Source organism: Pelophylax lessonae (genome assembly GCF_965119305.1).
Source record: "Pelophylax lessonae genome assembly, chromosome: 2".
NCBI lineage: Eukaryota > Metazoa > Chordata > Amphibia > Anura > Ranidae > Pelophylax > Pelophylax lessonae.
Window position 1 is genome coordinate 70,517,093 of NC_138769.1, and position 288,358 is coordinate 70,805,450.

General features: G+C 41.8%; 1 protein-coding gene across 1 annotated transcript; it reads right to left on the reverse strand.

Moving 5' to 3' along the window:
• Positions 1 to 793: 793 nt before the first annotated feature.
• LOC309547958 (uncharacterized protein) lies at positions 794 to 162,728 on the reverse strand (the record flags this gene model as incomplete). The annotated part of the gene is made up of 4 exons (XM_082247952.1): positions 794 to 904; positions 2,544 to 2,668; positions 160,237 to 160,778; positions 162,700 to 162,728. The coding sequence occupies 4 exons, from the start codon at positions 162,726 to 162,728 to the stop codon at positions 794 to 796; spliced, it is 807 nt and encodes a 268-aa protein (XP_082104078.1).
• Between the last annotated feature and the right edge of the window lie 125,630 nt (positions 162,729 to 288,358).

The window sequence follows — 288,358 nt, forward strand, 5'->3', positions numbered from 1 at the left end:
GTTCGAGGCATTACTGTTGACTGACTCACTATCTCTGCTGGATGTCTATCAACTACCCTTTCAGGAAAGCAATATATTCTAAGATTAGTTTTGAACTTCCCTCTAGTTAGTTTGAGTCCCTGTGTTGCAATAGATTGTCAGCTTTTATTATTGGCAAGGTAATGTTGTAAACTCAGCAAAGAAGTGTTGTCAAAAACAAAAGCAAAGAATTACAATCTTCTTCAAAGTTTCAGTAGGTTGTCAGCTTCCATGCCAAGTAATATATGTTTCTGTTCAGCAAGGCCCACACTACCATCTCCACACACCATATAATTTGCACCTGCATCTTCCTAGGCTTTTGTATAGGGAAGTGCCCACGGACTTACCCCTGATTAAAAGCTCCTACAGGAAGCAGGGAAACTGTTTTGGGGAATAAAGAGATGCTGTTAAATAGGGGCAAGCCTGCCAAGATCACAAGAAAGTCCTACATTTCTGTAAAGTGGCATGACTTCTGGTGATAGAGATCACAGATTATTTTGAGCACTCTCCTCCAGAGAAAGGCCAGGTTTGCAGGCTTTCAATTGCATGGATCTCCTCACTCACTTCTAGTCATCAGCAACAGCCCACATGTGTTTCTCATGGTAGATTTTCCTGTTATATGTGGACAGATGCAATGTCTCCTGGGCTGTGTTAACAGTTAACTGGTTGGCTTGTTGTCACTTAATCCTACTATCGCTAAAAGCAGATACTAGCTTTGAAATGCACTCAAGCTTTTTTCAAAAACATAAATGATCAGAATGTTTTTATTCTACATTCAGCCTTTATTTTGCTCACTTTTCATCCTATGTTTTTCTTTGCCAGTGCAGTTTGTTGCCTTATTCATTCCTTCAGAAGTGAGTGTATTGGGTAAAATAAACAGATTTTCCTATGAAAGTATAAATTGTAGCTTTAAATTTTAAACAAAAGACAAGAGTCTCCTTTTTACTCTTTGTCATCAAAGTCTGGAAGCTATATATTACCATGACATGGATTCTGTATGGCAATGCGGTAAAAGGTGGATGTTTCTAGGCACCAGTCCAAGTGCTGTCTGAAAAAAACCCTTTGTAAACAATTCCATATGTCCCAATCCCACAGGTATCAGAGCTGCAGCCCAGCAAGCAATGTGAGTATGAGATAAGATACTGATGATGAGAATTGGAAATGTGTCAGGAGTGTACAAAGGCAGGACTTCGAGTGATATCTCAAAAGGTTTACATAAATTCAAAATGTAAAAACAGCATAAAAACACAAATACATATGAACTGCAAAATGATATTTAAAGTAATGAAAATAACACACTGATCAAATGAAAAAAATTGATAACAGGCTTATGTAACATAAAAGTAGAAATGCCAAATAGCCTGAATACCCTTTCCCATAAAGTTGCAGAACCTGCAAAAATATGAATAAAATGCAAACAATATTATTATTAATAATATTATTATTATTATAGAACTCTCATATTGCGTAACACTTTACAGTAAATATGAGTAATATTGGATTTCACTTAGCTGAAACTGGCAGATTTTTCAGCAAATTTTCATTTATAGGCAAAATGTAGTGAAGTCAATGAGGGAAGCAAAGTTACAATTGTTAAAGGATAGGTTCACTTTTAAAAAAAAATATATAAATGCACATTTTTTTGCATGTAAAAAATATGCATTTTTTGGAGCCTGTAAAGCTATGCACCAGCAATTAGCAGATTGCTGATGCCATGCAGGTCTTCTTTCTATCTGTGTGCCTGCACATCCCGTAAGGGCAAGCAGATACACTTATAGGAAGAATCAATAAACTACCATTGCGCTCAGCAGCACCGCGGTAGTTAATGGAGAACTATTAAGCATGTTCCCATTTACTGCAGCCACTGCCCAATCCCCACAATCCCTGTGAAAGCAGTATGAAGAGAAGTTCCCTGTACTAGTTGTCATTCATTCACACAGCTCTGTGTGTGAATGAACTACAAGCCCCAACATCCTTTTTTGACTGTCAGGGGTTGTAGTTCATTCACACATAGAGCTGTGTAAATGAATGACAGCCAGTACGGGCATCTTCTCATGGTACTGCTGTCACTGGGAGTACGTTGATCGGGCAGCGGCAGCTGTATTGGTAATATGTTCATGGTGAACCTATTCTTTATACTGTTGCCGGCCACCCGACACAGTTTTACTGTGGCAAGGTGGCTTCGCTGCATGAACAGACGTTACTGTACATTGGTCGTGTGCAAGGGTAGGGAGCGCACGTGCCTGCGGTCCCCGCGATGAGCTACTTTGTTAAATATCTGTACAGAAATTAAAGCATTCATTGGGCAGACAATACTATCTACAATACACTTTAACTGTGCTGAAATCAAAGTGTTTAGCCTAATTTGATTTTTGTGTAATTCCTTACTTAACCTTCTTAGCGGTGATCCTGAGCGTGACTCGGGGTTAATTTTTACTGCCAGGAGCGGTAACCCAGAGTCACGCTCGGGGTAACATTGCAGAGTGCCAGCGGAGTCCCCTTACCTGCCAGGGGAGTCCCCTTACCTTCTCCTGTTGATCCAGCGATGTCCTTCGCTCTGATCGCTGGCTGGCCGGTGTCTGACTTCCTGGTTCCATTTCCTGTGAGTAGCTGCGGCGCACGGGAGTGGAACTGGGTGGGAAATTTGAAACTATAAACATAAATAAAAGAAGTAATACATTGTAATCTGAGAGGATTACACTGTATTACCTCAGATTACCTCAGATCTGACACTTGATACATTACAGTGCCCCTTGCCTGACATGATACTGTCATTTATGCCCATAAAAAAATATAACATGGCATCAAAAAAGCGCCACTTTAGTAAAGCACTTTTGGACCAGTTGAGTGACAGCGACAGCGACATGGAGGTGCTCGCAGAACTGAGTGATAGTGAGTCGTGGGGTGATATGTCGTCTGACACTGATCTGGCAAGTGACAACAGCGATGATCCTGCACCTTACCTCACCGATGTGCGCACTTGGTGAGCTATTGACTGCGATACGGACCAGATAGCGCCTCCAAGATTCCCATTCACTGGATCACCTGGGATGATGATAGATGTTAAGTATGACAACCCTCTGGCATACCTGCAATTATTCCTCACTGAGGAGGTAATTGAAAAAATTGTCACAGAGACAAATTGCTACCAAGAGCAGCAATCCGCTATGCTGCATGCCAGGTTTTCCAGAAGCAGAAAGTGGGAACCAGTGACGAAAGAGGACACCTGGCAGTTTCTGGGACTCATCATTCTTCAGGGGTTGGAAGGGAAACTGTTCCAGAAATGGTACTGGACCCCCTACAAGATACTGGTCACTCCGTTTTTGGCACTGTGATGTCAGATTACCGGTTTTCCCTGATCATGAAGTATTTCCACTTCACAAACAATGAAGAGTTTGATGATGCCATGCATCCTGCGCCCAAACTAAAAAAAATCTGGGAGGTATGGCAAATTATTGTGACCAATTTCCAGCGGACCTACGTGCCAGAAAGGGATGTCAGCGTGGATGAAAGTTTGATGGCCTACAAGGGACGCCTAAGCTGGATACAGTACATTGCATCCAAAAGAGCGTGGTTTAGCATCAAATCCTACATTCTCTCCACTGGGTACATCTGGAATTTGGTTATTTACACCGGTAAAGGCACGAAGTTCAACCCCAAGTGCAGTGGCTATGGGATGGCCACATTATCTGTCCTTACACTGCTTGAGCCATTGCTGAACCAGGGATATTGTGTAACCACAGACAATTTCTATACGTCTCCGGAACTGTATGGGGTTTTGCTACAAAACAAGACTGACGCATATGGTACAGTTAGGCCTAACCGATGTGACATGCCATCTATGCTTGCCAAAAAAAAAACTAAAAACCGGAGAAATGGTTGCCTGGCAGAAGGGTAAGATGATGGCAATGCGATGTCGAGACAAGAAGGATGGGTGTCTCATGAGCACTGTGCACAATACCTCCACTGCCATGGTCCACACAAAAGGTGGGAAAGATGTGCTGAAGCCGCAAGTCGTGATAGACTATAATAAAACCATGGGAGTTGTCGACAGAGCCGATCAGGCAATGACATTTTATCCGGCTATGTGCAAACAGCAAAAAAATATTATAAGAAGATATTCAGACATCTTCTGGAACAATGCCTTTTAAATGCATATACCCTGCACAGAGCAAAGAGTGACAAGCCTCTTGTTCATTCTGAGTTCATCTGGAAGGGGACTGAGTGGATTTTTGTCAACCACCAGACGCAATTAGTAGTTGTGAACAGACCTGGATGTCGTGCTGTTGACGTTGTCAACCCAGAACGCCTGACTGGTCGTCACTTTGTGGATTATATCCCGCCAACCACAAAAAGGCAGCACCTACCAGGATGTGCATAGTTTGCTGCTCAAAGAGAGATGGCAATGGAAAGAAAGTCCGAAAGGAAACCAGGTTCCATTGTCCTGATTGTAACGTCAGACTTTGTGCAGTCCCATGTTTCAGAATTTATCACACTTAGGATGTTTATTGCATTTTCTTTGTTTGACAAATTTCATTATTTATTACATTATTGAATAAAATTATATTATTTATTAGATTATAATTCATGATTTCATGTTTAAATCTTTATCACATCTGGGATGTCTACTAGAGTCTTGTTTGGTCAGGTTTAAGTCAGTAATTACTAAGAATTGTAGGCCTACAATACATAACACCAAATTTCCATGCAAAAAATTGTACCGCTTTCAGTACAAAATTCCAGACATAATCATACCGCCAGGGAGGTTAAAAAGCATAGCTCCATACAGGATCAAAGGTACAAAGGAGTGAATTTCTTGATGGTTTCTATCTCCCTTCTTTTCAGGATCTCCACAATATTGATAATAAGTATTGGGGTGGACTGGTGCAGTATAGCACTGCATAGACAAAATAAGGAAAATAGGCTCTGCTCCTACAGTATATGTATCTCAAGGTTAGTCAGTTTTGTCCATGGAGTGTACCTTTAATTAAACACAGCAAGCAATAGTCCAAAATGTCTCTATGAACTCAATGTCAGACATTACAAAACCACTTTCAATCGAACTTTGTTTAACACTGGTGCCCATTATTGGTAGAGTGTTATGGGAAAGAGACATATCCAGACCGCGATCGATTTCACAAACATTCATCAGGGGACAGGGATTAAGAGTCTAACTGTTCTTTATGCAAGACAATTAAGAAATATAGTTTTAAAATTGATTTGTAAAATCAATTCTTTTTTCTGAATTTTAGGGAGGTAAATGAAGCAGTTTTACAAAACAGCTGCAGAGAAATGATTTGCTTTATCTATGGCTGATGTCAGAGCTGATCTTGCCTTGTAAAGTCTTATTTAATTAGAAATACCCTATTTAAATTGTAACAAATGCTGTTACATATACTGCCATGCTGTAATTTGATTTTGCTCACAGTTTATTAGTTGCTACAGTGGCTACATGCAGCATCTCATGACTGGAAGAAATGCTATGGTATGAATGTCACTGGTACACATCAAGGCTCTGTCAATGAGCAGGAAAAGTATAAATTCCTTGAAAGTACAATGGCCATGGAGATCACAGTCAAATCATACTTTTGAAAATTATTATTTTTTACACTGTGATGTTGTAAATGTCAGAAAGCATTCCCCAGATATAGACCTTAAAGACTTAGCCCACCTTCCTAATATTTATGTTACCTCCATATTTAAGGTGTAACATGAAACCTGGTCACATTCCCCTACCCTCCACTCTAAAACTACCCCAACTTACCTAAATTGTGGGATGCAATTCTCTGCAGCCTTCTGCTTGTGTTTGATTTCAGCACAGCTGTGTGTGGTTCTGTGGATCTGGGAGGACAAGTTTGGTGATGTCTCCACACTTGTAGTCCATCGTTTGCTTCCTCCAGACACATAAATGTAGGTCGGTACCTCTATATGGAAGAGGCGTTGTAATGCAATACACCCACAATGCACTGAATGCAGCTGCAATGCTCTTCAGGCTTCCATGCAAAAATGTAATACATTTATTTTTTTATTTTGGTATTATGGATGAATTTATTAAATTTGCAGAAATGGACTATGCCTTTAAAGTGCATACAAAACTCAGAAACAAGCATTTAAAATATTGCATGCTTACTGGCCCTTATAAATAGTAGCTACATTGGCCTTTTTTTGTTTTTCGCCATTGTCACCACCCTAGGACAGAAAGTGTTGTAGGGCTATAGAACACCTCCCCTCTCCTCATCTACACTACATTGGTAGTATATGATGTGTGTTTTAGAGGTGCAGGGCTGATAACACTCTTTAAATTTGGTGGTTGGTGCCGGGTCCCTCTCAGGAACATCATGAAAGCCATCAGACTCTTGCACATGAGCAAAAATGTTATGTGAACAAATATGTGTGCATGTCCTCCACAAACATTGAAGTTAAGTGGGCTATTTAAATCTAACATCTACATAGGCTCTCTGCTAAATGTTTTTTCAGTCTGTATTCCCATGATTCTTGATTCCAAAGTTGTGTCCAACCTTTATTGCTGACCCGACTTCCAGCTGAACTGCTCTTGGATTTCCCCTACCTGTTTATGATTACTGCTCACCTTAGTTTGACCAAGACTCTGCTTATCGACTTGGTATTTTACTTCCTGCTCATTGCCTGTTGCTTGTTCCTAACTTTATTTCTGCCTATGATTTAAAGCTTTGCTGTTCACCTGCTACTGACCTTGACTGACCCATAGCCTCGATGCATTACCAACCTTCAAGTTCCATCGCCTGTTCGGGCACTTGCGCCCTTCCATAGCTCTTGCCGGACTTAGACAGAAATTGTGAAAGAGGCCACCCCTCATCATCTTGGGCTCCTCTTAAAGGTACGTAACAGCCCCTAAAGTAATTCTGCTACCACAGAGTGGTGTAACGTTTGTGATTTCTAGCATTTTTGACACTGAGCTGGTGGTTCAGGAAGGGCTTACATGGTTACTTTGAACTGAAACTGGAAGACTAGGGAAGAACAGAAGCAACACACCAGAACTCTGGATTCAAAAATATATTTATTGCAATAAACATTTTGGAGTCGTTTCTGTATGTGTAACCAACATGTTTTGAACAGCTTACAAGTGTTACTAAACCCACAAGGGAGGCAGTCTGTAGTCTGTATACAGAAATTCTCAATTTGGTGTGTATTGCTAGTGAGTTTTTTTTTTGGGAGGGTGCATGTGATCAGCACAGGGATAATCAGAACTGTCCAGACAGAGGGTCAGGGGTCATGCAGCCTATTAGTACAGTCAGAGGAGAATGAAAAATTCTCCTACAAGCTTTAATTAGTGCTTGGCCAGACACTAATAGAAGCCATAAGACTGCTATATACTGCTGATAAGGATGGGCTTGATGTTCGAGTCAAACATAAGTTCGACTCGCACATCAGCTCTTCATGTGTTCGCTGAGCACACAAACAAATAGGGTGCTCGGCAAGAAGTTCTTATGACGTGACGTCAGTTCATTTATTCACTGCTCCAGCACCATAATGCACTGCGCTGAATAAATTACTGACGTTACGTCAGAAGGGGCTGTGCCACCGCTGGGTGTCCCTGGCCCTTTATAAATGAGCTGTCACAGGTGTGTGAAGTGGTGGGAGCATCTTTTTTTTGTTTTTTTCGGGTGTGCAGCAGGCGACGTGATGGACAATGGATTTATATCGGGGGACACTATTTTTTTATTTTTATTTTTTAATAAAGGACTTGTCAGAAACTGGCTTTTGTCTTTATTTATTTATTTTTTACACTTTTTTGGTGAATGGGTAGAGGTACGATGTACCCGATATCCATTCAAATGGGGGGGGAGCGGGATGTGGGGGCCCCCTTGTTAAAGGGGGCTTCCAGATTCCGATAAGCCTCCCCCCGTAGGCCCCCACTACCACAGCCCACGTTTGTTGGGAAGAGACCCCTGTCCCTATCAACATGGGGGCAAGGTGCTTTGGGGTGGGGGCCCTAAAGCACCCACCCCCCCATGTTGAGGGCATGAGGTCTGGTATGGTTCAGGAGGAGGGGTTCGCTCGCCAGCCAGGTTGTGTGCTTGGATAAGGGTCTGGTATGGATCATAGGGGGAACCCCACGCCGTTTTTGTTTTATTTTTTTATCTGTATTGCCGGAAGTTGACAATACATTACAGCAGTGAGCAAGTTTAAATTAAATTTTTTCCCTTAGAAATGTCAGTATTGTGGCAACGGGCTACATACATCGCACACATGTGCCACTTTACAGGAACATTAGGGGGCCCCCGGGCACAATATTTAAAGGAATTTTTCATTTTTATTGTTTCACTTTAAGCATTATTAAAATCACTGCTCCTGTAAAAATGATTGTTTTTTTAAAAATAAATTTGCATTGATTCATGTCCCCCAGGGCAGTACCCGGGTCACCATACACTTTTTTGGGCCAATAACTTGCATTTAAGTCTTTAAAATTAAGGACTTTTGATTTTTCATGTTCATGTCCCATAGACTTTAACCTCCCTGGCGGTATGATTCTGTCAGGAATTCTGTACCAAAAGCGGTACAATTCTTTTCATGGAAATTTGGCGTTATGTATTATAGGCCTACAATTCTTAGTAATTACTGACTTAAACCTGACCAAAACAAGACTCTAGTAGACATCCCAGATGTGATAAATTTGAAACACAAACGCATGAATTATAATCGAATCAATAATATAATTTTATTATAGAATATATAATATATATAATAAAATTATATTATTGATTAGATTATAATTCATGCGTTATATATTATATATATATATATATGTGTGTGTGTGTGTGTATGTATGTGTGTATATATATATATATATATACATATATATAAAACGCATGAATTATAATCAAATCAATAATATAATTTTATATATATATATATATATATATGTGTGTGTATATAGGTATATATAATATATATATATATATATATATATGCATATATATAATATAAAATGTGTTTGTGTTTTGTGCAACATTTTTTTTTTTTTTTAATTTCCCTCCCTAGTTCCGCTCCCATGCAGCATTGCTGCTGCAGGGAATGGAACTAGGAAGTCCTCCTACCGACAGACGAGCGGCGGGGATCTCGGCTGGCTCATCGCTGGATCGCCAGGATAAGGTAAGACACTCCGCTGCGCTGTCTGCCCATTCACCCCGAGCGTGACTCGGGGATACCGATAATAGCAAGAAATTCCTACCCCGAGTCACGCTCGGGGATACCGCTAGCCTAGTTAATGGAGTTCGCATGTTTGCTAGAACATTTCCCCTGTTCGAGATGTTCTGGTGCGAACCGAACAGGGGGGTGCTCGGCTCATCACTAACTGCTGATGAGAAAAGGTATTTAGCAGTTTATATTTACTCAAATAATTGCATTTTCATGTTCTGTGTACTGTGGGAGACCAGATATAGTGAATGCAGGATCCTGGGTTTAGTAACACTTTAGGATACAAATGGCTTAACAGGAGGTAGACTTAAATGGGTTACTGTACTAAAAAATTTGAAAATCAACATACAATAAATTGTATGAATATTCACTTCAATTATCCAATATTATAAAAATTAAGTTCCTGTTTACATTGAATACCCAATCATTTGCAGATAAAAAAGTAGCCATGAATGTGCTTTCACATGATTACATAGTTGAAGTAAATATTCACACAATTTATCATGTGAAGTGTCACAATTCCTTTGGTAAATAAGCCTCATTGTCTTAGTGATCTTTCAAAAATAATGTAAACAGTTAATTGGCACTCCATTAGGGATGTTATGAGCTCGTTGGATTTCTCCAGGTCAGCAGGTATATGTTTGCATGTTTTTGCACAAAATAGAAAGTGTTTTTAATGGTATATTTAACTACTTCAATACCGGGCACTTTTCCCCCTTCCCGCCCAGGCAATTTATAGCTTTTAGCGCTGTTGCATTTTAAATGACAATTGCGCGGTCATGCAACACTGTACCTAAACCAAATTTATGTCATTTTTTTCCAACAAATAGAGCTTTATTTTGGTGGTATTTGATCACAGCAAGGTTTATCTTTTTTGCTAAACAAATAAAAAAGCCCGAAAAGTTAAAAAAAAAAGTTTTTTTGTTTATGTTATAAAATTTTGTAAATAGATACGGTTTTTCCTGCACTGATGAGCACTGATGAGGCCACATTGACAGGCAGTGATGAGGAGGCACTGATGGGGTGGCACTAATATGCGGCACTGATGGGCACTGATATGTGGCACCAATAGGTAGCACTGATATGCAGCATTGGTGGGCACTGATAGGTGGCATTGATGGGCACTGATAGGCGGCACTGTTGGGCACTGATAGGTGGCACTGATGGGCACTGATAGGTGGCACTGGTGGGCACTGATAGGCGGCACTGATCGGCACTGATAGGCAGCACTGGTGGGCAATCATGGGCACTGGTGAGTGGCACTGATATATGGCAACAATGGGCACTGGTGGGCAGCACTGATGGGGAGGGTACTGGTGGGCAGCACTGATGGGGAGGGCACTGGAAAGCTCCCTGAGCGCTGATTGCCATCCCTGGTGGCCATCCCTGGGGTCATGGGTGGGCATTTCTGGGGTCATGGGTGGGCATCCCTGGTGGTTCTAGTGGCACCCCCCCCCCAAGGGTCTGCACTGGTAATCAATGCTCTGATTACCAGTCCAGACCCCTCCCCTGTCAGGAGAGCTGCAGATCAGCTCTCTTCTACTCATGCCTGTCAGGCACGAACTGAGGAAAGCCGATCAACGGCACTTCCTATTTACTATGTGACCAGCTGTGATTGGACACAGCTGGGCACATGATAAAGAGCCTATGTAGGTAGGCTCTTTACCAAGATCAGAGATGCGGTGTGTCAGAGTGACACACGGCAGCACCAATCGCCACTCTGCACGCCCCAGGGGACATGCAGAGCGCATTATCTTGCCGCCGTCATATGACGTCCGGTCAGGATAATGTAACCTCCTTCCCGCCATCATTTGCCTATAGGGCGGGCAGGAAGTGGTTAACACAACAAAGCAAATTAGAGAAGATTTTTGTTAGCACTTGCACCCACTTTAATAATTCCAGCTCCAATATTGGTCTTTCACAATGAATACATCTGTTTGCAGATAAAAGTTTTCTAAAGAACATTGGAGGTATTTTAACGCATCTCCCTAAAATACCCATTTAATTACAATTACAATTTTTTTTTATTTGTTTTGTTTCCAAATTTCTAAGATATTTATGTTAAAAAAAAAATAAAAATCTGAGCAACTCTCTCATATTGCTAATGCCAAATGAACGTTTGTTATCATTGATTGCTGATAAAAACTATAAATATTTTTGTTTCCAGGTAATAAAAATGTTGCAATCTCCAAAGCGGTGCATACCTTTTAAGATACAGGTGTAAACACCATCAGGCATAACTCCATTTTTGCTATTTTCTTGCATACCTCTTAGGTATCTTCCCTAATCTACACTTTGCAATTCTGCCCCCCGATAACTATAATTGCAGTAACTTTCATCTGTGTTTGCTATTCATCTTTTCTTGTTTAGATTAGTAGGTTTGATGGTATGTAGTGTGCACTCAGGGTGTGAAGTTGCTCATTTTGACTAGTTTTGGAAAAATAAAATCCCTCTGCAAATTTGAGTAGTGTAGTAGAGATAGGGCCAGGATTATATTCCTAGCAAGCGGGGGCTTTCTTTAAGATGAATATTTTAATTTAGTCCACACCAGCACAAATTAGAATGATAAAACGTGGAGAAACACTGCATCTGAATTAGGGCTACTGCATTGTACCTTAGCATGGTGGCAGAGTTATGGCTTGAGTTGACGGGCATTAGTTGACATGCCTTTAAAACACTTCTATAATAATTTATTAATCACTGACACCTGCATTTGAGCTGTAATTAACCTTCTTCATACCTACATATGACCTGCTTTAGTCCCTTTGAAGCAAACAAATGCTTATCAGTTGCCTAATTTTATTCTGACATACAATATCAGTCCCATCCAGTGAGGATTCCTCTCAAAGGATTATTCCCCTCCTAAAGGGACCCCCCCCCAACTATCCGCAGGGCTTCTCTTTTCTCTTTCCTTTATGCACTATAAAAGCATGGACACATTCCTCAATAACTATTATACTAAGAAAGAGATGTAGCACCCTCCTAGACCGGTGCTAGAGAGTGAGTATAGTTTTGGCTCTGTCTGCCTATCAGAGGAGCAGCAGGTAAATTCTATATTGCACTCTGCTTAACAGGGAGCAGGATCTGTGAATAACGTCTGCTCGGGGTGCCCAGTGTGTGATTCATCTGGTCTAAGGGAGTGTCCCAAGCTGATCCAATGGGGAGGCACATTGGATAGTGGAGGAAACCTGGCCAATGACACGCAGGCTTTTGATACAGCCCCTGGGATTGGCACAGACTGTGTGCATTGTGGGGCAGGGTATAAAAAAGCCAGGGGCACGTGAGGTAGAAGTCTTTGGCGGGAAGCAAAGTCCCATAAGGAGGGTGGTGGCTGCCTCCTCTTCTGCAGCAGTTGGTGATGGTCACAGGCAGTCGGCCTGGTGAACCTACAGAGTGGAGCTGAACCCAGAGGTCCAGGAGAGATGACTGAAGAGTTGGGGCACTGCGAGAATCTGGAAAGCAGTATAGTGAGTACAGAGGATCTTGCCGTGGGGTCTGCCCAGGAAGGGGACCACTCCGGATAGTGTAGTCAGTGGACGGGTGTCAGCCAGTATAGAGAAAGAGGGTACTGGCAGTACCTGAAGAGAAATACAAACAGGAACATTTACCTCAGCTTTATTCAAGTTGCAGGATGAAGTAGCGGCCTTGCCGCATCCTCAAGTTAGAAGTCCTCAGAATTTGTGAATAGTTCAAGGTTGGAGTATCCCACTCATCCCTTCTCCCATCCCAATATAAAATAAAAACAACAAAAACATCTACTCCTAGACTGATCACTGACTGAGCCAAGAACGTGAAGTGCTAACAATTCTGCCTGCAGTTGCTACGGGTAGCCCAGGGGAATCCAAAAAGTGTCAATCACCAGCAGTCCTCTAGGGGGCAGTGCTATAGAAATATACTAGTATATTTGATCTTTTCCTGATTTTTTATTTATTGAAAACACAAAAACATTATAACAACACAGGATTTTTTTCTTCTAGTTTTGAATATATTGTTGCTACTACACTATATAATGATTTTGAATGATGTGTCAAGTTTGATCCGAGTTCAGTTAGTAAATCTGATTCTTTCTCGCAGTGGATCTGGACCGAACTCTTCACACAAGATTTGAGTGTATTTACCGTGTACTGCAGCTAGGTTTTCTTTGTGGTACCAGCTGAGTACTTTATTTAGTTAGTTCACCTGTAACCTAATGATGACACATTAGAGTCGTATATACAGTAGGTAATTGTGGTGACTAGTTCCATTAGGTAATGACACGTCTGTCTCTTTGTACCCTGTTCCATCTGTTAACCACTTGTCGCATGAAGCTTTAATAAAAAGGATTATTGGAAGTACAGCCGTCTGGAATCAATTGCTTTAAAATACAGGAACTATGTTTGCACAAGAATTATGGGAATGTAAATTAAAAAAAGTTTTTGTTGCAATGGGGCATAACAAGACTGATACAACTTTTCATAAAGCAAATGAAAATTTATGTTATGTAAATACCTTAAAAAGTGCCACCCAAATCATTTAAATCAACCTCTAGCCTCTACTGCTATTTAATAATTGCTTGTCAAGTTCCAGCACAGGCCTCTTGTGTACCAAAGCAATTAAGAAAATGGTTTGAGGTTAATGCACTCTCAGGTGTCCTCTTCCTTAATAGCGGTAATCATACATAACCGCTCATCACACTATTCAGCTTCTCATCACAACTGTTACTATTGTAAAGAGTAATGCTGTGAATGGGGATTATTTAAATGTCACAGCTTAAAGTGAACCTTTCAAACATTTTGAACTTTTAAAAAGTCATACTTAAAGCAATTTTAAGATATTTTTTATTATAAAAAATATTAAAATTAAAATTAATACTTACCCGCTCTCTTAAATGATTTTGCCCACAGTAGCCCAAACCTCCTCATCTTGGGTCACCTGCCAGTGCTCTTTGCTTCTCCTCTACCTTGTGTGTCCCCACTGCACACTGATTTATATGGGGGCACACCTGTGGGCTTGATCCCGAGTCAGGCTGTGTGCATCTTTTGACACACACAGCATGGCTCAGCCTTCCCCCAGCTCTCTGCTCACAAAAGTTGATTGACAGCAGTAGGAGCCAATGGCTGCAGCTATTTCCTCTGCTTTAGAGAGGAGATAGCTGCTGCAGACAGGCACAGCACTGGATGAAATCATTGGGGTGAGGGGGTGATACAAACACTGGGATATGCATTAAGGTAAAACAATGCCCAGGCTTTAGAACCACCTTAAGACCACAAGGTAGTGTGTATTGGTATTTTTATTAGTTAGGGATAAACCCCACACCTAAACTAAATTTATATTACCCCTCTCGGTCATAGTTGAAAATCCCTCAGCAATCAATAACTGGCTTAGAGATAATTGATTAGTGTGGTTTAACCCTTGTCATAGCCTGTAGCTGGCCAAAGCTAGCCACATATTTAAGGGTTACTTTGTATTGATTTACTGTTTGCACTTTGGTGGCACATGCTTACACCATATTACTATTAATTAGCAAGCGCTATAGGTAGCCTCTATTTTGAGGCTATACACTATCACTTTACACTCCTTACTATAGCAACTGCATATTCTTAACACTTATTCATTATATATTTCTTTATTCAAATACCACTTGTAGCCCATATGGCGCGAGGGATATACTCCTAGTATATTTTACCCCACAATATCGGCCAATACCAATATTCAATGGCTAAAATATCGGTATCGGTATTGGCTTTAAAAAAACTATATCGGTCGATCACTATTAAAAACCTTTTAGGTGTATCAGACAGCTCGTCCACAGTTGTGTGCTGTTTTTCATCCACCAGCCACTATGTTTCCTGTAGTGTAGTGAAATGTTGGACAGCTCTTGCATCTCCCTGCAAGAGAAAGAAGACTCACTACATGATGGACAGGCAATCATTCAGCATAATAATTTACAGGGTGACTCCAATTCAGCTTTTCTATCTAAACCATAGGATCCCTTAACAAAATTCTATTATCCTTGCTTGCTAATTTGCTCTTTCAAACCTTTGAAATCTGCTAATAATGTTTTAATGTAATTTAACTTTGATGCAATTTACTAAAAAAAAATTCAGTGGTGTTATTTAAGGGGTCCTTATATAGGTTTGTAGTTTTTTGGTGCCTCAAGCCAGGTTTGGGACTTCATGGGCAGGAGTAAATAGATTTTGATGGTTTTTTAAAAAAACAATTTATTGAAAAGAAAGGTAAAACATAGAGGTATTACAAACATATAAGTGAATGGGTGAAGGCCCATTGGGTGAGAGTGACGAAAAAGATAGAAGGTGGGTTTACAGGTGAGTATTGGTGACATTGGTAAGGACATTCCTGCTCTGCTATTCCATGTATCTTGGACAGGAACTAAGTTCAGAGGGGGTGTCCAATCGGTTTTCCGACGCGTTTCGGCCGTGCACGGCCTTTTTCAAGGATGTATCACCGGTTATGTTTTGTGTCCACTTCATATGAGTATGCCTTCCCCGTGATTTCAGGATGCTGCAGGAACTTATGCTGTTGACTAGACCAAAGATTCAGTCTAGGGGTCCAATGTGGTCTCTAGTAGTATAGGACTTTTATAAGAATGAGCAATCCAGATGGATAGTTTGTTCAGGTTGCGAGATAAAAGGCAGGATCTAACAGCATGTGAACTTTGGCGTGTCTTCTCCCTTGGCTGGAGAGAGACTGGTAGGTATATAGGTAGCAGTCAGGAATTATCACAGGGGGTATGGTGATACTTCCTATCATTCAAAGCTGATAAGGTCTGAATTGGGGGACAAAAAGGAGCTCTTCTTCGATAATACAAAAGGAGCTTTTCTAATTCTGCCTTTTGTATATGGTGCTGTCAATCACCATCAAGTAGTAGAAGGGCACAACACAGGCACTTACAAGTGACATGTACCTACCTGCATTTTTTGCTATTCTTTTCTTCAAGCAACTCTTCCCTGCTTTTCCATTATATTGAAGTTCTCTACACTAACCTTGGTCAGGTATACAAAGATGTATGTTTGCGTAGTGTGCAAGCACCAATCTAATCCCTCTTTGGACTCGCCTAGGGGCTGAATGAAAAAAAAAAAAGAGCTAAAATGAGCCAAAACATGTTGTCAATAGCCACCATTAAGATATCTTTCATTGTATGGAAAAATTAAATAACAATTTTTGCTATTCAGCAACAATATGTTTGCCAAGAGATATCTCTAGCCGTGATTTAAGTTCCCCATTTTGCCGTCAAATTTTGTATGGAATATATCTAACTTTATATTCATTTAACAAAAAAGGTAATTAAAAATAATATATATTTTTTTATAATATGTAAATTATAATATTGTTTTAGTTAACTGTAAGACAGTTTGCAGTTTGTTAAATATTTTATCCCTTTATCTAAATTACCCTCCAAAGAGATGTGCTTTTAAATGGATCCAACCCAGTCTTTTAGCTTTAACACCAGCAAGGGTTAGATGCAAAAACACAATGAAATGTAACAATGTCAAACTCTAAAGACCAGATGTTCTGTTGTTCCCAACAATCCCAGACCACCTGTCTTCATATCATCTCCTTTATCAAAGTATGTCACTCACATTTCCCCCATGAAAAGAGTTGGCATTACAGTCACAGGAAGCTTTGGAGCCATTTCAAACATTCTACATGTAGTTCTTATAATTAATTTTCCAAAAGCCAATCATAGCAAGAAATATTGGAATGTTAGGTTTAGAATTAATTAACAACATGTTAACAAAGGTCATGGTGACCGGTATTCTTCTACTGAAAGGTTAATAAAAAAATGCAGAGATAAAGTAAATAAATGAATCAACACAGAAACAAGTTTATGTCATGGAAAAACAACTGTGTACAATTATAAGCTTGGCAGTCCTTCTGTATAACAAATTGTTATCCAGACATGTTCAAACACCAAAAATATTTCCATATATTTAGTGTATTTAGTCAACTTGGTTAAAAAAAACAGGAATGTCTACAGAGTTCATACTCTCATATAGATAGTAATTTCGTTTGAAAAAAAAATAACACTAAATGTACTGGGCAATTATAGCCAAATTGTGCCCAACAGGGAAAAAAATCTTAAAACCAGATCTTACATGAAAATACAAGGTCATATTAACTCATTTACCCCCTTTCCCCTGCACCCCCCACACCCCCATGCAAACGTATGAACTTTGACATCCTCAGCTTTTTCAGGATTCCAAAGTGAGGCTAAATTACATCAGTGGCACCTACATAAAGGGGCTGCAAGCCATTGGCTTTATATTTACTTATTTCTTTTCAATTTCACTTTTTACACTGACTAAATTCTTTAAATCAAAATTGTACCATAACATTCTACAATAATATTATTTGTAGATACTTCAGCACAACACTATGTTTTTTTTTTATTACATTTTGGATTTAGCTATTACAAACCCATGACAGATATGCATAAGGAAGCTGCAGTTTAAAACATCCACACTTATGATTTAAGCTTTGATTCTGGAACAAGATCTGCATTAAAACATTATTCAAACAAGGTATCTGAAGATTTACTTGGGGATGAATGAAGCTTAACTGTATTATTTTTGCTCTGAAGACCCCCCTCCCATACTGCTGGTAAACATGTTTTGCCTACATACCCCTCTTGTCCATTGTACAATTCTTAGAGTAAAATTTTAATTTGTCCTGTGAATACAGTTGACTGTGTATTTAAAGGGGGTATGCAAAATAAGTCAACCCAGCAGTCATCCTCCATTTAAGTAAGTAGATGATTGGAGACTGTTCATATTAAGAAAGTTCAGTTTTAATTGACAGTGAATTAAAAAGGGGCTAGAAACATGTTTAACCACTTCAGCCTCGGAAGGATTTGCCCCCTTCCTGATCAGGCCCTATTTTGAGATTTCCTCACTGCGTTACTTTAACAGACAATTGCGCAGTCGTGCAGATGGTGTACCCAAATAAAACTGATGTCCTTTTTTTCCAACAAATAGAGCTTTCTTTTGGTGGTATTTGATCACCTCTGCAATTTTTATTTTTTTGTGCTATAAACAAAAAAAGAGCGACAATTTAAAAAAAAAAAAAAAAAACGATATTTTTCACATTCTGCTATATGACATTCTAAAAAAAATAAAATGTAAAAATCAACATTTTTTAACATTTTAGGCCAATTTGTTTTCTGCTACATATTGTTGGTAAAAAACACAGCGGGAGCGCGGCGTGCCGCCTGAATCACATGCACTCCAGTCATGTAGTACTATGTGACTGGACGCAGTCGAGCCGCCCTGCCGCAGTAAAAAGCCGGCGGGCGGTCGGCAAGTGGTTAAAGCTGAATCTTACAATAGTCTGCATGCGTAAAGGGATGGTGTTGATACGAGATTACACTTGTGCTATGTGGCAATTATCAGTTGTACTGCATAAACTATTCTAAGCCTTGTATATGCAGGTGATTAAAGTCTAATTAACAGCAAAGAAGAGAAACAGGAAAATTTTGAGTTTTTTTAAATTTTGTTTAGTTAGTTAAAAATACTGTAGTTTTGAAGCATATACTCAGAAAATTCACTGTATACAACATGAAATGTTCACATTTTTATAGTTGCCATGGATGACCTTCTGACATATTTGTCTACAGTTAAAAACAAACGTTGTGAGAGAGCTTAGAAATCATCTATATTTCATACACTGATGATTCCCGACTGACAACCACAATGTGTACAGGTATGATAAGAGATTGCCTCAGAGACCCCAAGTTAGCCTATGCAAATTGTAGTATGAATCTATGTCATTGTCCTTTAATATTCATTCATCAATAGAAACCAAGCTCTGTGCTATCTCTTCGTAATTAATACCAATTTTCATTTACTGAGAAATTACTCACACAGTATAGCTAGTTTATGAGCTTCCATTAAACGCAGCATGACTACAATTGGTGACAGTGTGAAAAGGGTTAGGAGGTCAGTCATATTTGAATAAAGAACACAATTGGGTCTTCAAAAGTCTGGCAATTTCTTTTTTTTACATTACTGTTATTCAGGGGCAACTCAATTTTAAAATATGTTGGTTTTAATTTTGAGGCGCTACGTGGTTTAGTGATTCTTAATTATGGTGCATATAACATGAAAAAATATAAACCTTTCAAAGTTGTGCTGTAAATCTTCAAAATATTCAAATATATACTGTGAAATTGAATGCTATACAAATATGTTAACACATATTACTAAACTATTAAAAAATGGAGAAAGTATTAAATGATCCACAAAAATATATATAATCAAAAAAAATTATTGTCCATTACATACAAATTGGTGTCTTCCACTCCCCGTGCATTAAATTTGCTCTATATTCTCCTTTCACATGTGCTCCTTAGTGATGCTTCTCCACCTTAATATAAGGGGGCCACTTACCAGACAAATCTGGGCCACCAGGACCCTCCGGGCTTGATATATATAATTGGTCTCAACTAGAGTTGAGCGGACACCTGGATGTTCGGGTTCAACGGGTTCGGCCGAACTTCGCAAAAAAGTTTGAGTTCGGGACTCAAACTTAACCCAAACTTGACCCCTGAACCCGAACCCCATTGAAGTCAATGGCGAACCAAACTTTTGAGCACTAAAATTGCTCTAAAATTGCTCTAAAAAAGTAATGAAAAGGGCTAGAGGGCTACAAATGGCAGCAAAATGTTGTTAAGAGCATGACAAGTGCTCTGCAAACAAATGTGGATAGAGAAATAACTTAAAATAACAAAAAATACATAAAAATAAAAAATAATAATCTTGATCTAGGAGGACGAGGTCCATATGGAGTAGGAGGTTGAAGCGGCGGCGGATGTGGCGGTGTAGGTGGAAGCGGCGGTGGAGGAGGACGAGGTAGCCAACACTGTTTTTTTTTTTTATTTTTTTTTTAATGAAAGGAAAAGGGGCATCATTTTGTGCCCTCTTTTCCTCATGGGATGGCAACAGGATTATAACTTGGTGTAGGCTAGTTATTAGCAGTCACAGGGTGAGGTAAAATTGTTGCTGGGAAAAGTTTAGTTGAGCTTTATGACTTGGGGTTATTCAGCCACTGTTCCCGCTGAAATTTGTCCCTGTATCTGGGGAGATTGGGCCGGTTCCCCCTCTTCCCTCTCAAATTCCCTTGTATCTCGGGAGATTAGTTGAGTTTTCCCCTCTTCTCGCTCAAAAATCCCACCTAAACCCCTGGTTTAGGGCTATTTAAGAGGGACCCCCACAGCTAAGGGCTCAGCCACCTCACTGTAACAAAGCTGTGGTGTTCCCCTCCCTCCCTTGTTTTGTCGCAGCCAGTATTATTATTTGTAGGGTCACCTTTGTGTTATGCAAAGGGGGACAATGTGTATATATATATATATATATATATATATACGATTTGTTCTGTGTATTAATGTTGTTCTGGATAATTTTATTAAGTTGAATTTGTTTATTCTTACAACCTGAGTCGTAGTGACCAGGTTGTTTTCAGTGTTTTATAATATTGTTGAAAATATTTTTATCACGTTTGTTTAAATAAACAAATAATAAACGGCCGCGGCCTAAAATATTACAACCAGATGTTGTGTGGTGTCTCATTATTGTAAATGTATTATCTTTTATTTATAAATAATCTAGGGAGTCCTGTCTACTATCCCATTAGGGTACACCCCAAAAGAGTGAGAAAATTAAAAATACAACAATGGTTTGGTAAGGCCAGTATACATGTCTATTCTGCACAAGGTACGGACAAATCCTGTGGGATCCATGCCTGGTTCATTTTAATGAACGTGAGCTTGTCCACATTGGCTCTGGACAGGCGGCTGCGCTTGTCTGTGATAACGCCCCCTGCCGTGCTAAATACCCATTCAGATAATACACTGGCTGCAGGGCAGGCCAGCACCTCCAAGGCGTAAAGGGCAAGCTCAGGCCATGTGCCCAATTTGGAGACCCAGAAGTTGAAGGGGGAAAACCCGTCATTCAGTACGTCTAGGCATGTGCACACATACAGCTCCACCATGTTGGTGAAATGCTGCCTCCTACTAAGACGTTCCATATCAGCTGGTGGTGCTGGTTGTTGTGACATGTTGACAAAGCTTTTCCACATTTCGGCCATGCTAACCCTGCCTTCTGAGGTGCTGGCGGTGCCCCAGGCTGCATTGGCTACCCCTTCCTCCTCCTCTGCCTTTGCCTTGTGCTTCCACTGTGCCCCACTGTCAGGTGGGAAGGCCACCAGCAGCGCGTCTACCAGCGTGCGCTTGTACTCGCGCATCTTTACGATCACGCTGCAGTGAGGGAATTAAGGATGGTACATTGTCCTTGTAATGGGGATCCAGCAGTGTAGGCACCCAGTAATCAGCACTAGTTATACTGTGGGAAACTCGGCAGTCGTTGCGGAGACACTACAGCATTTAATCGCTCATGTGTGCCAGGCTGCCCAGAGCCAACGAAAAGCTGTCCTCTGTGGGCTCAAGGCAGGGTAAAAAAAGATTGTGCACTGCACCCACATAACAAAATCTATGTAGATCGCACAGTTCTGATTAAAGAATAAAGCATCCAGGTGTCCGCTCAACTCTAATTCTGTCCACTCCTATTCTCTCCCTCAAAGCAGCAGCCACAGCCTTTACCTACACTAGATAGAGGAGAGTGACGTGCGGCGGTACGTGACTCCAGCTTATATAGAGGCTGGGTCACATGCTGCACTAGCCAATCACAGCCATGCCATTAGTAGGCATGGCTGTGATGGCTTCTAAGGGCACACAAGTTAAACGCTTGTTGATTGGCTGCCCTGCCAATCTCTCCCTCAAAGCAGCAGCCGCAGCCTTTACCTACACTATATAGAGGAGAGTGACGTGCGGCGCTATGTGACTCCAGCTTATATAGAGGCTGGATCACATGCTGCACTGGCCAATCACAGCCATGCCATTAGTAGGCATGGCTGCGATGGCTTCTAAGGGCACATGAGTTAAACGCTTGTTGATTGGCTGCCCTGTCTGTCTAGGGTATAATAGACAGATGTTCATTGAGTTGGGTTTTGAGGAAACCAAGATGCCCACGCTGCCCACTGCTTGTCAAAGGATGCAGTAGATGATAAAGTCCTAGCTGCTAACAAACTTTCATATTGGAAATTGAGGTTCACCTGGATTAATACCTTACCGTGACTAGGGGCTGAGCTATCATTCCAATGTCTTGCCATAATCAGCTTTGCTGCAAGTAGGATATGGGTTATTATGTTGCGGTATTCTCTCGGATAGTCCTGAATCCCTATGTGGAGAACAGCGAGAGCGGGAGCAGGTTGTTTAAGTATTCCTGAGATCTCTGCCATAATTTGAAAAATCTTTTTCCAGTAACAGGAGATACCTACGCAAGACCAAAACACGTGGTGAATGTTTGCTGCTCGGCCGCAGCCACGCCAGCAAAGAGGTGAACAACCTGGTATGAATTTTGCCAGTATGACTGGGGTTTTATACCATCTGGCCACTATCTTTTGGAATAGGTCCCAGTGGTTTACGCAGTGTGTCGCAGATGCAACCGCTCGTAACGCTTGTTTCCATTGGCGTTGCGAGAATTGCATACCAAGTTCGTGTTCCCAACGTACCATTGGAGGAGTTTTTGTGAATGTGGACTTATCACCTAATAAATTGTAAAACAAAGAAATACCTTTTTTGATTTCTGCCGGGGAGAGGAAGAAATTCCGAACGCGGTCTTCCACTGTTATTGTTGGGGTAGGGCATTTAGTTAAGAACGTACGAATTTGTAGGTATGAGTAGAGTGTTGAGGGGGGTAATGTGTATTTGTCGGCTAGATCCGCCCAAGGTATTATCGTTTGGGTCGACATTAATTTGTCTATCCAGCAGATACCATGGTGTTTCCAAACATGAGTTTTCAGATATGGGATGAGAATTTCAGGAGTCTGTATGGGTATACGTAGAGCACCGGGTTTATGCATGCTAGATGATGATGTGGCTATCTTTCTCCAAGCTAATATTGTAGCCGTAGTCGTTGGGGGGAGTGAGTGGAGTTTTATCCATTTTTTAATGTGGAAAAAGAAAATTGAATAAACGTATTGCACAATCATATGTCCTACATTTTGTTTTGGGAATTCCGATAATCTGGAGCTTTTTTCAACACCCAAAGAAAAACATACTGTATCCATTTGCTAAGGTTCTGACCATTTTTGATTGGGGAGAGTGGTCTTGAAGATGGGAGTCCCAAGTTGAGACCAATTATATATATCAAGCTGTGAGAGTTCTGATGGCCCAGATTCATCTGATGAGTGGCCCCCTTATATTAAGGTGGAGGAACATCACTAAGGAGCACGTGTGAAAGGAGAATATAGAGCACATTTAATGCTTGGGGTGTGGAAGACACCAATTTGTATCTATTGGACAATCATTTTTTTTTTGTGGCGATACCTCACATGTGTAATTTGAACAGCGTTTACATTTGTGGGCGTGACTTACGTATGTGTTTTTTTTTTTTTTTTTTGGCTGCGCGAGCACACACATGGGGATCGGGTTGCTTTATTTTTTTTTTTATTTTTTTTTTTTTACTGTTACTTTAAAAAAAAAATCTGATCACTTCTGTTGTTGTCACACACAAGGAATGTAACCATCCTTTGTGACAGTAATAGGCAGCGACACATACTCTTTATGGAGGGATTTGGGGTCTAAAAGACCCCAAACCCCTCCACTGCACTTAAAAGTATTCAAAACTTCAAAATCTGCATTTCTGAATACTGTCCCTTTTTTAAAAAATCGACATCCCTTCCAGGTTACTTCATCGGAGACCCAATCTAAGCTGAATCCGGCAACGTTTGGGACTCTAACCAACTGGTGGACATGCTGGCTAGTCGCTCGGGTCTCCCAGTGGGATGGGAGATCCGGGCAGAGGGGCAGAAGGCGGCAGGAGGGGGGACGTCCCCTCCCGCCCCCTGTGATAAGGACTGAGCAGCTGTTGAGCCGCATCATTTGTTATCATTAGAAAGCCGACCATGGGCTCTAAAAAACAGGACTGGGGTGACGCCTCTAGCTGCAGGCATCGCCCTGGTACAACCACTTCTTTCGAAAAGTAAGTAAACATACACACAAACAGATTTGAATGGTGGAATTGGAGGCCTTGCTCTGTGATGACATCTTAGCTAAGGCATTGTCTAATATAGATAAACAACTGTTTATTGATATAGGCAAGATTCTAGTGCCTTGTAGAAAATCCTGGTTGGTTGACTTTCCTCAGCTGGATGAGGATCATTGGGACGATCTCTGGGAGGTTTCCTTTTCCAGATTGGTGTGGGCTAGGGACCATCTCATATAGTACAAATTTATGGATAGAACATACCTTACTCCTATCCAGCTGTCCAGGGCAGATTTTATACATATATTTTGTGAATGTACAGACATACAACAGTATTGCTCGGAGGTTAGGCATTGTATTCAGTTACAACAATATTTGTCCTTCCATCTATAGAAATTTGTCTTTTGGGACTAGTGGACTTCTTAGCTCCCAAAAAAAGTGATCCTTGCCCTACTTACATTGCTGCTATGATATGCAAGGAAGCCTATTATTTTGTGGAAAAAACCCACAGCCCCTTCTGATCATGCCTGGAAAGCACTCATTAACAGAGCTTTACTGTTTTAAAAAGACACATACAGTATGCTAGCAGAGGATTGCCCACTAAGTTCGATAAGGTGTGGGATGGATGGGTAAACAATGGGGTTTATTTACTAAAACTGGTGGACTCAGAATCTGGTGCAGCTCTGCATTAAAAGAACAATCAGTTTCCAGGCTTTTTTTTGTCAAGGCTTAATTTAACAAGCTGCATTTAGAAGCTGATTGGCTACCATGCACAGCTGCACCAGATTCTGAGTGCACCAGTTTTAGTAAATCAACCCCAATATGTCTACAGTGTCAGATTAGAATACTCTGTTCTGATGCTCTTCAAGTCTGCAGTGCACTAAGCATAACGGTACCTTGACATATGATCTGGGACAGTTCAATGAGACATTCTATATGGGGTGCTGTTGCTCTGTTTACGTTGGGGAGCAGATATGTCATACCATATACAGTATCTCACAAAAGTGAGTACACCCCTCACATTTTTGTAAATATTTTATTATATCTTTTCATGTGACAACACTAAAGAAATAACAGTTTGCTACAATGTAAAGTAGTGAGTGTACAGATTGTATAACAGTTTAAATTTGCTGTCCCCTCAAAATAACTCAACACACAGCCATTAATGTCTAAACCGCTGGCAGCAAAAGTGAGTACACCCCTAAGGGAAAATGTCCAAATTAGGCCCAATTAGCCATTTTCCCTCCCCGGTGTCATGTGACTCTTTAGTGTTACAAGGTCTCAGTTGTCAATAGGGAGCAGGTGTAAATTTGGTGTTATTGCTCTCACTCTCTCATACTGGTCACTGGAAGTTCAACATGGCACCTCATGGCAAAGAACTCTCTGAGGATCTGAAAAAAATAATTGTTGCTCTACATAAAGATAGCCTAGGCTATAAGAAGATTGCCAAGACACTGAAACTGAGCTGCAGCGCGGTGGTCAAGACCATAAAGCTGATTAACAGGACAGGTTACACGCAGAGCAGGCTTCGCCATGGTCGACCACAGTTGAGTGCACGTGCTCAGTGTCATATCCAGAGGTTGTCTTGGGGAAATAGACATATGAATGCTGCCAGCATTGCTGCAGAGGTTGAAGGGATGGGGGTCAGCCTGTCAGTGCTCAGACCAAACGCTGCACACTGCATCAAATTGGCCTGCATGGCTGTCTTCCTGGAAGGAAGCCTCTTCTAAAGATTGTGCACAAGAAAGCCCGCAAACAGTTTACTGAAGACAAGCAGGCTAAGGACATGGATTACTTGAACCTTGTCCTGTGGTCTGATGAGACCAAGATAAACGTATTTGGTTCAGATGGTGTCAAGCGTGTGTGGTGGCAACCAGGTGAGGAGTACAAAGACAAGTGTGTCTTGCCTACAGTCAAGCATATTGGTGGGAGTGTCATGGTCTGGAGCTGCATGAGTGCTGCCAGCACTGGGGAGCTACAGTTCATTGAGTGAACCATGAATGCCAACATGTACCAAGACATACTGAAGCAGAGCATGACCCCCTCACTTCGGAGACTGTGCCGCAGGGCAGTATTCCAACATGATAACTACACACCAACAAGATAACCAAACACACCTACAAGACAACCACTGCCTTGCTAAAGAAGCTGAGGGTAAAGGTGATAGACTGGCCAAGCATGTCTCCAGACCTAAACCCTATTGAGCATCTGTGGGGCATCCTCAAACATAAGGTGGAGGAGCACAAGGTTGCTAACATCCACCAACTCTGTGATGTCCTCATGGAGGAGTGTAAGAGGACTCCAGTGGCAACCTATGAAGCTCTGGTGAACTCCATGCCCAAGAGGGTAAACACAGTGCTTGAAAAAAATGGTGGCCACAGAAAATATTGACACTTTAGGCCCAATTTGGACATGTTCACTCAGGGGTGTACTCACTTTTGTTGCCAGGGGTTTAATCAATAATGGCTGTGTGTTGAGTTATTTTGAGGGGACAGCAAATGTACACTGTTATACAAGCTGTACACTCACTACTTTTCATTGTAGAAAAGTGTCATTTCATCAGTGTTGTCACATGAAAAGATATAATAAAATATGTACAAAAATGTGAGGGGTGTACTCACTTTTGTGAGATACTGTATGTAATTTCCATTATATGGGGGCCAGCAATAGGTGATTTTTTGACTTTTTTTTACACAATCAATGGTCTATAATGTTGGAAATGTTCTGTGTAAGCCATGGAGTACTGGCTACTTAGTGCTGATGTTGTGTTCTGTTTAATTTGTGTGCCCTGGATGTCAGGCTATCATTGGGCTCAATTCACAAAGTGGTATGTTTCCCCTTAAAAAATGTGGTAAAATACCGCTCAGAATTTTTCAAAATGTTTTTTGGCATTCAAAAAGAAAACCCTACTAAAATACCGCATGAGTTATTTTATGAAGTCTTGCGGTATTTTAGTAGTGAAAACATGCGGCAATTTAACACCTGGCACTAGCTGTCATATTTTTAAAATTAACAAATAGGCGTTGTTAAGGAGCAGATGGCCATCTGCATCCTTAGCAACCAGTAAAACACATGGTTGTTAATGAGCGAGCAGCCACTGCGTCCTTAATAACCAGTGAGCTGTGAGGACGCAAGTTAGGTTTCCGGCAATAAAAAAAAATCAGAAGAAATGGTGTGGGGCCCCCCTAATATATATCAGGTCTAGTATAAAGTTTGAAGGGAACCCCACATAAAAATAAAAAGAAAATGGCGTGGGGTGTCCCTCAAAATCCATTCCAGACCCATTTCTGAGCATGCAGCTGAGCAGGTCCGGAAAGGAAGGGGGACGAGCAAGCATCCCCCCGCTGAACCATACCAGGCCACATGTCCTAAACTTGGGGGATGATTTCGGACAGGGGTGAGCTCTTTGGGGCAGGGGGGACAAGAGCCTCTTCCCCACAAACCCAGGCAGTGGTTGTGTGTAGTGTAAAAAGAAAATGTTAGTTTTTGATATGTCCTTTGTTTAAAAAAACATTTAAAAAATGTCCCCTGGTGTGGATCCATTGTCAATCATGGTGCCTGCTGCCACTGCCGACCCATAAAAAAAAAGGTCTGCACGCGCCGAAGGCTCCTGCTGTCTGACAGCTCCCCCCCTTGTAACATCATCGACCAAGCATGCCCCTGGCTGATGACATCACAAGGGGACAAGGTCATCCAGTGACAGGCCGAGCTATCAGAACTCCCTTCTGTGAATAATTTTCTAACTCCTTTTCATGCGGTATTTACCAATAGTTTCTCAGTAAATACCACCAACAGGTCCAGTGAATTGACAGTTTTAGGATTGCATGCAATATTAAGGCAAAATGTGCCCTGACACCTAAATATCTCATGCAAGTTCATTTTGTAAATGGAGCCCATTGCATGTTTTTCACTCATTGTTAAAATCAATGAAAAAAAAAAACATACACACAAACAGAATGAAGTTTTTATTTTTGTTAGACACTCAATAAACAATAGGACATTCTGAGACTATATAATAATACAGTAGCTATAATAGCCATTATTACGTTTTGGAAGTAAGGACAAACATGGACAGATATATAAATCAAATGTTATGCTTTATTCCATTTTGATTTAAAAGAGTAGTGGTGGAAATTTTCATAGTGATACATATATATATATATATATATATATATATATATATATATATATATACATACATACATACATACATACATATACATACATACATACATACATACATATACATACATACATACATACATACATACATTCAATTTAAACAAAGAATGTAACTTCAAAAACCAAAGTGGACAAAAAAATATAGAAGACCTATGGATAGTGACAAAGCCATGCAAAAATGTTTGAGAGGTAGAGTTCTCTCTTTTACATCTATGTACTTGCAGAAAAAGGAAATGCGCTTTTTAGACCTTTATAAATGAATAAGAGAGTGTGCAGAAGAGCTAAGACCTGTTACATCTTTATCCTGATGCAATTTTTTATCAAATAATGGAGACAGCATTTTTTTGGTGATAGATGTCAAAACCTTTTCAAAGATCACAATTCTCCACTGATTAAAAATGTCTGATTTTTCACATTTTGTAGAAATGGATTAAGAGCCCTCTCAGTATAGGACGCTAAAAAGGTAGTAGATTTTAGATAAACTGTCAGTTGCACTGAAGGAAACCTCTCCAAGTTCTATTCATATTAAAATCTGATCATCTATTTCCCAAATTTACATAACTCCTCAAAGAAGCTTACAGTCTCTTAGCCAAGTAGTTTACCAAACCAGTATGATCTTATTGTAAGTTCATGCAAACGTTAAAGTCAAGGCATGACAATTGAGGTTGGAAGCTGTCTCTGGTGAAAATAGGATGCAAGACAATAATGCTGACCAGTTTGTCACTATGCTGCCCAGTTAACCAATTGTATCAAATGCTGAGACACAATGCCGTCACATCTCGTCACATCTCGCAGACCAATTGCAGGCAGTTCCGTCTTAAGAGCATTAAAGGGCCCCGGACAATGCAGTGCACTGGGGCCCCGCCTACACAATCACCCATGAGAATAAAATGCAAATTATCGATAAGGCGATATTTATTGGTACAGCAGTGCCAGGCTAATGACAGCTTCCAAGTTGGGTGGCTGGGTCCACACACACAGACGGGAGTCCATTTCAACTGTCCTGTGTGTGCGTGCTCCCCTGAAGGCGGACAGGCATTCCTGCAGTTGTGGGCTTCCCCTCCACAGTCCAAGTGGCCTTACAGCAGGGCAGAGCCGACAGGCGCTTGCCACCTGCTAAGTTCGGTGGCGGGATGCACACGGGAATTGGGACTAATGCTTGACTGAGGCTGAGTCGCTGGGCAGGTGGGGCCTCTCGGGCAAGTGGGGCCCCCGGGCAACTGCTCAGTGTGCCCATTCGGTAAGATGGCCCTGATTGCAGGCGGCCGCGATCATCGGCATTCATAGAAGCAAACTGTCTCTACTACACTGTAAGTGTTCATTTTACTAAAATAAATGGTTTTATCGGGGTAATGCACTATTGGCTCTCTCTTTTTCTGTAAGTACATCATCTAGTTTCTGTGAAACCTCCATATGCAGCAGGTTATACTTACAAGCTTAACCGCTGTGACCACCTAGATAAAGGAAAGCCTGTGGTTGTGGTGTATCTGGACTTTGCAAAGGCCTTTGACACCGTTCCCCACAAACGCTTACTGTACAAACTAAGGAAGGTAGGTATGGACCATAAGGTGAGTACCTGGATAGAGAACTGGCTCCAGGGGAGAGTCCAGAGGGTGATGATTAATGGGGAGTACTCGGATTGGGCGGGTGTGGAAAGTGGGGTCCCCCAGGGTTCTGTCCTGGGACCAATCCTGTTTAATTTATTCATAAATGATCTAGAGGAGGGGATATCTAGTACAATCTCAGTATTTGCAGATGATACTAAACTAAGCTTGCCAATATCTTCTATGCGGGATGTGGAAACCTTACAAGCGGACCTGAACAAAATAACGGGGTGGGCAACTACATGGCAGATGAGGTTTAATGTTGAAAAATGTAAAGTAATGCACTTGGGGGCCAGAAACCAGAAAGCAAGCTACTCACTAGGGGGGGAACCTCTGGTTGAGTCTAAGATGGAAAAAGACTTGGGGGTACTGGTAGACAACAGGCTTGGCAGTGGCATGCAATGCCAAGCCGCTGCAAGCAAAGCCAACAGAATACTGGGATGTATAAAAAAGGGGATTCACTCTAGAAATAAAGAGATTATTCTCCCGCTCTACAAGACTCTGGTTCGGCCACATCTGGAGTATGCTGTCCAGTTCTGGGCACCGGTCCTCAGGAAGGATGTGCTGGAATTGGAAAGAGTCCAGAGAAGGGCAACAAAAATAATTAGGGGAATGGAGGACATCAGCTATGAGGAAAGACTACAAGCACTGAATCTATTCTCTCTGGAGAAGAGACGATTGAGGGGGGATATGATATCAATGTACAAATACTGTACTGGCGACCCTAGCATAAGGAACAAACTATTCAGAGTAAGGGAATACAATAAGACACGTGGCCACTCACTAAAACTAGAGGAAAGGCGGTTTAACCTTAAAATGCGTAAGGGGTTCTTCACTGTAAGAGCGGTAAGGATGTGGAATTCTCTTTCACAAGCAGTCGTATCAGCAGGAAGCATTGATAGTTTCAAAAAACTGTTAGATGGGCACCTTAGAGACCACAACATACAGGGGTATACAATGTACGGTTAACAGCAAACACACACACACACACATCATAGGTTGAACTGGATGGACTGATGTCTTTTTTCAACCTCACTAACTATGTAACTATGTGACATCTTATGTATGGATACTGGCAGTCTCATAAAACCATCCATCCCAGCGGGTCCATTGTGGTCACTGTATGAGAATTGTTTTCAAGGCCATGTATATTTATTTCTGGTAAGAGGCTTATTCATACCTTTTCACGTGGTGGCACTTTGTGTGTGGGTGAGAATTCTGGCTTGTGAACCCTTTTCCAATATCTGATGTAGTCTACATGCTACTATATGCCGGAAAGCGGGTAAGGAGCCATCTTTATACACTGCTGTGGTCACTTTTTCTATTGCTTTGGGACATTGGAATCTTTGGACTTTTGTGAAAAGGACACTTATTATTTTTGGAAGATTTCAGTGAAGATGTATGTGTCACCGATTGGACGTATTCACTGTATATTCATTTAGTGCATGTTGTCACTATTCAGTTCATTAGGAATTGCACTCATCTTACATTCATTCACATTTTAGATGCTGATGTTTGTTGGATTGTGTTTATTTCCAATTTGTTGAGTGCACTAGTTTATATATTGTTTCATTATTTAGTTATTCCATCAGTTTGGAATCCTAGTTGCTGCCATTATTTTATGTTAGCGCACCCTATTATTTTTACTAAATGGGACTGTACTCGTCCTCTTCCCCAGCCCTCCTTCTTTGACTTCTAAGATGTAATAGAGGAGATGTCAGCAGCTGGATGCAAGGGGGATAGGAGAGAACATAGCCTGCTATGGGGGACAGTCTATAAGAGGCATACATATTCCTGAGCCCCTGCACTGATAAACAGTGAGTTGTGTTTGCCTACATTGCTGCCAGCATGGAGAGAACAAACAAAACAAATTATGATGCAAAGAGGGGTTAAGGGATACACAGTAATCAGTGAAAATGATGACAAGGAAATAAGTATAAATTCTAGACTAGTGAAATCACATATAAATATTAAAACTCCATATAGTGCATGAGGTGTAGTGTCACCCGTTAGGGGCAGCTCCCTTGAGAGTGAATCAATTCCCTGGAAGGCAATTGGAAGACAACAAGGTGCACCAAGCTAAGTGTGTAGCAGATAAAATCAAGAAGGACGTTTATTAAAAGTTGTCACCAATTGGCTTTTCACATGATGTAAGAAAAAACAAGGCATGAGTATAAAAGGGATTCCGTAGTCACTCCGGGGGAGAGGGGGGGGGGGGTCCAGGGGCATAGCAGGCAGTGCACAAGCAGGTTCTCAAGCCTGAATCCTGCACTCTGTAAATAGCGCAACCCCGAAGTCTGCATTCCTAATGTTGCAGACTCCTGAACCCTACACTCTGTATGTAGTGCAAACCTGAATACTGCACTCTGTACATAGCACAATTCTGAATTATGCACTCTGTAAATGGTGCACTGTAGCGCATGTGCAAATAGTGGTGAAACTCCCTGTATAATAATAATAAAACATTTAAAATATGTACATCAATGTTATATTTATTTTTATTGTTTAGGGGGTTTTATCACTTTTTTTTGTTCATTGCAGCTCTTCAATATTTCTTAACTTTTGCAGAGAGGGTGACACCATCACTGCTATGTTTAAATACGCTGGTTGATTTGCATCTCTGCTATTATTATTATTGTACGTAGGTGATTTTACCATTGATTGCACATTGCAGCTCTGCAATTTCTCAAAAGATTTTTTAGAGAGGGTGACCCCATTACTACTATATTGCAATACATTGGTTGCTTTACACTGGATATTCCTATATAGGTTTTACCACTTCACTTATAAGTCCATTTTTTACACTTTTATAGAGGAAGTATAGGATTGGGCTGCATTTTTCACAATTGCACAGGGGGCACACTAGCCACCATTGTGCAGATGCACACTGACAACTAATGTAGGGGGCACTCTGAGTATTGACCACCAATGTAAAAGGGCACACTAAGGAACTAATGTACGTAGTCCTGACCTTTATACTCTCTACACTATATAGTGCTAACCTCTTCACTCTGTATGCTATTTTACACAATAAATGCGGCCAACTGATTGCTATACTACTGGGGGTTACAATTAATGTGTATTTCTGGTTAATTACTGTTTTGTGCTCAGTTTTTTACTGTGTTGTGCTGAAGGATTATTATTGTGCAATGTAGAGGATTAATTGTTGTGCAATGTTGAGTATTAATTGTTGTGCAATGTTGGTGGGGGTTAATTAAGTATTAAACTATGCCCTGGTTAATTACTGTTCTGTGCTAGGGGTTAATTTATGTGTCCTACTGTGGGTTAATTATTGTGGGGTTCTGTGAGTTAATTATTTTGCTATGCTGGGGGTTATTGCTGAACTTGACACAAGCTGGGGGTTCTCATTCTGGCCCCAACTGGGCTTATTTTAATCCTGCAGTCTGTTCTGTTCACCCCAGGTCTTACTTGGTCTATAGGCATAGAAGAACACAGAGGGGGTGTAGGCCTAGCGCATTATCCTCAACACATGTATTAATTGAATAAAATAGAGGTGAATGTACTCACAAACCAGTACTTGTGTCATAGCATTATCATAAAATCATCCGCTTAAATCCATATTCAAAAATCCACAACACTTGTAGTCACATTGGCTAACACGTTTCAAGGTTTCCCTCTTCTTTAGAGCCTACAGAACATGTACATTTAATGTCACATACTTATATATGGTGTACAGACTGAAATGGTATTAACCCTATTCTTCAAATATATTAATAGTAAAAAGGTCAGGTGTGGGCATGTAGGCCCTTTACAAAGTAATCTGGAGTGGGTGACTGGGGACAAAGAGAAGGCAAACTTATGTGTATACAAAGGAGCATGGGGCAGCTCATGACCATAATGGGAATGGTATTGACACAGCCCCAAATGATTCACAGTGGTTTAAAAGTGATATGGTCCATAAATATTTGGACAGAATAAAAGGTGGATAAAGCACCTGAACCAGGAGGCATCCACCCACAGATCCTAAAAGAATTGAGCTCTGTCATTTCAAAGCCATGGTTTCTAATGTTTAGGAACTCATTAAGGACTGGAATAGTACCACTGGATTGGCGTAGGTCCAATGTGGTGCCTATATTTAAAAAGGGATCAAAGTCTTTACCAAGTAACTATAGACCTGTTAGTTGAACTTCTATAGTCGGAAAGATACTGGAGAGTTTAATAAAAGACCACATAGATGAGTTCTTGCTGTAAAAAATATTTTAAGCAACAGACAGCTTGGATTCATGAAAGACAGAAGTTGTCAAACAAACCTGATTTATTTTTATGAGGAAGTAAGTAAAACCCCCCAGAGGGGTGGATGTGGATGTAGTAAACCTGAATTTTGCAAAAGTGTTTGACACAGTTCCCCACACATAGCTAATGTGTAAGGTAACGTCTACAGGCTCAGAAAGATCAGTTTGTAAATGGATAGAAAACTGTTTAAAAGATAGAATTCAGAGAGTAGTGGTTAATGATTCTTACTCTGAATGGTCTAGGGTTATCAGTGGTGTACCCCAAGGTTCAGTGTTGGGACACTTACTTTTTAATATCTTTATAAATTAAAAAGGATCTGGAATTAAAAGTACAATTTCAGTCTTTGCAGATGACACCAAGCTATACAGTGGAATAACTTCCTTACAGGAGGTCTTCAATCTACAAGCTGACCTCAATAAACTGTTTTATTTGGCAACTATTTGACAAATGAGGTTTAATGTTAATAAATGTAAAGTTTTGCACTTGGAGGATAGTATGTATGCATGCATCTTACATACTAGTGGGAGTACAACTGGGGGAATCCATATTGAAGAAGGATCTGGGTGTTCTGGTAGATCACAAGCTTAAAAATAGCATGCAATGCCAAGCTGCGGTGTCCAAAGCAAGCAAAGTCCTTTCTTGTATTAAAAGAGGCATGGACTCCAGAGAGAGAGATATCTTTCTGCCCCTGTACAAATCATTAGTAAGACCTCATATGGAATAGTGGTTCAGTTTTGGGCACCAATTCTCAAAAAGGATATCGGGGAACTGGAGAAAGTGCAGTGAAGAGCAACCAAACTGATAAGAGGCATAGAGGAGCTCAGCTATGAGGAAAGATTAGAGGAACTGAATTTATTCTCTCTTGATAAGAGTAGGGATGATCGAAGTTTTGAAAAGTTCGGTTCGACCAGAACACCCGAACCTCCCAAAAGTTCAGCCCGGATTTCAGAACCCCATTGAAATCAATGGGACCCGAACTTCGGTAATCAAAAAACACAATTTTGAAGCCCAAAAACCCAATAAATGCCCCTAAAAAGTGCCTAGGGTTCTGGGTCATACCCCAGGGACTATTAATCACACAAAAAAAAGTTCTTAAAAATTGTCATTTTTGATAGAGAGCCAATTATTGAAAAAAAAAAAAATAAATTCTCTGGATTTAGTATCTGGGGGGGGGGGGGGGGGTCTAAAAAGTGTACCTGTGAAGTTTCAGCTCTGTAGCCTGTCCAGAACCATAAAAAAAAAGATCATTTGTATTTTGTCACTTATAGAACAGGTTAGTGGCTTCTCTCTTTTCACACTTTGCCGGTTTAGTAGCAAGCGTTTTTTTGGGCATTTTTGGGGGTCTTTTCAGGCAGGCAAAACATCTGAACTTGTTTATAGTGGTATATATACACACATACTTATATGTATATATACACCTAGACATATATAGGTGTGATAGTAGCAGAAATATATGCTTGCGCTAATGAAATTTACACGAATATATGTCTAAGTGTAATATACATATAAGTATGTGTGTATATATACCACTATACACAAGTTCAGATGTTTTGCCTGCCTCCAAAGAACCCAAAAAAATGCCCAAAAAAACGCTAGCGCCAAAAAAAAAACGCCCAGGTGTGTTGTTGCAGGCATTTTTTTGGGGTTTTTGGAGGCAGGCAAAACATCTGAACTTGTGTATAGTGGTATATATACACACATACTTATATGTATTTTACACTTAGACATATATAGGTGTGATAGGAGCGTAACTATATTGGTGTTAATTATTTCATTAGCGCAAGCATATATTTCTGCTACTATCACACCTATATATGTCTAGGTGTATATATACATATAAGTATGTGTGTATATATACCACTATACACAAGTTCAGATGTTTTGTCTGCCTCCAAAAACCCCCAAAAAATGCCTGCAACAACACACCTGGGCGTTTTTTTTTTTTTTGGCGCTAGCGTTTTTTTGGCATTTTTTGGGTTCTTTGGAGGCAGGCAAAACATCTGAACTTGTGTATAGTGGTATATATACGCACATACTTATATGTATTTTACACTTAGACATTTATAGGTGTGATAGGAGCGTAAATATATTGGTGTTAATTATTTCATTAGCGCAAGTAGTGTTTTCTGCTCCTTTCACACCTATATATGTGCAGGTGTATATATACATACATGGGTGTGTATATATACCCCCTATACACATGTTCAGATGTCATGCCTGACTCCAAACATGTGCTCAAAAAATCCCTATAGACGCCTGCAGCCAAAAAGCAAGCTGACAGGGGCGAAGCCATATTACTGCAGCGAAAGTGACTTCAGAGAAACTAGCTTTTCTCTATAGAGGTCACCCTGCCATAACAGTCACTGTCAGTTCACCCTACACTACACTACGGTCACCCTGGCACTTAACACTTTCTGTACAGAAACGGAATAATTAAAACGAACTAAAGTATAAAAGAGCACCCTAACTACACTACATATCCCTTTCCTCACACTAATAAATGCTAAATGACACTTTGTAGCAGAAGTCCACGAACTGCTTCCACTCTCTTCCATGTCCCTGTATAACAATGCTAGGAATTTGGCGGGGGCTATCTTATATACTGGGGGGCGTATTCACTAATGATTGGCCTATGGACCCCCTAGTCACTCCAATCACATTCCTAGCATTCTCCTGCCCCCTCAATTGGCTTTTGCGAATGGTTCTGGTCCAATCATGGGCTTTTAAAGCCCATTTCCTGTCCCATTGCATTTTGGTCGGTTCTGGTTGCCGAATTCCAAACTTTTTGGGCAAGAAGTTCTAAATTCGGCCGAACCTCGAACAGCCAATGTTCAGGTCGAACCGATGGTCGACCCGAACCGTTCGATCATCCCTAGATAAGAGGAGATTTAAGAAGGAATACGATCAACATTTGTAAATACATAAGGGGTCCATATAGTGAACTTGGTGTTGAGTTATTCACTTTAAGGTCATCACAGAGGACAAGGGGGCACTCTTTACGTCTAGAGGAAAAGAGATTTTGTTTCCAAATACGGAAATGTTTCTTCACAGGAAGAGCTGTAAAAATGTGGAATAGACAGAGATGTATAGTAACTAAGTAGAATTACTTCACTACTGTACTTAAGTACCGAAAGGCGGTATCTGTACTTTCCTAGAGTAGAATTTTTTTCTCCTACTTCCACTTTTACTTCACTACATTTTTTCAATGATTTCAATACTTCTACTCCAATATTTTTTTTTTGTGCTGCATAGTTACTCGTTACAATTATAAAAATTACCACTGCCAGAACAGTAGATGGCAGGTTTCATGAAGCTCAAAACATGTGTATTATCAGCGCATTCGAAAATAAAAGCTACTGTATGTATAAATAAAAGCTGCATTTAAAATAATAAAAAACAATATGATGTTCAAACTTTTGACTTCTTTCTTTAATAACTACATAACACAGTACTTGTACTTTTACTTTCAGTACTTGAGTAGCAATTTTTTTTCAAAACTACTGGTACTTTTACTTTCAGTACTTGAGTAGCAAAATTTTTAAAAAAACTACTTGCAATACTTAAGTACAAAAAATGTTGAATACTTTAGTACTTCTACTCAAGTCACTTTTTGATCGAGCACTTCCACTTCTACTCAAGTCACTTTTTGATCGAGCACTTGTACTTTTACTCAAGTATGGGTTTCGAATACTTTATACAACTCTGGGAATAGATTCCCTCCAGAGGTGGTTCTGGCAAGCTCAGTAGATTGATTAAAAAAAAAAGGCCTGGATTCTTTCCTAGGTGTACATAATATAACTGGGTACTAATTTATTTATTTATGGGTAAAGTTGATCCAGGGAATATCAGATTGCCTCTCGGGGGATCAGGAAGGAATTTTTTCCCCTGCTGTAGGAAATTGGATCATGCTTTGCTGGGGTTTTTCATCTTTCTCTTTATCAACTGTGGGTATAGGATTGTGTATATGATTCTATGGTTGTGCTTTCTTTTTTGTTTTTTTATTGGTTGAGCTAGATGGACTTGTGTATTTTTTCATCCTGACTAACTATGTAACTATGTAACCCCTTATGGGTCAATCTCATCATTTCATAGTTGCCAATGTGATCAAATGGTGGGTAGATAGGTTAAGTAAAATAAAATACCATAAAATATCTAGTATATAGTAGATGGTAGCATAAAACGAATTCATGACTGGTTACACACTGACCGGAATCAAATATCAGTAAACCTTACAATAAATGTCACAATAATAATGGGTAAAAATTAAAGAATAAAAAAATGAATAAAAAATTAAGAGATATACATAAACATAAACACACAAATATAAATGTGCATAGATAAAACATAGATAAAACAAGGATGAGAAATGAAATGCAAAAAATGGCATTGTGAGCTATGTTTGAGTGAGTACACCTCAAAGTGAAAATGTCCAAATTGGGCCCAAAATGTCAATATTTTGTGTAGCCACTAGGGTTGAGCGGACACCTAGATGTCCGTGTTCGACGGGTTCGGCCGAACTTTAAAAAAAAGTCCGGGTCCGTGTCCCGGACTTTTACCGAACTTTTCCCGGACACCGAACCCCATTGAAGTCAATGGGGACCCGAACTTTAAGGCACTAAAATGGCTCTAAAACACCAAAGGAAAGGGCTAGAGTGCTGCAAATGGCAGCAACACGTAATTAAGAGCATGGCAAGTGCTCTGCAAACAAATGTGGATAGGGAAATAACTTAAAACAACAAAAAAAAACAGAAAAATAAAACAATGTTCTTCTTCATCTCTGAAGGACGAGGCCCATATGGAGTAGGAGGGAGGTTGAGGTGGTGGTGGATGTGGCGGTGACATAGGCGTGCGCACAGGGTGTGCTGGGTGTGCCTGGGCACACCCTAATCACCTAGGGCACATAGCATTGCCAGTGAGGAGATGGGAAAGATCTCCCTGGGACCTGCTCTGCTCTATTTCTCCTTGCCTACAGGTACATGGCCCCGATACATTACTCTCCCTGCTGGCAAACACATGCATGTGTATTTCAACTTTGGGGTGCACACCTTAATGCAATAGGCTGCGCACACCTATGGGCGGTGTAGGTGGAAGCGGCGGTGGAGGAGGACCAGGGCCGGATTAACAGCATCATGGGCTTGGTGCTGAGGATTTTGAAGGGCCTTAAGGGCCGTGCCTTGCCATGCACCCAGAGGAGGAAGGGTGCAGCCATGCATGCCTAATTCAACATGGGATGCTGTCTCTGAAGCCCATAAACACATCCATGCATCGCCAACTGTCCCTCCTTGTCCGGCCTTCACGCTGTGTGGGGAGGTTCTGAGGGTGCTGCCTGGGGAAGCGAGCATAGAAGCCAGACTTCTGTGTTTACAAGTGACAGAAGAGCGGTAACAGTGAATATGGCCAACCCGGGGCCTATATAAAAGGTAGGGGCCTGGAGCTGCAGCTCCAATAGCCCCTACATTAATCTGGCCCTGAGGAGGAGGACGAGGTAGCCAACACTGCTTCTTTTCAAAAATTTTAAATGAGGGTACACCCCAAAAGAGTGAGAAAGAGCAAAAATGGAACAATGGGTGGGTAAGGTCGGTATCCATTGCTATTCTGCATAAGGTACGGAAAAGTCCCGTGGGATCCATGCCTGGTTCATTTTAATGAACGTGAGCTTGTCCACATTGTCTCTGGACAGGCGGCTGCGCTTGTCTGTTATAACGCCCCCAGCCGTGCTAAATACCCGTTCAGATAATACACTGGCTGCAGGGCACGCCAGCACCTCCAAGGCGTAAAGGGCAAGCTCAGGCCATGTGCCCAATTTGGAGACCCAGAAGTTGAAGGGGGCAGACCCGTCATTCACTACATGTAGGCGTGTGCACACATACTGCTCCACCATGTTGGTAAAATGCTGCCTCCTGCTAAGACGTTCCATCTGAGCTGCTGGTGCTGCTGTTTGTTGTGGCGTGCTGACAAAGCTTTTCCACATTTCGGCCATGCTAACCCTGCCTTCTGAGGTGCTGGCGGTGCCCTGGTTGCGTTGGCGACCTCCTCCTCCTCTGCCTTGTGCTTCCACTGTGGCCCCGCTGTCAGATGGGAATGCCAGCAGCATGGCGTCTACCAGCGTGCGCTTGTACTCGCGCATCTTGCGATCGCGCTCCAGTGAGTGAATTAAGGACGGTACGTTGTCCTTGTAACGGGGATCCAGCAGCGTGGCCACCCAGTAATCAGCACAAGTTAGAATGTGGGCAACTCGGCGGTCGTTGTGGAGACACTGCAGCATGTAATCGCTCATGTGTGCCAGGCTGCCCAGAGGCAACGAAAGGCTGTCCTCTGTGGGAGGTGTATCGTCCGTGTCCTCTGTATCCCCCCAGCCACGCACCAGTGATGGCCATGAGCTGGCCTGGGTGCCACCCTGCTGTGAACATTGTTCCATCTCCTCCACCAGCTCCTCCGCCTCCTCATCCTCCTCATCCTCCAGAACTGTGCCCCTGCTGGACAATTGCGTCCCTGGCGTTTGCGTGTGCAGGAACCCACCCTCGGAGCCCCTTGCGAATGACTGCCCTGAAAGCCTTGGAAATGTTACCTCTTCATCCTCCTCCTCCTCCTCATCCTGTGCCACATCCTCTTCCATCATCGCCCGAATTGTTTTTTCAAGGAGGCATAGAAGTGGGATAGTTAAGCTGAGAACGGCGTCATTGCCACTGGCCATGTTGGTGGAGTACTCAAAACAGCGCAACAAGGCACACAGGTCTCGCATGGAGGCCCAGTTAAATTAAATAGCGGAATAGAAAATATGATCCAAAAAAAGTGTATGTATATCACACGTACACAACCACACTGGGCCCCAATTACTATTGTTTGTACCCCTAAAAGGCTAGATGAGGAGTAGGGGGAGTATGGAACAGGCAGCACCCTCAAACCTTCAGAAGTATGAGATGAACCCCAACAACTTGGAAAGGTGGATCTCTCTCACACGTACCAACACAGACTATCCCCCAATTTAACTGATCCCCAAAGGTTTTTGATTAAATAGCGGAATAGAAAATATGATCCAAAAAAAGTGTATGTATATCACACGTACACAACCACACTAGGCCCCAATTACTATTGTTTGTACCCCTAAAAGGCTAGATGAGGAGTAGGGGGGGTATGGAACAGGCAGCACCCTCAAACCTTCAGAAGTATGAGATGAACCCCAACAACTTGGAAAGGTGGATCTCTCTCACACGTACCAACATAGACTATCCCCCAATTTAACTGATCCCCAAAGGTTTTTGATTAAATAGCGGAATAGAAAATATGATCCAAAAAAAGTGTATGTATATCACACGTACACAACCACACTAGGCCCCAATTACTATTGTTTGTACCCCTAAAAGGCTAGATGAGGAGTAGGGGGGGTATGGAACAGGCAGCACCCTCAAACCTTCAGAAGTATGAGATGAACCCCAACAACTTGGAAAGGTGGATCTCTCTCACACGTACCAACACAGACTATCCCCCAATTTAACTGATCCCCAAAGGTTTTTGATTAAATAGCGGAATAGAAAATATGATCCAAAAAAAGTGTATGTATATCACACGTACACAACCACACTAGGCCCCAATTACTATTGTTTGTACCCCTAAAAGGCTAGATGAGGAGTAGGGGGGGTATGGAACAGGCAGCACCCTCAAACCTTCAGAAGTATGAGATGAACCCCAACAACTTGGAAAGGTGGATCTCTCTCACACGTACCAACACAGACTATCCCCCAATTTAACTGATCCCCAAAGGTTTTTGATTAAATAGCGGAATAGAAAATATGATCCAAAAAAAGTGTATGTATATCACACGTACACAACCACACTAGGCCCCAATTACTATTGTTTGTACCCCTAAAAGGCTAGATGAGGAGTAGGGGGGGTATGGAACAGGCAGCACCCTCAAACCTTCAGAAGTATGAGATGAACCCCAACAACTTGGAAAGGTGGATCTCTCTCACACGTACCAACACAGACTATCCCCCAATTTAACTGATCCCCAAAGGTTTTTGATTAAATAGCGGAATAGAAAATATGATCCAAAAAAAGTGTATGTATATCACACGTACACAACCACACTAGGCCCCAATTACTATTGTTTGTACCCCTAAAAGGCTAGATGAGGAGTAGGGGGGGTATGGAACAGGCAGCACCCTCAAACCTTCAGAAGTATGAGATGAACCCCAACAACTTGGAAAGGTGGATCTCTCTCACACGTACCAACACAGACTATCCCCCAATTTAACTGATCCCCAAAGGTTTTTGATTAAATAGCGGAATAGAAAATATGATCCAAAAAAAGTGTATGTATATCACACGTACACAACCACACTAGGCCCCAATTACTATTGTTTGTACCCCTAAAAGGCTAGGAGTAGGGGGAGTATGGAACAGGCAGCACCCTCAAACCTTCAGAAGTATGAGATGAACCCCAACAACTTGGAAAGGTGGATCTCTCTCACACGTACCAACACAGACTATCCCCCAATTTAACTGATCCCCAAAGGTTTTTGATTAAATAGCGGAATAGAAAATATGATCCAAAAAAAGTGTATGTATATCACACGTACACAACCACACTGGGCCCCAATTACTATTGTTTGTACCCCTAAAAGGCTAGATGAGGAGTAGGGGGAGTATGGAACAGGCAGCACCCTCAAACCTTCAGAAGTATGAGATGAACCCCAACAACTTGGAAAGGTGGATCTCTCTCACACGTACCAACACAGACTATCCCCCAATTTAACTGATCCCCAAAGGTTTTTGATTAAATAGCGGAATAGAAAATATGATCCAAAAAAAGTGTATGTATATCACACGTACACAACCACACTAGGCCCCAATTACTATTGTTTGTACCCCTAAAAGGCTAGATGAGGAGTAGGGGGGGTATGGAACAGGCAGCACCCTCAAACCTTCAGAAGTATGAGATGAACCCCAACAACTTGGAAAGGTGGATCTCTCTCACACGTACCAACACAGACTATCCCCCAATTTAACTGATCCCCAAAGGTTTTTGATTAAATAGCGGAATAGAAAATATGATCCAAAAAAAGTGTATGTATATCACACGTACACAACCACACTAGGCCCCAATTACTATTGTTTGTACCCCTAAAAGGCTAGATGAGGAGTAGGGGGGGTATGGAACAGGCAGCACCCTCAAACCTTCAGAAGTATGAGATGAACCCCAACAACTTGGAAAGGTGGATCTCTCTCACACGTACCAACACAGACTATCCCCCAATTTAACTGATCCCCAAAGGTTTTTGATTAAATAGCGGAATAGAAAATATGATCCAAAAAAAGTGTATGTATATCACACGTACACAACCACACTAGGCCCCAATTACTATTGTTTGTACCCCTAAAAGGCTAGATGAGGAGTAGGGGGGGTATGGAACAGGCAGCACCCTCAAACCTTCAGAAGTATGAGATGAACCCCAACAACTTGGAAAGGTGGATCTCTCTCACACGTACCAACACAGACTATCCCCCAATTTAACTGATCCCCAAAGGTTTTTGATTAAATAGCGGAATAGAAAATATGATCCAAAAAAAGTGTATGTATATCACACGTACACAACCACACTAGGCCCCAATTACTATTGTTTGTACCCCTAAAAGGCTAGATGAGGAGTAGGGGGGGTATGGAACAGGCAGCACCCTCAAACCTTCAGAAGTATGAGATGAACCCCAACAACTTGGAAAGGTGGATCTCTCTCACACGTACCAACACAGACTATCCCCCAATTTAACTGATCCCCAAAGGTTTTTGATTAAATAGCGGAATAGAAAATATGATCCAAAAAAAGTGTATGTATATCACACGTACACAACCACACTAGGCCCCAATTACTATTGTTTGTACCCCTAAAAGGCTAGATGAGGAGTAGGGGGGGTATGGAACAGGCAGCACCCTCAAACCTTCAGAAGTATGAGATGAACCCCAACAACTTGGAAAGGTGGATCTCTCTCACACGTACCAACACAGACTATCCCCCAATTTAACTGATCCCCAAAGGTTTTTGATTAAATAGCGGAATAGAAAATATGATCCAAAAAAAGTGTATGTATATCACACGTACACAACCACACTAGGCCCCAATTACTATTGTTTGTACCCCTAAAAGGCTAGGAGTAGGGGGAGTATGGAACAGGCAGCACCCTCAAACCTTCAGAAGTATGAGATGAACCCCAACAACTTGGAAAGGTGGATCTCTCTCACACGTACCAACACAGACTATCCCCCAATTTAACTGATCCCCAAAGGTTTTTGATTAAATAGCGGAATAGAAAATATGATCCAAAAAAAGTGTATGTATATCACACGTACACAACCACACTGGGCCCCAATTACTATTGTTTGTACCCCTAAAAGGCTAGATGAGGAGTAGGGGGAGTATGGAACAGGCAGCACCCTCAAACCTTCAGAAGTATGAGATGAACCCCAACAACTTGGAAAGGTGGATCTCTCTCACACGTACCAACACAGACTATCCCCCAATTTAACTGATCCCCAAAGGTTTTTGATTAAATAGCGGAATAGAAAATATGATCCAAAAAAAGTGTATGTATATCACACGTACACAACCACACTAGGCCCCAATTACTATTGTTTGTACCCCTAAAAGGCTAGATGAGGAGTAGGGGGGGTATGGAACAGGCAGCACCCTCAAACCTTCAGAAGTATGAGATGAACCCCAACAACTTGGAAAGGTGGATCTCTCTCACACGTACCAACACAGACTATCCCCCAATTTAACTGATCCCCAAAGGTTTTTGATTAAATAGCGGAATAGAAAATATGATCCAAAAAAAGTGTATGTATATCACACGTACACAACCACACTAGGCCCCAATTACTATTGTTTGTACCCCTAAAAGGCTAGATGAGGAGTAGGGGGGGTATGGAACAGGCAGCACCCTCAAACCTTCAGAAGTATGAGATGAACCCCAACAACTTGGAAAGGTGGATCTCTCTCACACGTACCAACACAGACTATCCCCCAATTTAACTGATCCCCAAAGGTTTTTGATTAAATAGCGGAATAGAAAATATGATCCAAAAAAAGTGTATGTATATCACACGTACACAACCACACTAGGCCCCAATTACTATTGTTTGTACCCCTAAAAGGCTAGATGAGGAGTAGGGGGGGTATGGAACAGGCAGCACCCTCAAACCTTCAGAAGTATGAGATGAACCCCAACAACTTGGAAAGGTGGATCTCTCTCACACGTACCAACACAGACTATCCCCCAATTTAACTGATCCCCAAAGGTTTTTGATTAAATAGCGGAATAGAAAATATGATCCAAAAAAAGTGTATGTATATCACACGTACACAACCACACTAGGCCCCAATTACTATTGTTTGTACCCCTAAAAGGCTAGATGAGGAGTAGGGGGGGTATGGAACAGGCAGCACCCTCAAACCTTCAGAAGTATGAGATGAACCCCAACAACTTGGAAAGGTGGATCTCTCTCACACGTACCAACACAGACTATCCCCCAATTTAACTGATCCCCAAAGGTTTTTGATTAAATAGCGGAATAGAAAATATGATCCAAAAAAAGTGTATGTATATCACACGTACACAACCACACTAGGCCCCAATTACTATTGTTTGTACCCCTAAAAGGCTAGATGAGGAGTAGGGGGGGTATGGAACAGGCAGCACCCTCAAACCTTCAGAAGTATGAGATGAACCCCAACAACTTGGAAAGGTGGATCTCTCTCACACGTACCAACACAGACTATCCCCCAATTTAACTGATCCCCAAAGGTTTTTGATTAAATAGCGGAATAGAAAATATGATCCAAAAAAAGTGTATGTATATCACACGTACACAACCACACTAGGCCCCAATTACTATTGTTTGTACCCCTAAAAGGCTAGATGAGGAGTAGGGGGGGTATGGAACAGGCAGCACCCTCAAACCTTCAGAAGTATGAGATGAACCCCAACAACTTGGAAAGGTGGATCTCTCTCACACGTACCAACACAGACTATCCCCCAATTTAACTGATCCCCAAAGGTTTTTGATTAAATAGCGGAATAGAAAATATGATCCAAAAAAAGTGTATGTATATCACACGTACACAACCACACTAGGCCCCAATTACTATTGTTTGTACCCCTAAAAGGCTAGATGAGGAGTAGGGGGGGTATGGAACAGGCAGCACCCTCAAACCTTCAGAAGTATGAGATGAACCCCAACAACTTGGAAAGGTGGATCTCTCTCACACGTACCAACACAGACTATCCCCCAATTTAACTGATCCCCAAAGGTTTTTGATTAAATAGCGGAATAGAAAATATGATCCAAAAAAAGTGTATGTATATCACACGTACACAACCACACTAGGCCCCAATTACTATTGTTTGTACCCCTAAAAGGCTAGATGAGGAGTAGGGGGAGTATGGAACAGGCAGCACCCTCAAATCTTCAGAAGTATGAGATTGTGTTCACTGTACCCCACAAAGATTGAGTTCACTGCACCCCACAATGATTGTGTTCACTGCACCCCACAAAGATTGTGTTCACTGCACCTCACAAAGATTGTGTTCACTGTACCCCCCAAAGATTGTGTTCACTGCACCCCACAAAGATTCTGTTCACTGTACCCCACAAAGATTGTGTTCACTGCACCCTAAAAGGATGTTGTTCACTGCACCCCACAAAGATTGTGTTCACTGCACCCTAAAAGGATGTTGTTCACTGCACCCCAAAAAGATTGTGTTCACTGTACCCCCCCAAAGATTGTGTTCACTGCACCCCACAAAGATTGTGTTCACTGCACCCCAAAAAGATTGTGTTCACTGTACCCCCCAAAGATTGTGTTCACTGCACCCCAAAAAGATTGTGTTCACTGTACCCCCCAAAGATTGTGTTCACTGCACCCCACAAAGATTCTGTTCACTGTACCCCACAAAGATTGTGTTCACTGCACCCCAAAAAGATTGTGTTCACTGTACCCCCCCAAAGATTGTGTTCACTGCACCCCACAAAGATTCTGTTCACTGCACCCCACAAAGGATTTTGTTCACTGCACCCCAAAAAGATTGTGTTCACTGCACCCCAAAAATGATTTTGATCACTGCACCCCAAAAAGGATGTTGTTCACTGCACCCCAAAAATGATTTTGTTCACTCCACCCCAAAAAGATTGTGTTCACTGCACCCCACAAAGATTGTGTTCACTGCACCCCAAAAAGATTGTGTTCACTGTACCCCCCAAAGATTGTGTTCACTGCACCCCACAAAGATTCTGTTCACTGTACCCCACAAAGATTGTGTTCACTGCACCCCAAAAAGATTGTGTTCACTGCACCCCAAAAAGGATGTTGTTCACTGCACCCCAAAAAGGATGTTGTTCACTCCACCCCAAAAAGATTGTGTTCACTGCACCCCACAAAGATTGTGTTCACTGCACCCCAAAAAGATTGTGTTCACTGCACCCCAAAAATGATTTTGTTCACTGCACCCCAAAAAGGATTTTGTTCACTGCACCCCAAAAAGGATGTTGTTCACTCCACCCCAAAAAGATTGTGTTCACTGCACCCCAAAAAGATTGTGTTCACTGCACCCCACAAAGGATTTTGTTCACTGCACCCCAAAAAGATTGTGTTCACTGCACCCCAAAAAGGATGTTGTTCACTGCACCCCAAAAAGGATTTTGTTCACTGCACCCCAAAAAGATTGTGTTCACTGCACCCCACAAAGGATTTTGTTCACTGCACCCCACAAAGATTGTGTTCACTGCACACCAAAAAGGATTGTGTTCACTGCACCCCAAAAAGATTTTGTTCACTGCACCCCAAAAAGATTGTGTTCACTGCAGCCCAAAAAGATTGTGTTCACTGCAGCCCAAAAAGATTGTGTTCACTGCAGCCCAAAAAGATTGTGTTCACTGCAGCTCACACACAGAAAAATGGATGTGGATCACTGACACCTGCCTATCTCCAATCCCACACCACACAGCAATATCGATTGTAGTTTGTAGAACACAGTTTCCCTAAAATTCAGCAGACTCTGTCCCTAACAGGATTGAGAAGAGATCGTAGATCAGGATTGAGTGCAGATTCACCCCACCCCCCACACAGCAATATCGATTGTAGTTTGTAGAAGACACTGACCCTATAATTCAGCAGACTCTATCCCTAAAATGCCTACAACTCGCCCTGCCTAAACACTCCGACCTGTCCCTCAATTCTATCCGGACACAAATGGTTTTTTCCTGCCTATCTTTCCCTAATCAGCAGCCAGCACATTGATGTGTGCTCTGTCCCTTAGCTAAGCAGCAGAATGACGCTGCTGCGGCGGCTGCCTCGAACTTATAAAGACTTGGTCACATGCTTCAGACGGCCAATCACAGCTACTAAGACATTTGCAGGCATGGCTGGGATGGCTTAAGGCACACCAGTTAAACGATTGTTGATTGGCTGTTGAAAGCCCGCCATGAAAAGAGCGCCAAAGCATGCAAAACCCGGAAATAAAACGACCGAACACGGATTTTTACCCGAACATACAGTAAAGTGTCCGTGTCCGTGTTCGGGTAAAAAAAATCCAATTATTCGGTACGAACACGAATAATACAGTCCGTGTTCGCTCAACACTAGTAGCCACCAATTCTTTCCAGCACTGCCTTTACCCTCTTGGGCATGGATTTCCTCAGAGCTTCACAGGTTGCTACTGGAGTCCTCTTTCACACCTCTATGATGACATAACCGAGCTGGTGGATGTTAGCGACCTTGCGCTCCTCCACCTTCAGTTTGAGGATGCCCCACAGATGCTCAATAGGGTTTAGGTCTGGAGACATGCTTGGCCAGTCCATCACCTTTACCCTCAGCTTCTTTAGCAAGGCAGTGGTCATCTTGGAGGTGTGTTTGGGGTCATTATCATGTTGGAATACTGCCCTGTGATCCAGTCTCTGAAGGGAGGGGATCATGCTCTGCTTCAGTATGTCACAGTACATGTTGGCATTCATGGTTCCCTCAATGATCTGTAGCTCCCCAGTTCCGGCAGCACTCATGCAGCCCCAGACCATGACTCTCCCACCTCCATGCTTGACTGTAGGCAAGACACACTTGTCTTTGTGCTCATCCCCTGTCAGGGTGCCAGGAAACCAGACCACATGAAGATGAAAGTAAAATAAAGTGATTTATTTATGCAACAGGAATTGGGTAGTCATCCAAGCCGGGATCAAGTCCAGGAACAGGTAGTCATCCAAGCCGAGATAGAGTCCAGAAGCAGGTAGTCTGCCAAAGCCCGATCGTCGTCTGATGCGGAGTCGTCTGTGGATGCGGAATCCAGGGCCAGGAAGGTTGTCAGCCAAGTCATGCACAGAGAAGGGGATGCGTGGGTGACAGCGCTGCTAACCAAATTCGAATTCAATGAATAAATAAACAATCAACAAATGAAAATATCAAATATAAATCAAAAGGCAAATGATCAAAATGGAAATACTATAAAGTGCTTAGTGCAATCAGTGCAAAATATATAAAGTCCTCCAAAAATGTTCGTAAGTGTAAAGTGCAGTAAAGTGCTTCTGTGCTCCAATCAAAAAAGATGTGCTCTCCATGATTGTGCTCCCCCTCTGCTTCCCTACTCACCTGAACAATATATTATCAGAGCCTGTGTATCCAAGTAATGCTCCAATACAGGTGACCCAAAGGACTGTGCCCCCTTGCTGACCTCTGAAATGTCCTTAAAGCCAGAGCTTGTGTCCCATACAATGTCCCTGTTTTGGTGTGCAGAGGCTACTATGTTGAAATGCTGGCCATGATCATCCTCAGTGACACAAAAAGATAGAACTTGCCATTGTGAAATGCGTCATACCATCTTTATTAAAAAAAGAATTCACTTACAGTTAAAATCCTCTACAATCAGCTTGATGCAGCTCGGTGGTTACTGCAACTGCAGCAAGCTACAGTGAGCTACAGTGTAAATAGTGTAACACCCTATGTCTTTAATGCTTTTCACATTATAAGGGGCAAATGTATTGAGCACTAAGTTGGAGATACCTAATTGAGAGTGGGGGAGATGTGCAGTATAAAGGGGGGGCAGGGTGTGTGTGCAGTATACAGGTAGGGGTAGGGGGTCTGTACAGTATACAGGTAGGGGGGCAAGGGGTGTGCAGTATACAGGTAGGGGGCAGAGGTGTATAGTATACATGGGGGCAGGGGGTGTGCAGTATACAGGTAGGGGCGGGGTGTACAGTATACAGGTAAGGGGGCGGGGGTGTACAGTATACAGGTGGGGGGGACGGGGGGTGTACAGTATACAGGGTGGCGGAAGGTTGTGCAATATACAGGTAGGGGCGGGGGGTGTACAATATACACGTGGGGGGTTGCAGTATACAGGTAGGGAGGTGTGCATTATACAGTGGGGGTGGGTGTACAATATACAGGTAGGGGGCGGGGGGTCTACAGTATGCAGGTGGGGGCGGTATGCAGCTGGTAGGGAGATCAGTGTCCCCCTGGCAGTAGGTCCTCTCACACACACACACACACGAGGCAGTTAAGCTGTGTGGAGAGGTGACAGAGCCCTATCCTGGCTCCTCATATCACCGGACACCGACTCCATTCTCCTCCATTACTTACCAAACACTCCTCCAAACTGTCCAACCCCACCTCCTCCACGATGACATACAACTCCACCCTTCAGAGTTCCTCATTCATCCTGCCTCCTAATCTGGGCAGAACAGGACCAGGAGATCTGGGGGAACAGCAAATGAGGGAGAGGGGGTGATTGAGTGAAGGAGGGGGACAGCAGGATGTCAGGAGAGGCAGGGTGTGCCATTGCAATTCAGCTGGACTCTGCATCGATGTATTACAATGCACCAATTTTTTTCAACACCAAAAGAAAGAGAGAAAAGAGAGAAAGAGAGCGAACACATGGCCTGTCATAAATATTTATATCCTTCCCCAGCACCAGTTGTATAGACGCCCTGCTGGATTTGCTGAAGGAATTCTAAATATTCATATCTTAGTTTTGTTTGTAAAATCTCAGACTATGACCAGTGATATCAGTGACATCTACTGGTGACAATAAGAAATCACAAGCCCGCTTAAGATTAGGGAAAAACCTACACAATTCATGATGATTTGGGAAGCCATGTCATCTGCTGGAGTTGGTCCACTGTTTTTTTATCAAGTTCAAAGTCAGGGCAGCCCTCTACCAGGAAATACTAGAGCACTTCATGCTTCCCTCTGCTGACCAGCTTTATGGAGATGCTGATTTCATTTTCCTGCAGGACTTGCCACCTGCCCACACTGCCAAAAGTACCAATACCTGGTTTAATGATCATGGTATGACTGTGCTTGATTGGCCAGCAAACTAGCCTGACCTAAATCCCACAGAGAATCTGCAGGGTATTGTCAAGAGGAGGATGAGAGACACCAGACCCAACAATACATATGAGCTGAAAGCCCCTATCAAAGATACCTGGGCTTCCATAACACCGCAGTAGTGCCAGAAGCTGATCACCTCAATGCCACATCACATTGATACAGTAATTTATGCAAAAGGAGCCCCCGCCAAGTATTAAGTGCATACTATACTGTACATGGACATACTTTTGAGTAAGCCAACATTTCTCTATTACAAATCCTTTTTTTTATTGGTCTTATATAATATTCTAATTTTCTGAGATACTGAATTTTGGGTTTTCACTAGCTTTAAGCCATAATCATCAAAATGAAAAGAAAGAAATGCTTGAAATATATCACTCTGTGTATAACGCATCTATATAAAATATATGAATTTCACTTTTTGAATTACTGAAATTAATTAACTTTTTGATGATATTCTAATTTTATGAGATGTACCTGTATATATAACAAAACACATATGTGGTAGACACATGGCCACATGGCCATATAATCACGTAAGGTAAGACAGCAAAGCCATTCAGGGATCCTAGATGTACTAATATTGGATAGATATATTATAACAGGCAATATGCCTAACATATGAAGCTGTGGTTCTACATTTTGGATATAAACAGATTCACCATCTAGAAAAACAATTGTACAGCACAGCAAATGTGCAGCCCTAAATACCCCATTCATGCGAATACACCCTGCTCCGTGATGGGGAGTCATGCTGTGATGATATAATCACGCAATGTGCGCTCAGTGCCACGCACATGCGGAAGCACCAGGGTAACATAGGCTCGTCCATGGGAATCTCCCTACACAGAACGTCCCAAGGAGGAAGGACATAATGTAGATGGAAAAAACTGGGACCTCCACATCAGGGGGAGGTGCCAATGGGCATGTCGAGAACATGTCCCCACTGAGGGAACATCATCTGCAGGAGCATGCAAGCAAACTGGTAGTGCAATCAACATATTAACATTTACATAGAATAACATCATCCAATAATAATTATACAACTATAATTTAAATGCCATACCTTCAAGATAATCTAAAACATAAGTATCACAAGAAATTCAATGAAATATAGTAGAATAAAAAAATAATAAAAAAAGAAGGAGGAATGGAAGATAACAAGGACAAGGTTACATGGGTAAATTGGGAGTTTGTCATATCACATCATCTTCAAAAATGATTTAAAGCTAAGGGAGTCATTGGGGCCAGGTGGAAAGGTGGCGTTTAAGATGTATTTCCATCTCACCTCACGCTGCAGAATAGTCTGCATTTTATTAACTTGGGATGAGGCTATGCAGTGTTTTGGGTTTACAGTGTTTTTATATATTTTTGTGTGGGGGGGGGGGGTTAAAAACACCAGTTACCTAACAGACTGTGGAGTGTATTTATTTAATTGAAAATGCATACAAATATATTGTAGTGCAGAGTGTTTACTAGTCTGTGTGTTGAACAGAAAAAACACAGGTCACTTAAAAAAAAAAGAATTCCCCAAAATATTGTAGTAACTCTGCATGGTATTTTTGAACTTTTTACTAGACTGGTAGACTAAACTAGGCCACATTTTAAACAGGATCCACACCTGCCAGCTTTATTGAAAAAAAAAACAACAACATTAAAGTGTTTTTTTCCTGAAAAAAGACACCAAAGTATTGCAGTGACTATGTGCACACTATTTAAGCAATAATAATAGGCTGCATTTTGAACAGGAGAAACACTAGCCAGCTTTTAAATACAAAATCAACAATAAAATATATTTATATCACTGCATGCAGCCATAGGTGTGTGCAGCCTATTGCATTAGGGTGTGCACCCCAAAGCTCAAACATGTGTGTGTTTGCGTATATACAGTATATATATATATATATATATATATATATATATATATAAATATACAGTGCCTTGCGAAAGTATCCGGCCCCCATTTTTCGACCTTTTGCCACATTTCAGGCTTCAAACATAAAGATATAAAAATTAAATTTTTGTGAAGAATCAACAACAAGTGGGACACAATCATGAAGTGGAACGGAATTTATTGGATATTTCAAACTTTGTTAACAAATAAAAAACTGAAAAATTGGGAGTGCAAAATTATTCAGCCCCTTTACTTTCAGTGCAGCAAACTCTCTCCAGAAGTTCAGTGAGGATCTCTGAATGATCCAAAGTTGACCTAAATGACTAATGATGATAAATAGAATCCACCTGTGTGTAATCAAGTCTCCGTATAAATGCACCTGCACTGTGATAGTCTCAAGGGGCAGTTAAAGCGCAGAGAGCATCATGAAGAACAAGGAACACACCAGGCAGGTCCGAGATACTGTTGTGGAGATGTTTAAAGCCGGATTTGGATACAAAAAGATTTCCCAAGCTTTAAACATCCCAAGGAGCACTGTGCTAACGATAATATTGAAATGGAAGGAGTATCAGACCACTGCAAATCTACGAAGACCTGGCCATCCCTCTAAACTTTCAACTCATACAAGGAGAAGACTGATCAGAGATGCAGCCAAGAGGCCCATGATCACTCTGGATGAACTGCAGAGATCTACAGCTGAGGTGGGAGACTCTGTCCATAGGACAACAATCAATCATATACTGCACAAATCTGGACTTTATGGAAGAGTGGCAAGAAGAAAGCCATTTCTTAAAGATATCCATAAAAAGTGTCGTTTAAAGTTTGCCACAAGCCACCTGGGAGACACACCAAACATGTGGAAGAAGGTGCTCTGGTCAGATGAAACCAAAATCGAACTTTTTGGCAACAATGCAAAACGTTATGTTTGGCGTAAAAGCAACACAGCTCATCACCCTGAACACACCATCCCCACTGTCAAACATGGTGGTGGCAGCATCATGGTTTGGGCCTGCTTTTCTTCAGCAGGGACAGGGAAGAAGGTTAAAATTGATGGGAAGATGGATGGAGCCAAATACAGGACCATTCTGGAAGAAAACCTGATGGAGTCTGCAAAAGACCTGAGACTGGGACGGAGATTTGTCTTCCAACAAGACAATGATCCAAAACATAAAGCAAAATCTACAATGGAATGGTTCACAAATAAACATATCCAGGTGTTAGAATGGCCAAGTCAAAGTCCAGACCTGAATCCAATCGAGAATCTGTGGAAAGAACTGAAAACTGCTGTTCACAAACGCTCTCCATCCAACCTCACTGAGCTCGAGCTGTTTTGTAAGGAGGAATGGGCAAAAATTTCAGTCTCTCGATGTGCAAAACTGATAGAGACATACCCCAAGTGACTAACAGCTGTAATGGCAGCAAAAGGTGGTGCTACAAAGTATTAACTTAAGGGGGCTGAATAATTTTGCACGCCCAATTTTTCAGTTTTTTATTTGTTAAAAAAGTTTGAAATATACAATAAATTTCGTTCCACTTCATGATTGTGTCCCACCTGTTGTTGATTCTTCACAAAAAATTATAGTTTTATATCTTTATGTTTGAAGCCTGAAATGTGGCAAAAGGTTGAAAAGTTCAAGGGGGCCAAATACTTTCGCAAGGCACTGTATATATATATATATATATATATATATATATATATATATATATATACACACACACACACACACACACACACACACACACACACACACACACACACGCACACACACTGTTATAAATAAATGAGAACAAACATTTTATAATTTATAAAAACATGGATGGTGTCAGTAGGGCAGTGGGCCCTGGACAATAGGGGGAATCTGCACTGCACTGGGTGATTAGGGTGTGCCCAGGCACACCTGGCACACGCCCTGCGCACGCCTATGCATGCAGCCAGTACAATATTTTACTGTCCAATTTCACAGTATTTAAACAGTTTTACGTGCCAACATTTTATGAGGGAGGGACCAGCCAGGTTTGAATCAAGAAATCACAATTATAGTGCATGATTTTGCATACAAAGCAAGAAATTGTACATACTTGTTGTAAGCAGCTCTAGTAGGATGCGTTTTCAAAGGAAGAGACCAGGTAGTTTTTTTGTACAATAAAGTTAGAGTGTACTGTGCAAGCTAAGGCCAGTTGACCAGTCTGGATATCCAGTTGGCCATGGGGTCCACTTTTAATTGTGAAGAGTGAATCATGATTTATGCACATTTTTTCATTTGCAGATACAAAATCTGCTTGTGCCCAGCAGGCTGTGTCTAGCTGTTGGGATATTGTTAAAAGCAGTGGAAACTGCAGTTCAAAGTTTCTAAATGTAAATTAATGCCCCTAGGGAATAATACTCCCCAGAAAGAGTAAAGTATTAGGGGTACAGTGTTGGCAAGATGATTGAAAAATGAGTAAGGAAATCTCAAAACGAATCTTATAAAGTACTACTATCTCTAAATAACAGCTCTCCTACTTTACTGACACAAGGCGGCAGGGATCTGTCATATAGCAGCAGTAAGGCTACTGTTACTAAATAACAGATCCCTAGCTCCTGTTTGAAAAAAAAAAAAAACACTTTTAAAGGAGTATATTCTATTACACCAGAAGTTCATTTGCAGGTTTAAGGTATCCCCAAAGCATGTTATTTAAAGGATTTTTGTGTTTTTAATGTTGCCTTTTAAGCCACAATAAAATACCCTCTCCCCACAGTAGATGCCCCTCATGGAAGTGTCCAGCTACCCCTTTTTATAATAAAAGCTTAACAAACCAGTCTTGAAATGGGCAGGATAATTTTATGATTTGGCTGCCATGGACTTCAGTAGGGTTTGGAGCAATGTACAAGTTTAGCTCATTTCTAACCATCAGTGAACCCAGCAAGGTTTGCTTGGTTAGTTCACCCTATCCTGTTTTATCTCAATGCACAGCTATACACTTTACATGAGTTGCATTGCTATTCATTTGGAATGGCACCCCAAATTCACTATGGCAACTCACTGCAACACAAAGAAATACACCATGGTGCATTGCGTTAAAGATTTCATGACAAATCCACATTTTGAGACATATTATATTGGGTTTCTTATACAAAATGCATGTTAACACATGACATAACACTTGTTAATGCATTGCAAGAATGTAAATGGGCCCCTAACCAGTTCTCTCCCAGCCTATTGGCATATGATGTCCTCCCTGCCACAGGCCACGCAGCAACATGATCCACCAGACACAGCCAATGACTGATCACTGTACTAATTCATTGCTATAAGCAAACATAATGTGTAAAAAAAAATACTGATCATTTCCCCAGAGTAATAGTAGCAGTAGTAAAATTTTAAAAAGAATGAATATTTTTTTTTGTACTGTCACCAGTCAGTGTCCCTAATCACTGCCACACCTGCTATATGATGACGCTGTACTGCACTAGTGAGAGTATGTTAAAAAAAAAAATAATAATAATAATTTCCTAATTTTCCATAAAATATGACAAAAATTACCACTTCAAAAAATGTGCATTGGACTGTCTACATTCCAAAAAGGGGTCATTTAGGAGATATCTGTACTGTCCTGACATTTTTGGGACTCAAGAAATTAGACCATCAGTACCTTAGGATTGATCAATTTTCAGATATATACCATAGTTTCTGGACTGTATAACTTTCCTGCAGACTAAATAATAAACACTGATTTTGGTTATTTTCACCAAAGAAATTTAACAGAATACATTTTGGCCTAAATTAATGAAGAACTATTATTTATTTGTAAATTGTGTAACAAAACAAAACAAAAAAGTGTTTTTTGTACGGTCTTTTTTTCTTGTACGGTCTTTTTTTTTTTTTAAATAAAAAATAAAAAACCAAGTAATGATTAATTATCACCAAAATAAAGCTCTATTTATGTGAACAAGATGGTAAAATATTAATTTTAAATAACAATCACTGCACAATTGTAATTTAAAGTGTGACAGTACTAAAAGCTGAAAATTAGCCTGGCAGGAAGGGGATAAAAGTGCCCATTTTTTAAGTGGTAAAGAGCAATAGGACATAAAAAGATATACTGGATACAATCCTGACAGTATCTTTGCCTTCAGATATGATTACTATATTCCCCTATTTTTTAAAAAGTACTCTAAGCATTTATCAAACAGGGTAATATTGATTTCAGACAAAGCTTCAAGCATGCATATATTTATTCATAACTTTCTTGGATTGTCATACCTTTTATACACTGATTTGGATCAATACATGAATAAAAAATAGTTTGTTTTTTTTGGATATGAACCTTAATATAATAAATTCACCAAGAAACAGAAATAAAATGGAACAAAAAAATAATATGCAAGTGGGACCGTACAGCATTAAGTTAGTCATCCTGGCTATAACCTGCAACATTAAAACACACAGCTATTGACTTTCTAACAAGCTGACCCCCATATCCAGCCATAAAATAACTGCTATCCTGAGATAAGCCCTATAAAATCCAGATTTATCAGTGCTAACTAGAAAAATTTATTGCTACAGTGTCAGTCAACTTATTTTAAATCAATACAAATCTCGCACAAACCTTCTAAAATGTAATAAGGGGATAGCAATGCCTTTCTGTAACAGATTAGTGTTAATGCAAAAATAAAGTGCCCCAAGGATAATCATCCATTGTGGCTGAACAGAATGCTCTTATTCCTCAAGCATTTTCATTTATTTTACTTTGGACATCCTTATTGGCATTTGGGATGTATGAAATAATGGCCTATATTTTATCTTCAGGAATAACATATTGAAATGTAACGAATCCTCTGGGGACAGAGGTTTTTGCCTTTTATTTTTTATAGAGTGGTAGGCAATGTTTTAATAAGTCTGAGTGGTGCAACTTTAGCTTAAAATTGTGCAAATGTGCCTTTCAAAATCTCATTGCATCAATACAGAAACATTTAGCAACTAAATACGTTTTTTTTTAAATGTAAATTATTATTATTAATTTTATATATCCATTTGGTGTTTTATTTGTTTGTTTTTTTTGATTATAAACGTTTATTGAAGAAATATTCAGTTACAAAATCGGCTCCGTTCACATCTAGGCGTTTTGGGGCGTTTTTGGGGCGTTTTTCTGCTCTAGGATCAGCTCTCAAAACGCCCAACAAGACAAATCCTATTCATTTCAATGGCCCCTGTTCACATCTGAGCGTTTTGACGCTGTATACAAAACGCCCAACGCTCAAAAAAGTACATGAGCTTCTTTTTGGGCAGATTACAGGCGTTTTCCATTGATCTCTATTGAATCTAAAAACGCCTGCACAAAAATCGCGGTAAAAATCGCGGTAAAATCGCGGTAAAAATCGCCGCAAAAATCGCGGTAAAATCGCGGTAAAAAACGCGCGAAAAACGCTACGCTCAGGTGTGAATGTAGCCTAAATATTTGTGTCAGTAACATAAAAGTGCATCTTCAAAACTATTTTTCAAGTAATAGTCCATGAAAAAACATAGATGTGGAAAAGAAAACAAAAAGATGAAAAAAAAAATAAAAAAACAGAGAATAAAACTTAGTGAACATTAAATATCTGTCTTTGTATGAGACATAACATTACCAGATAATTCAGATATGATTGAGTTGAGCGAATGAGTTTATAGAAACCCTAACATGAGGATAATAATCCGGGCATCTCTCCAGTAAACGTAGGAAGTATGCCAACTTAGTTTCTGGATATATTACCAATATATATTTGTTTTTAAGGTACTAAAAGTGGTGGTAGATTTGGTTTGCCGATCTGAATAGTAAAATTCATAATTATTGTTTTTTTAAATCAGGGTTTAAGATTTTATCATTTGTGTTTTGTCTTGGTGAGTGTAATGTTTGCTGCTATTTTATGATTACTTTTTTTTAGCATGTTCAGTCATTTCAGAATCTGAGCACGTGCTCACAATCTTTGTGTATCATAATTTTGTGATACTGGACAATAACATACTTCTAGACCTTGTTCACTTTGTGGTAATTTCAGAAAAAATCTGGACATTTAGGTGAAATTGTGTGTAATATGAGTGCACTAACCTGTGTGTTGGGGAGGCAGCACTTAAACTATAAGAACTAGAGAATACAATAAATGGGAATAAATAAGCGCACTCTCCAGAAATTTGTGCAAGTGACAAAAAGAAAGATGCTATATAGAAAATAGCAAGGTAGGAAAAACTAAAATCCACCAAAAAAAAAGTCCATTGGTTTCTTCAAGCGGAGTTCCACCCTGGATTTGTTTTTTTTTTTTTAATACCCCCGGGACAGTCAGGGCTAGTGCATTCCACAATGGCTAGCCTCTGATCTGTCCCGGGTTGCACTTACCTGCAAGACGAAATACTTACCTTGCAAACGTCTTGTCCAGCGCTGCCATCTCAGATGTGGGCAGCTTGAAGCCAGCGCGTCCTCTTCGGCGTCTTCTTCCGCCTTCTGTGGTCCCACGATGCTCTGCGCTGGCCCCGACGTCACTTCCGGGTCGCGCGCGTCACCCCTCCACAGCTTCTGGGCATGCCCAGAAGCTGTTTAGAAGGGGATGAAGAATGGGGAAGAAGAAGATGGAGGTAAGTATAAAAATAGGGTGGAACTCCACTTTAAAATAAAGATTTCCCCTGAAAAGTGAGTATGTCCAAAATACTCATATCTTCACCCAAGGCAAGGTGGGACATGCACTGTGGATGGCTCCTTGCCAAAAAGATAATGATAATGGCAGTCAAGATGAATCAACGGCCTGTATCCTAACAGTGTATCATCCCCTCCTTTCCATATACACCTCGTGCTTGTGAAGAAAATAAAGTAAATGGCTCCTTACCAGAAATAACATATATATTAGCCTTGAAACGTGTGTATATATGTTGTCTGCGATGTAGTTCCCATAGTGACGCCAGAAGGGCAGTATGGAAGGTCAATCCTCTCCTTTGCTCCACCACCGACACCAATAGATGGAAATTGGGTCCTCACAGGGGGGGTCAAACATAGAGGAAGCAGACTAATTGTGCATTATATACCGGTAGTTATATAGTTATTCTGGTTGAAAAAAGACATAAGTCCATCTTTTTCTTTCTCTCATACAGCAGACTTCAGATCAGTAGATCTCTCAGGTTTGGCTTTCTCAGTCCCAGGCCAAGAGGCAGTTGATTCATCTTGACTGCCATGATCATTATCTTTTTGGTAAAGAGCCATCCACAGTGCATGCCCCACCTTGCCTTGGGTGAAGATATAAGTGTGTTGGACATACTCACTTTTCACGGGAAATCTTTACTTGAAGAAAACAATGGACTTGTGTCCGAAAGGACTTTCTTTCCTCTATTTGTGCAAACTTTGTGGAAAGTTTTTGCCATTTGTTTCTTCTTGATGTGGAAATTTACACTTTATTGGGTGTTGTTACACTATTTGTCACCAATACAGCCTTTGTGATATTAGTTTTTTTTTTTGGTGGATTTTAGTTTTTCCCACCTTGCTATTTTCTATATAGCATCTTTCGTTTTGTCACTTGCACAAATTTCTGGAGAGCGCGCTTATTTATTCCCATTTATTTAAGTGAAATTCACTATGATGAAATGTATTGGAGTCAGCAGGAAAGGTCAGCCCAGCCATTAGAAAAATAAAAATTCCGCTCTTGATGCTATATTAATATCCTTTCCGGTGTTGTCCTTTGCAGTATTTCCTTTCCACCACTAGATGCCACCAGGTTAAATGACATCCACTTCTTGTGAATGGATTCATAGGCCTGTCCTGTGGGTAGGGGGGCATTACTATGATACCCTGTGCCCACAGTAAAATGATGCAGAAACTGGTGCTGATGTCAGAGTTAGAACTGCTGTCAGATTTAATTTTGCTCTCTATGTTTCCATTGGAGAGATGTTCTTCACTTCTTCTTCTGGTGACACTTCTCACTGGAACAGAAGCTCAGTAGGAATAACCATTCGGACCAAATTTTGGCTAGTTTGACCGTTGTTCATTGGAATCAGAACATCATATACAGAAGCTGGATTTCTATTGCTTATATATTTGACAACTTCCTACTGTCAATGGTTGCAAAATAAGTAGCAGGAGCTAGCACTGCCACATCCCTAACAGCGGCTGATGTCCTGGCAACTTTGACTTACATGACCAGGTATCGCTGGCCATGTGAGCAAAGAGAGTGGGGATAGCAAGGGTCAGGGTTTCCTCGAGGTACTCCCTTTTTTTTAATAAGGTAAAAAAAGGGTCTGGTATGGATTTTGTATTTGTAGCTATGCCATTTTTTGTCATTCTTGCTATAAATGTGTTACAACAAAAATTTTTTTTTAAAAATATAAAAAAAAAAAAAAATAAAAAAAAAAAAGATACAGTTAAAATTGCCATCAAATTACATTTTATTGTCATCTTTTAAAAAAAAAAAAAAAAAAAAAGCGCACAGATCCTTCAAAGGTCCCCTAAAATGCAAAGCAGATGGCAGAACACATCCTTTGGAGTTGTCTGTGTGTCTTTTTGTTTTTTTTCTTACAATGAAACCAGCAAGGAAGTGTCATCTGCCAGCAATTTAGAAATTTTTTTATTTTTGTAAGTGTCAGTGCTGCTACAGCATTTTTTTTTATACATCACAGGCAGAATGAGGGCACCTCCAAGACATGTTATTTAAACGATAACTCCACGAAAAAAATAGCAAATAAAGAAAAAGTAATACAGTGTATACAATTACGACACAAGACGTTATTAACCACTTCCGGACCGCCCACCGCATATATACTGCGGCAGGGTGGCCCGGCTTCGCAAAATCACGTACATGTGTGTGATCTTTTACACGGTATTTTGGGGACGGGAGCACATGGCCCAGAGCGCCACTGCTGCTGTGGTTGTACACAGCAGGAGCCAATCAGCAGATTTGTTCGGCGGAATGACAGAGTGGCGGTCTGTTTATGTAAACAAGGCAGACCACTGTTCTGTCAGGAAGGAAAAGAGAGATCTTGTGTTTCAGTTAAGCTGAAACACAGATCACTCTTTTCCTCTAGTACATCCACTGCCCACACAGTTAGAAAGCACTCCCTAGGAGCACACTTAACCCCTTGATTGCCCCTAGTGTTAACCTCTTCCATGCCAGTGTAATTTATACAGTAACAGTAGCACTGACCACTGTACTGGTGACACTGGTCCCCAAAAAGTGACACTTAGTGTCAGATTTGTCTGCAATAATGTCGCAGTCCCGCTAAAAATCACTGATCACCCCCATTGCTAATAAAAAATATAAAAAAATTAAAAGTTCATGAACGTATCCCATAGTTTTTAGATGCTATAACTTTTCTGCAAACTAATAAATATACACGTATTAGGATTTTTTAACTAAAAATATGTAGCAGAATACATATTGGCCTAAATTGATGAAAAAAATTAGATTTTTAAAATTTTTTTATTGGGAATGTTTTATAGCAGAAAGTAAAATATATATATATATATATATATATATATATATACATATATATATATATATATATATATATATATATATATATATATATATATATATATATATACACATATATATATATATTTATACATATATATATATATTTTTTTTAAATTGTGCTTCTTTTTTTGTTTATATCGCAAAAAGTAAAAACCGCAGAGGTGATCAAATACCACCAAAAGAAAGCTCTATTTGTGGGGAAAAAAAATACATTCATTTTATTTTGGTACAGCGTCACACGACCACAATTGTCAGTTAAAGTAATGCAGTGCTGTATTGCAAAAAATGGCCTGGTCATTAAGGGGGTAAAACCTTCCAGAGCTGAAGTGGTTAACCACTTTAAGACAGGAAGGATTTGCCCACTTAATGACCAGGCCCTATTTTGCGATTCGGCACTGCGTTACTTTAATGGACAATTGCCCGGTCACACGACACTGTACCCAAATAAAATTGATGTCATTTTATTTCCCACAAATAGAGCTTTCTTTTGGTGGTATTTGATCACCTGTGCGATTTTTATTTTTTGCCCTATAAACAAAAAGGAGCGACGATTTTAAAAAAAAAACAATATTCTCAAAAAAAAAAAAAAAAAGTGAAAATCAATATTTTTTTAACATTTTAGGCCAATTTGTTTTCTGCTACCTACTTTTGGTAAAAAATCGCAATAAGCATATTTTGACTGCTTTGCGCAAAAGTTATTGCGTCTACTAACTACGGGAAGGATTTATGTCATTTTTATTGTTTTTTTTTACTAGTAATGGCGGCAATCTGCAATTTTTTTGCGGGGCTGCGACATTGTGGCGGACAGATTGGACCCCTGACTGATATTTTTGACACTTTTGGGGGTACCAGTGACATTACTACAGTAATCAGTGCTACAAAATATGCACTGTTACTGTAATAATGACATTGGCAGGGAAGAGGTTAACATTGTGGGGGATCAAGGGGTTAAATGTGAGCCTAGGGGAGTGATTCTAACTGTGGGGGGTGGGGGGGCTTCTGAAATGACCATAGAGACCTGTTATCCTATATAGAAGGATCACATGGGCTCTATGATCATTGCAGGGAGAAGAACAGTCAGCTGTGTTTACAACAGCTGACCGATCTTCTCTCTCAGCGGGGAACGATTGCGGGTGTCAGGCGGCAATCGGAGCCGTCTGACACACGCATCGGCTTCCCCGCTATACCTATGTCGCTTTGTCCAGGAGCGGCTGCCTACCGCAGTATATCTGCGGTGGGCGGTCATAAAGTGGTTAAAAAATACCTTTCCTTTTCACTCTGTAGCCACTGTAATTTTCTAAAAATGCAATGCAATATGGCTACCTGGAGGTGTTCTGTACACAGAATGTGTACTAAACACACCCCAGAAACATAATTTCCTGTTTGTGTGATTGGCTCATTTTCTGATTTTCCCAGAGGTCTGCCTAAGATACAAGTGAGATTTTTAGGCATTCCCTGCAACAAAAATGTAATTTTTGGTGAGATACTCCCAATAGGAACACGTCTAAAGGGATGCAGGCACTGCAGATTTCCTCATTAGTGCTCTGCAGCTGCTGCAGCTGATTGAGAATTATGAAAGCACTCCCATTAGACCCACTCAGCACTAAGGAACAAACAGGGATTTCTTCAGAATACCAAAAGGTAGGAATCTGCAACAAAGATTGTTATAATCCTTGCTATATACATAGATCACCCAGAGGGAAATGTTTTATTTTCTCAATAAAAGTGGAGTTACACTGGGAATTTTTTTATGTTTCGCTTTAAGCATTAAAAATAAAACACTGCTCCAAGCTGAATTTTTAATTTTTTTTTTTTTGCATTGATACATGTTCTATTTTTTTGACAACCTCTTGCCTATTATCCCCAGAAAAAGGAGCAATTTAGATTTAACAGATTCAGCACCCATTGATTTTAAAGAAGTCTGGCTTTCAAACTTCTTTAAAGTTCACAATACCCTACTCAGACGTAAGCCAGAGCAGTTTGGCTTATCCCAAAAGGTGAGGGGAAAATCTCTCCAGCATGGACACAGACCAAATAAAAAAAAACAGACAAAGATTTTTACCCTTCTCCGTGTTCACTGAGCGCCGGTTCACATACACGCGACGCTACTTCCCGGGGCGACCTCCGAGATCGCGGTGCGAGCAGCACGCCGCGACCTCGGAGCGGCCGCCACGGACTTCATAACATTGAAGTCTATGGCGGTCGCCTCCTGGTCACCCCAAAGAAGCTCCGGACCCTTTTTCTAAGTCGGAGCGACTTGTGTCGCTCCTATTAGAACGGGTCCGCAGCTTCCCTATGGGAGGCGACCTGCGGCGACCTGTGAGGCGACCAGGTCGCCTCACAGGTCGCCTTAGTGTGAACGGGGGCTTACCCTTCCCCACCAAATGTATTTTTTTCCTACAATCTGTAAACAAAATTTATTTTTATATATTATTATTTTTAAAACAAAAATTCATATTGCACATTCAAATTTTCAGCACATTGCTAGTGAGCAGTTATGGTAACCCTGAATGACAGACTGAAATGTGCGAATAGGTAAGCCAAGAAAATAATAATAAAAAAAAAGTTTTCTAGACTCTGCAGGAAATGAGTTCTGTCATGCTGTGCTTATGCACAGCTACATCGTCAAGATCCTCTATTCTCTAAATTACTTTCTGAATACTTTCTTCTGTAGCAATTGAACATTCCTTCTGAATGTTTCCATTTACATATCTCTGCAAAGATTCTGTCTCTTGTGGAAAAGCAATATGCTGAAAAAGGGTGAAAATATCTCGCCCCTCACAGGGACATAAACAAAGAAAGCTGTAGAAAATGCAAAGCGTTACAGCGAGATTATATTTTTTTGATCCTAGTTTCCTCTGGCCACAGCCTTTTAAAAAAATGTCCTCCCACCAAAGGACAATATAGACTGCAATAAAAAACTATGTTTAGGTGGAGGGGAACTGTATAGCAAGCAGTATGGGGGGGGGGGGGGTTACTAAAACTGGAGAGTACAAAATCTGGTGCAGCTCTGCATGGAAACAAATCAGCTTCCAAGTTTCATTGTCAAAGCTGAAACAAACATGCTGAATTAGAAGCTGATTGGCTACCATGTGCAGTGATTTTGAGTGCTCCAGTTTTAGTAAATCCACCCCACAGTGCCGGGGTGGCCCAAGACATTGTGCTGCCTGGGTCCAAAAATGAAATGCTGCTCCCCCCCCCCAAAAAAAAAATCCCGCCCAACAAAAGGTCCATACAATTTTATTTTATATCAGAATTAAAACTAAAATGAAATATTAAATGTATCAGGAAATCAGATTTATATGCAACAGCACCTTGTCTATATGCACATTTATATAACATACCATTATGTTCAATTCCAAACCACAACTCCAGTATTATTTTGTTTGTCTGACGTCATTGCGCACACCACAATCTCATAAGGAACGTTCCCTGGAGGAGACCCTCTGCCTCCTCATACAAACAAGTTTTCACTATGGACGACAGTATGAGATGGAGAAATGCCACATTTAACGCACCGCAAACTGATGACACAAAAAACTGCTGGAAAAAAAATCTTGGGCATCAATTTGCTGCACCTCGCAAAGTGCTGCCTGGGTCCAATGGACCCAGTGGGACCCATGGTAGGGCCGGCCCTGCCACAGTGTCAGAATTTCATCAGGAACTGTCCAATATTCAGAACATGGGTGGCTCTGATGGCCCCCTTCCACTCGACTTCCTTCAATTAACCCCTTGGTTCCGACAGTGTGCAAATATGCGGACTCTTGGTGGCTGGGCCGTGGCACCAAGTGGCCGCATATTTGCGTACCAATTAGCAGACACAGCTGTGCGCCCAGTGAACTCCTGGTATAGTTACCGCCAGCTAACTGAAAGCTTTCCGATCATGTGATCACCGTGCCGGCAATCACAGGGGTTACATGATCATAAACCTCACCTCCTGAAATCTAATAAAAGGCCGGGAGGCGCCGGCACAAATGAGCTAAGCAGTCAAAGGAGCCAGGTGAAAAATGGTCTCACTATGTGCATTCAAAGGTACCGCCCACCTCATTTCCCGACTGGGGGATGTCCAATATCATTTAGCCTGACTGTCCTTGGCCTGTCCCTTTCATTTAGTTCTTTCAATCATGGAATTCCATCTGCACATGTGGACATTACCTCAGGCGGTCTGTATGGAAAGGCTGTTTGCCTAGGTATGCCTACTCCTCTGGACTAATGCCCCATACACACGTGCAGATTATCTGCAGACTTTTGTCTGCAGACTTACCAAAACCATATAATATGAGGTCAAACCTAAACACTTTCAATTTGTATGCAATCCGGCAGGCCCTTGCACTACATAGAAAAGGTAAGTCTGCAGACAAAAGTCTGCAGATAATCTGCACGTGTGTATGGGGCATTAGAAAGCAGAATGTTGGCACAAACAAGCACTGAGACCCAGTGGCGATTTCACTGGGTATGAAAATGATATGTCATGAAAACAGAATGTTTCCATGTTAACATGGTAATGAAGGAAGAGGAAGGAACCCAAGAAGGCAAAATATAAGCAGATTAAACTTCAGTTTTAAAAGTTTTAGGTGCCTGGAAGGGATGGTGCTAAATCCCCACATCTGTGCATCAGTGCTGATAGTTTACATTTATTTTTACAAGCATGGTTAAAGCATATTTGTGCATTGCCAGCTGTCTAAAAACTCTGTTTATGTGAGTTTTTATTATGATGTATTAAAAATGCATGTACATATTTGTAAATGTGCATTTATCAAGTGCTTACATTTATTGAACACAACGCACATACAATATATACACAGGCCATATAGACTAAAATGGACTGCAGCTGCAGCATGCTATCATGGATTGCAACACTTAAATTTACATTCTGTACATGTGTTGTTCTATTTTGGCTGTTCTAGAGTTACTTTTATTTTGACATAACTCCAACATTTCACATTTCTTCCTGCATTCTATGTGAAATTAGGTGAGGGAGTATATTCCTTTCAGCGGTTGGATTCTCCCCTAATGTATGACCATGGTAGCATGCCTATGGGTAGATTTATTCACATGGCAGAGTGATGAAAATATTCAAAGAAACAAAGAGGTAGACTGAGATTTAGAGCTTTTATAATGGGCTGATCTATCCTGTGTAGTTTCAAAATTGCATTTGAGAATCAATACCGCCAAGCCAAACAGTGACTTTGTAATTGTCTGATTTCTCAATCCATAATGATTTATTCTGGTCTAAAGAAAGCTTTCAGATTTCAGAGAGAGGATTTCAGCCTTTCAGCGGTGCTGATAAATCTGGTTTATAATGAAGTTGAAAAAGAACTCCGGGCTAGGGAACTAAGCAAATATGCAGAAACAACATAAAAAATGATATACATAATTTATTATGTATACATACATTTGGCATTTTTTTTTATATATTGCACATGGGAGTGCAAATGTTTTTACATGTGGCTACTGTGTGTGACGGCAAACATACCCTTAATTTTTGGAACTCTAGAGACAGAGGTCTGTTGAGACTGGGAACTTAGATTCCCCATGAATTCCGTTATGAGTTACAGTAAGTCAGTCTCACCCAAGACCAACAACACAGATCATACAGTACAATTTATATTATATCAAATGTTACTTCTGCTGGCTTTAAAGAAACCATGGAGATTGTGTTTATTTCTCAGCAATACTATGGTGATGAATGAGATACAGCTTTAAGAAAATCCTTGTATTGTCTCTAGTAGAAGACAAACAGCTGGCATCTGACAAATTTTGACGTATTGGATGTTGAAAACTCTGCCACCTGGTGTAGCTTTCCAACAGACTGAAGATTGGAGACACAAACACACACACATGGTGGGACAAACACCGGATGTTGTAATGTTTTTTTTTTTTTTTTTATGTCCATCCTTTTGGGGTACAAAGTTACCTTATAGCATAAGTCTAGGTATGACTGTATTGCTACTTACACTTCTCCAACTTGGACCAAGGTAAGTATGCATGTTTCATAACTGAGGTCCTGCTGGTAAACTTGACAATCACTGTGATGATTAGCTCTACTACAATGATAGCCAAGATCTTCAGAGTCCTGTGCTGAGTGGCTTCCCTCAGTACACTGATTACAGCGGGTCACTTCTTCGGCACAGCTGTCTTTCACTTGCATTACCAGATCTACTCTGGACTTACTGTGAGGGACAATGTCTATGAGGATGATTGTCAATAGCTGTGTTATGAGCTGTTTTACCTAAAGGGTAACTCCACTTTCATGGCAAAAAAAATAGCAAACAATAAAAAAACAATATAGCGTATACAATTGCGGCACAAATCATTTTTGTTATTAAAAATGACCTTTCCTTTTCAATCTGCAGATGTTGTAATCTTCTGCAAATGCAATGCAATATGGCTACCTGGTGCTGTTCTGTACAGAATGTGTACTGACCCCCCCCCCCCCCCCCCCAGAAACATCACACCTGCTTGTGTGATTGGCTCATCAATTTTCTGCCTAAGATACAAGTCAGATTTCTGGCATCCCCTGCAACAAAAAATGTCATTTTGGTGAATAGGAACACGTCTAAAGGGGTGCAGGCCCAACAGCTTTCCTCATTAGAGCCCTGCAGTTACCACAGCTGATAGATAAATATGAAACAAACAGTGATTTTTTCAGAATAACAAAAGGTAGGAATCTGCAACAAAGTTTGTTAAAATCCTTGTAATGGACATAGATCACCCAGAGGGGAATGTTTTTTTTTTCTCAACAAAAGTGGAGTTACGCTTTAAGTAAGCCCACTGTTTAACATCCTGGTTGTATGGTAACCCATCCTGGAATCTTGACTCCTGATATCCATCCATCTCATGGGGATACTGGGATAAAGTGCAACCAGACCCCCATCTTGGGGTCAGAGTAGCTGGTAAGTGGCTTGAGATTTGGTTTATTTTTTGGTTTCATTTTTCTATGAATACAAGGCATTCTGTGATTGGATGACGGGAAGATTGTGACTTCCCCACCACCACTCCTCTCCAACTCACCCAATCAGGGAACGCCTTGTATTCATAGACAAGGCTTTCTGTGAATGGCAGAAGTGTAGAGTGCGCAATCCCCTGTGGTCAGTGCACAGAGGTGAAGTCACAAAGGACACGAAGATCGTGACTATCACTGAATTTTTCCCGACTACCACAGTTATAGTCAACTTTTCCTTGCAGCCCCTCAGGTATGAGATTTGCATATTTACATTGTGCCAAGCTGAAACAATGTAAGTATGTAATAAAAATCACACCTAGAGTACAGTTTTAAAGTTTACCCGGCCCTCCTTAGCTGGAGGAACATACAGTACATCAAATCTCAGATGCAGTGCACTGCAGTACCCATTTACAATGGGCAGATTTCCACTGCATTGGGCATGGTTTTTTACAACTTTTTTTCTGGTGCCTGTGTTCCATTTGTTTCTAGAGAGCATGCAGTTGCACCTGAACATTGGAGCAAAGGTTCCACAAAGAAGATTGAAAGTACCCATTGCACAGTGAAGCATAAAGCCAGGCAGAGAGTAGTGAGACAAGCAGCAGAGGGGTGAATGAGTGAAATTGAGAACCTACCTCTAATGGTTAACCAACTTAGCTCTGGACGATTTTATCTCCTTCATGGCCAGCCCCTTTTTTGCTATTTAGCACTGCACTAATTTAACTGGTATTTGCGCGGTCATGCAATACTGTACCCAAACAAAATGTATATTGTTTTTTTTCACGTAAATAAAGCTTTCTTTTGGTGGTATTTGATGACCACTGGATTTTTTTTATTTTGGAAAAAAAAAACAAACAAACAATATTTTAAAAATTCTGCTATAAAACATATCTAATAAAAACATTTTAAAAGTAAATAAAAAAATGTCCATGATTTTAGCCAAAATGTATTCTGATATGTAAAAAAAAAATAATAATAATAAAAAAAATTCCCAATATGTGTATAATAAATTGGTTTGTACAAAAGTTATGGCATCTACAAACTATGGTATATATACTGGAATTTTTTTTTATACTACTAAAGGTGGTGAGCAGTGACTTATAATCGGACTGCGATAGTGCAGCAGGCAATCTGGCACTAATTGACACTGAGGGGGAACTAACTGCCACTGACATCACCAGTTACACAGTGATCAGTGATAATGCTGTACACTGTCATTGTACTAATGACACTGGCTGGGAAGGAGTTCCTGCTTTGCAGGGAGAAGAAACAGAGAGATTGTTTCCTCTGTACAGAGCCCTGTGTTGATTGTCAGCAAGTCCCAGCCATGAATCAGTGTGCGCATGCTCACGTCCTAAACCCTAAAACAGGCAGTGACGTACATATACTGTCCGCCCATCCATAGTATATTGCAGGTAGGCGGTCCGGAAGTAGTTAATCTATAAGACTCTGTATTCAATAGATTAATAAAAATTTGAAGAGCATGCATTTAAAATCATGAGAATCATATCAGACATTGCAAAAGTCCAACACTTTCGCAAGCCCTCAACCAAACAGGAATTCCAGGGACATGGTGCACAGCTAAAACTTTTAGGTTTCTCAGAAGTGTAAATAGAAAGTTGTCACTCAACAATCTACTTGACAATTGATTTATTATAGCAAACAGCAACAACTTCAATGCCGATCTTTTTAGCTAAAAAACAACCTTAGTCATAGCAGTATGATTACATGGGATCTTCTTACACGTCAGACATTGTTGTAAGGTAAAGTTAGAATAATAATTTAAACTATGCTAGGTGAAAATATGCTATACTTTCCCTTTAATTGTATACATAAATATGTAAAAAGTATTTTCAAAAATAACAAACTGAGACTAAACGGTAAGATGGTAGTTCATCTTCCTTCATCATGTTATAAACATAATAATTAAACCTCTTTTGAGGAAATGATAAGCTATGACACCAAGGACTACTTAAACACAACCATTCCTAATCCGTTTGAAACAATGCATACTTATAACTAATTTACTTGTATTCTTCTGTCTGAGCATTTAGCTCATGGTAATTTATTAAATGAGTATTTATAATCAGAGATTGAAAGGTCAGTATGATATGGAAATAAGTAATTCATGTTGTCTATGTAATAAAGTATAACCTTTAAAATAGTTTGTAATAAATCAAATCATTACTATTTAAAATGTTACTTTCATACTACATATTCATACAGTACATGGATACTTACTTTCTATGCTATATACTGGGGTGCCACTGCCTTTTTGATTTTTATTTAACTAGCAAGCCCCCAGAGGTCAGTAGTTGGTAGGGCAATATACAGAGGTCAGTAGTGGGTAGGGCAGTAAACAGAGGTCAATAGTGGGCAATTTACAGAGGTCAGTAGGATGTAGGGCAGAGTACAGATGTCAGTAGGATGTAGGGCAGAGTACAAAAGTCAGTAGGGTAGATGAGAGGGTGAGCAGGGCAGGGGCTAGCAGGGAAAAGAACATGGCAAAGGACAGGGGTTAGCAAGGCAGTGGGGGGGGGGGGGCAGGAGAGCATGGTACAGGGTGGTCTGTAGGGTATAGAACGATGGGGTCAGGAGGGCTGCAAGGTTGAAGGGCACAGTACTGGAGGGTCAGGAGGGCATAGTACTGAATTATCAGGAGGGCACAGTCCTGGGGGGTTAGGAGGGCACACTACAGGGTTGATCTGGAGAGCATTTACAAGCGGAGGGGTCAGGAAAGCACGGTATGGGGGGCTGGATGGTGTGAAACTGAGGGTTCATTAGGGCATGGTACTGGGGGGTTAGAAGGTCTCACAGAGGGGTCAGGAGGGCACACAGAGGGGTCAGGTGGGTACATGGAGGGGTCAGGAAGGCACACAGAGGGGTCAGAAGGACACACAGAGGAGTCAGGAAGGCACACAGAGAGGACACAAAGGCACACAGAGGGGTCAGGAAAGCACAGGGGTAAGGAGGGCGCAGGGATGAGTCAAGAGGGCACACCGAAGAATCAGAAGGGAACACAGAGGAGTCAGGAGGGCACACAGAAGAGTCAGGAGGGCACACAGAGGAGTCAGGAGGGCATACAGAGAGGTTAGGAGGGTACAAGGGTTTTCCCAATGCAGAGCTGTGCAGGAAAGCTGCTGTGACACAGCTACTCCTCTCTGGACACGCAGGAGAAGAGGAGATCAGTGCACTTAACACTGGGAGATGAGCCTGAACCTGCTGCTAGCAAATCCTAGGTGGAAGAGGCACTTCCTACAGCCGCACATTAAAGGTGCCTCTTTGCTTTCCGGACTGAGAGCTGAGGCAACAAGATGCCTGAGCTCATCCCTTCTCTACACTGGTCCTAGGGCAGAGGAGCACTTGCAAGTCAGCATGACAAGGACTTGATCTTGATCCACCTGTCACCCGCCCGCCTGCAGTGATCGATGGGTTGCCGACCCTCGCTGTGTTCTGAATGGACAAGATGGAAAAAGTGTGCCCACAAAGACCCCACCAAGGACCGCATGGTGTATGGGGATAATTTGATATCTCCAGCACAATCTATTATTGTGGTTATGAATGAGCCAAACATGTGGGTTTGATTTGAGCAGGGTTTGGCAAACAATATATTTTTTAAGTTCAGATACCGAATCCCAACCCTAGTGAAATCAACGAGAATCAAATCTGTAAAACCAATGATAGCCATTTTCTTGTATATTAGGCTGGGGATTGTCAAACAAATGTCATGGGGGACCTAGGCACTGACTTGAGGAGCAAATGCAAAAAACATCTACAAATAAAGAACACAAATAATAATAATACAAAAAAAAAAATATGAATTAATAAAAAATGTTTTTGTTTTTCTTTAAACTTCAATTTTGTCCGGAGCAGCAACTATAATAGCGTTTAAAGTGAAACAGTATAAAATGCCCTATTCTTTTAAATAATCTGCCTGGGGTGCACTCAAAACCTGCCTGTTAAGTAATGCATATGTAGCATGTATACAATCTACTACAGCAACAAAGGAAAATTGCTGTTTAAATGCTGGTAAATTACAGCTCCCTGCCAGATGTTTTTTTTTTTTTTCTTAAACTTTCCATATACTGTACATGCCTGTTTTATTTACCCAGGCTTTTTCTAAAACCATACTGCAGACATTCAATCATTTAACTGAATAGTCCACCACTAATTTGTACTGTAGCAGAAAATGAAAACTCTAAGGTCCCTTGCACATAGGACTATCTAATAGCAGTGCATCCATTCCAGCGTTTTAGCGTGCCCAGGACAGATGCTGAATCCAGCCTTTCAAAGTCTTTGGCAGGCTGCGGCTGGATAGACCTCTTCCAACCTGTGTTTAGGATCCTGGGCATTTAGGGACAAAGGCCAGAAACACAGGAAACCTGCTTAATGCTAATGGAGACACTTACAAAATTGTAGGACAAAAGCAATATTGTCCATGGTCAAAATCGTATATATTGTCCTTTATTTATAATTTCCAATTTTCATAACTATTGGCATAACTTTAACTGTGTTCTTAACTTCGCCCTAAAAACATTCAAATCTGATATCAAAACGTGCACATTTTGCAATCATTATCCCTCATTTAGAGCCGGTTCACACTGGAGCAACATACGCTCTGACTTTGGGAGCACATTTCACATGACATGTATAAATTAATGGTTCCCTATGAGAGCTGTCTTAACTGGTCTGACATAGGTCAGTCCGACTTTGAAAAAGGTTCCTTCACGTAACTTTGGTCCAACTTTGGTCCGACTTCAGCCTATTCAATATTATTGAAATTGGATCACCTTAACTGATCGGACTTGTGCTCTTAGGAACTTGAAGGGGAACCCCATGCCAAAATGTAAAAAAAAAACACCTTAGGGTTCCCCCCATTCCATACCAAGCTCTTTGATATGGATATTAAAGGGAAAACCCCACGCCAAAATAAAAAAAAAATAAAAAAACTGAGTGGAATCCCACTCCAAGACCATACCCGACCCTTTGGTCTGGTATGGATCTTAAGGGAAACCAAACCACGCCAAAATAAAAAACAAAAAAAAACCCACCCCCCAAAATCCATACCAGACCCTTATCTGAGCATGCAGCCCGACAGGTCAGGAAAAGGGGAGACAAGTGAACACCCCCCCTCCTGGATCATACTAGGCCACATGCACTCAACATAGGTGAGTAGGGGCATTGGGGCAGGAGGGCTCCACGCCCCAACCCCAAAGCACCTTGCCCCTATGTTAATGGGGACAAAGACCTCTTCCAGACAACCCGGGGCGGTGGTTGTGGGGGACTGCTGGCAGGGGGCTTAGCAGAATCTGGAGGCTCCCAGATCCTGCCCCCCCCATGTGAATGATTTGTGGGATACATTGTACCCTTACTCATTCACACAGTCAAAAATAAATAAAAATAGTACACTGTTTTTTTTTTATGGTGAGATAATCTGGAGACACCCCCCCTCATTGTGAGGTCACCACTCCATCATGCCCCAGGCAGTGATGTCACAAGGGGGCATGGCCTCCAGGTGACATCACCAGAGGGCCACGCCTCATGGCTATATAAGAAATGGCACACACCAGAGCTAACACAACAGTGGGAGCTAGCGTTGGTAGAAGACATCAGCGGAAGGAGAAGAACCGGCAGAGGAAGAAGACAGCAGAGGGAGAAGAACCCAAGGAAGTACCAGAGGAAGAAGACAGTGAAGGGAAAAGAACCAGATGAAAAAACCAGAGGAAGAAGACAGCGGAGGGAGAAGAACCAGAAGGAGAAGACTAGAGGGAGAAGACATCACTTGAGAAAGAGGACACGTTGGAGCTACTTTATTAAAGGACTTTGTCAAAAACCTGTGTTAAAGGGGACTTCCAGATTCCAATGAGCCCCCTACCCGCAGACCCTGTAACCACCACCCAGGGTTATCAGAAAGATAACCATGGTCCAGGAGGGGGGGGGGTGCTTGCTTGCCATCCTCCCCCCCCCAATTTCCTGACCTGATGGGCTGCATGCTCGGATAAGGGTCTAGTATTAAATTTGGGGGGCCCGCGTCATTTTTTTTTTCCTGGCATGGGGGTTTCTCTTAAAATCCGTACTAAACCGAATGGTCTGGTATGGTCATGGTGTGGGGGGGGGGATCCCACACCTTTTTTTTTTATCACTTTGGCGTGGGGTTACCCCATCCATACCAGACTCAAAGGGCCTTGCATTGGAAAAGTTAAAAATCTGGTGCAGCTGTGCATGGTAACCAATCAGCTAACTTCATCTCGTTCATTTAGGCATTAACAAAAAAAAAAAAACCTGGAAGCTGATTTTACACTCTCCAGTTTTAACCATTTGATGATCAGCCGCCGTACATATACTGCGGCAGGTCGGCTCTGTCCCACGAAGCGGCATACCTGTAGGTCGCTAGTGGGGGCGCGTGCCCATTCGCCACAGGGGAAGCCAATTCGCGGGTCCTGCCTTCTTGTTTAGGAACACAGGTCTCTGTCTTCATTCAGCAAGCTCACCCCCCACAGTTAGAAAGCACCCCTTAGGGACACATTTAACCCTTTGATCACCCCTGGTGTTAACCCCTTCCCTGCCAGTGTCATTAGTACAGTAGCAGTGCATATTTTTAGCACTGATTACTGTAATGTCACTGGTCCCCCCAAAAGTGTCAACAATGTCAGTTAGGGATCCAAACTGTCCACCGCAATGTCGCAGTCCTGCTAAAAATCGCTGATCACCGTCATTACTAGTAAAAAAACAATAAATAAGTAAAAATTACATAACTCTTTCCCCTAGTTTGTAAACGTGATAACTTTTGCGCAAATCAATCAATATACACTTATTGTGATTTTTTTTTACCAAAAATATATAGTAGAACACACATTGGAATAAAATGATGAAAACATTAGATTTTTTTATTTTTTATTGGGAATGTTATATAGCAGAAAGTAAAATATATATGTTTTAGAGAAGGGTGCGCTGATATGTGAAATGCTGCTACCAGAAAAAAATGAATAAATAGATGTTTAGGTGTAATGGTGCGCTTTCCAATGTGAAACAAAAAAGTTATAAAAATATAACATATATTTCCTGAACACAATGTTTCAAAAAATATGTGATTAAAGGTGTGTAGTCAAAGCAATTAACACATTAATAAATAAACAATGTTCAATATATATATATATATCTATGTATATATATATATATCTTAACAAGAAGTGTAAATATATGCACATTAAAATATACAGTAAAAAATCTGACCTGACTAATGACATTTTAAAACAGTACATTTAAAGTGGAGTTCCACCCTAAATTTATACTTACCTCCATCTTCTCGCTCCGGGTCACCTGAAAAACAAATGGATAATCGCAAATTTTTTTTTTTTTTTTACTTACCTTGTAGAGAAGAAAATATACTTACCTTACTTCCTTCTTCCTCCCCTCGGTGGCCACGGCGATTCGTCACTTCCTTGCTTTTGCAATGATTCCTGGGAGCTGAACGTCATCGCTCCCAGGAATCAATGCGCCTGCACCGGCCCCGACGTCAGTTCCGGTGCGCACACATCATTCCCTTCTAAACAGCTTCTGGGCATGCCACGCGCGCACCGGAAGTGACGGCGGGGACGGTGCAGTGCATCGTGGGACCGAAGAAGAAGGAAGAGGACGCAGAAGAGGATCGCGCTGGCTTCAAGCTGCCCACACCTGAGATGGCAGCGCTGGACAATACTTTTTCAAGGTAAGTATTTCTCCTAAAAGGTAAGTGCAACCCGGGACAGATCAGAGGCTAGCCATTGTGGAATGTACTAGCCCTGACTGTCCCGGGGGTATTTTTATTAAAAAAAGTATAACCAGGGTGGAACTCCGCTTTAATATATTGTTTTGCGTTTTCATCCCACGGAGTAATTGCACCTTACCGCTGTGATCTGTATGGTTGTTTCCAAGAAGCTAAATGAATACGGCTCATGTAACACAAAAACATTTTCCACAACTCTTACAGCTATATATTTAAATTTTTTTAAAATGAAAAGCCCAAATGTAATATACTACATGTAATGCTCTATTTTCCTTTTGCTTAAGGTATTGTGTTTCAAGACATAATAAAAGTAAATGGGTCAGAAGTCATATAGAAATCTAGTATGAAAAGTTGTAGGTAAAATGATAATCAATAAAAATGTATTAAATCATTCATCAAGGTCTCCTTGGAATGACCTTCTCAAGAACAATGCTCACTCAAGAAACAAATACAAAAAGGTCCTGCTGTTATAATACTGTGATAAATAGTTTTAAGAAGTAAGCTGGATGACAATCAGCAGTAGGTGAAAAGAATGTTTAGTGCATAACACTCCCACTTCCACCCGTCTAAAGAAAAACTCCACTTTTAAAAATGTTTTCCGTAATCCAGTCCTACATCTAGCCTTGAAGACTATTTAGTCTTGGCTAAATCTATGTGAATTCTGTGCAATCCATAATTTTGGTTCCCTGGATTTTAGCTCATTTGACTATTCTCAAACTGCCATTATGTAATGGCATTGTAACCACCTCCAGTCTGGATCGAATTGGATATTTCTCTCACATGTGTAAAAATCTGCATTTTTTTTGCAAGAAGATTACTTTAAATCCTTAAACATTATATATTTTTGAAGCAGAGACCTTGGAGAATAAAATGGTTGTTGTAATTTTTTATGTAGCGCAAAATTTGTGCAGCGGTTTATTAAACTCAAATTTTCAGGAATAAAAAACACTTTAATGAATTTTAGTGCATACAAACACAATATTATATGCAGTGTTGGGTAAAATATAAAAGACAATGTTACGCCAAGTAAATAGATAGCCAACATGTCACACTTTAAAATGACGCATGTGGAAAAACAACAATTTAACTTACATTAAATTATCGTTAGGTGACACTTTAAAAACCTTCACAAGTTACCAGTTTAGAGTTACACAGGAAGTCTGGTACTAGAATTGCCCATACTCTGACATTCACAGCGATACCTCACATGCGTGGTGCGATCATCGTTTACATATGCATGTGGGATCTCCGTGCACGTCACATTTGAGGGTGAGCATGGGGCACTCTTTTTTTTTTTTTTAATTGAACTTTATTGCTATCAGAAGCAATGAATAATATTCTTGTGATAGCATGGGCTATGACAGGTCCTCTGGGGTACTTCCAGCTCACATTAGTAAAAAAAAAAAACACAAAATGAGCAAAGCCTTAATGAAATGAGCCCCTTGCATCCTGAGTCAAAGCTCTGCACAGCGACTTCTCTTCAAGTTAAGATTAAAAATTAAGTTTAATCATTTTATATTTTGCCCTCCCTGGTCCCTCTCTTCTCCTTCATTAAAATGCTAATAACATTATTAAATAAAACCTTTCCATTTTCCTTACATACCTGTATTACATTTGTAAAACAATATTCACATCTAATATGTAAATACTGCTATTGCACCATGAATTAAAATATATTAACACTGTGAATATGTTATCTTCTATAGTTTTCAGCTAGGGAGGCAATAACTCATTTTTCATTTCCTTTTGCCTTGAAGCTTGCTTGAAACAAAACATACTTTTATTCTTATTCTTCTTCCAGCAAACATCTTGATGCAATATATATAAATTTAATTGTGTTTTATGGTCTAATTGCATCTTTTAAGTGTATTGAAAATTACATATGTTTTGTTCAATCATATGAATGTCTTTCAAATGAGTTTAATCGGAGACCTGTTTTCTGTATACTGTACATCCATGACTGAAGAATCCATATTAAAGGGCTTTCTGACACATTTGCTTCAAAATTGGCTTATATTCAAATCATATGACCTTAAAGCAGACCTTCTCTACCCTTAATGACTTTACCTCTTTGCTCTCCCCTCCATAATTAACCTCCCTGGCGGTATGATTATGTCAGGAATTATGTACCAAAAGCAGTACAATTTTTTGCATGGAAGTTTGGCGTTATGTATTGTAGGCCTACAATTCTTAGTAAATACTTACCTAAACCTGACCAAAACAAGACTCTAGTAGACATCCCAGATGTGATAAATTTGAAACACAAACACATGAATTATAATCTAATCAATAATATAATTTTATTCAATAATGCAATGAAAAATAATGAAATTTGTCAAACAAAGAAATTCAATACACATCCTGAGTGTGAAACAGTTTGAAGCATGGAACTAGACAATGTCCGACGTTGCAATCAGGACAATAGTACCTTGTTTCTTTTCTGACTTTTTTTTCATTGCCATCTCTCTTGGAACAGCAAACGACGCACATCTTGGTAGGCGCTAACTTTCTTGCGGTTGGCGGTAGGAAGTCTACAAAATGACGACCTGTCAGGCGTTCTGGATTGCCAACGTCAACAGCACGTCGTCCGGGTCTGTTAGCAGATACTGATGGCGTCGGGTGGTTGACAAAAATCTGCTCAGCCACCTTCCAGATAAAGTCAGAATGAACAAGAGGTATGTTAGTGTTTGCTTTATAAAGGATATAGGCGTTCCAAAGGCATTGTTGAAGGAGATGCCTGAAAACCTTTTTGTAATACTTCTTCTGTTGCTTCCGCATCGCCGGGTAAAATGTCATTGCCTGATTGGCTCGGTCGACACCTCCCATTGTGTGATTATAGCCGATCACGACTTGCGGCTTCAGCACATCTGTTCCATGTTTTGTGCGGACCATGGCAGTGGAGGTGCTGTGCACGGTGCTCATGAGACACGCATTATTTTTGTCTCTCCATCGCATTGCCATCATTTTACCCTTTTGAAAGGCAACTATCTCTCCTTTTTTTATTTTTTTCCTGCCAAACATTGATGGCATGTCATGCCGGTTTGGCCTAACGGTATCATACCCATCAGTTTTGTTTAGGAGCAAAACCTCATAAAGTTCCAGAGATGTGTAAAAATTGTCCGTTATCACGCAATATCCCTGGTTCAGCAATGGGTCCAGCAGTGAAAGGACAGATGATGTGGCCATCCCATAGCCGCTGTACCTGGGATTGAACTTGGTACCTTTACCGGTGTAAATGACCGCATTCCAGATATATCCGGTGGATGATTCACAGAGCATATAAAATTTGATGCCAAACCGCGCTCTTTTGGATGCAATAAACTGTATCCAGCTCAGGCATCCCTTGTAGGCCATCAGACTTTCGTCCACACTGACATCCCTCTTTCTGGCACATAGGTCCACTGGAAGTTGGTGACAATCATTTGGCACACCTCCCAGATTTTTTTTGAGTTTGGGCGCAGGATGCATGGCCTCATGAAACTCTTTGTTGTTGGCGAAGTGTAAATTCTTCATGATGAGTGAAAACCGGTATTAGGACATCACGGTGCCAAAAAATGGAGTGGCCAGCATCTTATTGGTGGTCCAGTACCATTTCTGGAGCGGTTTCCCCACCACCCCCTGAAGGATGATGAGTCCCAGAAACTGCCAGATGTCCTCTTTAGTGACCGTTCCCATTTTCTGGATCTGGAAAATCTGGCACGCAGCGTAGCGGATTGCTGCTCATGGTAGCAGTTGGTTTCTGTGATGATTTTTAAAATTACCTCCTCAGTAAGAAATCATTTCAGGTACGCCAGAGGGTTGTCACTCTCCACATCAACCTTCATCCCAGGAGATCCAGTGAATCAGAATCTCGGGGGCGCTGCCTGGTCCGCTTCGCTGTTTAGAGGTCACCAAGTGCGCACATCGCTTAGGTCAGGCGCGGGATCATCGGCGTTGTCACTTTCTGGATCAGTGTCGGTGTCAGAGTCAGATGACAAATCTCCCCATGACTCACTGTCGCTCTGTTCTGCGAGCAGCTCTGTGTCACTGCCGCTGTCGCTGTCACAGTCGCTCAGTTGATCCAAAAGTGCATTTGTAGGACAGCGCTTTTTTGATGCCATTTTCAAAGGGTTTTATTTGTCACAAATGACAATGGCAAGGGGCACTGAAAGGGCACTGTGTCTGATACTAAGGTGATACAGTGTAATCCTCTCAGATTACACTGTATCACCTCCTTTTTATGTGTTTGTTTTTTGTGCAACATTTGAATTTCCCTCCTAGTTCCGCTCCAATGCACCATTGCTGCTGCAGGGAATGGAACCAGGAAGTCATCAGAGCGACGGACGAGCGGCGGGGATCTCGGCGGCGATCGCAGCAATGGGAGATCATCGCTGGATCGCCAGGAGAAGGTAAGGAACCCCGCTGCAGGCTCTGCACATCTACCCTGAGCGTGACTCGGGGATACCGATCCTAGCATGAAAAAACCACCCCGAGTCACGCTCGGGGTTACCGCTAAGGGGGTTAAAAAAACAAAAAAACCTTTCTTAATTTTTTTAACACTGACTCAGTTACCCAACAGCATTCTCACCTAGGTGGGAATGACATGCCACTGCTCCTGCAGGCTCCTGGGATATCCAGGTCTTACATCCAAAGTAGCTGCAGAAAAGGGACTCAAAGCTGCCAGTGGGCAGACATGGTATGTGTCATCAAGGGAAGAGACAGTTGGCTCCCGATGAGATCAGAAAGGAAGATGGCAGCGTGGAACCCGGGTATTGAAGTATATGTGCATACGATTTGTCTAATGTGATAATGGGGGAGCCTTAACCACTTGACGCCAAATCAGGTATATGTACATGATTGAAGGTGGGTGGTTATAACAGGGTTATGGCTGCAGCTGTCAGCTATTACTCCGGTATCAAAATTTTCAGCTGGTGATGCTCTAACAAGTAAAAGCAATCCTAGCGGCTAACTAGTGGCTGGATTGCATTTACAGGCGGCAGATAGGGAATTTCCCCATGTCAACTTACAATAGAGGTGTTCGGAGACTGGATCATCTCGGACCACCTCTATTGTCTAGGAGACCAGAAGTGATGAGCATTTTTGTCACTTCAGGTTAGGGCACATGTAAATTGAAATACAGGGTGGCTGGCACATAGGTGGATAAGACACAGGATCCACAAAGACAGCCTAAGTGGAAAAAGTAAAGCAAGGACAGCAGGCTAAATGCAGCAGCACTGATAAGCATGGATAGAAGGCAGCTCACAGGAGATGAAGGGATCTCTATACAGCAAAAACAAAAGACAGAAAAGGACCACTCTAAGTGCAGTCAGTTTATTTTAGACAAATGGCAACTTACAAGGGATGAATAATGGAGCGCATGTCAGACCCACTAGGGGTCAATAAGACTGTGACACTGGGAGGGCATGTAGCGGCAGGTGTATCTGAGCAGTTAGTTAGTGAGGCATGGAGCTTCCAAACAGCCACTCCACAAGGCAGTGTGCACAGACAGCCGAGTCCCATCCGGGCGTGATGTCAGTTCTAGGGGCAGGAAGACTGGGCGTGGCTAATGAGTTTTAGAGCCGCCCACGGCCCCTTTCTCAAAGCTTATGGGTCAGTAGCACATCACCTGCATTTATAGTGACAGGGGGCAGAGTAAAAAGTCGGGAGGGAAGGAGGGAAGGAAGGGAAGGGGCGGGGGACTAGGCTTGTAACCAGTGTTCTAAACAAAATGGAGATCTGTTGAAACAATTCAAACGAGCAAGAAGAAAATTAACAGCAGTATATAATAATGACCATTTGGGATAAATAAAATGTTAAACAGGTTAAAATGTTTAAAACAATGAGTGCACAATGTCAAGACGAATAAAGCTGGTTGTTGCATATATCATGTACAGATGCATTGCATGCACCCATTTACACATACACGTAGTGTATATGTACAGTGCACACCTACCAAACAGCATATGCACATACATGCCCACACTTGCACATACACACAAACAAACTGATGTAAATAAAACAATGTATATATATAGAGAGATATATAGAAAGGAAACGTGATAGGATGAGTCCAGATTACTAAAGGAGGGGAAGATAAAAAAATCTCAGGATTAAACGTGTAAAAAAATAGAAAGTGTAAGGATAAAAAAAAAAAAAATGGAGGACAAGATAGCTGAGCTAGCCATTTTTAAAAAAAATGTATAAGGCTATGTGGAACCTATAATAATGGTGATAGAGGCAACATTATTCAGAATGGTAGGGTGGAGGATGGGGAGGAGGATAGGTACACAGACACATGATGTAACAGTATAAGATAGAGTACAACAGTGTGTATTGAAAAAGATTGACCTTCTAGATCAGGAGTTCCCAAACTGTGGGTCGCGACCCACTGGTGGGTCACAAGCTGCGTTTAAATGGGTCGCTGGATCGCTGGATTTTACTGAGAGCGGTTAGGAATGGTCAGGGCTGCCCAGGCATCAGCAATGCACTGTGCTACAAGGAGCAGACGGGGCCTTGAGCTCCACTGATGCTCTGACCCCGTCCTTTGCCGTGCGTGCTGTGTTCTGTACGGGAGGCAGCGCCTCGGGGTAGGAGTCCAACTGAGTGACGCTGTTATCAGAGTGCAGTGCATCGGATCAGAGCTGAGCTGACCAGGACCAGTCACCAGGTTGGTAAGCTTGATGACTTATTTTAGGCTTGGTTCACATGTATGTGGGTTGGCGACCCACATTTGCACAGGCATTTGCCAGCGCAGGAACTGCAGGTAAGTCGCATGGTGCAAAAGCAGGGTGGATTTCAAGGCCACTGCATTTTTTGAAATGCTGCATGCACCTTTTTTCCTGCTGAAATGTGGGCCGCCAACCTGCATACATGTGAACCAGGCCTAAAGCAGTAGTAAAATAATTTACAAAAAAAAACATTGGTCCCCCTGCAGGTTTAACTTCTAGACCAGAGGGATTTGCCCCCTAATGACCAGGCCATCGGATCGGAGTTGAGCTGGCCAGGACCAGTCACCAAGTAGGTCTTTCTCCTCCCTTGCCTTTAGACTGAGTTTAAAAACCCTGACTAGTACAGGCTGTGGCTTTATTTTTTAGAGAGCAGCATGGGCCACCAGACGTCCAGACCAGACACTGCTTGATGGCTTATTTTAAGCCTAGTTCACATGTATGCGGGTTGGCGGCCCACATTTGCTTAGGCATAGCAGCCCATTGATTTGAATAGGCTGCTCTGCCTGCGTTTTCCGCAGAAAAAAGGTGCATGCAGAATTTTAAAAAAATGCAGTTGCCTTGAAATTCACCCTGCTTTTGGACCATGCAAACTCCTGGCAGTTCCTGCACACACAAACTGTGTTTTTAAATGCCCACGTATATAAAAACACAGAAAGCTTGTCAGTGCAGGAACTGCACGTAAGTTGCATGGTGCAAAAGCAGGATGGATTTTAAGGCCACTTCATTTTTTGAAAAGCTGCATGCATCTTTTTTTCTGTGGAAAACGAGGGCATAGCAGCCCATTCAAATCAATTTTCCAGAAAATAGTGGCAAACAATAAAATATTCCATGGACTCAACATGACTCTCAGCAAAAAGCTTGGGTGTCTTCTTTCCAAAAAGGAGTAGTTTGGAGGGGTTTTGTACTGCCCAAGCATTATAGCACCTCAAGAAATATGATAGGCACTCTGAAAGTAAAAGCTGTGTAAATTCCAGTACACTGTATATACCATAATTTGTAGACGGTATAACTTTCACACAAACCGATCAATATGCACTTATTGGGAATTTTTTTTCCCCCAAAAAATGTAGGAGAATAAATGTTGGTCTAAATTTATGATGAAATCTGTAGAAAGTAGAAATGTATTTTATGTCGCAAAAAATAAAATACCCAGTGGTGATCAAATACCACCAAAAGAAAGCTCTTTGTGTGAAAAAAAGGACATACATTTTGTTTGGGTACAGCATTGCATACTACACAATTGTCAGTTAAAACAGCTCAGTGACAAATAGCGAAAAAATGGCCTGGTCAGGAAAGGGGATAAATCTTCCGGAGGTCAAATGGTTAAAGTGTATTTTTGCCAAAAATAACTGTGTTTGAAAAACCGCTACGCAAATACCATGTGACATAAAAAATTCAGACAACCACCATTTTATTCTCTAGGGCCTCTGCAAAAAAATATAGATAATGTTCGGGGATTCTAAGTAACTTTCCAGCAAAAAAATACAGATTTTTACATGTATACAAAAAGTGTCAGTCTAGGCCTGGTCTTCAAGTAGTTAAAGTGGTGATTTTTCCGAACCAAGTGAGCAGAACTTCTCTATTTATTGATTTCTGACAGCTTGTCTACTGTAAATCAAACAATAGTGGTTATTCCAGCTCACATCAGATGCACACAAAAAAAAAAAAAACACAAAAATGAGAATACCCTTAACCACTTCCATACAGAGCAGTTACAGCCCCTTCCTGCCCAGACCAATTTTCAGCTTTCGGCGCTCTCACACTTTGAATGATTATTACTTTCTTTTGGTAGTATTTAATCACCACTGGGTTTTTTATTTTTTTTTCGATATAAGTGAAAAAAGAGCAAAAATTTTGAAAAAAACACATTTTGTTTTAGTTTCTATTATAAAATGTTGCAAATAAGTAATTTTTTTCATACATTTGGGCCAAAATTTATACTTCTACATATCTTTGGTAAAAATAATCCCAATTAGTGGTTATTATTTAGTCTGTGTGAAAGTTATAGAGTCTACAATCTATGGTGCTAATCATTGAAAATTGATCACACCTGATGTACCGACAGTCTCATTTCTTGAGGCCCTGAAATGTCAGGACAGTACATATACCCCCCAAATGACCCCTTTTTGGAAAGTAGACATTCCAGGGTATTTAGTAAGAGGCATGGTGAGTTTTTTGAAGTTGTAATTTTTTCCCACAATTCTTGGGAATATAAAGAAATCATTTTTTTTTTTCACAAAATTGTCATAATAACAAGTTATTTTTCACACACAGTATATGCATACTTGCAATTACACCCCAAAATACATTCTGCTACTCCTCCTGAGTATGGCAATACCACATGTGTGAGACTTTTACACAGCCTGGCCACATACAGAAGCCCAACATTAAAGGAGCACCGTCAGGTGTTCTAGGAGCATAAATTACACATGTAATTTCCTAATGACTTATCACACTTTTGAAGGCCCTGGAACCCAAGGACATTGTAAACCCCCACAAAATGACCCCATTTTGGAAAGCAAACACCCCAACATATATTCTATGAGGCATAATGAGTCTTTTGAAAATGTCATTTTTTTCCAGAAGTTTTTGGAAAATGTGAAAAGAAAATGAAAACATTTTTTTTTTACACAAAGTTGTCAATTTATAAGATATTTCTAACACATAACATGTATATAGCAAAAATTACATACATTCTGCTAATTCTCCTGAGTATGGCCATACCACATATGTGGGACTTTGTCACAGCATAGCCACATACAGAGGCCCAACATGCAAGGAGCACCGTCAGGTGTTCTAGGAGCATAAATTACACATTCAGTTGTGTTCAAAATTATTCAACCCCCACTGAAATTGATTGTTTTGGCCAGTTTGACATTGATTTTGATCATTCAGTCATCCTGCTTACAATTAAAGCAAAGAGGCACGTGTAGGTCAGACAAATATAACATAACATTTATAATGAAATAACCACAAATGTCTTTTCTGTGCTCAGATCATTATCAGATTTATTTAACCCCCAAGTGACATTCATTCTTAGTACTTAGTACAACATCCTTTTACAGTTATAACAGCTTTTAAACGTGAAGCATGGCTTGACACGTGACAAGTGTCTTGCAGCGATCTACGGGTATCTTCGCCCATTCTTCATGGGCAAAAGCCTCCAGTTCAGTCACATTCTTAGGCTTGTGCACTGCAACTGCTTTCTTTAAGTCCCACCAGAGGTTCTCAATCGGATTTAAGTCTGGGGACTGTGATGGCCACTCCAAAATGTTCCAGCCTTTAATCTGCAACCATGCTCTAGTAGTGGACTTGGAAGTATGCTTGGGATCATTGTCCTGTTGAAAGGTCCAACGTCTCCCAAGCCTCAGGTTTGTGATGGACTGCATCACATTGTCATCCAATATCTCCTGGTAGAGTTGAGCGGACACCTGGATGTCCGTGTTCGGCCGAACTTGAAAAAAAAGTCCGGGTCCGTGTCCCGGACTTTTTCCGAACTTTACCCGGACACCGAACCCCTTTGAAGTCAATGGGGACTCGAACTTTCAGGCACTAAAATGGCTCTAAAACACCAATGGAAAGGGCTAGAGTGCTGCAAATGGCAGCAAAACGTAGTTAAGAGCATGGCAAGTGCTCTGAAAACAAATGTGGATAGGGAAATAACTTAAAAAACAACAAAAAAAACAGAAAAATAAAACAATGTTCTTCATCTGTGAAGGACGAGGCCCATTTGCAGTAGGAGGGAGGTTGAGGTGGTGGTGGATGTGGCGGTATCATAGGCGTGCGCACACGGTGTGCCGGGTGTGCCTGGGCACACGCTAATCACCTAGGGCACATTAGCATTATCGCTCTGTTTGCCAGTGAGGCGATGGGAAAGATCTCCCTCGGACCTGCTCTGCCATAAGAGAAGTGCCACACACTTCTATTTCACTTTGCCAGCAGGGAGAGTAGGCAAACACATGCATGTGTATTTAAACTTTGGGGTGCACACCCTAATGCAATAGGCTATAGTAGAAAACAGAGGGTGGCGCTCACTGGCGTCAGTGAATGAGTACTCTATGGGAGACTGTGGAATGTCTCTATAAATAGTGTTTATTGAAAACATAACAAACCATAAATTGATAAAAAACGCCACTACAGCCCCAACATTCCTGACATTCCTGAGTCTCCTAGGATTGCTGTGGGATCAAGGAGAATGTATATGTTCCAATGGGACCTAGAGTGATGTTGACATCCCTCTTGGTGACAACAGGTAGGCAGTAAATACCTCGGATGCCGCTGGAGCACTGATGACAGGCTCGGAGGGGGACACTGTGCGTGGCCGCCGCACGGTCCCACAGTTGCTTACAGTCCGCCTGTGTGCAGATGTCCGAGTCCTCCGTTGCTTCCGTGGTGGCCGGAAGTGACGTGGGGATCACGTCACCGGAAGTGACGATGGTCTATGGACAGGAAGTCGGGGCCGATCGCGGATGTAAACAGACTTGCTTTCCGGTTGCCGCAACTACATGTTTCGCGCCCTGCGCTTTGTCAAGTTGCGGCAATCGGCAACCGGAAAGCCTTTTAAGCCGGACAGATGGGCGGGCTAATGGAAAAAATACCCAATAGCAAACAACCAAAGTTAAAAGGGGAGGGGAAAAGAAAAAACAAAACAAAAACAAAAAAAGGTGTATATTGCGGAATCCCACAACAACCCTAAGAATAACATATAATCCACAAGGAATCAATACTCAATGCTGGACAAATTATATGATTCCGTATAAGATAATGAAAAATTTCACCTTATACACTAAATAATGTGGCAATGAGAATATATATATTATAAAATGTTATAAAATGCAATATACTAAATAATGGTTTACTAATATTGAACCTTCATGCATTAAAATCAAAATTATACTAAAAATATCCATAAAAATGAAATAACTTCATTATACTAAGCACATGTATATATATATACATATACGTACACAATAAAAATAGCCATTGTCCTGAGATGCATTATACCATATATGATCTACATAAAAACACGGTATGTAAAAATTGATAAAAAATATATTGTATTGTAGGTATAAAAATATATAAAGAGAACTGATTACGGCAAAGGGAAATGTCTATAAATGTGTTAACTGGCAGGAACCTAATAAAGGGCCAAAGTGTCAAACCACACTGTTAATCTCTAATTCTTCATTCAACCCATTTGGAGCCAAGGAACCGAATTTGTAAATCCAAAAGACCTCCCTTTTGCATAAAAGGGAGTAACGCTCGTTGTCCGTTAAGGTACCTTTTGGAATACTTTCAATAGCCATGACCTCCAGATGTTTGAAATTTTTGTCATGTTTCAACGCGAAGTGTCGGGGGACACTATGTTTGTCACAGCCCTTTTGGATGAACCTACGGTGTTCACCCACACGTTTGTGTAGGGTGCGCATGGTCCGTCCTATGTAAAATAACCCACAGGGACACCGTAATACGTAAATCACGTACTCAGTGGAGCATGTAATGAAGTATTTAATGTTAAACGTGTCACCCTTGTGACAAGTAGTAACCACAATAAATCCACAAGTGGTAATTCCTATCTCCACTATACGAGCTGCCACCATCCAGCCTGGAAGCGTAACATCCCCGGGGGCCAATTCCACAGGCTCCGGAGGAATTGTTCTGATCCCACGGACTACTGCAATCAGGGTGCCAGGATGAGTAAGTGTTTTTTTGATAAAGGTTATCCTTCATCACTAGTCCAAAGTGCCTTCCAGGCTCATTTGGAACCTGCACCATCCCGTAAATGCACTCAGCATGAAAACAAGAACACTGTGAGGTTCATCACGGGGTTTAACGACCAGTATAGGGCAATCTCCAACATCATTAAAAAACATTTCGGTATTCTCCGCCTTGATAGTAGATTGGCTCCTGTTCTACCATCTACTCCACAGGTCACCTTTAAGCGGGCACGTACCATAAAGAATATAGTGGCCCCCAGCAAATTAAAAACTCAATCACGGGCCCCTCTAGATATCAGATCCTATTTCGACAGTAGAACAGGAATTTTCCGATGCAAGAAGAGGGGATGTTTGACGTGTCAGTCCGTTGTTCACGGTTGCACTTACATCAACAACAAGGGTGACACGTTTAACATTAAACACTTCATTACATGCTCCACTGAGTACGTGATTTACGTATTACGGTGTCCCTGTGGGTTATTTTACATAGGACGGACCATGCGCACCCTACACAAACGTGTGGGTGAACACCGTAGGTTCATCCAAAAGGGCTGTGACAAACATAGTGTCCCCCGACACTTCGCGTTGAAACATGACAAAAATTTCAAACATCTGGAGGTCATGGCTATTGAAAGTATTCCAAAAGGTACCTTAACGGACAACGAGCGTTACTCCCTTTTATGCAAAAGGGAGGTCTTTTGGATTTACAAATTCGGTTCCTTGGCTCCAAATGGGTTGAATGAAGAATTAGAGATTAACAGTGTGGTTTGACACTTTGGCCCTTTATTAGGTTCCTGCCAGTTAACACATTTATAGACATTTCCCTTTGCCGTAATCAGTTCTCTTTATATATTTTTATACCTACAATACAATATATTTTTTATCAATTTTTACATACCGTGTTTTTATGTAGATCATATATGGTATAATGCATCTCAGGACAATGGCTATTTTTATTGTGTACGTATATGTATATATATATACATGTGCTTAGTATAATGAAGTTATTTCATTTTTATGGATATTTTTAGTATAATTTTGATTTTAATGCATGAAGGTTCAATATTAGTAAACCATTATTTAGTATATTGCATTTTATAACATTTTATAATATATATATTCTCATTGCCACATTATTTAGTGTATAAGGTGAAATTTTTCATTATCTTATACGGAATCATATAATTTGTCCAGCATTGAGTATTGATTCCTTGTGGATTATATGTTATTCTTAGGGTTGTTGTGGGATTCCGCAATATACACCTTTTTTTGTTTTTGTTTTGTTTTTTCTTTTCCCCTCCCCTTTTAACTTTGGTTGTTTGCTATTGGGTATTTTTTCCATTAGCCCGCCCATCCGTCCGGCTTAAAAGGCTTTCCCGTTGCCGATTGCCGCAACTTGACAAAGCGCAGGGCGCGAAACATGTAGTTGCGGCAACCGGAAAGCAAGTCTGTTTACATCCGCGATCTGCCCCGACTTCCTGTCCATAGACCATCGTCACTTCCGGTGACGCGATCCCCACATCACTTCCGGCCACCACGGAAGCAACGGAGGACTCGGACATCTGCACACAGGCGAACTGTCAGCAACTGTGGGACCGTGCGGCGGCCGCGCACAGTGTCCCCCCTCCGAGCCTATCATCAGCGCTCCAGCGGCATCAGGTATTTACTGCCAACCTGTTGTCACCAAGAGGGATGTCAACATCACTCTAGGTCCCATTGGAACATATACATTCTCCTTGATCCCACAGCAATCCTAGGAGACTCAGGAATGTCAGGAATGTTGGGGCTGTAGTGGCGTTTTTTATCAATTTATGGTTTGTTATGTTTTCAATAAACACTATTTATAGAGACATTCCACAGTCTCCCATAGAGTACTCATTCACTGACGCCAGTGAGCGCCACCCTCTGTTTTCTACTATTACCTACTCATGTTCTCATCCCATGTTTAGGGTGGGCAGCCCTGGTCAGTCACCACCCATTGGTCACTTAGAGGTTACCGAATTGGTCGGTTGGTTCTATACCCAGGGACCATCCTTTGGGAGCAGCGCCTGGACTTTTTTTTATGTATTCTTTAATGCAATAGGCTGCACACACCTATGGGCAGTGTAGGTGGAAGCGGCAGTGGAGGGGGACGAGGTAGCCAACACTGTTTTTTTTTCAGTCATTTTAAATGAGGGTACACCCCAAAAGAGTGAGAAAGATCAAAAATAGAACAATGGCTGGGTAAGGTCGGTATCCATCTCTATTCTGCACAAGGTACGGAAAAGTCCTGTGGGATCCATGCCTGGTTCATTTTAATGAACGTGAGCTTGTCCACATTGTCTCTGGACAGGCGGCTGCGCTTGTCTGTGATAATGCCCCCAGCCATGCTAAATACACATTCAGATAATACACTGGCTGCAGGGCACGCCAGCACCTCCAAGGGCAAGCTCAGGCCATGTGCCCAATTTGGAGACCCAGAAGTTGAAGGGGGCAGACCCGTCATTCACTACATGTAGGCGTGTGCACACATACTGCTCCACCATGTTGGTGAAATGCTGCCTCCTGCTAAGACGTTCCATATGAGCTGCTGGTGCTGCTGTTTGTTGTGGCGTGCTGACAAAGCTTTTCCACATTTCGGCCATGCTAACCCTGCCTTCTGAGGTGCTGGCGGTGCCCTGGTTGCGTTGGCGACCTCTTCCTCCTCCTCCTCCTCTGCCTTGTGCTTCCACTGTGGCCCCGCTGTCAGGTGGGAATGCCAGCAGCATCGCATCTACCAGCGTGCGCTGGTACTCGCGCATCTTGCGATCACGCTCCAGTGAGTGAATTAAGGACGGTACGTTGTCCTTGTAACGGGGATCCAGCAGCGTGGCCACCCAGTAATCAGCACAAGTTAGAATGTGGGCAACTCGTCGGTCGTTGTGGAGACACTGCAGCATGTAATCGCTCATGTGTGCCAGTCTGCCCAGAGGCAACGAATGGCTGTCCTCTGTGGGAGGTGTATCGTCTGTGTCCTCTGTATCGCCCAAGCCACGCACCAGTGGTGGCCATAAGCTGGCCTGGGTGCCACCCTGCTGTGAACATGGTTCCATCTCCTCCTCCATCTCCTCCTCCTCATCCTCCTCATCCTCCAGAACTGTGCCCCTGCTGGACAATTGTGTCCCTGGCGTTTGTGGGTGCAGGAACCCACCCTCGGAGCCACTTGCGAATGACTGCCCTGAAAGCCTTGGAAATGTTACCTCTTCATCCTCCTCCTCCTCCTCATCCTGTGCCACATCCTCTTCCATCATTGCCCGAATCGTTTTTTGAAGGAGGCATAGAAGTGGGATAGTTAAGCTGACAACGGCGTCATCGACACTGGCCATGTTGGTGGAGTACTCAAAACAGCGCAACAAGGCACACAGGTCTCGCATGGAGGCCCAGTTATTGGTGGTGAAGTGGTGCTGTTCCGCAGAGCGACTCACGCGTGCGTGCTGCAGCTGAAACTCAACTATGGCCTGCTGCTGCTTGCACAGTCTTTCCAGCATGTGCAAGGTGGAGTTCCACCTTGTGGGCACGTCACATATGAGGCGGTGAGCGGGAAGGCCGAAGTTACGCTGCAGCGCTGACAGGCGAGCAGCAGCAGGGTGAGAACGCTGAAAGTGCGCACAGACGGCCCGCACTTTCTGCAGCAGCTCTGACATATCGGGGTAATTTTTAAGGAACCTCTGCACCACCAAATTAAGCACATGCGCCAGGCAAGGGATGTGCGTCAAACTGGCTAGGCCCAGAGCTGCTATGAGATTCCGCCCGTTATCGCACACCACCAGGCCGGGCTTGAGGCTCGCTGGCAGCAACCACTAATTTTTCTGCTGTTCCATGCTCCTCCACAATATCTGCGCGGTGTGCGGTTTTTCCCCCAAACAGGCAAGTTTTAAAACTGCCTGCTGTCGTTTACCCCTGGCTGTGCTGAAGTTGGTGGTGAAGGTGTTACGCTGACTGGATGAGGAGGCGGTAGAGGATGAGGAAGCGGAGTAGGAGGAGTTAGGAACAGGAGGCAAACTGAAGCGCACTCCAATCCTCGGTGGTGGAAGGACATGCGCCAAACTGCTATCCACCTCAGGCCCAGCCGCCACTGCATTTACCCAGTGTGCTGTTAGGGAGATATAACGTCCCTGACCGTGCTTACTGGTTCACGTATCCGTAGTTAGGTGGACCTTGCCACAGATGGCGTTGCGCAGTGCACACCTGATTTTGTCCCCCACTTGGATATGCAGGGAAGGGATGGCTTGCCTGGAAAAGTAGTGGGGGCTGGGCACGACGTACTGTGGGACAGCCACCGCCATAAGGCTTTTAAAACTCTGCGTCTTCACCAGATGGAATGACAGAATTTCAAAGGCCAGGAATTTTGAAATGCTGGCATTCAGGGCCAGGGATCGCAGGTGGGTAGGGGGGGGTACTTCCTCTTCCGCTCCAGTGTTTGGGAGATAGAAAGCTTAATGCTTCCACGGGACATTGTGGAGATGGTTGTTGGCGACCCAGGTGGTGGTGTTGCTGGCAGATCCTCTGTTTACAGGGTGGCAGGTGGTGGTTAGAGATGTAGCGAACTGTTCGCCGGCGGACAGTTCCCGGCGAACATCGCTTGTTCGCGTTCCGCTGCTGCGGGCGAACATATGCGATGTTCGGTCCGCCCCCTATAATACATCATTGAGGCAAACTTTGACCCTGAACCTCACAGTCAGCAGACACATTCCAGCCAATCAGCATACCTCCCTCCTACACCCTCCCACCTCCTATAAATAAGCAAGGGCAGCATCCATCTTAGATCATTTCTGAAGCAGTGTGTTAGTGAGAGCAGGGAGAGTGCTGCTGTTGCTGCTACTGTTAATAGCTAGGGACAGTTGTTAGTCAGTGTTCCCAGTCTTGTTAGTCAGTGTTCTTGGTCCACTCCTGCTGTAAGGACAGCATCCTGACAGCACCCCAAAAAGCCCTTCTTAGGGCTGGTATTTGAGGGTTTTTTTTGGATATATATTGTCCCCAAAAAGCCCTTTTTATGGCTGGTATTTGTGTATTTTTTTGATATATATATATATATATATATATATATATATATTGTTCCCAAAAGCCCTTTTTAGGGCTGGTATTTGAGTATTTTATATATATATATATATATCTATTGTGCACTGCAGTTGCCTGCCCGCTGTGTGTGAGAGGCCACAGACCCACCACAGAGACTGTACTGTGTGCCCACCACACTCATTTCGGGTGGCACAGGCACAGTACCTTGCATTTTAAAAAATATTTTTTTTCCTCTGTCATAATTGCAGTGAGTGTCAGGTCCACAGAGTGTACTGTACCCACTGCAGTGCCCACCACTGATATATATACGGTGGCACAGCATCTTGTTGCAAATTGAAAAAAAAAATATTTTTTTATAATTGCATTTGCCTGGGCTGCCAGTGACTGTCAGGTCCACAGAGTGTACTGTGCCCACTGCAGTGCCACTGCCCACCACTGATATATACGGTGGCACAGCAGCTTGCAAATTAATAATATATATATATATATTTTTTATAATTGCAGTTGCCTGGGCTGCCAGTGACTGTCAGGTCCACAGAGTGTACTGTGCCCATTGCAGTGCCACTGCCCACCCACCACTGATATATACGGTGGCACAGCAGCTTGCAAATTAAAAATATATATATATTTTTTTATAACTGCAGTTGCCTGGGCTGCCAGTGACTGTCAGGTCCACAGAGAGTGTACTGTGCCCACTGCAGTGCCACTGCCCACCCACCACTGATATATACGGTGGCACAGCAGCTTGCAAATTAAAAAAATATATATTTTTTTATAATTGCAGTTGCCTGGGCTGCCAGTGACTGTCAGGTCCACAGAGAGTGTACTGTGCCCACTGCAGTGCCACTGCCCACCCACCACTGATATATACGGTGGCACAACAGCTTGCAAATTAAAAATATATATATATTTTTTATAATTGCAGTTGCCTGGGCTGCCAGTGACTGTCAGGTCCACAGAGAGTACTGTGCCCACTGCAGTGCCACTGCCAACCCACCACTGATATATACGGTGGCACAGCAGCTTGCAAATTAAAAATATATATATTTTTTTATAATTGCAGTTGCCTGGGCTGCCAGTGACTGTCAGGTCCACAGAGAGTGTACTGTGCCCACTGCAGTGCCACTGCCCACCCACCACTGATATATACAGTGGCACAGCAGCTTGCAAATTAAAAATATATATATTTTTTTATAATTGCAGTTGCCTGGGCTGCCAGTGACTGTCAGGTCCACAGAGAGTGTACTGTGCCCACTGCAGTGCCACTGCCCACCCACCACTGATATATACGGTGGCACAGCAGCTTGCAAATTAAAAATATATATTTTTTTTATAATTGCAGTTGCCTGGGCTGCCAGTGACTGTCAGGTTCACAGAGAGTGTACTGTGCCCACTGCAGTGCCACTGCCCACCCACCACTGATATATACGGTGGCACAGCAGCTTGCAAATTAAAAATATATATATTTTTTATAATTGCAGTTGCCTGGGCTGCCAGTGACTGTCAGGTCCACAGAGAGTGTACTGTGAACACTGCAGTGCCACTGCCCACCCACCACTGATATATACGGTGGCACAGCAGCTTGCAAATTAAAAATATATATATTTTTTTATAATTGCAGTTGCCTGGGCTGCCAGTGACTGTCAGGTCCACAGATTGTACTGTGCCCACTGCAGTGCCACTGCCCACCCACCACTGATATATACGGTGGCACAGCAGCTTGCAAATTAAAAAATATATATTTTTTTATAATTGCAGTTGCCTGGGCTGCCAGTGGCTGTCAGGTCCACAGAGAGTGTACTGTGCCCACTGCAGTGCCACTGCCCACCCACCACTGATATATACGGTGGCACAGCAGCTTGCAAATTAAAAATATATATATTTTTTTATAATTGCAGTTGCCTGGGCTGCCAGTGACTGTCAGGTCCACAGAGTGTACTGTACCCACTGCCCAACACTCCTATAGGGTGGCACAGCACCTTGCATTCATAGTACCACAAATCTAAAAAAAATGACAGGCAGAGGCAGGCCACCCCGCAAGGGCCGTCGTGGTCGTGGTGCTGTGATTTCCTTTGGCCCTAGAATAATGCCCAGTGTTCAGAGGCCACAGACCCTGAACTCAAAAAATTCTGAGGACATAGTTGACTGGCTTACACAGGACACCCAATCGTCTAGAGCTTCCGCTCGGAACCTTAATGCACCATCCTCCTCCAGCTCAGCTTCGGGCACCTCTCAATTTACCACTCGCCCGCCCGCCGGCACCACCACCAACACTAGCACCACAGCCGCTTCACTTGATCTGTCAGAGGAGTTATTTACACATCAGTTGGAAGAAATAAGTGATGCGCAACCATTAGTGCCAGAGGATGTAGATAACGGGGATATGTCTCAGTCAGGCAGCATTATACACATGGACGTACATTGTGATGATGATGATGATGTTGTACCTGCTGCTGCTGCCTTTGCTGAGTTGTCAAGTAAAGCAGCTGATGGTGACGATGTGTCCGTGGATGTCACCTGGGTGCCTGCTCGAAGAGCAGAAGAAGAGGGGGAAAGTTCAGATGGGGAGACAGAGAGGAGGAGGAGACGAGTTGGAAGCAGGGGGAGGTCATCGCAAGGAGCTAGTGGCACAGTCAGACAGCATGTAGATTCGGCACCCGGGGTCAGCCAGACAGCACGCCAATCAACGCAAGCTGTTGCCACCACCAGAATGCCGTCCTTGCAAAGCTCAGCAGTGTGGCATTTTTTTTGTGTGTCTGCCTCTGATATCAGCGATGCCATTTGTAACCTGTGCCAAAAGAAACTGAGTCGTGGGAAGTCCAACACCCACCTAGGTACAACTGCTTTGCGAAGGCACAAGATCTCACATCACAAACGCCTATGGGATCAACACATGAGTAAAAGCAGCACACAAACTGAAAGCCACCATCCTCCTCCTGGTCCAGCATCTTCAGCCACGTCAACAACTGCTGTCCTCCTTGCCCCCTATCAACAACCCGCCCCTCTGCCTCTCACCTTCAGCAGTTCCTGCTCATCTGCCCACAGTCAGGTGTCTGTCAAGGAAATGTTTGAGCGTAAGAAGCCAATCTCACAGAGTCACCCCCTTGCCTGGCGTCTGGCAGCTGGCTTGTCGGAACTCTTAGCCCGCCAGCTTTTACCGTACAAGCTGGTGAAGTCTGAGGCCTTCAAAAAATTTGTCGCTATTGGGACACCGCAGTGGAAGGTACCCGGCCGAAATTATTTTTCACAAAAGGCAATCCCCAACCTGTACTCTATTGTAGAAAAGGAAGTCATGTCATGTCTGGCACACAGTGTTGGGGCAAGGGTCCATCTGACCACTGATAGCTGGTCTGCAAAGCACGGTCAGGGCAGGTATATCACTTACACTGCGCATTGGGTAAACCTGCTGGCGGCTGCCAAGCATGGAATGCTTGGCTCTGCTGCAGAGGAGTTGGTGACACCGCCACGACTTGCAGGCAGGCCTGCTGCCACCTCCTCTACTCCTCCTACTCCATCCTCTTTGCTAACCTCCTCGGCTGAGTCCTCTTCTGCTGTTGCGTCTTGCTCCACACCAACTGCACCCCCCCAGCTCCCCAGGGGCTATTCCACATGCCGATTATGACAGTGTCATGCTGTCTTGGGGTTGACTTGCCTGAAAGCAGAGGGTCACACTGGACCAGCACTACTGTCCGCCCTGAACGCACAGGTGGATCAGTGGCTGACCCCGCACCAACTGGAGATCGGCAAAGTGGTGTGTGACAACGGAAGCAATTTGTTGGCGGCATTGAATTTGGGCAAGTTGACACATGTGCCGTGCATGGCACATGTGTTGAATCTGATTGTACAACGCTTTGTGCAGAAGTACCCAGGCTTACAGGATGTCCTCAAGCAGGCCAGGAAGATGTGTGGCCATTTCAGGCGTTACTACATGGCCATGGCGCACTTTTCAGATATTCAGCGGCGAAACAACATGCCAGTGAGGCGCTTGATTTGCGACAGCCCGACACGCTGGATGTTCGACCGCCTGCTCCAACAAGCTTCTTCCTTGAGCGTGCCCTGCGAAGAGTGCTGGATCAGGCCGTAGATGAGCGTGAAGAGGAAGAGTTGTGGTCACCATCACCACCAGAAAGAGCCTTATCATCGCTTGCTGGACCTGCGGCAACACTGGAAGAGGAGTCTGAGGAAGAGGAGTCAGAGGAGGAATGTGGCTTTGAGGAGGAGGAACACCAACCACAGCAGGCATCCCAGGGTGCTCGTTGTCACCTATCTGGTACCCCTGGTGTTGTACGTGGCTGGGGGGAAGAACACACCTTCAATGACATCAGTGAGGACGAGGAATTGGACATGAGTAGCTCGGCATCCAACCTTGTGCAAATGGGGTCTTTCATGCTGTTATGCCTGTTGAGGGACCCTCGTATAAAAAGGCTGAAGGAGAACGACCTGTACTGGGTGGCTACGCTACTAGACCCCCGGTATAAGCAGAAAGTGTCTGATATGTTACCAAATTACCAGCAGTCGCAAAGGATGCAGCAGCTACAAAATAAGTTGAAAAGTATGCTTTACACAGCATATAAGGGTGATGTCACAGCACAACGGGAATCCAACAGGGGAAGAGGTGAAAGTAATCCTCCTCCTACCACAACCACGCCGGCAAGGACAGGACGCTTCACAGATGTCTTGTTGATGGAGGACATGCAGAGCTTTTTTAGTCCTATGCATCGCCACAGCCCTTCGGGGTCCACCTCAGAGAACGACTCGACCGACAGGTAGCAGACTACCTTGCCTTAACTGCAGATATCGACACTCTGAGGAGCGATGAACCCCTTGACTACTGGGTGTGCAGGCTTGACCTGTGGCCTGAGCTATCCCAATTTGCCATTGAACTTCTGGCCTGCCCCGCTTCAAGTGTCCTGTCAGAAAGGACCTTCAGCGCAGCAGGAGATATTGTCACTGAGAAGAGAAGTCGCCTAGGTCAAAAAAAGTCTACATTACCTCACCTTTATTAAGATGAATGAGGCATGGATCCCGAAGGGACTGACAGTGGGGGATGCATTTGACTAAAAAAGGCCTGATGAGATGCCTTGGGCTAAAAATGGTCCACACACTGCTGTATTTAATCTCTGCATGCCGGATGACTTACGTGACGCAATGTTTTAGTGCACTTTCTGCCTTGAAAACCTCAATTTTTACGGCCGCTGCTACAGCAGCGGCTGCAACAATACCCACTTTTTCATGCATGTGTACATGCCTAATTTTTCTGGCCTCTGGTGCTACACTGTGGCTGCAAAAAAACAAAAAAAAAGGCACATGCATGTGTCAATTCCCCTTCGTGATCGTTACCTTGCTGTGGTGAAGGGGCTTGCATATCACAATGAAGCGATCACCTCTATGAGTGTGTTGGCACACCCCAGATGATAAGGTCGTTGCTTCATTGTGAACAGACCAAAAGCGATCCGCGGGATAATTTTTCATAGAAAAAACATTAATTTCCTTTAATTTAAAAAAAAGAGGACAGCCTCTGCGGAGCTGGGTATTTTTTGGGGCCGCATAACTGAATGCTCATGCACAATGGCTGTAGGCTCATGCGTCCTTTTGCGGAGGTGACAAACCTGGTCAGTCAAACCCAAGGCAACATCATCAACCTCATCCCATATGCATTTTTTCTGGAGCGTGCCCTGCGAAGAGTATTGGATCAGGCTGTAGATGAGCATTAAGAGGAAGAGTTGTGGTCCCCATCACCACCAGAAGCAGCCTTGTCGTTGTCGATTGCTGGACCTGTGGCAACGCAGAGAGATGAGTCTGAAGAAGAGAAGTCAGAGGAGGAAGGTGGCTTTGAGGAGGTGGAAGACCAACCACAGCAGGCGTCCCAGGGGGCTTGTTGTCACCTTTTGGGGACCCTTGGTGTTGTACCTGGCTGGGTGGAGGAAGAGACCTTCAATGATGTCAGTGAGGACAAGGAACGGAACATGGCTAGCTTGGTATCCAACCTTGTGCAAATGGGGAGTTTGCGGTTGTGCAAATGGATGGACTGACTGACTGACTGTTAAACGGGGAGTTTGGTCTGTCAGAGTCTGGTCTGTCACTGTGAAGCGGGCGTAACCCTTACACTACTTGATCGATACAACATCATACCTGATCGTATTCACACACTGGATGTTTTAAAGCACGTTATTCCAAACAATTTAGGAATGTTAGGGGATTTATGCCCTTTATGGATTAAAACCCGACTCTGCGTCAACTACGTAATTTTCCATGGGAGTTTTGCCATGGATCCCCCTCCGGCATGCCACAGTCCAGGTGTTAGTCCCCTTGAAACAACTTTTCCATCACTATTGTGGCCAGAAAGAGTCCCTGTGGGTTTTAAAATTCGCCTGCCTATTGAACTCTATGGCGGTTCGCCCAGTTCGCGAACATTTGACGATGTTCGCGTTCGCCGTTCGCGGACGGCAAATTTTAGGTTCGCAACATCACTAGTGGCAGTCTCACTACAGAGGTGGCTGAAGAGGCCGAGACTGCAGCAGAAGAGGAAGCATGAGGAGCCAGAGACCTTTCTTGGTTTTTAAGGTGTCTACTCCACTGCAGCTCGTGCTTTGCACTTAGATGCCTGGTCATGCAGGTTGTGCTCAGGTTGAGAAGGTTTATGCCTTGCTTCAGGCTCTGATTGCACAGCGTGCAAACCACTCGTGTCCTGTCATCACCACATTGTCTGAAGAACTGCCACGCTAGGGAACTCCTTAGAGCTGGCTTTGGTGTGCTCGGTCCCTTGCTGCGTTGGGCAGTAGCAGGCGTAGTGTCTAGGGCACGGCCGCTCCACTTTTACACCCTGCTCCCTCTTCTGCTGTGCTGGTGGCTCTGTGCTACCATCGCCTCTTCCTCCAAACCACTCAGGTAACCTGCATGACGTTCATTCCATGTGGGGTCGAGGACCTCATCGTCCTCCACATCATCTTCCACCCAATCTTAACCCCTTCCCTCCTTGTCGGTCTCCACAATTCGGAATTCCGCAGCAGTTGGCACCTGTGTTTCGTCATCATCCGAGACGTGCTGCGATGGTCTTCCCATGTACTCATCTTGAGACATAAGTGGTTGGGCATCGGTACACTCAATCTCTTCCACTTCTGGGGCAGGGCTAGGTGGATGGCTCTGGGAAACCATGCTAACAGAGTCATCAAAAAGAAGAAGAGACTGCTGCATGACTTGGGGCTCAGACTGCTTGGCTGATTTGCAAGGGGGTGAGGTGAAAGATTGATGGACATCGGCTGCAGGTGCCAACTCTGACCTTTCAGCAGAAGACTGGGTGGGAGACAATGTGAAGGAACTGGAGGCACTGTCAGCAACCCAATCTACTATCGCCTGTACTTGTTCTGGCCTCAACATTTGTAGAGGCGCATTAGGCCCTGCCAAATACTGCTGTAAGTTTCTGTCGCCTACTCGCAGCTGAGAAAGGTGTTTCACATGTGCGTGTAGCTGGCACAGATCGACCACGTCCTCTACTTGCAACAGGAGCTCCACCAGCAGCACCACGGCCCAGCACTAACATGGTGGAGCAGTATGTGTGCACACTCCTAGACGTACTGAATGACGATCTGCCCCCTTCAACTTCTGGGTCTCCAAATTGGACACATTGCCTGAGCTTGCCCTTTACGCCTTGGAGGTGCTGGCCTGCCCTGCAGCCAGTGTATTATCTGAACGTGTATTTAGCCCGGCTGGGGGCGTTATCACAGACAAGCGCAGCCGCCTGTCCAGAGCCAATGTGGACAAGCTCACGTTCATTAAAATGAACCAGGCATGGATACCACAGGACTTGTCCGTACCTTGTGCAGAATAGACATGTATACCGGCCTTACCCAGCCATTGTTGTATTTGATCTTTCTAAATCTTTTGGGGTGTACCCTAATTTAAAAAGAAATACAATTAAAAACAAAAACCAGTGTTGGCTACCTCGTCCTCCTCCACCGCCGCTTCCACCTACACCGCCACATCCACCGCCACCTCAACCTCCTACTTCATATGGGCCTTGTCCTCCCCCATCGCCGCCACCGCTTCCAGCTACACCGCCATATCCACCGCCACCTCAACCCCATACTCCATATGGGCCTCGTCCTCCTCCTACATCATTCAAGATTGACATTTTTTATTTTTATGTTTTTTATGTTATTTTAATTTATTTCCCTATCCACATTTGTTTGCAGAGCACTTGCCATGCTCTTAAGAAGATGTTCCTGCCATTTGCAGCCCTCTAGCCCTTTCCATGTGTTTTTTAGAGCCATTGTAGTGCCATTATAGTGCTCAAAAGTTCGGGTCACCATTAACTTCAATGGGGTTCGGGATCGGGCTAAAGTTCAGGTTAAGTCCGGGTCACGAACCCGGACTTTTTCTTCAAGTTCGGCCGGACCCGCCGAACCTGGACATCCAGGTAATCGATCAACTCTACTCAAGAAGGCTTTCTTGTGGCTCTTTTGATGACGGCACTGTGATTTTAACTTTTTTGACTTTAAGTATTTATGTACTCTCTTTGTCACACAGTGAGTGTATTTTTTAATGAATGTAGAGTTCCATTACTTCATGCCTATGTATATACTGTATCTACACTCAGTTGATATATTTCATTGCAGCTAGTGGATACTCTTCACACTCTGCACTCCTGAAGAAAGAATTTAATTTCTGAAACGTGTCGGGTAACCCTTTGGTAACAACGTTCATTTGGAGCTATTTATATGTTAACAGAGATGTGGGGTACCACAATATGTAATGTAATCATGGCGAGAGATGTTCAACATAAGTCTAAAATTACAGCCGATTGTATTTTATGCATTTATTCTTGCTGAAAAAATATTTTAAGCAACAGACAGCATGGATTCATGAAAGACAGACAAATCTGATTTCTTTTTCTGAGGAGGTAGATAAAACCTTGGACAGAGGGGTGGCTGTGGACGTAGTATACTTGAATTTTGCAAAAGCGTTTGACACAGTTCCCCACACACGGCTAATGTGTAAGGTAAAGAGTACAGGCTTGGATAGATCAGTTTTTAAATGGATAGAAAACTGTCTAAAAGACTGAATTCAGAGAGTAGTGGTTAATGATTCATACTCTGAATGATCTAAGGTTATCAGTGGTGTACCCCAAGGTTCGGTGTTGGGACTCTTACTTTTTATTATATTTATAAATGATATAGGGTCTGGGAGTAAAAATACCATTTCAGTCTTTGCAGATGACACCAAGCTTTGTAGAGGAATAACGTCCTTACAGGATGTCTCCACCTTACAAGCCAACCTCAATGGAGTGTTTAATTGGGCAGCTACAGTATGTGGCAAATGAGGTTTAATGTTGATAAATGTAAAGTTATGCACAGAATATGCATGCATCATAAATACTAGGAGGAGAACAGCTGGTGGAGTCAATGGTGGAAAAGGATCTGGGTGTTCTTGTAGATGATAAGCTTAATAATAGTGTGCAATGCCAAGCTGCAGTTTCCGAGGTGAACACAATCCTTTCTTGTATTAAGAGAGGTATGGACTGCAGAGATAGAAATATAATTTTTATCCCTGTACAAATCATAATTTAGACCTCATCTGGAATATGCAGTTCAGTTTTGGGCGCCAATTCACAAAAAGGATACTGGGGAACTTGAGAAAGTACAGAGAAGGGCAACCAAAATTATATGAGGTATGGAGGAAAGATTAGAGGAACTGAGTTTATTCTCTCTTGAGAAGAGGAGATTAAGGGGGGGGATATGATCAACATGTATAAATACCGTACATAAGTGGTCCATATAGTGAACTTGGTGTTGAGTTTTTCACTTTAAGGTCATCACAGAGGACAAGGGGTCACTCTTTACATCTGAAAGAAAAGAAATTTCATCTTCAAATACAGAAAGCTTTCTTCACAGTAAGAGGTGGGAAAACATGGCCTGGATTCTTTGCTAAATGTACATAATATAACTGAATAATAACATTTATAGATAAAGTTAATCCAAGGCATATCCAATTGCCTCTTGGAGGATCAGGAAGGAATATTTTCCCCTGCTGGGGCAAATTGGATCATACTTTGCTGGGGTTTTTTTTTTTTTTTTTTGCCTTCCTCAGGATCAACTGCAGGTGAAGGATTGTGTATATAGGATTGTATAATTTTTTATCCCTTTTATTGGTTGAACTAGATGGACTTGTGTTTTTTTTTTTTTTTCAACCAGACTGACTATGTAATATATATTTTATTATGTATAAAAAAGTTTACTTATTTTTTTAACACGATTATACCTAAATTACCCATAATTCCCATGGGGGTATACACATCGTAACATATATGGACTGATATGAAGACTAACAAAAGTACTCTTAAACATTATGCAGGTGCCTGAATTTGAGTATTGTTGTTATCTAGACCAGCCATTCTTACCCAGGGTTTCTCCAGAGGTTTCCAATGGGTTCTTCGAGCTGTGGCTGATTGACCTGATTGACCTAATGGTACCTGCATAGTTTTAGGGTCAGAGCTACAGCATACATAATTAATTTTTTTTACATACACAAACACAGAACTATCTTTTTAGTTTTCTGTAAGGGTTGAAATATTCCTACTGATTATCAATGTAAGATGCAATTTTTACTATTGACCCCTGATGAATTTGTTGTTTTTGTTGTTTTAGGAAGGGTTTCTCAAGTCCTGAAAATTATTTTAAAAAGATTGAGAAAGGCTCTTCTAGGCAGTCAGGTTCCCTTTAATCTCAACAGCCCCATTTAGCCCCAGCATCAATGGAATTTTAAGGGCCCATGTGGTTATCAGTCTGGATCCATCTGTCAATTCCTCCAGACTGAACCACAATATATGTCTATGAGCAAGTGGATATAAAAGGAAGTATATCTCTTAAATCAATGTCAATTTATATCCACAGGGTTGACTGAACTGATGAGATGTTTACAAGGTCCCTAAGATGAATAGAAAATGTAACCGTGCTTATGTGTAGACCAGAGCATTCTAAAAACAGTTATTGGAAGTTAAAAACAGCTCTTTTGTTTAAAAAAAAAATATATTGTAAACTCCACAAACAGTCTATGTATCTCTATCCCAGAGCAGGATTTTGTTTTGCTGAATTTGCTACTGCCCTTTTACATACAAAAAAAAAAAAATAGATTCCATCAGCATTAGGTTGAAAATGCCAGTGGGAAATTTAGGAGACACATTTAAGATTAGATAAATAATAAAAAATCAAATGCTTCCAGAACAAACAAGCTTGATGTATAGTTTTATTTTTTCCTTTTTCTTACTGAATCAGAAAGTGTTCTGTTACAGTGACAGGTGCACATTAAGACCTCAACTAAACATACTGTTGATCAAAGTTGAAATATTCCATAGTTTTGAATAATTATGTGGAACAAAGGGGATTATTTAATATAATTGTACTAGGAGAACATACGCCCATTATGCTGTAATCTTAATCAACAAATCAGCCTTTGTTTTATACGTACACTAAATAGATAAAAGTATATATCTTAAAGCGACACCTAATTATCTCTTTATTTTTCAAAAATAATCTATACAAATTGCACATACATTACTTCAAGTGGTTGCAAAGGCTGCAAGTTTTTTTTACCTTGATGCATTGATGCCTTGATGGGGGCTCCTTTAAATTCGCCTCAAAATACTTCCCCACCTCATTTGTGGCCTCCGACCCATCTGGTAAGGCAGGGGTGGCAGTGTTGATTAGAGAGTCTTGTCCTATTGTCCTATCTGGGTCAGGGAATCTATTCTTGACCCTCATGGGAGATTTATTGCATTGGTTTGTGATTATTTGTTGACCTCCTTCACGGTGATTAACCTATATGTTCCTAACTCTGGCCAACTGGAATTTCTAGACAGGGTCTTACAGTCCACTTCCCATCTCTCACAGCCGTTCATGGTGGTGGGGGGTGATTTTAACCTCATTATGTCCCCCTATAGAGACAGACACTCACTCAGTAGAGATGCTCCTTCCCGCAGACTTTTGTCCCATGCTAAAGCCTTTTGTAAATGTATTCGGTCCCATAGGCTTTTTAATTCTTGGCGAATCAAGCACCCCACACATAGGAAATTTTCATTCTACTCAGCCACCCATAAGATGCATTCTAGACTTGACGATTTTCTTATTTCTGCCCCCCTTATACCGTGTGCAGTTGTCTCTGATATTCTCCCCATCACCTGGTCAGATCATGCTCCCATTATTTTTGAAGTATCCCTGACTTCCTCTCCCCAAAGGCCTGCCACTGGAGCTTAAATGATCATCTCCTCCAGATTCAGGAGATCCGGGACCGACTAGCCGAGGGCTTGAAGGAATTTTTTGTTTTGAATGAAGGTTCAGTTGACGAGGGTTCCACGCTGTGGGAGGCCCACAAAGCTTTTTTTCAGGGTTCATGTATTGCTGAAGGTTCATGTTTAAAGAGGGTGGCCGAGAGTCTTAGGTCCTCTCTCATGGCTAACTTAAGGTCAGCGGAATCCCGACTTGTGGGCTCTCCCTCAGTGTCAGAACTTCTTAAGGTGGTATGTCTTCGGGAGCGCATTAAGGCTTTGGAGATGTCTAAGATGGCTTGGTCCTCACTGGTGGCTCCCAATTAGTGGTCGGAAATAGAGCGGGGTGCGATATTTCCAGTTCATCCCTGCTCATTACTTTGATCTACTGCATTGCATACTGATTGGGTGTTGAGGGAGATGTGCCTGGCTCCCATGGTGGTCACTATGGCAGTCTGGCGCAAATGTTTCTGTAAGTTCTCTCTCTCTTCATCATGTCCCCCTCTCACCAACGTTCTATTCAATCCATTGTTACCGGATGGACTTCACATTGGTCGGGTGTGGGCTTGGACACGGGCCCCACTCTTTCAGCTCCGCAACTTGGTCCATCCGGTGTCCCGTACTTTCTTTTCTTTTGAAATGCTACATGAAAAGTTTGCTCTTCCTAAACACTCCTTTTATTTTTTACTTTCAAAAGATTTTTATTTGTAATATGTAATATAAAGGAACAGATACATAACAAGCATTATGAACCATGCACAAAAAGCAAATATTTGACAAATTGAACCATACCGAACAGTATACGTACAACTCTCAAATACTTCAAAGTGTAAGTAAGCAAGTGAACCTCATAGGTTCCACAATGAGAAGGGCGCAGCATAAAAGTTATGCGCCATGAAATGGAGATCCGGATAGACCCGCCCAATCCCAAGGAGACCACTACTGGGGGCTAAGACTGTCCCCTCAGGAGAGATAGGGCATCCCCGGCTCCCCCATAACTTAGCTCTAGTAGACCAAGTTGAGGTATTAATGATCTACCCTTATAAAAGAGTGCAGTAAATGTACAGATTCGGATCAAAAGGCTATTGAGCAATATGCAACCCTAATAGTCGGGAAGGCTTAAAAAACAGTGAAGGCAGGGAGCAACTAGCGTCCCAAAAACTACATATCAAGCATGGTATGCTCAAGTGAAAATGGTGTGGAGAAGAGAAAGAGAAGAGACAAAAGGTGGGAAAGGAATAGAAAGGAGAGTCAAAGAGGCTATTAAAAGAGAGAACAGAGGAAGGAGCAGACCATGATAAAGAAGGTGCAATACTAGCACAGAGGAATGAGGTCTTAGAGTGAGAAAGTGAGAGGAAGAAGTTTTCCTGACAGGTCCAAGAGCAAGAACTCCATTTATTTTTATTCACAAATACGTCTTTTTTTCAGATCATTGTCGGCCTCGTTGTCCCTGGAGAGGCCCTCTACCTTTGAATACATATGTGCACATGGCCCACATCAGGGACACCTGGTGTCCTCTATTTACAATATCCTTCATGATGCCCTGCCGCTGACTGAGGATTATCACTCATATATGCAGAAATGGTAAGGGATTTTGCAACGCCCTATTACTCTATGTGGAGCAAAATTTGGAATTCTGCTTTTAAATCTTCTAGATGCATGGTGCAGAGAGAGACCGCTTTGAAAATCCTTCTATTATGGTATAGAACCCCTCGGCACGCCTCCATAAAACTGACCCATCCTGCTCCGCCCTGTGTTGGCGGTGTGGGGTGGAATTGGGCACGTTATATTATATTTTTTGGCAATGTTCTGATATACAACCTTTTTGGACGATGGTCATGTCATTGATATTTACTGTTACTGGTCTGCAACTGCCGCTGGATCCATTACATTACTTGCTGGGTCTTCCATTTCCTGGTGTCTCCAGGTTGACTATAAATAGCTTTCCTTTTTCCTACTGGCTGGTAGAAGGGCAATTCCGCTCTGTTGGCTGCAGAAAATACCCCCTTATAAGTCTATTTTTTTGCGTTTGATCTCGGAGACTCGGGAGATGGAACTCCTTATGGCGACAGTTAATGATGAACTTGCAAAGTTTAATGCTGTTTGGGATGATTGGGATCTTCATTCTTCTGGATCAAAATTATACCTGTATATCTCCCTTTTTTCTGGTTATTTCCTTGTTCCCTTTTTTCTTTTTCCATGCTCATGTGCGGTACTGTGATACATTATACTTTGGTACTCTGATGTTGACAATTTACTGTTCCATTTTATTTTATTCCGGGGGCACCGTCCCTTAGTTTGTTTGTTGTATTTGGTATGTTTTCTTTTTCTCAATAAAAACATAATTCTATGCAAACTGTACCAGATTTTGAGCTCTCCAGTTTTAGTAAATCAACCCCGTTGCATTTACATTTTTTTAGAGCCACACAATACAACACCTGTAAACACAAGTAAGCACACCAAAATGTGCATATAAACAAGTAAAAACAGTTAAAGTTTTAAGCCCACGTTCACATTGGGCTGATTTGACCTACGATTTGACATGTCAAATTGTATGTCAAATCAGAGCCTATTGGCGGCAATGGCACCGTCCTAACAATTTCCAAAAGTAGTTTTTGCACTACTTTTGGCAACTTTGGGGCAATTTCATAAAACATCTGTGCAGGAATCCACACAGATATCTGTCAAATCAATAAAACAAATATTGCAATGCATTTTAAAATGCAACTTCAGACTGGAGTCCATTATGTACCAGTGGTGAGGGCTTGCATTTTTTCTTCAAATAACAAAAAAAAAACAAACGACTAGTCCATGCGAAGATCTTCTAAAACGCCTTTGGTACATAAATGTAGAGGTCAGGCACAAAAGCAGTACACAATAACAATAGCGCTGCTGCTCTCCAAAACAAGCACTGGGAAGGGTAGCGGATTTGCAATAGACAAGAAAGAGAGAGCATAACCTGCCTTAGAGCAATCCTGTTTATTAGTGATAAGCTAAAATCACAATTCAATACACTCACATGATTCCATTAACCACTTCTGAACTGGAAGGATTTGCCCCCTTAATGACCAGGCCATTTTTTGAAATTCGGCACTGCCTTACTATAACGGACTATTGTGCGGATGTGCGATGCTGTACCCGAATAAAATTGATGTCCTTTTTTCCCACAAATAGAGCTTTCTTTTGGTGGTATTTAATCATCTGTGCGATTTTTATTTTTTGCAGAAAAAACTGCGACAAATCTGAAAAACAAAAAAAGAACAATATTTTTTTACATTCTGCTACATACCATTCCCAAAAAAAATTTAAAAATCAAAATGTTTCATCCTTTTAGGTCAATTTGTATTCAATTACATATTTTTTGGTAAAAAAAAAAAATTGCAATAAATGTATTTTGATAGGTTTGTGCAAAAGTCATCATGTCTACAAACTAGGGGAAAGATTTGTGTCATTTTTATTTATTTATTTATTTATTTATTTATTTATTACTAGTAATGGCGGCTGTCAGTGATTTTTAGTGGGACTGTGACATTGCGGCGGACATATCTGACCCCTAACTGACATTGTTTACATGTTTGGGGGGACCAGTGACATTACTACAGTAATCAGTGCTAAAAATATGCACTGTTACTGTAATAATGACACTGGCAGGGAAGGAGTTAACACAGTGGTGATCAAAGGGTTAAGTGTGAGCCTAGAGGAGTGTTTTCTAACTGTTTGGGGGCGGGACTTGTGAAATAAACACAGAGACCTGTGATCTTATATAGGAGGTGCTCTGTGATTATTTTCGAGAGAACAACAGTCAGCTGTGTTTACAACAGCTGACCGTCCTTCTGTCTCAGTGAGGAGTGATCGCGGGTGCCCGGCAGCAATCACGGCCTTCGGTCCCGTGGATTTGCATCAACGCTGCCTAGTGAGGGTGGGGGCGGCCGTCATATGATGTCCGGCCGCTCTCGCTGCTACTGCGTGCGGCGATCAGGGGTGAGGCTCGTCCCTCAGACTGAGCCCAACCCCGATCAAGGTAAACAGCCAATGAAATTGGCTGTTTACCACGTGATCGGCTGTGTCAATCACAGTCAATCACATAAGCGGCTCCAGCGTTCTCTCTTCAATGCGCGCCCCCCAGCGCGGCGATCGGGGACAGAGCCCATCCCCGATCTAGGTAAAGAGCCAATGAAATGTTCTCCTCCTTACACACTGATCCTGTGTGAGGAGGAGATTGTGGTAACAACTAATTACCAATGACAGCACACCCCAAAACACACTGATTGCCCCCCCAATAAAGAGCACCTGTCACTAGCCCATCAAAGTACCTGTCACTAGCCCAACAAAGTACCTGTCACTAGTCCATCAAAGTACCCGAGTACCTGTCACCAGCCCATCAGAGTACCTGAGTACCTGTCACCAGCCCATAAGGTACTCTGATGAAAGGTACTCAGGTACTCCGATGGGCTGGTGACAGGTACTCGGGTACTCCGATCAAGGGTAATCGGGTGCTTCGATGACGGGTACTCGGATACTCTGATGACAGGTACTCGGGTACTCTGATGACAGGTACTCAGGTACTTTGAGTATTTGTCACCGGAGTACCCGAGTACCTGTCATTGGAGTACCCGAGTACCCGTCATTGGAGTACCTGAGTACCTGTCACCAGCCCATCAGGCACTCTGATGACAGGTACTCGGGTACTCTGATGGGCTGGTGACAGGTACTCGGGTACTCTGATGGGCTGGTGACAGGTACTCGGGTACTCTGATGACAGGTACTCGTGTACTCTGATGGGCAGGGGACAGGTAGAGATGTCGCGAACATAAAATTGTATGTTCGCGAACGGCGAACACGAACTTCCGCAAATGATCGCGAATGGGCGAACCGCCATAGACTTCAATAGGCAGGCGAATTTTTAAACACACAGGGACTCTTTCTGCCCACAATAGTGATGGAAAAGTTGTTTCAAGGGGACTAACACCTGGGCAAAACTCCCATGGAAAATTACATAGTTGAAGCAGAGTCAGGTTTTAATCCATAAAGGACATAAATCACCTAACATTCCTAAATTGTTTGGAATAACGTGCTTTAAATCATCCAGTGTGTGAATACGATCAGGTATGATGTTGTATCGATCAGGTAGTGTAAGGGTTACGCCCGTTTCACAGTGACAGACCAAACTCTGACAGGCCAAACTCCCCATTTAACGCAAACAACTGCAAACAGTCCATTTGTAGTGGGCACAGTACAGTCTGTGGGCCTGACACTCACTGGCAGGCAATTGCAATTATATTACAGAGGAAAAATTGAATTACTTTTTTATCTGCAAGGTGCTGTGCCACCCTATATGAGTGGTGGGCAGTGGGCACAGTATGGTCTGTGGACCTGACACTGGCAGGCAACTGCAATTATATTACAGAGCTAAAATTAAATTAATTTTTTATCTGCAAGGTGCTGTGCCACCCTATATGAGTGGTGGGCAGTGGGCACAGTGCAGTCTGTGGGCCTGACACTCACTGGCAGGCAACTGCAATTATATTACAGAGGAAAAATTAAATATATAAATATCACTACTTGTACTAAATTAATAGACGATGTTGTAATCCACTGCACTTTAGGAACTACAGGTAACACAAACCTGACAGAATAACACAAATAACACAAATTGCTGTTACTTAAATGAGTAAATATAATAAAAAATAAAATTCATCCAGAAAAAACAGGAACTGGCTTTTTCATTTCGAATTTCAGTAGCGCAGGGATGGTGATAACCTCTTACCAAATAAATAGGATGATAACATATACCGAAATATATGAATCAGATGTGATAAATATAAGCATAAAATCATAAATACATAAAAGCATGAAATCACATCAATAGGAGTCCATAAAGTCCATAGGTATTAAGTGCACAGAGCAATGAAAGTGCAAACATGAAGAATCACAGGTGCAACTTATGGGGACCACCCTTGCTTGCCACCACCACACAGTGCTGGAAGAAGTATCTGAAATTCAGACTCACCAGACGCCTATGCCTAACCAGTCTCATGGACTAGCCAACAACAGCATATAGTAAAATCAGATTTCCTCCAGATCTCTGATTTGTGCTGCAAAGACTCCTGTGGAAGATTTCTTGGTAAATTTATAGTGAGTCTGAATTTCAGATACTTCTCCCAGCACTGTGTGGTGGTGGCAAGCAAGGGTGGTCCCCATCCCTGCGCTACTAAAATTCGAATGAAAAAGCCAGTTCCTGTTTTTTCTGGATGAATTTTTTTTTTTTTTTTAATTTAAAAATTAAATAAATTTTTTATCTGCAAGGTGCTGTACCGCCCTATATGAGTGGTGGGCAGTGGGCACAGTACAACCTGTGGACCTGACATTCACTGGCAGGCAACTGCAATTATATTACAGAGGAAAAATTAAATGAATGTTTTATCTGCAAGGTTCTGTGCCACCCTATATGAGTGGTGGGCAGTGGGCACAGTGCAGTCTGTGGACCTGACACTCATTGGCAGGCAACGGCAATTATATTACAGAAGAAAAATGTAATGAATTTTTTATCTGCAAGGTGCTGTGTCACCCTATATGAGTGGTGGGCACTGGCAGTGGGCACAGTTCAGTCAGTGGGCCTGATACACACTGGCAGGCAACTGCAATTACATTAAAGGGTAAAAATTAAATCACTTTTTTATCTGCAAGGTACTGTGCCACCCGATATGAGTGGTTTGCACACAGTACAGTCTGTATATATATATATATATATATATATATATATATATATATATATATAAAAACAAATAAAAGCAGACTGATATACCAGCCCTAAAAAGGGCTTTTTTGGGGTGCTGTCAGGATGCTGTCCTTACAGCAGGAGTGGACACAGAACACTGGCCTAGCTAATGATTTCCCTATTAATTCAGCAGCAGCAGCACTCTCCCTGCTCTAACTAACTGCAGCTTTAGAATGAATCTAAGATGGATGCTGTCCTTGCTTTTTTATAGGAGGTGGGAGGGTCTGGGAGGGAGGGTATGCTGATTAGCTGGAATGTGTCTGCTGACTGTGAGGTACAGGGTCAAAGTTTGCTCAATGATGATGTATAGGGGGCGGACCGAACATCGCATATGTTCGCCCGCCGAGGAGAACGCGAACAAGTGATGTTCGCCAGGAACTGTTCGCCGGCGAATAGTTCAGGACATCTCAAGTGGCAGGCACTTGGGTACTATGATGACAGGTACTCGGGTACTTGGAGTACCAGAGTACCTGTCATCGAGTACCTGAGTACCTGTTATCAGAGTACCCGAGTACCTGTCATTAGAGTACCCGAGTACCTGTCTCCAGGCCAGAGTGCCCAAGTACCTATCTGCATCCCATCAGATTATCCGAGTACCTGTCTCTAGCCCATCAGAATACCCAAGTACCTCTCTGAAGCTCATCAGAGTACCCAAGTACCTTTTTGAAGCCAATAAGTGTACCAGATTACCTGTCTGCAGCCCATCAGAGTACCTGAGTACCTATCTGCAGCCCATGCCTCCTATAATATGTGTTGAGGTGTTTGCTTTCCAAAATGGGGTCATTTTGTGGGGGTTTCCATTGTCTTGGTGTTCCAGGGCCTTCAAAAGTGTGATAGGTTGTAATGAAATTAGATGTGTAATTTATGCTCCTAGAACACCTGACGGTGCTCCTTGGATATGGGGCCTCTGTATGTAGCTATGCTTGGACAAAGTCCCACATATGTGGTATCGCCATACTTAGGAGGAGTGGCAGAATGTATTTTGTGGTGTCATTTTTGCTATGCACATGCTATGTGTTAGACATATCTTATAAATTGACAACTTTGTGTAAAAAGAAATGCGTTTTCATTTTCTTTCCACATTTTCCAAAAACTTGTGGAAGAAAATGACATGTTCAAAAGACCCATTATGCCTCATAGAATATACGTTGGGGTGTTTGCTTGACAAAATGGGGTCATTTTGTGGGTATATCCCTTGTCCTGGTGCTCCAGGGCCTTCAAAATTATGATAGGTTGTTAGGAAATGATATGTGTAATTTATGCTCCTAGAACACCTGACGGTGCTCCTTGCATGTTGGGCCTCTGTATGTGGCCAGGCTGTGTAAAAGTCTCACACATGTGGTATCGCCATACTCAGGAGGAGTAGAAGAATGTATTTTGGGGTGTAATTGCAATAATGCATATACTGTGTGTGAGAAATAACTTGTTATTATGACAATTTTGTGTAAAAAAAAAAAAAAAAAATATTTCTTCATTTTCCCAAGAATTGTGGGAAAAAAATTACAACTTCAAAAAACTCACCATGCCTCTTACTAAATACCCTGAAATGTCTACTTTCCAAAAAGGAGTTATTTGGGGAGTATTTGTACTGTCCTGACATTTCAGGGCCTCAAGAAATGAGATAGGCCGTCGTTACATCAGGTGTTATCAATTTTCAATGATTCGCACCATTGTTTGTAGACTCTATAACTTTCACACAGACTAAATAATAACCACTAATTTGGGTTATTTTTTACCAAAGATATGTAGAAGTATACATTTTGGCCCAAATTTATGGAAAAAAAATACTTATTTGCAAAATTTTATAATAGAAACTAATACAAAATGTGTTTTTTTCAAAATGTTCGCTCTTTTTTCACTTATATCATAAAAAATAAAAAACCCAGTGGTGATTAAATACTAACAAAAGAAAGCTCTATTTGTGTAAAAAAAAAAAAAATGATAACAAATTTAATTGGGTACAGCATTGTGTGACTGAGTAATTATCATGCAAAGTGTGAGAGCGCCGAAAGCTGAAAATTGGTCTGGGCAGGAAGGGGGTTTAACTGCTATGTACGGAAGTGGTTAAAGAGGCCATTTGTAGAGAGGATGACAAGCATATTACAGACAGGAGGGGGGGCAGCAACCATGTAAAGATTTAATAAAAAAATAAATATTATATTATATCCTATATTCAAATTAAAAGATATATATATATATATATATATATATATATATATATATATATATATATATATATATATATATATATATTCACAAAAAACAATAAATATAAACTTTGAGTCTGTTCATCTCTACATTCTAAATAAGTTTAAATAAATACCTATAGGATAACACAATCTGTTCCCACTGTAAACGCATATTCACCTTAATATAAATATAAATAAATAAAACTTGAGATAGAACTAAAAAGAAATAGCAATATATATACTAATGATGATAATGATAATGGAGCACCCCAGGTTTATATCTCTGTTAATTTTAGTTCTATCTCAAGTTTTATTTATTTATTTTAAGGTGAATACTTTATGCGCTTACAGTAGGAACAGATTGTGTTTTCCTGTTAGAATTTATTTTATTTATTTAGAATGTATAGGTGAACAGAGTGTATATGTATTAGTATTTTGTGTATGTATATATATATTTTTTAATTAGATAATCTTTTTAAATAGAATATATTATCAAGGTTCAAATAATGATAATTATTTTTTTTTCCAAACAAATTTTATCAAAAAGAAAGGATTTTAGTACATGCAGTATATGAATATGACCATCATATAGTCACATATTGTCACAATTGGTGTATTTGTGTAAAACAGCTTAGAAAGTTTTACAGTTGAATCAAGATGTTAGTTTTTTTTTTTAATGTGTGAGGATAAGGATGACAATGTAAAACGCATAAAAATGAAGGGGTTCCTATGCGCTACCATGAATAAGGAATCTATATAAATGGTTATATTGTAGCAGCTGCTCACATTTATCAAATGTGTCCCCACATCTATATTAAAATATGTAAATAAAAACAATGTAGCACTTTTCTAATTAGGTACTTAGAATCATTGTGCAAAGTGTACACCAAAAAAAGTGCACTAGTGCTTATAAAATCATTAAACAAGTATACAACTTTCTCCTTTCTACCAAAAAATGTTTGCATACAATACTTACTTATTACTACAAATAATATACACAGTATATCCAACTACACAGTACTGTAAAACCTTGGATTGAGAGTAACTTGGTTTAAAGCGGTAGTATCATGCTTTTTTTGACTTTTACCTACAGGTAAGCCTATAATAAGGCTCACCTGTAGGTACACTTAATATCTCCTAAACCTGCAGATATTTGCAGTGCATGCAGCCACTCACGAGCGCGGCGTATGCGCTCTGAAGGTCTGAGGGGGACCTTCAGTTTTGCTTGCCGAGAGCTTGCCGGAAAATCACTCCCGCACGCATGCGCGGGAGTGTCGTCGTCGCGGCTCCAGCCAATCACAGCGCCGGAGCTGCCGAACCCGGAAGAGACGCCGAGGGATCATGGCAGCGCCGGCAGCGATGTCCGGGGGTCCGTGTCGGGGCTTCGTTCTAAAGTAAGTAATACATAATGAGCTAGTATGCGATGCATACTAGCTCATTATGCCTTTGTCTTGCAGGTTTTTTTTTGTTAGCGTTTTTGGGTTTACAACCGCTTTAAGAGCATTTTGCAATACAAGCAACATTTTTTAAAAATGTTGACTTGATAAACAAGCGCTGTCTTGATAAAGTAGTGTCATGTCACAACTGAGTTTAAAAGAGGCGCCTCTAAGTGTAGCAATATGGTTACATTTAACCACTTCCATACAGAGCAGTTACACCCCCTTCCTGCCCAGACAAATTTTTAGCTTTCAGCGCGCTTACACTTTGAATGATAATTACTCATAAAACGCTGTACCCAATCAAATATTTATCATTTTTTTCACACAAATAGAGCTTTTTTTTGGTAGTATTAAATCACCACTGGGTTTTTTATTTTTTGAGATATAAGTGAAAAAAGAGCGAACATTTTGAAAAAAAAACACATTTTGTTTTAGTTTCTATTATAAAATTTTGCAAATAAGTATTTTTTTTTCATAAATTTGGGCCAAAATGTATACTTCTACATATCTTTGGTAAAAATAACTCAAATTAGAGTGCCCAGTAGGCAAGTGGTTAATGTCGAAGTTCAGAGGAGAATGGGCAAACTGGTTTGAGATGATAGAGAGGCAACAGTAACTAAACAAAACACAACCAAGGTATGCAGAATACCATCTCTAAATGCACAACACATCAAACCTTGAAGCAGATGGGCTACAGCAGCAGAAGACCGGTGCTACTCCTGTCAGCTAAAAAAAGGAAATTGAGACTACAATTTGCATAAGCTCACCAAAATTGGACAATAAAAGATTGGAAAAGCGTTGCCTGGTCTAATTAGTCTCGATTTCAGCAGCGACATTCAGATGGTTGGGTCAGAATTTGGCTGAAACAACCCTAAAGCATGGATCAATCCTTCCTTGTATTAATGACTTAGGCTGGTTATGGTGTGGGGTATCATTTCCTGGCACCCTTCTTGGCACCCTTTGGGCCCTTTAGTACAATTTCAGCATCATTAAACCACTTGCCTACTGGGCACTTTCACCACTTTCACCCCCTTCCTGCCCAGGCCAATGTTCAGCTTTCAGTACTCTCACACTTTGAATGACAATTACTCAGTCATACAACACTGTACCCATATGAAATTTGTGTCCTTTTTTTCACACAACTAGAGCTTTCTTTTGGTGGTATGTAATCATTACTGTTTTTTTTTTTTTTGAGCTGTAAATAAAAAAGACCGAAAATTTAGCAAATTTGTAATTCTTTGGCCAACATTTATACTGCTAAATATTAGGGATGCACCGAAATTTCCGGCCGAAAATGGGCCTATCCCATTTCGGCTGAAAATGGGTTAAAAATGCTGAAATTAATGGCTGCTGAGGAAGGAGAAGGGCGCAGGGCAGGTTTGAAAAGATGCTCCTCTGGCCGGCCGCCCGCCTTTCAATGATGTGCCTACTACTGCGATCTGCATGAATGAACTGACACACCGGGCGGGAGGGCGGGGGGAGCAGCCGCTAATAACTATAACTATGTGAGAGCTTCACTTCCCTGTCATGCGGGTATCCCCTCTGACAGGGAAGTGAAGCGCTCACATAGTTATAGTTATTAGCGCCCGCCCGGAGTGTCAGTTCATTCATGAACATCGTCCGCTGACAGGGAAGGGAAGTGAAGGCTCGCATAGTTACAGTTATTAGCAGCCGCTGCCCCCGCCCTCCCGCGCAGAGTGTCAGTTCATTCATGAACATCGTCCGCTGACAGGGAAGGGAAGTGAAGGCTCGCATAGTTACAGTTATTAGCGGCCGCTCACCCGCCCTCCCGCCCTCCCGCCCGGTGTGTCACTTCATTCATGCACAATTGCACAGATCGTAGTAGTAGTGACATCACCGGGAGGCGGGCCGCCGGCCAGAGGCGCGTCTTTTGAATGAAGGAATCAGGACACCGGAGGAGCTGAGTGAGTAGGAGAGGGACGCTGAGGAGGTGGCGGGGGTCGGGGGCGGGGGGAGCTCAGGCGAGCTTACCATTGGTATTAGTAATATGCAGCATGATGGGGTTGATGTATTGTCACTGCTGGTCACTGATGCATTAGTGACCGACCAGTGACAGTTAATTAACCCCTTTGTGCTGCATTAGTGCAACCAGTATCAGTGCAACCAGTGTTAATTAACACTGATACTGGTTGCACTAATGCAGCACAAAGGGGTTAATTAACTGCCACTGGTTGGTCACTAATGCATCAGTGACCAGAAGTGACAATACATTAACCCCCTCATGCTGCATAATACAAATACCATTGGTAATTAAATTGCCAACCCGTCACAGTACATATACTGTGACAGGGTGGCAGTGACAGGTGTACGTCGCTGCCTGTTTTTGGTGTATGCCCCTCTTCTATCGAATTTAAAATTATTTGGGGGAAAAAGTCATTTTCAGTTTCGTTTTTTTCGGCCAAGGGCATCCTGCATTTTCAGTTTCGGCCCAAAATTTTCATTTCGGTACATCCCTACTAAATATGTTTGGTAAAAAAAAATATTTGATCTTTGTGAAAGTTATAGAGTCTACCAGCTATGGTGCCAAATCATTGAAAAATGTATCACACCTGATGTACTGAAGGCTTATCTAATTTCTTGAGGCATTAACAAGCCATGAAAGTACATATACCCCCCAAATTACCCCTTTTTGGAAAGTAGACATTCCTAGATATTTAGTCACATGATGCCTTTTTTTAAGTTGTAATTTTTCCCCACAATTCTTTGCAAAATTGCATTTTTTTTATTTTTTTTTACAAAATTGTCAGATTAACAGGTCATTTCTCTCACTCAGCATATGCATACTTGCAACTACACACCAAAAAACATTCTGCTACTCCTCCTGAGTATGGCGATACCACATGTGTGAGACTTTTACACAGCCTAGCCACATACAGAGGTCCAACATGGGTAAACACCCCAACATATAATCTATGAGGCATAATGAGTCTTTTAAAAATGCCTTTTTTTCCACAAGTTTTTGGAAAATGTAGAAACAAAAATGAAAACTCCTTTTTTTTTTTTTACACAAAGTTGTCCATTTATACATTATTTCAAAGACACAGCATGTGCATAGCAAAAATTGCATCCCAAAATACATTCTGCTTCTTCTCCTGAGTATGGCGATACCACATGTGTGAGACTTTGACACAGCCTGTCCACACAGAGAGGCTCAACATCCAAGTAGCACCTTCAGGCATTCTAGGAACAAAAATTACACATCTAATTTCCTGAAAACCTATAATTTTTGAAGCCCTTTCATATTTCTAGCATGTACATAGCAAGAATTACACTCCAAAATAAATATTAACGGTGGTTTTAGTAGTGCAGTTGTCCACAGAGGGCTAAAGGATGAATTCCCCTTGGGGTGGGACTTTATAGGCACGTATTATAATAACTTGAAAAAACTTTATTCAAAATATTAAATTTATTGAAATAACATATACAAAAAAGGATAAAAACATATGGCAAGCTGATAACAGATCATATGGTTATGTGGCAAAGAAATACCGCTGTATTTGAAGAAGAGTGCCCGACGCGTTTCAGAGTTCCTTCTTCAGGGGCAAACTTTTAAATAGCGGTCTGTAAGTGATTAATCACAAAGTAATCAATCGTTCAGTGTGTATCAAACAAAAAATACAATTTTAACAAAATATATAGACAGTGAATGAAATACACAGCATCAAAAATCACTAAAAACATTCATGTTATGTATTTGAACAAAAAATTGAAAAGATATAACACTTACAAGGTCTGCCGTATAACACTTTGAAGTGTATGCCTGCCAAGGTAAAAACAAGTAGCTGGATTGCTCTCAGTGCTGTCTAGAATGTCTTAGTAAAGGAGACGATTGATATGAAGGCGGGGTCATATCCTGTAAGCACGTTCCAAAAATGTATGCCCGTCAGCACAAAGCTGAATGGGGACAGCTGGAACCCAGAAAAATGGGAGATCTGCCAGGTGGGGAGAAAGGAATGATTACCACACCAATTGTGACAATGATTGCTTTGGTGGTAAAAATAAGCTGGTTGTGCTATATTGGTGTGTGACTGCTTAGAAAATGCTGCATACGCTCACCAAAGTAACCATAGACAAAATCTTTTTATAATTAAGTTGCTGATCATAGCAATAATGAATTGATAAATAGGTTAAACACTCGGTTAGATCGCCTAGGCGGATGTGAGAGCAAAAGATTTTCCATATAAAGTGGTGTTAGAGTAGAACTTATGAGCAATACAGATAGATAAGGACTAGTTGGCATTAACTGAGCAGATGCAGCATTGGTGGCAGGTAGGGCGACACCATAAGCAGGACCAGTATAGAATTAGAGGAAAAAATCGATTACCTTAATAGTTGTCTGGGCTGGTTTGAAAGTAGTGCTTCAACCATCAGTCTTCCGGCAAGTGAGCAATGCTGATCACTGCCCGAAGGGAGGGTGTTTATATATGATAGTTTAATTAGAATTAGTTGTGTGTGATTACTCACCTTACACCTGAACGGCAGTCTCCTGGTGGGTTCCCTGGTGCGCAGCCGCCGGACAGACTCCCCACCACGCATGCGTGCGCATAGAGCGGCGGAAGTCCGTGCGGCCGATGCGCTCCACCGGCACGATCACTTCCGCCGACGTGGTACGCAAGCGGAGGTGAAATGGACGAAACCAAAGAGACTCGAGAGCCAATGGTAATCGTTCAAAAGGCGGACATCACAAAGGGTGCCCGCCTACCGTGCCGGGCATGTCACCAAGGCATACTGAATGATTGGAAAGAAAAGTAAAACAATTCTGGGTAGGTTTAAAAAGGTGAATGGTAGAGAATTAATGAGAATAGGATATATTGGCTATGTGAATGACTGTTATTGTATTATTCAAAGAAATTATATATATAAAGTAGAAGGAAGCCACAGTAGGGCTATCATTCTAAACTGCAGTTAGAGAGCAGAGCAGCTAAATGCTAAGTGGACCAAACAAAGTCATTTCCTACATTACTAAATGGAATAAATAGTGACCTGGAGGGGAGGACATAGGAAACACATCTGATATAACACAATGATGTGAAGATTCAATATGACAGAATGGCATGAATGCCCAATAATCAAGAAATAAGGGAAAAAAAAGAAAGAGGAAAGGTAGCTCAATATTCATCAATAGAAAATCAAAATTCAATATGTTAGTATATAGGGGAGGTGTGTGGTTATTGTTCCATGCCTCCTGATGTAAACCCTTCAAGGAAAGGTTTGAAGGAGACCATTTCATTCAGACCTGGCGGATCTGTCGCCTTCAAGGTGTAGATCCATCGGAGTTCTAGCTGTAAGAGAGTTTTATTCCAGTCCCCTCCACGGGGACTGGGATGAACTCTGTCTAGAATCAAGAATTTTAATTTCGGAAATTTTCCTGCATGTACTAATCTAGTATGTCGTCCTAAAGGTAAATCTGGATTACAGACTTGCATGCTTTTGACATGTCTATTGGCCCTTTTGAAAAATGGCAGTTTAGTTTTGCCAACATAAAAACAGCCGCACCCACAGAGGAGTAGATAAACGACTCCGTGGGTGCGGCAGTTGGCAAAGTGTCTAGGAAAGAAGGTCTGACCATTGGGTAATGTAGGGTTTTTGGTGGTTAGCATGTATCTGCAATAATTGCAATTACCGCAAATAAATGTGCCCTTGAGTTTACAGGGATCTTTATTTTTAAAAACTTTAAATTCACTTTGAGTGAGCTTGTCCCTCAACGCTGGTACTTTTTTGAGGGTAAATTGAGGACGGTCTGGTACATGTTTGCCCACCGTGGGATCAAGGGTCAAAACATGCCAATATTTAGAGATAATATGTCTGATGTTTTCATGTTGTTCAGAGTATTTAGTGATAATTCTTAAGGCATGGTCAGGTTCTTTTGGAGCCTTGGGGACTAGTAAAGTCTTTCTATCACATGCAAGCGCTTTTTTGTATGCTTTTTTAAGAGTGGTTTTAGTATAACCTCTCAAACGGAGTCTATCTCTAAGATCGTTTGCTGCAAGCTGAAAAGTTTGTAGGTCATTGCAATTACGCCTGATCCTGAGGTATTGGCCAAAGGGGATCGAGCGAACAAGGGTGTCAGGGTGGAAGCTCGAAGCATGTAGGATGGTGTTCCCCGCAGTGGGCTTACGATGGAGACCACTGCGGAGAGCACCATCCGTGCCCCTGTGTACCTCCACATCCAAAAAGGTAATGTGATTTTCATGGAAGTTCATTGTAAACGTAAGGTTAAAATCATTTTTATTCATTCTAGATAGACAGTTCTGTAGCAAGTCAATTGAGCCTTGCCATAGCATGAAAACATCGTCAATATAGCGGATCCACATGATAATGTGGTCCGTATAGATGGATGTTGATTCATCATGCAAGAAGGCTTGTTCCCATTCCCCCAGGTACAAGTTGGCGTAGGATGGGGCACAGCATGTGCCCATCGCTACGCCTTGCACCTGGAGGAAATGGGAACCGTTGAAAGTAAATACATTATGATGCAGTATGTAATGTAAAATGGATAATACAAATTCACCATATGCATCGAATTTGCCACTCTTTGTTAGTGTGTGTCGGATGGCGGATAAACCCCGATCGTGTGGGATTGAACTATATAAAGTTTCCACGTCTATGGTGACTAATAGACAATCATCAGGGGTAATGATGTTTTCAATTTTTTGCAAAAAATGAATTGTATCACGTACGTGTGACGGTAACACAGTGACAAAAGGTTTTAAATAAGTATCCACTAGTTTGCTCGCGTTGTCTGATATCGATCCTCTTCCCGAAATAATAGGTCGCCCTGGTGGATTAGTGGCATGCTTATGAATCTTGGGAAGGGCGTAGAGGGTCGGGGTAACTGGAAAAGTAATCCGAATGAAATCCCATGTTTGTTTGGGGAGTGTTTAACCTATTTATCAATTCATTATTGCTATGATCAGCAACTTAATTATAAAAAGATTTTGTCTATGGTTACTTTGGTGAGCGTATGCAGCATTTTCTAAGCAGTCACACACCAATATAGCACAACCAGCTTATTTTTACCACCAAAGCAATCATTGTCACAATTGGTGTGGTAATCATTCCTTTCTCCCCACCTGGCAGATCTCCCATTTTTCTGGGTTCCAGCTGTCCCCATTCAGCTTTGTGCTGACGGGCATACATTTTTGGAACGTGCTTACAGGATATGACCCCGCCTTCATATCAATCGTCTCCTTTACTAAGACATTCTAGACAGCACTGAGAGCAATCCAGCTACTTGTTTTTACCTTGGCAGGCATACACTTCAAAGTGTTATACGGCAGACCTTGTAAGTGTTATATCTTTTCAATTTTTTGTTCAAATACATAACATGAATGTTTTTAGTGATTTTTGATGCTGTGTATTTCATTCACTGTCTATATATTTTGTTAAAATTATATTTTTTGTTTGATACACACTGAACGATTGATTACTTTGTGATTAATCACTTACAGACCGCTATTTAAAAGTTTGCCCCTGAAGAAGGAACTCTGAAACGCGTCGGGCACTCTTCTTCAAATACAGCGGTATTTCTTTGCCACATAACCATATGATCTGTTATCAGCTTGCCATATGTTTTTATCCTTTTTTGTATATGTTATTTCAATAAATTTAATATTTTGAATAAAGTTTTTTCAAGTTATTATAATACGTGCCTATAAAGTCCCACCCCAAGGGGAATTCATCCTTTAGCTTTCCATTACGGGATGTGGCACACTTGGGATTGATCCCACATGAGCACACTATACGTTGTCCACAGAGGGGAGCATTGGTCCAGACAGCAGGCAGGATGTGCTTAGCGACAACAATAGTAATTATCCAGGCAGCAGGCAGGAATATTGTCTATAGTCAATACAGGGATATTGTCAGCATAGCCAAAGCATTTTCCAAAGGAAGTGTCCAGGCAGAGACATGGTCAGAACAGCCATAATATTGGTCCTGGTACAGTACACTGTTACCTGCAGACACTCTTTATTGTACCGCTCTACAGCACTTCATAAACATACTGACTTTTGGTACAGCTAATTATTCCCATAGTGCATGTAGCAGGTAGCGGTGTGGGCAGTCCATGGGGCTGGCAGAGGCATGATGGTAGTAAGTCAGCAGCAGGCTGAGGGCCTCGGTCAGGTAAGACCTGGGCACTGGGTAGAGGCTTCTCCCACCCAAATCTCTTTCAAGCCTCTGGACTCCAGACCCTAATACATAAATTATGAAACCCAGAGGAAACCAAAACATTAATTTTCTCCATTGCTGCTTCAAATGGTGGAAGGTTTTCTGGGGGGGCCTTTGTTTATAGATGAGGGACATGACAATTTCTTCCAAGAATTTTAGAAAGGGGATGGGATTTCAGTGGATTTGGTGTACATTATATTTGCATTATAAATGGCCAAATTAATGAGGTAAATTGATGCTTTCTTGCACAATAAACGGGACCTCCTTGTTGTCAAATAGGGCTGGCTGAAGCATTTGGTCATTGAAATCCAACCCCCCATTTAAAAATTATATTCTTGGATGCATGTTGGCTTTTGAATAGGACCTCGTCTTCTGTGAACCTCAACTGTGGTGTCATTATGGATGGTGGACATCATGTATATATTCCTTCTATCCTTCCACCTCAAGGCCAGCACTTTGTTGCTTCTCAAAGTTGCTTTTTTCCCCCCTTCTCATTTTTTTGTTGACTCAAAATTGTGGGAAGCCCTTCCTGTTCTGTCTGGTGGTTCCGCAGGCCAGGTTTTTTGCAAGGTGTAGGTGTTTAAAAAGGGGCATGCTGGTATAATTGTTATCCAGGTATATGTGGTAACCTTTTTGCAGCAATAGGTATGCCAGGTCCCATACAATTTTTCCGGTTGTGCCCATGTAGGCCAGGCACTCAGGGGGGTGGACCTGGGAATCTCTTCCTTCATATGTGCGGAATGCATACAGACATCCCTGTAATGATGTCCCGTACTGGACACACAAAAAGCTGTAGCAAGCGGCCATGTTGTTCAGTCATTATAGGTCAGCCATGACAGTCTTGCAGAGCAATTACACATTACCCCTCCCTCCTCCTTTAGTTCATGGAATGCATAGGTTTTACACTTAAAAAGAGCCATTATCTCTACTCAGAGACATCAGAAACCAGGACGTAGGCCTTTGCAGAGCTGTAAACTGCCTATTGAGTCCATGCAGGATGTTTGATCTGTGCTGTCCAGGCCTGTTGTAAAACTATGACCAAATCCATTAAGGATACCCAGAACTAATAGGGATCGTAAAAGGCAATCAGAGCTCTGCTCAATTTAAAACTGAACAAATTAAGATCATACATTAGCACATATAGAAGGTAAGATAGCTGTTAGATATTCCCTGGGTGACAAGTTTATCTGGGATACTCTCAGGGCCGTCTTTAATATTGTTTGGACCCTGGGCAAGCATTTTCTTGGGCCCCCCTCCCCATGCAATTTTGCTGTCTATCCCAAAAAACAACCACATACTCTGTACCCACCTGTCCACAGCCACCTCTGTACTCCCCTGTCCGCAGTCACCTCTGTATCCCTCCTTGTTCACAGCCACCACTGTATCCCCCCCCCCATCCACAGCCACCTCTGTACCCCCCCATCCACAACCACCTCTGTACCCCCCCATTCACAGCCACCCCTCCTGTTCACAGCCACCACTGCCACCCCCCTTTCCACAGCCACCACTGCCACTCCCCCTTTCCACAGCCACCACTGCCACCCCCTCTTTCCACAGCCACCACTGCCTCTCTCCTGTCCACAGCCACCTCTGTACCCCACTTGTTCACAGCCACCTCTGTACCCCCCTTGTTCACAGCCACCTCTGTATCCCCCCCATCCACAGCCATCTCTGTAGCCCCCCATCCACAGCCACCTCTGTACCCCCCCATCCACAGCCACCCCTCCTGTCCACAGCCACCACTGTCACACCCCCTTTCCACAGCCACCACCACTGTACCCCCCCATCCACATCCACCTCTGTACCCCCCCCCGTCCACAGCCACCTCTGTACCCCTCATCCACAACCACCTCTGTACCCCCCCCATTCACAGCCACCCCTCCTGTTCACAGCCACCACTGCCACCCCCCCTTTCCACAGCCACCACTGCCACTCCCCCTTTCCACGGCCACCACTGCCACAGCCACCACTGCCTCTCTCCTGTCCACAGCCACCTCTGTACCCCACTTGTTCACAGCCACCTCTGTACCCCCCTTGTTCACAGCCACCTCTGTATCCCCCCCATCCACAGCCACCTCTGTACCCCCCATCCACAGCCACCTCTGTACCCCCCCATCCACAACCACCTCTGTACCCCCCCATCCACAGCCACCCCTGTACCCCCTATCCACAGCCACCCCTCCTGTTCACAGCCACCACTGCCACACCCCCTTTCCACAGCCACCACCACTGTACCCCCCCATCCACAGCCACCTCTGTACCCCCCTGTCCACAGCCACCTCTGTTCACCCCCTCCCCTTTCCACAGCCTCCACTGTACCCCCCCCCCTGTCTACAGCCACCTCTGTTCACCCACCTGTCCACAGCCACCTCTGTATCCCTCCCCTGTCCACCTCTGTATCCCTCCCCTGTCCACAGACACCTCTGTACTCCCCCTTGTTCACAGCCATCTCTGTACCCCCCTTGTTCACAGCCACCTCTGTACCGCCCCTCCACAGCCACCTCTGTACCCCCCTGTCCAAAGCCACCTCCCCCCCTGTCCAAAGCCACCTCTGTACCCCCCCGCATCTACAGCCACCTCTTTACCCCCCCCCCCCCCGTTTACAGCCACCTCTGTACACCCCCCCCGTCTACAGCCGCCTCTGTACCCCCCTGTTCACAGCCACCTCTGTACCCCCCCCATCACCTCTGTACCCCCCTGTCCAAACTCACCTCTACATCCCCCCCGTCCACAGTCACCTCTGTATCCCCCATGTCCACAGCCACTGAAAATTAAAACCATTGAACTAGTTTAGTGTGTCACAGGGTTGAATTGGATTGGAAATCAAGCAGATCTGCACTTTTTTTTTTCTATTTTGAATAAATACACATGCACGTTTATCCAGTTTACAGAGAATGCTACAAAGCCAAATCATGTTTTTATGGGTTCCTAAATTGTGTGGCTTTCTCAAGACAGTTCTGCGTGGAAATATTCAGGAGAATAAATGATTACAGGGAAATAAATGGCAGTTTTAAACCTTTAATATGAGGCAACATGGTTTTAAAGCTGAAGGTAAACCATTATAAAATTCTCTCACTTTAGTTAGCTAACCTGTCTGTTCTGAAGGATGTCCCATGTCATGTAGGCAGCTAGATCTGGGGAAATATTCACAGCAGGAAAACATTTTAGTACCCCAAATGTCATCAGCCACCTCTATATCCCTTCCCCCCCATGTCTACAGCCACCTCTGCACCCCCCCCCCCCTTACAGTTCTCACCTCTTTTCACAAATTCCCCCCATTCCACTCACAGTTCTCCTCCTCACAGTCAGTGATGCTGCCTGCAGTGGAAGAGAGATAGGGAACAGGGAGAGAATACAGAGACAGCTACTTCCCTATCTCTCTTCCAGACAGAATTTTTGTTTTATGGCACTGCTGAGACTTTGCTCCTCTCTAGCATCCCAGGGCAGGCACCCCCTCATTTTCTCTAGTCTAATCTGTCTTTTTCTTCCCCACTGACTCTACAAATAGTACTGACAGTCAGTGAGTCTGACTCACTCTGCTCTCTCCTTGTCCCCATTACATCGAGTCTTTTAAGAAATCTGCCGGCAGCTGAGGCACTGCACTGTCTGACTTACAGTTGAGGAGGAATGTTGTGTTCTTCTTCAATCTTGTTCAGCCCTGCACTGTTCTTTTATGTGTGTGCTCGCGCTCTTTTCCCAACACACACACAGTGCAGTCTCCGCCTATCAGACCAGCCAGAACACTTCACGCTGTTCTGTGCTATTGAACTCTGAGAAGAGGAGGGGGGGGGAGCGGGGGAAGCATGGAGAGACACTCTACCTCACTCCCTGCCAGCCGAGCCAGCTTACACTTAGAACCCGCAATTGTCCTTCTCTGTCAGTGTCTGTCTAGTGCCACAGCAAATGGGGGAGGACGGCTACAGAACTATTCAAGGCTCCAGGGGCAGCAGCTTTTTGGGGCCCCAACAATGACAGGGCCCTGGGCAAATTCCCCTTTTGCCCTGCGGTAAAGACAGCCCTGGATACTCTGTGTTTAGTACCCCTGGATGCGAAATTCAATGCTAAACAATAAAAAGAAGGTAGAATATGCCTACGCGCTGACCATCAACCAGATGTAATAAGAAATGAGAGATTAAAGATAGAGATGAAGAAAGGGGAGCTCAAGGGTTAGCAGCCAATTCCTAGCAGTGTCTCCACATACATATATCAAGATAAATAGGGTAAAATGAATTGGCGCTTAATCACCCCCCATAAGAATAAATAATAAATAATAAAAACTTTAAAACCAAGCACAGCAACTGCAAAAGTATGATGGTAATATTCAAAGATATAGGTGATATTGTGCAAATAATGCAAAGGATAAAACGTATAAAATATCATAAAGTGATATAGTGCATAGTGAGAGGTAAATAAATACACAGATAAAATGTGCAAAAAATAAGTTCGTCAATCCATAAATATCAAAAGTTCATAGCGAAAGTGCTGGTGAGGAAATAATTCCAGAAGTGCGGAAAACTCCTTAAAAGTGCGGGAAACCAATTTAACTGTGGTGGTGAGCTAGGATCCTTAAATAAGTGAAATGGCCGCTCACCTCCAAAACACTCAGAATGAGCGTTTGTACCAAGGGTAAAACAGGATGGCCTCTGTGGGAATAGGGATCCACCAATGGTTCCTTAACCTCCTTAGCGGTGATCCCGAGCGTGACTCGGGGTTGGTTTTTCATATCAGGAGCGGTAACCCCGAGTCACGCTCGGGGTGGATTGCAGAGAGCGCAGCGGTGTTCTCTTACCTTATCCTGGCGATCCAGCGATGATCTCTCATTGCTGTGACCGCCAGCCGAGAGTCCCGCCGCTCCTCCGTTGGTCTCCGTCGCTCTGATCACTTCCTAGTTCCGTTCCCTGCAGCAGCAATGCTGCATGGGAGCGGAACTAGGGAGGGAAATTCAAAAAAAAAAAAAAAAAAACGTTGCACAAAACACAAAACACATTTTATATTATATATATATATATATATATATATATATATATATATATGCATATATATATGCATATATATATATATATATATATATATATATATATGCATGCATATATATATATATATATATATATATATATATATATATATATATATATATATATATATATACACCGGTATATATATATATATATGCATATATATATATATATGTGTATGCATATATATATATATATGTATATATATATATATATATATATATATATATATATGCACACACACATGTATCTATATATAATATATAATGCATGAATTATAATCTAATCAATAATATAATTTTATTATATATATTATATATTAAATAATAAAATAATATTATTGATTCGATTATAATTCACGTGTTTGTGTTTCAAATTTATCACATCTGGGATGTCTACTAGAGTCTTGTTTTGGTCAGGTTTAAATCAGTAATTACTAAGAATTGTAGGCCTATAATACATAACGCCAAATTTCCATGAAAAGAATTGTACCGCTTTTGGTATGTAATTCCTGACATAATCATACCACCAGGGAGGTTAAAAGCAGGCTCCTCTGGGACTTAATCAAATTGTGTGGCCCCATACGTCACCCAGGAGCAGAGTATGGACAATGCTGCACACTGCACTCCACACACCGACTCCTCTGTTTTTTAATCAACAGAGCTGCTGCTGATTGCTATATCCCATTAGTTCTGGTTCTCCCTAATTGATTTGTTCAAGTTTTACGACAGGCCTGGATGGAAGAAACAACATCTGGCCAGGTTTCCTGTCTGTGCTGAGATAACGGTTCCTTTGAAGTGCACAGCCCCTGCATTCCTTGAGTTAATTGAGGTAGGGAGGGGGGGGGGATATCACTTTTGGCCTGTCAGACTAAACAAAATGGTTGATCCTGAACAAAATGGTTGCTTGCGACAGCTTTTAGTATATCTAGTGCAGGATATCATTACAGATAGGTGACAGGTGATGGTCACTGATGGGTGACAGGCGACGGTCACTCATGGGTGACTAATGATTGTCACTGATGGGTGACTGATGACAGCCACTGATGACTGTCACTGATGGGGGACTAATGAGGGTCACTGATGACGGTCACTGATGGGGACAGATGTTGGTCACTAATAGGTGACAGGCGACAGTCACTGATGGGCTACAGGTGCACCACTGACGGTCACTAATGGCAGTCTTTGATGGAGACAGGTGCACTTTATGGGCACTAATGAGTGACAGGTGCTTTTTATGGGCACTGATGGGTGACAGGTGCCCTTTATGGTCACTGATGGGTACTGATGTGGTGACTGTTGGGTGACAGGTGCAATGGGGGGCCGACAGTAACACTGCTGGGCACTGATGAGGACTGTACACTGCTGATGGGGTGACGTGACAGATTCTCTTGTGTGGTGCTTGGTGAAGTAAACTGACAAGACACAGATTGGTAAATCACTGATCCCTGGCTCTTCTGTCCTCACACTGGAAATGGCGTGTGAGGAGAGAAAAACCTGTAACAGCCAGTTACCGCTCTGTGTTTACATTTGTGATCGCCTGTGAATGGATCACAGCCGATCACATGGTAAACAGCCATGGTCATTGGCTATTTGCCAATGCTCCTGATCGCGTGCATGCACCGTTTACAGAGGGGGCAGAGTCATCTGTATTCGGCTGTGAATGGATCACAGCCGATCAAGTGGTAAACAGCCATACTCACTGGCTGCTTACCCCTGTCAGTGACGAGCTGTATCTCGGGGACATACCGCCACCAACAGTGCCCGGGCTGCGTGCACCCGATCATGTGCATGCTCTGTTTGAATGGGCCAACATCATATGACGTCGGACCAGAATGAGAGCCACACTGCTCCGCCATCATTTGACGGTGGGCGGGTGGAAAATGGTTAAACGCCATTGTCTACCTGAATATTGTTGCTGACCATGTCCATCCCTTTATGACTACAGTGTACCCATCTTCTGATAGAAACATAGAAACATAGAATGTGTCGGCAGATAAGAACCATTTGGCCCATCTAGTCTGCCCAATATATCTGAATCCTATGAATAGTCCCTGATGGCTACTTTCAGCAGGATAATGCACCACCATGTCACAGAGCTCAAATCATCTTAAACTGGTTTCTTGAACATGACAATGAGGTCACTGTACTCCAATGGCCTCCACAGTCATCACATCTCAATCCAATAGAACACCTTTGGGATGCGGTGGAATGGGAGATCCACATCATGGATGTGCAGCTGACAAATCTGCAGCAACTGCATGATGCTATCATGTTAATATGGACCAAAGTCTGTGAGGAATGTTTCCAACAGCTTGTTGAATATATGCCACAGAGAATTAGGGCAGTTCTGAAGGCAAAAAGGGGTTCAACCCAGTACTAACAAAGTGTACCTAGTAAAGTGGCTGGTGAGTGTATATATGTATTTATATATATATTTATATAAATTATGCAGGCTTTCAGTAGTGCACATCAAATTTTCAAACTAAGGAGGACATCTTAATATTTCAGGCTATTTTCTCCAAATGTGTTTGATAATTAATCTGCGGCAGCATTTCACATGCCTGCTAATTAGGCTGCCAATACTTTTTCCTTTTGCCTCCTGGGGAATGTGTATGTGTACTTCAGGTGCGGGTAACTGCCAGGCAAGTATTTATAGCTGGAAAGGTCACAGCAAAGAACTGTAACTGCCCTCAATACAGCTGCAATAGCTGGGAAAACAGTTATTTTACTGGTGAAAATAGGTTTGTTTTAAACTTGCACAGAATAACAGCCTTTCAGACAGTGAGAGTTATAAAGAAAAAATTCCAACAAAGTTTTAAATCTGCTTATACAGTAACTTCCATAAGTAAGTAAACATGAAGCAGCCCAGAATTAACACCCTTTAAAAAAAACGCTAAGCCCACTGATTTGTGTTAAAGCCAACACCATATAAATGCTGTTTTTGCCAGAAGCAGGGGGCAAAGGAACGGTGATTAGAATGGGGGATTATAATAAATCTGTTGCTTTGCCCTGAATGATATATTAGATATATATGTTTTAACATGTTAGCAGGCCAGAGTTCATATAGACACAAAGTGGCTGCCAGGGCCGGCCTTAGGTGTTCAGGCGCCCTGTGTGATCTAATCCTGTGGCGCCACCCCCCATCCCCCATCCCTATCCCCATCCTCGCCCCCCTAAACATGGTTGTATCTATTGAAAAACTATTTAGGAGTATAATTGCTGCTAATTGACTGCAAGTGGGTGCAATAGCAAGATAAAAACAGGGAAAAAATCTGCGCAAAAAATAGTATTTGCAGCTGTACTCTGTAAAATATTATTTATTCCAGGTAGCTTGTGGGCGGCGCCTACTTCACCCTGCACACAGGGGTACCTTTCACACGGAGCACACTCATCAATGACCAGGGCCAGGTGAAGACTCCAGTGAATAGTCTAACTTTAAGGCAGTTGCCCAATTTGAGATGAACCTTCACTGCATGCAGCAATTAACGTACAGAGCGCCTCTGAAATGTGTCTTGTCCCATGTCACTGCATACTGTAACATGATACATGTTGCATTTAGAGGGATGTGCTGAGCCTGTGCCCACTCCAAAAGTCCAGCAAAACTCTGTTACCTCAATCTCATTAACAGAATGAGGTCCCACGAGCACATCGTGTGAACCCCATGCCTGCTCGATAACATCTTCCCACACAGCTTATAGTGGATTGATGGCCAGGTGGTGGCTTCACCGTTCCAACTAGACATCATATGATGTCCTTCGAAATGGGCCACTCGTGCTCCCCCCTGGAGGTGCGCAACGCAGAGATCCACGGTGCGCTGTGTCTCTCAGACATAGCGCATCACTGATCATGGTAAAAAGCCTATGACTATGACAGTATAAATAGGAAATGCTGGTTATCGCCATTCCTCAGTGAGGATATCGGCACTGATCAGTGCTACCCTTCAATGCCCATCAGTGCTACCATTTAGTGCCCATCAATGATGCCTATTAGTGCCTATTAGTGCTGCCCTTCAGTGCCCATTAGTACCCATGGAAGGAAGGGGGTGAAAGTGCCCTGTATTGAAATAGTTACTAAAAGTGTTACTAAACCTACAACAGTAAAATCAGTCTGTATATGCACTAAGCATGTTTATTATATTCACTGTGGAACCTAAGGGGTTAATCCTCCACATTGTGTAAAAAGGCTGTTTGATCCTGTCTTCTCTAATCCTCCCCTTCTTTTACTATCCCCAGTCCATTTACTGATAGCACAGAGCCCTAGTAGATACTTTGCACATGTTCAGTTTGGTGTGTATTGCTAGAGAGTTTTTTTTGTGGAAGGGTGCATGTGATCAGCACAGGGCCAATCAGCATTGTCAGGGGTCATGCAGCCTCATAGGACAGTTAGAGGACAATGAAAACCCCTCCTATAAGCTTTAAACAGTGCTCTGCGGATAGAAGTCACAAGACTGCCCTCTACTGCTAATGAGAAAAGGTATTTAGCAGTTTATATTAACTAAAATAATTGCATCTCCATGTTCTGTGTACTGTGGGAGACAAGATACAGTAAATGCAGGGTCCTGGGTTTAGTAACACTGTAAGTCCATCCTTGCCGTACCTCGTGACCAGACCATAGATCCCTGTAACGCAGGTTCATATCCGGTTTCTATTGGGTACTGGCTGCTAGGGAGGGAGCCAGAACATCGACTGGTTGCTGGGTTTCTTGAACTTGTGCTTGGTTACTAATAGCAAATACATTCCTCCTTACCGCCTTGCCGACCTAATCCTTTTATAGTAGTTGAACTTCATATCCCTTTGTGCTTTACAGGCCCCATAGATATGCTAGATACTCTTTTGAATAACTTCTGGCAAGGCTTAGAACAGTTTACTGCTGAAACTTTAGCATTACAGTCTAATATAAACAATGTCCATTTCCTAACCCTAACTACAGTAGTGTAACTGCCCAGGCATACCTCCTTAAGGTGGTAGTCAATGCTGGTATTCTGCATGATTTGATATTCTTCTGAAAAATCCTGTTGCCTTCAGCGGACTGCAAGGTGCAGCAGTCCGGATACCACAAGCTGAGAGTGGGAACAGAACCAACTAAGAGGACCCAATACCTTAGACTTCCTCCTCCCCCCCCCCTTTGATAGCACCTGTGGGCTGGCTGGGACCAAAAAGTCCTGGAACTGACCACACATAACTTAACCCTTTCCCCCAGCCAGGGCCAGCTGCTAACTTACTGAACTAACATTGGTACAACCTGCTTACAAGCTGGTTTCCACAGACACAGTCTTCACCTTAGGCCACTCTGACATGTTTCACCCTGAAATCGGCTTAGCTTGGTATTGTTGAAGGCACTATCCCTTAGGGTTATTGGACCTGATTTATATAAATATTTGAGCTACACCATTAGTTGGTTGGACACCAAGGAAATTTTTGTGGATTTCACTGTCTGGTATGTAGAAAACTGCCTGAAGAAGGAGACAGGGCCTCGGAAACGCGTTGCGTCCCACCCCTCCCTTGCTTGTGTGTTTTTGCCTCGCTGCAGCTCTTAGAGGTGTGTGAGAGCCTGTGACGCCGCTGGACTTTTGTCTTTCCATGCGGCGGGTCCTGGCTTGTGCGAGCGGCTGTTTTCTCTACCTGGCATGCTCATTGCTGGCTAATCTGAGAGTGGAGTTGGATGATGCCATCGGTTCCTGTTAGTTATCTCCAGTGGGTCTGGACGATACACAGCCACCCTTCAGTCCAGCCTGCTAACTACTGTTTTGGGGAACAGCGCATTATACCACAGCACCTATGCATACTGCTTGCATGTTACCCTGATGCAGGTGAACATTGAGTAAAGGGTTGTTCTTTTTATCTATAATGACCTGGTGCCCTTTCTTTATTTTCTCTTAAAATATGTTTTTACTTGTACATCTGTTTTCTTCTATGTGGTACATCTAAAGCCACATTTAATATACTTTTCCCAAGCCTGGGTCAAGCGTTGGTCTTCCCAAGTTTGAGCTTTGCTGCACAGGTCCAGGTATTTAGTCTGCTTACATTTAAAAATAAATTTAATGATTAATTCATGAATATGGTGCTGCCTTAATTTGTTTTTTTTTTTTTTATATCCTCCTGGAGTTCAGCTTTAAGATCACTTGAGAAAAAAATTATAACCAAGCACATATACTCTTGTAAAATCCCATATAATGTCTCCAGCTGTTCAGTTAAAACCTGTTGTCTACTGCAAATTACATGGCTGTTAAAGGTTTGCAATGCTGAATTGGTAGCTCGCCAGGCCATTGTGAAATGCTACTTTGCTACAGTTCTATTTTTTTGCTGTTGAAACTTCCGAATCATTATTTAAATAACTATAATTTATGAGCACATTTAAATGAAATACCCATTGCTACCCATGCCACAGGTATTTAGTTAAAACAGAGCTCTACAATTTAAAATTCATTTAATGTTAAATATTTATCAGAAAACACAGGCTTTGAACAACAGGAATTAAAGCAGTTTGTTATGCTGTGGGGTACAGCGGCCCCAGGTGATTTAGAATTTAAAAAAAAAAAGCTCAGACAGGTAGGTGGAAAGAATACTGCAGGCCACAAACAGTGCTGAAAGCAAAATTAATAGTCATTATTCTCTGAACGATGCCAACTCTACCTGAGAAACAAGGCTTAAGGCCATTTTGCAAACAAAGAGGTATAAAGGGAATATGGTTCTATAATACACTATTAATGGCACAGTTATGGCAGAGATTGCATGCAGAAGAAGAAAATAACAACTTGAACTAAAGTTAAACAAAACTGAAGTTGATTTATTTTATAGAAGGGTTCCACTTTTACAGATTGAAGACTATTTAGCATTTAATGGATAATTATGGCATTCTTTAGATTTACGTCAAGAAAATAAAATTCTTTCTTACATTCAGAAATAAATTTGTGTTTTTCAACCTTAAATCTTCCAGTAAGTTTTCAAGTTTTCATGAATACATCCTGATTAGAGTTGAGTGAACACCTGGATGTCCGGGTTCGGCCGAACTTGAAAAAAAAGTCCGGGTTCGTGAACCGGACTTAACCCGAACTTTACCCCGATCCCGAACCCCATTGAAGTCAATGGAGAGCCGAACTTTTGAGCACTAAAATGGCTCTAAAACAAACATGGAAAGGGCTAGAGGGCTGCAAATGGCAGCAAAATCATCTTAGGAGCATGGCAAGTGCTCTGAAAACAAATGTGGATAGGGAAATAACCTAAAATAACAGAAAAAAACAGAAAAATAAGAAATAATAATCTTGAATGATGTAGGATGAGGACGAGGTCCATATGGAGTAGGAGGTTGAGGTGGCGGTGGATATGGTGGTGTAGGTGGAAGCGGCAGCGGCGGTGGAGGAGGAGGAAGAGGCCCATATGGAGTAGGAGGTTGAGGTGGTGGTGGATGTGGCGGTGTAGGTGGAAGCGACGGTGGAGAAGGACGAGGTAGCCAACACTGGTTTCTGTTTTTAATTTTATTTCTTTTTAAATTAGGGTACACCCCAAAAGAGTTAGAAAGATCAAATACAACAGTGGCTGGGTAAGGCCGGTATACATGTCTATTCTGCACAAGGTACGGGCAAGGCCTGTGGGATCCATGCCTGGTTCATTTTAATGAACGTGAGCTTGTCCACATTGGCTCTGGACAGGCAGCTGCGCTTGTCTGTGATAACGCCCTGTTAGCTCAATTCTCGTCAGGAGGCAATCACGATGATATTACAGCCCTTCAGTTGCTAACCTCCCAATAGATAATGAATTCACCCTCCATCCAGCTGGGAGTTATGACAACACACAGCACTCAAACTTAGTGCAGGCACAACTAATTTTATTGCATGTGAAGCTCATATTTAAAGCATATTTGTTGAGCAGGAAAGACTGCTCCAAACCGGTTTTACAGTTCATCAGTCGAATTACATATCAGACAGAACAATACATGAAAGGGCCTTTGCTTTTGCCATGCATTTGTGTCAATGTGAGGTGTTTTGTGTCTGAGATGGTGTTTGTGGACAAGGGCTGTTCCTCCTCTACTCAGCTGTCAAGTGTTAATGCAAGCAATTGTCAAATGTGTTTAGGTGGTGTCCGTAATTTCCATGCGCAGACTTAACTTTGTCAAGTGTCCCAATGAATGAATGAACAGGTGTTTACATGTCGTCTAAATGCAAAACATAGCTGTCTGCTGACCAAGGTGGATGAATGGTTGTCAGTCTTAGCTCGTTAATATGTAAATGCAAGGGCCCACATTTCATCACAGGATGGGCATAAACTGAAATATATATCTGAAAAAAATCATAAGGCATATTAATACAATCTTTTACGCCCCCAGCTGTGCTAAATACACGTTCAGATAATACACTGGCTGCAGGGCAGGCCAGTACCTCCAAGGCGTAAAGGGCAAGCTCAGGCAATGTGCCCAATTTGGAGAGCCAGAAGTTGAAGGGGGCAGACCCGTCATTCAGTACGTCTAGTTGTGTGCACACATACTGCTCCACCATGTTAGTGTTGGGCCGTGGTGCTGCTGGTGGAGCTCCTGTTGCAAGGAGAGGACGTGGTCAATCTGTGCCAGCTACACGCACAAGTGAAACACCTTTCTCAGCTGCAAGTAGGCGACAGAAACTTACAGCAGTATTTGGCAGGGCCTAATGCGCCTCTACAAATGTTGAGGCCAGAACAAGTACAGGCGATAGTAGATTGGGTTGCTGACAGTGCCTCCAGTTCCTTCACATTGTCTCCCACCCAGTCTTCTGCTGAAAGGTCAGAGTTGGCACCTGCAGCCGATGTCCATTAATCTTTCACCTCACCCCCTTGCAAATCAGCCAAGCAGTCTGAGCCCCAAGTCATGCAGCAGTCTCTTCTTCTTTTTGATGACTCTGTTAGCATGGTTTCCCAGGTCCATCCACTTAGTCCTGCCCCAGAAGTGGAAGAGATTGAGTGCACTGATGCCCTACCACTTATGTCTCAAGATGAGAACGTCTTGGATGATGACAAAACACAGGTGCCAACTGCTGTGAAATTCCGAATTGTGGAGACCGACAAGGAGGGCAGGGGTGAAGACTGGGTGGAAGATGATGTGGAGGACGATGAGGTCCTCGACCCCACATGGAATGAACGTCATGCAGGTGACCTGAGTAGTTTGGAGGAAGAGGCAGTGGTCGCACAGAGCCACCAGCACAGCAGAAGAGGGAGCAGGGTGCAAAAGCGGAGCCGCCGTGCCCTAGACACTATGCCTGCTACTGCCCAACGCAGCAAGGGAGCGAGCACACCAAAACCAGCTCAAAGGAGTTCCCTAGCGTGGCAGTTCTTCAGACAATGTGCTGATGACAGGACACGAGTGGTTTGCACGCTGTGCAATCAGGGCCTGAAGCTAGGCATAAACCTTCTGAACCTGAGCACAACCTGCAAGACCAGGCATCTAAGTGTAAAGCACGAGCTGCAGTGGAGTAGACACCTCAAAAATCAAGAAAGGTCTCTGGCTCCTCCTGCTTCCTCTTCTGCTGCAGTCTCGGCCTCTTCATCCACCTCTGTAGTGAGACCGGCACCTGCCACCTCGTAAACAGAGTATCTGCCAGCAACACCACCACCTTGGTCACCAACAACCATCTCCACAATGTCCCGTGGAAGCGTTCAGCTTTCTATCTCCTAAACACTGGAGCGGAAGAGGAAGTACCCCCCCCCCCCTGACCACCCACGATCCCTGGCCCTGAATGCCAGCATTCAAAATTCCTGGCCTTTGAAATGCTGCCATTCCGTCAGGTGGAGACGCAGAGTTTTAAAAGCCTTATGGTGGTGGCTGTCCCACAGTATGCCGTGCCCAGCCGCCACTACTTTTCCAGGCAAGCCATCCCTTCCCTGCACAACCAAGTGGGGGACAAAATCAGGTGTGCACTGCGCAACGCCATCTGTGGCAAGGTCCACCTAACTACGGATAGGTGGACCAGTAAGCACGGTCAGGGACGTTATATCTCCCTAACAGCACACTGGGTAAATGCAGTGGAGGCTGGGCCTGAGGCGGATAGCAGTTTGGCGCATGTCCTTCCACCATTGAGGATTGCAGGGCGCTTCAGTTTGCCTCCTGTTCCTAAATACTCCTACTCTGCTTCCTCATCCTCTACCGCTTCCTCATCCGGTCAGCGTAACACCTTCACCACCAACTTCAGCATAGCCAGGGGTAAATGAGAGCAGGCAGTTTTAAAACTTGCCTGTTTGGGGGAAAAACCACACACCGCGCAGGAGTTGTGGAGGGGCATTCAACAGCAGACAGATAAGTGGTTGCTGCCAGTGAGCCTCAAGCCTGGCCTGGTAGTGTGCGATAATGGGCAAAATCTCATAGCAGCTCTGAGCCTAGCCGGTTTGACACACATCCCTTGCCTGGCGCATGTGCTGAATTTGGTGGTGCAGAGGTTCCTTAGAAATTACCCCGATATGTCAGAGCTGCTGCAGAAAGTGCGGGCCGTCTGTGCGCACTTTCGGCGTTCTCACCCTCCTGCTGCTCGCCTGTCAGCGCTGCAGCGTAACTTCGACCTTCCCACTCACCGCCTCATATGTGACGTGCCCACAAGGTGGAACTCCACCTTGCACATGCTGGTCAGACTGTGCGAGCAGCAGCAGGCCATAGTGGAGTTTCAGCTGCAGCACGCATGCATGAGTCGCTCTGCGGAACAGCACCACTTCACCACCAGTAACTGGGCCTCCATGCGAGACCTGTGTGCTTTGTTGCGCTGTAACATATGCAGACTAGACCGCAATTTAATATTTTTCCCCTAAATAGGTGTTTATTGACTAGCGGAATAGAACAACAGTATACAACGGGTGTATCTCACACATACAGATACAGACTAGGCCGCAATTAATTTTTTTTCCCTAAATGGGTGTTTATTGAATAGCGGAATAGAACAACAGTATCCAGCGGGTGTATCTCACAGTAAAATATGCAGACTAGGCTGCAATGTAATATTTTTTCCCTAAATGGGTGTTTATTAAATAGCGGAATATAACAACAGTATACAACGGGTGTATCTCACACGTACAGATACAGACTAGGCCGCAATTTTTTTTTTCTCTAAATGGGTGTTTATTGAATAGCGGAATAGAACAACAGTATAGAAAGGGTGTATCTCACAGTAAAATATGCAGACTAGGCCGCAATTTATTTTCTTTCCCCTTAATTGGTTTGTATTGCAAAGCGGAATACAACAGTATGCAATGGGTGTATCTCACTGTAACATATGCAGACAGGGCCGCAATTAACTTTTTATCCCCTAAATGGGTTTTTATTGCAAAGCGGAATACAACAGTATGCAATGGGTGTATCTCACTGTACCATATGCAGACAGGGCCGCAATTAACTTTTTATCCCCTAAATAGGTTTTTATTGCAAAGCGGAATACAACAGTATGCAATGGGTGTATCTCACTGTAACATATGCAGACAGGGCCGCAATTAACTTTTTATCCCCTATATGGGTTTTTATTGCAAAGCGGAATACAACAGTATGCAATGGGTGTATCTCACTGTAACATATGCAGACAGGGCTGCAATTAACTTTCTATCCCCTAAATGGGTTTTTATTGCAAAGTGGAAAACAATAGTATGCAATGGGTGTATCTCACTGTAACATATGCAGACAGGGCCGCAATTAACTTTTTATCCCCTAAATGGGTTTTTTTTGCAAAGCGGAATACAATAATATGCAATGGGTGTATCTCACTGTAAATTATGCAGACAGGGCCGCAATTAACTTTTTATCCCCTAAATGGGTTTTTATTGCCAAGTGGAATACAACAGTATGCAATGGGTGTATCTCACTGTAACATATGCAGACAGGGCCGCAATAAACTTTTTATCCCCTAAATGGGTTTTTATTGCAAAGCGGAATACAACAACAGTATGCAATGGGTGTATGGCACTGTAACGTATGAATAAAAATCTGAAAAATAATTGTCCCCTTAATTGGTGCTTGTTGAATAGCAGATTTGAAATGCAGTGTCTAAGCGCTGTAAGTCACAGTAAAATATGAAGGGAAAACATTTTTTTTCATTTTTAAATGCAGATTAAGCAGACACATATGCACTGAGCTTGCAAGAAATGGCCGCTACACACCGCACGCCTAACAGGTTGGATACTGTTGTTGTTCTATTCCACTATTGAATAAAAAAAAAACATTTGAATGAAAAACTGAAAAATGATTTTTTTCCCCTAAATACTAAATACATGCAAGCACTGAACTTGCATGAAATGGCCGCTACACACCGCACGCCTAACAGGTTGAATACTGTTGTTGTTCTATTCCACTATTGAATAAAAAAAAAAAAACATTTGAATGAAAAACTGAAAAATCATTTTTTTTCCCTAAATACTGAAAAATAATTATTTTCCCTTTACATTGGTGCTTTTTGAAGAGCATGTTAGAAAAGCAGTGTCTGTCTAAACACTGTATGTCAAAGTAAAATATGAAGGAAAAAAGTTTTTTTCTTTTTTAAATGCACGCCTAACAAGTTGGATACTGTGGTTGTTCCATTCCGCTATTGAATAAAAAAAAAACGCGTTTGATTGAAAAACTGAAAAATTATTTTTTGTCCCTAAATACTGAAAAATAATTATTTTCCCCTTACATTGGTGCTTTTTGAAGAGCAGGTTAGAAAAGCAGTGTCTGTCTAAACACTGTATGTCAAAGTAAAATATGAAGGAAAATGTTTTTTCTTTTTTAAATGCAGATTAAGCAGACATATATGCACTGAGCTTGCATTAAATGTGCAACACTGCACGCCGCCCACCTAACAGACTGATACAAGTATTTTTTTTCTCCTTTCTCCTTCTCACTGGGCTCAGGTCAGGGCATAAAGATCGTGCACTGCACCCCCACACAATACAATCAATGTAGATCGCCGTCTGGTTAAAGAAGATTCTTCCTAATATTTCCCTCAAAGCAATCTCCAGCCTGACCCTACAATAATCTCCTATCTCTTCCTCCGGGCAAAAAGATTGTGCACTGCACCCCCACACAATACAATAAATGTAGATCGCTGTCTGATCAAAGAAGATTCTTCCTATGCTTTCCCTGAAAGCAATCTCCAGCCTGACCCTACAGTAATCTCCTATCTCTCCCTCAGCAAAAGTATCAGGAACCTCTCCCTAGTATAGTTTGAGCAGAGTGACGTGTGGCACTATGTGATTCCAGCTTATATAGACTCTGGGTCACATGCTGCACTGGCCAATCACAGCCATGCCATTAGTAGGCATGGCTGTGATGGCTTCTAGGGCACACTAGTTAAACGCTTGCTAATTGGCTGCCTTGCACCTGTTGAAACTGCACCATTAAAACCGCGCCAAAACATCAAATAACATTACCGAACAACGGACAGTACTCGAACATACAGTGAATTGTTCGTGTCTGTGTCTGGGTACCGAATACCCAAAAGTCCAGTACGAACCGAACAATACAGTCCGGGTTCGCTCAATCCTAATCCTGATGTGTTGAAGTAAGCAGGACTTTTCCTGATGAAGTGAAACTTTTTTTCCCTTAAAACTTTTTTCATGCATGAAAAACAAATGTGGGAACAGTTATGCCTCAAGAAGACTGTGTTTTTGGATGCCTTCTTGCCATGCTTGGATGCAAGCAGGAGTCACTAGAAAGAGACATTTGATTTGCAGGGACATGCACCAGTTTTGCTTTGAACTACTGCTGCTCCTAATTTGAAGGAAGTTGTAAAAGCCAAATCAGCTGTGGACAAGGCCTGTGCTTGTCATCACACTGAATGAAGTAACATTAAATGTCCAGTTCACTTCTAGTCTATTCAAATTATTTTCAATCAAGCCCTCATGAAGAGGGCATTTTTGGACCCCCAAAATGATACTTTTTAGATTGTCTCCTTATGTTTTATAGGAATATAGTTGTATCTGGATCTCTTAGCAGTGGTGTATCACTTCAAATTCCATTTTTGTGAAAGCCCTTGTTCAGGCTACCACTATGCAACAGGGGGCTATGTTGATCAATTCATAGCAGCCCAGCTAGAGGTGCAATATAGAGCTAGAAATGAGGACAGCTGCTGCATAGCTACCTTCTTGAAGGAACAACAGTGGGCCCTGAAAGCGCAGCAGGAGGAGTTCACTGCCCTCATGCAACAGTTGTTGCAATGGGACTCCTGAGCAGTGGAAAGCCATTCTAGCTATAGTGGAGATGTATGGGCTAGCCATTTCTTCCAGAAACCTACTCCATATGGCAATATGGAGGCCTTCCTCTACACTTTTGAGAACAAAACTTATTAAGATACAAAGAAAAAAAAAACGTTGATTTCTTCACATAACACATGTTATAAACTCTGGAGCACCTTACTATGTGTATGAGAGAAACCTAGGTGACACATTAACATTCACAGTCCCTCCAGCCAGTCCAAACCAATATTCATGGTAGTCCATGCAAATCCCATATTTCACCTGTGGCTATAGCAATGTGACCAAACTACCTTTATATATCTCTTGAAGTGTCTGAAAATTGCAAATATAGTTCTGGCACTTGCCCTTTCTTGCCTGGCCATCTGCTATGGAGTTTGTTGGGGTGAGACAGAATATCCAGAAAGAGGGCACAGCGGTAATGGATTAGACAGTATATAAATAAACCCCACAAAATTGGCAGCTCAAAATCTTGGGAACAAAGTGAGAAAAAATGCCACAAACAATAATTCTGGAGTGCCTTTGATGTGGTCAAAAACCATGGGTGGAGTGTTCCTCCCACGAAACACGTAGAGCTTTACGGATGCAGATATATATTTGTACACATACGTTCCATTATAGGACAATATTTTAATCATATGATATGGAGAACAAATCGGCTTCCATCACCATATGTTGCAGTATTATGATAGCATTGTTGTTATATATACATGAAATACTAAATGCTACTGTATTTATTGTATGTACATATATATGAATTTTACAATTTCCATGTGTGTATCATTGCAATGTGCTATTTTACCTGTTTTTGTACCCAAATAAATATGTCATCATGGTTTTGCCAATTATGTAGTGACGTGTCTTATACCGCATATAATGTCCCAACTGTCTCCTTTCATTATAGAATTAGGGATGGAGGTGCATAACAGTGTCATGCGCTTCATTTAAAGTCCCACAACCCTTTTTTATGTAGCTTGTGTTGTGAATAAGGCCAATGGGAAACATGAGAGAACTTGGGAAAACTATGAATTTCCAATCACTTGTTTATTCACAAAGTCAATATGTTAAAACAAAACGTGATCCAATAGAGCCAACTAGCATACCCAGGTCTTAAGGTACAGGTGGTGAATGGCTTACATACCATGTCCCGGGAGAAGGGGCCCAATATATGTGTGGTATGCGGCAAATTTTCTCCAGCAGCTGTTGGAAGGTACGGAAGGAGCCACTTGGAGACACAGGGGGTTTAGCTGGAAGGGGCACTTTCTGCTGTGGTCAATCACTGCCGCTGGAATGCAGGAAGGCTGATCAGCAGGCCGGAGATGACGTGGTACCACTGGCAGAAAGCCGTAAGTGTATGTTACACTCATGAAAGGCCAGAGAGTGCAGATGGAGCCCACACAAGGAGAAAACAAAGCTGGAAATATGACAACATGTTTCTGGGTATGCCCCTTCCTCAGGTCATAATAATATATCCTACAGTGAATATTGTTTAAAAGAAACACGGGGGCGTGAGCCAACCAGGGCCCTCCTATTACAATTAACCCCATAGTCAATTACTTATAACCATATAAAAGACAATTATAAAACACAATTGCAATAACTTATTCCTGTCTTGATTTAAAATTGATAAACATGAATGTATACGGAACAAAAAGAAAAAAATATATATATATATATATATATATTAGGGATCGACCGATTATTGGCAAAGCCGATATTCACTTTCCCTGATATATCGGAATTGGCCCCTGAGGTTACCGATATTGCCGATATTTTGGGAAAGGGCATGTACCGGAGTGATGCCTGCAGCTAGAGGCTGCAGGTACCGGCATCCATAGCCGACGGTCGGCTGTCTTGTAATGACAACCGATACAGCTAAAAAGCCGCTCGGCTGTCATTACAAGGAGCCGGAGGGGACGTTCCGCCGCCTTCCATGGCTCGCCTGGGTCTCCCATTCCACCGGAAGACCCGGGCAACCAGGCTGCATGGCCTCCGAAGACCCGATCAAAGCCGCATTCGACTCTGATCAGGTCTCCATTTAAAACCCAGAAGTGATGTCATGACATCACTTCCGGGTATTCGGTTCCAGATTTAAAAAAAATGGCAGCATTCAAAACAGACAAACTTGGCGTTTTTAATGATTTTAAGTGCAGAGGAGGGGTTTGGGGTCTTTTAGATCCCAGATCCCTCCACAACAGTACCGGTCAAGTACTAAAAATAAAATAAAAAACATTTTTTTAAATGTATGAAAATATCAGCCAATATCGGCTGATACCGATATGCATTGGCCAAAATATCGGTATCGGCAACGAAAAATCGATATCGGTCGATCACTAATATATATATATATATACTAAATACAAAAAAAAGAAAAAAATGTTCATTAATGAAAAAAAAAAAAATTCAGTTTAAATAAAAAAAACAAGAAATGAGAAATACAATTAATGAATGTGTGGAAATATTACTAGAAAACCCTAGTTCATTTTGTTGCAATTAAACTATGCTATAAATCACTAGTTCCTCTTTCAGTCCATGTTGGGCTAAAGTACCCAATCTATAAACCCAAAATTGTTGTCTTTGTTGGGGTGAGATGTTAACTGAAGTAACAAGCTGCAGTGTATAAATATATATTGTTCCCCCAATCCTTGGATTATTTATGCCTTTTTTCCCCTTCTGGAGTGTGCACAGCAGTGTTGCCTGGCACAGGGGCAGATATTAGAAGAACAGGAGCCACTATTGTGCATGCAATTGATAAACAGCACTGGCAGTCCCTGCTGCACATGTTCCAACCAGGCACCAGAGCATGAAAGCCCTTACTGCTCATGTGCCGGTAGCCCCTAATGTGCATGCATCCCACACACAGGACACTATACAGCAGGAGTTAAAACTTCAGGGAGACACTGGAGACAAAGGAGACACCCTTTAGGCAGAAACCTAACTGGAAAAACTTTCATAGGCTGGTAATATTGTAAAGTATGCACAAAACTGGGTATAAAAAGCAATTGTGACATAAGGTATGCAGCTACATTTATTTATTTTTCTAGGTTTCCCTGTTATATTAATAATGCAGTTGGTGACTTTTGTCACTGACCCCTAAACAAATACAGATAGCATTATAAATTAAAGATGTAGGACAAAGGAAAGTGCAGGGCATCCATCGACACCTGCTGTGTGTTATAATGTGTTATTCTATATGATTAACTCCAAAAAGGAAGACCAACTGCAAAGCAAAATAGATTTTCATCCTAAAATCAAAGGAAATAGCCTAATCTGGGAGCAGTGGAGCATGGTGCTAAACCGAGACATGTCACTATTGAAGGAGTACTGTGCGGATGGTGCCAGGATAGAAAAGTTGTATTAATGAATTAATGAATGTGGATGGATGATAGGCCGCAGGGTACAGTCTGTCTATTAATGTCATATGATTACATTTGAGGGTCATGGGTTAATATAATAAGCAACAGACATAATGTGTAGCCTACGCTATCACCTAGAAGATGCACATTTAATTCATTCTGGTTAGACAATAATAGTTTTAACTGTGACACACAGTGTGAAATAACACTCTTTATTTTGAGCTGTTAACTGAGAAAGGGAAAAAATGATGTACATGAAATATTTTACTTAAAGGTTTTTTATTAATTCTATTTTTATATGGATTTTTATGTATTTTGTTATTTTTATTTTTTTAATTGTAGTTTTTTTCTTTTACAAGTTTATACCTATCCATGTTCTCAAGGTTATTGGCAACACCTATTACAATTCAGTTATATTATGGAATCTTTTGTTCTATTGAACCCTATGGTTTTCATTTTAAGACCCCCCCCCCCCCCCCCGTTTAACCCTTTTCCTGCCAGAACCCTTTTGTTTTTTGTTTTTTTGCACACATTTAAGAAATCATTTTAAGCCTAAAAATTAGTCAATACTCCCAAACAGTATACAGTAATACCTTGGTTTGCAAGTATAATTCGTTCCAGCAGCATGCTTGTAATCCAAAACACTCGTATATCAAAGCAAATTTTCCCATAAGAAATCATGGAAACTCAGATGATTCGTTCCACAACCATTTAATGGTATAAATAAAGATATGCTACTATCATATATAAAGTACATTACTGTACAGTATAAGCATGCCATTTCCTCTGTTAAATAACATTATGTGTCCTTCTGTCTGTACTGTATATAAAGATGCCAATTTATACTGTATTAGAGCGTCTCCAGCGCTCGTATCACTCCTCAGCTCTCTGCTTCTCTCCTCCCCTCCTCCTCAGATGACGTCAGCAGTAGTGATTACCCCCGCCCGCAGGGGAGAGCAGAGAGACAAGGAGTCACATAAGCGCTGGGAGACTCTCTGAAACAGTAGAAATCAGCATCTTTATATACAGTACAGGCACAGGGACACATAATGGTATGTAACAGAGGGCATTAACAGAGGGGATGGCATGCTTATACTGTACTAAACTGCTCGTATATCAAGGCGGTGCTCGCATATCAAGACAGATTTTTTTAAAAGATTTTGCTTGTCTTTCAAAATGCTCGTAAACAAAGTTACTCGCAAACCAAGGTATTACTGTATATTTTTTCCTGAAAGAAGACACCATGGAGAATAAAATAGTGGTAGTTCCAATTTTTTTGCCACACAATAATTGTGCAGTGGTTCATCAAGTGCAAATTTGTAGTAAAAATATACTTGTTTTTTTAAGGGCACACAATGGCAACATATTACCCAATTTGTTATAAAATATTAAAGATAAAGTTGCGCTGAGTAAATAGATACCAAACATGTGAAGCTTTAAAGGTGCGAGTGCCTGCAAGATAGAACTTTAAAAGCCCCTACGGGTCATTACTCTAAAGTTAACCATAAAATAGGCACTAGAAATATTGCTCTCACTCCAAAAATTATTGCCAGGTGGTACTATACCCCAGTACGATTAACTGCTTTCTCCTCTAGTGTTTTCCCTATGGGCTGGCCGGAATGTGTATAAGCAGGATCTTTGTAGCACATATTGTGGTCATGTAGGGGTCTGACTAACTTCTGACGAAAACATTTCTCAGGTCCTATCAGAAATTACAGGCATCCTTACTCCCACCACCACTGCATGGGCTCTCCTGAACTTAGGAGTGGATCAATGGCCAAATTAAATCTGCACATTCATCATACGTATCCTCATAGCGGCTAGATCCGTAATAGTAAAGAAATGGAAGTCTCAGATGTCCCCAAACCCCTCGGAAGTATTCTCCTTGGTTAAAATTAACATTTACTATTAAAAGGCATTTGCTGTTAATATCAGTTCCTACTCATCTTTCCTAACAAACTGGCAACCTTGGATAGAGTGGAGTGAAGCTCAGGTCACAATTTCTGATTTCTGATATATAGGCATCTGCTTAATGTTTACTGATATTACGAAAGTTATGTCTTAATCTGTCTTCTGTGAGTATCTGTGCTGTTTTGTAGCATGGATCATTTCTTTTCTTTCCCTATGGCTCAATGTTGTTATTGTATACTACTTACTGTTGTATTGTATACTAGCTCTGGCTTTTTATTATCCACGCATGATTTTTCTTCTGTAATGTTTTAAATTCAATAGAAATATTGAAACAAAATATTGCTTTCACTCTGGCATGCATCACAAAATGTAACATGTATAATGCAAAAGATGTTTTTGTACATAAGAGCTCATGATTACGTGTTTGCGTATGTGCATGTATGTGGAGGCGCAAAAAGTCCCCTCCTGTGGCATAAACTCTTTGGGACAGGTTCTCTTTAATGAAGCATCAGAAGTCTTTAGACCCCTGATGTCTCACCTACCTTCCAGTGAAGCTAAGGGAGCTCTGATCATAACAACACTTCTAGTGTCTGGTGTCACTTTCCCTTGCCACTGTGGCCAGGAAAAGTGAAACCAAAAACTAGAAGTGACATTATACCAGTGGCATATTATCCATTTGTGCAGGGTGTTCACTGCACACGGGCCCCTGGGGGGGCACTGTGACCCACCCTGCACACATGGATGATATCCTGGTTAACAGCAGGTGTCGTGGAAGGGACAGCGGTGAGAACCCATCTCCTGGCATTGCTTTACAGCCGCTTCTCCTCCTCTATCTTCCACGGCTGTCAGCTGGAAAACCATGGCGGGAGATTGGTGCTCACAGCTGTCCCTCTCACACCACCAATCCCGGGCTGTCCCCTACTTCTCTGGCTTCCATCTGTGTCCTCCTCTTCCTTCTCCACCCTCTTCCGTGTCGTCCTCTTCCTTCTCCGGCCCCCTTGTCCCCCGCAGACAGCTTCCCCCTTCTCCCTTCCCACCAGCTGCGGGGGGATTTGTCAGGACGGAGAGCAGAAGAAGGGGGCAGTAAACATGTAATTTACCGGCCCCTTCCTTTTCTAAATTTGACACAGTGAATGATCGCTACCAAAAGCTCCTGTCTCCCGTGTTAACTGAGCAGAGTAAACTGTATTTACTGTGCTTCAGTTTATGAATGAACTGTCTTCTGTCTATTCATCTTCAGTGCTGAAGCTGCTGAGAGAGGGACTGGGGAATCTCTGTCCTCAGTCCCTTTTTCTGTTTCAAAGTGGAGATGTTAGGGGTCTGTTTAGAAAAAAAAATCAACAAATATTAAAAAAAGAAAATTGTAAAAAAAGAAAATAAACTACTGACAACCCCCCCCCCCCATTTCGCCGCCCTATGGACCCTGTCCACTGCCCTAACCCCCTCCCCCCAAAAAAAGCATTGTGAGAAAAATGAAAAACAAATTGTAAAAAAAAAACATAAAAATAAAAAACTACTGACAGCATCCACTGCTCTACTGACACTGTCCACTGCCCTACTGACACCATCCTCTGCCTCCACATTGCTCTCCTGCACATATTACCCACCACCATACACTCCATACTCCTCTATTGCACATACCACCCACCTCCATACATTCCGCACTCCTTTCCTGTACATCCATCCCACCTCCATACACTTTGCACCCCTCTCCTGCACATACTACCCACCGCCGTACATTCCGCACTGTACATTTCCTGTTTACCATTACCCCATTCTGCACTATGTAAGGCATCTCAGACTCTATTATACCACACCCCCTTTAAGCCACACCCAATATTTAATGAAATGAAAGCTACGCCCACACTTTGCTGCAGCGCATTTTGTGCTATGCTTTTTTTTGCCTGGCGCCCACTTTTTATCTTGCACATGGGCCTACTGATTTCATGATACACCCCTGCAAGAGGCTGATACCCAGGTCAAATTCAGGTACTTGCACTGCTTGTATTTATTTTAATATGAATAAATATAATGGTATAAAAATGACTACAGAACTGAATTACTTTGTGTATTTAATATGTACCTAAAATTCAGCTTCAGATTCAGCTTTAGATATTTCATCATATTTCTATGTGATTCCTTTGTAATTATTCACAATCATGCTGCCTATTATTCAATTTCTAATTTACTGTATAAATAAGAGAAATGTAGTGCTGGCTGCTGGTGGCTCCTTTAGGCCCCTTTCACACTTGTGTGACTTAAAAGTCGCGTGATTTTGTAGCGATTTGTAGACGCGATTTTACTGCGATTTTAGTGTGATTTTACTACGATTTTGATGCGATTTCAATGGGATTTGTGGTCATTACAACTTTAGTGCAACTTTAGCCGGAACCAATGAAAAACAACCTTTTATGACACAATTCCTTTTCCTGCCAGATTCTTTTCTTCTTCCTGTTTGCTTCCCGGTTGTTGTGTTGTGGTGTGTGACAGAAAATGTTTGCTACCCAATATATTGCTACAGCAGTTGTCCTTGCTGCTGCAGCAGCAATAGTGCATGAGGAAGAAGAGAAGGAGAAGCAGAGGCAGAGAAGGCGTCAATATTGGGTCCACCCTGTCATTGCACATCGTGAAGATAGAGTACAATTCTGGGTCCTTTATAATGATCTTCGTGCACATGAAGATACATTTTTTAACTATACACGCATGTCAATTCAAAGGTGAGAAAATATGTGTCCATGTGCTCTCTTCTAGTTTCTCAAACGTTGAATGTTAATGGTCACCTATGTTTCTAAATTTTCAGTTTTGACGAGTTACTCAGTTTAGTGTCTAGCCGTCTTGAACGACAGAATACTATGTTCCGAAGGAGTATTCCACCTGTGGAAAGAATAATTATTACATTAAGGTAAGATCATCATCACACCCTGCCTTTCAGTGTCATGGTTGAAGGACCTAACATTTGGCCAGTTTTGTCCTAGTTATTGAACAGGTAATGTTTCTACTGCAATGATGTGCGATGATGAGACTGCACTGATGGATACTGATAGGCACAGATAAGGAGATAAGGATCCAATCTCTTTGCAAAAATCAGTGCTCAAACAAAACATCACATTCATATTTGGCTTGCTAGTCTTCCCGTAGGGTTCAATATTGAGTTGGCCAACTCTCACCCTTGGCCCAGGATTCTTCAACTCTGCTGGGAATGCTGTCCACAAGGTTAGGAGTGTGTCTATGTGAATGTTTCACCTTTCTTCCAGAAGTGCATTGGTTTGAGGTCAAGACTCTGTGCAGGCCAGTCAAGTTCCCCACCCCAAACTCACTCATCCATGTTTTTATGGACCTTGTTTGTGCACTAATGCGCAGTCATGTTGGAACAGGAAGAAGCCATTTCCAAATTGTTTGTTACCGGTCTTTTGGCGTTATGTGGGGGCTTGTGTAAGGTTTGGTTAGGACTCTCACTCTAGTATATGACTGAAGCAGCAGACTGATACATTATAAAAAGAACAGGAAACAAATAATCTGTCAAAGAACATTTTTATTATAAGTGCAAGATATGACCCGAAAAAAGGATAGATAATTCTCCAAAAATAGGAATTACACAAAATTTAACAGAAATTACAAACAAATTTCTATTAGGCTGGGTTTCCACTAGTGCGACTTCAAAGTCGCGCGTCTTCAATAGCGACTTTGTACTTTGATAAACGCGCGACTTGTGTACGAATTTACAACGACTTGTTGCGGCTACGACTTGTTGCGACTTTGATGTATGCGACTTGCACATAAAAGATTCCTTTTCCTGCTAGTGATGTAATTCCTTTTCCTGCAAGTGATGTAATTTCCTGTTTTGGAATAGTAGTGTATGTTGCAGGAAACATGTTGGCTATGCAGTATGTTGGAGCAGCAGTAATTATGGCTGCTGTAGCAGCTGTTATTGATGAGGAAGAAGAGGACAGGAGAAGGAGAAGGCATCGCTTCTGGATCCATCCTGTCATCTCCCAAAGGGAAGAGAGAGGCCAGTTCAGGATCCTTTATCATGACCTCCGTGCTCATGAAGACAAATTCTTTAATTACACACGGATGTCAATTAAAAGGTCAGAACATATGTTCATGTCAACTCTTTAACAAATATGTCTCTATGTATGTTATTTTTTACATGGATAATGTTGATAAATGCCATATATGTTTTTTTTTACAGTTTTGATGAATTGTTGGCTCTGCTCTCCACACATCTAGAGAGACAAAACACTAGATTCAGAAGGAGTATTCCGCCCATAGAAAGACTGATTATCACATTGAGGTAAATTTTCCAACCTACTTACCTCCTGAGGCATTTGGAGAGACACATTATCATGTAATTATCATGTAACATATATGTAGTAGTAGTTGTGATTATGTTTGCCATGTTTTTTTCAACAGTGTCTTTCTCCTGCCTATCTTCTTCCTTAATTTCCTCAGGTACCTTCGTCCAAGCCAGTTTATGCATCATTCTAACATTATTTTTTTATTTTTAGGTACCTGGCAACTGGACATACCTTTACAAGTTTACATTATGAGTTCTTGGTTGGCAAAACTACTGCCAGCTATATTATCCATGATACCTGCAGAGCCATCTGGAATGTTCTTAAGGATTTGGTCCTGAAGAAACCCACTACAGAAGACTGGTGCAAGATAGCAGAATATTTCTGGGACCACTGCAATTTTCCAAATTGTGTTGGTGCAATTGACGGAAAACACATTAGAATATTGAAGCCCATTGGCAGTGGAAGTAAATTCTTCAACTACAAAAAATACTTTTCTTTTGTCTTACTAGCAGTGGCTGATGCCAAATACTGTTTTAGCTATGTAGACATAGGTTCGTATGGAAGCAGCTCAGACTCGAGCATATTTGCGAGATCCACATTCGGAAGAATGTTAAGGGAAGATGGACTTCAGCTGCCACCGGACTGTCCACTACCAGGGACAAACGGACCACCACAGCCATTTGTTTTTGTTGGAGATGAGGCTTTCGCTCTCAGTCATCATCTCTTAAGGCCCTATTCAAATCGGTCTCTGACTGTGGAAAAAAGAGTTTTCAACTACCGCTTAACCAGGGCAAGACGAGTTGTTGAATGCGCCTTTGGAATTTTAGCTAACAAGTGGAGGTTCCTGCACACATCTATCAATTTAAAAATGGATAATGCAATATGTGCAGTCAAAGCAGCATGTGTTCTTCACAACTATGTTGCACTTCGTGATGGGTACAATCATGAAGATTGTGGCATGAATGACATGGAGGGTGCAAGTTTGAGTGCCAGTAGGGGCACAAGCAATGGTGCTACTGTGCGTGAGGGATTCACATCCTTTTTCATGTCTGCTGCTGGTTCTGTCCCCTGGCAGCTGGACGCTATTTCATAATGTATCACACGTTCCAACACAGTCCAATTTTGAATAAAATTCTGTTATGTTTTCCTTATATTTCTGTGCAATTATAACCAAAGTCTGCATATTGTTCCAGTTCTAGCTATAATAAAAATACATTGCTTAACCTTCTGTTTTGCTGTTTTCTACTGTAGATATAATTATATAGCATACACACATTATTGACAGTACTATAGAAGCAAAAATAATCCAAACAAAAACCACAGAGTAGAGTAACAAGGTAATTTTTTTTATTTTTTTTTTTTCTCAAAATTTAGAAAAAAATAAACTTTTTATAACAACATCACCAATGTTTTGGAGATACCAGCACCAAAACAATGAAAAAATAAATTAACAGGTAAAATATTAACAAAAACCAAAAACAAAAAAAATTACAAATCCTGGTATATAATTGGAGATTCAGTGGACCCAGAATGAGAAATATTTGATGGGCCAGATGGGCTTGGGTAATCACTTGCAGATCCCTGACGGTATTGCCTTTCCGGGAAAGGCGTAACCTGCATGGGAGCAGGTTGGTAAGGTCTTGGTGTGCCAAGGGTGGAGGCAATAGGGGGCGGTATTGGGTGCAACATGCGGGGCCTGGAGATATTCGGCATGTTGCCATACTCATCGTAGTATGGGCGATTAACTTGGTGCCCATACTGTGAACTTGGTGGTGGTGGTGGTGGTGGTGGGTACTGGTAATTGGGGGGATATGTGTGGTGGGGGGGGGGGTTTCCATACATGCTGTAGAGCTTGCCTCCCCAACCACAAAAGATTGGGCGGTTGACATGAGAGCCATCCTTAGTGCATACTTTTTCTCAGGGGGGACCTGCTTGCACATACCCAACAACACGGTCATGAAAGCAGTGTCATCACACATGCTTTCCTTCATGTGTGCGTTCATTTCCTTCACCACCTTCAGAACCTCCTCCATGGGTTTACCACCCCTAGGATTCGCCCTTGATGAAGACCTTGAGGAAGATCTTCGTGAAGGCCTTTGTTCTGCACTAGGCCCTGGTTCAGCCTCCACCGCAGCAGGAGAATCAATAATGGACAATGGTCTTGATATTACTCCCTCTGATTCCTCACCATCAGGGTCAGGGTCACCAGGGTCTTGGCATCCCTCCTCCTCCTCCTCCTCCTCCGCTGCCGCCTCCTGTGACCCCTCCTGCTGGTCAGAACCAAGTGAGGAGTCTTGCCAGCTTGCTTGGGTTCTGAAATATAATGAATACATTTCAAATTTTAGGAATATTAATATATTTTATATGTCAACTACAGTATCTAAAAAAATGCTGACAACTTACTCTCGCATCTCCAACACCGGCCTTAAAAATTCCAGCTCCTGGGCATGCGCATAGGGGACAATCCTGGAGGACCCAGAACCACTCCTTGCTTCTCGTAATTTTCTGAGATAGCGGTTATAGCAGTCCTTTATGCTTCTCCATCTGGTTTGTAAGGAGTGCACTGAAAAAAAGAAAATAACGGTACTGTACTGTACATATGGGGGCAAGCAGCAATGTGATAAATTGCATATATGAAACACTTACATTTTTCAGTCCGTTCTGTACTTGTAAGACAGTCCCAATTTTCAAAATAGATCCTTGCAATCTCCAGCCATGCTCTCTCCTTCCTCACATGGTCCTTATATAAGGGGTCTCGGGTGTCGTATATTGAGGGGCGAGCTCTGACCAGACGTATAATCTCCTCATTATCATGAGAAGTTCTTTTATTCTTCCTGGATCTTGGCATGCTTGCTGTATATAACACTCTCCTCTCCTCTGCTAACTATGGGAAGTGATGTTCTTGGGAGGTGCAGAGATCATGTGATTTGGGGCGGAACATAACAATAAAAAAAATTTACTGTAAACTTCCGTGCAAATCGCAACGAAGTCGAGACGAAGTCGCGTTCAAAACCGTGTACTGCGACTTCGTTGCGACTTACATTACCTTCTATGAGGGACATATCGCACTAAAGTCGGCCCAAAGTAGTGCAAGAAGCAATTTTGAAGACGCTGCGTCTTGAGTCGCAGCAGTGGAAACGGTCCACATTGAAAACAATGGGTTTTGACTTGTCATGCGACTTGACATGTGTCAAGTCGCACCCTTAAGGCTCGGTTTCCACTAGTGCGACTTGCGGTGCGACTTGACACATGTCAAGTCGCATGACAAGTCAAAACCCATTGTTTTCAATGTGGACCGTTTCCACTGCTGCGACTCAAGACGCAGCGTCTTCAAAATTGCTTCTTGCACTACTTTGGGCCGACTTTAGTGCGATATGTCCCTCATAGAAGGTAATGTAAGTCGCAACGAAGTCGCAGTACACGGTTTTGAACGCGACTTCGTCTCGACTTCGTTGCGATTTGCACGGAAGTTTACAGTAAATTTTTTTTATTGTTATGTTCCGCCCCAAATCACATGATCTCTGCACCTCCCAAGAACATCACTTCCCATAGTTAGCAGAGGAGAGGAGAGTGTTATATACAGCAAGCATGCCAAGATCCAGGAAGAATAAAAGAACTTCTCATGATAATGAGGAGATTATACGTCTGGTCAGAGCTCGCCCCTCAATATACGACACCCGAGACCCCTTATATAAGGACCATGTGAGGAAGGAGAGAGCATGGCTGGAGATTGCAAGGATCTATTTTGAAAATTGGGACTGTCTTACAAGTACAGAACGGACTGAAAAATGTAAGTGTTTCATATATGCAATTTATCACATTGCTGCTTGCCCCCATATGTACAGTACAGTACCGTTATTTTCTTTTTTTCAGTGCACTCCTTACAAACCAGATGGAGAAGCATAAAGGACTGCTATAACCGCTATCTCAGAAAATTACGAGAAGCAAGGAGTGGTTCTGGGTCCTCCAGGATTGTCCCCTATGCGCATGCCCAGGAGCTGGAATTTTTAAGGCCGGTGTTGGAGATGCGAGAGTAAGTTGTCAGCATTTTTTTAGATACTGTAGTTGACATATAAAATATATTAATATTCCTAAAATTTGAAATGTATTCATTATATTTCAGAACCCAAGCAAGCTGGCAAGACTCCTCACTTGGTTCTGACCAGCAGGAGGGGTCACAGGAGGCGGCAGCGGAGGAGGAGGAGGAGGAGGAGGGATGCCAAGACCCTGGTGACCCTGACCCTGATGGTGAGGAATCAGAGGGAGTAATATCAAGACCATTGTCCATTATTGATTCTCCTGCTGCGGTGGAGGCTGAACCAGGGCCTAGTGCAGAACAAAGGCCTTCACGAAGATCTTCCTCAAGGTCTTCATCAAGGGCGAATCCTAGGGGTGGTAAACCCATGGAGGAGGTTCTGAAGGTGGTGAAGGAAATGAACGCACACATGAAGGAAAGCATGTGTGATGACACTGCTTTCATGACCGTGTTGTTGGGTATGTGCAAGCAGGTCCCCCCTGAGAAAAAGTATGCACTAAGGATGGCTCTCATGTCAACCGCCCAATCTTTTGTGGTTGGGGAGGCAAGCTCTACAGCATGTATGGAAACCCCCCCCCCCCACCACACATATCCCCCCAATTACCAGTACCCACCACCACCACCACCACCACCAAGTTCACAGTATGGGCACCAAGTTAATCGCCCATACTACGATGAGTATGGCAACATGCCGAATATCTCCAGGCCCCGCATGTTGCACCCAATACCGCCCCCTATTGCCTCCACCCTTGGCACACCAAGACCTTACCAACCTGCTCCCATGCAGGTTACGCCTTTCCCGGAAAGGCAATACCGTCAGGGATCTGCAAGTGATTACCCAAGCCCATCTGGCCCATCAAATATTTCTCATTCTGGGTCCACTGAATCTCCAATTATATACCAGGATTTGTAATTTTTTTTGTTTTTGGTTTTTGTTAATATTTTACCTGTTAATTTATTTTTTCATTGTTTTGGTGCTGGTATCTCCAAAACATTGGTGATGTTGTTATAAAAAGTTTATTTTTTTCTAAATTTTGAGAAAAAAAAAAAATAAAAAAAATTACCTTGTTACTCTACTCTGTGGTTTTTGTTTGGATTATTTTTGCTTCTATAGTACTGTCAATAATGTGTGTATGCTATATAATTATATCTACAGTAGAAAACAGCAAAACAGAAGGTTAAGCAATGTATTTTTATTATAGCTAGAACTGGAACAATATGCAGACTTTGGTTATAATTGCACAGAAATATAAGGAAAACATAACAGAATTTTATTCAAAATTGGACTGTGTTGGAACGTGTGATACATTATGAAATAGCGTCCAGCTGCCAGGGGACAGAACCAGCAGCAGACATGAAAAAGGATGTGAATCCCTCACGCACAGTAGCACCATTGCTTGTGCCCCTACTGGCACTCAAACTTGCACCCTCCATGTCATTCATGCCACAATCTTCATGATTGTACCCATCACGAAGTGCAACATAGTTGTGAAGAACACATGCTGCTTTGACTGCACATATTGCATTATCCATTTTTAAATTGATAGATGTGTGCAGGAACCTCCACTTGTTAGCTAAAATTCCAAAGGCGCATTCAACAACTCGTCTTGCCCTGGTTAAGCGGTAGTTGAAAACTCTTTTTTCCACAGTCAGAGACCGATTTGAATAGGGCCTTAAGAGATGATGACTGAGAGCGAAAGCCTCATCTCCAACAAAAACAAATGGCTGTGGTGGTCCGTTTGTCCCTGGTAGTGGACAGTCCGGTGGCAGCTGAAGTCCATCTTCCCTTAACATTCTTCCGAATGTGGATCTCGCAAATATGCTCGAGTCTGAGCTGCTTCCATACGAACCTATGTCTACATAGCTAAAACAGTATTTGGCATCAGCCACTGCTAGTAAGACAAAAGAAAAGTATTTTTTGTAGTTGAAGAATTTACTTCCACTGCCAATGGGCTTCAATATTCTAATGTGTTTTCCGTCAATTGCACCAACACAATTTGGAAAATTGCAGTGGTCCCAGAAATATTCTGCTATCTTGCACCAGTCTTCTGTAGTGGGTTTCTTCAGGACCAAATCCTTAAGAACATTCCAGATGGCTCTGCAGGTATCATGGATAATATAGCTGGCAGTAGTTTTGCCAACCAAGAACTCATAATGTAAACTTGTAAAGGTATGTCCAGTTGCCAGGTACCTAAAAATAAAAAAATAATGTTAGAATGATGCATAAACTGGCTTGGACGAAGGTACCTGAGGAAATGAAGGAAGAAGATAGGCAGGAGAAAGACACTGTTGAAAAAAACATGGCAAACATAATCACAACCACTACTACATATATGTTACATGATAATTACATGATAATGTGTCTCTCCAAATGCCTCAGGAGGTAAGTAGGTTGGAAAATTTACCTCAATGTGATAATCAGTCTTTCTATGGGCGGAATACTCCTTCTGAATCTAGTGTTTTGTCTCTCTAGATGTGTGGAGAGCAGAGCCAACAATTCATCAAAACTGTAAAAAAAAACATATATGGCATTTATCAACATTATCCATGTAAAAAATAACATACATAGAGACATATTTGTTAAAGAGTTGACATGAACATATGTTCTGACCTTTTAATTGACATCCGTGTGTAATTAAAGAATTTGTCTTCATGAGCACGGAGGTCATGATAAAGGATCCTGAACTGGCCTCTCTCTTCCCTTTGGGAGATGACAGGATGGATCCAGAAGCGATGCCTTCTCCTTCTCCTGTCCTCTTCTTCCTCATCAATAACAGCTGCTACAGCAGCCATAATTACTGCTGCTCCAACATACTGCATAGCCAACATGTTTCCTGCAACATACACTACTATTCCAAAACAGGAAATTACATCACTTGCAGGAAAAGGAATTACATCACTAGCAGGAAAAGGAATCTTTTATGTGCAAGTCGCATACATCAAAGTCGCAACAAGTCATAGCCGCAACAAGTCGTTGTAAATTCGTACACAAGTCGCGCGTTTATCAAAGTACAAAGTCGCTATTGAAGACGCGCGACTTTGAAGTCGCACTAGTGGAAACCCAGCCTAATATATAATAGGAATTTTACTGTGTCCAACAACAAAATATAACTTTTGCCTTGCTGGAAGGCCAACAATAAACCCTGTAACATGTGGCTGAACATCAGCCAAGGAATTAAACATACCAAACTTTGGCTACTGAGATAGACTGGCCAAAAAGAGTTGGAACATTTGAAACAGCTGAATGAATGTCTATGAGAATCTTGCTCATAGATTCATATATATGTTGTGGGCACTTGAAAGTGCACCACTGACGCAGGTTGGTGCCGATCCAGAATCGGTAGGTGGTGAGCAGTGTTGTGCTTGAGCACTAACAGGTTGCTCATGTGCTGCTCTATTTGTAGGGCCTGAGGGATTTCTTTTTTTCACTTATACATTTTTTTAATAAGGGTTTGAGATAAGTCTGTACAACAAAAGTATACATTATAATCATGTAATTTAACAATGTAGGAAAAAGTAGGGTTCTTACATCATTTTTAATACAAATATATAGCAATCACAATCTCTTATCCCAATTTATCTGCAGTACCCTACTTCTATTCCTATACAGCCAACTTGTCTTCATGATAAAGCTACACATAGTACAGTCTCTTCCCACCCCAATTTTCCTTCTTTTATACCTACATAAACAACCCTCAAAACCCCCCAAAAAAAAAAAAACAGAGGGGAAGGAAAGAGGGGAAAGGGAAAAAAAAAGAAAAAGGGGGGGAGGGCATATTGATCCCTTACATTTCCTGGTGGGCAAATGTTACCTCTACCCAAAAAAAAATACTCAACGCTTACATCATACTTCCATTCAATTTTTCAATCTAGTAGTGCTATACCTTCTCTCAATAAGATAAATAGATTCCATGCTCCCCACGTCTCTATATATTTTTCCCTCTTATGTTGAGCTGTCATTACTAAATCCTCCATTTTGTTTATTTCCTCTATTTTCCGAGCCCAACCTGCTATTGTTGGAGATGTTTGTTTTTTCCAGTTAAGGGGTATACAAAGTCTGACCGCATTTGCAAGATGACATATTACAGATTCTCTATATTTCCTCATTGATTAGTTATTTAGTTGTAGAAGAAAAAAAGCCGGATCTTCCGGAATCTCAACTTCTGTAAACTTTTGCATGATCACTCTAACCTTTTTCCACTCTGACGCTGCTCCGGTGAGAAGGCACGAGACAACTCCCTCTCCCATTTGTCAAAATAAGATAATTGATATTGCCTTTCAGGTGTATTTATCAGAACATATATTTTGGATATCACGTGATAAATATTTCCTGTATCTGAGCAGTATCTTTCAAAAGGTTGTCAATTGACGGTTATAATTCTGAGGGTTAGGGATTGAGCGAAGAAAATGTGATAATTGAAGTGCATTCCAGAAGGGAAGTCTAAAAACATCCATCTCATTCATTAATGTCTCCAGAGAAGGCCATTTATCTTCCCTTAAAAAATGTACGGCTTGGAAATGACCTGTCATACTGAGAGATCTAAAAGATTGTGCCTCCATGCCTATGGGAAATTTTGGGTTCCCCAAAATTGGGAGTAATGGCGAATCATATGTAGATAAAGTATTCTGGAAGCATAGTTGTGAGCAAATTTGTAACGTCGTACCAATTAACTGATGTGATTTCAACTCTGTTGGTAATTCATCGTAGCACCATAGTGCTCTATTAAGTGTAATAAGTGTATGTGCCTGCTCAATTTGTACCCAGAGCTTAGAGTCTTCATGACGACACCAATCAATTTGTCTTCGAAGGTGTGAAGCTTGAAAATATTTACGCATATCTGGTAAAGACGCTCCTCCCGATCTTTTAGACAGCGTTAGTAACTGTCTTGAGAGACGGGGTTTCTTATTTGCCCAAACAAATTTGATAAATATTGAATTTATTTGTTTGAAATAATAAGCTGGGACCTTAATGGGTAGTGTTTGAAAAAGGTATAAAAATCTAGGTAGTATAGTCATCTTTAGCAAATTACACCTACCAAACCATGTATGTAAACCTGTGTTCCATTTCTCCAACTGAAGGCGGGTTTTGATTTAAAGAGGGATAAAATTAAGTTCAAAAACTTGAGAAGGATTAACCGGTATAATAGTACCTAAATATCTTAATGCTCTATTTGTCCATTTGAATTTAAAGTTCTGTTTTAAATTCGGTAAAGTTCTACTAGGTAAGTTTATTCCCATGGCTTCTGATTTGTTAAAGTTTAACTTCAAGTTGGAGATGGTACCATACTGTTCAAATTCTCTGATAAGGTTTGGTAGTGAAATTAATGGGTTAGCGATTGAAAAAAGAAGATCATCTACATAGGCAGAAATTTTATATTGTTTCTTCCCCACTGGGATGCCCTCAACATCTTCATTTTGTCTTATTTTACATAAAAATGGTTCCAGGGAAAGAGCAAAGAGTATGGGTGATAGGGGACACCCCTGTCTCGTCCCATTCTTAATCAGAAAAGGTTCAGAGAGAATCCCTTTAACCTTAACTTGGGCTGATGGAGCAGAGTATATGGAAGATAACCATTGTAACATAGTCTTTCCTAAGCCAATATGTTTAAGTGTAGATAGCATAAATTTCCAGTTAACTCTATCAAACGCTTTTTCTGCATCAGTTCCTAAAAAGACACATGGAAATTGGGTTTTGTCTGTGGCATATAATAAGTTCAATGCTTTTGTAGTGTTGTCTCTCGCTTCTCTGTTTGTTATGAATCCTACTTCGTCTAAATGAATTAGGGAATGTAAATGTTGCGTCAGTCGGGTTGCTAATATCTTAGTGAAAAGTTTTAAATCTATATTGAGCAATGATATTGGCCTGTAACTCCCGCATAACATTATGTCTTTATCCTCCTTGGGTATAACTACAATGTGTGCTCTCAAAGTATCTCTACAAAATATAGTATTCGATCCTACACCATTAAACAGATTCAGTAAATATGGTCCCAGAATCGGGAAGAAACCCCTATAGTATTGGAGAGTAAAGCCATCTGGCCCTGGAGCTTTCCCAGCTTTCATCGCATTCAGAGCTTGTTGAATTTCTGTCCATTTTATTGGTGAATCTAATTCTTTACAGATTTCCGCTGATAATTTAGGAAGTTGAGATAATTTAATATAGTCTTCCATCTGGGCTGCCGAAGAAAATTGATCTGGAAGGTTATATAAATCAGAATAGAAGTCTCGAAATGTCTGAGCAATTTGTTTGGGTAGTGATAGTTTTTTTCCTTTGGGAGATAAGATTTGAGGGATATATGTAGCTGCTTTGATATCTTTTACCGCTCTAGCAAGGAGTCTCCCACATTTATTACCAGATTCATATCCAATTTTACGGCTCCTTTGTAAGGAAGCTTTGGCCTTATAACTTAGAAGATCAGTAATTTGTTTCCACACAGAAATCATCTCTAGCTCCGTGTTAACTGATGGGGATCTTTTATATTTAATCTCCATCTCATGTAGTAGAGAGAGCAATGATGCCAATTTTTTCTCTCGTTCTCTTTTAACCCTGGAACCATGTTTAATCAATACACCCCTGATTACTGTTTTGTGTGCTTCCCATAGGATGCCTGGATCTCCTTCTGGGGACTCGTTTATTTGAAAATATTGTTGTATTTCTTCTGTTATATCTTTGAGGATCTCCGGGGTCTGTAATAAGCTCTCATTTAATCTCCAAAATCTATTTGGGTGGCCTGAGGGATTTCGATACAAAAAGGGGGGCTGCCTGTATCTGTAATCATCTGAATAGGGATGGGTTATTGGTGGAACATAAGGTTGCGGGGGAGGTGGGGGTATGGATTATAATTGATATTTTGTGGTGTGGGTGCACACATAGGGGATGTGCGATGTGCTGACCCATCATCCACAAAAGACTGAACAGTTTGCATGAACGCCAAGCGTAATGCAAATTGCTTTTCTGCCTTAACTTTCTTACAAATTCCCATTAGAAGTGTGGAAAATGCAGCCTCATCATTGGTGTGTTCTTCCAGTTTACGTGACATTTCAGACACCATATTCATAATTTTATCCATAGGTTTTACATCTCTACCCCCCTCCTTCCTCTTATGGAACGTCTTCCAGGAGGCATAGTGCTGGGGCCAGGTTCCGGCTCCTCATCTGTCAGTGGATCAGTCAGACCTAGATTGTGGAGTTGTTGGATTATACAGAACTTGAGATTCTGCGGATACATTATGCTAATTTTCTGCCTCCTCTTTTTCTTCCACCTCCAAAGGGTTATCTTCCCAGCTAGCCTGTGTTCTTAATTAGAAAAAGGGGATTTTTAAATATAAATGTAGCATATCTACTGTATGTTCTAAAACAATATTATGAAATATAATAACCTACTCTCTCATTTTCAGGATGGGTTTAAGAAACTCCAGCTCTTGTGCATGGCAATAAGGGTGTATGTTCTTTCCTCCCGACCCACTTCGTACTTCTTTCATCTTCTTTAAATTGCACTTATAGCAGTCTTTCAAACTGCTCCAGTGAGTTTGTATTATTATCACTGTAAATTATGAAACATATAATCATTATTACCATTTTTATTTCAGATACCTGGCAAACAGTCATACAATATCAAGCTTACATTACAAATTTCTAATTGGGATATTTACTGCAAGTGTATTTATTCATGAAACATGCAGAGCCCTGTGGGAGGTTTTAAAGGACATAGTGATGAAGAAACCAACTCCTGAAGATTGGCTGCAAACAGCTAATGTGTTCCTTGAAAGAAGCAATTTCCCTCATTGCATTGGTGTCATTGATGGCAAACATATACGCATTGTTAAGCCTATTGGCAGCGGAACACAATTTTTTGATTATAAGACATTTTTTTCATTTGTGCTACTGGGTGTGGCTGATGCCAACTACTGTTTTCAGTATATTGACATTGGATCCTATGGAAGCAGTTCAGATGCAAGCGTATTTTCCCACTGTTCTGTTGGTCAGATGCTGAGGGAGAATAAACTTGATATTCCACCAGACTCTCCACTTCCAGGAACAAGTGGGCCTCCTTTACAGTATACATTTGTTGGAGATGAGGCATTTGCATTAAGCAGACATGTACTAAGACCATATTCGAATCACTCTCTAAATTTGGAACGGAGAGTTTTTAACTACCGTTTATCATGTGCCAGAAGGTTTGTTGAGTGTGCCTTTGGTATTTTATCTAATAAATGGCGCTTTATGCACACCATTAATCTCAGCATGGACAATGCCATGGCAGCAGTCAAAGCCGCCTGTGTACTGCGTAACGCGATGGTTACCTATTTGAAGACTCTGTGATACACAGTATGGATGGTGCACAGTGGTGTGCTAGAAGGGGCACCAGTGATGGAGCGACTGTGCGAGAACAGTTCTGTGCATACTTTGGCCAATTACCATGGCAAATGGATGCCATTGCATAACTTAAGTATTTCTACTTGTTTGGCCCTAAATATAAAGATATAATTTCGGTATTATTTCTGGAGATGTTCTAGGTTTGTGTTTACTAAGGTTCTTATTTGAATATGTTTTTTGCTATGTGATTTTTATTAAAGCCTGTAATTTTTTTATATTAAAGTTGATATTTGTTAAAGTTTTATAGCCTGTAATTTTTTTATATTAAAGTTGATATTTGTTAAAGTTTTATAGCCTGTAATTTTTTATATTAAAGTTGATATTTGTTAAAGTTTTAAAGCCTGTAATTTTTTATATTAAAGTTGATATTTGTTCAAGTTTTATAGCCTGTAATTTTTTTTGATATTTGTTAAAGTTTTCTAATTGCTGCTCTTTTTAGCACAAAAAAAAAAAAAAAAACACATAGAGGTGATCACACCAACAGAAAGCTCTATTTGTGGGGGTAAAAAAGACATGAATTTAATATTGGGGTATAAAAAATGGCCTGGTCATAACAGGTATCCTTCTGGTCCATAATGTTTAAACACAATGCTAACATGGTTGTAGCCCAAGTTTAGAATGACACACAACACTTACTTATGGTTTGCTGGCTGCTCACGGTGTGATAAGGCATCCCAGTCTTCAAAATATAGCCTTGCTACTTGCAACCATGCACTTTCCTTCTTTTTCTTGTCCTTGTACATGGGGTCATGGAAATCATATATGGCTGGGCGCTCACAGACATGTCTAATTATTATTTCATTGTCCAGCACGTCTCTTTTTCTGGCTTGTCTTCTTGCACACATTGTGAGAGAGCCAGGAAGTCATATGTGTTTGGAAAATGTGACTGGGAGGGGCTACTCTGCTGAAAGGATTGGGTGGAGCAAGGGTCAAAAAGCTGCTTGTGTTTAGCTTGTGCTACAAAGACGTACAGAAGTAGTGCTGAAATCGCATCTATATTATTCATGTTTACATTGATGTCTATGGACATGAAAACATGTGAAAGTTGGACCAAAGTAGTGCAGGAACTACTTTGAAGTCGGTGCAACTTCAAAACGCACAGATATGAAGGGTACTCATTGGAAATAATGGAGAACGACTTGTCATGCGATTTTGCGGTCCCAAATCGCAGGACAAGTCGCACAAGTGTGAAAGGGGCCTTAGGCTGTTCGGCAGAATGTTTCCCCAGCTACAGATGGACAACTACAAAGAGAAAGGCAAGAAAGAAGATGACTCTCATTCGCTGCTATTGCAGCCAAGGACTATGCCTGTCCCCAGAAGGACTTTATTTTAGCTGCTGCCATGGTAGTGGGAATAAGCCTGCCCAGCCAACGGTAAAGTCAGTGTAGCAGAAGTCTTGTGCAAGAATGCCCTGGTGAACTACAGTAAGCCTGGAAGACAAGATCTATGTGCTGTGGTGCTGTTCCTGGGAGATAGTGCTTGGAGCACAGGAATGAAGGATTTAGAAGCTGTTTCCTGGGGAAATCTGCCAGAGGTGCCTGTATATGGCATTGAAATAGCTTTTTTGAATAAAGCAAGTTTATTGAGGAATTTCATAATACAGAGTCAATCAATGCAAAACGTAAGACTCAAGTCATCACAATGAGGTTATACAGCTCAAAAGTATTAATATATCTTGTGTGGTAATAAGTATAATATTCACATACCGGAGATAGAAGGTAATTTTCAGCTGTTTACATAGATGATGCTTGTACAGAAAAAAAAAGAGAACAGTTAGATGACTTAAAAACAATAAAAGACTAAAGTCTAATCTAAATCTAAATTATATAGGGTCCAGGATTAAAAGTACCATTTCAGTCTTTGCAGATGGCACCAAGCTTTGCAGTGGAATAACGTCCTTACAGGATGTCTGCAACTTACAAGCTGAAATCAATGCACTGTTTAATTGGGTGGCTATGTGGCAAATGAGGTTTAATGTTGATAAATGTCAAGTAATGCACTTGGGGGCTAAGAATATGCATGCATCATACATACTAGGGGGAGTACAACTGGGGGAATTAATGGCAGAGAGGGATCTGGGGGTTTTGGTAGAGCCTAAGCTTAATAATAGCATGCAATGCCAAGCTGCGGTTTCCAAAGCAAGCAAAGTCCTTTCTTGTATTAAGAGAGGTATGGACTCCAGAGAGAGAGATATCATCTTGCCCCTGTACAAATCATTAGTAGGACCTCTTCTGGAATATGCAGTTCAGTTTTGGGCACCAGTTCTCAAAAAAAGTATCAGGGAACTTGAGAAAGTGCAGAGAAGGGCAACCAAAATGATAAGAGGCATGGAGGAGCTCAGCTATAAGGAAAGATTACAGAAACTGAATGTATTCTCTCTTGAGAAGAAGAGATTAAAGGGGGTTATGATCAACATGTACAAATACATAAGGGGTCCATATAGTGCACTTGTTGTTGAGTTTTTTGCTTTAAGGTTAGCACAGAGGACAAGCGGGGACTCTTTATGTCTAGAGGAAAAGAGATTTAATTTGCAAATATGGAAAGGTTTCTTCACAGTAAGAGCATTGAAAATCGTGGTTTTGGTCAGCTCAGTAGATTGCTTTAAAAAAGGCTTGGAATTTTTCTTTAATAAAAATAATATAACTGGGTACTCACATTCATAGGTAAAGTTAATCCAGGGTATATCCGATTGTCTCTCAGGGGATCAGGAAGGACATTTTTTCCCCTGCTGGAGCAAATTGGATCATACTTTGCTGGGGAATTTTGCCTTCCTGTGGATCAACTGTGGGTAAAGGATTGTGTATATGGGATTGTATTTGGTTGAACTGGATGGACTAGTGTCTTTTTTCAACTTAACTAACTATATATCACTATAATCTTATAACCACAGCAAAAGTATCAAAAAATGTTCTAATAGGTAGAAACCAAAAAGTAAACATTTTAAAGTGGAAATACACTGTACGACTAGAGATATCATATCCAAAGTTATGTGTAATTTGACAAAATAATGCAATGCCTTAGAGTGTACTCAGCTAATCTTGCAAAGTCTGCCACAGATAGGTAATTGACTAAAAAGAGGTTGTAATATACTGCTCTACATGGTATAGTATATAACTGTTTATAACAGATTTGGGAGGGATTGGAATAATTCAAGTTCCACTAGATTCCAGATTAATGTACGTATCAGAGAATGTCAACAAGAATCACCAACCAAACACGGACATACAAGACAGATGTAGTCTTCTAGTGTACAGAGATCTATGTACAAAGAGCAAATGACTCCTGCGCTTAAGGGGTGGCCTTGCGGCTGGTATCTGGAAAATGCGATTCAGGTCAAATTGTAGTAAATTCAGGCTGTGCTGCCACTCTCAATGGGTCGTGGTAACCCAAAGAGGATACTGGAAAAGAGAAATGGACAGAGGGCGCACCAGCCTAGTGCATTATCTTTAAAACAATTTATTGTAATAGACATGTATACACATTATACTCACAAAACGATTATGAAACACGGGCAATAAGCAATGAGGGACCACCAGGGGTCTCCACTGGGCATCCTCAGCTGCCGCAGGCCATGGGAGGATGTAGACCTCCAAAAAACAGCTTATGCGTTTCGGGGTGTTCCCCCTTCATCAGAGCTCTGATGAAGGGGGAACACCACGAAACGCATAAGCGGTTTTTTGGAGGTCTACATCCTCCCATGGCCTGCGGCAGCTGAGGATGCCCAGTGGAGACCCCTGGTGGTCCCTCATTGCTTATTGGCCGTGTTTCTTAATCGTTTTGTGAGTATAATGTGTATACATGTCTATTACAATAAATTGTTTTAAAGATAATGCGCTAGGCTGGTGCTCCCTCTGTCCATTTATCTTTTCCAGTACAGAGATCTATGACTTGGCCACACTAAGCAAATGTTTAGTCAAAGAGAGGTGATTTCTGTGTAATGAGAATAGAGAAATATGGAGAAAGCATGTAATCTGGGTAATTAAGTGACGAATCTAATTCCAGAACATTCTGAGCCACTGGCATTGCCACCATAAATGAATGAAAGTACCTTGAGCTGGGGGCATGGCCGGCAACCTGGAAGATGGCCAGTGTGTGATCTAGCTCCGGGGCACTTCAGCTTCCAGATGCAGCACACAGCGACAAGGGGAATCGGAAAGTAACCCTAGACCTGCGGAGACCTCCCCACCACACCCGGGAGAAAGATGAGCAAAAGGAAGTCCCAGGGCGGACCCCACAAACTAGCCGATATCCTTACCATGGCCCGAAGCTCTTGCAACCACTCTTGCTTGCCACGTGGCAAACCCTCTCACGGGAACCACAGGCTGGATATGGCAGCAGGCTCCTCACCACGCAGATCAGAGCAGGCAAGTAAACAAACCTCTCCCACCCAGAACCCCCAGAAAGCCAGGCCCCGGCTAGACCCTGCACTGCAAGACATGGATGAGGGAGCAGGGGAGGGTAACCTCATGGAGGAAGCTGGAGACCTTAATGATCCCATAAGACAGTTTCCTACCCCAGGCCAACCTATTATGGACATGACAATGAAAAGCATGCTAGTAGCCCTCTGCAGCACCCTGCATGGGGACATGCGTTCAGCAATCTCAAATATAAAGACTGAAGTAGCAGAATTGGGAGACAGGATCGACCATATGGAAAACAAAATGGGAGAATTTGCGGAAGCCCATAATGATCTAGTGGACATATACAGAGATACAGAAGACACCATTACTCAACTTAAAATGAATATTGCAGATGTACAGAACTGCTCTAGACGTTACAAACCTCACATTCAGAGGTGTTGCTGAATCAGTGCTACCTGGAGATCTGAAAAGATTTATACACCAAATGATATCCACCCTCCTCCCAGAGATTCCAGCACAATAAATCATTTTTGACCGGGCCCACAGATTACCCAAGCCTCCATTCCTCTCAGAGCACATTCCCAGGGATGTGATAGCATGGATTCATTTCTCCCATGTGAAAGAAAACCTACTCCAGCTAACAAGACAAACAAATGCACTACCAGACTCCTACGTAGGGAAAAAACTGTTCGCAGATCTCTCCCAACATACCCTGATGGCACGTAGACAACTAGTCATTATTACAAAAATGCTACAAAACCACAAAATCCTGTACAGATGGGACCCATTGGCCAAAATGATGATCACTAGAGGCAACAGACAACATGTAATCACAACACTCGATGATGAGCTCGGTCTCCTCCAAACATGGAACCTACTCCCACCCCCAGATGATCCTGTCCAGCGAAGGGGAAACAATTCTCCACCAAGTCACCCTGATGATATTTCGGATCACTGATCAATCATCTTTACACAGCGTAAATCTCACATTTGATAAGGCTATCAGCCCATTAGATCCTCAATGGGGACTTTCCTGTTAATCCCCCCTACAACACAATGCAATGGGAGCTGTCCCAATAGAGCTCAAAGAGACCCAGTTCACCTTAGAGTAGCAGCTGCTACTCAGTATTCCATTTGGATTACCCACAATTTTTTTTTCCTTTTATTGTTCTTTTTCTTTCTTTTCCTTAAGTGCAGATATGGCACAAAATGTTAGGTTTATGTGTTTTTTAGGTGTTCTGTTTTCACCTATTGTTTGGAACATGTTACCTATGTTTACCTCTTGCAGACATTCCTTGCTTTTTCAGATGAATACTCACTTTCCACAAAGTCTACCTACCACTTTAAATAGTGTCTGGAATCTACTCTACAAGCCTGAGGACCTCACTGACAGACTGTGCAAGATGACCCCATGGACATCCACTCTCCAAGATCCTGGTAACTTACCCCTCTGCATAATAATACACCCGCACCCATGCCTATCACTCTAGTTTCCCCCATGTGCTTAACAGCCCTTTTAAGCACAGGACAGCATGGAAAGAAGCAATGAAATTACATGCTGATGTTTTCTGTATCCAGGAGATATACGTCTGCACCTCCAAAACCCCACAATGCTCCCACTAGCTGTTCCCATATGTTTTTACCGCTAACGCCTCAGTTAAGAAAAAGGGAGTCCTTGTAGCCATTAGTTCATCAGCAGCCTTCTCAATGCAAGATGTCCGCACAGATCCTAAAGGACACTACATAATTTTAATATGCAATATGAATAATGTTCTTTATATGATTGTTAACCTCTATGCACCTAATGTTGGTCAGATTAGGTTCTTAAACACTCTCTATGAGAAAACAGAGGCAGTCCTGAGGGACTCACTTCCGTTGATGGGAGACTTCAACGCGATAATATACCGAACACTAGACATCTCAAAATCTAGACCCCATGTAAGACAAGCACTTCAAAACTTCCTGAGGAGAAACACACGCTGCTGAAAAAGACTATACATACTTATGAGCCCCATGGCTCATATTATAGCAGTGTCTTTTTCCTGACCTGACCTTATTGCATGAGATTCTTAAAGCCAAAATTAAGCAGATAAAATGGTCGGATCACTCTCCCATTAGTCTGACATTGACAGAGGATCATAGTGCCCTCCCAACTCGCCTCTGGTGCAATAATGCTTCTCTGTTTCATAACCGTGCTTGTAGAGAAAGACTTAATGCCCATCTTAAAGAATTTTTCCACATTAATTCAACTCCAGACTCAAAAGTGTCTAATGTATGGTGTGCCCACAAGACCTATTCCAGAGGGTTGCTGATACAAGCAGCAATGAGGGAAAGGAAATGCAGGTTGCAGTCTAAAGAATATATTCGGTCTGACCAGACTATCGAGGTTGAGCAGCCCTCCCCACCCCCCACATACACCTGTACTCAATCAGTGTCCACCATCAAATGGATATAGGAGGAGTCCCCTGTAGTGCATTTGCACATTTTTCCCAGCAAGGAGTGTTGTCTCCAAGGGTTAGAAGGGCTGGATTCATCTCTTTTTCATGGATAGTGTAGGACCCACTGATAATGGGGTACTTTGACGCAGTAGTGGGCTTGAGCACGATATGGCCATATGGTGGGACCAAACCCCCATTTTTATTTATGGACTCTCTTCAGATTTGGTAGTAATTTCTTTTGCATTTGCGCGCTATTCTTTTTTAATATACATGTCTTTTGGTTCATAGCTGCAGCAGCTTTCGAAATACATGGGTATGCTCCCCCAAAATTTTTTGCCTGTTTATTATGTATTCGGTCTGACCAGACTATCGAGGTTGAGCAGCCCTCCCCACCCCCCACATACACCTGTACTCAATCAGTGTCCACCATCAAATGGATATAGGAGGAGTCCCCTGTAGTGCATTTGCACATTTTTCCCAGCAAGGAGTGTTGTCTCCAAGGGTTAGAAGGGCTGGATTCATCTCTTTTTCATGGATAGTGTAGGACCCACTGATAATGGGGTACTTTGACGCAGTAGTGGGCTTGAGCACGATATGGCCATATGGTGGGACCAAACCCCCATTTTTATTTATGGACTCTCTTCAGATTTGGTAGTAATTTCTTTTGCATTTGCGCGCTATTCTTTTTTAATATACATGTCTTTTGGTTCATAGCTGCAGCAGCTTTGGAAATACATGGGTATGCTCCCCCAAAATTTTTTGCCTGTTTATTATGTATTCGGTCTGACCAGACTATCGAGGTTGAGCAGCCCTCCCCACCCCCCACATACACCTGTACTCAATCAGTGTCCACCATCAAATGGATATAGGAGGAGTCCCCTGTAGTGCATTTGCACATTTTTCCCAGCAAGGAGTGTTGTCTCCAAGGGTTAGAAGGGCTGGATTCATCTCTTTTTCATGGATAGTGTAGGACCCACTGATAATGGGGTACTTTGACGCAGTAGTGGGCTTGAGCACGATATGGCCATATGGTGGGACCAAACCCCCATTTTTATTTATGGACTCTCTTCAGATTTGGTAGTAATTTCTTTTGCATTTGCGCGCTATTCTTTTTTAATATACATGTCTTTTGGTTCATAGCTGCAGCAGCTTTGGAAATACATGGGTATGCTCCCCCAAAATTTTTTGCCTGTTTATTATGTATTCGGTCTGACCAGACTATCGAGGTTGAGCAGCCCTCCCCACCCCCCACATACACCTGTACTCAATCAGTGTCCACCATCAAATGGATATAGGAGGAGTCCCCTGTAGTGCATTTGCACATTTTTCCCAGCAAGGAGTGTTGTCTCCAAGGGTTAGAAGGGCTGGATTCATCTCTTTTTCATGGATAGTGTAGGACCCACTGATAATGGGGTACTTTGACGCAGTAGTGGGCTTGAGCACGATATGGCCATATGGTGGGACCAAACCCCCATTTTTATTTATGGACTCTCTTCAGATTTGGTAGTAATTTCTTTTGCATTTGCGCGCTATTCTTTTTTAATATAAAGAATATACTCACTAAAATCCAATCCCTGGAATCCCAACATAAACAAACCCTCAACCTCACTACACTAAATTAATTGATGAAATACAGACATGAACTAAGACTTCTCATGCTAACCGACCATGAATGACAGATCTGTAGCCTGAAAGCCACCCACTACTCCCAAGGAACTAAATCTGGTAAGCTCTTGGCTAACCAATTTAAAACACGCCAACTGAAAAAATCAGTAACATACCTACTAAAGAAAAGAAGAGAGAATAACTGCGCTAACTAATCAATATGAGCAGCAACTTTGTGACAAACATCTAAACAAAAATGGGATACGTAAGTTGCGCTATGGTGATATAGTGACAAATATAAACATAAATTGTTGATGTGTGATCCAATCACAAATGAATGTCCACATATACTGTCCCAATATCAAAAAAGTGTCCAAATTTCAAGAATTAATCCAGAGATCCGGAAACATCAAATGGTAAATAAACTCCCAGATATGTAGTCTCCTTACCAGATACAGGAAGAATGTTCGCCCAAATGACACAGGGATGTGTTAGATCCAACAGCCTCTGATTCAACGAACTTGTATGGTGTCTCAGTAATGTGTATCAAATGCATGTGAAAAAAATAAAAAACTTCCATAGCATAATACTGTTTAACCAATATATAGTACAGATCACCCAAAGTGTAAGCCACCACCTTCTTCGCTAACGGACAAGCAATGGATAAGAGTGAAGAGGAAAGCCACCACACTTAACTCCAATCTGCTTACCAGATATCAAATATAGAGTGCAAAAGTGAGGGGAGACAGCCAAAATAGCCACCAAGAATCAGATGGAAACCACCACTGACAACACTGCCGCTTACCAGACACTGATATTATGCAAGCCAAACAGTCTCATGGAATTATCTTCAGAGTGTATCAGGATAGCTGAACCAATCCCAGATATCAAATATATAGTGCAAAAGTGGAGGGAGACAGCCAGAAAACAGATGGAGACCGCCACCGACACCACTGCCGCTTACCAGACACTATTAGTTTGCAGGCCAAACAGTCTCATATGGTCTTCAAAGTATCCGAACCAATTGCTCCAAGTTCCCACCGACCAATAAGAAGACAAAAGCGCTCGATAGTGTAAAACCAATAATTTAATAAGTATAAAAATAAAGCAACTTACAAGCATAAAAGGTTTGAGAGCGTGGGTTTGAAATGAGCCGCCAGCCGGTTGGCTCTTCTACCCGTCCTCAGACGCAAGAAGGTGACGTCAGCACGCCGCGACCAACGTACGTTTCGTCAGATGTGACGTTCTCAAGGTACGGGCGGCGTGCTGACGACACCGCTTAAATAACACCAACAGTAGGACTCGCGCCCCATGTGACCATCAAGGGCAGATCAAACCGCCATCTTAGATGAGGTAAAGCAGCGATAATGCCCTATTACAGGCAAGATCACCATAACTAACTACTAAAAACATCATTTGTGCATTTATATAAAAAACCCAATATGGGCACATCCGAAGTATAATTAATTCCTGAGGCCTGATTAAATTAATAATCAAAACCAACTGAATAGTAGTGCCATCTACCGGTACACCTAAGTGGCTACTAGATGTAAACTAAAAACACCATCTAATATACAAATCATAGGCCACATAAGGTGTAGTGCCACTCAAACAGTATAAAACTCATATGTCTATACATACTAATAAATATAAAAAATAATTTTACATTAAACATATCTGATGATGGTAATGTATAATTAAAATTATAACAAGTGCGCTTGTAATGGGACCGTATAGGAAAGAGCAGAAAGGGGAGAAGATATATAACTTAAGAAAATATAGTGCCTGAACATATAGGTCCTCTTCAAGGAATGCTATACTGCCATCTCTGAAGATTAATAAAATTAATAAAATTAAAGTATCCTTAAGCTGTGTCAATGAATGCATTGACAGCAGTGTCAGCGTTAAGTCCATACGGGGTATAGGTTCTAACCCTATGGATCCACGACATCTCAATTCTGGAAATGCTTCGTACCAATGGTTCACCCCTCCAATTGGGGGGAAATTTATCTATCCCTAAAAACATCACATTCCTGGGGTCCTTATTGTGTGCAATCAAGAAATGCTTACATACTGAATGTCTGTCGAAGCCTATCCGTATATTCGCAATGTGCTCATTCAGACGGACATTCAGAGGGTGCTTAGTCCGCCCTATATACTGTAGCCCGTACGGGCACTGGAGCAGATAAACAACTCCAGTGCTCGTGCAGGAAATAAAGGGACTTATCTTGAAAGTCTTCCCATTGCTGGTTGAGACAAATTCCTTGGTGTTTTTTTGCCTAATGCAATTCAAACGGCACACCTGGCATCTATTACACCTATAGTAACCTTTTAGCTGTTCTAAAAAGGTTGGCTGTCTTGTAGGTGACTCAATAACATACTACTACTAAAACCAGGTACCAATTCTAAAATCTTTCACCCAAAGTAAATAGCAAACTCTTTCTGGGACTATTACAATGCCTTATATAACCTTTAAACAGACCCCAATACTACTCAACCCAGCACGGAAGCCATACAAAAATACCTCACCTCCCTCAATCTCCTAACCATAGACGAAGAAACTCTACAAAACCTAAATTCCCCTATGACATGGCTGAAATTTCTAAAGTCATCAAATCCCTTCCTAACAATAAATCTCTAGAAGCGGACGGATTATCTTTAGAATACTCTAAGACCTTTCAGACAGTCTTAATCCCACACTTACAAAATGTATTTGAGGAAGCTGCAACCTCCGGATCCTTCCCCGATGAAATGCTTAAAGCAACTTTTATTACCCTGCCAAAACCAGGGAAGGAGCCAATGAGTCCACAAAACTTCCACCCCATCTCGCTCTTAAACAAAGACTTGAATATCTTTGCAAAAATAATAGCAAACAGACTGGCAGATATTACCTCCTCACTAATTAATATGGACCAGGTTGGTTTTGTAAACACCCGCCAAGCCTCAGACGGCACTATGAGGATGATTAACCTCCTTACAACAATGGAATCTAGGGGAAAGCCTGTGGTCTTCCTAACATTAGATGTTGAGAAGGCTTTTGAGCGGGTCCATTGAGAGTACCTCAGAAAAACTCTCCAAACCTTTGGCATACAAGGCCCCATATTCACAGCTATCTCAGCATTATGCTCCCGGCCCTCTGCCCAAGTGTACACATTCAACACCTTGTCAGACTCATTTGGGATCTCTAATGGGACTAGACAAGGGTGCCCTCTATCCCCAATCATTTTCACTCTTGTAATGGAACCATTTGCCGAATCCATTTGACAAAATCCCCAGATACAAGGAATCAACATAGCTGAATATCCACACAAAATTGGGCTCTTTGCAGACAATGTCCTCCTGACCCTAACAAACATGGCTCCTTCCCTTCCCTGAAAATATATATAACTAATGCCGCCACAATCCAAGCTTCTGTAGAGGCCTGGACTTCTACTCTCCAAAGAATACCTCACAATGACTCTCCCAGAGCCAAAAGGAACTCTTTAACAGCATATGAATATCTAATCCCCTTATTCTCAGTTGGTTCAAGATCCCAATTAGGACAACTAGCCCTAGAAAAGATGAAAACCTCACAGGACAAGAATATTCTATATAAAGTGGCTCAAATAAAGCACTTCCATAGATGCTATCCCCCCTCATACGTAAATGTCAAAGATGCCATTTGGTCTTTCTATACTAACACCAGAGCTTCAAGGATAGGCATAACTTGGTTCTATAAATACTTGAACTGCCAACAAACCACCTCAAATTATTAAATGGGGGGGGGAGTGGCTAAGCTATGGAGCCGTGAGGACACGAGGCAGAGGAGCTCCCTGAGCTAGTGGTGTGATCCAGCCTTCACAGCCAGCGTCTGCACACGCCACCCCAGACCTGCATCCCGCCGGCATACATGTCCATTGCCGAACCCTGGGAACCACCGCAACCACCGAGCAGACACCTGGACATATCGTCCTACTTCCTCCGGCGACCCGCAGGCCCGCAAGGCAGAGCGGGTTCCAAGATGGCTCAAATGCGTCCGGCAGCAGCGGGTCCGGTGTCCCAAAAAAAATCGGCAGCTAAAGCAATCCTGGCTCAGGAGCTGGCGGATGAGGTGATACTAAGGAGCCCCCCGCTATCTACCCCCCCCCCCCCCCGGAACGTGCAGCGAAACTAACATACAGGCCACAGATCCAACTGCATCAGCCTCAGCCACCGCAGACAACTAAGTGGAGAGACTTCTGCGCCTCAATTCCTACTAAACAGGATATCCATGAAATGGCTGCCACAATAGTAAGTGACTTGAAAGCTGAAATAAACTCTATTAAATTGAAAATAGATGAAACAGATGCCAGGGTTAACGCAGTGGAGGTGGTGCAATTTAAGCATGAATACAGAATTTCGGCTATTGAAAATATACAGGAAGTTTTTCAAAAGCAACTTACCATGATTTTGCTGCAGCAAGACGATATACAAAATCGCAGCCGTAGAAACAACATTCGGCTACGAGGGCTGTCAGAAGGAATTGGGGGCCATGAGTTAAAGTCCGTAGTGATGGGGATTTTCAATAATTTATTGGGAAACCCCCTTGAGGACATTATTGAAATCGATAGAGTCCACAGGGTGAAAGCCCCGCAGAGGGAGGATAAAGATCTGGTGTCAGATGTTATAATTAGAATCCATTTCTATTCAGTCAAAGAGGAGATAATGAGGCGGGCGTGGGCCCAGAATCCATTGGAATATGAAGGCATGAATATCAAATTGCTACCAGACCTTTCCCGGAACACACTTCGCATGAGGGCATCATTGAAACCCTTGTTGGAGGTCATACGGAATAAAGGGGCCACGTATTACTGGGGCCACCCATTTCATTTGATTGTAATAAAGAATGCAAATACTTTCATCTTGAAATGGCCTGATCAGTTACAGGACCTTTTTTCTTTTCTTAAGTCCCCTCCTATTGAAGTGGAAGATTGGCTTCTCATTTTGGGAGGGCAAAATACTTGGAGAGCTGGAAGAAGTCGATATCCGAATCGCCGGAGAAAGCAAAGGGAAAGGACTTCAACTGAAACTGTCAGTTCCCCTATCCTGCCTAGTCAGGATGGAGGGACTTAATTAGGATATTTTCTCTGATTGCATAATTGTAGAATGAGGATGAGAAGAGAAGGGGGGTGGATGGTTGGGGTCTCCTGGGCTAATGGGGTCTGGGGCGGTGTGTGGGAGATCATTGGAGGTTAACAACATCCTGTTAGGGTAAACAGGATTGGTTTGTTTTTGTATAATATGGGAGGCTGGCGCCCATCGGAATGGGTCTCCTTAATCTTGGATATTTTTTTTTTCTTTAGTTACGGTTTTTTATCATTTTTTCTTAGATACTATCCATAGACACATGCATAAGTGGATAAAACGGGGGTCTTTTTGATCCTAGGATATTCTATTTTGCAGTGTTTTTATTTTTCATTTTTTGCTTTCCTTAGCCCCTAGGTGTCCAGGTATCCACTTTTCCCCACAATAGATAGTGCCTGGTTGCGCTGGGTTAATATTTAACCATTTATTAGTGTATCTTAGTAAGTATAGTCGGTGTTTCCCCTTTGGGAATTTTTTTTTTTTTTTGTGCGTTTTTTTTTTTTTGTGCTGTTGATGTATTAGTGTGGGCCGGGGATTGTCAAACATGGGACCCGGAACAGGCATGGTGGGACACATGATCACTGGGTGTAAAATGATTACCCTAAACACTAGAGGCCTTTCCACACCCCAGAAACGATGGAGACTGTTGGGGGATCTGAGAAGGGAGTCCACTCATATAGCTTTCATCCAAGAGACTTATTTTCGCAAAGACTCCCTTTCCCAGGTTTCACAATGGAGATTTTCCTAGGTCATATCATGCCCCATCCCCTATCCCAAAGTCTAAGTGGGTCAGTATTTTGATTTCTAAATCCATGGCCTGGTCATTCAGGGAAGAAAAAGCAGATCCCCTGGGCAGATATTTATTGATCAAGGGGTATATAGGGCGAACAATGCTTACATTTCTAAATGTATACTTTCCTAACTCTGAGCATCTAGGGTTCTTACAGAAGTTACTCCCGATAGTCCTTGAGTTCCGAGAGGGACACTTGGTAATGGGGGGCGATTTCAATTATGTAGCTGAGCCACTTATTGATACATCCAGGAAGGTATCTAGTATGTCCTATGTACGTTTACGGAAATTGCAACGAGAAATCTCTCTCCTGGATCTTGTTGACTCATGGAGGTTGATGCATTCGGGAGAGAGAAACTATACATTCTACTCGCCAGTCCACAGTGCCTACACACGTATTGATCGTATCCTTGTGACTCAATTAGATCTCCCTCTGGTCAGGGCATCTGATATAGAGGACTTTTCCATCTCTGATCACACACCTGCATATGTGACGATAGAGTGGGAAAACAGTATACCCAGACCTTCTACTTGGCGCTTAAATGAAGCTATACTTCAATCTCAGGAGAGAGAGACACAATTAGATGAGGCATTGGCTACCTATTTCTTGGAAAATACAACCGACTCCATTACGCCGTCAGTCTTATGGGAGGCACACAAATGTGTAATTCGGGGGGTACTTATACGTATAGGTTCCCAATGTAAAAAAGAGCAGGAAAAAAAGTTAAAGATCTACTGTTTAAGATAGAGACCCTGAGCCAACAGCATAAGATGTCCTTGGCGGAGTCACCTTTGACTCCTCTTACAAATGCAAGAGAGGAGCTGAATGGTATTTTGTTCCAGAGGACAATAAGAGCAATGTTATGGTACAAACGGTATTGCTATGAATACTCAAATAAACCCGGGTTAATGTTGGCACGGGTACTTAGGGGTCCTAGGAGACATACCCACATCTCTCGAATGCAAAGAAAGGGGGGCGGAGAGTTACATACCTCATTAGATATTGCTGCCGAGTTTTGTTCTTTTTATAAATCTTTATATAATCTCCCGAAACGTGGAGAGGGAAAAAAAGGTTTTCCATCAAAGGAAAAGGAACAAATAGAGGAATACTTGCAAGCCTCAGGGATGCCCTCTCTGACAGAGGAACAGGCACATGCTCTAGAAGGGGAGAAATCGGAAGAAGAATTATACCTTGCCATTGCACAGACAAGACCACGCAAAGCTCCTGGGCCAGATGGATTCACTCTATCCTATTACCAGAAGTTTAAAAAGCGCCTTACTAAACCCTTATTACAACATTTTAATGCGGTTAGAAAGGATGCAGGGTTCCCACCTGACTCTTTAAGAGCATATATTGCTCTTATTCCTAAAGAAGGGAAGGATCCCTTATTATGCAGCAGTTATCGTCCCATATCGTTGTTAAATTCCGATACTAAATTGTTCTCTAAGATCTTAGCCAATCGTTTCTTGCCGCACATTCCCCGCCTGGTGCATTTTGACCAGGTGGGTTTTGTGCCAACACGAGAGGCACGGGACAACACGATACGGGCAATAGACCTTATCCATTTGGCACGGAAATAAAGAAGCAAACTGGTCTTGTTGTCAATGGATGCAGAAAAGGCTTTTGACAGGGTGACATGGAGCTTTATCCATGCCAACCTGTCACATATTGGGTTGGGGCCTAGAATGCTTCAGTACATTTTGGCCCTTTATTCTAATCCGTCGGCTGCTGTGCGGATAAACGATTGGACGTCCAACTACTTTTTAATTACTAATGGTACTCGACAAGGGTGCCCGGTATCTCCTTTGATAGTTGTTTTGAGTCTGGAACCCCTGCTGTGTCAGATACGAAGCTCCCCAAACATAACGGGGGTGCTGGCTTCTGGCGACCAACATAAGGTGGCCACATTTGCGGACGATCTTATGTTCTTTGCCACCAGCCCGGTTACCTCCCTACCGAACATTTTGGATGCCCTTAAGACGTATGGTAACTTGTCAAATTACAAGATAAATTTAACAAAATCCGTAGCTTTAAATATATCTCTATCGGATCGAGAAGAACAGCTTTTACGAATGTCTTTCCCATTTCAATGGGGGGATATATCATTGCAATACTTAGGAGTGCAGATTACGGCTGACCCTTTGGATCTGTATAGAAAAAACTACCTCCTATTGGTGAGTAAAATCAAAATGGATTTGCGATGTTGGCAAAATTTGACCTTAACGTGGTTTGGCAGATGTAGCGTGCTTAAAATGAACGTGCTTCCCCGGATTTTATATATCATGCAGACTATCCCGGTCTCTGTTCCAGCTGATTTTTTTTAGCTAATCAAGAGCCTATTTTGCTCATTTATTTGGGCAAAGAAATCCCCAAGGATTGGAATGCAGACTTTGTTTTTGCCGAAGGCAAAAGGCGGGATAGTGTCTGCCGGATATCCTCAGGTACTACAGGGCGATCCACATGGCAAGAGTAGTGGACTGGTATGGCAACCAGGGCACTAAAAGGTGGGTAGAGTTGGAGATTGGGGAATCTGGCCAGCTGACCCCGCCGGCTCCTTGGTCAGTCTTTTCTCCTAAAGATAATATTTTAGTGCATCCAACAATAGGGGCAACCCTAAGAGAAACCAAAAGAATTCAAGCTCATTCAAAGGTCGCGCCTTCCCCGTCTCAGATGACACCCATACTGGATAACCCTGAATTTCCCCCAGGTTGTACCAATGCCAAAATATGAAATTTAGCACAACAGGGTAACGTTCGCCTACTCGACGTATGGCAACGGGAGCGCCCACCTTCATTTGAGGAAATCAGGGAGTGGTCGGGTGGTTCACTAGACCACCTAAGTGCCTATCAGTTGGGCCATTTTATTCGGGCATTTCAGCTAAAAGGATATACTCAGCGGGATTTGACCCCATTAGAAAAAATATGTTTATCAGGTGAATCTCCTAAACATTTGATATCAACGTTTTGCGTAATTTTAATAGAGGAGACGGAAGCCCAGCCGTTATGGTTTCTTCGAAGATGGGAACAGGAGCTAAATATTAGTTTGTCTGAGGAACAAATTAATACAATTTTGAACCTAGTACATAGGTCGTCGATGGAAAGTAAAATACAGGAACTGGGATACAAGATTCTTGTTAGATGGTACAGGTTCCCCTCAGTGCTGAAAAGAATAAAGGCGACCCAGGCGAGGACATGTTGGCGCTGTGGACTGGCTGAGGGAACTATGATACACAGTTTTTGGGAATGTGCGCTTCTACGGCCCTTCTGGCAAAAAGTGGCCTCAGTAATTAAATTATTAACTAATGTAGATGTACAGGATAATCCGGCATTGTGCCTATTACATACGACTCAAATTTCAATTAAGAAGTCCTTGACCCTCCGTCTTCTCAATGCGGCCAAGGCGTGTGTACCTGTTTTTTGGAAACAAATTGTTCCACCACCAGATAACTTATGGATCTCAAAAGTAAACGAGATACACAAAATGGAAGTGCTTACTGCCGCATTGAGTAACACGGAAGAGGTGGTCAGGGAACGATGGAGGCCTTGGGTTTATTTTTTGGGTACTGACCCCCTCTTTAGCGGAGTCTGAAAGTTGGGGTGAGGTGTTTAATTCTGTTAATTGGGGGCCCGATAAGTACATCGGTAACAAGGAAAAATGGTATAGGCCTTCGAAATGTTATGTATAATAGGGTAAATCAGGGGTAAAAACCATAGAAAGGCAAGGTGATAAAGTATATACGATATGGCGATGCTACAGAGTTTGGTATAACAGGTTACACCAGGGGCAAAAACCATAGAAAGGCAAGGTGATAATGTATTTACAACACGGTGATGTTACAAAGCTTGGGAATTAGTTTATCTTTGAATGACAGTGGTCTTCTGATGGTGAGTGTTCCCCATGGAAAATGATCCTGGAGAGGGACCAAGGGGCCCAGTTTGTTTAACAGTTGCCCACTGATAATCCCCGGCCCTCACGATGATACTATGGAGTGTACTGAACATTACATGTTATATTTTAGAACGGCACATATTTCATGATGTAGTTTAATTTGAATTGATTTGCTAGGGATTTTTGTGAAAGATTTTAGCATTTATTTATTTATTTATTTTGTATTTTTTTTTTTTTTATATGATATCCATTTCTCCCCCCCCCCCCCTCATTTAGGCCCCCTCCGAAAAACACTGGATGTGATGTGTTTTTTTTTTTTTTGAGTGATATGTTGACACGGTGACTAAATGACAAGGGAAAGGTGGGTTGCACTTTCCCCTATATCACCTTTTTTTTTTTTTTTTGTCTTCTTTTTCACTTTTTCACGTTTTTCACATTTTCACTATTAAGTATGATTGCAATATATAGTGTCTTGCCTTATTTCACTTCACGGAATGTATATGACTGGGGGGAATTTATGTAATATTTTCTTTTTTTTTTTTTATGTTTTTTTTTTTTAATGTTTATTTTTTTGTTGTGATATTATATATGTATTTTGAAATAATTAATAAAAGATTTAATTTAAAAAAAATCATTAAATGGTAAAATGAATTACAGACAGAATACCCTCTTGCAGAATGGAACAAGGCACTTTCCACAACCCTAAAATCAACCCACTGTACTTCACATTGGGAAAGTGCTATAAAAATAGTTTATGGGTGGTATTTGACACCAGTCAAACTTAAACGTATGTTCCCTGATACCTTACATGTATGTTGGCGCAAATGTGGTCAAGTTGGTGACTTGTACCACACCCTATGGGCATGCAAGGCCCTGAGGAGCTTTTGAAACTCAGTGTTTAACCTAATCTCACATGTAACTGGGACATTTACTGCACCACACCACTCCCTAGCACTTTTTGGAATGCTGCTTGACTGCTTCCCCAAACAATATCTAACAATGCCCTCACATATACTAATAGCTGCCCGAATGATAATAACAAGCAAATGGAAACAGGAGTTAGCAGCGAACATATTTGAAGTTATACATAGAGTGAATATCCAATACACATGTGAAAAACATATAGCGGGTCTAAACCATTCTTTGCACATATTAGAACAAAAGTGGATGACATGGATTAAAGAGTTTAAACTATACCACATCTGAGATATCTTTCATTTTACTTCTCTGTCAAATATTTTTGAGTTGATTTGATCTCGAGCTGTCTGATATTGAGCCCCTCTGACCACTAGAGAGATTATGAGAGGACTAGATAACCCAGACGCCTCGATAATAGATTACGCATATAACCTTTTGTTACACACCAATAAACACATGAATAAGTATCCTAAATAATATATACTTTGACTGAATGTAAATGCAAGACACAGTTCTGTAATATTCGTTTACCATACCATTCCGTTATACCGTTTACTTTTCTGCTAAATGTATGCAAGGAATTGCTATGTTATGCAAAACCCAATACAAATGATTGAAATAAGAGTACCAAGACCAGGGAATACATGGAGAATATTTCAGAGGAATTGGGATGATGGTAGATTCTAAAAAAATCTAATTTTTTGTCTGGTGATGTCAATGCCAATCAATAATTCTAGCTAAGTAAATTTCAAAATAGTATTGTCGGAAATCCGATAAACCAATGCCCTCTTGATCCTTAGGTTTAGTGATGAAATGAAACCAAATTCTCCGTTTCTTATGTGCCCATAAGAATTGGATTTACAGGGATTGAAGGCATTTAAAAAATTGGAAGAACATGCAGCAAATAGAACAGTTTCAAAAGAACCGTCATTTTAATTATTGCTGCTCTCCAAAACCATGAAAAGTATTTTTTAATTCCATGATTCAAAGTCTTCTTCCATTGATTTGAGGAGAGGCATGAAATTGTAGTCAAAGAGGGATGAGAATTTGGGTGTTAACCATATACCTAGATATTTTAATGTCTTGGTCTCCCATTTAAAGGGGCAAATTTGTTGGACTGGGGCTAGGGACTCCTGAGGTAAGGTAAGATTTAGGGCTTCATTTTTATTTAAAAATAAATTACATTTGGTGTCATTTATTTTTAAGTTTGGTATATACCCAAAAAGGTAAAAGCTTGTATTAGGCTAGAGATAGAGGTATGTGGCAAGTCATGAATAATAGTAGGTAGTGTTCATAGGCAGCTGTCTTGTATTCCTTCCCCTGAACTACAAAGCCTTTTTTAGAGTTATTCAAATTGACTATTCTACTAAAGAGTTCCAGCGTCAATATAACAAGAAGGGATGACAGCGGGCATCCTTGTCTAGTGCCATTCTGAATGTGCACCTGTTCTGAATAAATATCATTCACTTTAATCTTAGCCCTAGGGCCCCTCTACAGAGTGGAATTCCAAGACTGTATGTATTCATGAAAGACAGAAGTTGTCAGACAAATCTGATTTCTTTTTTATCAGGACATAAGTAAAACTTTGGGCAGAGGGGTGGCTGTGGACGTAGTATACTTGCATTTTGCAAAAGCGTTTGATGTAGTTCCCCACACAGCTAATGTGTTAGGTAAGTCTACATGCTTGCAAAAATCAGTTTGTAAATTGATAGAAAACTGGCTAAAATACCAAATTCAGAGAGTAGTGTCAATGATTTTTAGTGTGAATGGCCTAAGGTTATCAGTGGTGTACCCCAAGGTTCAGTGTTGGTATCCCTACTTTTTAATGTATTTATAAGTGATATAGGGTCTGGGATTAAAAGTACTATTTCAGTCTTTGCAGATGACATCAAGCTATGCTTTGAAATACCGTTCTTACACAATGTCTCCAACTTTCAAGTTGACCTCAATTTACTTTGGCAGCTATGTGGCAGATGAGGTTTAATGTTGATAGATGTAAAGTTATGTAGTTGGGGGCTAAGAATATGCATGCATCATACATACTAGGAGGAGTACAACTGGGGGAAACAATAGTGGAGAAGGATCAGGTTGTTTTGGTCCTTTCTCATATTAAGAGAGGTATAGAGTCCAGACAGAGAGAGATATCATTTTGCCCCTGTACAAATCATTATTAAGACCTCATCTGGAATATGCAGATCAGTTTTGGGCACCAGTTTACACTTTCTCGGGAAACAGGAGAAAGTGCAGAGAAGGGCTGCCGAACTGATAAGAGGTATGGAGGAGCTCATCTAAGGAAAGATTAGAGGAACTGAATTTATTCTCTCTTGAGAAGAGGAGTTTAAAGAGGGTTATGATCAACATGTATAAATACATAAGGGTCCATATAGTGAACTTGGTGTCGAGTTATTAACTATAAGGTCAGCACAGAGGACAAGGGGCACTCCTTACATTAGGAGAAAAAAAAAGATTTATTCTCCAAATACAGAAAGGCTTCTTTACAGTAAGATCTGTGAAAATGTGGTATAAGTGTATATGTGCAACACCGCGCTATTTCTATTATTGAATAGAGCAGCTTGCATTACAATGGACAAAACATTGCAACAAAATGATGATAAAAAGTGCAGCGCTGAGAAAATATCAATACATTTGAAAATATAAAAATTTATTGTAAAGTGCAAAAGTGCCAACAATAAAGTCCATATAGTGTAAATAAAGTCCACAACAATATATAATGTAGAATGAAATTGGAATGAAGATCCCGGTGCAAACTTTGTGATATTAGTTAGTCATGCCTCCAAACGTGTTTCACTTCACTCAGTTCACTCTAAATCTGCCTGTATGCGTGTCACAACTCAGTCCAGTCGAGTGTACTGCGCATGTGTCACCAGGAACCTCACAATAGGCACGCACCAATTTTGGCTGAAATCAGTGCCCCGCAACCAATTCTTACGACCGCGACAAAACTGTTCAACCATTTTCAATTTTAAACAACAGGCCTTAGTGTTGAAACACATAAGAGGAATACAGGATCCCTGTGTTCATTTGTCAGGGAACTACCAATATCCTGGCGAATCAGCGTAATGGCGCTTGGTGCCAAATGGCCTATTTAAAGCCAGCAGCCTCAACAACTAGTTGCTGGATGACCAACAGCCTCCCGTGTTCCCTGTGCCTTGTTAACCTGCTGATCTTGACTTCTCGTTGCCGACCCGGACTGTTTGACTTTGCTTCTCCTGGCTCCTGACCCCTTGGCTTGCTCTTGGATTCCTGTTGTCTTCTCCAATACTTGACCTCGGCTTGGCTCCTGACTTCGCTCCAGTATTCTCCCAGTCTGTTGCTGTTTGCACCTTGTAACTGCCTGGTTTGCCAAAGTGTTCCAGACCTGCTGGGGACTTCTCAACAAGTTGGTTCCTGCTTTCATCTGGTCATCCCAATCGGCAACCCGTGCTACTTCAGGCACAGCACTCCCTGTCCCACTTCCAGGGGTGCTCTCAATTAAAAACATATTAGATTTATGAGTTGAGGTCCTTTTTCCCCCATGGTATGAATGTGAAGTGGGACATCAACTCATCAATAAGACCTAATGCCCTTTGGTTTCTTGCATTAATTGTTTCTGAAATTTCTAATATTTACATAGCTTTCTCTTTTTTTGTAATATAGATTCATAACATCCCAGGAGTGGGCTTATAGCAACTAAATTTCAATTTGGTACACAAAGCCAATTCTCTTTTTTTAGTATTATCCAATTATTACATTTTTGTCAATTTATTCAATTAGAGTGGGTTTGTCTTTTTTCTTTTTTTTTTATATTCAACACACACTTTTTACATATTTTTATTATTCATACATTTTTTATATAATACACACATATCTGTCTAGGATTACATGTAGTATTCCCAACACTCCATGCTTTAGATATTTTTTTTTGTTTCATCCATGCACTCTATTTTCTTCTGTTTTTTTGTTCCTACTTTTATTTACTAGGATATATTTAGTATTTTTTTTTTATTTTTTCTTTATTTTAATTGTATTCCTATTTTTTTTTAATTGTAATTTTAATTTTTATTGTTATTTTTATTTTTTATTTTCATTTTTATTCCTAGTCTTTTTTCTTTTATTTCCATATTACTTTTAATTTAGTGTATTTATTTTTGGCATTTATTTTCAAATCTATTTTATTTACATTTTTTTTTTACATTTTTATTTATTCTTTATTTTATATTATTTATTTTTTATGTTTTATTTTGTTTTATTTTATTATTTTAGTTTTCTTTTTTCCTTTTTTTGATTTATTTCATTATCTTATTCATTCAAACACTCTGGTTGCATTGTTTGTTCCATGTGAGTTCCAAAGGTATGGGGAGGTGTTACTCTGGAATCTATCCCATTGTGGGACTATGATTTGACAGCGACATCCACGTCTTCTGATTGTGTTCACACTCTTTTTTCAATTTCATAGTCTATTGTGGAGTCAGCTGAATGTATAAGATGGTTAATAAAGACCTTTTAAAGGGCATGAGGGATCTGGGCTGCTGTAATAGATTCTGAAATCCCCCTCACTCTCAAGGTATTTCGTCTGCCTCTGTTGTCCAGGTCTTCCAAATGTCTGTTCATTTAATTTAAGTGCTGGGAGTGGGAGACACTTGTTCTAATCTCTGTATAGCTCTGTCTCTGCAATTTTCAGCATTCTCTGTGGAGGTTAGCTGCTCTGTGAGAAAAAAAATGTCAGCTTTCAGGTCGGTGATGGCTACAGCCAAAGAGCTTTTAATATCAGCTTCAATAGTGGTCATATGGGCAAATGTAAAAGGTGGTCTGTGTGTGCAGCTTCTCTCACCGTATCCTCTGATGCTGATTGGGAATCCTTACTGAAGTCCTCCTCGCGTCGTGCTGGCGCCATCATGACTGCTGAGCTTTGAAGATGTTGGAGATGTTCCTGGAGGTAGAGGACACGGAAGTGCCACAAGTGCGACTGTGGTGTGTGCCATAGTAGTTTAGTTTGCCCATACTGTGCCTCGCGGCTGACAGGGAGGGGAGGTAAGATGTTGCTAGGACTGAGGAGTTCCACTAATGTGCTGCCATCTTCGCCGCTCTCCAGGCCGTGCCCCCTGAAATTGCATTTGTCTATCCTGTGTTCACTGTCCTTTTACTTTTGTCTAGCCCAATTTTCTTTTCAGAGCTTTTACCTTTTATTAAAACCCATTTAAAAGGTCCAGGTGTGTTGGTGTCACTCAGGTCCAGGTGTAGGGCGAGTCATCACCAGAGCAGGGAAGGAGGGAGTTGCGCTACACGATCTGTATCATAAAAAAAAAAAAGGATAATTGATCAGCTTAAGATTTGAAGTGGTTTACTGGGGTTATGGTGAAAGCTATCAGCCACAACCCCAGTATTTTTTTAAACATTGCTCACCAGTGTTTTTTGGGCTTACCATTCAAACCGGTGAGCTCGGGGAATGTTCCGACGGTGCAGCCAGCTGGTCCAAGAGGCAATCAAAGAGTAGATCATCTTTTATTGTCTCTATGGCCTTGGAGAACCAGAGCAACATCATGAAGTCACTACGGGTCTAGGATGGGTGTTTTTTTTTTTTTTTAGCTTTTGCTTTTAAAGGTAGAGAAGAGATTCTGGGTCTTTTTGATCTCCAGATCTCTCCGAACTAGTGGAGGGTGACCATTTATGGGTATTAAAAACACATGAGGTCAGGTCAAATTTTAGAAAGATTGATATCAAAAAGGCAGCAGGACCAGGCAGGGTATCAGGCCTTATAGTGAGGGGATGTGCAGACCAGTTGGCAGGTGTTTGGACTGATATACTGAATCTGTCACTGAAGCAGGCTGCAGTGTGTTCTTGTTTTAAATCTACTACTATTTTCCCAATGCCTAAAAAATCTGCAGTAACATGCTTAAAACGATTACCGGCCAGTTGCCCTAACTTCTATTATCATGAAATGTTTTGAGAGGCTTGTATTATTACATCCTAAGGCAAGCATTCCTGTGGATCTGGGTAAGTATCAATTTGCCTACCGTGCAAACAGATCCACAGATGATACAATTTCTATTGCATTGCATACTGCCTTGACACATCTTGAGCACTCAGACACATATATTAGGATGTTATCCATTGATTTTAGCTCAGTATTTAACACGGTATTCCCTAACAAATTAGTGAAAAAGTTAAAAGCTTAGGGCCTATATCTATTGCTGTGCTCATGGATTATAGATTTCCTAACAAACAGACCACAAATCATGAGAATAGGAGTTAAGGTGTCTAATACTACTATTTTGAATACAGGGGTACCCCAGGGATGTGTGTTAAGTCTGACTGTTTACATTGTTTACATACGACTGTACTCCCATACATGCGTCTAACACTATAGTGAAATTTGCTGATGACGCCACTTTAGTGGGACTCACACGAGATAATGATGAGACAGCTTATAGGCAGGGAATTCAACATATGGTTGAGTGGTGTGGAGGAAAATATTTAATACTCAATATTGCAAAAAATAAAAAAAATAATAGTGGATTATAGGAGATCAAGAAAGACCAATCATTGTCTGGTATATATAGGTGGTGAGGAGGTGGAAAGGGTGGACACTATTACATTTTTGGGAGTGCTTATACAGTATATCACAAAATTGAGTACACCCCTCACATTTTGGTAAATATTTTATTATATCTTTTCATGTGACAACACTGAAGAAATGGCACTTTGCTATAATGTAAAGTAGTGAGTGTACAGATTGTATAACAGTGTAAATTTGCTGTCCTCTCAAAATAACTCAACACGTTGGGCCCAACGTGTCAATATTTGGTGTGACCACCATTATTTTTCAGCACTGCCTTAACCCTGTTGGGCATGGAGTTCACCAGAGCTTCTCAGGTTGCCACTCGGCAACGAACGACATCACGGAGCTGGTGGATGTTAGAGACCTTGAGCTCCTCCACCTTTCATTTGAGGATGCCCCACAGATGCTCAATAGGATTTAGGTCTGGAGACATGCTTGGCCAGTCCATCACATTTACCCTCAGCTTCTTTAGCAAGGCAGTGGTCATCTTGGAGGTGTGTTTGGGGTCGTTATCATGTTGGAATACTGCCCTGCGGCCCAGTCTCCAAATGGAGGGGATCATGCTCTGCTTCAGTATGTCACAGTACATGTTGGCATTCATGGATCCCTCAATTAACTGTAGCTCCCCAGTGCCGGCAGCACTCATGAAGCCATAGACCATGACACACCCACCACCGAGCTTGACTGTAGGCAATACATACTTGTCTTTGTACTCCTCACCTGGTTGCCACCACACACGCTTGACACCATCTGAACCAAAAAAGTTTATCTTGGTCTCATCAGACCACAGGACATGGTTCCAGTATTCCATGTCCTTAGTCTGCTTGTCTTCAGCAAACTGTGGGCTTTTTTGTGCATCATCTTTAGAAGAGGCTTCCTTCTGGGACGACAGCCATGCAGACAAGTTTGATGCAGTGTGCAGTGTATGGTCTGAGCACTGACAGGCTGATCCCCCACCCCTTCAACCTCTGCAGCAATGCTGGCAGCACTCATACATCTACTTCCCAAAGACAACCTCTGAATATGACGCTGAGCACGTGCACTCAACTTCTTTGGTCAACCATGGCGAGGCCTGTTCTGAGTGGAACCTGTCCTGTTAAACCACTGTGTGGTCTTGGCCACCATTCTGCAGCTCAGTTTCAGGGTCTTGGCAATCTTCTTATAGCCTAGGCCATCTTTATGTAGAGCAACAATTCTTTTTTAAAGATCCTCAGAGAGTTTTTTTGCCATGAGGGGCCATGTTGAACTTCCTGGGACCAGTATGACAAAGTGAGAGCGATAACACCAAATTTAACACACCTGCTCCCCATTCACACCTGAGACCTTGTAACACTAACGAGTCACATGACACAGGGGAAAGAAAATGGATAATTGGGCCCAATTTGGACATTTTCACTTAGGGGTTTACTCACTTTTGTTGCCAGAGGTTTGGACAATAATGGCTGTGTGTTGATTTGTTTTGAGGGGACAGAAAATGTACACTGTTATACAAGCTGTACACTCACTACTTTACATTGTAGCAAAGTGTAATTTCTTCAGTGTTGTCACATAAAAAGATATAATAAAATATTTACAAAAAATGTGAGGGATGTTTTCACTTTTGTGAGATATTGTAACAAGAGAGTTGTCATAGTCTCAAAATACTTTTTTACTAATGAAAAAAATCACAGCAGAGAGTGTTTTTCCTTCGGAAACTGAAGCAGGCTGGATTGCCCTTAAGGCTTCTGGTCAATTTCTATCATTGTACCATTGAGAGTATTCTTCTCCACTGCGCAGTATTGTGGTATGCCAGCTGCAGGGCAGAGGATAAGAAGTGCCTGTCTCTTTTGGTAAAAAAAAAGCACAGAGAATCATAGGAACAGAGCTAATCGAATTTGAACACAGCATATGACAGCCAATTAAAAAAGCAGGCAAAAACTATTAGTAGTGATCCAACACACCCAGGTTACAATGTGTTTGTTTTGTTCCCATCCGGGAAAAGATATAGGAAACCTAAAACCCACACTAATCGCTTAAAGAATATCTTTTTCCCTAGGGCTGCATTGTCTATAACCCCACCAGGTACAGCATTTTAGAAATTTTATGTGGAATTTTTATTTTTTTTAAAAAGCATTTTATTTTATTCAATTATTATTTATTATTATTTTATTTTGTTTTATATAAACAGATATGTGGGTATGTATTAGGAGTATGCATGTGTGGTTTTATTGGGAAGTTGCAAAGAGTATTCTGATAAATATTGTTGTATGTATACACTGACAATAAAGTAAATAAATAAAGTAAATAAAGAGGACCTGCCATCCTTAACTGCAAGGAATGTTTTCATTCTTTGTAATAGGAATAAAAGTGATAAAAAAAAAAAAAAATAGTAATAGTAAAACAAAAAAGAATTTTTTTTTTTTAAACGCCCCCATATTCCATGCTACACGCAGAAGCAAGCGCATACATGAGTCTATAGTCATATGTAAACGGTATTGGTACCACACATGTGAGGTATCGCTGAAAACATTACAGCTAGAACAATGATTGTTGTGCTAGAACTGCTAGAACTCATCTGTAACTCTAAACAGGTAACCTGTAAAACTTTTTAAAGCGTCGCCTATAAAAATTTTAAAGTACCGTAGTTTGTTATTCCACGAGTATGTGCAATTTTAAAGTGTGACATTTTAGGTATTTATTTACTCAGTGTAACGCTCCTGCGTTTTTGTAGTAGGCTGGATTTGCAGCTGCAGAATCTCCACTCAGTAGTCATGTAGAGATGTGTTGAATAACCAGATCCAACTCTCCAGACTCATTACTGTGGGCCTGTCAGCTTCAGCATACAGATATACACACTCAATAAGATGTTCCTGGAGTGATAGGATGTACATGATAGTATGAAGATGATGTGCTGAAGGGACAGGTGTGAACAGTGACAGAGATGGTAAGCACTTGATAGAAATGTTCAGGAGAGTATTAGATGGTATTAGGTAGAATGCAGATAGGTTAGTAATCGAGTATGGTAACAGGTGGTAAGGACAGCAGATGACTGTAACGCTCATGCGTTTTTGTTAGTGGATGGATTTGCAGCTGCAGAATTGTCACACTCAGTAGTCGTGTAGAGATTCTGTTGAACAAACATATCCAACTCTCAGGACTTCATCACTGTGCACAGCCTGTTTATGCAATATACATACACTCAATCTGATGTTAATGGAGGGATAGAATATGTGAGAGTATATAGGTGAGAGACAGGCTATAGTATGGTGAGCACCTAGGAGTAGTATTAGGAGAGTGTTTAGGTGATGGTAGTAAGCAGATAGGTTCTAATGTCAAGTATAATGCAGATGGTAGGGGACAGCAGATGGAGTATACAAGACAGAGTAACCTAGTGCAAGGATAGTTGATGGTAGTCCCAAGAGCTAACAGTCTATGCAGATGATAGGAAATAGCTTAGATAGAGATAGTCCTGGTATATGCAGTAGATGACAGTAGAAGTGCAGGTTAGTAAGGAATCCCCTGTGGGGTACTTATCACTAGATAGGTAGTAGTAACAAAGTTCAGTAGTGAGAGGTGATCCAGTAGCGAGATACGGATCGGCAGCGAGGTTCCGGTTCAGTTCAGGCAAAGGGAATAGCCAGCAGCTCCAGCTTCACAAGAGAAGGTGCGGTGAACATGCGGTTTGAACGAGCAATGAGTGAGAGAAAGCCGGCGATTGAAATAGCCGCTCATAGCGGCGCTCGGCGATGATGTCATTGCCCTTAAAGGTGTATGCGTCCCATTTGGATAGCAAGATGGGACGCAATATTAAGAGAGAAATGTGGAATTAAGGTACCAGAGGTACCAGAACATTACAATGACAAATACAGGATAGACTAACCCAGTGCATGGATAGATGGTAGTAGACTCAAGAGCTAGCAATCTATGTAACAGTGCAGATGATAGAATTAGTATGCATAGATAGTAACAGTCCTTAATGTGCAGAGGTAGATAGTGTAAGTAAGGTTATGGAGGATTCCCCTGTGGGGTACTTATCACTTAGTAAGGTTAGTAGTAGAAAGGTCCAGTAGTGAGGGAGTGATCCAGTAGCGAGATACAGGGATCAGTAGCAAGGTTCCGGTCTGTTTCCAAGTAAAAGAAAATAGCTGGAGGTTCCGGTAGCAAGACAAGCTTGTAAGCATGTGGACACACAGGCAGGTTGAACGAACAATGTGAGAGAGAACGCCGGCGGTTGAAATAGCCGCTCTGCGGCGCTCGGCGATGACGTCATCCGGTGTATGCGTACCACCTAATTAGAAAGGTGGGACGCATATTTGAAAAGAAAGTGGAAAATAAGGGTACCAGAGGTACCAGAATCTTACAGTACCCCCCCCCCCCTTAAGGCCGGCTTCGGAAGGCCTATAGCACTGGTTTCTCCAGATATTTCGAGTGAAACCTTCGTATAAGCCTAGGTGCGTGAACATCAGTGGTATGCAACCAGGTGTCGTCTTGGGGTCCATAGTTCTTCCATCTTATGAGATACTGGAGTCTTCCTCTGTGGATACGAGAATCCAAAATTTCCTTAATCTCATATTCTTCTCCGCCTTCAACTTGTACGGGAGGTGGAGGCAAGATGGTAGGCCTTATTCCTTGATTAGGAACATGGGGTTTCAGTAGCGACACATGGAAGATGGGATGGATCTTGAGATCTGTTGGTAAGGTGAGCTGTGCTGCAGCTTTTCCAATAAGTTTCTTAATTGGGAAGGGTCCCAGAAATAAAGGTCCAAGCTTTTTGCTAGGGATCTTTAATCTTAAATTTCTTGTCGATAGCCAAACGAGGTCCCCAATAGCATACTGAGGAGAAGGTCTTCTACGTAGGTCGTAGTACTTCTTTTGTTGGCTATGGGCGTGTGAGATAGTGGTATTAAGTAAACCCAGAGAGTCCTTTATTTGGGTAAGATAGTCTGAGGCTACTGGGTTACTTGATGGTAGGATGCGTGGTGGAAGAAGTGTGGGATGAAACCCATAGTTCAAGTAGAACGGACTTTGCTTAGTAGTACTGTGGGTTGCGTTGTTATAAGCAAATTCCGCCAGAGGGAGAAGGTCCACCCAATCATCCTGTAGGTATGATGTGTAGCAACGCAGATATTGTTCTATACACTGGTTGACTCTTTCAGTCTGTCCGTTGGTCTGAGGGTGGTAGGGAGAAGTGAGCTTTCGCTCAATCCGTAATATTTGACAAAGAGCTTGCCAAAATTTGGAGATGAACTGTGAACCACGGTCGGATAAAAGAGTCTTTGGTATTCCGTGTAACTTGAACACATGTTTCATCAGTAGTTCCGCTGTTTGTTTAGATGAAGGTAGTCTACGGATAGCGATGAAATGTGCCATCTTTGTCAGGTGGTCCACTGACACTAGAATGGTATTAAATCCTTTAGAAGGTGGTAGTTCTACTATAAAGTCTAAGGACACAACCTCCCATGGAACCTGGGGTATTGGTAGACTGCAGAGTAGACCAGATGGTTTTCTAGTGTCAATTTTGGACCTTGCACAGATGTCACATGAAGATACAAATTTTTGTTCAGACGTCTTCATATCAGGCCACCAAAACTGTCTAGTAAGCAAATTAAGGGTTTTCGTCATACCCATATGTCCTGCCATGGGCACATCGTGTGATAACTCCAAGATCTTGGTGCGCATAGTAGGGGGTATGTAGAGTTTGTCGTTGTAGTAGAGGAAGCCTGTGGCTGTGATTTAATCTGATTTTCAGTGCAATTATGTAGCATGACTTTGTTGCGTTTTGACACCTGTTTTTATTGCACTGCATTTTTTTGGTAGGGGAGGGAGACTGTTAAGGAGCTGGCACCCACCGACATCTTAACAACTAGTGACTTATTCCTGCTGTCAGCAACAAGGATAAGTCATTGGTTGTTAGGGAGCTGGCGCCACCTGGCATCCTACTAACCAATGACTTATCCTAGCTAGAGATTCTTCGCTCACAGCAGAATGTAAACAAAAGACTCTCTCAGCGAAAAAAAAAAAAGGATATGGGGATCCCCCAATTATTCTTTCTGGGCACTTCAGACCTGGTATGGATTTTAAGGGGGACCCCATGCCAAAAAACAAACAAAAAAAATGTAAGTCCGTGTCAGTCATGATAAATGATGGCCACTGACCAGCATGGAAAAAGCACCACCAACCAAAAAGCACAAGCTCTCCAGCTGAAAGTATCAATTAACACAGATGAAACACACCACTTAACACTTGCAGGGGTGATTTAAATGGTCAGCTTTTATTTATTCATGCAAAACCTCTATTCCAAAAGGAAAAAAAAAACGTTTGCTGTAACTGATTAGAAAATATGAGCTCCTTGATAGACCTTTACCTATGTAAAACCCACTCACCAAGGACATGATAGATGTTGAGTACCATTAATGATATGTCCAATGTTTGTTATGTGTTTGAATGGATTTACTATTACTAACCAACTGTAATGTGCACCACCAATGTTCTAACGTTGTGGCTGCATCAGCTGTCACTTTGTTACTTGACATAAAAACCAATAAAAATCTTAAAAAATAATAATAATAAAAAAGAAAAAATATATATATACAGTAATATATATATATATATATATATATATATATATATATATGAGCTGGAGTATGGCTTCAATTTCCTAGTGGTTCTAAATCTGCTGATACATTTAACTCTCCTCTCCCTAACAGACTGACAATGCTGCTGTTAGCTGTGCCCCCTGTTCCCATTCCTCCAGAGTTGTGTCTCACTAATACAGGAGGTGTGTTAATGGGAAGATCACTAGGTGAAAACAAAGACAAAAGCCATAGAAAAGAAAACTCATGCAGCCACCACATCTAATGAATAGTATGCTGCAATATAATACATTGTTTGGTTTTGGGTTTAATACCACTTTAATTTGTGTCTTTTATATCTGCTAAGAGTTCAGCTTTAATGTTTGGATGGTTATGTTTTCGAGTAGGCTTTAGGTGAATAGAGGGTTAAGTGTAAGAGTCTGCTTAAGTCTTCATTCACATGGCCGTAAAAAACCCCACATTATACACGTTTACACGTGTGTAAATGCGTTAGCATGTAAATAAATAACATCCAAACAAGGGGGAATTTACGCATTTATACGCATGTGTACCTTTCTGATCAAAGCTGCGGAATTTACTGATCATTAAGCAGGAACTTTTTTGCTTGCAAAAACATGTATTAACAGCAGTAACATTTTTACAGCCATGTTGTCAGAACTATTAGTCCTGATCATCTCAAACCAATGTACCAGTGATAATAATATGCAGTGTTTTTGCAATCATTTATTTTTTTATTTATTTTTTTAAGCCCAACCCATCTTTCTAGTAAACTTAGATCAGGTATTGATCCCAATATACTAAAAGGTAAAGCATAAGAGCAGGGGAAAACTACTATGAAGATAGTTGTTATATTTACAATGGGGCTTTGCAAATACATACACACTCAGGTGGCTATTTATAAATATTTTTAACCCAGGATTAACAGATTTTTTTTCAATTCAATTTAATTAGAAAAATGTATGAATCTCAACTGAAAATTGTGTAAACTTTTATTAAAAACATTAATAAATAGAAGTCCCAGTGTTTGCAATCTCCTCACAGATTTGCTAACAAATACTCTCAAATTCAATGCAGTCCCAATTTTTACTTTGCATAAAAGATTCAAAATGCTCCTTTTGTGCCCTATATTCCAAAAAGGTGCAACAACGTTGAAATTGTAATATTTAAAAAACACAAAAAAAAACTACAAGAAGGACAAGCCACACAACTACTCGTTAAAGTATGAGCCAAAAAAAGAAAAGATCAGCTTGCTGTGCTGCCAGTATAAAAATGGCAGTGTTTGTTTGTACTTGTTAGCAGGCTGGTGGGGTTGTTATGCCTGCAGGGGTAGATTATTTGTTGTTGTCATTCACATCCTTCATGTTCCCCTTTAACTCGTTGGGTGCAAAGTACACCATGGGAGGCCTACCCCATGTGGGTTCTTCTGGGCTACATTAGGCATTTTGTATAATGTCAGTTTGCTACATGAAAATAGGATACATTTACTTTGTGTTGTTTTTCTCAATACCTTGGGACAAGGCTGAGACAGCCGTGGAGAAATACTTTACCTTACGGCAGGCCAGCTCCTACAAATGAACATACACTATGTACACTGACACTATTCTCCAGTTAGCTCTTGGTTTCCAGTGCAAATGTACACCTTCTTTGTAATCTGTGTTTAGGAGGAACACACTTAGCCAATGTCCACATCCACCTGTCCAAAGTTTTTCACTGCAATTCCCCAGTAGCACAGTGGGCCCCGCCCTGCACTCTGTGTGGGCTCTATCTGTGCACTCAGCCTAATTCTTGAACTTCTATACCTCTGTACAAGATGGGGAACATCTGTGGTACAATCTTCTCCCATTACTATGGGAGACAAATCGCTGACGGAAGGAGTGCCAACAACATCTCCCTCACTGCTAGAGGCTGTGCCACCTATAACAGGTACACACTATCAAAAGGCTGCTTGTTACACTTCCATTACTCTTGGCAGCCACTTGTGTCTTCGCATTCCTTCATTCCACATGAATACCTTCATACCCCAAAGTGTTAAGACCCACTTGTTAAGCTGTATGTGTGTCAGTTACTTGCAATATACCTCTTTAGTAGCTTCAGACAAGGCAAGGACCATGTTTCAATACTTTACTTGGCAACAGTGCAAAAATATGCCTTTCACAATCAAACAGGTAAAACTTGATACTTCCTTAGCTCCCTACCTATGGCTACAGCTTTGTGAGCTGCCCCGGCATACCTGCGTAAATGTAGTTCATTTATTGTAATTCCTTTAGATGCATATCTACAGAACTGGTGTCTTCAGGGAAAACACCAAGTTAAAAATCTCTGTTGCAGGCCATGACAGGCCACATCCTGTTGCTCCTATGGGTCTCTTCGCCGATCTCCATCCATTACGGGTTTCACAACCTAAGGTTGCACTGGAACTCCTTGGTAACTCTTTCTTGCATGCTCTCTCCTATGGTGCCAACTACTACTCACACAGGGCAAGTGGGCCAGACCCAGACAGGAACCTGCCAAAAAGACTAAAAGACCAGACAAATCATTAACCCCAACCCTCCCAGCCGGGACAGCACCTAATGACTGCTTCAATCTGATTAATTTTCATATGCCATCTATTTTTTATAATCTTTCTCCACAAAGCATATGCTGATACTGCATAATACATGAACAAGGATGGCAAAGGATCACCAGAAAGTAAGGAAGATGACAGCTTTGGTAGGCATACTGTGTTTTTTTTTAATGATAATAAATACCTTACCATATCAATTCAATTAAGTTAGAAAAATGTGTGAATCTTGGGTGAAGTTATATGAATCATTTATAGACTTCAAGTTTATGTACAGTCACACTTTTTTTAAGGTTTGGATAGTAAAATTCCTGTCAGGTTTCTTTTCTTGCTGTCTTCGTCTCCCTTGGATTGATTTGTCCTCTTAATTTGTCTTGGTATTTCGTGTAAGCAACACAGAAAGTGATGTGAAATCAAAAATTTTTGTCACTAACAAAAGGTGAAGGGGGATCTTCCAATGGGGATGCTTGTTCTGGTGATATTTGCATAAATGGGGAACAACCCTTCATTTGTAAAAATTTGCTCTCATTTTCTGTTGTCTTAAAGCGGTTGTATACCTTGAAGAAAAAAAAAAACATGCAAGACAATGACATAATGTGCTAGTATGCATCGCATACTAGCACATTATGAACTACTTACCTTAGAACGAAGCCCCCGCAGCGGCGCCCACTCACCGCTGAGGGGGCTGACAGGTTCCACCAGCATTTATTCCGGGTTCGCAGGCTCCGGTGCTGTGAGTGGTTGGAGCCGCGATGACATAACTCCCGTGCACGATATGCCGGACCTTCAGAGAGCATGCACCACTGACATCAGTGGCTGGCTGCATGCAGAGTGAATATCTCCTAAATGGTGAAGGTTTGGGAGATATTAATTTTACCTACAGGTGAGCCTGTATAGGCTTATCTGTAGGAAAAAATGACCAAGCGGGGTACACAACCGCTTTAAGGATGTGATGGAATGCCTTCCCAATGAGACAATAAAGGAAAACTTTTTTTAACCATTCCCTACTCTTTTCTAAACCAATAACACGTTTCTATCCATTGATATACTTTACAGAAGAAAAAAATCTAAGCTAAGCCAGGTAAGTACTTGGCTTTCAGAGGGCAGACCTAAGGGGTAAGACTGAATGGGACATGAAGCACAGCACACTCAGCACTATGTACTGTTACTGATAGTCTGTTTTTTTTTTTTTTTACTTTTTGAGTCACAAGATATCTTATTAGCATAATTGGATAAGTGTACAGTACAACATAATGTTCATGGTGTGTATTCCTTGTTCTGTGATCCATAATAAACACATTTGCTGGCTACAAAAAAATAAGCATAAACAAAAGCTATTTAACAGACCAGTTAATTAAAACTCTCCCCATATTTCTTGCTGTATCTAGAATGTCATGTAGGGCTCTTGTTATAATTTAGATAATTCACAGTTTGGTGGGAGATTAGTAGCCCACTGATATCTCTAGGAAAGAGCTACAGGGTTTCTGATAAGGACACTTAAATGGATTATCCATTATAAACCAGCTGAAAAAGATTATCTAGGAAAAATATAGCCAAGGAGTCCCAGAGGGCAGTTTTTCCATGATTTATTTGTCTTCACCTGTTGTTTTTTTTATGTGTGTTTGAGAAAAAAATTTGGTCTTACTGTTGGAGAAAGGATATTTCATCATTGTCATGGTATGTAATGATGAACAGCAAATATGCTTCCTCCAGCAGAGCTTGTAGATTTTGCTCAACATGTTTTAAAGTGCAACTCTGGACAAACATCTTATAGTAGATTTAAGATATACATAGTAAAAAGTCCTACAATTTGCAGAAGTGTATGCACATACAAAACTATAGCTTGGAGATCCACCCATCTTTTTATGGTAAATGGTTACATAGCAAGAGAAGAACTAAAAAAATATTTTATATCTGTAATGTTACAAACCCCGTAGCATTGAGTGGCTCCTGCTTGTTCTTGGAAGCACTTAGGCTCCGTTTCCACTGCCGCAGCTACGAAGTCGTGCTACTTCTAGCGCAACTTCGTAGTGTTTGTTGCTTGCGGCATTCAGTGCGACTTGTCCCTCATTATAGAGGGAAGTCGCACTGAAGTCGGCTCAAAAGTAGTGCACAAACTACTTTTGAAGTCGCGGCAACTGAAGTCGCGGCAGTGGAAACGGGCCGAATTGAAATCAATGGCTTTTGACTTGCTGTGCGACTTGACATGTGTCAAGTCGCACAGCAAGTCGCACTAGTGGAAACCGGCACTTATAGTTACATGGCCCTGAACCCTCTTCTACTCACTTATCAGATTAAAAGACAGACAATCCTACTCTTGTTAAACTATTCCTATTCGCTCTACCCAAAGGTATAGCTTTATCTACAGATTTATGCAAATTAAAGACCTAATAAGTAGGGTTGAGCGAACACCTAGATGTCCGTGTTCGACGGGTTCGGCCGAACTTTAAAAAAAAGTCCGGGTCCGTGTCCCGGACTTTTACCGAACTTTTCCCGGACACCGAACCCCATTGAAGTCAATGGGGACCCGAACTTTAAGGCACTAAAATGGCTCTAAAACACCAAAGGAAAGGGCTAGAGTGCTGCAAATGGCAGCAAAACGTAATTAAGAGCATGGCAAGTGCTCTGCAAACAAATGTGGATAGGGAAATAACTTAAAACAACAAAAAAAAACAGAAAAATAAAACAATGTTCTTCTTCATCTCTGAAGGACGAGGCCCATATGGAGTAGGAGGGAGGTTGAGGTGGTGGTGGATGTGGCGGTGACTAGACATATGCCGGTTTTCGGTAATTCGATATATCGCGGTATTGCATAGCCACGGTATTGTTATTGTGGCATTTTTAAAATACCGAGTTTCTCTGTCAAGTCTGCCTGACTTGTGAATTGATACATTTCAGTGAGCTGGATGACTCATTCACTCACTCAGCTAACACCTTTCAGCATTAAGTCTCCTAACTATAAACAAAAATGATTACATTTGTATCTTTTCCTTCCCTCTGCCAGGGAGAAAGGAAGTTTAACCTCTTAAAGACTGGATCTTTTTCTGACACTTGCTGTTTGCAAGTTAAAATCAGTTTTTTTTTTGCTAGAAAAGTACTTAGAACCCCCAAACATTTTATATATTTTTTTAGCAGAGACCCTACAGAATAAAATGGCGATTGTTGTAATATTTTATGTCACACTGTATTTGCGCAGCAGTCTTTCAAACGCAATGATTAGACTTTAATGAATAAAAAAAAAAAAAAAACGTAACAGTAAAGTTATCCCAATTTTTTTTTTTTTTGTTACACAGAGAATCGTGAGAGAATCGTGATCTTTATTCCAAGCTAAAAAATCGTGATTCTCATTTTGGCCAGAATCGTGCAGCTCTAATAAATATATATATACACACACACGCCTAGCAGCCCACATTACATTATTATATAGCCATCAAGCAGTGTCTGGCCTACCTGGTGATGACTGGTCCTGGCGCTCTGATCCGATGGCCTGGTCTTTAAAGGGGCAAATCCTTGCGATCCAGAAGTGGTTAAACCTGCAGGAGGACCGGTGTTTTTATCTATTAATGACTTTACTATTGCTTTAGGCCTGGTTCACATGTATGCGGGTTGGTGGTTCACATGTATGCGGGTTGGCGGTTCACATGTATGCGGGTTGGCGGCCCACATTTGCACAGGCATAGCAGCCCATTGATTTGAACGGGCTGCTATGCCCTCATTTTCCGCAGAAAAAAGGTGCATGCAGCATTTTTTTTAAATTCAGTGGCCTTGAAATCCATCCTGCTTTTGCACCATGCGACTAACCTGCAGTTCCTGCTCTGGCAAGCTTTCTGCATTTTTTGTATACGTGAGCACGGCATTTAAAAATAAACAGTTTGCGTGTGCAGCAACGGCAGGTAAGTCGCATGGTGCAAAAGAAGGATGGATTTCATGGCCACTGCATTTTTTTAAATTCTGCATGCACCTTTTTTCAGCTGAAAACGCAGGCATAGCAGCTCAAGCCCATTCACATCAATGGGCTGCTATGCCTGTGCAAATGTGGGCCCCCAACCCGCATACATGTGAACCAGGCCTAAAGCAATAGTAAAGTCATTAATAGATAAAAACACCGGTCCTCCTGCAGGTTTAACCAATTAATGACTTTACTATTGCTTTAGGCCTGGTTCACATGTATGCGGGTTGGGGGCCCACATTTGCACAGGCATAGCAGCCCATTGATGTGAATGGGCTTGAGCTGCTATGCCTGCGTTTTCAGCTGAAAAAAGGTGCATGCAGAATTTAAAAAAATGCAGTGGCCATGAAATCCATCCTTCTTTTGCACCATGCGACTTACCTGCCGTTGCTGCACACGCAAACTGTTTATTTTTAAATGCCGTGCCCACGTATACAAAAAATGCAGAAAGCTTGCCAGAGCAGGAACTGCAGGTTAGTCGCATGGTGCAAAAGCAGGATGGATTTCAAGGCCACTGAATTTTAAAAAAATGCTGCATGCACCTTTTTTCTGCGGAAAATGAGGGCATAGCAGCCCATTCAAATCAATGGGCTGCTATGCCTGTGCAAATGTGAACCACCAACCCGCATACATGTGAACCAGGCCTAAAGCAATAGTAAAGTAATTTATAAACAACACCTCCTTCAGGTTTAACCACTTCTTGACCACAAGGATTTGCCCTCTTAATGACCAGGCCATCGGATCGGAGCCGAGCGCCAGAACCAGTTATCACCAGTTAGGCCAGACACTGCTTGATGACCTATTTTAGGCCTGGTTCACAGAGTCTGTACTGACTGACTATATAATAATGTGCATAAGTGAACCAAAGCCCCTAAATTCAGCAATGAAATTGAAGTGAGGTGGAAATTTAATAATTTAAATTTAATAATAGAATACCGTGATAATACCGTATACCGTGGCAAAACCTTAATCAATTAATCGCAGCATGAAAATCTGATACCGTCACAAGCCTAGCGGTGACATAGGCGTGCGCACAGGGTGTGCTGGGTGTGCCTGGGCACACCCTAATCACCTAGGGCACATAGCATTGCCAGTGAGGAGATGGGAAAGATCTCCCTGGGACCTGCTCTGCTCTATTTCTCCTTGCCTACAGGTACATGGCCCCGATACATTACTCTCCCTGCTGGCAAACACATGCATGTGTATTTCAACTTTGGGGTGCACACCTTAATGCAATAGGCTGCGCACACCTATGGGCGGTGTAGGTGGAAGCGGCGGTGGAGGAGGACCAGGGCCGGATTAACAGCATCATGGGCTTGGTGCTGAGGATTTTGAAGGGCCTTAAGGGCCGTGCCTTGCCATGCACCCAGAGGAGGAAGGGTGCAGCCATGCATGCCTAATTCAACATGGGATGCTGTCTCTGAAGCCCATAAACACATCCATGCATCGCCAACTGTCCCTCCTTGTCCGGCCTTCACGCTGTGTGGGGAGGTTCTGAGGGTGCTGCCTGGGGAAGCGAGCATAGAAGCCAGACTTCTGTGTTTACAAGTGACAGAAGAGCGGTAACAGTGAATATGGCCAACCCGGGGCCTATATAAAAGGTAGGGGCCTGGAGCTGCAGCTCCAATAGCCCCTACATTAATCTGGCCCTGAGGAGGAGGACGAGGTAGCCAACACTGCTTCTTTTCAAAAATTTTAAATGAGGGTACACCCCAAAAGAGTGAGAAAGAGCAAAAATGGAACAATGGGTGGGTAAGGTCGGTATCCATTGCTATTCTGCATAAGGTACGGAAAAGTCCCGTGGGATCCATGCCTGGTTCATTTTAATGAACGTGAGCTTGTCCACATTGTCTCTGGACAGGCGGCTGCGCTTGTCTGTTATAACGCCCCCAGCCGTGCTAAATACCCGTTCAGATAATACACTGGCTGCAGGGCACGCCAGCACCTCCAAGGCGTAAAGGGCAAGCTCAAGCCATGTGCCCAATTTGGAGACCCAGAAGTTGAAGGGGGCAGACCCGTCATTCACTACATGTAGGCGTGTGCACACATACTGCTCCACCATGTTGGTAAAATGCTGCCTCCTGCTAAGACGTTCCATCTGAGCTGCTGGTGCTGCTGTTTGTTGTGGCGTGCTGACAAAGCTTTTCCACATTTCGGCCATGCTAACCCTGCCTTCTGAGGTGCTGGCGGTGCCCTGGTTGCGTTGGCGACCTCCTCCTCCTCCTCCTCTGCCTTGTGCTTCCACTGTGGCCCCGCTGTCAGATGGGAATGCCAGCAGCATGGCGTCTACCAGCGTGCGCTTGTACTCGCGCATCTTGCGATCGCGCTCCAGTGAGTGAATTAAGGACGGTACGTTGTCCTTGTAACGGGGATCCAGCAGCGTGGCCACCCAGTAATCAGCACAAGTTAGAATGTGGGCAACTCGGCGGTCGTTGTGGAGACACTGCAGCATGTAATCGCTCATGTGTGCCAGGCTGCCCAGAGGCAACGAAGGGCTGTCCTCTGTGGGAGGTGTATCGTCCGTGTCCTCTGTATCCCCCCAGCCACGCACCAGTGATGGCCATGAGCTGGCCTGGGTGCCACCCTGCTGTGAACATGGTTCCATCTCCTCCTCCAGCTCCTCCTCCTCCTCATCCTCCTCATCCTCCAGAACTGTGCCCCTGCTGGACAATTGCGTCCCTGGCGTTTGCGTGTGCAGGAACCCACCCTCGGAGCCCCTTGCGAATGACTGCCCTGAAAGCCTTGGAAATGTTACCTCTTCATCCTCCTCCTCCTCCTCATCCTGTGCCACATCCTCTTCCATCATCGCCCGAATTGTTTTTTCAAGGAGGCATGGAAGTGGGATAGTTAAGCTGAGAACGGCGTCATTGCCACTGGCCATGTTGGTGGAGTACTCAAAACAGCGCAACAAGGCACACAGGTCTCGCATGGAGGCCCAGTTAAATTAAATAGCGGAATAGAAAATATGATCCAAAAAAAGTGTATGTATATCACACGTACACAACCACACTGGGCCCCAATTACTATTGTTTGTACCCCTAAAAGGCTAGATGAGGAGTAGGGGGAGTATGGAACAGGCAGCACCCTCAAACCTTCAGAAGTATGAGATGAACCCCAACAACTTGGAAAGGTGGATCTCTCTCACACGTACCGACACAGACTATCCCGCAATTCAATTGATCCTCAAAGGTTTTTATTGAATAGCGGAATAGGAAATATGATCAAAAAAAGTGTATGTATCTCGCACGTACACAACCACACTAGGCCCCAATTACTATTGTTTGTACCCCTAAAAGGCTAGATGAGGAGTAGGGGGGGTATGGAACAGGCAGCACCCTCAAACCTTCAGAAGTATGAGATGAACCCCAACAACTTGGAAAGGTGGATCTCTCTCACACGTACCGACACAGACTATCCCCCAATTTAACTGATCCCCAAAGGTTTTTGATTAAATAGCGGAATAGAAAATATGATCCCAAAAAAGTGTATGTATATCACACGTACACAACCACACTGGGCCCCAATTACTATTGTTTGTACCCCTAAAAGGCTAGATGAGGAGTAGGGGGAGTATGGAACAGGCAGCACCCTCAAACCTTCAGAAGTATGAGATGAACCCCAACAACTTGGAAAGGTGGATCTCTCTCACACGTACCGACACAGACTATCCCGCAATTCAATTGATCCTCAAAGGTTTTTATTGAATAGCGGAGTAGGAAATATGATCAAAAAAAGTGTATGTATCTCGCACGTACACAACCACACTAGGCCCCAATTACTATTGTTTGTACCCCTAAAAGGCTAGATGAGGAGTAGGGGGGGTATGGAACAGGCAGCACCCTCAAACCTTCAGAAGTATGAGATGAACCCCAACAACTTGGAAAGGTGGATCTCTCTCACACGTACCGACACAGACTATCCCCCAATTTAACTGATCCCCAAAGGTTTTTGATTAAATAGCGGAATAGAAAATATGATCCCAAAAAAGTGTATGTATATCACACGTACACAACCACACTGGGCCCCAATTACTATTGTTTGTACCCCTAAAAGGCTAGATGAGGAGTAGGGGGAGTATGGAACAGGCAGCACCCTCAAACCTTCAGAAGTATGAGATGAACCCCAACAACTTGGAAAGGTGGATCTCTCTCACACGTACCAACACAGACTATCCCCCAATTTAACTGATCCCCAAAGGTTTTTGATTAAATAGCGGAATAGAAAATATGATCCAAAAAAAGTGTATGTATATCACACGTACACAACCACACTAGGCCCCAATTACTATTGTTTGTACCCCTAAAAGGCTAGATGAGGAGTAGGGGGAGTATGGAACAGGCAGCACCCTCAAACCTTCAGAAGTATGAGATGAACCCCAACAACTTGGAAAGGTGGATCTCTCTCACACGTACCAACACAGACTATCCCCCAATTTAACTGATCCCCAAAGGTTTTTGATTAAATAGCGGAATAGAAAATATGATCCCAAAAAAGTGTATGTATATCACACGTACACAACCACACTAGGCCCCAATTACTATTGTTTGTACCCCTAAAAGGCTAGGAGTAGGGGGAGTATGGAACAGGCAGCACCCTCAAACCTTCAGAAGTATGAGATGAACCTCAACAACTTGGAAAGGTGGATCTCTCTCACACGTACCAACACAGACTATCCCCCAATTTAACTGATCCCCAAAGGTTTTTGATTAAATAGCGGAATAGAAAATATGATCCCAAAAAAGTGTATGTATATCACACGTACACAACCACACTAGGCCCCAATTACTATTGTTTGTACCCCTAAAAGGCTAGGAGTAGGGGGAGTATGGAACAGGCAGCACCCTCAAACCTTCAGAAGTATGAGATGAACCCCAACAACTTGGAAAGGTGGATCTCTCTCACACGTACCAACACAGACTATCCCCCAATTTAACTGATCCCCAAAGGTTTTTGATTAAATAGCGGAATAGAAAATATGATCCCAAAAAAGTGTATGTATATCACACGTACACAACCACACTAGGCCCCAATTACTATTGTTTGTACCCCTAAAAGGCTAGATGAGGAGTAGGGGGAGTATGGAACAGGCAGCACCCTCAAACCTTCAGTATGAGATTGTGTTCACTGTACCCCACAAAGATTGAGTTCACTGCACCCCACAATGATTGTGTTCACTGCACCCCACAAAGATTGTGTTCACTGCACCTCACAAAGATTGTGTTCACTGTACCCCCCAAAGATTGTGTTCACTGCACCCCACAAAGATTCTGTTCACTGTACCCCACAAAGATTGTGTTCACTGCACCCCAAAAAGATTGTGTTCACTGCACCCCAAAAAGGATGTTGTTCACTGCACCCCAAAAAGGATGTTGTTCACTCCACCCCAAAAAGATTGTGTTCACTGCACCCCACAAAGATTGTGTTCACTGCACCCCAAAAAGATTGTGTTCACTGCACCCCAAAAAGGATTTTGTTCACTGCACCCCAAAAAGGATGTTGTTCACTCCACCCCAAAAAGATTGTGTTCACTGCACCCCAAAAAGATTGTGTTCACTGCACCCCACAAAGGATTTTGTTCACTGCACCCCAAAAAGATTGTGTTCACTGCACCCCAAAAAGGATGTTGTTCACTGCACCCCAAAAAGGATTTTGTTCACTGCACCCCAAAAAGATTGTGTTCACTGCACCCCACAAAGGATTTTGTTCACTGCACCCCACAAAGATTGTGTTCACTGCACACCAAAAAGGATTGTGTTCACTGCACCCCAAAAAGATTTTGTTCACTGCACCCCAAAAAGATTGTGTTCACTGCAGCCCAAAAAGATTGTGTTCACTGCAGCCCAAAAAGATTGTGTTCACTGCAGCCCAAAAAGATTGTGTTCACTGCAGCCCAAAAAGATTGTGTTCACTGCAGCCCAAAAAGATTGTGTTCACTGCAGCTCACACACAGAAAAATGGATGTGGATCACTGACACCTGCCTATCTCCAATCCCACACCACACAGCAATATCGATTGTAGTTTGTAGAACACAGTTTCCCTAAAATTCAGCAGACTCTGTCCCTAACAGGATTGAGAAGAGATCGTAGATCAGGATTGAGTGCAGACCCCACCCCCCACACAGCAATATCGATTGTAGTTTGTAGAAGACACTGACCCTATATAATTCAGCAGACTCTATCCCTAAAATGCCTACAACTCGCCCTGCCTAAACACTCCGACCTGTCCCTCAATTCTATCCGGACACAAATGGTTTTTTCCTGCCTATCTTTCCCTAATCAGCAGCCAGCACGTTGATGTGTGCTCTGTCCCTGAATCTAAGCAGCATAATGACGCCGCTGCGGCTGCCTCGAACTTATAAAGACTTGGTCACATGCTTCAGACGGCCAATCACAGCTACTGAGACATTTGCAGGCATGGCTGGGATGGCTTAAGGCACACCAGTTAAACGATTGTTGATTGGCTGTTGAAAGCCCGCCATGAAAAGAGCGCCAAAGCATGCAAAACCCGGAAATAAAACGACCGAACACGGATTTTTACCCGAACATACAGTAAAGTGTCCGTGTCCGTGTTCGGGTACAAAAAATCCAATTATTCGGTACGAACACGAATAATACAGTCCGTGTTCGCTCAACACTACTAATAAGACAATGAAAAAGGCCTACTAGATGTAGAAGTCAGTTATACACACTTTTGTATTTATTTTATCAAAGCTTGTTAATTATTTGGAATGGTCTTTAACACCAAGCAGTTGTCAAACCTTTTGTATCTCTTAAAATGAATAAAGAATTAAAAAAAAAAGAAGAAAATCCCACTCCAACTTGATTGCATCTATGTATTAACAAATCACTGCCCCCAGCCAGGATTCAATCTCAGATTGGGATTTCTGCTCCATCTCTTTCTTCACAGGCAGCAAAGACTCCTGGATGATGTCATTTACCAATTTATATTATTGCAGCCAGAGAATCTGTGATTTAGCAATGGAAGTATGGCATGTGTACATTGGCTGGCCAGAGGTCATTGTGATTGATGCCAAATTAGTAAGTGTGAGTATATTTACTTTTAACTGTTTGTGGGAAAGGATAAGGGATACCTATGCACTCCTGTTCTAACCCCCATGGAACATGGTAGATGTCTGGTTTCCCTCTTAATATAAAAGATTCCAAAAGAACTGTTTATCTGTACAGAACCTTGGGTTGTGTGGTAAAAGGCAAATATGCAATGGGGAAAAGGCTTAGCTCCCATTATAAAATTGACGTTGAGTGATGATAGATTCAAGATAAATGGTATTTAAAATTTGGGAATTATTTGGTTGATGATTTAACTAGACTGGAAGGAAGGTTCTCCCCCTTTTTTTCTTGTTTCTCTCTTCTTTTTCCCCTCTTTTTCTCTCTTCTTCTCTCCCTTTTGCTTCTCTTGTTTTTTTTTTGTTTCTTTCTTTCATTTTTGTTTTGAAGGAATAATGTTATAATGACTATTATATTATATTATATATTATTATATAGGAATAATGACAAGTGTATTGCAATATTGTTTGTTTATACTTTGTCTTTGTTTTTTTTTTCTTCTTGTGTATGTATATTATCTGTTTTGTGGAAAAATATAATAAATGAGATATTGAAACATAAAAAAAAAAAAGATTCCACTATAAGTCCCCATCGTATTACCTCCACCTCCTTTTTGTTGTTTTGTTGCAGTGAGGTGGGGAAGAGGCCCTTGTCCCTTAATATTGGGACAAGGCTTCTTTGCAGGAGGAGGAGGCTTTGCCATTTCTCATTTGCAATGCACCCCCTGATGTTGAAAGACTTGTATTGTACAGGAAGGCATACTCCCTTTCCAAGCTACTCAGGCTACGTGCCTTGTTAAGGGTCTGGTTGGCATATTCGGGGAAACACATTTTCTCCCCGCTTTTTAAAAAATAAATGTGAACTGTCACTATAACTTTTAAACATTATCCATCTCTGGGATTTCTTAGATTATTGGCTTTTCACTAGCCAGAGGTCAAGAGGTCATCAGATAAGAAGAGTGGTAATTGTTCTAATTATTATTTGACATACAAAATCTAATGAACGGTACGACACTGCCCTCTGTAGACGAAATACCAAATGCAGTTTTGGGATATTTCAGATATCCCCATATAGAAATATATATTGTATTAAAAATAATTATTATTAAAATGGTTTACCAGATCCAATAATTGCCAGAGAATGATGGAGATACAGATGGACATTTATGTATGTACTGGGAGTCTGGACAAAGTTTTATATGTGTTTTATGATTACTCTTACATATAGAGAAATCATCCTTTCATTTTATTATACCAAGTATTGGGTTAATTATCAAAAGAGGTGTGTCTCTGACCTCACCAGTTTAGGTATAGAATATCCCGACCAATTGGGATAATGTTTCATCCCTCTGGGTTTTACTTATGGTAATTTTTATAGCTCTTTGTTCTTACCATATAAAAGACCAAACCAGATATGACACACATTACATTACACTACTGACAACACATTTTACACTTACATCACACACACTACTACATTTCCTCGATAGACTCATCCAGACATACTCCATCTTGTCCATCATTCATCTGAAACTTGAAGGGAAGCCACCATCTTAAGAAAGGCATCCATCTTAGGACTCTGGTGACGACCATTTGAAGCTAGCGGCCATCTTAAGTGTGGTAAATATGCCTTGCTATGTTATTTGATTTTATTTAACAATTGTTTATTCCTTCCTTATATGTTTTATATTGCATATTTAAGGGTAATGAGATTACAATCCCAGCCGTATAAACCATAGTAGATTTTTCTCTAAAAAGCTGATTTTTGTTTATATACATTTTTATTAATATCAGATTTAGTGCATTATTTGCAATTTTAAGTCTTCCGTTTTGCATGGCTTATTCTCACTCATCTGCAGTGAAGTGACTTTCGGCTATGCATTACGCAGACCATTGTAGTCTGTTGATATAGAACATTTATTTATGGTTTGTGCTTTACCTGGGAAGAAATGGTAATCTTGCTTTCATTTCACTTTCACTTTGTTTTAGTTTCACTTTCATTATTGGGCTGAACATCACATTGCATTGATTGTTAGAAGTAAGTATATTTTATGTAGAGTTATTTTTATGTGTCACTTCCTGTTTGATCATATATTGTGATTTACATGTCTGGTGAATAAATATTTTATATATATTCCATACTGTAGACTGTACTCACTAAGATTGGTATATGCTTTTAAAAAGAAATTAATCAATTAAAAAGAATTCACGACATTGATTTATGGCAATAGGTGAAGACTCTCCTTTTTCACAGATCTTTGCTTATTAACCATAAATAAAGACACTGCTATATTCAGAGCAGTATAAATATTCTGACATAATGAAGTACGAGCGCAAGATATTATTATTAAATATTCTTACAGGAGGGAGGAGGAGGGGGCCGAACTTCTGATGTACCTCGCCGCAGCGAGGTCCGACGGAAGTGGAGAAAGGGATACCTGTCAAAAACAGGTACCTGTCCCCTCCCCCCCCCCCCAAATAGGCGTAAGCTCTACTTTTGAGTGGAACTCTGCTTTCAGAATTAAGAGACTGCAGATGATGCAGCAGTGTCATATCAGCCAGCAGCATACATTTTTTAAATGTGGGAAATCGTTCAAAATGTACTAGAGACATAGGGTACAGACAGGTGTTTTACTACAACAATTAGGAGACTGCAGCTAACTTAGCAGTGTAAAAATGAACAGCAGCAGAACAATTCTAATCAGGAATAATAGGCCCAACCAGTGTATGCCTAACTTTTAATTTTACTATGGGGATAGGGGGTGGCATGAATATGAGTGATAGTGTGAGAAGATGTTGGTGCACGTTAATTTTTCCTTTCCTTCCAAAAGATTAACAAGTGTGCTGCAAACAAGAAGCGGCCAATTGGTCGGGTTAGCAACAAAAATGATGCTCTGCTGTGAGCATGAAAACCCCAAAATACCACCCCTGATCAAAAGGCCACTTTTTTTTTATAGGGAAACCAGGCAGAAAAAAAACCCAGAAATAATAATATACCTCCAAAATAAATGAAAGCCAAATACTGCACCCTGAAAAAAGCCAATTTTAAGGCAATTCTTGCAGCAAAAAAGTTTGCAAGACAGGACAGCAGCTGAACATAACCATTGACCTTAAAACTACAAAAAAAAAATGAGATAACAATTTTGAGAAGAAAAATGCAGGCAAGGGGTTGAGTTTGCCAGAGCTGCAAACTTTGAACATGATGAATTTGTCTTTTAACCATGGTAGACCTAAACTTAGTCCTCGACCTTACTGGTATGTAGCCACTAGATCTGCCTTTCTTTCAGTGATTATTGAACAGCACAGTCTATGAAAATGATTGCCTGCTTGTGAAACAATAAGATTCTTATTTGCATTGGTATTGCTAATTGAAATACCTGCTGCGGGATATGCAAACATCACCAGTAGAATGCTGATCCACTATAAACACATAATTTGGAGTTCAGTAGTAACATGATCACATACAATACACAGACAACATTTTGTAGACACCAGACAATCACAAATCCTTATATGGCCAAAAGTATGTAGACACTCCTTCAAGGTTATACATTTAGATCATTTCAGGATAGCAATGCCCCGTACACAAAGCCTGCTCCACAAAGACATGGTTTGACCAGTTTGGTGTGGAGGAAATAAAATTGTCTGCACAGAGCCTTGACCTCAACCTTATTCACAAATTAAAACACTGACTGTGAGCCAGACATTCTCATCCAACATCAATACTTGACCACACCCTTATGCTTGATGCAGGCATTGCTCTTGGGAGGAGTTGATATCAAAATGCCTTGCCAGGGGATGTTGATCTGGAGAAGTACTGTAGGTGTTCCTAGGCAGACTGTATTTCCATGCATACTACCCTAGGTAATGCCCTTTTGTGATGCTGAGCCTCCTAAAGAATGGATATCTAATGAATTAAATCAGAATAATTCTGGCATCCTATCAGTTGTGTGCAAAATACCATACTTGATCCTGGCATAATCTCCAGGTTTGAAATTTTGCAATGAATTATCACAAAAAGATTTGCTTCAGAAACCTGTAAACATGTAGGCATGCTATCAAACATAATGAAAAACAGATTTTAGGTTTAGCTGGTAGCTACACGGATGCAGGTACAGTCCCCACAAAATATGCTGGGTCTTCCTACACATCTTTATTGGTTGGGAGTAGAAGTCTTCTCTCTAAACTAACTTGTCAATTTGTCCAAGTAGCATAATATTCTATATGGGAATGTTATGCAGACAAAATATATCCCCTGAAGAAGCCCAAAGGGCGAAACATGTCAGGATTTGCCACCAAAGTATAACTGTACAAAGCACAATCAATGTAAAATAAGTGCAAATTACATTTTTATGGTTGTTTCAATATGTGTTTTTATCAATGTTGAAATAAATGATGACTTGTTAATATAATTCAGTGTCAACTTACATAAAGCACTAAAAAAATCTCACTACCCACTTCTCCACATTCTCCTAAATTTATGGGATTCAGTGCGTTTGATTTATTGGCAATTCACCCACACTTACTTTCTTCTATATATCTAGGCATTCTCACCAAATATCTCCAGAAGAAGATTGTTTAACAGTTGAAACATGTTAGGAGATTGGTGGCAGAACAACAATCTGTTTATATACAGTGTTTATTAATCTGTCTTCTCTGTCCTTTTATAGGATTATGATGTAGTAAATTCTGCATATACTGAAACCAGATATTTTTAATATGTAAATGTTATCATTGTTTGTACAATAAACATTTACCTTTTATAAACACGTATGTATAACCTATTTTGGCTGGAACAAAGTCCCATGGAAAATTCTTCTGTGTTCATGTATAATTTAAGGGACTGAGCAGCCCTGGACTCACAAACTGTTCACCTTACATTCTGCCCCGGGAAATACTGACCTCAGGTGATGGAACATATCCTCCCATATAGGTTGTTCCTTTTTATCTGCAGTATTATCTTCTCTACATCTGTTTAAAAGACCAGAATTTACAAGGCTTGTCTGAGTGGTCAGAAAAAAGGGATGAAGAGCTGAACTTACACTCTGTGGAGCTTAGTGAGGAGAGCTCTGAGAGCTGATTGGAGTGTAAGGACACACCACTTTTATACAGCACAGAGGAACAGTGCTGAGGCTGTCAATTACCATTTTCTCTGAGGTTTACAACCACTTTAAGATGTTAATCTCTCTCTCCAGCCAGATCGATTTCTTCCCCCCTTCCACAAGATATATGAAACCTCAAAGAGCCTTTTATCACTCATTAAAACAGCAGACCAGGGATATTGGAAAGCTGGATAGTAAAGACTCATCTACATCACTCCACCATGCCTATATGAAAAACACTGACTGGGAAGAGCTTCATTGCTCAACACCATTTATTTATTAAAATCCCAAGAAGAATAAAACATATGCAGATGGAATGACTTGTTAAACCTATAGGGGGAGTGCTGCTATGCCACAAAACTTGATAGAGCCAGTATACATTCCACAATGAGCAGTAAAGATGTCATATCTAGTCGCTCTTACCAACATGTTTTGCCACATCTAAACGTCTTCAGGAAGTGGCACCACTTCAGTTCATTATTATTGAAATACTGCACAAACTGTTCTGGATTTTTTTTAGTACTGATCCACATCAAATTAATATTCATATATAATGATGATACTAAAAAAAAACACAGTTACATTTGGAGGGTGGCCATCACTTTAAAAAATGTGTGGAATAACTTCTGTATGTCCACTAATGAACAAACATTTTCCAACAAAAAGAACTCTTTTCAACTATTTTCACCTTTCATCTTACTCAATCGTATTTTGCCACAAAATTATGGATTTAGAATAATGAGGCAAGTTATGGGACATTTTTGCACAAGATCAGGTCCAGGTTATTTGAAAGCAGCTTCTGAAAACCTTAGAACCTGCTGAAAGCTCATTTGACCCTTACAAATTAACATAACCCACCTCATTTTCCCTCCCTAATTGACTGATATGTATTTCACATATGTTTTAGTAAAATTATTCCTCAGTTGATTTGGAGGATTTAAATGATTGGGAGAATATTTTTATAACCCTTGAGTGCTTGCCGTTAAGTCTTTTAATCTGCCGAATAAAGAAAACAATAAACAGTAACATTTTCCAAATGTCCGCAAGCACCATTGCTATGACAGGTCACTGCTAATAATTTTATTAGCTCAAAAATTTTGGAATGTGCACATGAAGTCGTTTAATCTTTTACTGCCGTTTGACCTCTGATCTTGCCAATGTATCCTCTCCATACAACAGTAACAAACATTTGAATGGCGAGATTATATCATCTTCCACTTCCACAGTTATCTATTTCTTTGCCTGCAGAAAGATGTTCAATTATATAACTATATCAGAACTAACTAATTGGAGAGATTCAGCGGTGAGATTACGATACTGCTTATGTCTTCTGGGAGCCAACTTATCTGTAGAGTGATTATTTATTGAATAGAGTTTAATTCACACATAAGACATAGTACACACTCTGGACATTCAGCTGGGGAATATGATAAATAGTTTTGTGCACACTGAGCTAAAATCAAAGACAATATTTCATACTATTTAATGTATCATCACAGTCTGGTTGTTTTCTGTTTGTATTTATTTATTTTTATGTATTTAACAGTTAGTGTTTGAAATTGTCAAAATAAATATTAAAATGTGTTTGCATTTAAAAATGCATGCAGGGGTTGCATGTTGCTATATTTTTTTGTACGTTTTTTTTTTAATTAATAGTCTGTTGTTCACAAAATGACAAAACTTTAACAATTTCAAATTATTATACACACAAAATACAAAATGCAATATTTGAAAACGAATGAGCATAACCATAGCATTATTATTAGGGATGGGCGAACAGTTGGCTGTTGGGCCATTCGACAAAAACCAAAATGATTGCACCGTTCGAACGTTTGTTCGGCCCACTGAATGACCACAATTCACTGTGCCGCCGCACAGTGCATTGGAAGCCCTGATTGGCTAAAGCAATGAAAGTTTTTCCCAATCAGGGCACAGAGCACTGTCAGAGCCATGAATGGAGAAAGTAATAATGAATCTATCCAGTCATGGCTCATTGCTTATAGTCTCACCCCACACTATAAAAGTATTCTTTCAATAGTGGCCATTTGTAGTGTGATTTTATTGTCAGTGCAGAATATCAGTTTAGTGTGAATCTAGTGATAGTTCAGTCAGTGTGAGTGTAGTGCGACCATTCATTTTTATGTTAGTGTCATTTTAGTGTGAATCTAGTAATAGTTCTGTCAGTGGCAGTGTAGTAAATGTTCATAATAAACAAGCAAAAAATTTGGGGGAGCATACCCATGTATTTCTAAAGCTGGTGCAGCTATGAACCAAAAGACATGTATATTAAAAAAGAATAGTGCACACAAGCAAAAGAAACTACCAAATTTGAAGACAATCCATAAATAAAAATGGGGATTTGGTCCCACCATATGGCCATATAGTGCTCAAGCCCACCACTACGTCAAAGTACCCCATTATCCGTGGGTCCTACACTATCCATGAAAAAGAGATGAATCCAGCCTTTCCAACCCTTGGAGATAATACTCCTTGCTGGGAAAGATGTGCAAATGCACTACAGGGGACTCCTCCTATATCCACTTGATAGTGGACACTGATAGAGTACAGGTGTGTGTGGGGGGTGGGGTGGGTTGCTCAACCTCGATAGTCTGGTCAGACCGAATACATAATAAACAAGCAAAAAATTTGGGGGAGCATACCCATGTATTTCTAAAGCTGGTGCAGCTATGAACCAAAAGACATGTATATTAAAAAAGAATAGCGCACACAAGCAAAAGAAACTACCAAATTTGAAGACAATCCATAAATAAAAATGGAGGAGTCCCCTGTAGTGCATTTGCACATCTTTGCCAGCAATGAGTATTATCTCCAAGGGTTGGAAAGGCTGGATTCATCTCTTTTTCATGGATAGTGTAGGACCCACTGATAATGGGGTACTTTGACGTAGTGGTGGGCTTGAGCACTATATGGCCATATGGTGGGACCAAATCCCCATTTTTATTTATGGATTGTCTTCAAATTTGGTAGTTTCTTTTGCTTGTGTGCACTATTCTTTTTTAATATACATGTCTTTTGGTTCATAGCTGCACCAGCTTTAGAAATACATGGGTATGCTCCCCCAAATTTTTTGCTTGTTTATTATGTATTCGGTCTGACCAGACTATCGAGGTTGAGCAACCCACCCCACCCCCCACACACACCTGTACTCTATCAGTGTCCACTATCAAGTGGATATTGGAGGAGTCCCCTGTAGTGCATTTGCACATCTTTCCCAGCAAGGAGTATTATCTCCAAGGGTTGGAAAGGCTGGATTCATCTCTTTTTCATGGATAGTGTAGGACCCACTGATAATGGGGTACTTTGACATAGTGGTGGGCTTGAGCACTATATGGCCATGTGGTGGGACCAAATCCCCATTTTTATTTATGGATTGTCTTCAAATTTGGTAGTTTCTTTTGCTTGTGTGCGCTATTCTTTTTTAATATACATGTCTTTTGGTTCATAGCTGCACCAGCTTTAGAAATACATGGGTATGCTCTCCCAAATTTTTTGCTTGTTTATTATGTATTCGGTCTGACCAGACTATCGAGGTTGAGCAACCCACCCCACCCCCCACACACACCTGTACTCTATCAGTGTCCACTATCAAGTGGATATAGGAGGAGTCCCCTGTAGTGCATTTGCACATCTTTCCCAGCAAGGAGTATTATCTCCAAGGGTTGGAAAGGCTGGATTCATCTCTTTTTCATGGATAGTGTAGGACCCACTGATAATGGGGTACTTTGACGTAGTGGTGGGCTTGAGCATTATATGGCCATATGGTGGGACCAAATCCCCATTTTTATTTATGGATTGTCTTCAAATTTGGTAGTTTCTTTTGCTTGTGTGCGCTATTCTTTTTTAATATACATGTCTTTTGGTTCATAGCTGCACCAGCTTTAGAAATACATGGGTATGCTCCCCCAAATTTTTTGCTTTTTTATTATGTATTCGGTCTGACCAGACTATCGAGGTTGAGCAACCCACCCCACCCCCCACACACACCTGTACTCTATCAGTGTCCACTATCAAGTTGATATAGGAGGAGTCCCCTGTAGTGCATTTGCACATCTTTCCCAGCAAGGAGTATTATCTCCAAGGGTTGGAAAGGCTGGATTCATCTCTTTTTCATGGATAGTGTAGGGCCCACTGATAATGGGGTACTTTGACGTAGTGGTGGGCTTGAGCACTATATGGCCATATGGTGGGACCAAATCCCCATTTTATTTATGGATTGTCTTCAAATTTGGTAGTTTCTTTTGCTTGTGTGTGCTATTCTTTTGTAATAGTAAATGTTCATGCTTACTTTAGTTTTAATCTAATAATAGTTCAGTCAGTGTGAGTGTAGTGACCTGACCATTCATTTTTACTTTAGTGTCAGTTTATTTTGTCAGTACAGGTTTACGACATTATAGTTCAGTGCGTTAGTGCACTTTTAACGAAGTATATTTCTGTGCGTTACTGCACGTTTAACACAGTATGTTTTAGTGCATTACGTGCCGTTTAACGCAGTAAATCCATGTGTTACTGCTCGTTTAACGCAGTATATATCTGTGCGTTACTGCACATTTAACGCAGTATATTTTAGTGCATTACAGTATGTTTAATGCAGTGTATTTGAGTGTGTTACTGCACATTTAACGCAGTATATTTCAGTGTGTTCGTGCACATTTACCACAAATATATTGCAGTTCATCAGTGCAGATTTACTGCAGTATATTGTGTCAGTGGAGTGTGTCTGTTTATTGAGTACTCAAGGTAAAGTGCACCAAACACCATTTTCCGTTGATTAAAGTGCATCCACATACACATTTCCACATCTTTATTACATTTTGTTAATAAGTGCCCCCCTCATCATGTCTGGGAGTCTGACAAGAAGAGATAAACTTTCCCATGGCACTGTAAGGGGGGCAGGAGTGTAAGTGTCCACACAGGCAAAGGTGGATATGATCCATCCTCAGACAGGGCATCATTTCCTCTGTTTAGTGATGTTGCTTGTGCCATCCAGCCTCAGCCTGCAGATGAGGTGGTGGACTGGCTTACTAAACCATCATCATTCTCCTCATCCTACCCGTCACCCAAGCAGAGAACAGTGCAAAAACCACTGCAGCTGCCAGAGTGGCTTATTCTGCCTCCTTGTCCACAGTTATTCCCGTTATAGCCCCAGCATCAGGCATGTGTCAGATGAGTTATTTTATCACAGCCGCAGCCACTTACTCCTTGTCAATGCACAGCCATTACTTGATTCATCAATATACCTCTATAGGGTTACTGTGTGAAGGCACCACCAACACCCAAATACCAATTTTTCTGCACCTGTTACTTCTATGCAAAGTTTGTGAAAGAGACACCAGAATTCATCCAAAAAATCTCTATTCTAGTTCCCAGTGCACTATATTGTGGCTGCATCATACAGACTGGCTCTCCAAACCGTAATTTCCAAAATAAAGAAAGCTTGCAGTGAAAATTTCATTTTTTTTGGCTTTATAAATATCATTATTGCTGCAGCAGCTTCTATACACAGTACAGAGATGCCACTTTACAGGCAGCCTAAGGGGACCCCCCAGGCACCATAATGAAAGGTATTTTTTATTTTTATTGTTATTTCTAATTTTTACGCTTTCACTTTAGGCATCAGTAAATCAATGCTCATTTAAAAATGACTTTTTTACAAACTTTTTTTTTCATTGATACATGTCCACCAGGGCAGTACCCAGACCCCCATAACCATTGTATGCCCAATTAGTTGCATATAATAATTCAAAATGAACACTTATGATTTTTCCAGTTTGGGTCCCATAGACTTCAATGGGGTTCATTATTCGGTCCTGAACTTTCGCGATATTTAAAAGTTCTGGTGCGAACCGAACAGGGGGTGGTTCGGCCCATCCCAATTTATTATAAATATTTTAAAGCGATTGTATCCCCACAAAAAAAAACCCTGCAGGACAAAGGCATAATGAGCTAGTATGCATCACATACTTGCTTATTAGGAAATACTTACCTTAGAATGAAGCCCTGACATGGTCGCCCGGACACCGCTGAGGGAGCTGTCATGTTCCCTCTGCATCTCTTCTGGGATCGGCGGCTCCAGCGCTGTGAGTGGCCAGAGCTGCGATGATGTCACTCCGGCGCATGCACGCGGGAGGTCACTTTCTGGCAAGGAGTCGGCAAGAAGCTCTGAAGATCCGGTCCGCTGGTGTCAGCGGCTGCATGCAGGGCGAATATCTCCTAAACCGTGCAGGTTTAGGAGATATTCATTTTACCTACAGGTAAGCTTTATTATAGGCTTACCTGTAGGTAACAGTTAAGTATACTCCGATACTACCGGTTTAATGTATTCTATGCACTAAGATAAAATAACCTTCTGTGTGCAGCAGCCTCCCTCAGGCCCCCTAATACTTAACCGAGCCCCATCTCTATGCAGTGATGTTGCAGGAGTGTCTCAGCTACCCAACACTCCCCTCCTCATTGGTTAAGACAGCAACGCGTTGTGATTGGCTCCCGCTGCTGTCAGTCAGCCAATCAGTAGACAGAAGGGGTGGGGACAGGTAATGGCTCAATGTCTTAATGGACAAAGGGAGCTGTGACTTGGCTCGGGTGCCCCCATAACAAGCTGCTTGCTGTGGGGGCACTCAACAGCAGAGAGGGACCAGGAGCACATAAGAGGGACCCAAGAGGAGGAGGATCTGGGCCAATCTGAGCAAAACCATTTCACAGAGCAGGTAAGTATAACATGTTTGTTATTAAAAAAAAAAAAATAGACTTTACAAGCACTTTAAACTAAAGGACAAATCCAATCAATGCTAGAAATGGGGTCCATGTATGTTGGTGCAATGCTATACTAGCTATCCTGTAAAGGTAAGATGTGTATACTTACCTAATCTAAAGGTGCTTAGGTCCAGTCAGATGTTTGGCTCCCAGTGTCAGCTTCAGTGTGGAGGAGGGACAGAAGACAACTGATGTCCCATAAAAAGGCTATGGGTGACATCACCATCCAGGCATTGCAGCCAATGTCCCTCCCCCAAAGCCAGCTACTGGGAAGATTGAGTGACCGGACCAGAGTGTCCAGGGAATATGCAAGTATATGCATCTTTCCCTTATAGTACAGTTAGTATAAGGCTTAGAATGGTGGTGGGAACAGGTCTAGGCTTAGATAGCATTAGCCTGGGGCTCTGAATATCAAGTAATTTTCAGGTCTGGTACCATGACAGATCTGTTAATCACTTTAGATTTTGCTGCTAAATGACCAGGCCACTTTTTTCAACTTGGCACTGCGCGACTTTACCTGACAATTGCGCGGTCATGCAATGCTGTACCCAAAGAACATTTGCGTCCTTTTTTTCCCACAAACAGAGGTTTCTTTTGGTGGTATTTAATCACCTCTGTGCTTTTTATTTTTTCCGATATTATTAACCACTTGCCGACTGCCTAACGCCGATCTACGTCGGCAGTCAGCCCCTCACAGGCAAAGTGACGTAGGGCTATGTCACTAGCTTGTGAGGGTCTAGGGAGCAAGCGCGCGCTGGTCACGGACCCCCCCGCGCGTGTGACCAGTGGACCTGATGTCCGCCGGTCACTCGGCGATCGGCGGGGGAGAGGGAGAATGTCAGGCAGCTTGTGTAAACAAGCTGCCTGTCATTCTCCTCGCTGTAAAGACACTGATAAAACGGATCTAGTATGTAGATCCGTTGATCAGTGTCCTTACAGCTCAAGCCACAGCCAATCACAGTAGAAAGCACGCCCCTAGGGATACACACAGCCCCTCCCTCCCAAATAAAGTTAACCCCTTCACAACCAGTGTATTTTTACAGTAACAGTGCATATGTATAGCACTGATTACTGTAGAAATGTCACTGGTAACCCCAAAAGTGTCACAAATGTCAGTCAAGGGTCCGATCTGTCCGCCCCAATGTCGCAGTACCGCAAAAAAAATCGCAGATCGCCGCCATTACGCGTTAAAAAAAAAAACAACAAAAATGACAAAAATCTTTCCCTTTGTTAGTAAACGCGATAACTTTTGCGCAAACCAATCAAAATACGCTTTTTGCGATTTTTTTTACCAAACATAGGTAGCATAAAACAAATTGGCCGAAAATTTAAAAAAATTTTGATTTTTACTTTTTTTTGGGGGGGAATTTCATATAAAAAAATGTGAAAAATATTGTTATTTTTGCAAAATTGACGCTCTTTTTTTGTTTATAGCGCGTGATCAAAAAATCGCACAGGTGATCAAATACCACCAAAAGAAAGCTCTGTTTGTGGGAAAAAAAGGACGTCAAATTCGTTTAGGTACAGCGTTGCACGACCGCGCAATTGTCCGTTAAAGTCACGCAGTGCCGAATCGCAAAATACCCCCTGGTCAGGAAGGGGGTAAAATCTTCCGGGGCTTAAGTGGTTAAACAAATGAGCTAAAATTTTGCGAAAAATTTACATTTTCTACTTTGACTGCTAAAAAAATATCCAATATATTCAATTTTTGTCATATATTTAGGCCAAAATGTATTTAGCTACATGTCTTTGACAAAAAGATTCTCAATGAGCGTATTTTTATCCACTTTAAGACCGGCAGATTTTACCCCCTTCCTGATCAGGCCATATTTTGCGATTCGGCCTGTTGCGCGGTCGTGTGACGCTGTACTCAAATGAAATTTACGTCCTTTTTTGTCCCACAAATTGAGATTTCTTTTGGTGGATTTGATCACCAGTGCGATTTTTAATTTTTGAAAAAAAGAGCGACAATTTTGAAAAAAAAAAAACAATATTTTTCACATTCTGATATACTGTATAACATTCCCCAAAAAAAATTTAAAAAATCTAAATTTTTTAACATTTTAGGCCAATTTGTTTTCTGCTACATATTTTTGGTAAAAAAAAATTGCGTTGACATTGCGGTGGACAGATCGGGCCCCTAACTGAATTTTTGACACTTTTGGGGGGGGGGGGGACCAGTGACATTACTACAGTAATCAGTGCTATAAATATGCACTGTTACTGTAATAATGACACTGGCAGGGGGTTAACACTGTTGGTGATCAAGGGGTTAAATGTATGCCTCATGCTTACTGATGTGTGTGGGGGGAGGGGGGTTGTGTGACACAGACAGAGATCGCAGGTTCAGCTATGCTGAATCCTGTGATCTCTCCCTGTCTGTCACAGAGAAGATCTGCCTGCTTTGTTTACACAAGCGGGCGGATCTTCTCACACTTTCCCCGACAATCGGGGAAGAGAGGCGGCGACTGAGGATAAACACAGCGGGAGCAAGCCTCTGGCGGCGCCGAGACCACTAGGAGTCCAGCGACGTAGGCCTACGTCGCTGGACCCAGGGAAGCCGCAGTTCCGCAGTAGCAGCACAGTGAGCGGTCTTAAAGTGGTTAATATGAGCAACCCATCACATCTCCCCTGGGGAAAAAGGCTTTCAGGCTACACCCACCACTTTTTGCATGTTGTTTGTTTTTGATTTTTTTTTGTTTTTGTTTTTGATTGCGCTTATGCTGTTTTTGGTAGCATAAATCTTTGAGAGAATATTTCTCTGTATGTATAGTAACATACAGCAGAGGTTGGGTTGGGGTTCGACCCATGATTTACAGAAACATAACACACATGGAGTTTTGTATCTTTAAGCTCTTTAGCAGTAATTCGCTCCTGCTTATATCCCTCAATAAACTGTCGACTGGGGTTAGAAATTTTAATGCCAGAAGGCATTGTATTAAAAATAAGTTTGGAAAACTAGCTCATAGAGAATTTTTAAGCCTGAAAGCTTACTAATATAATTTTGATTATCCATGCCTTTATTGTAATCTTAGATTTATTTTAGCATTTTGCACAAAGTTCTGAAAAATAGCTCAAAAACAAATAAATGACTCTAAAGAAAATCACCAGTTGTAAGCAAATGTGGAAAGGGATTTTATGTATATTAAAGCGGAGTTCCACCCTGGATTTTTTTTTTTTTTTTAATACCCCCGGGACAGTCAGGGCTAGTGCATTCCACAATGGCTAGCCTCTGATCTGTCCCGGGTTGCACTTACCTGTTAGGACAAATACTTACCTTGCAAACGTCTTGTCCAGCGCTGCCATCTCAGATGTGGGCAGCTTGAAGCCAGCGCGTCCTCTTCGGCGTCTTCTTCCGCCTTCTTTGGTCCCACGATGCTCTGCGCCGGCCCCGACGTCACTTCCGGGTCGCGCGCGTCATCCCTCCACAGCTTCTGGGCATGCCCAGAAGCTGTTTAGAAGGGGATGACGCGCGCGACCCGGAACTGACGTCGGGGCCGGTGCAGGCGCAATGATTCCTGGGAGCTATGACGTCCAGCTCCCAGGAATCATTGCAGAGCCAGGAAGTGACGACGGGCCGCGGCCGAGGAAGGAGGAAGAAGGAAGTAAGGTAAGTATATTTTCTTCGCTACGAGGTAAGTAAAAAAAAAAAAATATGCGATTATCCATTTCTTTTTCAGGTGACCCGGAGCGAGAAGATGGAGGTAAGTATAAAAATAGGGTGGAACTCCACTTTAAGCAAAAACAAATTCTCATTCACGCACTGAAACAAAGAGCTGACATTGTTTTACCATTTTATCATTAAACAGCAGTGTTGTTTTGCATTAAAATGAAGATTTTGAATCAGATGATTTCTATGCATATATGGTATAAATAAAATAATACTTATGCTTTTGGGGAAGAAAATGCTTTATTGACATGTAAAACCTACACCTTCTACCTCACAATACAAAAGATTTAACATTCTGAAGAAGTGATGGATTCAATTTTTTTTTTTTTTTGGTGGTTAAGGGTCAGAACCCCTGTCAGATTTCCTTTGCTGTATGTTTCTATGCTTCAGAGATTCACCCTTTTTATTTGTCCTTATGACAATGTCACTAGTACTGAAAGGGAGGGAAACTCCAAAATTTTAATTTGTTACCAAAGTATCAAGGGCAAATTTTATAATGGTAGAAATTGTAATAGTTCCAGTGATGGCTGCCTAAATGGGGATTTCCCTCACTTTGTATATTTCTCTTTTCACTACCTGATCCGTCTACAGGATGGATGGGGGCCAGGATGGATTTAGAGCTACCCAACAGGTAGAATGTGTCAACAGCACAAGTGGTTTCACATATTTTTTGTGCCCTTTATAGACAACCAACATTGTTTTATGTGGTACGCTAAGCTTAAGCTGGACTTTGTAAAGTATAAAGTTCAGAGATGAGATGCCACAACACCATGGGCTCAGTTGGACAGATATGCTAAAGGAGTTGAAAATAAACACTTAAAAATTGTGTGAATATTAACTTCAATGATTCAACATGACATGAAAAAGCACCTGCGGCTGCAAATGAGTATTCAAAATTAAGATTTTTTATTTTCACATGGTTGAATAATTGAAATGAATAATCTTAACTGTTAAAGTCAGCCCAACAGGGTGAGTGGGATAGGTGCCGGGATAGGTGCTGGATGCTCCTACTTGCTGTTGGTGCTGCTGTCTCCTACCTTGGCAGTTTCTGCTGGCTGGACATGTCTCTGGACTGGACTGGAGAGGTGTGGAGGCGGAGCAGAGAGACGAGAGCACTGTCAGCCAGGGGTTCCCTCAGCCCACGTCAAGCCCATAGCCTGGGCTGGCGCGGCAGGTGGTCAGGTGTAACAGTAGGCAGCAGCATTAAAATAACAGTGAGTTAGTGCCGAGTGCAGAGTAGCCGGCGTGACTAATTAAGCGTAGCATAGAACAACTATTTCAATCTACACTGATGCTCTGGGGTGGGTTTCAACACTTCTGACCAGTGACCACCCCCCTTATCTACACCCCTGATATATATATATATATATATATATATATATATATATATATATATATATATATATATATATAGGGCTTTTTTTCAGCAGGAACGCGGGGGAACGCAGTTCTGGCACCTCCAGCACTGAATGTAATAGCAAGGGGAGTGGGGTGTGTTGGAGGGTCTCTTGATGTTGGCTGCTTGGGGATCTATTGTCACTGGTAGGGATCTACTATTGTTGCTGGGGGTCTCCTGTTGAGGTAGAGGTCTATTGTTGGCTGATCTATTGATACTGGTTGCTGGGAGAGCCGTCATTGCTACTGGAGGGGGGGTTAATGTTGCTTGGGTGGATATTTTGTTGCTGGGTGAGGTATTTTGTTGTGCGTGGGTAGGGGATGGAACCAAGGGACAGTGCTCAGAGGTGGGTAGTGGGTGGAGAAAAGGGGGTCACTCAGAAGGGGGAAGTTCCTGCACCTATTCTCCGATAAAAAAAGCCCTATATATATATATATATATATATATATATATATATATATATATATATATATATATATATATATATATATATATATATATATATATATATATATATATATTTATGTTATGGGTTTGCGGTGCTCAGGTAATAGTCCTTTTGAAGAAATAGGGACAGTCCAATCTGCTAGCCAGATGAAAGGATAAAATAGACCTGTCGATAGGTAGAGTAGATGCGAAACTTCACTGATCCAGCTTGGCTTAATGATCCAGCTTGGCTCAATCAGATCAATGTAGATGGCAGGGAATATGCAAATAAACAAGAAAACATCTCATGGTGTAGTATATCCCAACTGTTGAATTAAGAGCAAAGACCCGCCACCAAAAGCTAGAAAGGCCCCTCAATAAATGATAAAAAAGGGGCGCTCACCAGAAAGATGATAATTATAACTGAAAGACCGTCACCAGAATCTCGTTAAAATCATCAGACAATGATGGTCACACAGGCTGCTTACCAGATGAAAGTGAAACAGTACGCTTTTATTTTATAACAAACTACTCTTCACTTCCGATAGCCAAACTCCAAAAGAATCAAGTCTCAACAGCTTCACCTTTTAATTTGCACTGTACATCACGTGATTTGTTTTACAGTCACATATATAGGTAGTGCCGGTACCAATCTTCACGCATTATCACTATATTCTCACCCTTGCACCCCGAGGGTTGATTGGTGGCAGCTTACACCTATTGCTTTGATAATTCACATCCTCTATGTGTAGTATTCCATAGCGCTGGTCACTCTCTTATAATAGAAGGGAGGGTTTGTGTGCACTGTATGGGAGTGTAAAACTCTGTTTCCATTGGATTGTGAATGTCATGTCTTGTTCTCCACACGGTCCACCTGGGCAGTAACCTCGTGGGGGGAAACTGTATAAAATCTGTTTCTTGTTCAATAAAGAGTTCTATTTCACCCTCAATCTAGAGTTCTGTCTCTTATTGGGGGAAGCTGCTACAAGGGATTGCTATGCTCTTCACACTCCCTTGGATAATCACTAAGCTCTTGTAAGAGCTTGTTCCTGCGTTACTCTCTGGGGAAAGAGAGGTTCATCCACAGGAACCTGGAGCCTTGTCGTAGGTCCAGGGTGGGTAGGGGACGGCGAGACCCCAACCAAGCTGCGGCAGTTTGTGGGTGTCTGGTGGAGTGCTTGGAGCCCTCGGGAAGCACTGGGAGCATCTGTCAACAGAGGTACCCAGTCGGGGTGCCGGTTGATCCGTTACAGCCCCTTTCTGTTCCAACATGATCACCAGTGCACAAAGCAAGGTCCATAAAGACATGGATGAGTGAGTTTGGGGTGGAGGAATTTGACTGGCCTGCAAAGAGTCTTGACCTCAACTCAATAGAACACCCTTGGGATGAATTAGAGTGGTTAAGAAGAAAAGCAGTGCACAATCTGAGTGTAATATTTTAACAGATTTATTGTGGAAAAAAAAACAAATAGCAATTCACATTGTGACAGTTAAAATCAGGCTCATCACATAGTAAGGGCTTCCGATGGACAGTCTCACAACAACAGGGAACCTCAGACCACTAGAGTTTCTGGGTGAATGGAAACACATGGAAAGAAGATATGGCACTTTTTGTATTTAATCTGTGAGCGGTCGGCCCATGCAACTGGGATTGGGAGCCTCTTCCTACAACTTGCAGCCTGGAAAATCCAGACATCAGGCTGGATGACAGCTTAGATGAGAAAGTAGAAACAACAAGATTTACAGAGAGCTCCTTGTGGGATGCAGAGCAGATTGGAAGTGATGTCACCTAGATGTCGGGGGGGCAGAGCTATGCATTTCAAGGATGCCCAAGCCTTTATTCTCAAGCTTGCAAGAGGTGCTGCATCTGGTTCAGTGAAATCAGCAGAATGTTACCGTGAACACTCCAAGTGGACTCCATGAACTTTTTGTTCTGAATAGACATTTATGTACACACAAATACTTATTGTGCCATATACCCCATTATTAATGAATTAGAGTGGAGACTGTAAGCCAGGCCTTCTTGTCCAACATCAGTGCCTAACCTAACAAATGCACTTCTGGAATAATGGTCAAACATTCCCATGGACACACCTTGTGGACAGCCTTACCAGAAGAGTTGAAGATGGTATAGTTGCAAAGGGTGGGCCAACTCAAATTGAACCCTTCGGACTGCCATTAATGTTCAAATGCGTGTAAGGCAGGCATACCAATACTTTTGACAATATAGTGTGCATATATATATATATATATATATATATATATATATATATATATATATATATATATATATATATATATTGCTGCCCATAGTCACTAATTACTCACTGTACAAAAAATCAAGAAACAGTAAAATACAATAATATAACATTTTATATTTAGAACTACATTTGCTTGCACTGATATCTTGTTTATTATCACATAGTTAACATTAATTACTGAAATACATAGTGTAATAGTATAAAAATAGTATAAAATAGTAATAGTATAAAAAAAATATTAACAGGGATCAGTATATATAATAATTTACAGGGACCTAAGGAAAAAGGTATATTTGGATCAAAAAGAAAAACAAAGTTCACAGTACAAAAAGGATCAGTCCAAGCAAGACTTTACTGAGACCCTGGATTGATTTTTCTCATCCCAACCAATGAATTCCATGTTAATGTAGGCAATTGACATTATTACTGTTAATACAATAAAATATCAGTGAATACAGTGATAAAACACCCGTTCAACAGTTCTTTATGATTTTAATCAGTGTTCACCCACTTCTTCCTCTAGCTTTAAAATTAATGTTCTATGCATTGAAGCTCCATGGTGTTTGAAGGGATATTATTTAGAGCTCTCAAATATCATTTCCTGAGGCAAGCCATATGCAATGGATAAGATCTAAGCAACATTCTACCGATCTGTAGATGGACTCAATTATTTTTCTGATGCAAAATGGGTGTTGTTAGAGGTACAAAAAAAACTAAAATATTTTAGCGAGGGATTTATGCTTCAATGTCAGAAAAATGTGTCTGCTGATCAAAGCTCTTTATTAGAACTAGATCTGTTTATGCAAAAAATATCTCGGGCTCTAGAAAGAAAATCAAGTCTGTTCTGGCACAACAAATTTTTTGAACGCTATACATCTGAGAAAATCAACCCCATGGGTCTAAGGGTTCAGGTGTTCCCTAATATGAAAAAGGTAATACCTGAATTAAAAAATGCATGGGAAGAGTATCTTCTGGCCTGTTCACAAAAAAATTATGATATTAATATCAGATGAATACAAGAAAGAAATAGTTGAACTAGATGAACAGATAAAGCAAATGTATGATCAAAACCAAGCCTCATGTGCCCACCCCAATTTTGAGGAAAAGCAAAAAATATTACAGGAACATCTAGAATGCTTTACAACGGGTCTTATTCAATATAAAGAACAAACATTTTTGAGGGACAAAATGGCGTTTTCAAATCAGATACAAATGGAATCAGGGAGGGCAAGACTGTAAAAGATGTCTATCTCTTCGCACGTAACCTACAAAAAGAAAAATGATAAGGCATTACTAGTTCAGCAGAAAGATTTCACCATTAAGGATTTTAAAACTTTGTAAGATCTGATGGATCTCTTGGATGAAAATGAAGGCTCATAAGATGTATCAAATATAGGGACTGCATCGCCAAACATTCTATCCACACCCTCAGTTAAATTTACAATAAGCAAAAATTTGATAAATTTCCCCCATTACAAACAAATCACAATATTTGGGCTTTTGTTATACAAGTATATAGAGAAATAAATGAAATAAGCACACAAGGTTACTCCACAGGTAATCAAGCCCTTTACTCACTAAGCGCAAACAATGATTTGGTGATAAAAGTGTCAGATAAATTTGGAAAGGTGGTGTTAATGGGTAAGGATCAATACAGAACCATGTGTTTAAACATACTAAAAAAGAGGGAGTGGTACAGGGAAATCCCAGATAATATGGTAGAGAGGTCAGAATTTAAATCAATAGTAATGAAGGCTTACCATCAAAACATCATAAACAAAGAAGTATATGAGTCCATTATGATCAAGCACCCAAAAACAACTACATTCTATGCTCGGCCAAAAACCCATAAAAACCTCACTCAGCCCCCAGGCAGACCAATAATATCAGGAATTGGATCTCATAAAGAATTAGCTAGGCATCTCATAGACAATTACCTGCGTCCTCATGTCACATCCCTACCTTCATATACGAGGGATACCCCAGATTTACTCCAACGTCTGGAGAGAATCACGACACCACCCAATACCATTATGGCAGCTATTGATATTGAGGCATTGTATAGCAGTATACCCCACAATAAGGGGTTACAAGTTATCAGTGAATTTTTGAAAGAACGGAACTTTGATTCATGGACATATAGCCTTTTCATCTTGTCTCTGCGTAAGCATATTCTTACCAGCAATGTATTTGTCTTTGACGCCTCCCACTACCTCCAGGTGCAGGGGGTAGCTATGGGCACCTACTGTGTGCCCACGTATGCCAACCTGTACCTGGGGGTGTGGGAGCGGTCTGTGTTTTCAGAAGAAAGATACACTAAATTTTTGGATTCGATACTACTTTGGTATCGCTATATAGATGACGTGATAATGTTCTGGACTAGTGCAGTTTCTTTCTTGGAAGAGTTCATGCGGACTCTTCAACATGATGTATTCAGTTCAAAGTTCATGATGGAATATGATCTGTATGTTATTACATTTTTAGATGTTCAGGTTATGAGACAGGATGATGGCTATATAGGCACTACCCTATATAGAAAGTCCACAGCGGGCAATACTCTGCTACATCCAGAAGGTTTCCACCCCAAACCACTACTACGTAATATTCCCTATAGCCAATATCTTCGGCTTCGCCAAATATTTTCAAGCAATCTGAATTTTCAGAACCAGGCAAATGCATTAAGAAATAGGTTGCTACAAAAAGGATGTTCACGTAATTGTCTAAAAAAAGCTTTTAATAGAGCAAAATAAATATCTAGAGGGGAAGTCCTCTATAAAAAGAGAGATCACAAACAAATTAAGACAATTAGATTGATTACCTCTTTTAATAGACAGCATGACAGTGTTTGCTGTATTTTTCAAAAACATTGGTATCTCCTCAAAAATTACCCTACTTTGGAAAAATACATAAAAGGTTATCCAGAGATTAGAGGAGAGCTAAGTCATTTAAAGTCATTCAAAGATAGACTAACTAAAAGTCCTTTTGACCTGACACATACCCCTTAATTTTTCTTTATCCGATACACATTGAAAAGTGGAGGACTCGTCTGAATTTTATTTTTCCAACTATATGATGCTCCCACCCCTAAACAAGGGTGGAAAGTGGGAGTTCATCGTGCCTTTTTCCTCTCTCATCGGACGAGAACCCTCCATACCACCCTTAATAGTACTCACTCTACCCAACCCCCTTAACATTAGACTAAGTGTGAACGACCCCGGAACAGGGACTGAGTCAGACTCCCCCCCTAACCCTCTCCTACCCTCCCCTTACCTCCCTCCCAACCGCATTTGAACGGAGGGTTAATTTGGCCACATCAGGGTACCACCTTAACCCTCCACAAGCGCCCAGTCATACATTTACTTACCCCTAGATTATTACATAATTAACATAGCTGACCCATCTATCACTTAGACAACACCTTCTCCATACCCTTCAGATCTCAGCTATGGAATAAACCACAAGGAGATCTTATTCTTATAGTTGGATCTGTACCAACCCTTTATGCCTTTCACTCACAACCATGAACCGATCTTTACTTAGCTCTCTAATTTTGGCATGTTCAAGATAAATCCTCTCTCACGATGTACTTGACTTTTCGTTATTTGTCAAATACCTTTCCTCTTGACAATATGTTTAGGTTGACTTGTTATCCATTCTTGGTTATAAGATTATTGTATTCTCCTTGTTCAATGCAATACTTTATGTTCACCAAATGCCTTTCCAGTCTTGCTGTATGACTTGTTCAATTTCATTTAATAAAAATATGGAAAAAAAAATTTTGGAAAAAAAAAAAGTCCTTTTGAGGAAACACAGAATCAAAATCAGAAATGCGATATCCGGGGAACCTGGAAATGCAGAGCCTGCAATTTCTGCCAATGGGTGTTTGAAAATTAAGCCTTCTATCTTCCAAATGGTAATTTACATGCATTATCATATCATGTGAGTTGTCAAACCATTGGTATTGTATATATTATGTTCTGGGAATGTGGAGCCTTCTATATAGGCAAAACAAAGTGTAATTTTTGGCGCAGAATAAAGGACCATATATACTATATTACAAGCAGCCAATTGAATACACTTATTACCAGACATGTGGCATTATATCATAAACAAAACACCAGTGTCATAAAATTTGCTGCCCTAGAACCCATAATATCAGACTCTAGGGGGGGAGGATTTTGATAAGAGGATTCTACAATGTGAAACTAGGTGGATATATCTTTTACAAGCTACTAAGCCACCCGGTCTGAATTAAGCTATCAGCTTTAAACCATTCCTATAACTATGAAGCCACTGATTGTATTTAAAATCAATTGGCTAATAAGAAATGTGCTTTATTTCTCAAAAAAAAAAAAAAAATATCTCCCTTATGAAATACAACAATTGAAGGGCAAACAGAAATGCTCATTCAGAGACATTATATCAATGGCATTAGAAGCAAAAAGGACCTTCATACATTGCAATGTTCTTCAATATAACCACTTGATTCTCTGTCATAGTCAATAATCAGAAATGAGTCATGCTATCTAATCTGTATATATACCACTCTGTAATATAGGATGTATATGAAAACAGATTTATTATGTCTATATAAATATAGTTAATTCATTTTTACTGTCTCTTTTTGCTTTTGTTTTTCACAGTCATCAGGTATGCATTAAACATTATGTAATGTCTTACAAGTCTATGTAATGTCCCATATCGTTTTTCCATATTGGGAGAGCGATTGACATTACTCTATTCTAACTTTCCTGACAATCTGTCTATGAGATATCAGGCCTTTTTTGATTGCCCACACACCTTGCCGTTAACTGCGCGGGTTTTGGCATTCATTACATGAGAAATGCCTCACCACGGTAAGCTCCATCTTGCGTATGCGCAGTGATGGGGCACATGCGACGCCAGGACATCGTCATCAGCTGGCTTCGGTGATGGAGCCGGGTGGCATCTGTGGCAGTTGTGGGGGATTTAATCATCGCACAGTGTGCATTCTGCTCATGGAGGCAGAGGACACACATGCTGGCTGGGTGGACATCCCAGAGTAAGGAGGCTATTCTTATTTAACACTATAAGAGAGATTCTGAAATCTATGGCCTACAATTATATCTACCGGAATCACTGTAACTTCGCCAGCGGGGTCCCGGTGTTTTCTTCAACCCCGCTGACAAATTTACTGCGGTGACATAACGCGTATGGTGGCGGAGCCTGCACACGGAAGCCGCATCCCAGCTGACACAGATGAGTTTACTGTAGCCTGCACTGCTGAAGTGCTTATACATGTGAGTGCAACCTGTCTATGTGTCCTGGTAATTAATAAAGTTTAAAGAGAGCACTAGAAGTATTTTCCTGTCTCTTTATATATCACTGCCAATTGTATCCTGCATCCCTGAGCTTAAAGGAGGAAGGTGGAGGAGGCTGTGTGTTACCACTGATTGTTACAGCTTGTCTGACATTGAAATATATGGGTCAGACATTAAGGGGAGCTGCTATTGAGCACAGATGTACACGGTTCACCTGTGTGTGGTGTGAGCACCAGCACCAGAACTTTATATTTATTATACAGCACAAATACATTTTTTTCACTTATTTTTAGATATTTAATTATGGACTTTTTTTTAACATTTTTGCACATAATGATATGTATTTTGGAATATGAAATGTGTGCACTTTGTCACTTTATGCACTGAATTCACTCACAATATTTATTTATTTATTTATGTAATTATTGTATTTATTGATTGATTATTTTTAATATTTGGTGCTGCATTTTATTTATTGGATATCATCTGGGTGTAGCGAAAGCACTGGATGTAAGCGGCCATCGGATTATTAATGTTTAATATTTAGTTTTGGATTGCGCTTATAATAATTCCTCTAGATTTGTAGACTTATTTTATCCAACACCTCCTTCCAGTATCTATGTAGCTTGGGGCACCTCTATAGCATGTGGATCAGGTCCCTGTCTGACACTTTACATCTGGGGCAGAGCGCATCAGGTCTTAACCACCATATATATTAGATTGGTTAAGGAAAGTTAATAATATAATTATTAGAGAAAAAATGGCTAACACAAGAAAAGGAAATATAAAAAGGTTGAAAGAACATGGAAAGCATGGATAGAAACTCCTGGCCTGGAATCTGGGGTAGTAGATATGTAAAAAAAAATCTAGCTGAATAGTATAATTTTAAGACGATTTTGGGGAGGGTGAGGGGGGGGGGGGTGTTTAAGAAATTATTGCATGTTTGCTAATTGCTATTTATATTGATATGTAACTTTTTTGAAGGAAAATGATAAAGATATAAAGTGAAAAATAAAGTATAGAGAGCCTTAATTTCATAGGGTAGATATGCCTAGAATGGGGTGGGAGTGGACATAGGCTTAGTTGGTATATGATTGGAATTCAACTTTAAGCACACAAAATTCTTTATTGCTGCTTCCCTAAATCGAGTTTAAATGTGTGCACATTTTCAGACAAAACAAATATTACTAAAGTAATCATTAGTTAACTATGTATTAAGTAAATGACAAAAAAAAAAAAAAAATCATAGTGACACTAAATTGTTATTTAAAAAGATACAAATCAAGAAAGACTTGACATTACTACGTTTAAGGCTCTTTGTCAAGATCAAGCCTCTCTTATTGTCTGTCTGTGTGACATCTGCTCACTGTCATTCTTAATAACTAATCCACAGCCTTAGCCACATCTGTTCTAAAACTTTCTAGTCTACTGCCACACACCTAAAGATCTCCACAATAGCTATTTATCACTCTCACCAGCAAATTTTTATTCCCAACACTCTTCCTCCTCCCTCCCAACAGCTCTTCATTACCTAAACTCTGTGTCAACAACAAATCTTCATTTCCCACCCTATGACCCCAACAGTTCTTTAATCCTAACACTCTTCCTCACATTGTGAACACAGTAGCTATTAATTTTTCACACTCTGTCCCCCCTCAGTAGCTCTCCATTCCTCACACTCTATCCTGTCTGATGATACAGTATTTCATTCCCTACATGCTAGTGTTGAATTACTAAAGGCAAATAGGCTGTTCGCTTTGTAAGGGAAAATGCACTTGCAGAGACATTTTCTCCAGAACTTAGGGAATGTGATACATTTTCAATCTGCAAAAAAAAAAAACAGTCATGTGCAACTTATACAAAATAATAGCAGTTTTGCGTGCATGATTTGATAATGAAAGCCAGCAAAACCTTAGCTCATTGACTATGTGGAAAAAAGCAAGCACTTTGGGACACCTCTGTAGGAGGCCAGATGTAGCCAATATTTTAACAGTGATCAGACAGTAAATAGATCATGGATTGAAAATTGTCTGAATAAAATATAAAATATAAAAAACAATCATATACATGGGGGAACATGGGAGATATTCAAATTCATGATAGTATATAAAAGTCCTGGGGAAGAGACAGTGTGCCAGTAGAAACCATATATTGGACTGCAGTAAGGGCTAGCTCCACAGCACAGGGAAGTCAGCTCTGTGGGAGGAAGCATATGAAGAAAGAAGCAGAGTGCCTCTAAGTGCAGTATTATTTATTCCAAGGAAGCACACAACAATCATAAGCTCACATAGGATAAGTGGTCTGCGGGGAAGGCTGATGGATCCAGCATCTGGAGATGTAAAGGTTGTTGAAGCCAGGAGATCCAGCCGGGAGATGGAGAGGCCGGCTGTGGGTCTTCCGGGTTCGGCTGTTTCCGAGAACCAGGCCGGAACGCAGCGTGCGCCGTGTGACCTCACAGGAGCCGAGAGGATGACACAACGCGTTTCAGAGCATGCTCCAAGCTCACAATGCGTATGTGCGCTCTTTTCTCAATAAATAATACGGCACTTAGAGGCGCTCCGCTTCTTTCTTCATTAGCTCATTGACTAAGTTCTGGGAAAACATCCCTTGCAAAATGCAACTTCCCTCACAAAGTGAACAGTCTGCCTGTCTTTAGTAAATCAACCCCACTGCCCCAACAGCTCTTCATTCTACAACTTCTAACTTCAATAGCTCTTCAGTCCTAACACTTTACCCCCCCAGAAGCTCTTCATTGTCCACAATAGAGTTGGGCAAATGGTTTGGGCCGAGCAAAAGTTCAGCCCAAACATCGCCTGTTTGCGCATTCAGCAAACACCCGAATTTGCAGTACGTTCGGCAGGTATTCCCACCTATGTTGAGGGCATGTGGCCTGGTGTGGTTCAGGAGGAGGGGCGCTTGTTTGCCCCACCCTATTTTTTTTTAACATTTGGCGTGCAGTTTCCCTTAAAATCCATACCAGATCTGAAGGGCATGGTATTGCCTGGGGGGGGGAGGGGGACCCCACACTGTTTTTTTTTTTTTTAATTTTTCTATTGCCGACAATGGTATTGTCATGGCAGTAATTTAAATGTTTTCTTTTTTTTTCTTTAGAAATGTCAGTTTTGCTGCAGTAGGTTCTATCCTTGGTAGAGATGTGTCCCTATTCAGTCAGGCTAAGGGTACCTCTACATATTTAAAGCAATTTTTCATTTTTATTGTTTTACTTTAAGCATCATTAAAATCACTACTCCTGAATAAATGATCTTTAAAAAAAAAAAAAATGTTTGTATTGATACATGTCCAGGGCCCCCATAGGATTTTTATTGCTAATAACGTGCATATAAGCCTTCAAATGGGGACTTTTGATTTTTTAATTCGGGTCCCATAGATTTTAATAGGGTTTGTCGTTTGAGTCAGAACTTTTTCTCTGTTCATGAGTTCTGGTGCAAAGTGAACTGGGGGTGTGCAGCCCATCTCTAGCCCACAGTCTTCCCACCACACATCTTTTCATTACCCACACTCTACCCTCTTAGCAACTTCTCATTGCCCACACTCTGGCCCCACAACTCTTTATTCTCTACAGTTTGTACCCCACAAATTTTAATTCCTACCACTCTACTATACTCCTATACTCACAACATCATTAATCATAACACTTTTATACCTTAGCATATTTTTACTTTTAATGGTGGTTAGCTAGTAACATTAACAGTTCATATTTTTACTGAAAATCAAGCCTGTTTAAAAGAAAAGTATAGTAAAGCTTGTTTCATTCTAAAAAAAAAAAAAAAAAAGAGACCATTGGTATTCAACACATTCTCAAACAATTTAAAGTAATATAATGATTTTGTCTCGAATGAATAGCTAATAAATTGGGTAGAAACTTGGAATATCTATTCATCAGCTAAGAAAAAGCTTTCAAAAAAATGTTTCTAGAGATAAAAGTCTGCATAGTTGCATTGTTGGTATTAGTTATTTTGTGTTTATTAACAAAGTAAAGACAAGGTGAAAGATTGGAGGAAATAATATTATGTCCTAGATAGTGTCTTGCTCATTTACAAAGGCTGAATATAAATAATTTTATACAGATAGAAAGATAGAAGAAGTGTTTTATAGCAAAATAAAGGAAAACAAACAACATACAAGTGTTACAATTTACAGGAAGATAATATAAATTAAAATATGATGGATATTTCCTACTCCTCTTAAGTTCCACTCATTTATTAAATTGTGGATAAAGACAGAACTTTTTTTTTTTAGACTGAGTCTAGAAATCTTAGACTTTTAATTGCTGTCTGTGGGAATATCACTCCATCACAATTTGTCCTGGTAATTATTGTCTCAAATACAGAAAGTGATAGTAAATTAAAATTGTTTAGTTGCCAACTGAGCAGGAATAGGGGGTAAATATTTAAATTAAGAGCATATTCCATTAACAACTGTTTAAAAGAGCAATTCCTTTCATTTCCTATTGTGCCTCAAGAATAAGGATGAGCAGAACTGCCCTGGGTTTGTTTCAAGCAAACCCGATTCTGTCAAACCAAAAATGCAATTTTTTGGGCTAATAGGCAAAGGGTTGTCAAAAAAATAGCATTGGGGTATGGGCATTGCCCCGGAGAACATTTTTAAGTGCAAAAAAGGTAAAAAAAAATCCTTTTGGCGGGAGTAGTGATTTTTTTAATGCAAATTACATTTATCTTCTGGCTTCTATTTAAAAAAAAATAAAGCACACAAACCCCGCCAAACGTCTCCCAAATGTGTCTGTTCGCTGTTGAAAAAATTTAAAAAAAGCAGACAATGAAATGTAATTTGCTGGCATTTGAAATGATATTATTTTATTCTCTGTAAATTTGACTTTTTTGTAGCACATCCTACAAAAAGAATGCAAGCAAAAATAAAAAAATAAAAATAGTTGCTGTTTAGAGTTCCCTCAAAAACGTATTGTATATTCGTGTGTTATGGATTTTGAGGGGATACCCCATGCAAAAAAGAAAAATGTGAGGCCCCTAGTTTAGGGTCTGATGGTGCATTTCTACTGTAGAACAAGAAGTGAAGATAAATCTCGACTAGACACTATTTTCACTTTACATAAACTTTCACTAACCTGCTAAACTCAACTCTACTATAATAAAAATTTGAATTAATTGTTAGTGATGAAGTTTCAATATAGGCAAGAAACCTAAGCCATTCACCCTGACTCTCTTTTTGTCCGTTCAATAAACATAACGGTATTTGTGAATTTCCATGCTACACACTGTTGCAGTCCTCACGGTTCAAAATATACAAATACAATAATGCAGCAGGGGCGAAAGTGCCTTGTATTTAAGTGGTTAAGGGGAACCCTATGACAGAATTAAAAAAAAAAAAAAAAAAACGGCATGGGGTCCCCCTCAATATCTTTACTAGGCCCTTATGGTCAGAATAGGGGGGACAGATAAGCGAGCGCCCCCCCTCCTCTTGGACCATACCAGGCCGCTTGCCCTCAACATGGGGATGGTGCTTTGGGGTGCCCCCCAAAGCACCTTGTCCCCCTATTGATGAAACAAGGGTCTCTTCCCAACAGCCCTGAGCTGTGGGTGTGGGGGTCTGCAGGTGGGGGGGCTTATCGGAATCTGGAAGCCCCCTTTATCAAGGGGTCCCACAGATCCCGGCCCCCCATGTGAATGGGTATCAGGTACATCGTACCCCTACCCATTCACCAAAAAAATGTAAAAAAGGAAAAAACACTTAAGACAGTTTTTGGCAAGTCCTTTATTAAAAAAAAAAAAAAAATAGTGCCCCTCGATGTAAATCCATCGTCAATCACGGCGCCCACCGACCGAAAAATAGAAAACATTTCAAAAACGCTTTGCCTCTTCTGAGGCTACCCGATGTATGCTGTGCTTCAGCTTTGCCAGCTGTTTTATAGGCAAGGGGTAGGGCAACCCGATTAGGTCACACGGTGGCACTGCCCCCATCTGATGTCATATGACGACGCAAAGCATTTTTGAAATTTTTCTATTTTTTGGGTCGGCGGGCATCGTGATAGATGATGGATTTACATCGAGGGATACTATTTTTTTTTTCTTTTTTAATAAAGGAAGGACTTGTCTAAAACGGTCTTATATGGATTTTCCTTTTTTACATTTTTTGGTGAATAGGTAGAGGTACGATGTACCCAATACCCATTCACATAGGGGGGGGGGCTGGGATCTGGGGGCCCCCTTGTTAAAGTTGCACAGAGTTGTTGGGAAGAGGCCCTTGTGCCCATTAACATGCTCACTCACCCCCCCCATATCCTGACCTTCCAGGCTACATGCTCGTATAGTGGTCTGGTATAGATTTAGGGGGGGAGGGGTCACACAGTTTTTTAAATAAAATTTTGGCGTGTTTTCATATTTCATGTTCATGTCCCATTTTTCTTTTAAAAATGTCAGTATTGCTGCAGCAAGATTCATGCATCGTACAAATGCGCCACTTTGCAGGCACATCAAAGGGACCCCCCCAGGCATAATATTTAAAGGAATGTTTTATTTTTGTATTGTTTCACTTCAGCATTATTTAAATCACTGCTCCTGTAAAAAGGATAGTTTTTTTTTTTTTAAAATTGCATTGATACATGTCCCCCAGGGCAGTACCCAGGTCCCCATACACTGTTCATGAAGATGTCGGAGTGGATGAAACGCGTCAGTTCCTACTGAGTTTGCTTCATGTCATTGTGCCTGTTGGATACTACATGTGATCACACCATTTGTACTTGAATCATTTATAAAGTGCAGAGTGGATGTATGTTTTCTACTTTTCTAATAAAGTCCTTCTATGACAGTTTTACACTATGAGGAGACTTTATGTTTTCTATGGTTATCCGAGTTCCTATATACTTAGAGAAGATTTAATGTTTACCAAGAAGATGTTGACAGCAATTCAGCAATTATTGCTTCACACGTTTCAATACCTTTTGCTCGAATGACTCTCTGCCGCTGGGAATAGAGTCCATCAACTCTTGTATGTGCTTTTGACTCTCCTCTTTGGTGTCTTTTTGGCAATCCTTCATTCTGAACATTCTGAACATGGAATCTTCTTCTTGGAAATGGACTTTATCTTCTGTTTGAACACACAATATCATTCACGTTTTTGAAGATTTTACTCTTTTCTATTGATATATATATAGATGTTGAACATTTGTCATTTTGCACTTTAAATAGTTTTGCATTTTTCACAGTTATTCATACACCTAATACTGAATGTATATATGCAGAACTTTAAATGCATGATTATTGTATGCATCTTTATGTAAATGTATTTATTTTATTTTACTTTCTCCTCTTATCACATTAGACAATATTCTTGTATTGTAGTGCCAGCAGCTGTTCTCCATGACAGTAGCGCAGTAATCTGCAGTAATCGTCTACATTTTTTAGCCTAGAAGCAATTATTTTTGTTTGGTACCCAACTCCATTTTTTTTTAAATTTGTTGTGGGGTTCCCCTCCAAATCCATCAAGACTCAAAGGGCTTGGTATGGATTTGTGGCGGGTTCCCACGTCCTTTTTTCATGATTTTTTTTTTTTTGCCGGCAGTTCTTTTTTTTACATTCAGCTGTCAATGGGGAACACTGTCTCTGTCAAGTGTCCCACTTGATGAGAAATCTTGACGTTTCTTCAACATAGACACAAATAAAATATTACTATTTACAAGGTTTTATTCTGTCTTCCTTTCCTGGTGGTGCTCACTGCCTCAATTTCATCAATATCACAAGGACAGGAACTAAGGCAAAATCTCCACAACAGTGTAAGAGATTAAAAACCCTGCTTAATGTGGTTGTAAACCTCATGTTCAACAATTAGAGAAGATGCGCCATGTGTTAACCTTTTCTTTAAAAATCAAAAGCACAATAATTGTACCTGCATTTTCTCATCTACGTGCCTGCCATAGCCCTCTGAAAAACTCCGGTCCGTGGATGTGTCTACAGGCCGGAGCTCAGGAGGCGGAGTCCTGACACTACAGGACTCCCCTGCCATCTGTACATTCTCCCCTTTCCCTGGCAATCACACTAGCTCATCTTGAATGCCGAGCTGAAGATTGTGAAATCAGTTATTCTCATAAACACTAGGCAGCATTTGAGGCATAGGGAGTGCAGACTATCATAGGCAGGAGGGAGCTGAGCAACTGATAGGAATCAGTACACAGGGGACACTGCTGACACTTATCTGTAATTATCTCTGCTAATGAAGGAGAAGGGGGAGTTATGCTTTCACTGTCATCATTATCAACAGAGCTGAACAACTTCACATGGATTGAATGAAAAACTCCACTTTTGTGGGGGGGGGGGGGGGGGGGAGAAACAATTATATAGCGTAAACAATGACACAAGTCATATTGTAATTGAATGTTATTAAAGATTACCTTTTCTTTTCAATCTGCAGCTGATGTAATTTTCTGAAAATACAATGCAATATGGCTACCTGGAGCTATTCTGTACTGACCACACCCCAGAAACATAATTTCCTGCTTGTGTGATTGGCTCACCGATTTTCCCATAAGTCTACACTAACATACAAGTCAGATTTCTTGCATCTCCTGCAACAAAAATGTCATTTTTGGTCAGATACTCCCAATAGGAACATGTCTAAAGGGATGCAGGCCCAGCAGATTTCTTTATTAGTGTCCTGCAGCCACACACCTGATTAATAATTATGTTACCACTCCCATTAGATTCATTTTCCCACATGAGAAACACACAGGGATTTCTTCAGAATAACAAAAGTAATGTGCATAGATTAATAAATTAATAAATAAATAGATTATTAAAAGTCCCAAAGGATAAAATTAACAAGACATTTCTAATAACATAACAAACTCCACACTTTTAAATTACACACAACAACCCTATTATTACAAAATATTCCCCCTGCCCCAGATACTTTCCCTAAACAGACAATACATTCCTACACTTACTCTAAATCCCTTAAAGTGTTACTAAACCCAGGAACCTGCATTCACTATATCTGGTCTCCCACAGTACACAGAACATGGAAACGCAATTATTTTGGTAGATATAAACTTCTAAATATTGTTTCCTATCCGCAGTATATAGCAGTCTCATGACTTCTATCAGTGTCTGGTTAAAGCTTGTAGGAGGAGTTTTCATTCTCCTATGACTGTGACTCTGCATATATTTACATATTTTAACCCTGTACTTCCCAAACCACAATTTGTAACCCCCAACCCCCTTTTCTCTAAAACAAAACAAAAACATCTGAACTGTCACCATGGATTCCCTAAATAAAAAGGGAAGAAAAAAAAAACACATTGTTAAAAAAACATCTGTTATCTTTGAAAATTTTCAATAAAAATCTATTGAGACTAAAAATTTCTCACAGTCAACCATTCATCTTCTTTACTCTCTCTCCCATGCAAATCAGACTGAAACGTAACTTCTAGAACCTTCACTTCGTTCAAGCTCCCTCCACTCACCCAAAAATTTCCATTCACTCTTTCCTATATTAATAATAAAACCACTTGTTATACAAAATACATGAATCAACAATTTTGCTCTTCTTAACCCCCTCCCACCGTCGCACGCATATATGCTGCCTCCCTGCGGGTGGGCTTTAACTCTGACCCTATGCCAACACTTTTCTGTGCTGAAAGCGCGCTCACAGAACAGTTAACTACAGGGACTGCAAAGCTCCTGATGCATACTTGCATACCTAACCTGAATTCCCACTTTGCATTTAGAAGCTCTTAACAGGCTAGGAGTCAGCAACGGGAAGGGGTTAAACCAGGCATATTCCCAAGGGCAGCTTTGTAGATCCTTTATACCTAACGCTGAATATCTATAATTGGGGGGTCGAGTTTTCCCAAAAAATTGCCATCAGTAGTAACTGAAAGCTTTGCTTCTGTGGTGAACGAGGGTATAAACACTTGAATCCAGCCTAATGAATATATAAGATGCTAACATGGAGATTGTATTTTGAATATGGAAGCAGTGACATCTGATCAGTATCCGTGCCGCCACAACCTTGTCACCTCTTTGAGTCATTACCAATAAGGAAATACCGGTCTGTCATAGTCTCTCAGGCCCTGAGGAAGCCTTGAGCGAAACGCGTCGGCTTGCTGGGGACCTACATTGACCGTATTCCACCCTGAGACCTATCTTCCATCCTACACAGGCTCTTTGGTTTTGTTTCCCTCACGGGATGTATTTCTATATTGTGAATGACTCATCTTGATTGATTTTAATAATTTTGTATGTTTGTCTGCATAAAATACGCATGGTAGTCCATGCCTTTTATTCTATATACTAATAAAATGTTATTTGGTTTTACAAACTGGTTTTGCGTCTGATCCTTCTACTCCCACTGGCCTGTAAAGCCCCATCTTTTTTCTCTATCAATTTTTGCTGGTATTCTCACAGGGGTAAGGGCCTCAACTACACAGTAACCCTTTTTATGTGATATTCCCAAATATTATTGTCACATCATCCATATAACCTATTACTTTTATACCCCTCCCTTTACTCCTTGGAATTACCACCCCTTATACACCTCTCTTTCACCAACAGACACAACACTGGTTCACTAATGTACACAAAAAGTATGAGACAATGGACATCCTTGTCTCACACCTGAACTGATATTTACTTTTTTTGTTAATCATCCATTCACTTGCACTCTGCTCACCATAGCGTTATATAAACACTTTTTCCAGCTAACTATCTTATCTGGCACTCCCATCCTCTCCAGGATTCTAAGCATAAATTAATTTGCTACTCTATCATATGTTTTCTCAAAATCCCCAGTCATCATGGCCAAAACATCTCTCAAACCTCAAAACCCCATCAAACTGATATTTAAAAAAAAAATAAAAATTATACATTTAATAAGTAACATAAATTAGCTGGGGGAGAGAAAAGTTTCCCCAACTCTTCCTAAATTCTGATTAAAAGAATATATGCCCATTCCAATATGATTCTCTCAAGCTACTCCTGGATAGCTAAAACTAACTTCCACTTAGGTAAAAGAAAAACCTCCAGTTGAACATTGTGCAGGATCTGACATTTCTGGTAGTGTCAGTTTCTTGGTCCTCAAATGTGCTGCAGTGCCTAATGATAGTCCCCAAGCCATAACAGGACACAGCTAGGTGAACTAGTGTGCTGCCAAAATGTTTAATCCTGCACCTTCTTTGTTGCTGCAGAAATAAGTGGCATGGTCAACAGGTGAGTATGTCTTCTTTGTAAGTGGGCATTTTGTTCCTGAATTTATATTTTTGCAACAGCATTGCTTTTACACTTTCTGCTGCCTAGGCTTCCTGTAAACCCAAGTATATAGGCTTTACGGCAATGCCTGCAGGCTTTTGCTCCATACTTCTCTTGATTTACCTGAAGCTGCCTCTGAAGAATTATGATATCTTGGGAAGATCCACTGTACTAGAATGGTCTGCCAAATACTGTAAACAACAGCAGAACAGGGTTCTTACTGTAGCTTACAAGGGGGCAGTGGACTATTCAGATATTTATATTATTACAAACAGATAATATCTCTTCTCTAGAAACTTAAATTTGGAATGTGTAAAAATGTCTCACTAAATGCTATGTGCAGCGAATACACTCAGAATGAACGCTTTGCCTATGGGTTCAGGTTTAGTAAATATTAATGAACAAGAAAAGGTTGGTATGGAAAGATTCTCTGCCTTAATATGTGATTATAATCTCCCACAGCTTGTATATTTTAATATTTTTTAATAACCTAAACAAGTAACATTTAAATTTAAACACATTTGACTTTTTTTTTTTAAATTACACAATGTAATATCGGTACAACATATGAAATATACAATGTAAACTAATTTCCAGCTACAAAGTAATTGTACTCCTATGGACCTTAATAAACCCATGAAATACAATATTACTTAATTTTATTTAGGTTGCTTTATATCTTGCTCTTTTACACATTATAAATAATTTAAATGCAGTTTCTTCTCATGCTGTTACATGCATTAAACATTATACAGTAAATAAATGAAAGTGATTTTATATAATTTTAAAATGCTTTATTGCAATGATAAAAAATATAGATAAAAATGCTTTGAATTTCTTTAAAATATTTGTATTTGACTAAGGCCTCTTTCACACGGCCGCTCCGTATGTCCGTATATCACCCCATCCGTTTGCGGGTGATATACGGACATAATGCATGTCAATGGGATTCCGGATGTCAGTGGATGACCATGCGCTGACATCTGATTTGCGCCCTTTCAGTTCTGTTCCGTTTTTTGGAACGGATCAGAACCCTATTTTTCTTCCATTTAAAAAACGGAACGGATGCAAAATCGGTTGTCAGCAGTGTCATCAGCTGACATCAGCAATCCCCATAGACATACATTATGTCCGTATATCATCCGCAAACAGATGGGATGATATGTGGACATACGGAGCAGATGACACAAGTGTCAACCATGTCCGTGAAAAAAAAAAAAAGTGTCGGAGCGGAGAAAAAAAATGGAGCGGCCGTGTGAAAGAGGCCTTAGGAGGTTATGTTTAGCTTTCTGAACCTTATTTTTTTGTTGATTTTTAAACATTTTCAAAGTGGAACTTTATTCATATAATGTATATTATTATATATACTAGACATTAAGCCCATTAAATTAACGGGCGCTAGAACATACAGTATGTGGTCAAACATTTGTAAAAACAGACTTGTTCCAGTTAAGCGAGAGCCTCTGTTAGCTCTGCGTCCCTGTTGCCCTTGCAACGTCGAGGACAGGCGCAGAGCTGACTGAGCGGCTCTCGCTTATCTCGTTCTTTTTTTCTAACAACGCGAGAGCCGCATGACGTAGCCAGCTCTACGCATAGTGTCCCTGTTGCCCTAGCAACATCGGGGACACGCGCAGAGCTGACCGAGCGGCTCTCGCATGACATCGCTCGCCTGCCGCCACTTGTAACACCCGCTGGCGCTTAGCAGTAAGTCTGCGCGAGTGCACATCCACCGCGTGCCCGCGCACACCTGCCGCTTCAACAGTTTCGCCCGGTGTTCTATCAGATTTCCCTACCCCATCATATTTCCCTATCTACGTCATTTCCGATTGAGATCAGTTGTGGATTCATCATGCAGCAGCTTGTACCTGCATCACACGTCCTATTGGGCATGCGCAGAATAGGTAGGGAATTATGATAGCATCGTAAGGGGTCAGACAAAAGTCCTAGTGTGCATGCACCGGCGCATGCGCACCAACGGGTCGGGCAGCGGGATCTCTTATAACAAACATCCATCCAATCTCCATGGCACACACTGCCCTGACCCGACACTGCACCGACCCGACAATCCGATCCCCATGCCCCACACTGCGCCGACCCGACAATGAGACAGTGGGCGTGCGCGTGTGGGTAGGGAATAGGATTGTCCGACCAGCGCAGTGTGTGCCATGGAGATGGGATGGATGTTTGTTATAAGAGATGGCGCTGCCCAATCCGTTGGTGAGCATGCACCCGCTCATGCGCAGTAGGACTTGTGCCTAAGCCCTTACGATGTTATCAAAATTCCCTACCTTTTCTGCCAATGTTCCCTCTAATTTTTTACTGTGCTGTGCTAGTAAAAAATGTTCTGAGCGCCAACCTTTAGACTGAGCAATTGGGGGAGGGGGGGACGTCAATGCAGAGTGCCCACAGCAATGCCCCCAATTACAGAGTGCCCACAGCGATGCTCCCAATCGCAGAGTTCCCACAGCGATGCCCCCAATCGCAGAGTGCCCACAGCGATGCCCCCAATTGCAGAGTGCCCACAGCAATGCCCCCAATTGCAGAGTGCCCACAGCGATGCCCCCAATCAATGCAGAGATGCCAGCGTCCCCCCCTCCCCCATGCACTTACCTCACGGTCACGGCAGCTTCTCTTCAGTTCAGTCCGGCGTCTCCTCAGTCCTCCCGGCGCCTCCTCCGCAGAGGGTGGAACTCCGTAGGGTGTCCATCATCCTGGGCGCCCCATGCAGGCCCGATCCCTGGCCTCTCCTAAAGGCCGCGGGCTGTCCACAGTCTCCGCACTCCGGGGGGGGGGGGTGGCATCAGTCTCCACAGATCGGTTCGCCACCCCCAGTGCCGGCTGGCTGAAGTCTCTCTGCGTCCCAACGGCTGTCCTGTGGCGCATGCGCAGTAGCGCATTTCCACGGACACAGGGAAAGTGGACGCAGAGACACAGGGCTTTTATTAATATAGATACAGTTCATATATACATCCTCACTGTGTTTCCTATGAGGAGATTTTTCTCTGACAATGTGGAGACAATTTTATCACTGCTACAAGACATAGCTAGAATAATAATTATTACTTTGTGGCTAAGCTATGCTACTATAGTATTTGCATCACTTCCCTGCTAACTTACTGTTATGCTGACAACAGCTTTCAGAAGTGTGAGAAAATCTGCAATGGAGACACAGACTGATGTAAAAAAAAAAAAATAAAATCTGACGGGCATTAGCCTTTGTTTGCCTTAAAAAAAATACATTTATTTTTGTCTGTGTTGCAGTTGGAGATTTTTCCTAACTTCCAGCTTGGGAAATCTGTTGTCAGCATGACAGTAAGCAAGGGGAAATCCTTTGAACAGAGCCCCAGATAGCAGTAAAATTCCACAGGGCTGGACATATATTTTAACCAGTTAAGCCCCTGAGGATTTGGCTGCTCAAAGACCAGAGCCCTTTTTTCAACTTGGCACTGCGTGAAGTTAACTGACAATTGCGCGGTCATGCAATGCTGTACCCAAACAAAATTTACGTTCTTTTTTTCCCATAAACAGAGCTTTTTTTTTTGGTGGTATTTGATCACCTCTGCGCTTTTTATTTTTTGCGATATTAATAAAAAAAGAGCGAAAATTTTGAGAAAAAATAAAATTTTCAAATTTGTCTTTTAAAAAATATCCAATATACTCAATTTATGTCATTTTTTTTGCCAAAATGTATTTAGCTACATGTCTTTGACAAAAAAAATCTCAATGAGCAAATTTTTATTGGTTTGCGCAAAAGTTATAGCGTCTACAAACTATGGTGTAAATACTGGAATTTACGCAGCTTTAATTTCTGACTGCCTATCTCATTTCATGAAGTGCTAAAATGGCAGGGCAGTACAAAACCCCCCCAAATTACCACTTTTTGGAAAGTAGACATCCTAAGGAATGTCCTGAGAGGCATGTTGAGCTCATTGAATATTTCATTTTTTTGTCACAGTTGTTTGAAAAATGACTACATTTTTTTTTTTACACAAAGTTGACATTGAAATGATATATTGCTCACACATGCCATGGGTAAATGTGTAATTACACCCCAAAATATATTTTGCTGCTTCTCCTGAGTACATGGATACCACATATGTGAGACTTTTTGGGAGCCTAGCCGTGTACAGGACCCCGAAAACCAATCCAAGGGCGTAAATTTTTCATTGCATTTTCTCACTACCTATAACGGTTTAGGAGGCCCTGAAATGTCAAGATACAACAACCCCCCCCCCCAAATTACCCCATTTTGGAAAGTAGACACCCAAAGCTATTTGCTGAGAGGCATGGTGAGTCCATGGAATATTTCATATTTTGCCACAAGTTTTGGGAAAATTACAATTTTTTTAAAATAATTTTTTTAACACAAAGTTGTCACTAAAATATATATTTCTCACACATGACATGGGTATATGTGGAATGACACCACAAAATACATTCTTCCGCTTCTCCTGAGTATGGGAATACCCCATGTGTGAGACTTTTTGGGAGCCTAGCTGTGTACAGGACCCCAAAAATCAATCATTATCTTCAGGTTTTCTAATGGCGTAAATTTTTGATTTTACTCCTCACTACCCATCACAGTTTCGGAGGCCCTGAAATTTCAAGATAGCACAAGCCCCCCCCACCCCCAAATGACCGCATTTTGGAAAATAGACACCCAAAGCTATTTGCTGAGAGGCATGGTGAGTCCATGGAATATTTTATATTTAGCCACAAGTTTCGGGAATTTTTTTTTTTTTTTTTGTTAACACAAAGTTGTCACTAAAAGATAAATTGATCACACATGCCATGGGTATATGTGGAATGACACCCCAAAATACATTCTGCTGCTTCCCTTGAGTACAGGGATACCACATATGTGAGACTTTTTGGGAGCCTAGCCGTGTACAGGACCCCGAAAACCAATCCCCACCATCAAAATTTCAAAGGGCGTAAATTTTTCATTGCATTTTCTCACTACCTATAACGGTTTAGGAGGCCCTGAAATGTCAAGATACAACAACCCCCCCCCCCCAAATTACCCCATTTTGGAAAGTAGACACCCATTTTGGAAAGTAGACTTTTTGGGAGTCTAGCTGTGTACAGGACCCCGAATACCAATCAACACTCTCAGGTTTTCTAATGGCGTAAATTGTGCATTTCACCTCTGCACTACCTGTCACAGTTTCGGAGGCCCTAAAATTCCAAGATAGCACAAACCCCCCCCCCAAATGACCCCATTTTGGAAAGTAGATACCCCAAGCTATTTGCTGAGTGGCATGGTGAGTCCATGGAATATTTTATATTTTGCCACAAGTTCCGGAAAATATATTATTATTTTTTTTTTGTTTTGTTTTTTTACACAAAGTTGTCACTAAATGATATATTGCTCACACATGCCCGATAAAAACCACGGAAGGCGGCGGAAGGCGGCGGGAGGGGGGGGGGAATTCCTTCCCACTGCATGTAAAAGCAGTCTAGCGGCCAATTATCCGCTAAGATTGCTTTTACATGTAAGCCGACAACTGGCCTTAAAAAAACGATACCAAGATGATGCCTAAATATGCAAGCATCATCCTGGTATAACCACTCAAAGTCCAGCAACGTACCAGTACATTGCTGGTCCTTGTTTGGCATATAGTGTAGGTTTTTTTTTTTTTTCATGCAGCCTGTGGGCTGAACGAAAAAAAAAAAGAGAACCTAACAGAGATCACCACAGGAATATTGTGTAGTATTACACACCATTAACCGCCCAACAACCAAACCCACTGATTTAATGGTGGGTATACATGACAATATTCCACGTATACCTAAAGGTATTTTAACTGCAGTGGTGAAATCAGCCTACCACAGCTGCTGCCATCAGAGGTATCAATATATGCTGAGCGCAAATGCTGTTTGTGTCAGAATATATAAAATCAGTATGGCAGCTGACGGGTACCTGCAAGAGAAACAGGTTAACAATTGGGATATGCCAGCAAATCAGGGAGGGCACTATGGGCTCTATGGGCCTGTTTTCGAATACGCAGTGGCTGTGGGCCACTACTCGTGCTATCCACCGTACCAGCTTCAACTGCACTTATGGGACTCGCCACGTCACCAAGTGTTACTGAAGTGCTGGTTGTTCTAGGTCCAGGGTGTACTAGGCTGCTGGCACTTGCCAGGCCACCAGAAGGATGAACGGCACTAGTACTGACACTCTGCTCCATACGAGCACCCTGCGATTCCTGCATCTCAACAACTCCAGAATGGGGTTGGGTACACCTGGGTCTAACAGGGACCCATCTGTCGTCGGAGCTATCTGTTAGGGAGCCACTGCTGTCATCAGGTTCGTATACTGACCCTGATTCTGCCAGTGAGGCTTCCCCATTGCTCTCATCTGACACGGTCAGTATACTGTAAGCCTCTGCACTACTGTACCAAGGTTTGGACATTTTGGTAACTAAATTTACCGGTACAGTAGTGTGACTCACAGGTAATAAAAGCACCTGGTTGTCAAGGACTATTTCAACCGCTACCAAAAATAACTGCTAATGCTAGCAGGGATCAGGCCTGACTCTGCTAACACAGCGGTTTTGTGTATTGTGTTTTTTGTAAGTGACAGTAATCTATTAATTACTACACTTGCCTGGGTGGGGTGGGTGGACAGGGCTGAGCAGAGGGGTAAAACGCAGGTGCTGGCAGGAATCAGTGCTGATCGTGCAAACACCGCGTTTTGGGAACCCTAAACTATGGGGATGCTAGTATAGTTCTGATCAGCCTCCAAAGACGCCTAAAAAATGCCCAAAAAAACTCCTGCAACAACACACCTGGGCGTTTTTGTTGTAGGCGTTTTTTTGGGCATTTTCTGGGCGTCTTTGGAGGCAGGCATAACATCTAAACTTCTGCATAGGGGTATATATACACACACACATATATGTATTTACACACATACACACATATAGGTGTGATAGGAGCGGAGCCCTATGCCTGCAAATAATTTCATTAGCGCAGGCATAGGGCTCCGCTCCTATAACACCTATATGTGTGTATGTGTATAAATACATATATGTGTGTGTATATATACCCCTATGCAGAAGTTCAGATGTTATGCCTGCCTCAAAAGACGCTCAGAAAATGCCCAAAAAATGCCTGCAACAAAAACGCCCAGGTGTGTTGTTGCAGACGTTTTTTTTGGGCATTTTTTAGGTGTCTTTGGAGGCAGACATAACATCTGAACTTCTGCATAGGGGTATATATATATACACACACACACATATATGTATTTATACACATACACACATATAGGTGTGATAGGAGCGGAGCCCTATGCCTGCAAATAATTTCATTAGCGCAGGCATAGGGCTCTGCTACTTTCACACCTATATGTGTGTATGTGTATATATACATACATGTGTGTGTATGTATATATACCCCTATGCAGAAGTTCAGATGTTATGCCTGCCTCCAAAGACGCCCAGAAAATGGCCAAAAAAACACCTGCAACAAAAACGGCCAGGTGTAAAAGTAACGGAGCCACTACCCTGCTCTACTGCAATTCTAATACAAACGATCTTTTTTCACCCTAACATGAAAGAGTTTGGTCACCCTGCCATAGCAGTCAGAGTCAGTTCACCCTACACTACACTACGGTCACCCTGACACTTAACACTTTCCCTACAGAAACTAGATTATTGAATCTAACTATAGTGGAAAATAGTACCCTAACTACACTAGATATCCCTTTCCTCACACTAATAATTGCTAAATGACACTTTTGAAGCAGGAGTAACAGAACTGCTTCCACTCTCTTCCACAGCCCTGTATTAAAGTGCTAGAGATTTGGCGGGGCTATCTTATATACTGGGGGGCATATTCACTACTGATTGGCCTCTGGACCCCCTAGTCACTCCAATCACATTCCTAGCATCCTCCTGCCCCCTCAATTGGTTTTTACTGATGGTTCTGGTCCAATAATGGGCTTTTAAAGCCCAGTTCCTGTCCCATTGCATTTTGGTCGGTTCTGGTTGCCGAATTCCGAACTTTTTTCAGCAAAAAGTTTGGAATTCGGCCGAATTTCAAACAGTCAATGTTCGGGTCGAACCGATGGTCGACCCGAACCATTCGATCATCCCTAGTAATCAGCATTGACTGATGAAGAATTGGTCTTGCCAGACCAATCTATTACCTTCTATGAAGAAGTGAGCTGCAATCTGGATAAAGGAAGGCCTGTGGATGTGGTGTATCTGGATTTTGCAAAGGCATTTGATACATTTCCCCACAAATGTTTACTGTACATACTAAGGTATTGACTATAGGGTGAGTACCTGGATTGAGAACTGGCTTCAGGGGCGAGTCCAGAGGGTGGTGATAAATGAGGAGTACTCGGAATGGTCTGGAGTGGAAAATGGGGTCCCCCAAGGATCTGTCCTGGGATAAATCCTGTTTAATTTATTCATAAACAATCTAGAGGATGGGATAATCAGCTCAATCTCAGTATTTGTGGATAATACTAAGCTAAGCAGGGCAATACCTTTATGCAGGATGTGGAAGACCTGAACAAAAAATGGGGTGGGCAACTACATGGCAAATTAGGTTTAATGTTGGAAAATGTAAAGTAATGCATTTGGGTGCCAAAATTACGAGTGCAAGTCACTCACTAGGGGGAGAACCTCTGGGGGAATCTAGGATGGAAAAGGATCTGGGGGTCCTAGTAGATAACAAGCTCAGCAATGGAATGCAATGCCAAGCTGCTGCAAGCAAAGCCAACAGAATACTGGCATGTATTAAAAAGGGGATTCACTCCGGAGATAAAACGATAATTCTCCCACTCTACAAGACTCTGGTCATGCTACAACTTGAGTATGCCGTCCAGTTCTGGGCACCGGTCCTCAGGAAGGATGTGCTGGAACTGGAAAGGTGTCCAGAGAAGGGCAAAAAAGCTAATAAAGGGACTGGAGGACTTCAGCAATGAGAAAAGACTACAAGTATTGAATTTATTCTCTATGGAGAGGAGACGCTTGAGAGGGGATATGATGTCAATGTACAAATAACATACTGGTGACGTTAGTATAGGGAACAAACTTTTATGCGAAAGGGAATTTAATAAGACATATGGCCAGTCACTAAAATTGGAAGAGAAGCGGTTTAACCTTAAACTGTGTAGAGGGTGTCTTTTTTCAACCTCACTTACTATGTCTCTATGTATAATACAGCATTCATTGACTGATTACCATACAATGTTAAGAAGTTCATAAATAAAATAAGATAAATCTGTGCACCAGATTTACTAAAATTGAAGATTCTCTCAACAAGCTGTTTAAATTTGCCAGGACTGCAAAAGTGCACACTTAGTACTTACAACAGCACTCGACTGCAAAAGTGCACACTTAGTACTTACAACAGCACTCGTTTACTAGTAGTCTATTATTCATCCCCATATTATCAGTTTTGAGACTACAATCTCACCACATTCAAGCAGTTAATAATTGAAAAATGAACTTCCTATTTCACAGTGCTACCAAATGACAATCATAGGTGTGTGCAGCCTATTGCATTAGGGTGTGCACCCTTAAATTCAAACACACATGCAAGCATGCGTGTGTATACAGTATACATAGTAATATACATTAAAAAAAAACACACTCTTTCATAAATTCAGTAAAACCTTGGATTGTGAGCATAATTTGTTTCGAAGACATGCTTGTAATTCAAAGCACTCGTATATCAAAGCAAATTTCCCCATAAGAAATAATAGAAACTCAGATGATTTATTCCACAACCATTTATTTATAAGTCCTTCAGTTTATAGTACATATAAAAAGATTTATTATAGCGTCACAAACCCTTAAATATAAATAGCAATACAGGATATAACCGGGCAGTGCCCTTATTTCTACCATTCATAAGAAACCTCATATGGTACCCAAATTGATGTACAGCACGTAATCAGGACATGACAAAAGATACTTATTATACCGTATATGCCTAACAACTAAAAAGCGAAGTAGCTGGGCCTTGTCACTAAGAAGAGAAGTAGCAGTGTCTTGTCTCCTACTAGGCAAAATTGATCAGTTTTCATTACACTATTTAAATTTATTGCTTCATCAGCTCCATCCATTATTTTCACAGTTTTCCTTAGAAGTATACAAATCAAAACACAGTTATACATTACCAGTAATATAAGTGCAATAGTGCATATAGCGATTGGATACATAACAACTTGCATTATCTGGGTATGTGCGAACATATACGCCCCTTCCTTAAACTGTAACTCCAATTTGTTGAGAAAAAAACATCCCCCCCCCCCCCGGGTGATCTATGTACATTGCAAGGAATATGACAACATTTGTTGCAGATTCCTACCTTTTGTTATTCTGAAGAAATCACTGTTTGTTCCTCTGTGCTGGGTAAGTCTAATGGGAGTGGTTTCATAATTATTACTCAGCTGTGCAGCTGCAGGGCTCTAATGAGGAAAGCTTCTGGGTCTGCATCCTTTAGACATGTTCCTATTGGGAGTATCTCACCAAAAATGACATTTTTGTTGTAGGGAATGCCAGAAATCTGACTTGTATCTTAGGCAGACTTCAGGGACAATAACACAAGCAGGAAATTATGTTTCTGGGGTGTGGTAAGTACACATTCTGTGTACAGAACACCTCCAGGTAACCATATTGCATTGCATTTAAAGAAAATTACAGTGGCTTCAGATTGAAAAGGAAAGACAATTTTTAATAACATTCAATTACAACATGACTTGTGTCGCAATTGCATATTCTTTATTCAAGAGGGGTATTCTATATTATTTTTTCTTTATTTGCTATTTTTTCCCCCCACAAAAGTGGAGTTACCCTTTAAGCAAGTCCTGCGAATTCCTTACGATGTTAGGTAATTATCTCATAATTGTCTGGCACTTCTAGACTAGTATTACGGATTTATGCACAACAATCATGGTTTCACAGAGCCCTGTTAGAGCAGCTCCCATAGATTTGATTGCCGTTTCATTTACTATTACTTGTTTCCTAATGCTCTTTGTTCTATATTAAGCAGTTTAACTTTAGCATCAGTTAAATTCAGCACTTCATCAATAATGCGATGCGAGAGTAACTATTAAGTCTATTCATAGACTTTCCAGGATGGGAACCAAGACCAAGCCTTATGCCGGTCAAAAAATGATTTTCTTCAATCCCTATGTTTAAGTGGGTATTTTGGATGTTTACTAGATTGTAATACATGTTTAGATTGGCCTTCCCCAGCCACATACTGTACATTACTGAGACCAAGGTGGCCAAATAACACCATCCTTTCTCATCCCTGGGAACCCACGGGTAACACATTTTACCAGAGCAAAAAACATACTATTTCCCAGAGTGAAAGGCCTTCGATTAACTGACTCTTGTAAGGCTTCATCTGTTAATAATACAAACCATGCTAAAAGTTGTCCTAGAGTGAGTTTCAATGGGTTACTATGGTTGGTTGTGACATCAACCAATTGGTTATGTAAGGTTTGATTCACTGTTTGAAAAAGCAGTATCATCAATGGGTGAATAGCCCTCTCACCAATCCCTGGGATTCTGTGGTGACCTCTCGCTGTAGAAGGGGGGCCCCCTCGGTCTCTCCTCGAAAGCCTCTGGTGATCAGCAGTGGTAAGCAGTGGTTGAGTGAATGCTCCAGTCTCCCTGCGGCAGTGGTGCAGGTGCTGTGATGTGGGTGGCTACGCTTCCCCTGAAGGTCCTCACTCCCAGTCTCAGGCTTTGATCTCCACTGTTATGGTCTCCCGCTGGAAGGCTGAAGAATGTGAATATATATTAATATATTCAAACGTAAATTGGTGAGAGAAGTTCAAAATGGAAAGTCCTTCCTGTTCTCATGTTAAAACTGAAAATGGATTTAATAATAAACTAGCATAGGATAAAAAGAAAAATATTAAAATACAGAATGTAAAAATAATATCAATATTATATTCTTGAGATTTCATTTGTGTGTGTATAATCATATGTGTGTGTGTAGCTGTGGCTTGATGTCTGCACAGCTCAAAGTCTCGTGTCTAAGTACAAGTTCCAGAAAAGCCCCTTTTGTTCTGTTAGGTCAAGCAGCTTCAAGCCCCCACCTTCTCCTAAAATGGGCTAGTTTACCTTTTGCTTCTTGCAGTCCCACTATAGTATCTTGTGACAAATGCCTGAGCATTAAACAAACTTTTGACTTTGTTCCCTCTCCCCTCTCTGTGGTCTTGGCTTCTGAAATTCAAGGCCCCTTTTCAGAGCCACGCTGACATTCCCTAGAAGAAAGTGTGTGGGGGGGGGGGGTGGACATGGGCCATTTGTAAGATATACTATTTGTAATATACATGATACAATTTGTAATATACATGATACAATATAACTTTACCTATCATCTGAATAAAATTATATTACATATTCTATTTACAGTATATTCAATGTAAAGCCCTTTTCATAATATTATCTTAATCAAGTAATACTACAGTATAAAGAACTTTTATTCTTAACAGATACATACTGTGACAGCAGGCAGGTAAAATTGCTTGGTTGCATCCAGGATGGGAGGTATGTGTGTCCTTGATTCAGGCTCTATGCAGATTTGTTCCACTAGGGGGAGGTGCCGAGAGTCCTTCAGTGGTAGAAGTAATGAGCCCAGCTGATGTAAGTTGGCTCATTAGGGCCTCTACAAAAACTTCCAGTGTGCTTAGAGAGTTGCTCCATTCTGGAACCAGTTTTGTGTCTGTGTAGACCTGGGGGCGTGATGCCTGCCTGTGCATGAGGCATAGTCTGTGTGGCAATCCTCTTAGACAAGGAGATAGGTGCTGGGGGCAACACAAGGCTGCACCTAGTTAATAGCCAGGGAACCTCTGTGTGTAGTAAGTGGCCAAGTTGGCAAGGACTTATTTTCATGTTTCTTCTTGTTTCTGTTGCCATTTTTCCATGTTTATAGTGTAATAAGCTGCACCTTTGTTTTTTCACCTGCAATTCTATTTGCTGTGCCTAATTTCATGTAGTGAACTCTAGGGGGTCGCACCCACCTGCTGCTGAGCTAACCCCCTCACAATACTTAAACCTTTATGCACTTTTAATAGCTAAAACATGAAAACATATCCTCATACTATCTAGGACAAGGGGTGCCAGTCAACTCATAACTAATTACTACCATATGTAAGCTGGTGTACAGACTGGGCTAAAGCAGCTCCTGAAGATGTGCGCTTGTGTGAAACGTATGTTGGGCAATACTGTGAAGGGCTAGAGGTTGTGCCGTCATTCTCTGCAGGCTTGGTAGCCCCTTGTGTAAGTTTAAAAGTCGCATTTGTCTTATTATGCTGGATGTTTTTAATGTATATTTGGAAGTACCATTAAAACTACTACACTATGAGCAGTATTTATGGTTGGTGATTTAATCCTGAAAACATTGGTACTATCCCCTGGTGGAGTGGAATCGAGCAGTCTGATCCTGCCATCAATGGAGCAAGAGTGGTGATGCTGGATGCCATTAACACAAAGCACATATTGCTGTTCTAGTAATAGATAGCATATCCTTCTGGTGAGTTTGTACTTTTACCATTGGTGAAAAATTGGCACTATGGCTTTTTCCAAGCATTGGGTGAAGGCTGAAGTGGAGCACCTTTTAAGGTTTTACTCTCATAGCAATTTGATTTGTTGATTCTTGTTGTTGTGACAATTTTAGTTTATGGTCACATTTTCGTGGACACTCTATTATCATTTTAGCACTGCATTATTGTTAAAAATAGTGGATGAATCTCCCAATCAGGGGCAAAGACAGCAGTAAAGCTAAGAGCTAACATTCGCACCCCGTTCACCCAACAACCCTAAGCTATCCAAAACAATATCCACATTTATATTTAAATCTAATTTTTAAAACATAGTTTCATTTTTTTTAACAGATGTAAAAACAATATGTTTTAATGGTGAAATAGGATGAGGATTATAGCTTGCAGTTAATTTTTTTTTTTCTGATGTGTGCTAATAGTAAATAATCCTTTAAGTAATCTATTTTTAACTATGGTTTTACTTACTGGATCACTTAAATAAATATGCAGGCTATGCACTAATGAGCACTGTATTGCCCACAAAGCTAAGTGAAGCTGCCATGCTCCAATGCTTGATGAATGGGTCCCAGTAAATTTTTCATGTACATTTTTAAGCACTAATTACAGCAGATATACGGAATACAAATCCACTTTAAATGGTAACATAAGGAAAAAGCTAGATTACTAAATCCATGTCAGTATGTGTTTACTTGGGAAAAAATACATTATTTATGAATGTTTTAATAAGCTATGTGTTCAAATAAAGTACATTATGTTTAATATCAGAAATGTAAAAGCAATAGTGTTCAGACGTTTATGACATTCCAACTTGTACCCACAGGTGGCCCTCAATGGAAACTCTGAAAACAACGTTCTCTATGAAAATCTATAGTGTTTCATTTTTTTTTTTTTAAATATTATTTTCATGTCTAAACAATAACAATAACAATGTTCAAAATATGTTTTGTTTTTTTAAATCTGTTAGGGCCCTTTTTTGTTTTTGGACAGCAGTTAATTTCTATGGACTTGCCAACAGTGGTGTATTTTGGTTTTGTGTTGCCCTAGGCAAGACTAAAACCAGGTGCCTCTCCTATCTAAATGTACCCCACCCCTTTCTGTTTAAGATCCACCCCTTCATCTGCAAACTCTCCCGACTCTTCACAATGTTCCCTATTCGCAACCCCCTCTTCACAACTCTCACCTCTTCACAACCCCCCCACCTTTCACCAATCCCCCCTTCACAGCTCTCACCTCTTCACAACGTCCCCCCCCCCCTCGAAAGCTCTCACCTCTTCACCCCCCCCCCACTCTTCACAATAGTTCAACACCTGTGCAGGTAAATATGGTTGGTTACAAAAGTCCTATGTAATGAAATTAGGAGGCATTATACAATGGCAATTCCAAAACAGTTGCCTGCACGCTCCTACTTGCAGTGGTCTGCTGGAGTGCCATTCTCAGCAACCATATAGTCATCACATCACTCTCTCCCCTCAGCATTCTATACATTAAGGTGATAAACCTGCTGGACAGATTAATAGCAGTGGAGTGATTGGCTCCTGCTGCTCTCAGTCAAATCTTGTGACATGGGAGCGGGGGGGGGGGGGGTGGGGGCAGGGCTGAGTCCCACTGTCTTTGTCAATGGATGCAACAGTGGGACTCAGGAAGTCAAGAAAGCTGCTTTCCGTGGGGGTGCCCGATAAAAAGGAGTGGCTTGAAGTGCCAGTAGGGGACACCAGAAGACAAGGATCGGGGGTTGCTTTGTGCAAAACTATTGCACAGAGCAGGTAAGTATAGGAATATTTGGTATTTTTTAATAAAAGGAAAACAAAGTTTTACAACCCCTTTAACATGAACAACCATGTAGATTAGACTGTGGAACTACAACTTCCATTATGCATTTGCAGCTCTGAGACAGGGAAATACACAGAAAGTGTTTATTTAGCTCTGACATACATGCAGAATTTTAGCAACTTCCAGCTGCTCTTTGTCTATCTCTGCTAATCAGTTTACGATCCATCTATTCAGAACACCCACCAAACAGGACATGTTTATCCAGTTGCATTTTCTCTGCGGACTACCTGTACAGGGGTGTCTGTCCTCCCTGCACAAAGAGGAGGAGAGAGCTCCAATAGCCTGCTCACAGCAGTCCTCCTGCCAGGGGGGTGGTGCCACCCCTCTGAAAAATGCCACCCAAGACAAACGCCTTGTTTGCTTTGTGGCAGATATGCCCCTGCTTGCAGATAAAAATGGACTATTATCTGCCTACGTCTGTTATTTTTAATGGAACAAGAGTGTGTCCTTTTCCATTTAGACATATTTAAACAAATGTTGTCTAGTTATGTCTGTTCCGTTTATGCCCTTTAGTAGGCAATACATTGCTATACTTTTTTCTATACTTTTGTCACCTATTAATTTGTTTCTTCAACAACTAAAACAATAAAAGGATGCAAAAACAGTTGTAGACTGATGTAAACTGATCTGAACTAAACAGGGCTGAACTGAAGTACAAACTGATTTAAACTGAACTGAACTGAACGTGATGTAAACTGATAGTTACTGCTACAGGGTGGCACTTGTGCACCGCATCATATATATATATATATATATATATATACGTAATCCAACATTTCCAGGTAAGGGGCGTGCATGTGCGCCTCTGGCTGCTCGCCTCTGCTGTCATTACACAAAGCGGGAGCCGATCAGCAGGTAACGGCATCAGCTGATCATGAGGAAAAGATACAGAACTGCAATCTGCCTATATACACTAGGCAGATCGCCATTCTGACAGGAGGGAAGGGGTGGAATTTGTGTCCCTGCAAAGCAGAAAATAAATGCCCTCTCTTCCTCTAGTAAAAGTACCTCCCACAGTACAGTAAAACACTGGTTAGGCACACAGTTAACCCAGTTGACCGCCCCTGATGTGTGACCCCTTCCAAGCCAGTGTCATTAGTACAGTGACAGTGCATAATTTTATCACTGATCACTGTATTGGTGTCACTGGTCCCCAAAAAGTGTCAAAAGTGTCAGTTAGTGTCAGAATGTTAGCCGCAATGTAGCAGAATACATATTGGCCTAAATTGATGAGGAAATTCGATTTTTTAAAACATTTTAATTAGATATGTTTTATAGCAGAAAGTAAATATTAAAAAATATTGTTTTTTTTTTTTTTAAATTGTCGGTCTTTTTTTGTATACAGCACAAAAAAAAAAATGCCAAGGTGATCAAATACCACCAAAAGAAAGCTCGATTTGTGGGGGAAAAGGACATACATTTTATTTGGACATTTCATTGCATGACTGCGCAATTGTAAGTTAAAGTAATGTAAAATTACCTGGTCATAAGTGGGGTAAATCTTTCAGAGGTCAAGTGGTTAATCAGTATGCATCGGTTTCTTTCTTAGCAAAAATGTGATTGAACTGATACGCCTTTTTTAAAAGGACTATTAGAGCTCTTAGGCTCTTTTCAAATGTAGAATAGTCAGCTCCAATCAGCAGGGAATCTGTGAGCGGATCCATTGCTTATAGGAGCTGAATGGGACAGACACAGACAGACCCCTGCCAGCTCAACGAGCAACTGAGTGTAAACAGACTGCTGTCTGTTTACTTCAGGATACCACCAATCTGGTCTTAAAAATGGAAAAAACATTTTTCTTTATCAGACCAGTGTAACATCCCCCTGTCCATAGAGCTCTAAAATGTGGGTGTATTAAAACTGTATCAACAGTGGTAGTGGCTTTTAAGAAGCATGTACATGTACAAACCTCACCACACTCATTTTAGGTGTACTAATACCCCTAAGGGCTAATTCAGAAGTGTGCTGAAAGGCATGCTTTATGCTTAGCTGCTTTATGTTATGTCTGCATCCACCTTGGAGCTGCGTCTATAAAAGTGGATGCACAGATCCAAAAGCAGACACTGCATGCTTGAATCTGTGCACTCGCTTCTGCCTGCATGTTAAGTTTTGACATGCAACTGTGTCTGTGCAGCTGCTGCGTCTACATCTGCTTCCATGGGCTCTGAGATGGATGAAGATGCAGTAAAAAAACAGGTCAGCATTAAAGGATGGGTCTCAGTGCCTGTCTGAATAAGCCCTATGTGTCTGTAGTGCAGGGGTCAGGAGTGCATAATGCACAGGCCACTTTACATAGTACAACCAAAATTACACCCCCCATCGTCAAGCTCATATCTCCCAAAAATACAGAATTTCCCTAACATTCCTCAATTCCCCCTTCCAGCCTACCCATTCAGTATAGATACCCCCAACAAAAAACCCCTTAGTACAGAACCCCCAACACAAACCCCTCAGTACAGACTCCCCTTCCTGCAGACCAGTTCCCTATTCAGGGCTTCTTCTTTTTTCTGCTCACTGCCTACACTGCTCACTGCACAGCGAGGGAGCTGTGTGTGTGAGAGAGGAGGAGGAGCGGAAGCCTTGCAGGAAGCCGGAAGCGGCGCCGTGATCGGTGCACAGCGAGGGAGCTGTGTGTGAGAGAGGAGGAGGAGCAGCACCAGAGGGCCGGGTGAAGGAACCTCGGAAGGTGACCGACCGACAGGAGACAGAGCAGGAACGGAGCAGCGGCGGCGGGGGTGACCGAGAGCGTGCGACAGGGTGACAGAGCAGTGGCGGCAAGGACAAGGACCTGACAGGACCTGACCAGGGACGTAAGGTAATAACTGATCAACTGGTAGGGGGGTGGGGCTGGTGGGGTGACTAAAAGCACAACACTACAAGCAGTGGTGAGCATCTTGCGACTGGTGAGTATCTGCGACTGGTGAGTATCTGCGACTGGTGAGCATCTTGCGACTGGTGAGCATCTTGTGACTGGTGAGTATCTGCGACTGGTGAGTATCTGCGACTGGTGAGTATCTGCGACTGGTGAGTATCTGCGACTGGTGAGTATCTGCGACTGGTGAGTATCTGCGACTGGTGAGTATCTGCGACTGGTGACCATCTTGCGACTGGTGAGTATCTGCGACTGGTGACCATCTTGCGACTGGTGAGTATCTGCGACTGGTGAGCATCTTGCGACTGGTGAGTATCTGCGACTGGTGACCATCTTGCGACTGGTGACCATCTTGCGACTGGTGAGTATCTGCGACTGGTGAGTATCTGCGACTGGTGACCATCTTGCGACTGGTGAGTATCTGCGACTGGTGAGTATCTGCGACTGGTGAGTATCTGCGACTGGTGAGTATCTGCGACTGGTGAGCATCTTGCGACTGGTGAGCATCTTGCGACTGGTGAGTATCTGCGACTGGTGACCATCTTGCGACTGGTGAGTATCTGCGACTGGTGACCATCTTGCGACTGGTGAGTATCTGCGACTGGTGAGTATCTGCGACTGGTAACCATCTTGCGACTGGTGAGTATCTGCGACTGGTGAGTATCTGCGACTGGTGAGCATCTTGCGACTGGTGAGTATCTGCGACTGGTGACCATCTTGCGACTGGTGAGTATCTGCGACTGGTGACCATCTTGCGACTGGTGAGTATCTGCGACTGGTGAGTATCTGCGACTGGTGACCATCTTGCGACTGGTGACCATCTTGCGACTGGTGAGTATTTGCGACTGGTGAGCATCTTGCGACTGAGTATCTGCGACTGGTGACCATCTTGCGACTGGTGAGTATCTGCGACTGGTGAGTATCTTGCGACCGGAGGGCGAGTATCTTTGCGACTGGTGAGTATCCTTGCGACTGGTGAGTATCTTTGCGACTGGTGAGTATCCTTGCGACTGGTGAGTATCCTTGCGACTGGTGAGTATCCTTGCGACTGGTGAGTATCCTTGCGACTGGTGAGGACCCCAGGTTTAGTACCAGGGAAGTTAGAGGTAGTGTAGGTAAGGAAGAGCAGGTTGTTAATATATCCCCATAGAGTAGTGGGTAATAATGTCCGACAGGATTGCGGATGCCACTCAGTGCACTTCTTGCGCCATGTATGAGTTTCTTGATGAACCAATCGAGGACGAATACTGCTGTGCAAGATGTGAGAGACTTGTTGCTCTGGAAGCCCACATCGTGGATCTAGAGAGCACAGTGACAAGACTGCGTGGCATCTACAACCTGGAAAGGCGCTTGGACATTACCTATCAGGCGCTGGCAGGGGCCAGCATAGAGGAGGGAGGAATAGAGGAGACGCAAGCAGCAGAGGTACGCAGCTGGGTGACTGTTAGGAATGTTAGGGGGAGGAGTGTCAGGGAGGCCAGTCCTGAGTTGTTACACCCTAACATGTTTGCCGAGTTGCAGGTTGAGGGGGATATCAACTCAGGGGTGGCAGAGCTGGAGCATGCACCCTCCCCCAGCTGCCAGGGGAGGGACGGCTCCAGGAAGAAGGGGGGCGGTAACTCAGGAAAGGTTAGAAAGGTTGTGGTAGTTGGGGACTCAATTATCAAGAGGACAGAGAGGGCAATCTGTAAAAAAGATCTCGTGAACCGAACAGTTTGTTGTTTACCGGGCGCCCGAGTTCGGCACATCGCAGATCTGGCAGACAGATTGATGTGGGGGTCTGGGGATGACCCAGCGGTCATGGTGCATGTGGGCACTAATGACAAAGTTAAAGGTAGGTGGAGGATCCTTAAGAACGATTTCAGGGACTTAGGTAATAGATTGAGGAAAAGGACCTCCAAGGTGGTTTTCTCTGAAATACTGCCTGTACCTCGAGCCACACAGGAGAGGCAGAAGGAGATTAGGGAACTTAACAAGTGGCTGAGGAATTGGTGTAGGAAGGAGGGGTTTGGGTTCCTGGAGAACTGGGCTGACTTCTCAGTCAGCTACCGGCTCTTTAGTAAGGATGGGCTGCACCTTAATGGGGACGGTACAGCTCTTTTGGGGAGAAAGATGGCCACCAAGTTGGAGGGGCTTTTAAACTAGGAGACAGGGGGGGAGGGCTCAGAAGTAGAATCAGTCAGGAGGGAGCAGAGGACTGAAGGCAGTTGTAGGGTCAGCAGCGACAGTAGGTCGACAACGTAAATTGGCAGGTCTGTGCGGGAAAACCGCAGACCAAACAGAAATAAACATAACCGCCAATCACGTTTAACTTCCGTAAAACTAAGAGGGGTATATGCTAATGCCAGGAGCCTAGCTAATAAAATGGAAAAAATGTTAGTACATGAGGAGGACATAGACCTTGTGGGAATAACAGAAACTTGGTTCGACCCCTCACATGACTGGCTGGCCAATATCCAAGGGTATTCGGTGTACCGGAAGGACAGGGTAGGAAAAAGAGGGGGAGGGGTATGTCTCTATGTCAAGAACAATATAAAGGTGCTAGAAAGGAGTGACATTACGGATGGGATGAGTATGGAGTTAGAATCCGTGTGGGTAGAACTCCTTAGGGAAGGAGAAAAGGGGAAAGTAATTGTGGGGGTTTGCTATAGGCCACCTAACCAAGGGGAGGAGGTAGAGCAGGAATTTTTAGCACTAATGGGTAAAGTGGCAAAACTGGGATCAGTCATCGTATTGGGGGACTTCAATTATCCCGACATTGACTGGGAAGAGGGGACTGCACACTCACATAAGGCCCGTCTATTCACGGAAACCTTACAAGACAACTACATGTCACAATTGGTGGATTCCCCTACCAGAAAAAACGCAATCCTGGATCTATTGATCACTAATGACCCAGACATAATCTCGGAGGTAGGAGTCCAGGACAACCTGGGCTCTTGCGATCACAGGATGATCACATTTAGTATAAATAACAATATAAAAAGGCAAGTGGGGAACATAAGAACCCTAAACTTCAGACGGGCAAACTTTCCAAAATTGTACTCATTGATGGAAAGGGTAAACTGGGACCAAACCCTGGGATCACTGACCACAGAGGAAAAATGGGAATGCTTTAGGAACATATTAAGCAAAGGCATCTTGCAGTGCATTCCTATGGGAAATAAATTTAGAAGAGACAAAGCCAAACCTGGCTGGCTAAACCGTAGCGTTAAAAAACTTATTAGGGGAAAAAAATTGGCCTTCAAGAAATATAAATCAGAGGGCACAGTATCGGCCTTCCAGCAATACAAGGAGGCAAATAAGAAGTGTAAACACGAAATCAAGATGGCTAAAATCAACTTTGAGAGACAAATAGTGGAGGATAGTAAAAAAAACCCAAAGAAATTCTTTAAATATATCAACAGCAAAAAAACTAGGGCAGAGCATATTGCACACATAATTAACGATGATGGGAGGATGGTTACAGAGGACACTGAAAAAGCAACCGTGCTGAATGCTTTTTTCTCGTCAGTCTTTACGCAGGAAAAGGAGGGGTACACTGACCACGACTGTTTGGTTAGTAGTAATACACAGGACTTGCCACTATGGCTTACAGAGGGTGTAATCAGGGAAAGGCTGGATAAACTTAACACAAACAAATCACCAGGCCCGGATGGCGTACATCCGAGAGTGCTCAAGGAACTCAGTATGGTTATATCTAGACCACTGTTCCTGATCTTTGCTGACAGTATTAGGACAGGAGATGTACCAGGGGATTGGAGGAAGGCTAACGCGATTCCGATATTCAAAAAGGGCCAGAGGCATATCCCGGGAAATTATAGGCCTGTCAGCTTGACATAAATAATTTGTACATTTTTGGAGGGGGATGATAAGGGACTATATCGTAGAATATGCTAAAGACAACAACATCATCAGTAGTAACCAGCACGGGTTTACAAATGGGCGTTCTTGTCAAACCAATCTCTTAGCATTCTACGAGGAGGTGAGCTGTGAGCTAGATAGGGGGAGACCAGTGGATGTGGTGTACTTGGATTTCGCTAAGGCGTTTGATACAGTTCCCCACAAGCACTTAATTTATAAAATAAGGTCTGCAGGTATCGACAGCAGGGTTTGCTCTTGGATACGGAACTGGCTAAAAGGCCGTGTCCAAAGGGTGGTAATAAACAGCGCATACTCAGACTGGTCTGAGGTGGTAAGTGGGGTCCCCCAAGGCTCAGTCCTGGGACCAACCTTGTTCAATTTATTCATAAACAGCATTGAGGTCGGGATCAGTAGTTCGATATCAGTTTTTGCAGATGACACAAAATTGGCCAGGGCAATAACTACACAGCATGAAGCAGATATCCTACAGAATGACCTGGACAAAATTACGGAGTGGGCAACGACATGGCAAATGAGGTTTAACGTGGAGAAGTGTAAGGTTTTGCACTTGGGGACTAAAAACATAAAAACACAATACACGTTAGGAGGGGAACCCTTGGGGGAATCAAAAATGGAGAAAGATCTGGGAGTCTTGGTTGATGATAGATTAGGCAACAGCATGCAGTGTCAAGCGGCAGCTTCCAAAGCCAACAGAATATTAGCATGCATAAAGAAGGGGATGTATTCCAGAGATAAGACTATAATCCTTCCACTTTATAAAACTCTGGTCCGACCGCATCTGGAGTATTCTGTCCAGTTCTGGTCGCCAGTCCTCAGGAGGGATGTGTTGGAGCTGGAGAAAGTCCAGAGAAGGGCAACTAAACTAATTAGGGGATTGGAGGACCTTGATTATGAGGAGCGTCTGCAATCGCTTGATTTATTCTCCCTGGAGAAGAGACGTCTGAGAGGGGACATGATAGCAATTTATAAATATCTTAATGGGGATCTCAGCTTCGAAGGAATTGCATGAGGACTCGAGGACATACAATGCGATTAGAGGAGAAGCGTTTTAACCTCAGGCAACGTGGGGGGTTCTTTACTGTTAGGGCTACAAGATTGTGGAATTGTCTACCACAAGAGGTGGTTTCTGCAGGTAGTATGGTGACTTTCAAAAGACTCTTAGACTTGCATCTCAAGGATCAGGAGATTAAAGGCTATGTTAGATGATTACAGTCACACACACCTACACAGGTTGAACTGGATGGACTATTGTCTTTATACAACCTCACCTACTATGTAACTATATGTAACTATGTAACTATGCAAACCCCTCAGCACAGCAGTATAGACTTTCCTGTCCAGCACCACTGACCTCTCCTGCCCAGAACACTCAGTACAAATGGACCCCCCCCCAGCCCCCAGAAAATACTGACCTCCCTAACACAGGCAGACCACATCCAGCACAAACCCCCATCCCCCCCAGCACAGACAGACTTCTAAGCACAGACTCCTCAGTACAGATGGACCCCCAAGCACAGAACCCTTAGCACAGAGGGACCCCCAGCACAGACTAACCCCCCACAGCACAGACCCCTCAGTAAAGACAGAACCCCCTAGCACAGATGGACCCATCAGCACAGTCCAGAACCCCCACAGTAAAAAAATTGACTGACTTCTAAGAACAGATCTGTCAGCACAGACTGACCCTCACACACAAACAGACTGAATAAGGGGGGGGAGACCAGAACTGAATGTGGACAAATTATAAATGTGATTCAATAACTTAAATATAACTCTCGATGAAACAGATATATATATACAAAATATATATACAAAATCTTGATCATGTGTAATATTCCACAATATAAATAAATAAATATATAAAACAATATATAATAATGAAATATAAAGCACTTTTAGTAGGGCCAGAGTGCGGTGGCAGAATATTAGACCTGATTTGTCAGAGGAAAGTTGGGAGGAGGTGCTGGAGACGTACCTTAGCATGGTTATATCATCGACTGATAAGATGATCTAGCTGCGCTACCTGCATCAAACTTACTATACACCGGTGCGATTATATAATATGCATCACATGGATTCGGATGTCTGTCATAAGTGCTCTGCAGGCCAGGGCACCTTTTACATATGGTTTGGGACTGCTCTAGGGTACGGCCTTTGTGGTCCTAGGTCACTGAATTTATAGAAGAGAAATTTGGCCTTCCCAACATCTGCTCCCCTGTGGTGTGTCTCCTGGGGTTATAGAGGTGGATGGTATAAACATGGCTTCAAAACTTTTGCGAATCCTTTTATTCTGCGTATGAAAACTGATTGCTAGACATTGGATCTACACAGAGTCTTTAACGCTACCTATGTGGGTGCGGGTGGTGAATGCTGATATACCCATGTATCGGATGACATATGAAGCTAGGGGATCTCCTAAGAAGCTTAGGAAAATATGGTATAGGTGGGTTGACTCTACAGACACGTTGGTGGGTGAGACTGCCGACTAATCTGGAAGCATTCTTCCTGACTGGGAAGGTGCGTGGGCTTTGCTGGGGCCCTCATGGCTTGCTACCAACCACACATTGTGGGAGTGGGGGGGGGGGGGGTTTGTTCTCTCTGCTTCTCAGTGCTCCTTATTATTCGTTATATATTTTTTGTGGTATTTTTTGCTGACAGAAGGGTTTTTTTTTTTACTTAGGTCACAATGAGACTAGAGACTTGGGCTATGTTTTGCCTGAGGGGCTTCCTCTCCCTTGCTTGTAGGTCTGGAGCAGGGAGGGGAAGCCTAGGGGTCTCGGTAGGGTTATGGTTTGTTTTAAAAAAAAAAACTCTCAATATCCAACTTGTTTTCTTTTGCCTGCCAATGTATGCATAGTGGAGGATGCTGTTTTTATTCCTGAGTCTTCCATGTACTGCTATGCTGTACTAATTTGTTATCTATATGACATGTGTTCTGGTTATTGGATTGTATGCCATGTGTTTATATGATTTCTGTATAACTGTGTTGGATATGAATAAAAAGTTTTTTTTTTAAAAAAGTGCTTTTAGTGATCCTGTGCAAAAATACGTGTGTCAAATTAATTCTATATATATATCTCAAGATGAAAAAAAATTCATAAAGTGAAAATATTGATCAAAAATTGAAATAGGATAATACAATATTCTAATAATAATTAATATAATTAACTCAATAAAAGGTGTTGACGGTGATATTATCTTCTTAAAAACTTAGTGATGTGAACAAATAGTAATAGACGGTGCTTATGGTGTATATATAAAATTAGAAATATATATTTCAGTGCTGTTCTTGAAATAAAAAAAGTGCTTTGTGCCAATATATAAATTGTCCCAATATTTTCTTCAATTGAAGTAAATTGAATATAAATTAAATAAAAAATAGGCTAAATAGATATAGAGTCCATATAAAAAGATCAAGTGTCCAAATAACAAAAATCTTCTTCACTGAAAAAAACAGTAATTCCTTCCACCTATACACCTGGTGCGATATAGTGGTCTTCTGTGCTCAACACTTCTAGGTGTGCTAACCGCTCACCTCAATGCTAATAGCAATACACCATTGGATCTATTTTGTTGTGCCTTTCTCCTATATCCTCTCCTCTCCTAGGCTCAGGGTGTGGGGGTTGTAATGGTATACTCTTTCCAGGATATGCTCCAGGCTAGCGATCCGGTCCCTCCTCGAATCTGTATAAGATATCTGTGACTGCAGCCGTGTTCTCTAGAGTGTCCAGTGGGCTCCAGGATTTATGCTGCAATCTATGACCAGGGACCGTGTCCAGCAGTGACAAGGACTGGCAGGCCAGGAGACATTCCAATTTCTATCAGAGTTCCCGCTAGTCAAAGCAACAGCTCAGCCCCCAGCAGGACAGAGGCGTCTTGCTCTGCCTGACACACACACCTTCTCCGGTGGAAACACATAAACACAAACAGACTCCTTTCAGGACAGAACTCTTAGTACAGACTCCTCTACAAGCACAGACTGGCCCCCCAACATTTCAGCACAGATGGACCCCCCTATCCCCCCCACACCCCCAGCCCCAGCCCATTACAAACTTCTCACTGCAAAGATACCCCCAACACAGCCCTCAGTACACACTCCTCAGTATACAACCCTTTCCCCCAGTAGAGACACCTCCTCTCCCTACACTCAAATGCCAGAGCTCAGTGTGATAAGAAGTCATCTTGCCTCTATCATATGGGCAGAGCAGGGGAGGAGACTTCCTCTCACACTGAGGTCTGGCTGTCACTGAGGCACCAGGCGCAGATCCACTGGGGGTACCACCACAAAAAATGAGTTTAATGTGGCTGCAGCACCTCTAGTGAGTCTGCACCCAATGCTCTCAATATCTCCTTAGTAAGCCATTGGCTCCTCAGACTCCTCTGTTTACATCAGGCTACCTCCAATCCATCACGTTAAGGTCCAGATCAGGACAGAATCAGAGGTAGGTGGGTGTAAACTGACACAAATCTGTTTTCATTCACCTGTCCATAAGGCTGCATGGAGATAATGATCAGGTCCACCTGAAAAAAAAGTGGACCTGATCGGAAAGCTTATGTGAAAGGGCCCCATAGACTAAGTGTGTGGTTCATTCTGGATCAATCTAAAAATGAAGGTCCTTTTCCCAAAAGCTTTCCGATCAGGTCCGACTGTCAGCTTTTCAGGTAGACCTGATTGCAAGCTCCATGCAGCTCTATGGGCAGGTGGATGTAGATTTACTTGTACTTGTGTACATTTACACCTACCTACCTCCGAGTCCATCAAGGTCCGGTAAAAAAAAAAAAAAACAGAAAAGGACAGCATCCTTTTCCATTTTTCTGGGCCTAAATGTGACAGATCGGAGGTAGCCTGATGTAAATGGACACATCCAACTGCCCATAGAGCTATGGGCAAACCTCACGGTCTGTTTGTATGGATATTCAGTTAGACGAAGGCAGTCAAAAAGTAAGCAGGCAGCACTGGGATTTCTTACTAGAAAGAGGGAGCTTTACAGAGTTAGTCAAATAAGCAGTTTACAACATACACACAGCTGAATAAGTTGTGGGAGAGACAACCCCTCCTGACAGTTTGTATGGATATTCTGTTATATAAAGGCAGTCAAAAAGTAAGTAGTCAGCACTGATATTTCTTACTAGAAAGAGAAAGTATCAGAGAGGCAGTCAAAAAGTAAGCAGTTCTACAACATACACTCACAGATAAATTAGTTGAAGGAGAGACACTCCTCTCCTACAAATTTGTATGGACATTCAATTATACAGAGGGAGTAAAAAAGTAGCAGTACTGGGATTTCTTGCTAAAAAGCAGAAGTGCAGCAGAAAACTCAGATAATCAGACCCAGAGAGAGAGAGAGAGAGAGAGTCTTCTCAAGACAATCGATAAGTCTTTCAGGGCTGTAACATTATTTTTTTTATAGAATCAGCAAGGAGGTTCAGCGGGCCAGAAGTCCATTTTTGAGCGTAGGCCTGCTACAGAGGTTTTTTAAAAAAAAAAAAAAAAAAAATAGCAAAAGATATATAAATTTACACATCTAATATCAACTTATAAACTTGTTACCATTTAAAGAAATGTAAAGTAAAACTGGCAATAAACCTTTTCAATTTTCCTTTAAGCAGATCAAGTAGGCATTTTTTATAAATAAAAAAGTCTAATCATAATAAAGAGTATTTTCTTTCACTTAAGATCTTTTATTTGATAAGAAATCTGATTGGGATTCTAATCAGAAACTCAGAGAAAATTAATTGCTTTACAAATGGCAATCCAATTTACAATTTTCGTGGGATTTTCTTTCAATTTTTATGCTTTAAAAGCCTGAATTCAATCGAAAATGACTGAAAAGTCTCAAAACTTGCCTGATTGCTCCTTCCAAACAACTTTTAAATAGGGTTGAGCGGACACCTAGATGTCCGTGTTCGACGGGTTCGGCCGAACTTTAAAAAAAAGTCCGGGTCCGTGTCCCGGACTTTTACCGAACTTTTCCCGGACACCGAACCCCATTGAAGTCAATGGGGACCCGAACTTTAAGGCACTAAAATGGCTCTAAAACACCAAAGGAAAGGGCTAGAGTGCTGCAAATGGCAGCAAAACGTAATTAAGAGCATGGCAAGTGCTCTGCAAACAAATGTGGATAGGGAAATAACTTAAAACAACAAAAAAAAACAGAAAAATAAAACAATGTTCTTCTTCATCTCTGAAGGACGAGGCCCATATGGAGTAGGAGGGAGGTTGAGGTGGTGGTGGATGTGGCGGTGACATAGGCGTGCGCACAGGGTGTGCTGGGTGTGCCTGGGCACACCCTAATCACCTAGGGCACATAGCATTGCCAGTGAGGAGATGGGAAAGATCTCCCTGGGACCTGCTCTGCTCTATTTCTCCTTGCCTACAGGTACATGGCCCCGATACATTACTCTCCCTGCTGGCAAACACATGCATGTGTATTTCAACTTTGGGGTGCACACCTTAATGCAATAGGCTGCGCACACCTATGGGCGGTGTAGGTGGAAGCGGCGGTGGAGGAGGACCAGGGCCGGATTAACAGCATCATGGGCTTGGTGCTGAGGATTTTGAAGGGCCTTAAGGGCCGTGCCTTGCCATGCACCCAGAGGAGGAAGGGTGCAGCCATGCATGCCTAATTCAACATGGGATGCTGTCTCTGAAGCCCATAAACACATCCATGCATCGCCAACTGTCCCTCCTTGTCCGGCCTTCACGCTGTGTGGGGAGGTTCTGAGGGTGCTGCCTGGGGAAGCGAGCATAGAAGCCAGACTTCTGTGTTTACAAGTGACAGAAGAGCGGTAACAGTGAATATGGCCAACCCGGGGCCTATATAAAAGGTAGGGGCCTGGAGCTGCAGCTCCAATAGCCCCTACATTAATCTGGCCCTGAGGAGGAGGACGAGGTAGCCAACACTGCTTCTTTTCAAAAATTTTAAATGAGGGTACACCCCAAAAGAGTGAGAAAGAGCAAAAATGGAACAATGGGTGGGTAAGGTCGGTATCCATTGCTATTCTGCATAAGGTACGGAAAAGTCCCGTGGGATCCATGCCTGGTTCATTTTAATGAACGTGAGCTTGTCCACATTGTCTCTGGACAGGCGGCTGCGCTTGTCTGTTATAACGCCCCCAGCCGTGCTAAATACCCGTTCAGATAATACACTGGCTGCAGGGCACGCCAGCACCTCCAAGGCGTAAAGGGCAAGCTCAGGCCATGTGCCCAATTTGGAGACCCAGAAGTTGAAGGGGGCAGACCCGTCATTCACTACATGTAGGCGTGTGCACACATACTGCTCCACCATGTTGGTAAAATGCTGCCTCCTGCTAAGACGTTACATCTGAGCTGCTGGTGCTGCTGTTTGTTGTGGCGTGCTGACAAAGCTTTTCCACATTTCGGCCATGCTAACCCTGCCTTCTGAGGTGCTGGCGGTGCCCTGGTTGCGTTGGCGACCTCCTCCTCCTCCTCCTCTGCCTTGTGCTTCCACTGTGGCCCCGCTGTCAGATGGGAATGCCAGCAGCATGGCGTCTACCAGCGTGCGCTTGTACTCGCGCATCTTGCGATCGCGCTCCAGTGAGTGAATTAAGGACGGTACGTTGTCCTTGTAACGGGGATCCAGCAGCGTGGCCACCCAGTAATCAGCACAAGTTAGAATGTGGGCAACTCGGCGGTCGTTGTGGAGACACTGCAGCATGTAATCGCTCATGTGTGCCAGGCTGCCCAGAGGCAACGAAAGGCTGTCCTCTGTGGGAGGTGTATCGTCCGTGTCCTCTGTATCCCCCCAGCCACGCACCAGTGATGGCCATGAGCTGGCCTGGGTGCCACCCTGCTGTGAACATGGTTCCATCTCCTCCTCCAGCTCCTCCTCCTCCTCATCCTCCTCATCCTCCAGAACTGTGCCCCTGCTGGACAATTGCGTCCCTGGCGTTTGCGTGTGCAGGAACCCACCCTCGGAGCCCCTTGCGAATGACTGCCCTGAAAGCCTTGGAAATGTTACCTCTTCATCCTCCTCCTCCTCCTCATCCTGTGCCACATCCTCTTCCATCATCGCCCGAATTGTTTTTTCAAGGAGGCATAGAAGTGGGATAGTTAAGCTGAGAACGGCGTCATTGCCACTGGCCATGTTGGTGGAGTACTCAAAACAGCGCAACAAGGCACACAGGTCTCGCATGGAGGCCCAGTTAAATTAAATAGCGGAATAGAAAATATGATCCAAAAAAAGTGTATGTATATCACACGTACACAACCACACTGGGCCCCAATTACTATTGTTTGTACCCCTAAAAGGCTAGATGAGGAGTAGGGGGAGTATGGAACAGGCAGCACCCTCAAACCTTCAGAAGTATGAGATGAACCCCAACAACTTGGAAAGGTGGATCTCTCTCACACGTACCAACACAGACTATCCCCCAATTTAACTGATCCCCAAAGGTTTTTGATTAAATAGCGGAATAGAAAATATGATCCAAAAAAAGTGTATGTATATCACACGTACACAACCACACTAGGCCCCAATTACTATTGTTTGTACCCCTAAAAGGCTAGATGAGGAGTAGGGGGGGTATGGAACAGGCAGCACCCTCAAACCTTCAGAAGTATGAGATGAACCCCAACAACTTGGAAAGGTGGATCTCTCTCACACGTACCAACACAGACTATCCCCCAATTTAACTGATCCCCAAAGGTTTTTGATTAAATAGCGGAATAGAAAATATGATCCAAAAAAAGTGTATGTATATCACACGTACACAACCACACTAGGCCCCAATTACTATTGTTTGTACCCCTAAAAGGCTAGATGAGGAGTAGGGGGGGTATGGAACAGGCAGCACCCTCAAACCTTCAGAAGTATGAGATGAACCCCAACAACTTGGAAAGGTGGATCTCTCTCACACGTACCAACACAGACTATCCCCCAATTTAACTGATCCCCAAAGGTTTTTGATTAAATAGCGGAATAGAAAATATGATCCAAAAAAAGTGTATGTATATCACACGTACACAACCACACTGGGCCCCAATTACTATTGTTTGTACCCCTAAAAGGCTAGATGAGGAGTAGGGGGAGTATGGAACAGGCAGCACCCTCAAACCTTCAGAAGTATGAGATGAACCCCAACAACTTGGAAAGGTGGATCTCTCTCACACGTACCAACACAGACTATCCCCCAATTTAACTGATCCCCAAAGGTTTTTGATTAAATAGCGGAATAGAAAATATGATCCAAAAAAAGTGTATGTATATCACACGTACACAACCACACTAGGCCCCAATTACTATTGTTTGTACCCCTAAAAGGCTAGGAGTAGGGGGAGTATGGAACAGGCAGCACCCTCAAACCTTCAGAAGTATGAGATGAACCCCAACAACTTGGAAAGGTGGATCTCTCTCACACGTACCAACACAGACTATCCCCCAATTTAACTGATCCCCAAAGGTTTTTGATTAAATAGCGGAATAGAAAATATGATCCAAAAAAAGTGTATGTATATCACACGTACACAACCACACTAGGCCCCAATTACTATTGTTTGTACCCCTAAAAGGCTAGATGAGGAGTAGGGGGAGTATGGAACAGGCAGCACCCTCAAACCTTCAGAAGTATGAGATGAACCCCAACAACTTGGAAAGGTGGATCTCTCTCACACGTACCAACACAGACTATCCCCCAATTTAACTGATCCCCAAAGGTTTTTGATTAAATAGCGGAATAGAAAATATGATCCAAAAAAAGTGTATGTATATCACACGTACACAACCACACTAGGCCCCAATTACTATTGTTTGTACCCCTAAAAGGCTAGATGAGGAGTAGGGGGGGTATGGAACAGGCAGCACCCTCAAACCTTCAGAAGTATGAGATGAACCCCAACAACTTGGAAAGGTGGATCTCTCTCACACGTACCAACACAGACTATCCCCCAATTTAACTGATCCCCAAAGGTTTTTGATTAAATAGCGGAATAGAAAATATGATCCAAAAAAAGTGTATGTATATCACACGTACACAACCACACTAGGCCCCAATTACTATTGTTTGTACCCCTAAAAGGCTAGATGAGGAGTAGGGGGGGTATGGAACAGGCAGCACCCTCAAACCTTCAGAAGTATGAGATGAACCCCAACAACTTGGAAAGGTGGATCTCTCTCACACGTACCAACACAGACTATCCCCCAATTTAACTGATCCCCAAAGGTTTTTGATTAAATAGCGGAATAGAAAATATGATCCAAAAAAAGTGTATGTATATCACACGTACACAACCACACTAGGCCCCAATTACTATTGTTTGTACCCCTAAAAGGCTAGATGAGGAGTAGGGGGGGTATGGAACAGGCAGCACCCTCAAACCTTCAGAAGTATGAGATGAACCCCAACAACTTGGAAAGGTGGATCTCTCTCACACGTACCAACACAGACTATCCCCCAATTTAACTGATCCCCAAAGGTTTTTGATTAAATAGCGGAATAGAAAATATGATCCAAAAAAAGTGTATGTATATCACACGTACACAACCACACTGGGCCCCAATTACTATTGTTTGTACCCCTAAAAGGCTAGATGAGGAGTAGGGGGAGTATGGAACAGGCAGCACCCTCAAACCTTCAGAAGTATGAGATGAACCCCAACAACTTGGAAAGGTGGATCTCTCTCACACGTACCAACACAGACTATCCCCCAATTTAACTGATCCCCAAAGGTTTTTGATTAAATAGCGGAATAGAAAATATGATCCAAAAAAAGTGTATGTATATCACACGTACACAACCACACTAGGCCCCAATTACTATTGTTTGTACCCCTAAAAGGCTAGATGAGGAGTAGGGGGAGTATGGAACAGGCAGCACCCTCAAACCTTCAAAAGTATGAGATGAACCCCAACAACTTGGAAAGGTGGATCTCTCTCACACGTACCAACACAGACTATCCCCCAATTTAACTGATCCCCAAAGGTTTTTGATTAAATAGCGGAATAGAAAATATGATCCAAAAAAAGTGTATGTATATCACACGTACACAACCACACTAGGCCCCAATTACTATTGTTTGTACCCCTAAAAGGCTAGATGAGGAGTAGGGGGGGTATGGAACAGGCAGCACCCTCAAACCTTCAGAAGTATGAGATGAACCCCAACAACTTGGAAAGGTGGATCTCTCTCACACGTACCAACACAGACTATCCCCCAATTTAACTGATCCCCAAAGGTTTTTGATTAAATAGCGGAATAGAAAATATGATCCAAAAAAAGTGTATGTATATCACACGTACACAACCACACTAGGCCCCAATTACTATTGTTTGTACCCCTAAAAGGCTAGATGAGGAGTAGGGGGGGTATGGAACAGGCAGCACCCTCAAACCTTCAGAAGTATGAGATGAACCCCAACAACTTGGAAAGGTGGATCTCTCTCACACGTACCAACACAGACTATCCCCCAATTTAACTGATCCCCAAAGGTTTTTGATTAAATAGCGGAATAGAAAATATGATCCAAAAAAAGTGTATGTATATCACACGTACACAACCACACTAGGCCCCAATTACTATTGTTTGTACCCCTAAAAGGCTAGATGAGGAGTAGGGGGGGTATGGAACAGGCAGCACCCTCAAACCTTCAGAAGTATGAGATGAACCCCAACAACTTGGAAAGGTGGATCTCTCTCACACGTACCAACACAGACTATCCCCCAATTTAACTGATCCCCAAAGGTTTTTGATTAAATAGCGGAATAGAAAATATGATCCAAAAAAAGTGTATGTATATCACACGTACACAACCACACTGGGCCCCAATTACTATTGTTTGTACCCCTAAAAGGCTAGATGAGGAGTAGGGGGAGTATGGAACAGGCAGCACCCTCAAACCTTCAGAAGTATGAGATGAACCCCAACAACTTGGAAAGGTGGATCTCTCTCACACGTACCAACACAGACTATCCCCCAATTTAACTGATCCCCAAAGGTTTTTGATTAAATAGCGGAATAGAAAATATGATCCAAAAAAAGTGTATGTATATCACACGTACACAACCACACTAGGCCCCAATTACTATTGTTTGTACCCCTAAAAGGCTAGGAGTAGGGGGAGTATGGAACAGGCAGCACCCTCAAACCTTCAGAAGTATGAGATGAACCCCAACAACTTGGAAAGGTGGATCTCTCTCACACGTACCAACACAGACTATCCCCCAATTTAACTGATCCCCAAAGGTTTTTGATTAAATAGCGGAATAGAAAATATGATCCAAAAAAAGTGTATGTATATCACACGTACACAACCACACTAGGCCCCAATTACTATTGTTTGTACCCCTAAAAGGCTAGATGAGGAGTAGGGGGAGTATGGAACAGGCAGCACCCTCAAACCTTCAGAAGTATGAGATGAACCCCAACAACTTGGAAAGGTGGATCTCTCTCACACGTACCAACACAGACTATCCCCCAATTTAACTGATCCCCAAAGGTTTTTGATTAAATAGCGGAATAGAAAATATGATCCAAAAAAAGTGTATGTATATCACACGTACACAACCACACTAGGCCCCAATTACTATTGTTTGTACCCCTAAAAGGCTAGATGAGGAGTAGGGGGGGTATGGAACAGGCAGCACCCTCAAACCTTCAGAAGTATGAGATGAACCCCAACAACTTGGAAAGGTGGATCTCTCTCACACGTACCAACACAGACTATCCCCCAATTTAACTGATCCCCAAAGGTTTTTGATTAAATAGCGGAATAGAAAATATGATCCAAAAAAAGTGTATGTATATCACACGTACACAACCACACTAGGCCCCAATTACTATTGTTTGTACCCCTAAAAGGCTAGATGAGGAGTAGGGGGGGTATGGAACAGGCAGCACCCTCAAACCTTCAGAAGTATGAGATGAACCCCAACAACTTGGAAAGGTGGATCTCTCTCACACGTACCAACACAGACTATCCCCCAATTTAACTGATCCCCAAAGGTTTTTGATTAAATAGCGGAATAGAAAATATGATCCAAAAAAAGTGTATGTATATCACACGTACACAACCACACTAGGCCCCAATTACTATTGTTTGTACCCCTAAAAGGCTAGATGAGGAGTAGGGGGGGTATGGAACAGGCAGCACCCTCAAACCTTCAGAAGTATGAGATGAACCCCAACAACTTGGAAAGGTGGATCTCTCTCACACGTACCAACACAGACTATCCCCCAATTTAACTGATCCCCAAAGGTTTTTGATTAAATAGCGGAATAGAAAATATGATCCAAAAAAAGTGTATGTATATCACACGTACACAACCACACTGGGCCCCAATTACTATTGTTTGTACCCCTAAAAGGCTAGATGAGGAGTAGGGGGAGTATGGAACAGGCAGCACCCTCAAACCTTCAGAAGTATGAGATGAACCCCAACAACTTGGAAAGGTGGATCTCTCTCACACGTACCAACACAGACTATCCCCCAATTTAACTGATCCCCAAAGGTTTTTGATTAAATAGCGGAATAGAAAATATGATCCAAAAAAAGTGTATGTATATCACACGTACACAACCACACTAGGCCCCAATTACTATTGTTTGTACCCCTAAAAGGCTAGATGAGGAGTAGGGGGAGTATGGAACAGGCAGCACCCTCAAACCTTCAAAAGTATGAGATGAACCCCAACAACTTGGAAAGGTGGATCTCTCTCACACGTACCAACACAGACTATCCCCCAATTTAACTGATCCCCAAAGGTTTTTGATTAAATAGCGGAATAGAAAATATGATCCAAAAAAAGTGTATGTATATCACACGTACACAACCACACTAGGCCCCAATTACTATTGTTTGTACCCCTAAAAGGCTAGATGAGGAGTAGGGGGGGTATGGAACAGGCAGCACCCTCAAACCTTCAGAAGTATGAGATGAACCCCAACAACTTGGAAAGGTGGATCTCTCTCACACGTACCAACACAGACTATCCCCCAATTTAACTGATCCCCAAAGGTTTTTGATTAAATAGCGGAATAGAAAATATGATCCAAAAAAAGTGTATGTATATCACACGTACACAACCACACTAGGCCCCAATTACTATTGTTTGTACCCCTAAAAGGCTAGATGAGGAGTAGGGGGGGTATGGAACAGGCAGCACCCTCAAACCTTCAGAAGTATGAGATGAACCCCAACAACTTGGAAAGGTGGATCTCTCTCACACGTACCAACACAGACTATCCCCCAATTTAACTGATCCCCAAAGGTTTTTGATTAAATAGCGGAATAGAAAATATGATCCAAAAAAAGTGTATGTATATCACACGTACACAACCACACTAGGCCCCAATTACTATTGTTTGTACCCCTAAAAGGCTAGATGAGGAGTAGGGGGAGTATGGAACAGGCAGCACCCTCAAACCTTCAGAAGTATGAGATGAACCCCAACAACTTGGAAAGGTGGATCTCTCTCACACGTACCAACACAGACTATCCCCCAATTTAACTGATCCCCAAAGGTTTTTGATTAAATAGCGGAATAGAAAATATGATCCAAAAAAAGTGTATGTATATCACACGTACACAACCACACTAGGCCCCAATTACTATTGTTTGTACCCCTAAAAGGCTAGGAGTAGGGGGGAGTATGGAACAGGCAGCACCCTCAAACCTTCAGAAGTATGAGATGAACCCCAACAACTTGGAAAGGTGGATCTCTCTCACACGTACCAACACAGACTATCCCCCAATTTAACTGATCCCCAAAGGTTTTTGATTAAATAGCGGAATAGAAAATATGATCCAAAAAAAGTGTATGTATATCACACGTACACAACCACACTAGGCCCCAATTACTATTGTTTGTACCCCTAAAAGGCTAGGAGTAGGGGGGAGTATGGAACAGGCAGCACCCTCAAACCTTCAGAAGTATGAGATGAACCCCAACAACTTGGAAAGGTGGATCTCTCTCACACGTACCAACACAGACTATCCCCCAATTTAACTGATCCCCAAAGGTTTTTGATTAAATAGCGGAATAGAAAATATGATCCAAAAAAGTGTATGTATATCACACGTACACAACCACACTAGGCCCCAATTACTATTGTTTGTACCCCTAAAAGGCTAGGAGTAGGGGGGAGTATGGAACAGGCAGCACCCTCAAACCTTCAGAAGTATGAGATGAACCCCAACAACTTGGAAAGGTGGATCTCTCTCACACGTACCAACACAGACTATCCCCCAATTTAACTGATCCCCAAAGGTTTTTGATTAAATAGCGGAATAGAAAATATGATCCAAAAAAAGTGTATGTATATCACACGTACACAACCACACTAGGCCCCAATTACTATTGTTTGTACCCCTAAAAGGCTAGGAGTAGGGGGAGTATGGAACAGGCAGCACCCTCAAACCTTCAGAAGTATGAGATGAACCCCAACAACTTGGAAAGGTGGATCTCTCTCACACGTACCAACACAGACTATCCCCCAATTTAACTGATCCCCAAAGGTTTTTGATTAAATAGCGGAATAGAAAATATGATCCAAAAAAAGTGTATGTATATCACACGTACACAACCACACTAGGCCCCAATTACTATTGTTTGTACCCCTAAAAGGCTAGATGAGGAGTAGGGGGAGTATGGAACAGGCAGCACCCTCAAATCTTCAGAAGTATGAGATTGTGTTCACTGTACCCCACAAAGATTGAGTTCACTGCACCCCACAATGATTGTGTTCACTGCACCCCACAAAGATTGTGTTCACTGCACCCCACAAAGATTGTGTTCACTGCACCCCACAAAGATTGTGTTCACTGCACCCCACAAAGATTCTGTTCACTGTACCCCACAAAGATTGTGTTCACTGCACCCTAAAAGGATGTTGTTCACTGCACCCCACAAAGATTGTGTTCACTGCACCCTAAAAGGATGTTGTTCACTGCACCCCAAAAAGATTGTGTTCACTGTACCCCCCCCAAAGATTGTGTTCACTGCACCCCACAAAGATTGTGTTCACTGCACCCCAAAAAGATTGTGTTCACTGTACCCCCCAAAGATTGTGTTCACTGCACCCCAAAAAGATTGTGTTCACTGTACCCCCCAAAGATTGTGTTCACTGCACCCCACAAAGATTCTGTTCACTGTACCCCACAAAGATTGTGTTCACTGCACCCCAAAAAGATTGTGTTCACTGTACCCCCCCAAAGATTGTGTTCACTGCACCCCACAAAGATTCTGTTCACTGCACCCCACAAAGGATTTTGTTCACTGCACCCCAAAAAGATTGTGTTCACTGCACCCCAAAAAGGATTTTGATCACTGCACCCCAAAAAGGATGTTGTTCACTGCACCCCAAAAATGATTTTGTTCACTCCACCCCAAAAAGATTGTGTTCACTGCACCCCACAAAGATTGTGTTCACTGCACCCCAAAAAGATTGTGTTCACTGTACCCCCCAAAGATTGTGTTCACTGCACCCCACAAAGATTCTGTTCACTGTACCCCACAAAGATTGTGTTCACTGCACCCCAAAAAGATTGTGTTCACTGCACCCCAAAAAGGATGTTGTTCACTGCACCCCAAAAAGGATGTTGTTCACTCCACCCCAAAAAGATTGTGTTCACTGCACCCCACAAAGATTGTGTTCACTGCACCCCAAAAAGATTGTGTTCACTGCACCCCAAAAATGATTTTGTTCACTGCACCCCAAAAAGGATTTTGTTCACTGCACCCCAAAAAGGATGTTGTTCACTCCACCCCAAAAAGATTGTGTTCACTGCACCCCAAAAATATTGTGTTCACTGCACCCCACAAAGGATTTTGTTCACTGCACCCCAAAAAGATTGTGTTCACTGCACCCCAAAAAGGATGTTGTTCACTGCACCCCAAAAAGGATTTTGTTCACTGCACCCCAAAAAGATTGTGTTCACTGCACCCCAAAAAGATTGTGTTCACTGCACCCCACAAAGATTGTGTTCACTGCACCCCACAAAGGATTGTGTTCACTGCACCCCAAAAAGATTTTGTTCACTGCACCCCAAAAAGATTGTGTTCACTGCAGCCCAAAAAGATTGTGTTCACTGCAGCCCAAAAAGATTGTGTTCACTG